Source organism: Myxine glutinosa, chromosome 4, assembly GCF_964187855.1.
Source record: "Myxine glutinosa chromosome 4, kmMyxGlut1.1, whole genome shotgun sequence".
In the NCBI taxonomy this organism is placed as follows: Eukaryota; Metazoa; Chordata; class Myxini; order Myxiniformes; family Myxinidae; genus Myxine; species Myxine glutinosa.
Window position 1 is genome coordinate 109,664,495 of NC_136264.1, and position 288,358 is coordinate 109,952,852.

The 288,358-nt window shown below is 46.1% G+C and overlaps 2 protein-coding genes across 4 annotated transcripts; one reads left to right on the forward strand and one right to left on the reverse strand.

Annotated features, from left to right (window-relative positions):
* The first annotated feature begins 1,252 nt into the window (after positions 1-1,252).
* LOC137425941 (SPARC-like) lies at positions 1,253-198,969 on the forward strand. Of its 3 annotated transcripts, none has more exons than XM_078776268.1 (9): positions 1,253-1,483; positions 27,970-28,057; positions 32,555-32,669; positions 136,430-136,548; positions 157,755-157,912; positions 162,170-162,282; positions 162,574-162,668; positions 187,844-187,894; positions 198,796-198,969. In XM_078776268.1, exons 1-8 carry the CDS (start codon positions 1,412-1,414, stop codon positions 187,891-187,893), a joined length of 810 nt encoding a protein of 269 aa, XP_078632394.1. In that variant the 5' UTR covers positions 1,253-1,411; the 3' UTR covers position 187,894; positions 198,796-198,969. The 3 variants fall into 3 exon arrangements, with proteins under 3 accessions (XP_078632394.1, XP_078632392.1, XP_078632393.1); XM_078776266.1 differs by lacking the exon at positions 198,796-198,969 and adding an exon at positions 167,841-167,896 and having other exon boundaries at positions 187,844-188,050; XM_078776267.1 differs by lacking the exon at positions 198,796-198,969 and having other exon boundaries at positions 187,844-188,050.
* On the reverse strand, positions 191,648-238,415 carry LOC144891793 (uncharacterized). The gene is made up of 4 exons (XM_078776269.1): positions 238,060-238,415; positions 211,752-211,937; positions 196,689-196,767; positions 191,648-193,326 (listed from the first exon to the last, which is right to left on the reverse strand). The coding sequence occupies exons 1-4, from the start codon at positions 238,367-238,369 to the stop codon at positions 193,239-193,241; spliced, it is 663 nt and encodes a 220-aa protein (XP_078632395.1). The 5' UTR covers positions 238,370-238,415; the 3' UTR covers positions 191,648-193,238.
* Positions 238,416-288,358: the final 49,943 nt, after the last annotated feature.

The following is a 288,358-nucleotide window of genomic DNA, read 5'->3' on the forward strand; positions in this document are numbered from 1 at the left end:
TGATATCTCAATCATCAATGCTGTCTTTTCCTTTTTGTTCCTGAGTCCAATGTCCACATGCAATGCTTTGGTTTCTGTGTGTGTGTGTGTGTGTGTGTGTGTGTGTGTGTGTGTGTGTGTCACCGCTACCAAACCTCATCTTTCTCAGGCCCCCTTCCACTCTGGTCTACCAGGCCTCAGGCCCCCCTCCCACTCGGGTCCGCCAAATCTCCGGCCCTCCTCCCACTCGGGAAAGGTGTGGGTGCGTGTGTGTGTGTGTGTGTGTGTTCTAGTGTGTGTGTGTGTGTGTGTGTGTTTGTTTTTGTGTGCGTGCTCTTGTGTGAATTTTGCTGTTGAGTGGTGTACGTTATATGGTTGCATGGTTGGTTGGGTGCTCCAGCATATATTTTTGGTGCTGTGGATTCTGGGAAAGGAAGCTGTTGTTTTGTTATTGTAGTTTGTGTTCTCACTGACTGGTGTGGGGATACATATGTATCGAAGTGTAGTTGCTGCATGTGGAGGCATATGTGCCCCTGCTAGCCCACCTTAGCTGACCGCGTCGAGGTCGAAGGGCCAAAACGGGATGATGCTGAGGACTTAGACTGAAGACCCGGTCAGTGAGGCACACTTGTGGCCAGGTGTGTTTTGGAAATTGTGTATATACATAATTCATCCCCATGCTCTTCCAGCCAAAAAAGCTCCATAAAGCAGTCAATATAAAATTCACAAGGTAACCCTTTGCTCTTTTCAACCCTACCTGGGTTCCTCTAGATCTGCAGACAAGTATCACAAGTATCAAACACAAGTATCACATACATGAGAATCCCAAAGATACACACCCCCTCAGCCACTGGACCGGTTTCATCACATGTTGGCGAGTAATCATCGACATCTCAATTAAGATTGTCTATTTAAAGTGTGCTCATTACATTTCAAAGAGCTAATAATTTATGTTTGAGTATCCAGGAATTCTGTGCCAGGCTAGCTTAAACACCTGAACATAGCTCTTGAATGTCGGCTCGGCTTAAAGCAATGTGGTCTGCCGTAAATACCGTAGATCCTCACAGTGATGATTCAAACCGAAGTTAGGTTAAGGACAGCTCTGATAACTGGCAAGGTGTAGCCATATGGTGTGTGTACAGTTTTGTACATCACTTTACACCACTTTACTTACTCTATTATTTTCTCGATTGAGAGAATGAAGCAGATATTTGTAAAGCGAGACTCACTCTCATGAATGTCCAGCTGTTCGTTTCAATCACCCACCAGCTCTAGAAGTCGAAGGAAAAAAAGAGAGAGACAGAAAGAGACACACGCATCATAAAAATAGATAGTACAATTGTTTGCAGAAGCTCGATGTGTGTTCAGAGACTGTAGAGAAAGAGAGAGGAAATTGTTTTGAGAGAACAACTGAATATAAAGTCAGAATTTGATGAAGTCCAACAGCCCAATGTGGTATTTTTTCCTGGTGTTGCTGACGAGGGAAACAGTCATCGCACCACCGGTATGATTTTCCTTTCTTAACTATCCTCAGCTAATTTCATAGTGAGATCAAGCTGGTTTTAGGAATCATTGCTCATGTCTGAAGGTTTATAATTCCCACGTTATTAAGTGGAGTATCTGAATTGAAACATATATTATCTTTCTAAGCTAGTAAAATATTCAATCAACATTTGTATGACTAAGTCTCCATAAGTTCAAGGTTAAATTTTTAGTTGAGCGTAAACAGAATAAAAGATTGTCTGCGAGTGAGTCCAAAGTTTTTCTCCTTGAATCACTGAATCGATTGAAGGGTTTTTTTTGTCCATTATGTCATCTTGGCCTTGTCCTTCATTCTGATATTGAAGGAAAAGAAATGCATGACACAATGGAAGAAAATGAGGCTCATTCACTTCTAGAATTTTAAAATAAATTGTCCAAGTCATTCCACAGACTATAAAATCACGATCACAAGCCATTTGTCCTGCACCTGTCACTTTGGCACAAATACATTTGTCCTGTAGCTGTCACTTTGGCACAAAGTATAGTGTAGACAGTTTTGTCGGTTTATATTGTATTTTCCTTCAAGATAATGTCCATGCAGAAAGATTTTCGCTGCTACACGATCAGAATCCAAGTGGAAATATCAACGATTATTTTACATATCATGCATGCCGCAATGTTATCCTGTTCTAGAATAACCTAAGCAGCTCTAAAGTGTCGGAAAATGAGTTCACGCATACAGCAGCTTTCCAATGAGTCAGAGCAATTTTCACAGTGTAATTTTACTTGAATTAAGTAAACGTTTTTAGGAGACAATTGACAAATCTACATAGTGCATGGGATTTAATTTGATGATCGTGAGCTACAAGTATCCCAGAATCGTGAGCTACATATGAAGAGTTCAGAGGCAAAAACAGATAAATCCATTTTTTTTTTTTCCGGTAAATCAACATTTTTTAATGTGCTTTCTTGGTGTAACATATCAATTCCAAAAAAGGTGGTCCTAAATTGATGAAAGTAAACTAAAAGAAGGCCAGAATTTCACTAATCTAAAATTAATAAAAACGTACTTTTTGATACTTGTAAATTTGTTTTGCGTCAAAATCAGATAAATCCACAACCGGATTTTTTGCAAAAGCAGACAAATCCTTAATAAACTTTCTTTCGTATTAAGACTTCACAGAATTAACCAGAAATTTGATTAGAATCATTAATGCAATATGAAATAGTATTAATCTGAATAGAAACTAGAGCAATGCGAATGTGTCGCCAATATGCCTCCGCATAGTCCCAAAATGGGTAGAAGCCCTCGTTCTCTGTCCTAAAAATAAACAAGTTTGATTCAAATCCCTTTTTTTTTTTTTTTTTTCAGTTTTTTTTCCAAAATTTTTCACTGTTTTTAAGTATCACATTTTCACCAGCCATGACAGGTTTCACATCGATTGGTGAAGCAGTTTCAGAGAAGGGATATTTTTTAATATTAGCTTTCAAGCTAATATGGCTGCCATACCATGTGACATATGACCTTAAAGAATGTACACTTTGCTGCATATGTATGGGTAGGGGATCACTTTTGTGAAGTTTCGTGTTGATCGGATAAGGTTCATTTTTCTATCCAAGATGGCTGCCAAATCACGTGACCTACGACATCATCATTTTCAAACTATATGCAACAGTGCTATTAGTATTAGATGATATTTGTAAAATATCAATAGGGTAAGCGGTTTCAGAGATATAATTATTTAATATTTACCTTTAATCCAATATGGCTGCCACACCATGTGACCAATGATGTTTTCGTGATCATCTTTTAATCACCATATCTTCATCACCAGTCAATGACATACGTAAAGTTTCGAGTCAATCAATTCGGTGGTTTGGGAGAAGCTGTTTTTTTAAGGTTTTAGGTTAAATCCAATATGGCTGCCAAACCACGTGACATGGTCATAAATTTAATATTTCAACACAAATGCGTCATAGATCATGTGCATGCAATTTCAGATTTTTAGGATAAGGAATTTTATTAAAACATTTTTGGCTGGTATACCACTTCATCTATGATGTTATCATTATCATGCTTTTGTTCCCCATTGGGAGTACTTGACAATGTGTCAAGTTTCAAATTTTTCCATTTGGCGGTTTCTGAAAAATTATTTTTAAATTATTTGCGTTTAATCCAAGATGGCTGCCATACCACGTGACCTATGACATCACAATTACCATAAAAACATTCTGCATGGGTATCACTCCTACTCCTAAAGTTGCGTCTCAATCGGACATATGGTTGCTGAGAAAAACGAGGTTTAGCCCATATGGACAGACAGGACAGACGGACAACCCGAAAACAATGCCTCCGGCTACCTTTGGGGGCGGAGGCATAAAAGGTTTCTGAGACAGGGACTGGCAAGGAGGTGATGCAAGCCGGCAGGCCGATGACATGCTTGACAGGCCGATGACATGCCTATATATTTTTTACATGACGAAATGGTGACATAACGATATAAATGGTAACATACACATATTTGTTTACATCTTCAACTTTAGGCCTCCTTCGTTTACGCTGTTGAATTCCCATCTATTAAGACAGCAAAATGCCTTCCTGTTTGACTTTATTTTCCATCGAATAAAGCTGCCCATTGATGTAAGAAAGATCGTCAGAAACCAGGGTAGACGCCATGCACATATCACGTACATTGTGTGCACATGAAATAGCTTCAATTTTACCATTGTGGAGCTGTGCTCCCACGTCGAACTCCAACAATATGGACGCGACAACGAGCTGAGTTTCACAGAGCTGTTTATTCCGAGCTCGGCACAAATGCACTGAAAATGGCTACCCCGAGCGGCAATATATATTTCAAATTCAAACAGTAAGCCACCGCCTCTCAACGGGGCATGGTATGCAATCCGAGTGACCGCCCGCTGATTACGTCACCAGCTGGTACAAGAGAATTGTGTCCGGTAACCGCTACATGCGCCCCCCCAGAATTCACTTGTACAGGGAGAGTCAGTTTGTGGGGGGCCTTAATGACCCGGCCGAAACGACCCCTGGCGATTCGTGTGGGGGTGGGAGGCGGCTTGGCGGCGGATGGTCGGGCGGGGGGCTTGGTCGACGGGGGACGGCCCCGCCGTGGAGGAAGGGCCAACCGTTGAGGTTGGTCGAGGTCCAAATGGGCCGGCTTGAGGCGGTCCACGGAGATATGGTCCGGTTTGCCATCAATGTCGACAACGAACGACTTGTCGCCCCTCCTCAAGACCCAAAAAGGCCCATCGTACGGCGGCCGGAGCAGTCCCCGGTGTGCGTCGTTGGGCACAAAAACGTACGCCGCTGGGAGGACATGGGGTTGAGGACAGCCATGATGAGACGTGGGCACCGGGGCAAATCTCCTGGCGGCCTCCTGGAGGACCGAGCGTTGGCGAGCCGTGGACCAGGGGCCGGTGGCGTCGGGGATGAACTCCCCCGGCACGCGCAGTGGTTGGCCGTAGACCAGCTCGGCGGTAGAAGCCTGGAGGTCTTCTTTAGGGGCCGTCCGGAGGCCCAATAGCACCCACGGGAGCCTGTCAGCCCAACTGTCGTCCTGGAGGCTGGCCCTGAGAGCGGCCTTCATTGAGCAGTGGAACCTCTCGCACAAGCCGTTGGCCTGAGGGTGGTAGGCCGTGGTGCGGTGAAGTTAGACCCCCAAGGCCTGAGCGACCACGCCCCAAAGCTCAGAGGTGAACTGTGGGCCTCTGTCAGAGGAGATGTCCGTGGGGGCGCCGAAACGGGTGACCCAGGTGCCGATGAAGGCCTGCGCCACGTCGGCGGACGTCGTTGACGTCAGCGGGACGGCCTCCGGCCACCGGGTGGTCCTGTCCACCATCGTGAGGAGATGGGTGAAGCCCCGCGAGGGGGGAAGGGGTCCCACCAGGTCCACATTGACGTGGTCGAAACGCCGCGCGGGCACGTCGAATGGTGCCAACGGGGCCTGGGTGTGCCGGTGGACCTTCGCACGCTGGCAGGCGACACAGGCATTGGCTCAGTCGCGGACGTCCTTCCGGAGCCCATGCCAGATGAATTTCGCTGCCACGAGCTTCTGCGACGCTTTCCGGTCCGGGTGGGAAAGGCCGTGGATGGCGTCAAAAACGAGCCGTTGCTATCCAGCGGGCACAATGGGACGAGGTAGGCCCAGGGAAACGTCGCACAGGAGAACTGTGCCTGTGTCCTTGAAGGGGACGTCGGACAACCGCAGGCCCGGGTCCGCTGTCCGAAGGGCTTTCACCGCGGGGTCGGAGATCTGGTTGGCCGCCGTGCGGGCGTAGTCCACGCCGAGGTGGACGGCGCCCGCGACGGACCGGGAGAGGCAATCGGCCACAACATTGTCCTTGCCCGCGACGTGCCAGATGTCCGTCGTGAACTCGGACACGGTGGACAGGTGGCGCTGCTGACGAGCCGACCACGGCTCTGAGACCTTGGCCATGGCGAAGACCAGGGGTTTGTGGTCCACAAACACCGTGAATGGGCGGCCCTCTAAAAGGTGGCGGAAGTGGCGAACCGCCAGGTAAAGGCCGAGGAGCTCGCGGTCGAACGTGCTGTATTTGCGCTCGTTAGGGCCGAGCTGCCGGCTGAAGAAGGCCAGCGGTTGCCAAGCCCCGTTCATCCACTGCTCGTGCACGGCACCCACCGCGTAGTCGGAAGCGTCCGTGGTAAGGGCGATGGGTGCATTGAGCGCCGGGTGCGCCAGCATGGTTGCGTTGGCGAGGGCCAGCTTAGCGCCCGTGAATGCCTCGTCCATCTCCTCGGTCCAGGCGATGTCGTGCTTGGCCGGCTTACCCCTGAGGGCCTCGTACAGGGGGCGCATGAGTTGGGCGGCGCGAGGCACGAACCCGTGGAAAAAGTACACCATACCCAAAAACTCCTGCAGGGCCTTAACGGAGCGGGGGCGCGGGAAACCTTTAACGGCCTCCACCTTGGTCGGCAGCAGAACGGCCCCGCGCTTCGTGATGCGGTGTCCCAGGAAGTCGACGGCAGCCAGGCCAAACTGGCATTTCGCCGGGTTGATGATGAGGCCGTGCTGGCTGAGGCGCTCAAAAAGCGTGCGCAGGTGAAGGAGGTGTTCCGCCCGGGAAGTGCTGGCGATGAGAATGTCATCCAGGTAGACGAACAGAAAGGTGAGATCGCGCAGCACACTGTCCATCAGCCGCTGGAAGGCCTGGGCCGCATTCTTAAGGCCAAACGGCATTCGGAGGAACTCGAAGAGGCCAAAGAGTGTAATTACAGCCGTCTTCGGAACGTCGGCCGGCCGGACAGGTACCTGGTGGTAGCCCCGAATAAGGTCGACCCTGGAGAAGATCACCCGCCCCGCCAAACGGGCGGAAAAGTCCTGGATATGCGGTATCGGGTACCGGTCGGGGGTGGTGGCGTCGTTGAGGCGGCGATAATCGCCGCACGGTCGCCATCCGCCACCCGGTTTGGGTACGATGTGCAGGGGCGAGGCCCACGCGCTGTTCGAGCGCCGCACAATGCCCAACCGCTCCAGCTCGTCGAAATCCGCCTTTGCCACGGCGAGTTTGGCAGGGTCGAGGCGACGAGCCCTGGTGTAGACCGGTGGACCAGTGGTTGGGATGTGGTGTTCGACGCTGTGGTTGACGGCGACGGCCGAAAACGTCGGCCGTGTGAGGGCGGGGAACTCAGCGAGGAGGCGGGTGAAGTCGTCCGCGGCCGGGAGCGCACAGGCTAGCTTGGTTGGTGCGGAGCCGCTCAACGAACAAGCGAGAGAGCTGAAGGTCTCTGCGTTGACGAGCCGACGACGTTTTACGTCAACCAAAAGTCCATGGGCGCAAAGAAAATCTGCACCCATCAAAGCCATGGGCACGTTCGCCGTGATGAAATCCCACTCGAAACGCTGGCCCCCGAAGCAGAGTGCCACGCTGCGTGAACCGAAGGTGCGGATAGAGGAGCCGTTTACGGCGACCAAGGCGGGGCCGCAAAGCGCGGCCTGCTTGTCCTGCCCCGAGGCGGGTATAACGCTCATCTGAGCTCCCGTATCACACAGGAAACGTCGCGCCGGACGCGGTGTCCGTAATGAACAAAAGGCTGCTGGAATGGCCGACGCTCATGGCAGGAAGCGAGCGCCGGCCTGGTCGTTTCCGGACCCGCCGAAAGTGCACGGTGGGCGACACGTTCTGGCCTTCTGCCCGAACCTGCGTGGTAGTAGCACATGACGCCCCGGTGGTGGCCGCGGCGCCGGTCGTGGCGGGTGCGGCCGACGGGGTGTCGTGGCGGGTGCGGCCGACGGGGTGTCATGGCGGCCGTGGCCGCAAGGGGCGCTGAATTGGCCGGTGGCAGCGCCGGTCGTGGTGAGGGCGTTGCCTCGGCCGGACCAGGGTTCCAGGCGGCCGCTCCGAAGTGCCGCCCGTCTGAGAAAAATTTGTCGGCTTCCTTAGCCAGGGCGCGAGGGTCCTTGATTGTAGAGTTAGCCAAAGCTAAGCGTACCTGCCCGGGTAGCTGTCGGAGAAACAGCTCGCGAAAGAGGAAATCTGGGCGGTGTTCCTCGAGCAGGGAGAGCATGTGGTCCATGCACTCGGATGGTCGAGCCTCCCCGAGCTCAGGCAGATCGAGCAGCTGTCGTGCGCGTTCGGCCTCAGTGAGGTCAAACGTACCGAGGTGTAGTCGTTTGAGTGCGCCGTACTTGTCGGCGGACGGCGGGCTCCGTAGAAGGCTCAATACCCGGGAGGCGGTGGCGGCGTTTAGCGCGGGGACCACATGGTGGAAGCGAGTCTCGTCCGTCGTGATGTGCCGCAGAGTGAACTGGGACTCCGCTTGGGCAAACCAGACGGCCACGTGCGATTCCCAGAAGTCAGGGAGTTTCAAAGCAACGGTCGACTCCATTGCCGTGTTCGTAAAAGAGGTCACCAATGTGGAGCTGTGCTCCCACGTCTAACTCCAACAATATGGATGCGACAACGAGCTGAGTTTCACAGAGCTGTTTATTCCGAGCTCGGCACAAATGCACTGAAAATGGCTACCCCGAGTGGCAATATATATTTCAAATTCAAACAGTAAGCCACGCCTCTCAACGGGGCGTGGTATGCAATCCGAGTGACCGCCCGCTGATTACGTCACTGGCCGGTACAAGAGAATTGTGTCCGGTAACCGCTACACCGTCACCGTTATGCCAAGCTCTCTTCCCCAAAGCGCGGGTGGAATTGCCTGGATGCCGCTTCTTTTCACGTCCCGATGGTGAGAGCAACACCGGCTCTTCAATATCATCAAAACTGTACATTATTTCCACAGAAATTTGCTTATTTGGGAGGTTTTGGCATCTTTTAGCGAGGCAAATCCATCAGAACATGGGCACTGACGTATTGCATCACGTGACTATGATGCTGCACACTGATTGGTTAAATGGATATGTCAGGTTTTGCTAAAGAGAGTGCACGGCACTTATCAGTTTGGGAAATGAAGTGTCGAATAGCAAGAAATAATTATATCGGTTGCATTGAGATTTGCAGATAAACGATTTGGTTTTGGCAAAGACAGCACTGTGAGCTGCGTCATGCTTGGTACAGTTTTGGCGGGAATTGCATTTATCAGTTTTTGTGTATGAACTCTTCATAGATGTTTGATAGTGCACAGCTCATTTTTGTCGCTTTCAGAGAGAAGGGGGATATAGATGTTCGAGTAATGCCCATTTTCATCCCATTAAAAAGTTGCATTCTGTTTTATACATTGCAAACCAATATTAAGAAGTTTTCGTCCATTCAACGTTGTTTAATTTACACTCCTTACTGAAAAACAATTTCTGCAGGTAATTTTTCTCAATAAGATTAAGGCTTATGAAAGAGCACTGACAGAGGGTATGAACTGACAGTAGGGCAGCAGGACAACTCTGAACACAATTAGCAAGGGGATGAAAAAAAACAAGAAAAGAGGAGAAAGAGGAGGTGAGGAAACATTGCAATCTGCAAGTAAGTGGTTGAAGAGTGGGAGAGCACAGTCTCTGGAAGTCAGTTACATGTATGGGCCAAGCGACTAACAAAATAGTTTAAGTGTGCAGTCAGCCTGGATTTTGGAAGAATCTCCAGGAGTGAGTTACAAGAAGAGAATACCTATATCTTGGAATTGTTGAGGAGGATTAGAGGGTTGAGAGGGCAGAGGCAGCTAAACCAGAAGAGAGACTGTAAAAACAGAGGCTACTGCTCTTCCTGCAATGTGAAAGCAGCAGACCTTGTGCTTTGGTCTCATCACCAGGGATTCCAGTAATGTTGAGAGGTTTAGATTCCACAGGATCCAGGAGAGACAGATGTGATGTTGAGGCACCAGTAAAATACTCCATTGACCTTAAACCAAACAAAGCCTTATAGACTGAGTACTTGTGATTTTTAAAGGAAATATTTGGAATGATGGAGGATTTGCAGCCTGCGACTGGCTTTGGTGGCAAACTTCTATATGGGCAGCCACGGTGAGGTCATGGGTGAAGAAGAGGCCGAGAAGTTCAAGAAACCGAACCTCTTCCGGTGGCTGACCATGGAAATAGATGGCCGGGCTTTTTGATGATCATTCTAGTATGACAGGGTTAGACTGAGATTTTCCAGGATAGTTGCATTTATCATGTGTTTATCAAACCAGCATCTAATCATTTCCTGATCAGCAGGGAGTGAAGCAGCTGATGACTGCCGACCAATGAGATGGGGGTACTTTATGATTCAATATGGAGTTTTCTGCAAGAAGGAAGAAAGGGTTTTCCCGAGCATCAAATAGGTCATTGATATAGATGAGGAATAAGACTGGGCCCAACAGACTGCCATGATAAACTATATGCTCCACTGGAAGACAGGAAGAGAGTGCTCCATTGATTGCAACACACTGACTGTGTGAGTGGAGGAAGTCAGAAATCCAGGCATGAAGGTGGCCTCCTATGCCACAAACAGAGAGCTTGGCAAACCAAGCAAGACCCCAGACTGTGTCAGACCCCCGAGCTATGTCTAGGTAAGTGTCACTGCCCCTCTTGTTTGAGATTTAGAGCCTCCAACCATCACTATGAGAAGAGCAGCAGCATGTCCAGTATTTAGCAGCTGGGACAGAATCCAAACACATGGTCAGAGATTGGGCTCTTTGAAAAGAGGAAAGACTTGACAGTGGTCAAGTCTTTCCTCTTCTGGCAATGGACAAGCAATGGTTACAACGGTCCAGCTTTTGAAAATGGACAACCAATGGTAACAACGGTCCAGCTTTTGAAAATGGACAAACAATGGTTACAACGGTCCAGCTTTTGAAAATGGACAAGCAATTATTGATTCCATTACTTTGCTTATAATTGAACTGAAGCTTACTGGTCTGTATTTGAGAGGATCATTTTTCAACCATTCTTGTGGATGGAAGTGCCGTTTTGTCTTCTTTCGGGCAGAGGGGAAGCTGTGAAAGAAGAACAGGACCAATAGAACAGATAAAGGAGAAGCAGGCAGAGCAGGGCAGGATTTGAGAACAAGGGCACCGATGCCATCTGAACCCATCACTGAAGTAGTGTCGAGGCTGTGTGAGTGGAGGAAGTCAGAAATCCAGGAATGAAGGTGGCCTCCTATGCCACAGAGAGCATTTGTTTTTCCGTTTGCTTTTGAAATATCCCGTAAATTGGACGTAATAAATTGAAATATCCCGAATATCCCGTAAATCCAAAAAACAGAACATTTTCCACCTTTTCGGGCGAGGACACAAAATTCAGGAGACAGTGTATACTGCATATGACGAGGAGACAGAATGGGCTGGATTAGGTACATGACATTTGGAGGGCTTAATATGGTGCCACAATTATTTTGAGGACAGAGACCGGTTGGAGAGTTCAGCCTTAATATTTGCAAAATGATGTTGTCTGTATTGCCTTTGGATCTACACACATTTGTTATGAGGATTATGAGGTGACTTAAAGGTACCCTGTTAGGTTTTTTTTTTTGTTTTTTTTTTTTGTATACTGAATCGAGGCTCGTGAAAGAGCTAACATTTACTTCACAAACAAATCAACCAGACAAACAAAATATATAAAAAGAGGGAGCGGAAGACAAGATGGGGAGAGAAGGGGAAGCACACAAACACAACATTTGAGAGCAGGGAAATGTGTGGGAGGGAGAGAGCTTTGGGGGAGGAGGCGTGGGAAGGAGGGTGGGGGGGGGGGGGAGAAGTATAAAACACAAGGACACCAAGGACTTCCAGGACAGAAGTTGGTTTCCATGTTGAAAAAGGAAGCTGCTTGACTACAACTAGCTCCCGCACATAATTCAGTTTACCATGGCCAAGTGGATGGATAGGATAGCCGCAGATGGGATGGGTTAAACTGGTACATGAGAGAAAGTATGGTTTTTTGAAAGTCGTATCAGGCAGAAGCAATGTCAGATGCTGTGGAAATAGCATCTTAATTTTTGAGAGGGCAGGTTGCACTCCCAAACAGTTGGCCTATGTGAAAGCTATATTCTGCGGTGTTGAAGTTGCTCCCTTATAATAACCAGAGAGGTATTGGCTTCAGCAGTCATGATCAGACGAGGTAAGAGGCGCGTTAGGGGAACAAAATAAATTGGATGGAATGTTAGTTATAACCAGGTCCAGGAGGGAAGAAGTACCATTTGCAGAAATATAGGTTGGAATGGACGCTAACATGGACGCTAACACATGGCATTGTATGGCAGCTGTGCATCACACCATCTTGATTGTTAATCAATGTTTAAACCTTCATCTTAAACGTACACAAATATCATGACGTTGACACCCTTAGAACACCCTCAGAGGACCATGTATACACAGTTTGTTATGAAATCAAGTCGAGACCTCGTTTCCCAGATATGAGGCTTTATTGAACTCTAACTCCACATACCCTATACGCACAGATCAAAGAATAATATCAGAACTACAGCAAAGATTCTACTAGCATTTCATTGTTCATAAGCAAGCGAATAATTCGTTCCCAGTCATACCTTTCTCGAGCGTCCGCTCACAAGACAGATACCAGACCAAAACCCTCTCCTTTCTCGTACAACCCATTATATACCCTTCTCAAGGCCATTCCATTCGAATCCTCTTCTTCATATTTTATTACACAGTGCCTTCAGAAAGTATTCACACCCCTTGACTTTTTTCACGTTTTGTTGTGTTACAGCCTGAATTAAAAAAAAGTTATGGACGAGTTATGACAAAACTTGGTGAACTAGTTGGTGTGGTGACAAGAACAAGCCGATTAGATTTTGGTTCAGGTCCGAATCGAGATCCGGCCTATCAGTGGGATACAAAACATAAACTGTTCAGCCTGGCGGAGGTATGCGCTCTACCAAGTGCCGTTATCGTTTTTTTCTGTTATTTGACTCAAATTGTTTGAAATGTGGGAAAATTAATGATGATGATGATGATGATGATGATAATACACCAGCACACAAACACCACACAAAATACACCACAAAAAGTCCGAGCTTTTCATACTATTCCACTCCATGTTGCTTTCATACTATTCCACTCCATATTGTACAACTGCCTTTGCAACTTTCTAAAGTTGAGGTCATTGGATTGATGACACCAATTCTACTTGTAAACTTGTTTTTAAAATGATGGAGACATTAATATTATGATTAAAGGGAAACTAAGCTCAAATGTCAAAACATGAGAATTAATGAGTCGAGCACTCTAAATCCTCTACATATGAGATACAACAGTCAAAGGTGTTTCAAGATGAGAGAAGTGAGGGACATCAAAGGTGTTTTGAAGGCTAAGGGTTATCCTGTCCGTTTATGCCCCAAAGTGAAAACGATCTTTAACAGACCCACACAATTGGCTCAGATCACAGGAACAACCAAAACGTTTTTCCATGTTACCTTTTGTGCCAGGAGTGTCCCGATGATTTTGCTGAGTGTTGAGATTGGCAGGAGTTAGGGCGACTTTCAAACCTGTATGAGCAAGGTCAAACACAAGCTGCCCAGCAATGACCGGGTAGGAGTGCTTTATGTGGTTCCCTGCATCTGTGGGGCTGAATATGTGGGAGAAACCTGAAGGACCTTTGGCCAAAGCATCAATGAACACTGCAAAGCTTTCAAATGCAATCACTCTGGAACATCTGCCATCGCCAAACATGGGCTAAGGGATGGCCAGGTTCCCATGTGGACGGTGTCAACATTTTGGGTGTGACCCTGAACCGAGCCTGAAGGTTGAAGGCACATGGGTCTATTAGGAAACTATTATATCTCTCACAAAGGAGTGTGGTTTTTTCCGAAGGCTTTTGGCCCTCTTCTGGGCAAATACATCTGGGGTGCACCACAGAAGAAGAACATGGACATTAGACAAGACATGATAATCCATTAATGTTTTTAATTAGCCCATCCCCTGCACAGCAGGAGACGGGGTATTGTAATCACTTGTGTGTCTGTCTGTAACTTTTTTCTTTTTTTTTACCATTTGAGCTATTGTCATCAGATTTTCACCAAACCTTTTGTTATGATAACATGGAGAAGGATTGGTTCACTAATCACATTGGTTCACTAATCAAAAGGTAGATGTCGATTGTTTTGTTTTAGATGTAAAGGTCAAAGGTCAAGGTTGCATAAAATCGTCAATTTTCATCCAATTGACCTGAAATTTAAAGAACTTGCATATAGGGTCACAGAATTGGTTCACCAATCAAAAGCTAGAAGCTGATTTTTTAAATTTATCTAAAGCTCAAAGGTCAAGGCTGCATAAAATCATCAATTTTCATTTTGTATTTTTTTTAACGGTTTTCTTTATTTTGAACATACTGAAGAAGAAGACGACTGAATACAAATGGACACAGACAGGCTTTGCATTTTCACATACTTTCTAGTTTGTTTTGCATCACAATGATATCCCATTTCCTCCTTTTCCTCACAATCCATTTGCACACTTAACACCTTTCTCACTTCTCTGTTCACATGTTGTCATCTTGTTTTGCTGCTTATATTGTTTATGTATTTTTTTTTTTTTGTATACTGAATCGAGGCTCGTGAAAGAGCTGACATTTACTTCACAAACAAATCAACCAGACAAACAAAATATATAAAAAGAGGGAGCGGAAGACAAGAGAAGGGGAAGCACACAAACACTTGAGAGCACACAACATTTAAGAGCAGGGAGATGTGTGGGAGGGAGAGGGCTTGGGGGGAGGAGGCATGGGAAGGGTGGGAGAAGTATAAAACACAAGGACACCAAGGACTTCCAGGACAGAAGTTGGTATTTCAAAAAAGTTGAATTGGGGTGAAATTAGCGGGGATAGAAAAGATCAAGGTTTTGGATGGGGGAAGATAAGAGATAGTGGTGAACAGCTGTTTTAAAGACCTGGAGGGTGGAGTGGGATTGAAGAGAGTGAGGGAGCTTGTTCCAGAGGCGGGAGAAAAGAGGAATGAAGGAGTGAAGGTGAGCAGAAAGTCTTGATTTTGGCAGTTTAACCATAAGAGGGTTGCAGGCAGATCTTGTGCGACCTGTAGGAATATTTGCGGGACAGAGCCCAGAGAGAGCTGGGGGGGCAAGGCCAGAGAGGAGTCGGTAGAAGACGGAAAGACCACCAACCTGCCTGCGGTGAGTGAGTGAGAGGCCCTTGGAGTTAGCTTCATCGCGGGAGATTCCAATGATTCTGAATGCTTTGGTTTCAATAGCATGAAGATGAGCTAGGTGTGAGGCAGGAGCACCAGCCCAGAGGGGAGAGCAGTATTCCATTGAGTCTTCTAGAATTGGGCATGGAATTAAGTATCGATATTGATTCGATTACAAGCGATCATCGTTAATTACCCTGCACTTGCGAAACGAAAAGCGGGGTTTAGCGATCAGTTGTGTGTGTACACGTGGCGTACGTAGTATGTGCGTACATACGTGCATGTCTGCATTTTTAAAAATTCATTTCCTCGGCAACCATTGGTCCGATTGACACGAAATTTTCACCATAGGAGCGCCTCTGTCTGTAGAAGTTTGTTATTCATAATTATGATGTCAGAGGTCACATGGTAGGTTGCCATCTTGGAAAAACGTTGCACCTCTATATCTCTGAAACCGCTCAATGTAAAAAATGCAAACATGGCTCATTGTCAAGTACTCCCCCTGGGGAACAAGATATGTTAACTAGATGGTATTCATAGAATACTTACCCTGCACAGTCAACTTGGTGTGAGCCAACTCTTCTATTTTTGAACGTTGCTTATTTTTTGATCCAATATGGCTGCCAGACCACGTGAGCGATGACATCATAAATTTATATTCTCTAAATAATTGTTGCATAGATCATGCTCAATAAATTTCAAACTGATCAAACTAAGCGTTGTCCCTGTCGAATTATGACGTCGTAATTATGGCACCAATGACGTCATCGTTAACAACACCTATTCCCCATATGGAGTTATTTACAATGAGCCACGTTTCAATTTTTAAAATGCTGCCACGGCACGCACTTTACTGAAATGCATACACAAATGTTATATTTTTTGTCAAAAATCGTCGGAATTTCGGCAAATCTGTTTTGGTCGTGTGTTAATATACCTCAGCGATTGACAAATCTGATATCAGAATTTTATTTGAGGTCTAAATAACCCCGTGAGGTCGCTCCATACTTTGCCTGCTCGTCATTTGCAGTGTGATAATTAATTCCATGCCCAATTCTAGAAGACTTCTTCTTCACGCAATAACAACTTCTAGCTTCCAGACCGTACATCCAATCATCTTGAAATTTTGCACACATGTTACACTCCATTACCTCTACTATAATATAAGGTTTCACGTCGATCAATGAAGCGGTTCAAGAGTTATAAAAAAAATGATATTTTCGTTTAATTATTTATATCTGCCAAACCACATGACCTATCGCAAATTCCAAAAGGTGATTTCAGTAGACTGATATGCTGAACACATCTGTGAAGTTTCCCCTCGATTGGATCACAAATGATGGAGGGAGCTTGGTTTTTAAAGTTTATGCTTAAAAACATAACTCCGAAACCATGTGACGAATGACATCATTCTCGCTGACTTTTTTGTTCATCATGGGTATGAGATTCTGCCTGCAAAGTTTGGCCTCGATCTGTTTAGTCGTTTAGGAGAGAATTGGTTTTAGTGGTTTTTCACTCAAAACAATATGGCGTCCGAACCACGTGACCTATGTCATTATAATTTCATTTCTGCATCAATTTATACCAAGAAGATGCTCAATAAATTTCATCCTGATCGGATAGTTTTTTACTTGTCAAATGATGACGTCATAATGTCGGCACCTATGAAGTCATCATTCACATATCTCATTCCGCATGGAGACTTCTTTGCAATGAGACCTGTCTCAATTATTTCTGTGCAGCGTTTTTTGAGATATAGAGGTGCAAAGTTTTTTGGCTTTTCCAAGATGGCGCCCATACCACGTGACCTGTGACATCATAATATTCACTAAAATATTCTATAGGAGGAGGCCCTCCTATGGTGAATCTTTCATGTCAATCGGAAAAACGGTTGCCGAGAAAATGATTTTTTTAAATGCAGACACGCCCGTACGTACGTACCTTCGGACGGACCCGAATGCTTAACCCTGCCCTTCGCTTCGTGAGCGCAGGGTAATGATGATGTCATTGATGCCTTCATTATGATGTCATAATTCAACAAGTACAATGCTTGATGTGATCAGTATGAATTATTTTTCTCTACAACTGTTATTCCGATGGACACGAAATTTTCACCACAGAAAAGCCTCCTCATGTAGAAATGTTAATAATTATGACATCATAGGTCACATGGTGCAGTCACCATCTTGGAAAAAACGAAAAATGTTGCACCTCTCTATCTCTGAAAGCACTCCATGGAAAAATGTTATACATGGCTCATTGTAAAGAACTCCGCATGTGGAATAAGTGTTGTTAACGATGACGCCATTGGTGCCTTAATTATGACGTCATAATTCGCCAGGGACAACGCTTAGTCTGATAAGTTTGAAATTTCTTGAGCGTGATCTACACAACAATTATATTAGAGAATGTAAATGTATGATGTCATCGCTCATGTGGTCTGGCAGCCATATTGAATCAAAGAAAAACAAGACCGAAAGTTTAACAGCGGTGTAGCCGGGCTTGTAAAATATTATAAACCACAAACACACGTTTAGCATTTTAAACAGTCGCTAATGCTGACACTCAGTAGAGCACAGACTTCCGCCATGCTGAACAGTTTCCATTTTGTATCCCACTAGATAAGCTAGATCTGAATCCAGACCTGAACCAAAATCGAATGGGCTTGTTCTTATCAGTCCACCAACTCATCCACCACGTTTTGGACTAACCTGTGCATAGCGTTTTGAGATAACATGCTATATATTGTTTTTGGCCCTATCTCTCAATGGTGACGAATCACTAAGAATAATTAAAAACTCTCGTATCTGGATCCGGATCCGGATCTTCACCAAAATCAAATCAAATGGTCTTTGTGACACACCAACCTCCCCACCAAATTTCGTTTTGGGTGCCCGGTTGGGGGTATATATTTTGGGTGATGTCAATCTATAGGAGGAGAATACTTACCTGTATTCTCCTATGAATTATTATTCATGCGTTCGAACTCTGTGACGACGCATTTGTTTCATATTTTGTATATATATGCAACAATATCTGGACATGAGGCATGCCAAATTATTTTGGGATTGGAGCCAAAAGTCATGGAAATCACGATTATGTATTTTCGAATTTTGACTTTTTATAAACTTATTACAAAAGAGAATAGTACAGGATTTTATGTTCTTTCAGGAAACATGATTTATTTTAACACACTTAACCATCTTTACCACCAACACAAAGTTAGTATTATTTATTTATACTACATACACTACCATCTCCACTTCTGGTATGTGACTTTGCATTATTTATTTATTTATTGATATACACTTTAACATCTCCACTACCAACACAATTTTTGAATTATTTATTTGTACACACCATCATCTCTGCTATGGACATACTACCTGAAGTTATTTTTTATTTGTAAAAACCTACCATCTCCGTTACTGACATACCACATTAAATTAATTTATATATACTTTACCATCTCCACATCCAACAGATAACTTTTAATTGTTTATTTATGTATTTACAATTTACCATTCTGCAACCTACATGCTAACTAGAATTATTTATTTATACACACTACCATCTCTGCTTTTCCAAGAAAGTCAACAATGAGTTGGAACAGACAAGAAGATCACCACTGCCCTATCTCAGCTAGATCGGTGAAACAAGCGTTCCGCCTAGGTTCCCCGTCGGTGAAGTGATGTGAGTTGACAAAGTGGAAGACGCAAGGTGGCCATCGTGTATTTTGACGTGGCGACCCAATTTGCAATAGCGTTCTTCCTTATGCCTAGATACACCCACACCAGATTAGAAGTTAGTAGTTCGTTTATTTTTCAAGATATTTCGCTCACAGGGTTCAGACATATATATGGTGGCGGCCATCTTGGATTTTGACGTGGCGACCGAATTTTCAATAACGTTCTTCCTTATGCCTCGATACACCCACACACCAGATTAGAAGTTGGTACTTCGCTTATTTTTCAAGATATTCTGCTCACAAGGTTCAGACATACATGACGGCGGCCATCTTTGATTTTGACGTGGCGACCCAATTTTCAATAGCGTTCTTCCTTATGCGTACATACACCCACACACCAGATTAGAAGTTGGTAGTTCGTTTATTTTTCATATTTCGCTCACAAGGTTCAGACATATATATGGTGGCGGCCATCTTGGATTTTGACGTGGCGACCCAATTTTCAATAGCGTTCTTCCTTATGCCTAGATACACCCACACACCAGATTAGAAGTTGGTACTTCGCTTATTTTTCAAGATATTCTGCTCACAAGGTTCAGACATACATGACGGCGGCCATCTTTGATTTTGACGTGGCGACCCAATTTTCAATAGCGTTCTTCCTTATGCGTACATACACCCACACACCAGATTAGAAGTTGGTAGTTCGTTTATTTTTCATATTTCGCTCACAAGGTTCAGACATATATATGGTGGCGGCCATCTTGGATTTTGACGTGGCGACCCAATTTTCAATAGCGTTCTTCCTTATGCCTAGATACACCCACGCACCAGATTAGAAGTTGGTAGTTCGTTTATTTTTCAAGGTATTCCGCTCACAAGTTTCACATACATGGCGGCGGCCATCTTGGATTTTGACGTGGGTTGCACCCACACACCAGATTAGAATTCGGTCCTTCACTTATGCACGCACGCCCGCACGCACGGGAAAACCATAGTCACCCTTTCGCTCTGCGGTGCGACGGGGGACAATAACCATTCAGGAATTGCACGCTGCACTGAAATGTCTCAAGACAAGAAAGTCCCTTGGCCCAGATAATATCCACACAGATCAACTTATTGCTGGAGGTAAAGTCCTGGAATGTCGAAAATGCTTCAGGTAATATTACTTCCACATATGCAGTCTCCACATGTAGAAGAGAGCCAATGTAGTCGCCATACTCAAACATGGCAAACCAAACACCTACCCCAAAATGACCGATCCATATCACTACTTCCTGTGCTTGTTCAAGCTTATAGAGCATATCCGCTTTAACAGGATTGAACCAGTAGTAAAAGAAGGTCTATCACCACAACAAGCAGCCCTTTAGGAAGAACCACAGTTTCGGAAGAATATTATTGAATCTGCATCCAAAGAGAAACTCAAGAGGCACAGAGGGCAGAGGACTGGCACAGGGGTGGCACAGAGGTGTTGGTGGATGTGGCACAGAGGATTTTACTTGAAATTGTACAGACTCTTCCAAGATAATGGTCTCATGAGATTAATCGATTAAATCACCTCCAATTGTTGCTTTAGGGTCCTTGCTGATGGGTAAAAAAAAATCGCACCCATGTCTAAAGGAAGCAGTTCAGTTTGCCATTTTTAATATGAAATAGGCCAAGCCTATAAATAACCAAAATGCTTTGGAATTACCCTTTAGAATTACACTCTAGAACCCATTCAAATGACCCTTTAGAACCATTTAGAAGTACCCTTTAGAACCTTCAGAATTACACTTTAGAACCATTTGGAGTTAAACATGGTGAGGTAGGTTCTTCTTCTTCATTATTTGATGGATGGACATAGCCAAGTATTGAAGCGGCTTCACTACTGAAAAATCAGTCGCACAAGTTCACTCAAGAATGGTGTTCCTCCAGAATCTGCCCTTGCTCCTGTCCTCTTCAATATCTACATCTCCCATCTTGACAACCAGGAAGCAACACGAAAACTCCATGTTACAATGAATGAATTTGTGCTCCCTTACACTCCAACTCTATATATTTAAGAATCCAGCTTTGCAGAACCATATCTTTGTCACCATTCCCAAAAGGTAGCTGCTGAAGTGTCTATAAAAGTAAATCTAGTGTGCAGACTCTGTGGACATGACTGTGATGGTTACTTCACAATTCTGCGCATCCACACCATTACTACTGCCCCTGCAGGGTACTGCTTGTGTCTATTTCTTGCAAATATTTGAGGTCTTAGGACAAATATTGGAGTGCTTGCCCATACAGCCAAGTGAAGTAAAGCCGACATTATTATTGCTACTGAATCAGCGTTAAATTATACACTATTGATTCTTACGTGTCGCTCAGTGGATACTAGGAGCCACTGCTATTTCGTTATACAATACACTCCAGGTTCAATGTCATCAGAACCTGGAACCTCTTGCCCTGGAAGTTATCTGGTGCACTGTGAAAACACATGCAGGGTACATACTGATTTTTGTTTGGAACTGAATGTGGTCTTAGTGACTGCTTCTCTGATAACCTGGATTCTGTCACTACTCCATTGCACTACCTGCCGGTTCCAGCCAGCATGTCCCCTCACTATGTCAGGAGAGAAGCAGACACACAAAGCTGCTGTTATCGCTGCTAAAACACTTCCCACCTCCTCCACATCAAGATAAACAATGACCTCCAAGCTCAACGCCTGTCCAGCCATAAGCCATTCAGAGCAGAAAATTTGCCTCGCTAGCCGCATAACATTCAAACCTGGAAAAACTGGACCCTTAACCGATGGGAGGCCAGCTAACCTGGTAGTGACATGCAAATTCCCCCTATATCCACTAACCCTCTGGGATATGGTCTACCATGGGCCGAATTGGCTCAAATTAACCTCCTTCAGTCAGGAGTCAGCAGATTCAATGCCTGTACATACTCATGGTCTTCTGCGACAGCTGTGTGACCGTAGCCTCAACCAAACTTCAAGCCATTTGGTTAAGGAATGCGGCATACACAGCTCAGATGGCTGGACCTGCTTGTGGAACTACAGGCTTTACATCTAAATCTCAATAACTTCGATGAAATATGCAAGAAGAAGAAGACCTTCTCCACTACAAACACAATGCTTTGAATTATTTCTTTTTTTTATTTCAAGTTTACCATCACAGTCATCATCTTGCTACCTTGAATTACTTACTTATTTATATAGAGTTCATCATCACCACTGGACATATCACCTTTAATTATTATATAATTTGTTTATTTATTTAAATATAATATCTGCCTGTCCCATTTTTAATATACTGTTGGCTGCTGTGTCCTCGATGAGGACTTGCATCCTTATTTTTCATACAATGATGTAAAGTGAAAACCCCAATAAGAATGAGATCAAGTAACTATCAGTTTTGAAAATCAGATGAGCTTTTGAAACCCGAATTTGGTTTCAGTTTGGAAATTCAAATTCAATCATGGAACCATTTTTATCATGTCATTAGATATAAGGCCTTTCTCATTTTTTAAATGCTATTCCCTTCTTTTGATTTTACTGTTCTTGTTAGTTTGTTTCCGCATCATTCAATTTTAATCATAGCACAAGAGAAGGGAAGTTCGATTTGTGAATCATAATGTTAATGTACCTTGGCATGTGAAGTTGCCCCTACTAGTTGGTCATGTTGTGAAGTGTATTTATCAAAACAGAAAAGTTTTCTTCAACAAATTGCATTGCTTCTTGTACAGTCATGCTCTGTATTGAATGCTGATATTTAAGTGAGTAAAATGTTGTGATTGGCTGCATAATATTAAGTTTAAAACCTCTAAACTTCAACAACTAAGCAATCTTCTGCTATGCGTCCTTGCTCTCAGCACGGACCTTGAAAATCAGGAAGATTTGAAGTATTTGTTATCTTCTCCGGAATTGTTTTGTGTTTCTTTATTGCTGACAACTTTTATGTTGCTTCAAGGCTATCCTGCGGTCCATACAGTTTTCTGGCAATACAGAGGGGATTCGGAAAAAAACATCATTACAAAGGGGAAAAAGTTTGTTCAAAACAAAATGACATCATTTTCAACAACTCAGAGACAATTGTCAACTAAAGAGTTGATAGAAAATCTTACCGCACGCAGTGATCAAGTATGTAATGCAATTGAAGTAAAATAATGATTTTAAAAATCGTATAAAAAATTCCGGAAGTTTAGTACCGTTTATGCAGTGTCTTATACACCAAGTTTCGGGAAGAAGTTTCGGGAACTGAGTGGCGTGCTGATGAGGAGGAGAGTGTCGCTGAAGCTGAAGGGAAAGGTGTATGCTGCATGTGTGAGAAGTGTTATGATTTATGGGAGCGAGACATGGGTAATGAACGTAGAGCAGCAACGAAGGCTGGAAAGGGTGGAAATGCGAATGGTTCGATGGATGTGCGGAGTATCGTTGAGAGAGAGGAAGACAAATGATGAATTGCAAAAGATGATGGGAATATTGCCTGTGATTGATGCTGTGAAGAGGAACAGGTTGAGATGGTTTGGTCATGTATTGAGGAAGGATGAAAGTGACTGGTTGAGAAGAGTGATGGAACTGAATGTAGAAGGAAGTAGAGGACGGGGAAGACCGAGAAAGACTTGGCTAAAGATGGTGGAAGAAGAAATGCGGGCAAGGGGGTTAACAAGGAGAGATGCAGAAAATAGGGCAAAATGGAGAAGATTGTCATGGGGACCGCAAGGCTAACCCCCGCTCTAGCAGGGGAAATGGCCTTAAAATGCATGTTGTTGTTGTTGTTGTTGTTATACACCACCCAATTTAAAATGTCTAAGTACTGTAAATGGAAGAGCATGGTAAAGAGGTGATTTGTGTTCTTATAATGTTAAACTATATAATTCAGTTGAAATTAAAGAGACTTTAAAGGTCGTATAAAAAGAATCCAGAAATTTACCGCTGTAGATGCAGTTTTATACACTACCTTATTTAATACGCTACATTAGTTATTCGTGCCTGTTGTTTGTGTCCTTTATACATCCTTAAAAACAGCAAATTTCTAGTTTGCAATAATTTTAAATTCTGCATGAATGCCAGGCAGGCAGTAAGAGTTGGTGTTGGGTTGTTGTTGTATAGATCCAGAAAGTTCTCTCGAACAAGCTCGTGGCACGGAGAAAGCCAATCGATCTTGCAGGAGAAACCCAGAGATCCCCCACATCTAGGATTGTGTACCTTGCCTTCACAAAGTCAGGACCACAACAAAGATAGAGGGAGATAGAGGGAGATAGAGGGAGGGAGAGAGAAGGAGAGAGAGGGAGAGAGGCAGAAAGAGAGAGAGAGGGAGAGAGAAGGAGAGAGGGAGAGAGGGAGAGAGGGAGAGAGGGAGAGAGGGAGAGAGGGAGGAATAAAAGGGCATGAGGGAGGAAAGGACCGGTCCATGGGAATTGATCAGCACTCTGACCGTGACAACGCTGCCCTGACAAATCCAGACAGCAGTGAAGAATGGGGTAGATGTGGCCCCCAACTTGATGTTGAACACAAAATTACGACAAGAACGGCTTTATGGAGCTGTGTACTGATGATGCTAATGGGCTTATAATTAAACCTTGCTAATTATTTTTATTCGACATGATTAGATATTTTGGGTCCCTCATCATGAGTAACATGACCCAAACAAAACCAATGGAAATTTGTTGCAATAGACTTGGCAGTGTATAATGAGAAGAGTCCTACAGGCCTGACGTCTTATAGACACCATAAATTTGGTCTGGATGCCACGATGGGTCGAGTCAAGCGAAAAATTTGGGTGGGGTCTGGCAACTGTCCGACCAATGAGTGCACACTTCAAAAATCGAACCCCAACAAGAAACACAACAAAAACAACTATGTGGAGCTCTTGTCCACCTGCCACATGTCACATGTCACAGGTAAAAATGCAAGATGTTGATGACTTTTTCACAAGCAATGTATGTGGTCAAATAGCACACATGCAACGTTTTCCATCCACCTTTAAGAGTAACAAGCTGATCACTTTGCATTATTTCATGAGTATGTAATCCCTCATTATGCTAACTAGTGAGGTACCCGTGATATGCACGGGTGGGACGCCAGAAGCAAACAGACAATGCAGAAACGGCGAATGCTAAAGCATGAAACCAATAAATTCCACATTCCTGTAGCACCTTCCGTCGCACGTCAGCAAGTTCGTGAAGGACTTCCATGAAAAACGCATCCGTATGCAAACAAACATACGTGTGTTACCCAGTCAAACAAACATACCCAGTCAATGGCGAATCTGCACATGGCGATCCACGAATTTCACACTTAGAAAGTAGAAACCGTCACGGCATTTCGTAATTAACTTGAACTCGATATCTCTTTTTTCATTCAAAACAGCATAACTCCAATCACAAATTAAATGACATTAATATAAAAAAGACTTTTTACAACATTCGTGACATAAACAAATACTTACAATGCATTCAGAAAGTATTCAGAACCCTTCACTTTTTTCACATTATGTGCAGCCTTATGCTGAAATCGTTTAAATTCATTTTTTCCCTCATCAATCTACACTCAATACCCCATAATGACAAAGAGAAAACAGGATTTTAGAAAGTTTTGCAAATTTGTTAAAAAGAAAATACTGAACTATCACATTGACATAAGTATTCAGACCCTTTGCTATGACACTTGAAATTTAGCTCAAGTGCCTCCCATTTCTCTTGATCATCTTTGAGATGTTTATACACCTTGATTTGAGTCAACCTGTGGTAAATTCAATTGATTGGACATGATTTGGAAAGGCACACACCTATCTATATAAGGTCTCACAGCTGACAATGCATATCAGAGCAAAAACCAAGCCATGAGGTCGAAGGAACTGCCTGCAGAGCTCAGAGACAGGATGGGCCTTGGTAAGAAAGGTGACCAATAACCCGATGGTCACTCTGGCTGAGCTCCAGAGATCCTGTGTGGAGATGGGAGAAACTTCCAGAAGGACAACCATCACTGCAACAATCCACCGATCTGGGCTTTACGGCAGAGTGGCCAGACGGAAGCCTCTCCTCAGTGAAAGACATGAAAGGCCGCTTGGAGTTCGCAGAAAAGCACCTAAAGGACTCTCAGATTGAGAAACAAGATTCTGTGGTCCGATGAAACCAAGATTGAACTGCTTGGCTTCCGTCTGGCCACTCTGCCATGAAGCCCAGATCGGTGGAGTGTTGGAGTGATGGTTGTCCTTCTGGAAGTTTCTCCCATCTCCACACAGGACCTCTGGAGCTCAGCCAGTGACCATCGGGTTATTGGTCACCTTTCTTACCTCGGCTCTTCTCCCCCGATTGCTCAGTTTGGCCGGGCGGCCAGCTCTAGGAAGAGTCCTGGTTGTTCCAAACTTCTTCCATTTAAGAATTACTAGGGCATGCCCGTACTATATCTATATCTAAAATTATATCCCCCCCCCTCTATTTACATGAAATGGTTTGGTCCAAAGCGAACGGCTTGCGAGTACGGTGACAATCCCCCCCCTCTATTTACATGAAATGGTTTGGTCCAAAGCGAACGGCTTGCGAGTACGGTGACAATCCCCCCCCCCCTCTATTTACATGAAATGGTTTGGTCCAAAGCGAACGGCTTGCGAGTACGGTGACAATCCCCCCCCTCTATTTACATGAAATGGTTTGGTCCAAAGCGAACGGCTTGCGGAGTTTGGTAAAGAAATCGCCATAGCATGCACAAACGCGCAGGAAAGCGAAAGAATCGCAAATTAGTTTTAATTAGTTTTAAAACATCGTTTAACGCCAACATAGCGGCAACATAGTTTGCCAACGTGAAATAAATGAATACGCTCTCAAATGTGCCGTCCGAGGCAGAGTCTGTTCGGCACGTTTGGCACACGTGATAGCTCGCTGCTCTCTGATTGGTTGAATCGTTTTTTGGACATAGCTCGGTAACTACTTGTCCGATTAATATGAAACCTTGAAAAGGCACATCCTCGGGTCCCCAGCAATATACCTGGCAAGTTTCAAGTATATCGAACCCGTGGTTGTCGAGAAACAGCGGTCACAGACATACAGACATACATACATACATACATACATACATACACACAGAGATTACTGGAATTATAGATAGATGGAGGCCACTGTGCTCTTGGGAACCTTCAATGCAGCAGAAAGTTTTTTGTAGGCTTCCCCAAATCTGTGCCTCGACACAATCCTGTCTCAGCTCTGCAGGCAGTTCCTTCGACCTCATGGCTTGGTTTTTGCTCTGATATGCATTGTCAGCTGTGAGACCTTATATAGATAGGTGTGTGCCTTTCCAAATCATGTCCAATCAATTGAATTTATCACAGGTGGACTCCAATCAATGTGTAGAAACATCTCAAAGATGATCAAGAGAAATGGGAGGCACCTGAGCTAAATTTCAAGTGTCAGAGCAAAGGGTATGAATACTTATGTCAATGTGATATCTCATTTTTTTAATTTTTAATAAATTTGCAAAACTTTCTGAAATCCTGTTTTCTCTTTGTCATTATGGAGTATCGAGTGTAGATTGATGAGGGAAAAAATGAATTTAAACGATTTCAGCATCAGGCTGCAACATAACAAAATTTGAAAAAAGTGAAGGGGCCTGGATACTCTCCGAATGCACTATAAATCTTGATGTGAAGTTCCGTACAGTTGGGTGAACACAATTACGAATTCAAAATCGTAATTGTATTCACTCAATTCCAATCATCAATTCATACTTTAACAAAACGATTAACACGATTAACGTTTAACGATTTAACATTACGATTGAATGACGGTTGTATTGGGATATTATCAATCCCGCTCATGGCCGTAATCTGTCCACTTCCGCATTCGCGGCAGGTTCGTAATTCTCATCAAAATCTAAACAGTATTTGTAGAATTTCAATAAAAGACATCACTGTTCATATCGGTAAATATTATTCCATCGTGTTTGGAAAAACTGGAAAACCAATATAGCCTATTTTACTCCAGGGGGTCCTAGGATTACCCACCCAAAATATCATTGCGATCGGTTCAGCCGTTTTTGCGGTACCTTCGAACGGACAGACAGATTGTCATTTGGTGAATTATAGTAAGATGATATGCAAATTATTGTGCCTTTTTGAGCAATGTGTAATAATCAAGTTGATTGTATTTTGTTCATTCTGGCAGCTTCTTTTTGTTGGCTTTTGGTGAGAATCTCAACACATTCACATATGGTTCTTTGGCTACCATCTCACTGAAGATGGTTAGAGACAGAAATATGAAAATAAACAATACTCTGCTGTTGCACTACATTTCAGAAAATACATAAATCCACGAGAATCAAGGAAGGATTTATGCTGCATAAAGATGGGAGGATGGTGTCCTACAGGGGAGAAGATTTACCAGGTATCCAAGCTTTTCTTGGACAATCTGCATGATCTTCCTGTTTACACATGATTTCTTTCATTTAGCAATCACAATTTAGCAGTATAATGATGATTGCCACACTATCTTTATGTTTTGAATTCCATTTGATTTCAATATTGTTACTATATATAGTAGTTGTTATTGTTTTTCCACTGCTGTTATACTTCCTCATATTTGTCAAAACAATCTCCATCAAGATCATTGGTATCATGCATTACCCTAATCGGCAATGGTGGTGGGAGAAGTCGGTTTCTAGCTTATCTTCAGAGTTATCTAGTCCTAGATTTAATTCCACCGAAAATTAGATACGTCTAAAATAGCTCTCTGGAGATAGCGGTCATATATGCCAAGTGTGGTATAGTCCTAGAGGTCCAACTGACAATCTTTTCGGAGATTAACTTGTCTTATTAGATAGAAGTCCAACTGAAAGATGTTTTGTGAATCACAATGTCTCCGAAGTGAGGCATTTGCGACCAATGGTCTCAAATGCCTCACTTTCTCTGATACGATTGCAAAAACGGGAATTATCCCTTTAAATTGTGATTTATGAATTTACTACACGCAATTGTCAATCTTGTACGACAAAGCACAGAATAAAACAATAAAGGGCAATCAGAGATTGCAATTGCCAGGACTTGTTTGTGAGGTGTATTTTGTGGGGCATTTCATTTTTGTTAAAACATTGTTTAAAAAAAAAATTAATTTTTTTTTTGTTAAAATTTATGGCGACTGAACCACGTGACCGATATTGTCACCATTTTTTTTTCTCCACTAATTTATCCCTATATGACACTCAAGAAATTTTACCTTCATCAGATGAAGTTTTGTACTTGTCGAATTATGACGTCATAATGGAGGCACCTATGACATCATCATTAACATATGTTATTCCCCATGGAGAGTACTTTACATTGAGCCATGTCTCACTATTTCTATGCAGTGCTTTCGGCGATATAGAGGTGCAAAGTTTTTCGGTTTTTCCAAGATGGCACCCATACCACGTAACTGATGACGTCATTATTATCATTGAAAACATTCTGCAGGTGAAGTTTCACCGATGCTGAAATTTTTCTGTCAATTGGACCAACGGTTGCAGAAATAAAATCACATTTATTCAGTGCGAACAAACAAACAGACACAGACAAACAAACAGACTCAAATGTAATACCTTCTCATCTGGCTAGGGTAAAAAATATAACTAACTCACATGCTTGTGGATTTACTTTCGTTTAATTTTAAAAAGTATTATTATTTTAGAAATAAATTTATTTTCAAATTGATAACAGGATTATTTCAAATAGCAAATAAAACATTTCTATATCTGCATGCCATGCTTTATCGGATTCCTTTTGATGCTTTATAAATGATGTTGATGGAAAACTTCCAAGTATTCTTCATGTTTAGTTCTTCTGAGAGCTACATAAAGCTGCCAGTAAACAAACACTGGTACCGGCAGGTAAACTCCAACCCTGTTAAAGGATTGCCCTTGAGACTTGTTAACTGTAATCACAAACCCAGGTATGAGGAGAACTGCCTGCCTCCTCTTCCTGATGAATGGCAGATTGGTCTCGCTGGGAGCCAGATCTATTCTGGGAATGAACACATTTTCTCCCTTGTTGCTGCCACTGAGAATTTCTGCATGTATGAATGTAGCCCGTAGGGCAATGCCGTCTAGAATAGCGTTTGTCTGTTCGTATGTCCTCACAAATGTACACCATTCAGAACTGAGGATCTAGTCACATGCCAGGAGAGGACGTGTTTTGTAACCATTACAGTTGCATATTTTACTAAAGGGAAATATAATAACGTTGTACACTGGAGTGGCAAAGGAACAAAAACATAAATGTCCTCGAATGGCCCAGTCAGAGCCCCAACCTAAATCAAATCGAAAATCTTTGGCATGACTTGAAGATTTCTGTCCATCAACAATTCCCACAAAACTTCACTGAGCTTGAACAGTTTTGTACAGAAGAATGGGTAATTATTGCCCAATCAAGGTGTGGAAAGTTAGTAGAGACCTATCCCAACAGACTCACAGCTGTAATTGCTGTCAAAGGTGCTTCCACAAAGTATTAACTCAGGGAGGTGAACACTTCTGCAACCAAGATACTCTAGTTTTGTATTAAATTTTTAATAAATCTTCTGAAATTTGTAGAATTTCTTTTTCACTGGGAAGTTGTGGATTACAATGTGGATACAGGTGGAAAAAGTCTGATTTAACGCAATTGTATTCCAGGCGATAAGGCAACAAAAGGTGAAAAATTTGAAAGGGGGTGTAGACTTTCTTTCGGCGCTGTAGGTATATATACAGTGCATTCAGAAAGTATTCAGACCCCTTCACTTTTTTCACATTTTGTTATGTTGCAGCCTTATGCTGAAATCTTTTAAATTCATTTTTTCCCTCATCAATCTTCACTCAATACCCCATAATGACAAAGAGAAAACAGGATTTTCGAAAGTTTTGCAAATTTATGAAAAAGAAAAAAACTGAAATATCACATTGACATAAGTATTCAGACCCTTTGCTATGACACTTGAAATTTAGCTCAGGCACCTCCCATTTCTCTTGATCATCTTTGAGATGTTTCCACACCTTAATCGGAGTCCACCTGTGGCAAATTCCATTGATTTGACATGATTTGGCAAGGCACACACCTGTCTATATAAGGTCTCACAGCTGACAATGCATATCAGAGCAAAAAACAAGCCATGAGGTCGAAGGAACTGCCTGCAGAGCTCAGAGACAGGATTGTGTCGAGGCACAGATCTGGGGAAGCCTACAAAAAAGTATTTCTGCTGCATTGAGGGTTCCCAAGAGCACAGTGGCCTCCATAATTCTTAAATGGAAGAAGTTTGGAACAACCAGGACTCTTCCTAGAGCTGGCCGCCCGGCCAAACTGAGCAATCGGAGGAGAAGGGCCTCGGTAAGAGAGGTGACCAAGAACCCGATGGTCACTCTGGCTGAGCTCCAGAGATCTTGTGTGGAGATGGGAGAAACCTCCAAAAGGACAACCATCACTGCAACACTCCACCGATCTGGGCTTTATGGCAGAGTGGCCAGACGGAAGCCTCTCCTCAGTGAAAGACACATGAAAGCCCGCTTGGAGTTTGCTCCATATGTTAAATTCATATTTCATTGTCAACCCCCCACAAACATAACAATATACTTATGAATCGAAAAGTAAATGCTGTTATGTCTTGGATTCTCCTGACTATATCGTTCATATAACTTTATGAATGCCCCTCATATGTTATATATATTTTATTTTTTAGCTCACCTGGAACTAAGTTCATGGGAGTTTATGGGAGCTTATGCGATGGCGCGTCGTCCGTCAGTCAGTCTGTCCGTCCGTAAACACTTGAAACTAGTTCTCCGAAACTGCTGATGGGATTGCGACCAAATTTGGCACAAATGATATTTGTTGTGAGTAAAGTTTGTTCACGGCATTAAGAAAATCGGGGACTAAGGGGGTCTACCGAGGGTCATAGTGTATCCAGGTTTGACCCCCCCCCCCCCCCCCCCAAATAGGTATTTGCTTTTTTCTCTGAAACTACATACACAATTTTAATGAAACTTCATCACAACCTTTATCACCCGTGATGTACCAATGTTTGTCCAAAGCATTTCTTAATATCGGGCCCTGAGGGGATCTACGGGGTGGGGGGGGGGGGGGGGAGAGAGAAGGGGGGTTGTCCCACAAAATAGGTTTGTTTTTTTCTCCAAATATACACACATAATTCCGATGAAACTTGACCACAACCTTCATCACCCGTGTTGTACCAAAGTTTGTTCACAGCATTAAAATAAATCTCATGTAAGGGTCAACTGGGGGGTTGCCCGCCAAAAAAGGTATTTGCTCTTTTCTCTGAAACTACACATGCATTTTCAAAAAAACTTCACCACAACCTTCATCACCCGTGATGTACCAATGCTTGTTCAAGGCATTAGAAAAATTGGGGTCTGAGGAGGTATACAGGATGGTAGGGAGGGGGGGGAGGGGGAGGGGTTGGAGTTCCCCTCCAAAATAGGATGAAGACAGCACTGGTTATTATCTGCATACTTAAATTGACACTTCTGACAGCATTTCCAAGTATGCAGCAAATGCATACTTTTGACTGAGATTCATAAAAATAAAAATAACTGTTTTCTGCTTGCATCAGTAACGAAACATGGCATATTTTGTTCCACTGCTGGCATTATTGATGCTGAGAACAGGAATTTTGAATTTGGCCAGTATACTGTATTGATACACAATCATTTATTCTTCTTTATGGAATGTTAAACATATATAAGTGAACGTGAATATATAGGACAGGGAGCTCAAATTCTTCCCTAAAGGATGATGTACTCTTTCATGATGCTCAAAGGCGAGTGTACACAGGCTATAACCTATCGTGTCAGTTCATATGTGGTTCTAATTAATGTAATGTTCTGAGATATTGTAACAGCTGTCATGTGTCCCTGATTGTCCACAGAACGAGAGTGTGCAGGTGTACGCTGTCGAATCCCTGTAGGTTCCTGGTGTGATGTGCAGGTTCATGGTAATGGTTCTCGCAACCCAATCTGCACCTGCCCCTTGAACTGCCCCAGGTAACACCAACAAATCAGTAATTTTATGTCGGGCATTCAAAATGCCTTCTATATTCACGTTTGTCCAAGACACTCGAAAAAAAGTATAATGATGCATATGTAAAAATAAATATTTATATATTTTATAATTTGTTATATACACACACACACACAAGCATATATATATACATCTGTGCAGTGTCTGTCCTGTGTTTTCCTGTGTCCTGTGTTGTCCTGTGTTGTGTTGTCACTGAACTACTTTCTCAAACTTTTGTGAAATCGTACCAAACTTCTGGTATGCACATATCTCTCCCGTCGGTATGTCCTAAGGGTATTTTCTTTGAAAAAATTCCAATTTTTTTTGGGGGGAATCTTTTGGGGAAAAAAAATAAATTTCAACTTCAATTGTTTATAAAAATGTGATATCACGTATATTACAAATACATTTGTGCAAAATCATTGTTTGAATTATGATTGGTTTAAACCATGACAAAACGGCAACTCGGGTACAGTCATTTATCTATATATCTACACATCTGGGCAGATGTCACTTAACGACTCCCTCAAACTTTTGTTTCCGTGGTTGTGAAGTGTTTTTAATAACGTTGTGGTGGTTTTGAATCACGTTGTGGTGGTTTTGAATCACGTGGTGGTGAGGTATTTTGAATTATGTGGTGGTGAGGTGTTTTTAAATGACATGGTGGTGAGGTGTTTTCAAATGACATGGTGGTGAGGTGTTTTTAAATGACATGGTGGTGAGGTGTTTTTAAATGACATGGTGGTGAGGTGTTTTTAAATGACATGGTGGTGAGGTGTTTTTAAATCACATGGTGGTGAGGTGTTTTTAAATCACATGGTGGTGAGGTGTTTTTAAATGACATGGTGGTGAGGTGTTTTTAAATGACATGGTGGTGAGGTGTTTTTAAATCACATGGTGGTGAGGTGTTTTTAAATCACATGGTGGTGAGGTGTTTTTAAATCACATGGTGGTGAGGTGTTTTTAAATCACATGGTGGTGAGGTGTTTTTAAATCACATGGTGGTGAGGTGTTTTTAAATCACATGGTGGTGAGGTGTTTTTAAATCACATGGTGGTGAGGTGTTTTTAAATCACATGGTGGTGAGGTGTTTTTAAATCACATGGTGGTGAGGTGTTTTTAAATCACATGGTGGTGAGGTGTTTTTAAATCACATGGTGGTGAGGTGTTTTGATTTACGTGGTGGTGAGGTGTTTTGATTTACGTGGTGGTGAGGTTTTTTTTTTTTTTGTGGATACTGAATCGAGGCTCGTGAAAGAGCTAACATTTACTTCACAAACAAATCAACCAGACAAACAAAATATATAAAAAGAGGGAGCGGAAGACAAGATGGGGAGAGAAGGGGAAGCACACAAACACAACATTTGAGAACAGGGAGATGTGTGGGAGAGAGAGGGCTTGGGGGGAGGAGGCGTGGGAAGGGGGGGGGGGGGGGGGAGAAGTATAAAACACAAGGACACCAAGGACTTCCAGGACAGAAGTTGGTATTTCAAAAAAGTGGAATTGATCAAGGTTTTGGATGGGGGAAGATAAGAGATGGTGGTGAACAGCTGTTTTAAAGACCTGGAGGGTGGAGTGGGATTGAAGAGAGTGAGGGAGTTTGTTCCAGAGGTGGGAGAAAAGAGGAATGAAGGAGTGAAGGTGAGCAGAGTCTTGATTTTGGCAGTTTAACCATAAGAGGGTTGCAGGCAGATCTTGTGCGACCTGTAGGAATATTTGCGGGACAGAGCCCAGAGAGAGCTGGGGGGGGCAATGCCAGAGAGGAGTCGGTAGAAGACGGAAAGACCACCAACCTGCCTGCGTTGAGTGAGTGAGAGGCCCTTGGAGTTAGCTTCATCGCGGGAGATTCCAATGATTCTGAATGCTTTGGTTTCAACAGCGTGAAGACGAGCTAGGTGTGAGGCAGGAGCACCAGCCCAGAGGGGAGGCAGTATTCCATTGAGCTGCGGATGAAAGCCTTGTATGTGGTGAGGAGCTCAGATGTGCCAAGGAAGGACTTCGCACGACGGAGGATGCCCAGTCGGCGACTGGCTTTGGAGGCCAGATTTGAAATGTGGTTTTCCCAGGAAAGATCATGGCAAATAGTGAGACCCAAAAGCTTGAGTGACAGAACTTCTTGGAGAGGATTATTCAGAAAGTGGATGGGAGGGTTGTCCAGTCGGTCTTTTCGGAGAGACATCGTAAGAGTGTGAGATTTGTCAGGATTGAAAGACATGTTCCACTTGTTTGCCCAGTCTGTGATTTTGTCCAGGTCTGCAGAGAGTGAGGAGGCTGCAGACTGCTGATCTGAGGGATGAAGAATGGAGCGACAGAGAGTGGAGTCATCAGCAAAGAGAAAGAGAGGATTTTCAAGAGAGTCAGAGAGATCAGAGGTATTTATAATTACGTGGTGGTGAGGTGTTTTTAATTATGTGGAGGTGAGATGTTTTGAATTAGTTGGTGATGAGGTGTTTTGAATTACGTGGTGGTGAGGTGTTTTGAATTACTTGGTGGTGAGGTGTTTTTAAATGACGTGGTGGTGAGGTGTTTTTAATTTCATGGCTGTGAGGTGTTTTTTTACGTGTTTTATGGCTGTGAGGTGTTTTTAATTTTGTGGTGGTGAGGTGTTTTTATTACGTGTTTTATGGCTGTGAGGTGTTTTTATTACGTGTTTTATGGCTGTGAGGTGTTTTTATTACGTGTTTTATGGCTGAGGTGTTTTTATTACGTGTTTTATGGCTGTGAGGTGTTTTTAATTTCGTGGTGTTGAGGTATTTTTATTATGTGTTTTATGGCTGTGAGGTGTTTTTAATTTTGTGGTGGTGAGATATTTTTATTATGTGTTTTATGGCTGTGAGGTGTTTTTAATTTCGTGGTGGTGAGGTATTTTTATAACGTGTTTTATGGCTGTGAGGTGTTTTTATTACGTCTTTGAGGCTGTGAGGTGTTTTTAATTTTGTGGTGGTGAGGTATTTTTATAACGTGTTTTATGGCTGTGAGGTGTTTTTAATTTCGTGGAGGTGAGGTGTTTTTATTACGTGTTTTATGGCTGTGAGGTGTTTATATTACGTGTTTTATGGCTGTGAGGTGTTTTTATTACGTGTTTTATGGCTGTGAGGTGTTTTTAATTTTGTGGTGGTGAGGTGTTTTTATTACGTGGTGGTGAGGTGTTTTTAATTACTTGGTGGTGAAGTGTTTTTAAATGACGTGGTGGTGAGGTGTTTTTAATTTCGTGGCTGTGAGGTGTTTTTTTTACGTGTTTTATGGCTGTGAGGTGTTTTTAATTTTGTGGTAGTGAGGTGTTTTTATTACGTGTTTTATGGCTGTGAGGTGTTTTTAGGACGTGTTTTATGGCTGTGAGGTGTTTTTATTACGTGTTTTATGGCTGTGAGGTGTTTTTAATTTTGTGGTGGTGAGGTGTTTTTATTACGTGTTTTATGGCTGAGGTGTTTTTAATTTCGTGGTGGTGAGGTGTTTTTATTACGTGTTTGATGGCTGTGAGGTGTTTCCAATTTCGTGGTGGTGAGGTGTTTTAATTTTGTGGTGGTGAGGTGTTTTTATTACGTATTTTATGGCTGTGAGATGTTTTAAATTACTTGGTGGTGAGGTGTTTTGAATTACTTGGTGGTGAGGTGTTTTGAATTACGTGGTGGTGAGGTGTAATCGTCCCAAACTTCCAGTCTGCACCTACCCCTCCCCTATGTGTGTGCTGAGGAGTTCTTTCTTGAAAAAAAAAAACATTCAACCTAAATTGTCTATAAAAATGTAATATCACAAATACAACAAATACATTTGTGCAAAGTAATTGTTTGTATTATGATTGGTGTAAATCATGACAACACAGCAACTCAGGTACAGTCATTAGCCTCAGCTAAAATAAGCCCGTTCTTCAGTAACGACGCTTGGTGAGGCGAGCGCAGCGAGCCGAGGTTATATAAGTTCAGGTTATATAAGCTAATATTATATATATATATATATATATATATATATATATATATATATATATATATATATATATATATATATATATATATATATATATATATATATATATATATATATATATATATATATACTAGGCTGGGCCAAATCAGGGGTGATTTTCAATTTTTCATACTACAAGGTTGTAATTTACCTAAAAGTTGTGGCTGGGTAACAGAAACAAAACCATGTAATTTTTTTTCAAAAATATTGACGTCTTACGGTAAAACAGCCCGTTACCATAGCAGCCGTTACAGACGACTCAAAAAATTCTTAAAATCGATGATTTCTCAGGCTGTGTGTGACCCCCAGAGTTGATTCTGGTACCAAAAGATTCAGAATTGAAAGCCAAGGATGATTGGATAGCTTAACAATGTCTGTGACACAATTCAATACAACTTTTATCCCAAAAACTCATTTTTATCTCAAATTTAAGGCATTTGTTTGAAAAAAAAATGAAAATTTTGCTTTTTAATCATAGGATAATCTTTAATCAGAGCTATAGTCAAATTAAATGTACTTTAAATTAACTTTTGTCATTGATTAAGCTTTTTTGTCTCAAATTTAAGGTCTGACATTGAACATTGATAACAAAATAAAAAACCTAGTCCCAATTGTAATCAATGGAGGCCAATGACTTCTTAGTCACAACCTCAGTGGATGTTGCCAGTCCATGCAGCTTCTCCCTGACGCCCTTCACAACCCTGTATAGAGCCTGGAGCTGCGCCTCAGATTTGGGGGCCTTGTTAGTGTTCAAATCTGTGGCGAGTCCAAGTGTCCGCTCTGCTGCGTCATTGACAACTGGGAGTTTGGCCACAACTTCCTTGCCATGACGATAGCTGTCTGAGGTGGGCCACTGTGCAACGGGGAGCTTGACAAAACTGGAGTCAATACCCAAGAGTTCAAACATGCTCCAAGAGTCGTAACCAACAAAGTCTTTGAGGGCTTTACTCCCGAATTGCTGTGAGGCTGGCATCTCCTGTATCATGTTATGTGCAGTCCCATGGTACCTGAGCATAGCCCTTCTCATAGTCTGCTTGTCAGATGACGTTCTGTCCGAGAAGAGTGCCAAAGAGACCAATCTCTCTGAGAGGTACCACAAATGGTTTTGTAGCTTCTCTCGGGCCATAGTCACAAAGGACAGAAATTTGGCAGGCCACTTTGTTGGATTCTTTGCGATACTGGCCTCAGCCTTGAGGAGGTTCTTCATCAGGTACATGTCGTTAGATGGTGCATCTGCAGCACTGGTACATGTCAACCACGCTTTAGTGTAGAAGACTGACATGAATGCAGCGAGACTGGTTATGTCTTCCAGCTCTTCGGGTGTGTAGATATCTCCCAGCTGCCAACGGAAGAGTGCCACCTTTATAGTGTATAAAGTCTTGCTCACCCAACGGGCGTGGTGGAATGCCCCAGGAGCTTTGATAGTGATGGTCCTCATACCATCAGGGACAGTCCCTCCAAGAAACAGCAGTGTGAGGTGTGCCAGCTCCAGGTAGTCGTGTCGAAGAGTCTCCTTTGTGCTATTGTCCATCCACGTCTGAAGGAAGGTGATGGTGGCATGTACATGGCCAGCCAGCTCTCTCTGTTGAGCAGACACCTCGACCAATGTGTAGTTGCCCTGGTCCAATTCACTCCAAGTGTTGAGCAGTCGCTTGAACAGCTGTTCATTAGGTCCTGTGGTGGGGCCATACACTATTGAGCAAGACGCCCCTCCAACCAATTCGTGGATGTGGTGCCGACACGCCAGTTGCAGAAGACTCCTGCCAAACTCAGTCTCCAGTCTTACTACGACTCCACTCTTGACCCCAGAGTTCACTGCCGTTGTATCGAAGACAAGAGCGCCTATCCTTGATGTGTGCAAGAGCGCCTTGAACGCCCTGATGAATGGTTACAGTAACAACCGAAAGCAGGCATTAAAATTAATGATTGTAAGCTGCTTTTGTTAACTTTTTTTTATTGAAATGAAGATGGCCAAATTTAAACAACGTTATAACAGTTATAAAAACTGGACAATACAAGGTTGTAAAAGACAATTTAAAGTAAATTTAATCTGATTAATGGTTATCCTGTAGCGGTTACCGCTGGATGTACATAATCGCCTTGCACCGGCCAGAACACGGCCAGACGCGCCTCTCCCGGGCATGCCCGGACTCACTGTTCCCGGGCACGCCCGAACCTCCCGGGCACGCCCGGTCTCGTCTTTCCCGGGCATGCCCGCTCTCGCCTTTCCAGGGCTCGCCCAGAGCGTCCGGGCATGCCCGCTATCGCCTTTCCAGGGCTCGCCCAGAGCGTCCGGGCATGCCCGCTATCGCCTTTCCAGGGTACGCCCAGAGCGTCCGGGCATGCCCGCTATCGCCTTTCCAGGGCTCGCCCAGAGCGTCCGGGCATGCCCGCTATCGCCTTTCCAGTGCTCGCCCAGAGCGCCCGGGCACGCCCAGCCTCGACTTGCCAGGCCGCAGCCAAACACGCCCGGGCAGGTCCAGACTCGCCTTTCCAAGGCTCGCCCTTGATACGCGGGCATGCCCGGTATAGCTTTTGCCGGGCAAACTTCCCGACATAAATGTGTATATATATTGTTGCCCGAAAAACTGGCTTGTCAGAATACCTGAGCTGTTTGGTTTCAATAAAGCAACTCGGACGAATTCCGTCTTTGGTCGCGTCAATTCTTTCGACTCGCGTTGGAGCGCAGTTCCTTCATTGGTGACCTACCGACATGGATACGGCAGTGACGCTTAAACTGCCTACCTTCTGGGAGACTCACGCGGCTGTTTGGTTCGCCCAGGCGGACTCCCAGTTCGCCCTGCGAGGCATCACCGCGGACGACACCCGCTTCCACCATGTTGTGGCGGCGCTCGGTTCCACCACCGCGGCCCGCGCCTTGAGCCTCCTCCAGCACCCGCCGGCTGCTGACAAATACGACGCGCTGAAGACGCTCCTCCTCGGCGCTTTCGCCCTCTCACCGGCAGCACGCGCACGGCGCCTGCTTGACCTGCCCGAGCTCGGCGACACGCGACCGTCCGAGCGCATGGACTATATGCTCTCGATGCTCGGCGAGCACTCTCCGGCATTCCTGTTCCGGGAGCTGTTCCTCCGTCAGCTGCCTAACCCGGTACGCCTCGCCCTGGCTGGCACGTTGATCACGGATTCCCGCGCCCTCGCCAGGGAAGCCGATAAGATCTCCTCGGCGGGCCAGCACATCGGCGCGGTTACCTGGAGCCCGCCGCCGTCCGAGGCGACGCCCGAGCGCCCTGCGCGGTTGGAGGCCGAACTGCCGGTGCAACTGGCGGCCGCCACGCCGCACCGCCCGCTTCCGACACGACGGCCGGGGCCTCCACCTGACCGGGCGTGGTGTTATTACCACGCCAGGTTCGGACACAAGGCTCGGACGTGCCGGCCCCCGTGCACTTTCGGCAGGTCGGGAAACGGCCGGGCCGGCGTTCATTCCCAGCCATGAGCGCCGGCCACTCGGGCAACTTGCTGTTTATTCGCGACAAAGCGTCTGGACGGCGTTTCCTGTGCGACACCGGCGCCCAACTGAGCGTCATACCTGCCTCCGAGCAGGACAGGCTGGACGCAGTTTGCGGCCCCTCTTTGGTCGCTGCTAATGGCTCGGCCATACGCACTTTCGGCCCACGCGTCGTCACCCTCTGCTTCGGCAGCCAGCGCTTTCAATGGACTTTTGTTACCGCCAGCGTCCCCGTGGCTTTGCTGGGCGCCGACTTCCTCTGCGCGCATGGGCTGCTGGTCGACGTCAAACGACGTCGCCTTGTCCACGCCGAGACCTTCAGCTCCCTGGCGTGCACAATGAGCAGCTCCGCGCCGACCGAACTGGCGTGCGCCCTCCCGGCAACGAACGAGTTCGCTCGCCTGCTCGTGGAATTCCCGGTCCTCACGCGGCCGACGTTTTCGGCCGTCGCGGTGCGGCACGGGATCGAGCACCACATACCCACTACGGGCCCGCCGGTCTACGCCAGGGCCCGCCGCCTCGACCCAGCCAAGCTCGCCGTGGCAAAGGCCGAATTCGACGCGTTGGAGCACCTCGGCATCGTGCGGCGCTCCGATAGCGCGTGGGCCTCGCCACTGCACATCGTGCCAAAGCCGGGGGGTGGATGGCGCCCGTGTGGCGACTACCGCCGTCTCAATGACGCTACCACCCCCGACAGGTACCCGATCCCGCATATTCAGGACTTTTCCGCCCGTTTGGCGGGACGGGTCATCTTTTCGAAAATTGACCTGATACGGGGCGACCACCAGGTACCTGTCCGGGCGGCCGACGTCCCGAAGACGGCCGTCATCACGCCGTTCGGCCTGTTCGAATTTTTGCGGATGCCGTTTGGCCTCAAAAACGCGGCCCAGGCGTTCCAGCGCTTGATGGACGGCGTGCTGCGCGACCTGCCGTTTCTTTTCGTCTATCTGGACGACATCCTCGTCGCCAGCACGTCCCGCGCCGAGCACCTCCTCCACCTCCGAACACTGTTCGGTCGCCTCAGCGAGCACGGCTTAATTGTCAACCCGGTCAAATGCCACTTCGGCGCGACGACCGTTGACTTTTTGGGCCACCGCATCACCAAGACCGGGGCCGTGCCGCTGCCGACCAAGGTCGAGGCCATCACCACGTTCCCGCGTCCCCGTTCCATCAAGGCCCTCCAAGAGTTCCTCGGCATGGTGAATTTTTATCACCGATTCGTGCCCCGCGCTGCTCAGCTCATGCGGCCCCTTTACGAGGCCCTCCGGGGCAAGCCGGCCAAGCATGACATTGTTTGGTCCGCGGCCATGGACGCGGCCTTCGCCAGTGCCAAACGGGCCCTCGCCGACGCAACGCTGCTGGCTCACCCGGTGCTCAACGCGCCCATCTCCCTCACTACGGACGCCTCCAACTACGCGGTGGGCGCCGTCCATGAGCAATGGGTGGACGGGGTTTGGCAGCCACTCGCTTTTTTCAGCCGGCAACTCCGGCCGAACGAGTTAAACTACAGCACGTTCGACCGCGAGCTGCTCGGGCTATTCCTGGCCGTTCGCCATTTCCGACACCTCCTGGAGGGCCGCCCGTTCACGGCTTTCGTCGACCACAAGCCGTTGGTCTACGCAATGGCTAAGGTCACGGAGCCGTGGTCGGCCCGCCAGCAGCGCCACCTCTCCGCCGTGTCGGAGTTCACCACGGACATCCAGCACGTCGCCGGCAAAGACAACGCCGTGGCCGACTGCCTTTCGCGGGCCAGCGCGAACGCGGTCCACCTCGGCGTGGACTTCACGCTCATGGCGGCCGACCAGACCACCGACGCCTCGGTGCAGGCACTCCGCGTGGCGGACACGGGCCTCCGCCTGGCCGACATCCCCTTCGCGGGCACCGTCCTGCTCTGCGACGTCTCCCAGGGCCAGCCTCGCCCCATCGTGCCCGTTTCCTGGCAGCGCCGCATCTTCGCCTCCATCCACGGCCTTTCTCACCCGGGCCGGAAAGCTTCTCAGAAGCTGGTGTCGGCGCGTTTCGTCTGGCACGGCCTTCGACGAAACATCCGCGACTGGGCCAATGCCTGCACGGCCTGCCAGCGAGCCAAGGTCCACCGCCACACCCAGGCCCCGCTGGCACCTTTCGCCGTGCCTGAACGGCGTTTCGACCACGTCCACGTGGACCTGGTGGGTCCCCTGCCCCCCTCGCGGGGGTTCACCCACCTGCTCACCATGGTGGACAGGACCACCAGGTGGCCGGAGGCCGTGCCCCTCACCTCCACCACCACCGCCGACGTGGCGCAGGCGTTCATCGCCACCTGGGTCGCGCGCTTCGGCGCACCAGCGGACATCTCGTCCGACCGCGGCCCACAGTTCACGTCTGAGCTTTGGGGCGCGGTCGCCCGTTCGTTGGGGGTCACGCTGCACCGCACCACGGCCTACCACCCCCAAGCCAATGGGTTGTGCGAGCGGTTTCACCGCTCCATGAAGGCCGCACTCATGGCCGGCCTTCAGGACGACGGTTGGGCCGACCGGCTGCCGTGGGTCCTTTTGGGCCTTCGCACGGCCCCCAAGGAAGACCTCCAGGCGTCCGCCGCCGAGCTCGTCTACGGCCAGCCACTCCGCGTCCCGGGCGAATTCGTGCCTGACGCTACCAGTCCCTGGTCCGCCGCTCGCCAGCGCTCGGACCTCCAGGAGGCCGCCCGACGATTTGCCCCCGTGCCGACGTCCCGCCACGGTGGCCCCCAGTCCTACGTCCACCCGGCGCTTCGCACAGCGGAGTACGTCTTTGTGCGTCATGACGCGCACCGGGGGCCACTCCGGCCGCCGTACGACGGGCCCTTCCGGGTCCTGCGACGGGGCGACAAGTCTTTCATCGTCGACTTCGGCGGCCGGCCGGACCGGATTTCTGTGGACCGCCTCAAACCGGCGCACATGGACGTCGACCGACCACCACGGTTGGCCCTTCCTCCGCGGCGAGGCCGCCCCCCGTCCACAGTTCCCCCCGCTCGACCACCCACCACCACGTCAGACCCCTCCCCACGACCCTCCAGGGGTCGCTTCGGCCGGGTCATCCGGACCCCCCTTAAATTGACCCTGCCGGTGCAGGTCGATTCTGGAGGGGCGTGTGTAGCGGTTACCGCTGGATGTACATAATCGCCTTGCACCGGCCAGAACACGGCCAGACGCGCCTCTCCCGGGCATGCCCGGACTCACTGTTCCCGGGCACGCCCGAACCTCCCGGGCACGCCCGGTCTCGTCTTTCCCGGGCATGCCCGCTCTCGCCTTTCCAGGGCTCGCCCAGAGCGTCCGGGCATGCCCGCTATCGCCTTTCCAGGGCTCGCCCAGAGCGTCCGGGCATGCCCGCTATCGCCTTTCCAGGGTACGCCCAGAGCGTCCGGGCATGCCCGCTATCGCCTTTCCAGGGCTCGCCCAGAGCGTCCGGGCATGCCCGCTATCGCCTTTCCAGTGCTCGCCCAGAGCGCCCGGGCACGCCCAGCCTCGACATGCCAGGCCGCAGCCAAACACGCCCGGGCAGGTCCAGACTCGCCTTTCCAAGGCTCGCCCTTGATACCCGGGCATGCCCGGTATAGCTTTTGCCGGGCAAACTTCCCGACATAAATGTGTATATATATTGTTGCCCGAAAAACTGGCTTGTCAGAATACCTGAGCTGTTTGGTTTCAATAAAGCAACTCGGACGAATTCCGTCTTTGGTCGCGTCAATTCTTTTGACTCGCGTTGGAGCGCAGTTCCTTCAATCCTATGATTAAAAAGCAAAATTTTCAATTTCTTTCCATAAATATGCTTGAAATTTCAGACAAAAATCAGTTTTTTGGATAAAAGTGGTATTGAATTGTGTCACAGACATTGTTAAGCTATCCAATCATCCTTGGCTTTCAATTCTGCATCTTTTGGTACCAGAATCAACTCTGGGGGTCAAACACAGCTTGAGAAACCGTCAATTTAGGCATTTTTTGAGTCGTCTGTAACTGTTGCTATGGTAACGGGCTGTCTGACCGTAAAACGTCAATATTTTTGAATTTTTTTTTCATGATTTTGTTCCTGATACTCACTCACAACTTTTAGATAAATTACATTGAATTAGGAAAATCACCTCCGATTTGGCCCAGCCTAATATATACATATATGTATATATATATGTAGGGAGCTGTAATGCCCCTCCCCCTTTGTATATCCTTGCTGCTTTACCAATTACCAAGTATAACCAATTATATGTTTTGTTTTGACTGACTGCTGTACTCTTTTATAATACCCAGTCCTTTCTTGTGCATTGTGGATGTGTAATATCCTAATAAGGAGTTCTGTGTTTGTGAGCTCTTGGCCTGTGTGGGCACAATCTCTAGTTCTGCCTTCCCTGGCCTTGGTGGCAGCTGTTATCTCTCAGCCTCCCTCTAGACTTTGCCAATATCCTGTATCTGACACATTTATGAGTGCCCACTCCCTTTGTACTTTCCCAACCAAGGTCTCTATACAGAAAGTTGTAAACATGTTGCCACATATGGCTGACCATCTCCTTATCTGAGCTAACCTATGAGTGGCCTTGGATGAGCTTCCTCTAACTAACTGAACAACAGGATGGGACTATGGTGGGAGGGCCAATGAGCCCATTCTGTCTCTGTATCTTGTGAGCTAAAACCACACCCGATATTCCTTATATAAAGCAAGTTTTAATCGAATTATTTCAGAGCATCTTGTTGTAGTGTTGGTCATTTCATGTGAGCTTCCTGCGACACCCTGCTCCCCGCAAGCTTGTGTAAACGAGTTCTAATAAATATATCCGTTGCTCCTTTTCTCTGAGTCTTCTGAGTCCCAAGTTCTAAGTCTCAATCCGACAAGTGGTGGCAGCGGTGGGATCAGTCTGTGCAGTCCGGGACGCGGTCCCAGGCAAGTGAGTGGTGAGACCAGCTAGCAATTGATCCGGGTCAGGTGAGCTGTGGTTTTCTTTTGTTTTTCCTTTTTAGCCTGGGGGTCAGTCCAAATTGTAACCCACTCTCTTGCTCGGATGCCGTTTGTTCCGTTCCCTGCTCGAACCTGATCCACGAACCTAAATTTAAATACGGACCGCTTGGGTCCCGGAGCAACTGACTGTTTATGGACTCGTCAGGGTAACGTTACGTAAGGGGGGTGCCCACGTTGGGCGCCCGAGGTTAAGGGGTAATAGATCTCTGGGTTGTGAGGGTAAGGATAAGGGCGGTGTCCCGATCCGAGGCCTACCCGGGAGACGTTGGAATTATAAGTAAGGTTAGAAGTATTATAAGGGCGTAGGACGCCAGGAGAGTACAGTAAGGGTAGGTTAGACGGCCGTATCGCGCGAGGCGGGCGAACCTCACGGGTACAAGGCTACGGGTCTCTCAGAGTTAGGTAGAAGGCCGTACTTCGCGAGGCGGGCGAACCTCACGGGTACAAGGCTACGGGTCTCTCAGAGTTAGGTAGAAGGCCGTACTTCGCGAGGCGGGCGAACCTCACGGGTACAAGGCTACGTCGGTAAACTAAATTTTCCTAGGATGGGGAACTGGATGAGTAATAAGACTGTAAAGGCAGGTGAACCTCTTAGAAATACCCCAGCATTTTTCATGTTTCGGAGGTATGGCTATGATGCTGCGAGACCAGGGAAGTCATGGGTTGCGCTGACTAAGGATCTAGGTGAACCGTGGCCCGTAGGAGGGTCTTTTGCGCTGGAAAAATTGGACGTGTTGTATGGGGCATTAGAAAAGTTAGAACAGGACACGAAACACTTCCCACCTGACTATTGGAAAGTCTTTGGTTGGTGGAAGGAAGAAGCGATGAAGTGACAGGCAAGATCGAAACAGGCCAGCCTGGCCGGTGAGGTATTAAAACTCAAGGGCTTGAAGAAACAGGTGAATAAAATGCAGGATGAAGCGGTTAAGGAAATAGAGAGGCAGGCTAACGAGTGACTGATGCCGCTCGTTGAAAGTCAAGTCCCCGTGGGAGGGTCAGGCAGATACCAAACCCCTACCCTCCCAGCCCTGAGCTCTGTCCCGGGGTTCCAGGCAACACCACCCTCCCTGCCCCACCCTTTTCACCCCAACTCACCCTTTCCACCCCGGTCTAAGAATCCCCTTTCTTTTGAATGATTGAGACATAAGGCGTTGTACACGACCCACTCAGGTCGTTGTGCTGTGAATTTTTGCGACTGTTCACACTGCTGAATGTGTGCAGTGGTTTGAAATGCGAGCTGGTTTGTCAGTCACGTGGTATGGAGAATGTATAGGGAAACGCATGATTTAAAATGCGTTGCCTAGGTTGGCAGGGGAGTGGCTGTTGGAGGTGCATGGTTGGAGTCGATCCGGTGTTCGCGCGACGTCTGAGAGACTCATTGGTATATGAATGAATGAATAAATGTATGTATATATGGATGTCTGTCATTGAAGTATGTATTTGTGTCCATTGTGTGTGTGTGTCATTGACGTATGAAAGGGTTTCTTGTATGCAATGTCGATTGGTATTGGCTACTTGTGCTGTATGTATGGATGTGTGAGGTGTATTAGGCATGAATGACGTGGGAAAATAGTAAAGAAAATCTTGCTGAAATTGAACTATTGTGAGTTTTAAAAGGTTGCATAGAAAGCTTAGAAATAGTTAAGGGGGCGTAGAAACACTTACTCGGATATTTTCTCCAACCTGACGGTGTTGGAGAGTAGGTTGGAGGTTTATGTAAGCTAAAAATGGAATATTTCTCCTGTGGCCTGTGATCCGACTGACAAGGTCCCAATGTATGATGTCATGTAGGAAAGACGTGTCTGCCTGTTTGTCTGATCGTAAGTCTGTGGTGCGATTCCACGGAGGGCCAAGGTTTAATCCAGTAAATGGGAGTTTTATGTTGTGGCAAGTGTGCGAAGGGGCACATCGGAGCACGCGAGTGGGGGTATGTGCAGGAGTGCACACCCGTGGTGAGTGTTACAGGGAAAGACATATGGGAACTTTTTATTTTCAATAAACAGACTAGGTTATTTTCTTGTTTATTTGTTTATTTACGAAAAATAAATAAATAACAGGGGGAGGTAGGTTAATGGTGGTTTGTTGGCGGTAAAATTGGTTGAAAGTCGAGTTGAAACAATTTATATTGGGATATTGGGATTCATAATAGCTATTGGGCAGGTGGGATTGAATTTAACATTGGCTATTGGATAAATATTGAAATGCATGCCGGGAATGTCGATTTTAACGTCCATCCGAAGGATGTAGCACATTGTGAAGCTGCACATTGCTTGACAGGACATGGGAGCCAATGAGCTGTGTAATGAGAAGGATTAAAATTATGTCATGGTGTGAAATGCTGTAGAGGTGTGAAATACACACCTTTGGCCTGGAGGGGAGTTCTTTTGGTAACTTACTTCCATGATTTACGTTCCATTGGAAGGGGAATAGGAAAATATGGGAATAATATGGAACAAATTGACAAGACAAATTGGGGTTACAAACTCACCATGGAAGGAGAATGGAGGTTATAGTTTCATTGTTGTGTCTGTCTGGCTGTCTAGCAGGCCATGGAGTTATATTTCTGAAACATGGATTTCGACAGTAAAGACAGGTGTGTACCCTGAGAAAATTGTGGGTTGTGGAGTGGGCACTTTTGATGGGCAATGGGGGACAGATGTTGGGTGCAACAAAGGTAAATAGATTGGATTTTGGCAAGGTTGAGTGAGATATGTGGTTGGATGGGGTGTGAAGGCGAGTTATGACAGCTCCAGGGAGCAGTCCTGGTGTTCCACAGAAGGAGAGCGAACAAGGAAAGTGGCTGGGCTGTTGATAAAACCGCTGGGTTTTACGTTGATTTAAGTTGTTGTGGATTTATGTTCAATTTTAATTTTAATTCCTATAGTCTAGTGCATATGGGACGGGGAAAATGGGAGATGACGTCAGTGTGCCCCGAGTTGAAGTTGAGGTTGATGTTGTTGTGTAAATATGTGTTGTAGATGGAGCGAGTATCAATGTCGGAGTGTCAGTGTCGCTTCCAGTGGCCATGGGTGGCTGTGGGGCTGAGTGGTGGCATGATGCCTGTGGTGGGGCACGTTGGTGGATTGTAGTGATGGGGGAGCGCAATAATATAAGCGGCGACTGCAAAGCGCAAGTTTCAGAAGGGAGTAGTTAGATTAAATGATGCTGTGTGTGTGTAGAAGAGTATTGTCTATTGAGCAGAGTATTGTGAGTGTGGGTGAGTGCATTGTATTGAATGAAGAAGCCTGGAGTCAGTGTGTGGGCACAGGTGTGCAAACCCAGGTGTATGGAGAATGGTTGTGTGAAATAACTTGTATGGAATGGATGGCTCGCTCGCTGACAGCTACAATCCATGTGGATTGTGACCGACGCTAACATTTCTATGAATGTATAAATGGAAAATAGTTATTTAAATAGATATTGTGTCATGACACAAAAGGTTGAACGTGCGATTCCAGGAATGAGCAAGTATTTTTGATATAAGCTGATGTTTCAAGTGACGATTTGAAATGTTGGAAGCTTAGATCAATCTTAAAGATACAAGCTTTTCATCTGTGAGCCACAAGTCGACCATTTGTTTAATTTTAGATACTATACCTAATATTTACATGTAAATGCATGACTGGTCTGGATTTGGACTGCTCTGTGAGTTTTTGGGAAAACGGTATGTGTAGCTGGATTAAGTTTGAGTGGTTGTTTCATATACTCTGGGTACATGTGACTTAAAGGATGAATTGGACTTGCTGTGAACAGTGTAGATGCAAGAAGAGATAGACCGGGACACAATGAGCTGCTAGGTGAGCCATTGAGGTGGATTGGATGTTTTGTTGTTGTTTTTGGAAGTTCGGTTGTTGCATTGCCAAAGGTTTATGTGTGATGTGGTATCTGTTGAAAGTGGATCACCTGTTGTCTTGTGTGGCATGAGCAGGGATGTATGTAACTGTATGTAACTTCCTGGGTTCAGGAAAATAACTTCAGTTGCAATTTGGTTTAAATTAAAGGTTAACGTTAGCTGGAAATTGTCAAAGGTGCTTTAAAAAGCTACGTCCAATTTCATTTTGCCATTTTTAGAAGAAAATTCACTGCATTTAACATGCGTTTCCTTTAAACAGGCTTGGTCGGGCCAGCAGGAAAAAAGAATACATTTCAGCCAAAGTCTTATCTGGTCCACTCCCACACCAGGCCCGACTCGTGCTGCGACTTTGGGTTGAACTGTCGGTTTAATTTGCACAGGGAATGAAATAAGGGGATTATAATGGGAGAAAGTGAACATTCGTGGATCTGAGGACAAGCTGGTTTGAATGTGTACCTGGGGTTTTCTGTGTGTCACAGTGTCTGTGTCTGTCTGTCTGTCACACTGGACTCTTGGATGTGTTTTCATGAGACGAATTTCAGACAAAACCCTCTTTGTTATTTCAGAATTGATCTGCACCCCACCTCACTGTGAAATGGACAGGTTGTGTGTGTGTCTCAGAGGTTTATGGACAACGTGGAGTGGCTGGTGCGAAGGGAGTGGTTGGGAAAGATGGACCCCCTTCACGAATACCCGTGGATAGTAGTTTAAAATAGGTAGAGGGTACAGGTAAATTGTGGTGGATATGGGCTGTGGTGCGCGTGGTAGAATTGGAAGGGCTACTCCAAAGCATTTTGCTTCCCCGCGCTATTGCGGTGATCAAATGTCGCGGCCATCAAAGGGCGGACACTGACGTTGCTCGGGGCAACGCAAGGGCGGACGAGGCGGCAGGAAAGGCCGCCAACCAAAGGATGGACAGGTACGATAGTAAAGTGGATATTGACCGCCTTGGCAATAGTCCTTGGAATCGTGGTTTGTTGTGTACTAATCAAGGCTTTAGTCCTTGCGTGTGTGAGAGAGTTTACCACAGGATGGACACTGAAGACGACACCAGAAAAGGCCATGGTGATGACCGACAAGCTGACCGGGGGTCCAGATGACACTCCGGCCGTCGACGTGACTGCAGATCGCGGATCCTGGAACGACGACCCGAACGAGTCACTGGGCCGCGACAATGAGATCTCCGCTTCCGAAGATTGTTCTTCCATTGTTGATATTACTGATAATGATTTTGATTACACATTTGCGGACCTCAGAGCATTTCAGGCTGCCAGGACGCCGATTACTCTGGACACCAACATGTCGCATGCAGACGTAAAAAAGTACCTAAGGGAGACTTCTCATTTTTTCTCGATGTGTAAGGCTATGACTGTTGCTGCCCGCCTACGCCGCAGGCCTACGCCACCTGAGAATAATGTTACTGATGATGTTACCAATGATGATGTGGGCCACTTGCACGGGTCCCCGACTGATGTTTATGTCTCAATGCAGGCCTTGCCTCTTTATGTTTCACGAGCTCACCTTTATGTCTCACAAGCTCACAGTGAGTCAAACGTCACTGACCCAATCCTGGATTTGGACCCAACTGCACACCCAAGCCTGGATGGTGAGGAACTCAACATTGGAGATACTCTGAGTTCCGAATCTGATTGTTTTGAAGATTCGTCCATGGATGACGGCGGGGGAAGCAGCATCGCCTCGGACGACCTCGACTTTGACCCAAAGGAAGTTTCTCTCCCTCCTCTGGACCGTTATGCTTGTTTTTTGGCCATAGGTTTAAGCCACCTGATACTGATGACATTGTGTCTTCCCCAGATCACCAGCATGTAAGAGACCTCATGAACATGAATATCGATTGAGCGCTGAAGATCTCCAAGGATTTCACCTGGGGAAGCCTGGGCGAGCTCCAGTTGGGTAGGAGTCCTGGCCGCACCTCTGTGGACCAAGGGTGGGTCAGGAGATCTTCCAGGGTGTGGACCCCGGCGGAACCAGAGGTCTTCGTTGTGGATTTGACGCGCTATTCGATCTTCATGCCTCTACGGTCTCACCTCATACACCCATCTACACCTGACTTACATCATACACCCACAAACACCCACTTACACCCACATACCCGCGGATCATCCTGCTGAGTGCGATGTGTGGTACTGGGTACGGGACATGCTCACTGGGCTGCATTCGCGTGGTACGTTTAGTGAACCCTTTACACTGTCTCTCTCACCTCTCTTGGTGGATTTTGTATGCCATTTGATCACCTTGCTTTTACGGACTTACATTGCATACTCACATACAGACGCGAATCATCCTACTGAGTATGTGTGGTGCTTTAGGTACGGGACATGCTTACTGGGCTGCCTTCGCGTGATATGTTGAATGACTTTCCTGATTGGTTTTGTTTCTGCTTTGTTTGAAATAAAGGCCTTTGATTGGCTCGTAGATAACTTTGTATCTTAGATCCAAAAGGGCGGTATGTAGGGAGCTGTAATGCCCCTCCCCCTTTGTATATCCTTGCTGCTTTACCAATTACCAAGTATAACCAATTATATGTTTTGTTTTGACTGACTGCTGTACTCTTTTATAATACCCAGTCCTTTCTTGTGCATTGTGGATGTGTAATATCCTAATAAGGAGTTCTGTGTTTGTGAGCTCTTGGCCTGTGTGGGCACAATCTCTAGTTCTGCCTTCCCTGGCCTTGGTGGCAGCTGTTATCTCTCAGCCTCCCTCTAGACTTTGCCAATATCCTGTATCTGACACATTTATGAGTGCCCACTCCCTTTGTACTTTCCCAACCAAGGTCTCTATACAGAAAGTTGTAAACATGTTGCCACATATGGCTGACCATCTCCTTATCTGAGCTAACCTATGAGTGGCCTTGGATGAGCTTCCTCTAACTAACTGAACAACAGGATGGGACTATGGTGGGAGGGCCAATGAGCCCATTCTGTCTCTGTATCTTGTGAGCTAAAACCACACCCGATATTCCTTATATAAAGCAAGTTTTAATCGAATTATTTCAGAGCATCTTGTTGTAGTGTTGGTCATTTCATGTGAGCTTCCTGCGACACCCTGCTCCCCGCAAGCTTGTGTAAACGAGTTCTAATAAATATATCCGTTGCTCCTTTTCTCTGAGTCTTCTGAGTCCCAAGTTCTAAGTCTCAATCCGACATATATATATATATATATATATATATATATATATATATATATATATATATATATATATATATATATATATATATATGTGTGTATATATACATGTATATATATGTATATATACATGTATATATATGTATATATACATGTATATATATATATATATATATATATATATATATATATATACATGTATGTATATATATATATATATATATATATATATATATATATATATATATATAAAACACAGTTTGTGTGTGTGTGTGTGTGTGTGTGTGTGTGTGTGTAATGTTACCGATAGACTCCTAAACGGAGAGGCTTACGTGCTTGATATTTGATATAGACATGGCCATTGAGCGTGGGACGAACATGGCCGAACTCAAAATATTTGACGATCCATATTTTTTATTCATATGTACCTCAGCGCATTTCAGCAAAGTACCCGCTAATCTCAGCCGGTTCCAGAGCAGCTCGCTGATTCGCTCAGAGCGATCACGTGATGTTCCATTCCCGCCGCCAGACTGATTCGCTCAGAGCGATCACGTGATGTTCCATCCCGTCACACGTCACTTCACCTTTTATGCGATCGTGTTTTGTATCGATTTTGTGCGATATGAATTAAAGACGTCTTTGAAACAGCTGTGAAACGTCTTTCCACAACCCTTCCGTAACCGATTGGAGCAGTTTCTTGCCGCACAAAACGAGATCCGCGAAGCGAGTTGGTCGAGTCGTGCTGACCAAGATGGCGACACGGCGGCTTCACTTTTCACGGAGTATGAGCGTTCTATATATTTTCAATTCAGTGCGCCCGTGATTTGTGGCATAGACATGACCATTGGGCCTTCACGGTGTAATTTGTGTGAGGCTTTTGTCCGAGTGAGCTTGAGTCGAGAGGGCGAAAGTACGGGTTGGGAATGTACGGGTCTCCCTTCCCCCGCCCGGCAACGCCGGTACTGGAGGACGTCACAGGATCGGTGAGTCTCCAAAATCCGCTTCGTGCTGTTGCGAATATGCAGGATAATGTCCGATTGTTGTGCTGCTCTCCGACCATGAGAACTGCAACGTCGTTGTTGACTGGCCATCCCCTTCCCTCCCCCTTCCCCCTCCATCCCCCTTCCCTTCCCCCTCCACCCTACCCCCTTCTCCCCTCCCCCCTCCCCTTCCCCTCCATTTCGCCCCTCCCCCTCCCTTTTCCCCCTCCCTTTCCCCCTCCCTTTTCCCTTCCCCCCTCCCCCTCCCCTCTCCTCCTCCCTTCCCCCGCCACCCTACCCCCTCCCCTTCTCCCCTCCCCTCCCCCACCCTTCTCCCCTCCCCTCCCCCACCCTTCTCCCCTCCCCCCTTCTTCTCCCCTCCCCCCCCGTTCCCCTCCCCTCCCCCGCACAGCAATGCCGGGTACTTCTGCCGGGGCCGGGTCCCCCCCCTCCCACCCCCTCCCCATCCCCCCTCTGGATGGGATGCCAGAGTGCACGCCCATGGTGAGTGTTACGGAGGATGTAACGGAGGAGAGGTGTGGACCGAGGTGTGCGCAAGAGTGTGCGCGAGAGGTGTGGTGTGTAACAGGGAGAGCGTTGGTGGAATGTACGAACGGCGTTGGAACGCCGGGTTTTGTGAGGGTGAAAGGGGTAGCGTATGCGTGTGAGCATGCCGGTGAAGCATCGACAGTAACCGGGTTAGCGGTTAGAGCGACGGATAGCCGGTGCGAGCACTCGGTGCGAGGAGCCCTTTGTTGGATGCGAGGCCCGGCGCGGATCGAAGCTGCGTCGTTTCTCTTCGAAGCGTCGTTGCCGATTCGGGCTTGGCCCCGCCCCGCACGGTCGAGTCCGGGCCTTGTCGGGCCAGGCGACCGGTCCGGTTCAAGGGCGAGTGGGAGGAAGCGGGACGGTGCCCCCTCGTGGGGGCGGGGTTCCGACCGGGGGAGATTGAGCCATCGGGCCCGGGACCGCAAGGTGCCGCGCCGAGATGGTGCGTGGAATCTCGGCCCGACCAAACCACCTCCCTTGAACCGAAAGCCGGACGGATTCAACCTGCAGGCGACCAAACCACCCAAATTCATTGCTCGGCTTTGCGAAGCCGAGATTAATGATGTCATGACGCACCGAGGCTAGGATATAGCGGACTGTGATGATGGTGATAGTGATAGTGATTCGATACGAAATTTAGAATAGTGAGTAGAATTGGCAGTAATTGGAAAATTTTTGATTGGTTGGAATTTGGAAAGCAAACTTGATAGTGGGACGTCCCCGATGTGGTGGGATGGCCAATCCACCATCCCTCACAGAGGGGGGCAAAGGAGCACTAGATTTATGGGGTTTATGGCAGTGTAAGCTCGCCAAGGGAGGGTTTGGATAATGTGTAGGGCCCTAGAAGATGACATTAGGTAACGTTAAGGTTAGTTAGTGACTGATACCTGTAGTGGGGACGCAGGTAGGTTAGAGTGGATGATAATGCCGTGGTATGTGCTTAGTTTAAAGGGAAGACGGGGGAGCACTAAGTTAGCAGGGCAACAGGTAGTTTAGATGATGCCGTGTGAGTGTTGGAGGTGTATTTAGAAGTGTATTGTGAAAAGTGTATGGTGACCAGGTGTGATTGCACAGGTGTGCAACTGAACAGGTGTATGGAGCAGTGTTTGAGTGAGTGATGGTGATGTGTGTTGTGTTGACCAAATGGTCCAGGAAGGAAGGAGGGTGCAGGTGGCACCAGGTATGATTGCACAGGTGTGCAACAACAGGTGTATGGAGAATGGTTGTATGGAATACATGGAGTGTGGAATATATGGAGTATTGGAATGGATGGTCGTGGAGTGAGGATGGTCGAAATTGTGGAGTGGAGTGGATGGTGCGAAGGTGTGAATGGGGGAAGAGTGGACCCCCATCACGGATACCCGGGGTGGGTAGTGTAAGTGTTAGGTAGAGGGTATAGGTAAATTGTGGTTGGATATTGGCATCTGTGGTGCGGGTGGAAGAATGATGTTTGGATGGGTGCATTAGTGTTGTGGAAATGGCTGGGCGTGTAGCCTGTTAGTGTGTGTAGTTGGTTTGGGCACTCCACCACTGTGAGGATGTCGGCCAGGTGAGGCCGCAGGTGGGCTCTGGGAGCCGGTAGAGTTGTTGTGGATGGGGCCCGAGGATCCGGAGGACGGACCCGGGTAGCCCAGTGCCAGAGGGCACCGAGTGGGGTGACAGAGCCAGGAGGGACCTTCCCCAGTTAGTTAGGTTAGGGTGAGGAGCTAGGTAAGCTCGGGTGGCAACTGCAGTGGTGGAGGTGTGCAGGTGGGTAGACCTGCTGGGAGAGCTACACGTCGCAGCCCAGAAATTGTGCAAGGGCACCGGGAGATGAATCGGGGGAGTGAGACCCCAAATTGAGCAGCACCACAGTTTGGTCAATGGGAATTGGTTTTTAGAACCCATAGTGTAAGTTGGCCAATGGATTGGCAGGGAGAGACCCCGGGTAGTGTAAAGTGTGTTAAAGTCATTGAGAGGATAGGTAGGATGAAGGATCTCCTTGCACCATCTGCATCCACTCACCTGAGATGACGTACCTCCACACCATGCCATGTTAAATATTTTTATGTGCAAATGTTTTGGATTGTGAGACGCATCATGACGTGGGTGTGACATTGTGCTTTGTGTTCCATCTCTTCCTCCTTATGAGGATTGATGATGAATTGATGATGGCAAATTTTGGTTAGAGGGATTGTGGTGACGAATTTGGTATAAGGGAAATAAGGGGAAGACGTGACAGTAGCGACGGATTTGTAAATGTGTAGATTGTTGTACATATGGGGTAAGGGCAAGGGTAGTGTAGGTGACGGGGGGGGGGGGGGGGGGGTGACGTACGGTAGGGACGAGCTTTCTCATTTCGCTCTCCGTACGCATTTCGCCTTGCATTGCCTTATTGATGTGTACCCTTGTGACCTTACCCCTCGCTCATTTGTCTTGTCCCTCTTTTTGTCTCCCACATGACCTGTGCGCCATTGGGCGCCGAGAGGAGCGTGCGTGAGTCGGCCATTGTGCGCCCGGAACCACCAGAACCAGCTGTCTGCATCGATGCACCACATTATGGACCACATGTCTGTGGCCGAGCACCACTGATGGACCCCATGGGTTGGGGCATGGCCCCTCTGCTGGAACCGGCCATGAGGGCCCGAAATCTTGCTGGCGGACCTTGATCACAGGGCACCGATGCCCCACAGGTGAACCACACTAGTCGGCCCTGTGGGCCATAAATAAAATAAAATAAAAAAGACACATTGGGATGCATTTTTTATTGCAAATAGGCCGCCAGCAAAGGAAAAAGACAACAACTGGAAGAAATAATAATAGCCAGCAGAGGGAGCCGAAGAGCAAGAGATCACCTGCAGGGTTAGAGGTTGTTGATTTTATTTTTATTCATTGAACAATGGTGACTGCACCGATGGGTGCTTGAGGGTGTTTTGGTGCGTTTTGGGTGCTTTCATGGTGCGTCGATGCAGAGCAGACTGTCTTCCCCCCACAGAAAGAACAATTACAGGTCCTGGGTTAGTCTTGTAAATAAAAGTAGCGTCAATTGTAAATAATGCTCCCCACCGTCAGTGTGTAGTTTGAAGACCATTCCGCAATTCGGTTAACTGTGGGCATAAGTCTGTTAGCCAGGGTGCAATGGAGCAGCGGGACACATTTATTTATGTTTTAAAACTGTCGCACTCAGGGTCAGGTTAAAAGTAGAGGGAACTACACCTACGTGTCACACTAAAATTAAGTTGTAGGCCCGGGACGTGCCTAAGAGGAGGAGGGTGCAGTGTTGTGGATATGAGAATGGTTTGGTTTTTTTGTTGTTGTAGTGTAAATTGTTGGAAAGATCACCCTTTGTAAATGTCATGATCCTTGTAAATACCCCCGTAGTGTAAAGGTCAAAGGGCGTCTCGGTAGTTATTCCATGAAACACCACATTGCAGGACCCGATAAAACCCTTGTTCAGTAGCTTATATCTTATTATGTGTCTTAGGGTAAGGCTGTGTCTCCCATTAATTTAAATACTCCATTGCACCAAGTGAAATAAGAGTAGATCCCCTTTCATTTCATTTCAATGGCCAACTGCATTTTGGGCGGTTTTCTTCAACCACCATTGGCCACGAGGCAGGGTTGGGGAAGAAAGGCGGGTCCCCACCTCGTCAGAGAGGGGAGGAGTGGCCCGGCCCCGAACAACCAACCAAGCACGAGGGGTTTGGTTTGAGAGGGCGGAGGAAGAGCGATCGGGGAGGTTCGCAAAGGTTCAAGGGTGGGGCTATATATAACCCATGAGAGACGCCCCCAGAGAAGGAGACAAGCAGATGAGTCCAAGAGAGGAGCTGAAAGGCTGAGCTGAGCTGCGTGGTGAGGTACAAAGGAAAGAGCTGGGTCGTCAGAGCAGATGCGCTTTTACTGAGACAAGGAGATGAGTCTGAAAAGAGAGGTCCATGACAAGAGCTGAGTTGGTCGTCAGGGGTGGTCAGTGGTTGCGTTGAGTGGTTGCGTTGGAGAAAGAGTGGTTGGACAAAAGAAAGAGAGAGGAGAGAACCCCTCACGTCAGACCCCCCACCAGCGCGTCGGCTCCGACCGTGATCCGACCCGTGATGCGACCCGTGATCCGACCCATGATCCCGCGCACACGACAGGATTGGTGGCATCAGCGGCCGTCGAGGTCCAGCCCGACGTCCCGTGCGGGATCAAGCTCCAGCCAGCTCCGTGCCGTCCTCCCCCTCCAGCCACACACCTCCTTCCAGCCAATCCTCTCTGCAATTCCCCGTGTGAGTCGTCTTTGTTTGTTCTGTCCTGGGTAGGTAATTAAGCTTGTATAAGGAATTCACTGTGTCACCTGCGTCTCATGTCCCTGTACATAATCGTGACTGCTCCTTTTTGCTTGTGTGTGTAAATAATAAATCCCGTTACTCTTCTGTACGTCTTCTTCCTCTTTGCATTCGGTCGCTTTAGAGTTTTCCAGATTGAGTAGCTGTGGCGCGATACGGCCAACGTTGGGTGAATCGAGTTTAGACGGGGAATAACTGTTCGGCCGCGGTTATACCTCCGCTCGGTAAAATAACATCCTAATCCGCGGACCGTAACAATATATATACACACATATAAATATTGTTACGGACACGACTTTGATGTTATGGTGGGCCGAGCGGAATGGCCGCCGTGTTCGCACAAGTTACCCGATTACACTCGAACGTTGGCCGAATCGCGCTACGCTGGATCAATGAAGGAAAGGACACAACGGCTGGGTTAAATGACACGACACCAGGGGTACAGTTCTCAAGACCTCCGGAGGAGGTTATAATATGGGTTTGCAGAATGTTTAGATTACACCGCACAAGAGGTATAGCACAGAAAGGTGGGCACTTAGACACGGTCTTATCTTATTCCCGACAGACCACAGACAAACGGGACAAGACTGACTCACACAGGGATTGATGGCAAGGAAGGGCAGAATCGATGGCTCAAGGTGCACCTTGGCTCAGGGGCAGAATCGACTCGGTCCGGTCCAGAGAGGCGGGAGGTATCTCTCAGCGCTCGGAGGTGACGTCCTTTCTTCTCCAAGCTGAGGCGCATCTGACGTCACCTCCGGTAAGTGGCTGTGTATATCCAGCGGGGAGTGACACGCCCTCGGCTCGTTAGCTCCGCCCCAGATGGAATCGGTCCGCCGCTTCTTATTGGGTGCGGGGGGGTTACCGGGCTCCGCCCTTGACGAGGAGCTGACAGTCAGCCCCTGTGTGGTAACCCCGTCGGAGCACATGGTCAATGGCGGCTAACCAAGCCGGAGTGAGGACGCGCACTCCCCGCGCCGCTGTTGTTGTTGTTGGTGTTGTTGTTTCATGAGATGATGGGAGGATGCGGAGATGAGATTGTGGGGAGGTATTGGGAGGTCCTAAACTTACTACTGGTGCCATACAATCACATTCTGGTGCAACGAAGAGTCAGAATTAATGGAAACGAGTCCTTAACTGACATAGACTAAGAATAACTCGCAAGATGTCCTATAGTTGTCTACGTGAGATGCGGTGAACCTGGGCACGACATTTAATGGGGGAAAAAGGGGAAGGTCGGGGCTACAGAGTGTTGTTTACAGACAATGGGACTAGGGAATGGGGGATTGGGGATAGTTGGGGAGTATTGGGGAAATAGGGGAATATATACAAGCGGATATGGATGGAGGCCAAATCCCATATCCGCAACATTGCACCCTTCTCTACCTCGGGGCGTCCCGACCCGATAAATTTTTACCTACTTTAGTGTGGCACTCAGATGTAGTTCCCTCTACTATTAACTCTACCCTGAGTGCGACAGTTTTACAGATGTTCACAAATGAGTAAATATGTCCCCCTGCGACGTTGCACCCTTCTCCTCACAGAAACACACCCACAGGATAACCGAATCGCGGAAAGAATCCTCAAACTAAACATACAGCCAGTAGGGAGCATTATTTACACAAGACTACACTGATATTTACACTACGATCCAGGACCTGTTTTTGGAGGAACACATGCAGATGTTATGCATAGAGAGAGCACGCATGCCAGCATCGATACACCAACCCACGAGTGCTCTGTGGCCCTACGGCCTTTAGTAATGTGCAGAGCACCCCTTCCAAGCACCAAAAGCACCACCCCTTCATGTACAGTCAGCACCATCCGGTGCACCAATAAAGTGTTCAACAATCACCGGTGGTGTCGCAGCCGGCCGATGTTCTGCCGCTGGTCTTGCCTTCATGTGGTGCACTTGGCCTTCTTGCTTCTTTAAAAATAAAGAAAGGCGCCAACCGCGTCCATTTCTGTATTGTGGTGTCAGGGGGCCAACTAAAAGTGGTTCACCTGTATGGCATAGGTGCCACGTTGACCCATAGGTCCATCAACGGGTGGTGCTTGCCCGCAAAAGAACTGCGGTCCATGGTGGGCGGCCACAAACATTGCGGTCCATATGGTGTATCGATCCAGGCAGCAAGCAGCGAAAGTACAGGCCCACAACTGCGGAGCCAGCACCTCTCTCTCCTCTCTCTCTGCCCCAAAGCCAGATCCTCGGAGGTGGGAGACAAAAGAAGAAGACAAGTGAGTAAGGTGGTAAGGGCGCAAAAGTGCACGCAACATTAGGTAATGCACACTAGGGGCACATGGGAACCAGGTGAGACAGGTACGTTCCTACCGTACGCCCCCCCCCCCCACCAGGTAACCTACATGGCCCCTCCCTTACCCCTTACTGTATCCACAAAACACAACACTACCCATAAACATCTACTTTACAAATCAACAAACGTCCCTACTGTCTTCCCCGTTCCTCCCATAAACCAAATTCGTCTTCTCTCCCTCCTAACCAATCAAATTTGCCATTTCCAACTCTCATCACAATTTGCCATCTCCAACTCAACATCAAAATTTGCCATCACCAATTCATCATCAGTCCCTCCTAAGGAGGGAGAGACGGAATCACCCCAATGTCTCATCCACGTCGTGATGCGTCTCACCAATCCACACAGCAATTCTCATTTCCTGCACACAGAACAAAGAAAACACAGGTGTGGAGTCATCATCATCACCTCAGGTAAGTGGCTGCGTATGGTGCGACAGGTTCATCAATCCTAACTATTTCCTAAATGACTTTAACAACTTTACATTACCCGGGGTCTTTCTCCTGCCAAACCATTGGCCCTCTTACACTATGGGTTCTAAAAACCAATTCCCATTGCCCAAACTGTGGTGCTTTTCAATTTGGGGTCTCACTCCCCCGATTCATCTCCCGGTGCCCTCGCACAATTTCTGGGCCGCAACGTGTAGCTCTCCCAGCAGGTCTACCCACCTGCACACCTCCACCACTGCAGTTGCCTCCGAGCTTACCTGCTCCTTACCCTAACCTATCTACCTGGGGAAGGCCCTCTGGCGCTCTCCCCACTCGGTGCCCTCTCTGGCACTGGGCTACCCGGGTCCGTCCTCCGGATCCTCGGGCCCCATCCACCACTCTACCGGCTCCCAGAGCCCACCTGCGGCCTCACCTGGCCGACATCCTCACAGTGGTGGAGTGCCCAACCAACTACACACACTAACAGGCTACACGCCCAGCCATTTCCACAACACTAATGCACCCATCCACTATACCATTCTGCAACCGCACCACAAATGCCAATATCCAACCACAATTTACCTATACCCTCTACCTAACACTTACACTACCCGCCCCGGGTACTCGTGAAAGGGGTCCACTCTTCCCCCATCCACACCTTCGCACCATGCACACCACTCCGTACCACTTACTCCAACTCTCTCCACACCACTCATTCTCTGCTCCATATATTCCACACACCTGCACTTGCACACCTGTGCTCTCACACCTGGTGCCACCTGCACCCTTCTCTCCCCAAGCGCATTCGCGCTGATCCACAACACTCACTACTCATCCACTGCTCCACACACCTGTCCAGTTCTCACACAGCATCATCTCATCTAACTACTCCCCTCTGAAACTTGCGCTTCCCAGTCGTCCCTTTAAACTATCGCGCTCCCTTGTCATTATCATCCACACTAATCTACCTGCGTCCCCACTACAGGTATCAGTCACTAACTAAAGTTAACGTCACCTAATGTCATCTTCGCTAGATCCCTACAATATAACCTAACCCACCCGGGCTAGTTTTCACTGCCATACCCCCATAAACTATTGCGCATTTGCCCCACTATGGGAAGGGTGGCAGGGATTGCACCCTTACCCACCGGGCCCATCGCTCACTACCAATTTTGCACATCAAATTTCAACAAATCAAAAATTTGCCAATCACTACCCATCATCTGCCAATCATTACTGCCAATCCTTTGCCAATCATCAAATTTTGTTTTTTTCTAATTTCGGGGCCAAAACACTATCCTCATCACCCGTCTACTCACTAATGCCTCTCGGTGCGCCAATTCCTGTCCAAAGCCCGGCTTCGTAAAGCCAAGCCATGAATGCGGGTTGTTTGGTGCCAGCGGCTGGATACGTCCCGCATTCGGGGCAGGGACGGGGGCTTACCCGGCCCGAGACCCCATGCACCATCTCGGCACGGAGCCATCCAATGTCCCGATATCGACCTGCCGGCACGTCTCAATAGAAAGCGGTCGCCATGACGACCCTTCCTATCGGGCTGCCCGCTCCGCCTAGTGGAGCCCGGACGCGGCCGTTCCACGCGAGGCCCAGCATGGATCGCGCACGGCGGTCCTTTCGAACCCGCCGTGGCTCGGATCCCCGCTGGTTCTCGCAGCACGCGAAGCCCGGCACGCACCGAGGGCCCGCTTCGGCTAAAAGTCGACCTAACCTCTAACCCGGTTATCGTCGATGCCTCACCTGGATGCTTACAAGCATACGCTACCCCTTTCGTGCTCATACATCCAGCCGTTTCCATGCTCCTCGTTGTACCTTCTCTTCCACACCCAGGTACACTCATTCCACTCACAGCCTTGGTCACACACCTGACCACCGAACACTTTGGCACACATTTGTCGCTCGCACACCTCACCAACACACCTCTTCGCGCCCCCTCCTCTGTGACAATCACAGGTGTGCTCTCACTCGCACACCCTACCACGTGCCTCACTACCAATTCCAGCGTGCATTCCCACTCACGCTCTACCATTCCAGGTGTGCATCCTCCCATTCCAGGTGTACATCCTCGCTCACCTGTCACAACCAACTCACGCTCCGTGTCACTCTCACTACTCTCACCTCCACTCTTGACAGCGCACTCTTTCCTCATGCACCTGTCCGTTACACACCTTTCTCGCGCACACCCTTGCGCACACTCTCCCGTCACACCCTCTGTAACACTCACCACAGGCGTGCATTCTTCCTTGCCTTTGACAGCGCACTCTTTCCCCATGCACCTGTCCGTCACACGCCTTTCTCGCGCACACTCTCCCGTCACACCCTCTGTAACGCTTACCACACCGCGCTTCCATGTGCTCCCTCGCACACGCGCTACGACCGACTCACTCTCGCCAGCACCCTCACTCCTTGGCACGCACTTTTTCCTCACACACCCCAGAGTCGGACTTTCTCGCACACCTCCTCTTTCGCACACCAGACCTGTCGCACACTTCACCAACGGCCTCTCACGAACACCCGGGTCCATCTCGACCCCCAAGCTCATTAAATCATCTGGCGCATCATACGCACGACCATATTGGTCACCACTTACACCGGGTCCTCTTCCTCTTCGCTTCTCCTCCATCACCTGCGATTCCCTCATCCGGTTAATGAGCACATCATCACGATCCAAACACAGACTTTGGACCAATTCTTTTATCTCCTCTTTTATCTCTTTCTTATCCCCTCTCCGTCGCTTCTTAATTTCGCTCACCCCTTCTTCCACTTCTTCTAATTTCTGCTTCACCTCTTTTATTTCCCGGTACGTCTCCTCAAGCTCGTCCTCTAAGGCTACCTTGACCGTTTCCATGTGCGTCCTCACCTGCCGGTCCTTCGTCTCCATTACCTCTGTCACCTTGTCTAACCTCGTTGTCAGTCCCTCACGTACCATCTGACATTCCCTCTTCGTCGCTATCAAGTCATCTTTTAGTTCTTTCTGTGTCGCTTTTAACCCTCCTAATACCGCAGTGTTCCTTTGAACCTGCTCCGTTAGTCCTTTTTGGCCCTCCGTCAGCTGTTCCACCTCCTGCGTCAGGTCCTCTATGCCCCCTTGTAACTTTACAGTCCCCTTTCTTACCTCCTTCTCCATGTGCTCCTTACAGTGCCTCACCTCCTCGCGCACTCCTCCGACCTCCTCACTCACCCCTCCTCTGATCTCTTCTCCCATCACTTGCATCTCCTGCCCAGATGCCACCCTCATCTGCTCCATTTCCTCCCTGTGAGCATCCAGTTTAGTTTCTACCCCCATTCTGACCCCCTCTATCTCCTGCCCCATTTGTTTAACTTCCCTTTCCGCTTGGTCCCTCATATCCCTCAATTTGCCTTCCATCCTGTTTTCTAACCCCTCTAACCCCTTTTGCATCCCTTCCATTTGATTCTCTTGAGCGGCCATTCTGTTTTCTACCCCCATTAACCCATTTTTCACCTCTTTTATCCCGTTGTCTAACCCCTCAAATTTGTCGTCTAACTTCCCAAATTTCTTGTCTAATCCCTTAAAATTATTGTCTAACCCCTCACCGGTACCCCTCGCTTCGTCCCTCATTACCCCCATTTGGCCCTCCAATCGCTCACCCTGAGCTACCATCCGGTTCCCCATTACCCCCATTTGGCCCTCCAATCGCTCACTCTGAGCATCCATCCGGTTCCCCATTACCCCAATCATTCTGCTTTCCATTTCTTCGCTATTTTGGGCCATAAGGGCCTTCATTTGTATTAAAAAAAAGGTTCAAATCTACCAGCGGCGCTACTAAGGTCGCGGGCGTGGTCGCCGTGGCCATTTGCGAGGCGCCATTTTGCGCGCCCGTAACCTCGTGCGCGACGACGCTATTTTGCGAACCTGCCACCCTCACTGCTTCGCTCTCCTCATGTCCCTCAATTTGGTCCTGGATCGACCCTGCCTCACTCTCCTCTACCGGAACCCAGCCGTCTTGATCTGCCATAGCGCGACTTTCAAAATTCGGGTTTTTATTTTTTTTTGTAAAACACAATCAAATTTCGCTGTTATAATTTCGAGCGCGTGAAACGCGCTCCGGGACCGATCCCACTTCCCGACACCAATTGTTATGGACACGACTTTGATGTTATGGTGGGCCGAGCGGAATGGCCGCCGTGTTCGCACAAGTTACCCGATTACACTCGAACGTTGGCCGAATCGCGCTACGCTGGATCAATGAAGGAAAGGACACAACGGCTGGGTTAAATGACACGACACCAGGGGTACAGTTCTCAAGACCTCCGGAGGAGGTTATAATATGGGTTTGCAGAATGTTTAGATTACACCGCACAAGAGGTATAGCACAGAAAGGTGGGCACTTAGACACGGTCTTATCTTATTCCCGACAGACCACAGACAAACGGGACAAGACTGACTCACACAGGGATTGATGGCAAGGAAGGGCAGAATCGATGGCTCAAGGTGCACCTTGGCTCAGGGGCAGAATCGACTCGGTCCGGTCCAGAGAGGCGGGAGGTATCTCTCAGCGCTCGGAGGTGACGTCCTTTCTTCTCCAAGCTGAGGCGCATCTGACGTCACCTCCGGTAAGTGGCTGTGTATATCCAGCGGGGAGTGACACGCCCTCGGCTCGTTAGCTCCGCCCCAGATGGAATCGGTCCGCCGCTTCTTATTGGGTGCGGGGGGGTTACCGGGCTCCACCCTTGACGAGGAGCTGACAGTCAGCCCCTGTGTGGTAACCCCGTCGGAGCACATGCTCAATGGCGGCTAACCAAGCCGGAGTGAGGACGCGCACACCCACGCGCCGCTGTTGTTGTTGTTGGTGTTGTTGTTTCATGAGATGATGGGAGGATGCGGAGATGAGATTGTGGGGAGGTATTGGGAGGTCCTAAACTTACTACTGGTGCCATACAATCACATTCTGGTGCAACGAAGAGTCAGAATTAATGGAAACGAGTCCTTAACTGACATAGACTAAGAATAACTAGCAAGATGTCCTATAGTTGTCTACGTGAGATGCGGTGAACCTGGGCACGACATTTAATGGGGGAAAAAGGGGAAGGTCGGGGCTACAGAGTGTTGTTTACAGACAATGGGACTAGGGAATGGGGGATTGGGGATAGTTGGGGAGTATTGGGGAAATAGGGGAATATTTACAAGCGGATATGGATGGAGGCCAAATCCCATATCCGCAACAATATATAAATATAAATATATATATATATATATATATATATATGTATATATATATATATATATATATATATATATACATATATACATACATATATAATATATATATACATACATACATAATATATATACATACATATACATACAAAAATATATATACATAAACACACATATATATTGTTACTGATCGCGGTTTAGATGTTACTTTGCCGAGCGAAGGCTCCGCGACCGAACAGTTACTCCCCGACTAGAACCCGATTCCACCCAAACGTTGGCCGGATCGCACCGCAGCTGCTCAATGAGGGGAAAAGACTAAAACGATGAATGCAAAGAGGAAAAGGAATAAAACGAATAGACGGACAGAAGAGTAATTGGATTTATTATTTACACAAGCAAAAAGGAGCAATCAAGGTTTATTTACAACACATAAGACGCAGGTGACACAGTGCAAATTTTAGCTTACCTACAGACTTAATTAAATACCCAGGGACAGAACAAACAAAACAAACTCACGTACACAAGAAGGGTGGAAAGGCAGGAGGTGGATGGCTGGAGGGAGAGGAAAGGTCCAAGGGGGTCCTGCAGCTCAACCGGCGTGTTTAGCAGCCGCCGTTCCTTTACGGTCCTGCTCCAAACTGCCGTTCAGGCCCCCTTTGGCTGTTGGGTGTTCTTGCTGCTGCGGCCTCCGCTGCGTTCCCAGGACTTGTCTGACTCGTTGGTCCACACCATCAACTCTTTCTTGGTCCCTCACTCTTTACCACCGACTCCTCACCGCAACCAACGCAACCAACTGACCACCGACTCTACTGACTGACTCTTCACCACTCTCCACTTGACGACCGACTCTCAACCAACTCAGACCAACTCACGACTCACTTCCGTTCGCGCCTTTTATAGCGCCTCCAGCGATTAAGCCGCCAGCATTTTGGACACGCCCATCGGGGTGCTCACCTCGGCCCTGGTTGGTCGCGCGACCCTCGGGCTCCGCCCTGGATGACGACGGGCGGGCACGCCCCTCTTCCCCTCTATGACGAGGTGGAGACACGCCTTTCTTCCCCGACTCGAGCATCGTGGTCAATGGCGGTTATTGGAGGGGAGGTAATTGAGAATCGAGGGCTCAGCAATGACGAAAGGGGATGTGATAGGAAATGGAGGTTTTGGGGATGGGAATGAAAGGGGATCTATTCTCTTTCACTGGTGCAATGGAGTACTTCAATTAATGGGAGACACAGCCTTACCCTAGAACACAGAATAAGGGATAACTATCAACAGGGGTATTCTATTACTTGGCTGACGTGTATGCTTGTGGACTAATTATGGGATGCCCTTTCACCTTTACACAGCTCCGGAGGTAGGGGGGCGCAGAATAAACAATAATAATAATAGTACAGCACACAATCAAAAAATATACAGTCCTCATCTCCGCAACAATATATATATATATATATATATATATATATATATATATATATATATATATATATATATATATATATATATATATACACATACATACATACATACATACATACATATATATATTTGAAAAAAGTGCAAGTGTGCCAATATTTTTGGCCACGACTGTATATATATATATATATATATATATATATATATACAGGGTGAGTCAAAAGTAGCGCCCGATTTCTGTTTATATATATATATATATATATATATATATATATATATATATATATATATATATATACATACATACATACATATATATACATACATACATACATATATATACATACATACATGCATACATATACAGACTTGGCATTTAATATGGAATATTTTTTTTGTGGGGGTGAACTTACTTTTCAAGATGACTTAGAACCAAAAGTTCATTGGAATTATGTTGAAATTATTCGAGATTTTGTTAATGTGACCTTTAAAAGAAACGAAAACCGCATTTGACATTTCGAAGCAAATAAATTGATCCTTGAAAGTGATGTAAACTGATATCGAACTCAATTCACGGACAGTACTGTGTTAAACTTCTCTACGTTTTCCAGAAGTATCTCTTTATTTTGCACATTAGCCAAAAAAAATTTCAACAAAAACAAAAGCTAAATTATGACTGGGATTACGGACAGTAAAATTGCAGTTCAGTACTTCGTGTAACCCCCACTAGCATTCAGGAGAGCACGGACACGTCGAGGCAGGCTGTTCACTAGATTTGCCAAGGTTTGGACAGGAATCGCTTGCCATGCAGTGACTAGTCTGCTGCACTTCACGCACAGAGGCAGGCTGCTGGTCCAAGTTGTCGATTTGACGCGTTAATTCTGCCCACAAGTTCTCTATCGGATTCATATCCGGGGACATGGCAGGCCACTCCATATGCTCTACACCACGGTCAGCAAGAAAGTGTTGGATCATGCGAGCACGATGAGGCCGTGCATTGTCATCTTGGAAGACAAAGTTTCCTCGAAAGGCTGCACGAGCAAATGGAAGCAATGTTTCTTCCAGAATGGCCCTGTACTTGAACTGGTTCAGGTTTCCATTCAGAACAACCAGGTCAGTTTTGCCCCCTGCATGAAAAGCAGCCCAAACGGCCACCCCACCACCTCCAGCTTGGACTCTTGGCACTATACAATCTTCGTTGTGGGCTTCATGCACTTGTCTGCGCACTCGGACGGGGCCATCTCGACGATAGACCAGAAATCTAGACTCGTCACTGAAGGTCACGTGATTGCAGTGTCCTGCCTGCCATTGACGGTGCTCTCTGGCCCACTGCAATCGGCGCTGGCTGTGTTGTCTGGTCAGGCCTGGCTTTCTCAGAGAAAGCCTGGCACGATAGCCTGCTTGAACCAGTCATTGGTTGACTAGCCTTCTGGATACAGGCACATTTGTCAGTTGCTGCCACTCAGCCCTTAGCCGATTAGCTGACTTGGTACGGCCATTGCAGACTAACCGGTGCAACTGGCGATCATCTCTCCTTGTGGTTCTGCGTGGACGTCCTGGCCTCGGTATTGGAGTAGGGACACCCCTCTGAGCATTTCGTTTCAGGATCTTTGACACCTCACCTTGAGTGATGCCACACTGCCGAGCAATAGCACGCTGTTTCATGCCAGAATTTCGTAAAGCCACCACTCCATGACAAACAGCATTGTCAAGTTGACGGACCATCTCCAGAGGCAGCGGCAATAACTTTTGTAGATGTGCAGCAGTTGTTTTCCACTAATACAGAACGCAACAACCCTTATATACCCGATTGTGAAGCCAATCGTCAAATGTACCTGTCCTTGCATTTTGTCACGCCACCTGTGATATAATCCTGTTATTGACTTCTTGCTGCGAAAGACAATCAGTGACATGGTTCTTTCAACAAAGACATCACCAAAGGGTAAAAGAAACTCACCAGATTGATATACTGAGTTCAGAAAGTAAACCCAAGTCAAGAAAAAAAAAACATTCCATATTAAATGCCAAGTCTGTATATACATACATATATATTATATATACATACATATATATACATACATATATATATACATACATATATATACATATTGTTACGGATCGCGGATTATATGTTATTTACCGAGCGGTGGTATTGCCGCGACCTAACAGTTCCCCCGATTCTTCCCCAACTCACCCGATTCCACCCGAACGTTGGCCAAATCGCGCTACGCTAAATCAATGATTGGAAAGGACACAACGACTGGGATAAATGAAACGATGCCAGGGGTACAGTTCTCAAGACCTCTGGAGGAGGGTATAATTAGTGGTGGAGAAAAGGGGTAGATTACGAGGTAGAGTGAGGTAAAAGACACAGAAGAGATGGGCACTTAAATACAATCTTATCTTATCCCAGACAGACCACAGACAAACGGAACAAGGCTGACTTACACAGGGATTGATGGCAGGAAGGGACAGGCAGTCGATAGCACAAGGTGCACCTTGGCTCAGGGACAGGATAAAGCACGGTCCAGTCCAGAGATGCGGGGAGGTGTCACAGCGCTCGGAAGGGACGTCTCTCTTCCTTCAAGTCCAGCGCGCATCTCACGTCACCTCCCTCTTCCTGCGCATGCTCAGCGGGGAGTGACACGCCCTCGGCTGGTTGGCTCCGCCCCAGATGGGACCGGTCCGCCGCTTCCATTGGGTGCGGGGGTTACCGGGCTACGCCCTTGACGAGGAGCTGACAGGGAGCCCCTATTTGGTAACCCCGTCGAGCACATGTTCGATGGCGGCTCGCTGGGAAGGCCTCATGCCCTCGCAACACCCCCTACCAACCAAGCCGGAGTGAGGACGCGCACTCCCTGTGCACGCCGCCGCCGTTGCTGTTGTTGTTGTTTCTGAACCGTGAGGAAGAGCTGCGGGGAGGTATTGGGAGGTCCTAAACTTCCTAACGGTGCCATACAATCACATTCTGGTGCAACGAAGGGTCAGAATTAATGGAAACGAATCCTTAACTGACATAGACTAAGAATAACTAGCAAGATGTCCTATAGTTGTCTACGTGAGATGCGGTGGACCTGGATGCGACATTTAATGGGGGGAAATAGGGGGAGGTCGGGTCTACAGAGTGTTGTTTACAGAAAATGGGACTAGGGAATGGGGGATTGGGGATAGTTGGGAAGTATTGAGGAAATAGGGGAATATTTACAAGCGGATATGGATGGATGCAAATCCCATATCCGCAACAATATATATACATATATACATACATATATATACATACATACATATATATACATATATACATACATATATATCCATACATACATATATATACATACATACATTTATGTATTTTATGGTGGTGAGGTGTATGGTGTATTTTATGGTTTTATGTACATACATATATATACATACATACATATATATACATATATACATACATACATATATATATACACACATACACATATATACATACATACATACATATATATACATACATACATACATATATATATATATATACATACATACATACATACATATATATATATACATACATATACACACATACATACATATACATACATACATATATATACATACATACAGTCACGTGAAAAAGTAAGTACACCCCATGTAAAGTTTTGACTTTTTCAACATATTTCAACATACAGCTATTTGATCTTCATTTCAACAATATTGAAAGATAAAGGTGATATAATATAACAAATATCATGAAACATTTACATTTTGTAGTCCATGGTAAAATTTAAATAAACATAAATGCAAATTTCGCATGTGGAAAAAGTAAGTACACCCTTGGCTCTAATAGGTGCTATTGCCCCCTTTGGCAGAAACAACCTCAAGTAGGCGTTTCTTATAACTGTCTACCAGTCTCCGACATCGACTGGGAGAAATTTTTGCGCACTCCTCCATGCAGAATTCTTTCAGCTGTGCGATGTTTGAGGGGTTTCCTGCATGCACAGCTCGTTTCAAATCCCCCCCACAACATCTCAATGGGATTTAGATCCGGGCTTTGACTTGGCCATTCCAGAACCCTCCATTTCTTTCTTTTCAGCCATTCCTTGGTGAATTTACTGGTATGTTTAGGGTCATTGTCATGTTGCAAGGTCCACCTTCGGTTAAGCTTCAACTTTCCGACAGATGGCCTCACATTGTCCTCAAGCACCCTCTGGTACAATGAAGAATTCATAGTGGATTCTGTGATGGTGAGCTGCCCAGGCCCTGATGCAGCAAAGCTGCCCCAAACCATAATATTTCCACCACCATGCTTTCCAGTTGGTATCAGGTTCTTGTGGTCAAATGCTGTCTTTGGTTTTCGCCAAACATGTCTTCTGGTACTGTGGCCAAATAGCTCTACCTTTGACTCATCTGTCCAGAGCACATTGTTCCATAAGTGCTGGTCTTTGCCTCGGTGTTCATTGGCAAACTTTAGTCTTGCCCTGATGTTCTTTCTGGACAGCAAAGGTTTCCACCTGGCACACCCCCCATGTAGATCAAATTTGTGCAGCCTCTTTCTAATGGTAGACTCGTGCACTTTGACATCAACAGTGGCAAGAGCTACCTGTAGGTCCTGTGATGACATTCTGGGGTTATTTGAGACTTCTTTCAGCATCTGGCGGTCTGCTCTTGGGCTGAACTTGCTGGGGCGGCCTGGCCTGAACAAGTTGGCAGTTGTTTGGAATCTTCTCCACTTGTAGATGATCTTCCGGACAGTTGAATGATTGATTTCAAATTGTTTGGAGATCTTTTTAAATCCATTCCCAGACTCGTAGGCATCTATAACCTTCTTTCTGAAGGCCTCAGAGAGCTCTTTTGATCTAGGCATGGTGACGCCGCACACTTCAACAACAAAGAGCAAACCAAACGAAATGTCTGAGGTTTAAATAAGACAGGTTCCTCCAAGATCCTCTCTCACGATGTTCTAATCATTTGCACCTGAGCTGGTGCACCTGATTCAAATTTTAGGTATTTGAAGAAGTGATAAATGTAGGGGTGTACTTACTTTTTCCACATGCGAAATTTGCATTTATGTTTATTTAAATTATACAATGGACGACAAAATGTAAATGTTTCATGATATTTGTTATATTATATCACCTTTATCTTTCAATATTGTTGAAATGAAGATCAGATAGCTGTATGTTGAAATATGTTGAAAAAGTCAAAACTTTACATGGGGTGTACTTACTTTTTCACGTGACTGTATATATACATACATATACATACATATATATACATACATACATACATATATATACATGCATATATATATACATACATACATATATATACATACATACATATACATACATACATATACATACATACATATATGTACATACATACATATTGTTGCGGTTTTTAGAACCTTCACATGTAAATTTAGTTGTAAATTTCCTTATAAATAACCCCTGTGTACATTTCCCCTTAATTGGCTGTTAATTGAAATAATCGCACCTTAGTTAGTCCACATTGCAACACGTAGCAAATCATAGGACCTCTCTATAGTTATATCGTTATTCTGTGTTTCAGGTAAGGCCATGTGTTTCCAATAGTTGAATCTGCGTTGCATCAATCAAATAAGAGTCGGCCCATTTTCCCTTCAAAAGGGTGCGAGTGATTTTCTAACCCGTGCGCCGCCATTACGCATGCGGTCGTCTTGGAGAAGAAGGGGGAGGAGTTAGCCAAGCGCCAGGAACAAGGCGTGGCTCTGCCAACGCCTCATCAAGGGGCGGGACCGGTGAGCCCTTGCGACCAACCAAGGCCGAGGCGAGCTCACCGGTGGGCGTTTCCAAAAGGCAGGCGGCTTGATACGCGGGTGGCCAATGTAAGCGCCGCCGCGGACTACTTACGTAGGTCGAGGTCGAGTGGAGCGAGCAGAAGCGAGCGGCAGAAAGAGAGCCACGGAGATTGACCGGCAGATTTTTGAATTGCGTATGCAACATACCAGCTTTCCCCCGCTATATAATTGTCCGGTCGCGTCCAACGACACGCGGAGCTGTTTGCCGGGTTTCGCCTCGATCCCAAAGCGTGGACCGGAGCGCGCGCTTGGAGCCGGACCTTGACGCCTACCATCTGCCTGGACCCATCTCTGCCTTCCCATACCATCCCTGCCATTCCATCCTTTCGTGTAAGTGTGTTTGTTCTGTGCTGGGCGTTTGATAAGTTAAGCCTGTATAAGCTTGCCCTGTGTCTGCTTCTTCTTCTCCCCTTGTACTTGGCCTTCTTTTGTTTCCTCTTCGGGTTTTTGTACGTAGTTAATAAATCTTTGTTCTCCCTTTGCATGGGGTTTCGTCTCTTATTCGATCGCTTTCGTGATTTGTGTCAATTGAGTACCTGTGGCACGATTTTGGAAGAACCGCTTTACAATCGGCTTAGTAATTGCTAACGGCTCGGATTCCGGATTGCTAAACCGCTCGGCAAAATACCATCTGGTCCGGGATTCGAGCAGTACTTGTCTCACTGTTTTGCGGAGGGATTGATAAAGGTATTTGGGCTAATAGATGGACCAATCAATAACCCTGATCAATCACCCCCGCGGAGTGTTACAAGTACCAGGACCGGTCGGACGGCCAGCTTAACAGGACAAGGGGATTAACCCCCCTTTGCTAACGGGAGTGCCGTCCCCCGGAGTCCGTAACAATCCTCTCACGTAACAATCAATCCTGTCTGAGGTTTAAATAAGACAGGTTCCTCCAAGATCCTCTCTCACGATGTTCTAATCATTTGCACCTGAGCTGGTGCACCTGATTCAAATTTTAGGTATTTGAAGAAGTGATAAATGTAGGGGTGTACTTACTTTTTCCACATGCGAAATTTGCATTTATGTTTATTTAAATTATACAATGGACGACAAAATGTAAATGTTTCATGATATTTGTTATATTATATCACCTTTATCTATCAATATTGTTGAAATGAAGATCAAATAGCTGTATGTTGAAATATGTTGAAAAAGTCAAAACTTTACATGGGGTGTACTTACTTTTTCACGTGACTGTATATATACATACATATATATATACATACATACGTACATATATATATACATACATACATACGTACATACATATATATACATACATACATATATACATATATATACATACATACATATATACATATATATACATGTGAAGAATCAGCTCTTCGTTTGGAAAAGAAGTCCACAATAGCCTGGAATGGCGCAGCTTTATTAAAAACCAACTTATACAGATCCGGAGGAGGCCAAGACATCTATAGCAAGAGCCAGTCTCATGCCACGTCAAGCCTTCCTGAAAACGCATTGATTCTCATTCACTTATATACGAATACGATTATCAGAAAATCTCCGAGAGAACGAAGCGACTGGCGAGAGTCCCTCCCACCGTTATCATTCGGGGGAGTCAGCCCTTCCTTATCATTTGGACCAATTGTTTCTCTGGGCTCCGAGAAAACAGAAATATAACTCACAAAGAGGAGAGTGTATGCTTAGCCAAACAAACCCATATATTTTATGGGTTTGTGTACATGAGTAATCCAAAGCATGTTTATACAGAGTCATGCGTTGCTGAGATTAAAACAAAATATATATGGTTAACGATCATGTCATTCTACTAGCATTACGCAAAAACAAGCGCATGTGGGCGTGGTTTTACGACCAGCCTCGAAAAAAGCACACGTATACAATTTGTTCAGCATGACCTCAGCGAGCCTCTCCTCATCCAAAACTAAAACGAAGCAAAAACCCTTTATTATCTTCATGAAAATAGCATTTTTAAACATCATATAAATCATAACACATTAGCACCCAACGTCTATAACTGAACTTTAGGCAATAACAAATCTACTACTTGACATTCCTTCCTCTTGTCTCGTCGAGACAAAGTATCTTAAGAGACAACGTGCCACATCGGGCTTTATTGAAAAATAATTGTGTAATGCGGGTATTGAAAAAATAATTGTAATGCGGGTATCTCCCAAGGGCATATCGTGCGCCCAAAGCGCCTCGCCCGTGCATTTGGCGAACGTGTCGTGTGGTGCGTGCTCGGAGCCTGAGGGCTCAGAACATGAAAGTCCATTAACGTTTCGGATCCACAACGAAGGTGTCTGGTCCAGATGAGGTTCTGCTCCGCCAGAGGGCCCATCACCTCCCCTGCGGAACTTGCTCCCCCCACCCTTTGCAGACCCAGTCCTTGCAGATCTTCGAGGTTAATCAACGATCATGCCCATGAGGTCCCTCACGTGCTGCTGTTCTGGGGAATACATAATATTGTCAGTATCTTGTGTCTCAATTTCCTGGTCAGGGTACAGAGCGTAAAAATCCGATTCACTTGAAGCATTTGAACTTAATACATATGAAGCAAAGAGAGGAACTTCCTTTATGTCAAAGTCTCCCTTGGGCGCCTGGTCGGCTTGCGGGTCTAGGATATCCACGTCGGGTCCCTCGACCGCCAGACCCAGTGTCGCAATCAGATCCATAGTTGGGTTTAAAGGGGGCGTGCAGCTGTCAGCTTGTAATACATAAGCAGCGTTAGCCAGTACACGCAAGGGGTTTATAGCACAAGTATCACAGTCATCACATACACCGTTACAGGCAGCAGCCAGTTCCCACATGGGATCCACACAAGTATCACAGTTGCCACAAAATTCAATGCAATTTTCTGGAGCGCCGGTCGCAACTGCCTTGTTGAAGGACCCGTTCAGGTCGACGGCCTCTGTGGTCAGAGCCATAGTCGTTGTCGGCGGCTTCTTCACTTTCCATCCTGTAAAATACTTTCTCATACAGAGGAGGACTAGAGATTTCATTAGTGCCCCCCAAATTACTACCCCGATTATCACAGCCATTGCGGTCAATAACCACTTCACTATGGTGCCCGTCCATCCCTGGAACCAGTCAGTGAGCCAGCTAAATGTATAAGAATTTTCGCGCGCGATCCGATCGATCCAATAGTATGTCATGAGCCGTAGCGGTGTCGTTTGCCACCTTTTCTAGGGCCAAAGCCAATTTATCTATCCGGAAACTATCCATGACTGTGCCCGCTCCTGGGAAGAAGAAACCAAACACCTTTTCCCATAGACTCCCGTGTAGTTTAGTGGTTCCATCTTCGTTCATGACTGACCTCTTATAACGCCTGTCCAAGGACTTTGGGTCTAGCTCATCCAGTATCTCAACGTCAGGAAGGACTGAACCCAGATAACATGTGCCCCCCCCAATTATTTGGTAAATAGGGGTAAGCCTTGTCGCCGCATATAAACATTGTCCCATGGGGTGGGACCAGGTGGGTGGATAAGCACTGGAGTCCCTTTACCACCCCATTAATCCTACTAACCCCCCTAGAGAATGTTATAGCCGTTATGTTGTGGTTGCGTTTATCTTGCAGTACTATTCGTAATGTAATCCCCGAGCTCCCTTGTCCCAGCTTCCCGGGGAGAGTGTAGGCGCATTCTGATTCTCCCATACGCAAGTGGCCGGAACCCTGGAGGCAGACCCTCCCTTTCTGTGGTTTGACCCAGACGGGGGCAGGCCTCTCGGCCACATGGGCAATCATTGACGGGCGATAATTAAATTGTCGATTGCAACTCTTGCCGTTGTCAACCCCTTCTCTTTCCAGCGTGGTGACTAAACATGGGGAATCGATAGGTTGTGAGCAGAGGTCATTGAGGGACAGAGGTAGCACTATCATGTGTATTCCTGTGGTGCCTGCTTGGGGAAAGTGCATGCACGACCAGCAGTGTGTCCTATTTTGAATTGTTGCCACTTCCCTGGCCACTTTCCAATATGTGTTTTCACCCTTCTTTGGGGCCTTATTCTGGGGTTGTGGCGTGAGTATGTATTCGATGCATGGTATGTAGTTCTTTTCGCCACCGGCCGCGCCAGGGGTCCAGACGCTGCACCGGACCTGCATGGTCATGTCTTTCCCTAGGCGCGTGCGTGTTTGTAGCTTAAAATCAGGGGTTCCCCATTTGTATCCTGGTTGGGCCAAGGTCTTAATGCTAGCTTGCCCATCTTCCCGGAACTCTCGTTGCTTTTGTAGTACCATGCCAACGCGTCCAGGCCCTGCCGACAGTGCTAGCCAATTTATGTTCACCCAATTTGTGTGCAGGGCTTTCTGTTCGAAACCTGGTAGTGATACTCTTTGTCCCCATGTTACGGTGAGGTGTCGGGTTTCGTTTTCGCATCTATTGGAATCGGAGTTTCCCCTAGCTGCTGTCGCTATCAATAGTATTGTACCTATGATTAGGCCCATCCTTACTGTGGTTGCTGTGGTGTAGTGTCTGGTGCTTGTATGGCCAACTTACAGTGCGTGGCGTGGATCCACGAGGTCTTGCTCTCGCAAAAGACTGCCGTTGGTGTAGTCAGCAACACCTGGACTGGTCCCTTCCACCTTGGTTCCAAGGCGTTCTTGCAGGTGAAGTGCTCCACGAACACCTGGTCTTTTTCCTCTGGTGGAACACCTGGTCCACAAGTCTCCTGGGAGCGCCTGGTCTACAGGTCTCCAATTCATAGATTCAATTCATTCAATTCATAGTTTCATAGAACACCTTTTCTCCAATTTCCTAATCCACTTTTTTTCAAGTGGATCCAATTTTATCCAATATTCAATTTTTAAATTCAATCCCATTTAATCCAGTCCAATTCAAATTAAATTCAATCCTTCTCTCAGCATCCCATTACCTGTTTCCAACATCAATAAAAATAAAATTATAAAATTAATAAAAAATCAATCATCTCAACTCTCAAATCGAATCAAAAAATAAAAATAAACGAAAATTACTTCAGCGAGAGTTTCAACTAGAATTACCACAAACCAACCACCTTTAACCTCCATTAACACAAACACAAACCACCATTAACCTCGATTAATACAAACAAACCACCATTAACCTCCATGAACCTCCCCCTATTATTTATTTATTTTCACGAATAAACAAATAATAGAAATAACCTGGTCTAATTCCAATTCCAATTCCGGTCAATTCTGGTGTCTGGTCACACACAATGTTTTCCTCACCCACTGTGATTCGCTCAAAATAGATTCTCACTGTTATGTCTGAAATTCGTCTCATGAAAACCCATTCAAGAGTCCGGTGTGACAGACAGCCAAACACATAGACACGCCGAAGACCCCAGGGTACCCATCAAACTAGCTTGTCCCCAGATCCACAACACAGCGAAACATGTAATTTTACTAAAATAATCACTTACTCATAACTAGCTGGATAACTAGCATAACTAGCTCAACACCTGGAACTCATAACTAATACTCATACCACTAATTACTCATAATAACTCATAATTACTTCTGTAATTACTCATACCAATACTTACTTAAAATAATGTAATATCCCAATCTTCACCCTTTATGCAAATCGAAGCACCCCGGACAACCCACAACCAATATCAACCACTGTAGCCGCCTTCCCCTCCAGGCAGCCACACACAGCCACATACATCTCCACCCACGTCACACAAGACAACAGCCAACCAGTGTGTCCACCACACAGAAACCTTTGGCAATGCAACAACCGAACACCCAGACAACCAACAACAAAACCCAATCCATCTCCATGGCTCATCCAGTAGTTCCAACTTAATCCAGCTTCACATACCGATTTCCCCAAAAACTCGTGAAACTTCACCCCCATTCTGGAAAAACCCTGGACTAAACCCTGACACCCTAAATAACTTCAGACCCATCTCCAATCTACCCTTTCTGTCAAAAGTTTTGGAACGTGCTGTGGCCACTCAACTCAAACATCACCACTCTGCCAATAACCTGTATGAAACATCCCAATCCGGATTCTGCTCCAGCCACAGTACTGAAACTGCTCTCCTCAAAATCACCAGCGACCTTCTCTCTCCTCTGACGCCGGCAACCTCAACATTTTCATCCTCCTCACCTCAACGCCTCCTTTGACATCATCAATCACACCATCCTCCTCACCCTGTTTAGACCAGCTTGTGCCTATTAAACCCAAATCAGTTCACTCCCAAGCCCACAAGGACCACCTACAGCACTGCAAAGATGTCCTCTACTCCACCTACTACCCTCAAATTATCCACTCTGGCTCCGGAATCCCAAAAGCACTCTTCTCTACAATAAACAAACTAAATAAACAAACTTTACAACGTGAACAAACTCCTCAGCGCCCTGGATACCGCCACCTGTCATTCAGAGTAGACAACAGCATCTCCTTTCTGGCTTTCAGCATCTCCTTTCTCCTTTCTGGCATCCAAATAAAATTCTGGCTTCAAATCAACTTCCTCGAACTTAACTATGATAAATCTAAATTAATCTTCGTTTGCCCACAACCACTCATAACTTTGCCCCCCAAAAAACAAGTCACATTCTTTGTATATTGCCAACATTGTTCATCGTTTAAGTATCATCCAGAACTAAATTTTTATAAACCATCAACTTGTAGATGCATTTATTTATATCCCATTAACCCAAGAACTCTCAATTGCTTGGTTATATTTTAGTAATGTCATATATCCATATTTCTTTTCCAAATTGTTCCTGATATACACATTAATCCCATCTGTCTTTGTTTCCAGATGAACTCAAATCAGGAAATCAACACAAATCCTTATTACCTCCAATCAATTCAAAATTAAATCAACAATTCAAAACCAGATCGGATCAGCGATCAGAAATCACTTTTCCAATCAACACATTCCAAGCAACAATTCATTCAAAGACCAAGCTTAAAAACACAACTCTCATCTTACTGTGACAAATAAGCAACCAACCTACTTCACACTAAAACAAATAACTTTTCATCACCCCTTTCTTCTCCACCGCCTCTTACACTTAAACAGATCATAATTACTCACTCATACACTGTTGCCCATCACCCAGTTGCCCCAGACCCAAACACAGGTTTGAAATCCCAGTAGGTTGTTCTTCAATCCCAACCATCATGTGATCCCAACATCTCTCCATTTATTTCGTTCCTCATGGGGTTGGTGTTTTATGGCCTTTACCTCTTACCCAATCACACTGCACATTATTCCCCGTCCTTGATGGATAATTTTACATCCAGATGGGCACAGCATCCCATTTTTGGCGACCCAGCCCTAAAACAAGCCCCTGGACTCCTTGCAGGCTGGACCAAAACCCCCGGACCTGCCTCCATGGAACAATGACGCCTAAGCACTCAATTAGCCCTCCCAGTACCAAAGACTTACAATCAGACCGACAGACAGACAAATAACAGAGGCATGTCGCCAGCCCCAGCACAGGACATCCCCTTTCCGGGCAGGCACAATATAATCCACAGCATCGAAATGCCAATTTCTATCCGGAGCCTCGCAAAGCCAAAATCCATGCATGCGTGCTCCATCATGCAACCCGATCTGTACTCGGTGCGCCCGGCGCCCCCTATAATCAGTGAGTTATAATAACCACAATATCTCTGGCACCCAACTCGTGATACCACAATTTAATCCACGTTACTTGCATCTCTTCATCCTCACAAATGTCCTCCATTTAACGTGACTCAAATCCATCTTCTCCAGATTTAAGTCCTATATATCCTGTCGTTAAAGCAACACCCTGTAGACTGACTCCGCCTGTCGTTCTTCCAAGGTTAGTGAATTACCTCTGACCTTTCCCTTGCATATCTCGAACAAAGGTCAACTAAACTTTAAAAGGTCAAACTTCGAATTGGTCAACACAAATGCATCGATGCATCTTCCAGCCGCCACTCCGCACTGTACCTTACTGTATGAACAAGACTTCCTGTTGGAACTTGGCTCCGGAAATTAATTATTCTGTCTTGAAATCGTTTATTTTAGCCATCTTAAATAAATCCATCCATCTATCCATCTTATAAATCCATCTTAAATAAAAATCCATCTTATAAGTAACGTATTCGTCCTGTGACATTGCCTGGCATATATGTCGCAGCCGGCCACTATTCCGACATGGCTCGTCTGACATGAACGTCCGACATCCAGCAAAGTCGAAATGACCCACAATGCATTTGGGCACACATCCTCCTCTGAGAGTGGGCGAGTTATCGCCAGCACTCTGAGCAAATCTCATACAGCACACCCGTGACTCGCGGCTTGCTCGGCTCCTGTCTGAACACCCAATATCCCTCTACCCAAACTTCCACGGAGCCGCACGGCGGAAACACAGGTTTGTACCACACTTTAGTTAAACGAACATTGCCAGGATTCTCGGATAGACGTTTAATTTCACAACACACATGACAAAAATCCGATTTAAATTCAGAGATCGCCGATCGACCTGGCACAACCATCTCAACGCGACGACGCCACGCCGCCCCCCGTCTTGGCGCGCACCCTCGTGCCTCCACACGAATCCCAACACTCCCTGCACGCCGCTCTATTCGCGTTCGCGGCGGGGTTTACATCGCAAAAAAACAGGATCTCCGACGCTTGACCTCTCTGATCCAAAATGCACTATATGACACCAATTCCAAAGGTGAGCTGCCTCAGCGATACATCCCACACATACAATACACAATATCTGCCATTGAATGAACTCTTCAATTCAAGTAAAACACACATATTGATTCGAATTCTGCAACCATCTCCAAGAAACCGCTTCATATCAACAGTAGATCGACAAGGGCACTCCGGGTGCTTTCCTGACCCGATTTATATCAATTCGCTTCCCAAACAACTCCCAAACAGATGAAAATCCGGACTCAGTTCAGGACCTCGCCTGTTCTCTCGGATAGACGTTAAAATGGACATTCCCGGCCTGAATTTCCCCCAAGTCGAGCAGATCGCTTACAAAGTTTCACACCGAAACCCTCTGCTTTGCACATGACACACAGACAAACACATTGGCCAGACACACACGTCAATTAACATCCCAATATACATTCATTCCTCATTCATATACGAGTGAGTCTCCCATTCTTCGCGCGAAACTCAGATCGACTCAAATCATGCCTTTCTCCAGCCACTCCCAAACAATCTTTGCTCATTCATGTTACGTCTCTCATTCAAGGAAAAGGATTTTTGTGACGGGTTGGACGGGGGTTGGTTGAGGTGAAAGAAAAAAAAGGGAAGGCAGGGCGGGGTGTTGGGGTGTTGCCTAGAGCCCTGGGACTGAGCTCAGGTCTTGGGGGGGGTGGGGGGTCTTGGTCTGGTATCTGGTCCAGCGGCATCACTCGCTGATTTACTTGTTTAACTACCTCCTTAATTGTTTTGTCCTGAACTTTGCTTCCTGAACTTGCTTCCTTTGGCTCTGAAGCTTCAAATTCCTACAATGCAGCTCCTGCTTCAATTTTCAATATTTCAAAACCTAACCTGTCCTTCTCACCCTGTGGCCACCTGGCCCATTTCCTGTGAGCTTATTTATTTTCTCTTGTCCACCAGATCCTGGCCTGCTTTATCTGGACCTCTTGTCTAGAACTTAGTCTAGAGCTTCCTGGCTTGACCTCGTAGTTGTCACTACCTTCTTGTCAAACCTACCTGGTACCTACGCATTTCACCCTTCCTGGCCATGTCCCTTTGGCCGTCTAAGTTTAGCCACAGCCCTTCGTTCCCTGGCATGCAATGGCATACCCCATCTTGTCTCTGGGCTGTTCCTTCCTGGAAAAATCTTGGCCACCTGGTTTCAACCTATATGGCTGTCCGACCTCATTTTCCCCTCCTGGTGCTAACTGTAACTTTAAGCTTACTGTTAAGTCCTTACTTGTATCCTTACTTGTTTATCCTGGCTTTAACAAAGCTACGTCATTCTGAGGCCTAAATGAGCCTTTACTTACAATTTCTGTTCGAGTGCAGACAGCGCGGAAGACAAGGAGACTGAACCCGCTCGAAGGAGGAAGGTACGAATTTGGAATAATAGCCCTCTGATATAAAACAACTCCCACCTTTAATCAAATCAACGTGCCGGCGCCGGCCTCAGGTCAGCCTTCCTCCTGTCCATCGGGCTCCGTTTCCCGTCCTCCGCGTCTGTTGACACCCCACTCCTGGTACCATCTGTGAAGAATCAGCTCTTCGTTTGGAAAAGAAGTCCACAATAGCCTGGAATGGCGCAGCTTTATTAAAAACCAACTTATACAGATCCGGAGGAGGCCAAGACATCTATAGCAAGAGCCAGTCTCATGCCACGTCAAGCCTTCCTGAAAACGCATTGATTCTCATTCACTTATATACGAATACGATTATCAGAAAATCTCCGAGAGAACGAAGCGACTGGCGAGAGTCCCTCCCACCGTTATCATTCGGGGGAGTCAGCCCTTCCTTATCATTTGGACCAATTGTTTCTCTGGGCTCCGAGAAAACAGAAATATAACTCACAAAGAGGAGAGTGTATGCTTAGCCAAACAAACCCATATATTTTATGGGTTTGTGTACATGAGTAATCCAAAGCATGTTTATACAGAGTCATGCGTTGCTGAGATTAAAACAAAATATATATGGTTAACGATCATGTCATTCTACTAGCATTACGCAAAAACAAGCGCATGTGGGCGTGGTTTTACGACCAGCCTCGAAAAAAGCACACGTATACAATTTGTTCAGCATGACCTCAGCGAGCCTCTCCTCATCCAAAACTAAAACGAAGCAAAAACCCTTTATTATCTTCATGAAAATAGCATTTTTAAACATCATATAAATCATAACACATTAGCACCCAACGTCTATAACTGAACTTTAGGCAATAACAAATCTACTACTTGACATACATACATACATATATATACATACATACATATATACACATACATACATATATATACATACATACATATATACATATATATACATACATACATATATATACATACATACATATATATACATACATACATATATACATACATACATATATATACATACATACATATATACATATATATATACATATATATATATATATATATATATATATATATATATATATATATATATATATATATATATATACATACATACATACATACATACATATATATACATATATATATACATACATATATATACATACATACATATGTATATGTATATACATACATACATATATACATACATCCATACATATGTATATGTATATACATACATACATATACAGTCATCCCTCGCTATATCGCGGTTCACTTTTCACGGCTTCGGTACATCGCGGGTTTTTCTCGCTAGTATATGTAAAATTATATCGCGGATTTTTCGCTATATCGCGGGATTTTGCGGTATAAATGTATTTTTATATACTCTTATTTTAAATATTTTTGTGGTAAAATAAGCATTTTCTAGCCTAAAAAATTAAAAAACCTAAAAAAATAAGAAAAATACAGTAATTAAAACATATTACAAGAAATAAAATACTGTACATAGTGTACAGTAGAAGGGTAGACAAAGAGACAAAGAGTCGTGCATATGGAAAACGCAGATGCGGCAGCTTCCACTTGCGCTAGTTACCCACGTAATGGGTAACTGTAATGCTCTTTCTGGCTGTGCAGTACATTCATCATCGTCATCACCTTCATCGTCATCAGTACTGCACAGCTAATTCATCATCATCTTCATCACGCAAGTTGTAGTATTGAAGAGCCGGGGCTCTTGCTTGATACGGACGAAATGACGGGCAAGACACAAACTCGTCCGAGAAGATATTTATTCTCAAAACCAACTCGGGAACACTGAAAAGCCCGTTTATCGGGCTGCATTATAAAGCACAACCAGAAACCGAAAGCCACGCCTCTCAAGCGTGGCGTGCTTCGGTGGTCACGTGATCAACAGGTGTAGCTGATTATACCCGCACGCGCGCGCTTTGGCGGTCACGTGACCAGCCACTCTGGCGCCGGGGATCCCCGCCGGTGACGTCACCGGCTGGAGCAAGGAGATTCTAATGCTGGTCTTGCTTGGGGAACCCATGGGTCGCTACAGTATCTTCAATGGTGAGTACCCATTAGAATTTTATATGTTGTTAAAATTACGTATGTTTAAGAGTGTAAAAAGTGTTTAAGAGTATAGGAAGTGTTTATAAGAGTATGGGAAGGTTAATAAGAGTGTGAGAAAGGTTAATAAGAGTGTGGGAAAGGTTAATAAGAGTGTGGGGAGGGTCATAAAGCTTTAAAATATATATATATAATAAAATAAAAATATGGTCGCTACTTCGCGGATTTTCGTCTATCGCGGGGGGTTCTGGAACGTAACCCCCGCGATAAACGAGGGATCACTGTATACATACATACATACATATATATATACATATATATATAATATACATATACATACATATACATACATATATATATACATACATATATGTACATACACATATATATATACATTATACATATATATACATACATACATATTGTTACGGTTCTCCACGCCGGCCTTCTTCCCCTTGTCTTTACTGGGCCTGGTGGAACCGAGACTTATTACGTCCCTCCCGGACACACGCGGAGTAGGGTTTCGGGACTACTGCTCGCTCGTACCTAATTACCCGCGCTGCCCTGGGAGCGAGGAAACAAGCTTCGCACGAACCACGTGTGATGTTAGTACGCCGAGCGGATTGCGTACACGTGGTCCGCGCAGTCTTACTCAGTGGAACCCGATTGGAGCGATCTTATTCGTGCCACGCTTTGTCAAATGAGGAAACCACAGGAACGATCGAACCAAGAAGAAAGGAAGAACAAATGGGTTTAATTATTCCCACACGTATACACAGGTTCAAGGACGAAGAGACACAGGGCAATCCTTAAGCAGTCTTAACTTATCCCTTGGACAACGGGCCCGTCTCACACTCACACAGGGAATTGCAGATGGGCAGGTGTTACCCAGCGCGTCCAGAGATGGTCCCCGTCCGGCTCTCCACGTTCCCCGGCACGACCCGCGAAGATGGTGGCAGGCGAAGGCAGGGACTCGTAGCGCGTCTTTCGAACAGGCAGATGATGGGGCGGAACGGTAGAGGGCGGACTTTAGCGCGGCTGGCGGTTACTCAGCCTTGTTCACTCGTGCGTCTGAAATGCGCTGTATTCGTTCTAAACTCTTCTGGCTGCGCCCGCATATCTGTACCATTCGCACACGCGGCCAACTCATCTTCTTCAATACACTCCGAGCTGCCTCGCGCACGCCTTCTCGTGCAAGTGCGTCAAGTTCATCAGCTTTCACCACTTATCAAGTTCTTTCATACAAGTCCTCCAATGTAAGTCCTCTCATACAAATCCTCTACAACGCGAGTCCTATCAGGCAGCAGTCCTCTTATCTTTCTCTCACGCAGCAAGTCCTGTCGAGGGCTTTCGCGCAGCGGTTTTATAGCTACGCCCCCCGAACCTTCTGGAACTCACCCGAGCCTTCTCACCACGCCCTCCAACGCCACGCCACCGCCACCACCCTCGAGCTCTGATTGGCGGCTCGTGCTTACCGTCATTGCCTCTGCCGCTCCACCCTCGACTCCGCCCCGACCTTCCTAGGCCTGCCTCCTGTTAACTCGCCCAATGATCAACCAATGCTTAGCAAACTGGATCGAGGCTAGGGTGGTTGGAAAATCGCTGGCAAGTAGGGCCTATTCTCCTGGCTCCTTCTCAACGCAGAATTAACACTGGAAGGGAACTAAGCTCACAAATACTAAGACATAACTATACTATTGCGAAGCTACATGTTGCTTTTGTGACTAACTATGGGGAACAAACTTTAAGCTTTATTAAACTCCCTTGACAGACTCAAAACCGCAACAATATATACATACATAGTTACGGTCCGCGGATTAGATGTTATTTTTACCGAGCGGAGGTAACCGCGGCCGAACAGTTGTTCCCCGACTAAACCCGATTTACCCAAACGTTGGCCGTATCGCGCCACCGCTATTCAATGAGGGAAAAGACTAAGATGACGGATGTGAAGAAAAGGAAGACGAAGGCAAAGAAAGGTTTGAAATACGATTACTATTTATTACTATTTACAGGCTCAAAGTAACCAAGGAGAAGGAAAGATAATAAAATAATATACAGAAGCTTTTAGAGACACAGGGAAAATACTAGCTTATCTAACAGGCTTAATTAATACCCAGGACAGAACAAACGAAGACACAGACTCACGCGGGGAATTGCAGAGTGGATTGGCTGGAAGGAGGAATGTTCAGCTCGGACCACAAGCTGGAAGGCTTGGCAGGGCGCACAGCAAGCCGAGCCTCGTCAGGCTGGGAGCGAGCAGGGCGACGGCGGCACACGTATCTCGCTGCACGCAGCCGGGGCTGGTTGTCGCTCCACGTCTCGGGCTCTTTTGGGTCCTCCCCTTCTTTCTCCCAAATCATCTGACGCGTCTTTCTCTCCTTGCGCACTTGTCTCTCTGAAGGTCGTCTCTTTTCCGACTCAGAACACATCTCCTTGGGGAACGTCCCGCAGCGGGTTATATATGCCCCGCCCCTCAACCTTTGCGAACCTCCTTGATCTTTCTTGCCACACCCTCTCGAAGTCCAACCCCTTGTTTGTGGTTGGTTGAGTGGGGCTTACTCACTCCTCCCCTCTCTGACGAGGTGGGGACCCGCCTTTCTTCCCCAACCCTGCCTCATGGCCAATGGCAGCTTTGGAGGGGATGTAATTGCCAATCGAGGCTTGGCAATGACGAAAGGGGGAAATGGAGGTTTTTGGGGATGGGAATGAAGGGAATCTATCTCTTTCACTTGGTGCAATAGAGTGTCATTCTAATGGAAGACAAGGCCTTACTCTAAAACACATAATAAGATATAAGCTACTGAACAAGGGTTTTATCGTGTCCTGCAATGTGGTGTTTATGGAATAACTACCGAGACGCCCTTTTTACCTTTACACAACTCTGGAGGCAGGAGAGGCCATATCCAACAATGTTACACAACAATTTCCAATACAATACAATAAAAAAAATGCCATCCTCATATCCGCAACACTGCACACTCCTCCTCTTAGGCACGTCCCGGGCCTACAACTTTTATTTAGTGTGACACGTAGGTGTAGTTCCCTCTACTTTTAACCTGACCCTGAGTGCGACAGTTTTAAAACATAAATAAATATGTCCCGCTGCTCCATTGCACCCTGCCTAACAGACTCACGCCCACAGCTAACCGAATTGTGGAATGGTCTTCAAACTACACACTGACGGTGGGGAGCATTATTTACAGTTGACGCTACTTTTATTTACAAAACTAACCCAGGACCTGTAATTGTTCTTTCTGGGGGGGAGACAGTCTGCTCTGCATCAATGCACCATGAAAGCACCCAAAACGCACCAACACACCCTCAAGCACCAATCGGTGCAGTCACCACAGTTCATCAATAAAAATAAACCAACAACCCCTAACCCTGCAGGTGGTCTCTTGCTCTTCGGCTCCCTCTGCTGGCTATTAGTATTTCTTCCAGTTGTTGTCTTTTTCCTTTGCTGGCGGCCTATTTGCAATAAAATGCACCTAACGTGTCCATTTTTATTTATTTATGGCCCACAGGGGCCGACTAGTGTGGTTCACCTGTGGGGCATCGGTGCCCTGTGGCCAAGGTCCGCCAGCAAGATTTCGGGCCTTCATGGCCGGTTCCAGCAGAGGGGCCATGCCCCAACCCATGGGGTCCATACGTGGTGCTCGGCCACAGGCATGTGGTCCATAATGTGGTGCATCGATGCAGACAGCTGGTTCTGGGAGTTCCGGGCACACAATGGCCGACTCACGCACGCTCCCCTCGGCGCCCAATGGCGCACAGGTCATGTGGGAGACAAAAGGGGGAAGACAGATGAGCGAGGGGTAAGGTCACAAGGGTACACATCAATAAGGCAATGCAAGGCGAAATGCGTACGGAGGGCGAAGTGAGAAAGCTCGTCCCTACCGTACATCACCCCCCTGTCACCTACACTACCCTTGCCCTTACCCCATATGTACAAAAATCTACACATTTACAAATTCGTCACTACTGTCACGTCTTCCCCATATTTCTTCGATACCAAATTAGTCTCCACAATCCCTCTAGCCAAAATTTGCCATCACCCAATTCATCATCAATCCTCATAAGGAGGAAGAGATGGAACATCAAGCACAATGTCACACCCACGTCATGATGCGTCTCACAATCCAAAACATTTGCACATAAAAAATAATCAAAACATGGCATGGTGTGGAGGTACGTCATCTCAGGTGAGTGGATGCAGATGGTGCGAGGAGACTTCATCCTAACTACTTTCTAAATGACTAACACACTTTACACTACCCGGGGTCTTTCCCTGCCAATCCATTGGCCACTTACACTATGGGTTCAAAAAACCAATTCCCATTGACCAAACTGTGGTGCTTCTCAATTTGGGGTCTCACTCCCCCGATTCATCTCCCGGTGCCCTTGCACAATTTCTGGGCTGTGACGTGTAGCTCTCCCAGCAGGTCTACCCACCTGCACACCTCCACCACTGCAGTTGCCACCCGAGCTTACCTAGCTCCTCACCCTAACCTAACTAACTGGGGAAGGCCCCTCCTGGCTCTGTCACCCCTTGGTGCCCTCTGGCACTGGGCTACCCGGGTCCGTCCTCCGGATCCTCGGGCCCCATCCACAACAACTCTAACGGCTCCCAGAGCCCACCTGCGGCCTCACCTGGCCGACATCCTCACAGTGGTGGAGTGCCCAAACCAACTACACACACTAACAGGCTACACGCCCAGCCATTTCCACAACACTAATGCACCCATCCAATCACCATTCTTCCACCCGCACCACAGATGCCAATATCCAACCACAATTTACCTGTACCCTCTACCTAATCGTTACACTACCCGCCCCGGGTATTCGTGATGGGGGTCCACTCTTCCCCCATTCACACCTCCGCACCATCCACTCCACTCCACAGTTTCCATCCTACTCACTCCACGACCATCCATTCCAATACTCCATATATTCCAGACCATTTATTCCATACACCTGTTCCTCATACCTGTTATTGCACACCTGTGCACTCACACCTGGTGCCACCTGCACCCTCCTTCCTTCCTGGACCATTTGGTCAACGCCACACGCAATCACCACTACTCACTCAAACACTGCTCCATCCACCTGTCCAGTTGCACACCTGTGCAATCACACCTGTTCAATCACAACTGTTCCTCACACACTTTTCACAATACACTTCTATACACCTCCAACACTCACACGGCATCATCTCATCTAACTACTCCCCTCTCAAACTTGCGCTTCCCAGTCGCCCCTTTAAACTATTGCGCTCCCACGTCATTATCATCCACACTAATCTACCTGCGTCCCCACTACAGGTGTCATTGTCACTAACTAATCTTAACGTTACCTAATGTCATCTCTCGAGATCCCTACACACGATATATCCTAACCCTCCCGGGCTAGTTTTCACTGCCATAAACCCCATAAATCTAGTGCTCCTTTGCCCCCCTTTGTGAGGGATGGTGGATTGGCCATCCCATCACATGGGGCATCTCTTACTATGAATTTTGCTCGTCCAATTTCAACAAATCAAAAATTTGCCAATCATCTGCCAATCACTGTACCATCACCAATCATCACTCTGCCAATCCTTTGCCAATCATCAAATTTTGTTTTTCTAATTTCGGGGCCAAAACACTATCCTCGTCATCACAGTCTACTTACTAGTGCCTCTCGGTGCGCCAATTCACTTCCAGAGCTCGGCTTCGTACAGCCAAGCCATGAATGCGGGTTGTTCTGTGCCAGCGGCTGGATACGTCCCGCATTCGGTGCAGGGACGGGGGCTTACCCGGGCCGAGATCCCACGCACCACCTCGGCACGGAGCCATCCCATGGCCCGATCTCGACCTGCCGGAACGTCTCAACAAAAAGGGGTCGCCATGACGACCCTTCCTATCGGGCTGCCCGCTCCGCCTAGCGGAGCACGGACGCGGCCGTTCTAAACGCGGCCCAGCGTGGATCACGTACGGCGGTCCTTTCGAACCCGCCGTGGTTCGGATCCCCGCTGGTCCTCGCGGCACGCGAAGCTGCCCGACTCGGCTATAAGTCGTTCTAACCTCTAACCCGGTTACCGTCGATGCCTCACCTGCATGCTTACACCCCGCAGCCCGTTCCTTGCTCAAACATCCAGCTGTTCCCATGCTCCTCATCATTGCACCTTCTCTAACACACCCAGGTACACTCATTCCGCTCACAGACTTGGTCACACACCTGACCACCGAACACCTTGGCACACATTCGTCGTTCGCACACCTCACCAACACACCTCTTCGCGCCCCCTCCTCGGTCACCTCCTCTGTGACAATCACAGGTGTGCTCTCACTCGCACACCCAACCACGTGCCTCACTACCAACTTAAGGGTGCATTCCCACACACGCTCTAGCATTCCAGGTGTGCATCCTTCCATTCCAGGTGTACATCCTCTCTCACCTGCCACAACCAACTCACGCTCCGTGTCACCCTTACTACTCTCACCTCCACTCTGGACAGCGCACTCACCCTTACTCTCGACAGCGCACTCTTTCCTCATGCACCCGTCCGTTACACACCTTTCTCGCGCACACTCTTGCGCACACTCTCCCGTTACTTCCTCCGTAACACTCACCACCGGCGTACATTCTCTCGTTACATCCTCTGTAACACTCCTCACTACGCGCTTCCATGTGCTCCCTCGCACACGCGCTACGACCGACTCACTCTCGACAGCACCCTCACTCCTCGGCGCGCACTTTTTCCTCACACACCCCAGAGTCGGACATTCTCGCACACCTCCTCTTTCGCAGACCAGACCTGTCGCACACTTCACCAACGGCCTCTCACGAACACCCGGATCCAAATCAACCCCCAAGCCGACTGAAGCTTTCCTCACATCATATACATTTCCACGTATATCGCCACTCACCTTGGCACCTCGTCTCCGCACCTCCTTCACCACCTGCAAACTCTTTATTTGGTTAGCGAGCACATCATCACGATTTGAGCACCGACCTTGTACATATTCCATCACTTCCTCCTTTATCTCTCTCTTAGTTTCTGTCCGTCTCTTCTTAATTTCACTTACCTCTTCTTCCACTTCCTCTAATTTTTGCTTCACCTCTTCTATTTCTAGGTGCGTCTCCTCAAGTTCGTCCTCTAAGGCTATCTTGACCGTCTCTATGTGCGTCCTCACCTCTCGGTCCTTCGTCTCCATTACTTCGGTCACCTCTTCCAACCTCATTGTCAGTCCCTCACGTACCATCTGACATTGCCTCTGTGTCGCTATCAAGTCATTTTTTATTTATTTTTGTGTCGCTTTCAACCCTCCTAGTACCGCAGTGTTCCTTTGAACCTGCTCCACTAACCCCGTCTGTCCCACCGTCAGCTGTTCCACCTCCTCCGTCAGGTCCTCTATGCCCCCTTGTAACTTTGCCGTCCCATTCCTCACCTCTTTCTCCATACGCTTTTCACCTCGCTTTACCTCCTCGCGTACCCCCGAGACCTCCTCACTTACACCTCGTCGTATCTCCTCCTTCATCTCCTCCATCTCTTTTGTAGATGCCACCCTCATCTGTCCCAATTCATCCCTCTGAGCATCCAATTTACTTTCTAACCCGATTTTCACCTCCTCTATCTGGTTCCCCATCTGTTCGATTTCCCGGGCGGATTGCTCCCCTATTGCCCGCAATTTGTCTTCCATCCTATTTTCTAGCCCCTCTAACCCATTTTTCACCCCCTCTATCTGATTCTCCTGGGCAGCCATTCTATTTTCCACCCCCGTTAACCCATGTTTCACCCCCTCTATCCCATTGTCTAATCCCTCAAATTTCTTGTCTAAACCCTCAAATTTTGCTTCTAGCCGTTCCCCCATTTCTCCCATTTTGCCCCCCATTTCGCCCATTTTGCCCCCCAATTCATCCCTCATTGCCCCCAATTGCTCATTCTGAGCCTCCATCCAGTTCCCCAATTCATTCCTCAGGTCTTCACTTGTCTGGACCATGAGCGCCTTTATTTGTATCATAAAGAGGTCCCAATTCACCGGTGCTGCTACGGTCACGGGCGCCGCCAGATTTGGTGCCGCTGTAACCGCGTGCGCAAAGGCGCCATTTTGTGCGCCCGTAACCTCGTGCGCGAGAGCGCCATTTTGCGCGTCTGAAACCTCCGCAACCACATTGCCATTTTTCTCCTCCTCCCTTTCCTCCACATACATTTCCCCGAGGTCCTGGGTCGATTCCACCCAGTCTATCTCTCCCACCGACATCCCGTCGCCTTGACCAGCCATGGCGCGATTTCAAAATTCGGGTTTTGCTTTAAAACAACACAAATTTCCAGCAGCTCCAAATTTTGACCAAATTTTTTCCTAGATGTTTTTAAAAAAATTTGGTTCGGGCCTCGAATCTCACTCCCAGACACCAATTTGTTACGGTCCGCGGATTAGATGTTATTTTTACCGAGCGGAGGTAACCGCGGCCGAACAGTTGTTCCCCGACTAAACCCGATTTACCCAAACGTTGGCCGTATCGCGCCACCGCTATTCAATGAGGGAAAAGACTAAGACGACGGATGTGAAGAAAAGGAAGACGAAGGCAAAGAAAGGTTTGAAATACGATTACTATTTATTACTATTTACAGGCTCAAAGTGACCAAGGTGAAGGAAAGATAATAAAATAATATACAGAAGCTTTTAGAGACACAGGGAAAATACTAGCTTATCTAACAGGCTTAATTAATACCCAGGACAGAACAAACGAAGACACAGACTCACGCGGGGAATTGCAGAGTGGATTGGCTGGAAGGAGGAATGTTCAGCTCGGACCACAAGCTGGAAGGCTTGGCAGGGCGCACAGCAAGCCGAGCCTCGTCAGGCTGGGAACGAGCAGGGCGACCTCGGGCTTTTTTTTTTTTTTTTTTTTTTTTTTGTATACAAGATCGAGGCTCGTGAAAGAGCGAACATTAATCACACAGAAAGACAAACAGACACACAAAACAAATAACATCGGGAGCGGTAGACAAGATGGGGAGAGAGGGGGAAGGACACAAACACAACATTTGAGAGCAGGGACCGAGAGACATGGAGACATCGAGAGAACTGTGGGAGGGAGAGGGCTTTGGGGGGGAGGCATTGGAAGGGGGGGGGGGGGTGGTGGGAGAGGTATAAAACATATGGACACTGCCAAGACTTCCAGGAAAGAAGTTGGAATTTCAAACAAGGTGGATCTGGGGTGAATTAGTGGGGGTAGAAAAGATCAAGGTTTTGGATGGGGGAAGATAAGAGATGGTGGTGAACAGCTGTTTTGAAGACCTGGAGGGAGGAGTGTGATTGAAGTGAGTGTGGGAGTTTGTTCCAGAGGCGGGAGAAAAGAGGAAAGAAAGAGTGAAGGTGAGCAGAGAGCCGAGATTTCGGCAGTTTAACCATCAGAGGGTGGCTGGCAGATCTTGTGCGACCTGTAGGAATATTTGGGGGACAGAGCACAGAGAGAGCTGGGGGAGCAAGGCCGGAGAGGAGTCGGTAGAAGACAGAAAGACCACCTACCTGCCTGCGGTGAGTGAGTGAAAGGCCCTCAGAGATAGCTTCATCGCGGGAGATTCCAATGATTCTGAAAGCTTTGGATTCAACAGCGTGAAGCCGAGCCAGGTGTGAGGCAGGAGCACCAGCCCATAGGGGAGAACAGTATTCCATTGAGCTGCGGATGAAAGCCTTGTATGTGGTGAGGAGCTCAGGTGTGCCTAGGAAGGACTTCGCACGACGGAGGATGCCCAGTCGGCGACTGGCTTTGGAGGCCAGCTTGGAAATGGGGTTTTCCCAAGAAAGATCATGGCAGATGGTGAGACCCAAAAGCTTGAGCGACAGAACTTCTTGGAGAGGATTGTTGAGAAAGTAGATGGGAGGGTTGTCCAGTCGATCTTTTCGGAAAGACATAGTAAGAGTGTGAGATTTGTCAGGATTGAAAGACATGTTCCACATGTTTGACCAGTCTGTGATTTTGTCCAGGTCTTCAGAGAGTGAGGAGGCTGCAGACTGCCGATCTGAGGGAAGAGGAATGGAGTGGCAGAGAGTGGAGTCATCAGCAAAGAGATACAGAGGATTTTCCAGAGAGTCGGAGAGATCATTGATAAAGACCAGAAAAAGCACAGGGCCCAGCACACTGCCTTGGGGAACTCCAGCCTGAATGGGAAGGGGAGATGAGAGAAATCCATTCAGGGCCACACGTTGACTACGACCAGAGAGGAAGTCCGCAAGCCATGCATGGAGATTTCCATGGATACCATAGGAGGAGAGTTTGGTGAGCAGAGCTGGGTGCCAGACCGTATCGAAGGCACGTGATATGTCAAGGGAGACAGCTCTGATTTCCTGTTTGGCATTGAGGACCTCCATCCATTGTTGAGACAGCAGAAGCAGCATGTCCAGAGTAGAGTGACCTGGTCTGAAACCAAATTGATGATCAAAGATCAAGCCATTGGAGAAGAGGAAAGATTTCATATCCGAAGCAATGATGGATTCCATGACTTTGCTGATAATTGGGAGCAGGCTGATTGGTCTGTAGTTGCAAGGATCTGTTTTTGCACCTTTTTTGTGTAAAGCGGTAATGTTTGCTGATTTCCAGGATGCTGGCAGATGACCTTGAGCAAAGGATAGGGTGAAAAGAACAGAGAGAGGGTGAGATAGAGCGGCAGAGCAGGATTTTAGGACCTGTGGGCTGATGCCATCTGGTCCAGTTGCAGAATCAGAGTCGAGGTTTGACAAAAACTCCTCCACCTTGTCAGGAGAGAAGGTCACAGAGTCCAGGAGCAGTTTGGTTCGACTGGGAAAGGTGGGAACAGAGAGAGATGGGTTTGGGACTAAGGATTTTGAGGCAAACACAGCGTTGAGGCATTCGGCTTTGTCACGTGCGATGTCAACTGTGTGGCCATTTGAGGTAAGGGAGGGGATGGAGGGGGAACAAACACCAGAAACGGATTTGACCAGACGCCACCAGGATTTGGAGGAAGGAGACAGGTTTGAGAGTTCATTCTTGAGTGAGGAGAGATAGTGCTTCCTGGCACTCCTGAGGGTAGACACACACTTGTTCCGAGCTTGGTGGAAGGAACTGAGATTTCCTTCAGTTGGATTAGCCTTCCAAGAGGCAAAGGCAAGTTGTTTCAGGGCAACTGCCTCACCACAAGATTCAGTGTACCATGGACGGGAGGAAGGGTAAGACAACTGAAGGCGAGATGGGATAAATCTGTGCATGAGAGAGATCAGTTTGCTTTGGAAGAATTCCCAGGAAGAATTGATGTCAGAGGCAGTGGAGATGGGAGAACAATCCAGACGATTGATGGCTGCTTGAAGACCGTCCCAGTCGGCCTGAGTGAAATGCCAGACTCGTCGACGCTGAGGAGGCTGAGGAGGCACTGAGGAGCTCTCTTTGGGTCCTCCCCTTCTTTCTCCCAAATCGTCTGACGCGTCTTTCTCTCCTTGCGCACTTGTCTCTCTGAAGGTCGTCTCTTTTCCGACTCAGAACTCATCTCCTTGGGGAACGTCCCGCAGCGGGTTATATATGCCCCGCCCCTCAACCTTTGCGAACCTCCTTGATCTTTCTTGCCACACCCTCTCGAAGTCCAACCCCTTGTTTGTGGTTGGTTGAGTGGGGCTTACTCACTCCTCCCCTCTCTGACGAGGTGGGGACCCGCCTTTCTTCCCCAACCCTGCCTCGTGGCCAATGGCGGCTTTGGAGGGGATGTAATTGCCAATCGAGGCTTGGCAATGACGAAAGGGGGAAATGGAGGTTTTTGGGGATGGGAATGAAGGGAATCTATCTCTTTCACTTGGTGCAATGGAGTGTCATTCTAATGGAAGACAAGGCCTTACTCTAAAACACATAATAAGATATAAGCTACTGAACAAGGGTTTTATCGTGTCCTGCAATGTGGTGTTTATGGAATAACTACCGAGACGCCCTTTTTACCTTTACACAACTCTGGAGGCAGGAGGGGCCATATCCAACAATGTTACACAACAATTTCCAATACAATACAATTTTTAAAATGCCATCCTCATATCCGCAACAATACATATACATACATACATATACATACATACATACATACATGTATACATACATATATACATATATACATACATATATATATATATATATATATATATATATACATACACATACATATTGTTACGGATCTCGGGTGTCGGCGCTCCCCTCATCAAGGGGGGGTTAATCCCCTTGTCCTTTTAGCTGGCCGACCCGAGTCCTGGGGGTTATAACGTCCTTCCCGGCGCGGCGTTAGATAGGGTTTGTTAGGCCTAGGGGTTCACTACTACCTAAGTACCAACGCCGGCCCGAAACGAGGGAATAACTCCCGCTCGAACCACGGATACGATGGAAAATGCCGAGCGGATAGCAATCCGCGATCCGAGCTATTAACAAAGAGAATAAACCCGATTCTGAGCGGTTTCAATCGTGCCACGTATACCCAATGATAGAAAGGACGGATGTGATCGGATGGAGAGGAAACCAGAGTATAGGAAGAACAAAGATGGGTTTATTAACAAATATACAGAAAGAAGAGGAAACGAAAGAATGTACAAGGAAGGAAGAGGAAGAAGCAGCACACAGGGCAGTCTTAAAAACAGTCTTATTCTAATACCCCAGACAAACATACACACTCACACGGGGTTTATAGCTGGATTGTAGATGGTTTGTAGATGGTCCAGGTAGATGGGGTCCAGGCTCCAGTCGGCTCCAGTCCAGCGGCGAAACCCGGCGGGCAGCTCCGCGCGTAGTTGGACGCGAGCGGACAGTTTATATAATGGGGGAGGCTGGGCCGCTGCGTACGTAATTCGTGCACACTTGTGCCAAGCACGCGCTCTCTCACTCTCTCTCTCTCTCTCAAGTCCTCCTTTGATAAGGTGCGCTCTCCCAATTAGTTCCGTGATCAATGCCGTGTGCATGCAAGTCCCGTGGTGAAGGTGAGCTCTCTCTCCCGCAGTAAGTCCGAGTCCGAATTCTCTCGGTAATGCGCGCGCCTCCAACTCCGTGTAAGTCCTTTCTCTAAGAGCGTCGCTGAATAAGTCCTTTACAACAAGCGCTCTCCCCTCCAAGTCCGTGAAAGGGCTTTGCGTTAGCGCTTATATAATGCGAGCAAAGATCGCTCCGCGCGCCAAAAAGCCACGCCCGTCGGTGATGTTCCTTCAGCCCTGGTTAGCAGGTGGGGGCTTACCGGCCATGCCTCTAACGGCTGGTTGACATGCCACACCTTCTTCTTGACGCTCCGCCTCCATTTTCCGGGCCTTACCGCGTGGTTTATGGCGGCTGGGGCGAAGGATAAGGCAGCTCCAAGGCAGCGAACGCTGCTAACAAAGGCGCAAAGCAAATTGAGAGAGCGATGAGGCACCGACTGTAGGGGCGCGTAATGGTGTCGCTTGTAGAGAGAGGTTGGCAAAAATGGACGGAATGGGCCTACTCTTATTTAATTGACGCAACGCAGATTCAACTATTGGAAACACGGCCTTATCTAAAACACATAATAATGAAATAACTGAAGTTCTAAGGTGGCCTACGTGTTGCTTGTGGCCTAACTAGGGGTGCTACCTTTAACCTTTTAATAATGGGATATTTACAAGAGTTTATATACAAGTGTGGGTTCACAAAACCGCAACACTGCACCCCTCCTTTTTCCAGGCTCGTCCCGAGCCGAAATAAAAGGGCTATCTTTTAACTTAGTGTGACACTTAGGTGGGGTTACCCTCTACTTTTAACCTCACCCTGAGTGCGACAGTTTTAACACTAGATATGTCCCACCTGCTGCGTTGCATCCTACCTAACTGATTCACGCCCACAATTAACCGAATTACGGAATGGTCTTCAAACTAAACATTTAGCCGGTGGGGAGCATTATTTACACTTATTTACACTAAAGACACTTATTTACAAACTGCAACCCAGGACCTGTCTTTTGTGGGAAAAGAAGAACTTTTGAGAAGGGGAAAATGCCATTGCCATGCACTGCACCGATACACCATATATGTACCCATAAATGAATGCACCATAATAAAGAAATGCACCACAATGAAAATGCACGAAAAGCACCAAAAATGAAAAGGCACAAAAACACTTTAAAATAATAAATGGTGCCTTCTTCTCCGCTGGGCCGATGCATCTTGGCTTGATTGATGGATCTTCTTGCTTGATGTTGTTTTAATTAAAAGGGCACACACCGCGTCCGCTTTTTATTCTTTGTATGGCCAGCAGGGCCAACTCAGGTGGTCCACCTGCATGGCATAGATGCCACTTAAAACAGTGGTCCGCAAGCCAGATACCGCTGGCAACAATGGTCGGTCCCAGCAGAGGGGCCAGGCCACAGAACGTGTGGTCCATAAGTGGTGCAAGGTCACAGAACGTGTGGTCCATATGGTGCATCAGTGCAGGCAGGAGGCAGCAAGGGTGCGGGCGCACAACTGCGGACACCTGCACACTACCCTCGGGCACAAAAGAACATGGCCCATGAGTGGGGGAAGGAAGACAAAGCAGATTAGCGGGGCAAGGGCGCAAGGGTACACATCATACAAGGCAATGCAAGATGAGGGGCGCAGGAGAGCGAGCCGAGAAAGCTCACCCCTAACGTTCTTCACCCCCCATGTCACCTACTCTACCCTTGCCCCTACCCCGTATGTACACAATTTACAAATTCGTCGCTATGCCTCGTCCCCCATATCTCCCCTAATCCAAATTCGTCATCAATCCCTACTAAGGAGGAAGAGATGGAATCACACAATGTCTCCCCCACGTCAAGATGCGTCTTTCATTCCAAACATTTGCAAAAACATGGTGTGGAGCCCTGTCACCTTCGTGAGTGGATGCGGATGGTGCGAAGAGATTTTCTCTGATCTATACTCTAATTGACATTAACACTTTAAACTACCCGGGGTCTTGCCCTGCCAATCCATTGGCCATCTTTACTCTATGTGGTTCTAAAAACCAAATTCCCATTGACCAGTCTGTGGTGCTCACCAATTTTGGGGTCTCACTCCCCCGATTTTTCTCTACTGTGCCCTCGCACAATTTCGGGGCTGGGTCATGTGGCTCACCAGCAGGTCCGCTCACCTGCACACCTCCGCCACTGTAGTTGCCACCCGAGCTTGCCCAGCTCCTCACTAACCTAACCTGGGAAAGGCCCTCTGGCTCCCTTACCCCACTAATGCCCCCTGTGGCATCGGGCTACCTGGGTCCTCTCTCGGAATCCACAGGCCCCACTGAACTCTACTACCTGGCTCCCAGAGCCTACCTGCGGCCTCACCTGGCGGACAGACTACCAGTGGCGGAGTGCCCATTTAACAATTCTCACTAACAGTCCACACACCCAGCCATTTCACTTTACTCATGCACCAAACCAAGCAATACCTTGCTACTTTCAGCACCACAGATGTCAATATCCACCAAAATTTACCTACTCCCTTCTATCTACTTTTAAACTACCCTCCCCGGGTACTCGTGAAGGGGTCCATCCTTCCCCCATCCACTCCTTCGCACCATGCACTCCACTCCACGTATTCCACACTCCCACTCCACACCATTCATTCCCCACACACCCATTCTCCACTTGCACACCATGCAAGTCAATGCACTCAACACACAATGACACACATCCTCAATACACCATTCGTACACTTTTACACACACACACATCCTTCCCACGAGCATTGCCTCATTTCACCAGCACTACAAGGAATCTCATACGCAATGCCTCATTTCATCACCTTCACCACAAAGATTCGCATGCACACAGCATCATTTAATCTACCTGCTTTTCCCCTAATATTAGTGCTTCCCTGTCATCCCTTATACTACGCACATCCCTCGTCACTATCAACCAACTACTCTACTCTACGCTACGTCCACACTACCTGTACAAAAGTCACTACTTAAATCTCGGTCACCTATGGTCATTTCTAGGTCCCTATACATTTATCCTAACCCTCCCGGGCTAGTTTGTACTGCCACCCCATAAAACTATAGCTCCTCTGCCCAAAAGGATGTGAGGGATGGTAGAGCCACCATCCCTCTACATCGGACATTATTTGCCATCAATATCACTATGCCAGTCCTCTATCCTTGAGCCTCTCGGTGCGGGAAATACATTCTTACTACTCAGCTTCGAAAAACCGAGCAATGCGTGCGGATGGTCGTCTCCTGTAGGTTGGGTCCGTCCGGCATTTTCGACTCTCAGGAGGAGGCATACTCGGTCCGAGGTTCCAAGGCCCATCTCGGCGCGGACCCTTGCGGTCTCCGGCCCAATGACCCAACCTTGCCCGGTCGGAGCACCGCGCCCGCCAGGGGGCGAAGGTCCGACCTGGCCTTTCTCCCCCGGAATCGTGCCGCTCGCCGCTACGACGCGGCACCGACCAAACAGGGTGGAGCCTGGCCCGAATCGTGCACGGCGCTCCTTGCAGAAGTGCCGCAGCAACGATCCCCGCCGGCCCTCGCAGCACGCAAAGCGCACCGAGAGATCGCATCGGCTATCCGTCAGCCTAAGCACTGCCCCGGTCAGCGTCGATGCTCGACTCTCATGCTCACACCACGCGTTCCTTTTCTTATTCACACATCCCGGCGCTCCAACGCCTCTCGTACATCCCATACACTCCGTCAATTCCGCCACCGCGCTATCTCGTGCACACCACCCAGGCACACTCACACACTCCGTTACACACCTCTCTCACGCACCTTCATGGGCACACTCTCCCGGTACGTACTCCGTACCACTCACGGGTGCGCACTCTGTTGCACGCCCACTCAGCGCACACCTACCCACGGGTGTGCAATCCCCTGTCGCACACCCAATCACGCGCTCCGGTGTGCATCCCCACACACTCTCCACAACCAACTCAGGTGTGCATCCTCGCACACTCTCTCCATCCATATCCATCTCACACTCTGTGTCGCTATCACTCTCACACATACACTCCCTTGTGCATTCTACCTCACTTTCTGTAATACACTCGCGCTCCGGCGCTGTTCGCACACACGCACCATTTCCATTCACACAGCGCACCACGGACCTTCCACAAGCGCCAGGGTTACGCCGGGATCCCAAGCACGCGAAAAATCCTTTCGCGCCAAACCTTTTCGCGCCACATACAGCCCGACTCACCTTGGCGCTTCCTCTTCTTCGCTCCACCAGCTGCAAACTTTCATTTTGGTTAAGAAGTACAGCATCACGATGCGAATAGAGACTTTGCATGCATTCCATCTCAATCTCCGATATTCCTCCATACCTGCCGTCTCTCCAACCCCAATTTCCACTGTCACCATTACATTCTCTTTGTCCTCGACGACCACCGGCACATATGAATTTGCCCTGTCCAATTTGGCGGACGTCGGGTTTTTCACACCCCGAGTCGCGATTTCTATACCAGTCATTTTAACCGCGCTCTGCTCTGGCTCACTTAACCCGCGTCCTCAATTTGCGCTACTTCGTCGCGTACCCTTGTACCTTTCCCGCCTGACCTGCGATCTATGTTTTCCCCACATTTTCGTATGCGGTCACCCATTCTGTCCCCAAATGTACTTAGCCTGTCTCTCAATCCTCCAATTTGGTTTCCCACTTGCTCACTATTGGCCCTCATTTCTCCCATCTCCCTACTCAATCCCCCAATTTGGTTTCCCAACTGCTCACTGGTACCCCATTGCTTTGTTCCTCATTTCCTGACTGATTCTCTCACTCCGAGCATTCATCCTTTGCTCTGACTCTATCATACAAGCCCTGAATTGTGCCATAAGGACTTGCAGGTCCACAACCCCTACTTGCACAGCGGGCGCGGCCCTCGCCGCCATGTGTGAGGCGCCGCCATTTTGTGCGCCTGCAACCCCCACTACCGCACCTTCATTACTTTCCTCCTCCATTTGTCCCACTTCTTCCCTCGGGTCCGGGGTTGATTCCAATTCCTCTTCTATTTCTACCCCCACCGGCATCCGATCACCTTGGTTATCCATGGCACAATTTAATTTGGATGTTAATAAAAATTTCGGCCGCTCGAAATGTTGACCAAAATTTTTTCGAAACATAACAAATTTGGTTCGGGTCCAAATCCCACCAAGTTCGGCCCAGACACCAATTGTTACGGATCTCGGGGGTCGGCGCTCCCCTTATCAAGGGGGGGTTAATCCCCTTGTCCTTTTAGCTGGCCAACCCGAGTCCTGGGGGTTATAACGTCCTTCCCGGCGTGGCGTTAGATAGGGTTTGTTAGGCCTAGGGGTTCACTACTACCTAAGCACCAACGCCGGCCGGAAACGAGGGAATAACTCCCGCTCGAACCACGGATACGATGGAAAATGCCGAGCGGATAGCAATCCGCTTTCCGAGTTATTAACAAAGAGACTAAACCCGATTCTGAGCGGTTTCAATCGTGCCACGTTTACCCAATGATAGAAAGGACGGATGCGATCGGATGGAAAGGAAACCGGAGTATAGGAAGAACAAGAAGATGGGTTTATTAACAAATATACAGAAAGAAGAGGAAACGAAAGAATGTACAAGGAAGGAAGAGGAAGAAGCAGCACACAGGGCAGTCTTAAAAACAGTCTTATTCTAATACCCCAGACAAACATACACACTCACACGGGGATTGTAGCTGGATTGTAGATGGTCTGTAGATGGTCCAGGTAGTTGGGGTCCAGGCTCCAGTCGGCTCCAGTCCAGCGGCGAAACCCGGCAGGCAGCGTAGTTGGACGTAGTTGGATGCGAGCGGACAGTTTATATAACAGGGGAGGCTGGGAGGCTGCGTACGTAATTCGTGCACACTTGTGCCAAGCGCTCTCTCTCTCTCAAGTCCTCCTTTGGTAAGGTGCGCTCTCCCAATTAGTCCTGTGATCAATGCTGTGCGCACGCAAGTCCTGTGGTGAAGGTGAGCTCTCTCCCGCAGTAAGTCCGAGTCCGAGTCCTCTCGGTAATGCGCGCGCCTCCAACTCCGCGTAAGTCCTTTCTCAAGAGCGCTGCTGAATAAGTCCTTTACAACCAGCGCTCTCCCCTCCAAGTCCGTGAAAGGGCTTTGCGTTCGCGCTTATATAATGTGAGCAAAGATCGCTCCGCGCGCCAAAAAGCCACGCCCGTCGGTGATGTTCCTTCAGCCCTGGTTGGCTGGTGGGAGCTTGCCGGCCACGCCTCTGATGGCTGGCTGACATGCCACACCTTCTTCTTGGCGCTCCGCCTCCTTTTTCCGGGCCTTACCGCGTGGTTTATGGCAGGCTGGGGCAAGGGATAAGGCAGCTCCAGGGTAGCGAACGCTGCTAACAAAGGCGCAAAGCAAATTGAGAGAGCGATGAGGCACCGACTGTAGGGGCGCGTAATGGCGTCGCTTGGAGAGAGAGGTTGGCAAAAATGGACGGAATGGGCCGACTCTTATTTAATTGATGCAACGCAGATTCAACTATTGGAAACACGGCCTTATCTAAAACACATAATAATGAAATAACTGAAGTTCTAAGGTGGCCTACGTGTTGCTTGTGGCCTAACTAGGGGTGCTACCTTTAACCTTTTAATAATGGGATATTTACAAGAGTTTATATACAAGTGTGGGTTCTCAAAACCGCAACAATATGTTTGGGTTGGTGGCTCATGGACCCAAGTTTTTCACGAATTGCTTTGTCAGGTACCTGACGTTGACTGTAATATGGAAATTATTGAGGCGGCTGGTTATGATTTGCCAACTCTTTTTCAAAATACACTATGGTACTCGCAAAATACACTATGGTACTATAAATTATAATACAACAAACTCGTGGGGTCACGAGAAGCAACTTTCAGAACCACTTTTTACAGTTTAAACTCCGTGTCACGTGTCAATGCGCCAGGTTGTTGTTTACAAACTCCTTTCCATCCGATTCACTTTTTTCCTTATTCCTATTTTTATCACCTCGCACAGTAAATAAATCTGTGTTCCGGTGTTGCTGCGCAGATCTCTTATCTTGTGTAATCAGGTTTAATATGTGCACTCTGTAACATGGAGATCGCCCATTGGCCCAAGGGATGGACGGGTGTAACTGTTGGGAGTTTATTTATCACGCCTTGATCAGATCCAGATGTCTCGCGGCGCTGTGCGAGCCCAATTAGCGACGTCCAGGATCACGTGTCATGTTAGCCATGACATATGACGTGTGACGTATGCTGTAGACATGTGTTTGAGAATAAAAAGCGAAGGTGCTGGCGCTCCAAGGGACTGGACACAAAGGTAAACATGGTGACAGCGAGCAAAGGTAAACGTGGTGAGAGTGAGCAAAGGTAAATGTGGTGAGTGAGCAAAGGTAAACGTGGTGAGAATGAGCAAAGGTAAACGTGGTGAGAGTGAGCAAAGGTAAACGTGGTGAGAGTGAGCAAAGGTAAACATGGTGAGTGTGAGCAAAGGTAAACATGGTGAGAGTGAGACGCCTCAGCGAGTGTGATGGATTGGAAGGATACCTGAGAGGTAGCACGATTACCTTAAAGCTGCCCAGCCTGAGTTTGAATCCCGAAGCAGCTATAAATTGTTATCCTGGTGTTTAACTGGAGGGTGATTCATCAATGTGTGCACCATCCCTCGGATGGACGTTAAGCTGGCCGTCCTATCTGTCAGCATTGGTTGATGGATGTTAAGCTGGCCGTCCCTTCTGTCGGCATTAATTGATGGATGTTAAATATCCCACGGTGTTCTTCGGAAAGAGTATGGGAGCTATCCCCAGCCTATGGCCCATGGCCACAGACACGACAGTTTGCTTGCCTACTCAGGCCTACAACTTACTGATCACTCCTCGAATACTTAACTTCCATCAGAAGTATTTTGCTATATATTGGAAAATGATTTGATGATCTGTCCAATCGCCGACATTTTTACGGCGTAGCCTGCAGGGCAATGCCGTCTAGAACAGCGTTTGTATGTCCGTATGTATGTCCCTTACAAACGTCCACCAATCAGAGCTGAGGATCTGGCCACATGACAGGGGGACACGTTAAGAAACAATTACAGTTGCATATTTTACTAAAAGGAAATATAATAACCTTCTTTGGAATGTTTTGGGGTCGTGGCGGGTGTCATACGGTAGGTAGGAGGTTTCAGAAATTCCTAAATACAATTATGATTTTGAAATGCGATCGGCATGGATCTTGCTCCCGAATCCGGAAGTGAACAGATGACGATGGTTTTTGTTAGTTTGATAATATCTCGATACAATTGTGATTTAACATTATATTTTGAAATACAAATACTAGATAGTGTTAATTTGTGATTGGATTGATGAATGAAGCTGTTTGGATTGAAAATGTACAGATTTTGTATACAAGATCGAGGCTCGAGGATCGAGGCTCAAGATATTGAGTTTAAAGCACAATGACGAAATGCCATAAGGGTTTACATCTGCTACATTCGCCGATTCCCCATTTGCAGTTTCGCCATTGACTGGATATACAGTAGCAACATTCACTGGGTACGTTTTTGTGCAAGTCCTTCACGAACCTGCTGCCAATGCCTGACGTTCAACTGAAGGTGTCACAGGAATGTGGAATCTATTGGTTCATGGTTCACCATTCGCCGTTTTTTTTTTATCCAAGTCATTCACAAACTGGCTGTCCATGCCTGAAGTCAAAATTTTAATACTTACATTATTTGCTAACTGGTAACTGGTAACTAGTATCCCCACCCAGGTCATACGTTCCTCTTCAACTAATAAATACCACACCGTGCTGCAAGCATGTTTGATGTAGTTGTTGTTAAGGGTCTTGTACCATACCTGCCTGCTGTACTGCTTCAGCACTAGTTTACCTTTCACCAAGCCCAGGTGTGCTTGGACCAGGGTGGGGATTACACGTTTCTTTTACTAGTACACCCACAGACTCCGGGAGGGGCAGGAAGGGTCATTCCTCTTTGGGGTATATAGATTACAGTCGATCTATGGGCGGGTCTCAAGAACATTGGGCATGTGTTCATTTACCAAGTTTCTTGTGAAGAGCTCGCCAAGTGGTTTAAGCATTTGAGCAAGCACTCCATTCAAAACCGTTAAGGAACGCCTGGTTTGGCAAGCGCTAGCTAGCTGAATGGTAAAGGAGCACAACTCGAGCTTCTCCCTTTCAGTTTCGTATCAAACAGCAGGAGCGAGTTTCAAAAGTTCACAACGAAAAATGCCACGGTAGCGGCAGAAAGGGCCATGTTATTAACCAACATTTGTGGGTTATATAGAGTACAGTAGATCTTCGCTCAGTTCTGTAAGTAAACCTTACTTCACAGATGTCGGGATTCCTCCAAATTTCTTCATTTAGTGATATAGAGTATTAGTGACTTTTTAAAAAGCAAGCATACATGTTTGTGGTTCATAATATTTTTACTTCCTGTAGAAACCGTAGCTCCCATGGAAACGCCATTATAACTATAAGCTATTTATACACATCACTGCAAGAAAACGCCTTGGGAAAGTGAGACATTATTAGTATTTATATTGTTTTGTAACAACATTAATAATATGCGATTATCATTAATTTTGTTATTAAAAGCGTCTTTGGAAAAACACCACGATAAATCTTCTTCTTTGGAAAAACGCCACGATAAAGCTAACTTAATACGGCTATACACCTCAACACGCAACCCATTGACGGCAATGGTGGGGAAAACCTGCTCTGAGGAGAAAACCCCCTTTGGGAGGGGGGCAAATGAATGTGCTACAACCTTCATCATGTAACCCTTGGTCATCCTGTCAAGTTTGGTTGAGATTGGATAAGTAAAGACGGATTGTATTGGCGTCAAAAATTAATCAGACAGACGGACAGACACAAATGGCGTATTTTAGTACGACGATTGACAAATGGTACAAATATTAATATTCTTCTTAATATTACTAGTATTAATAAATGCTTTGTTATATTAGCGAGATGAACGTAGAGCAGCTTAGCGTTGGAAAGGAAGTATATTAGCGGAACTATATTAGCGAAATTAGCGAGAGATGGGTAATTAACGTAGAGCAGCAACGAAGGTTGGAAAGGGTGGAAATGCGAAAGGTTCGACGGATGTGCGGAGTATCGTTGAGAGAGAGGAAGACAAATGATGAATTGCGAAAGATGATGGGAATAGAGCCTGTGATTGATGCTGTGAAGAAGAACAGGTTGAGATGGTTTGGTCATGTGTTGAGGAAGGATGAAAGTGACTGGTTGAGAAGAGTGATGGAAATGAATGTAGAAGGAAGTAGAAGACGGGGAAGACCAAGAAAGACTTGGCTAAAGATGGTGGAAGAAGAAATGCAGGCAAGGGGGTTAACAAGGAGAGATGCAGAAAATAGGGCAAAATGGAGAAGATTGTCATGGGGAACCGCAAGGCTAACCCCCGCTCTAGTAGGGAAAATGGCCTTTAAAATGCATGTTGTATGTTGTTGTAAATAAATGCTTTGTTACAATGTTTTCATTGTTTTTGTTATTTATTTTGTAATAGGAATACCATGCCATGGAAGGACCTATTAAAGATAGGTCCTTAGCCAAGCATCCATCTAATGGATGGCACCCTAATCGATCCAGCACTGCACTTGTGAAGCAACAGATTATACTTCATAGTCCGGTCAGGAATTAAATCTGGATGAAAGAGCTCAAAGGCAAGTGTGTATCTCTGAACTATCCAGCTACCCCTTATATACTGCATGATCGTTTTAAGGCCATTTTCCCCGCGAGAGCGGGGGTTAGCCTTGCGGGCCCCATGACAATCATGGTTCCCTGTTTGAGGCAATGTTTTTATGGCCGGATGCCCTTCCTGACGCCAACCCTTGGTCACGCTCTTACGATGCGCAGGGATACGGTGTACCTATTCTAAATCGGGGTACACACCGTGACCATTCATCCCAGCAAGCTGGTACTCAATTTGCCGACCTCGGAAGGATGACAGGCTGAGTCAACCCCCCTGGCGTTAATTCAGCGATCGACCGGGATTTGAACCCAGGATCCTAGGATCCCAAGCCGGCACCCTAACCGCTAAGCCAACACCAGGCTACCCCTTATAAGTTACTAGCAGAAGTACCCGGCATTGCCGGGCGGGGGGAGGGGAGGGGAACGGGGGGGAGGGGAGAAGAGGAGGGGGAGGGGAGAAGAGGGGGGGAGGGGAGAAGAGGGGGGGAGGGGAGAAGAGGGGGAGGGGGAGGGGGAGAGGTGGAGAAGAGGGGGAGGGGGAGGGGGAGAGGGGAGAAGAGGGGGGATGGGGAGGGTGAGGGATGGGAGGGGAGGGGGGAGGGGAGGGGAGGGGGAGGGGGGAGGGGAGGGGAGGGGAGGGGGAGGGTGAGGGATGGGAGGGTGAGGGTGGGAGGAGGAGGGGGAGAGGGAGGGAGAGGGAGAAGAGGGGGAGGCAGAGAGGGGAGAAGAGGGGGGATGGGGAGGGGGAGGGTGAGGGACGGGAGGGGAGGGGGTGGGAGGGAGGGAGCGATGGGAGGGGGAGGGTGGGAGGCGGGGGGAGAGGGGAGGGGAGGGTAGGGGGGGAGGGGGGAGGGTGAGGGATGGGAGGGTGAGGGGGTGGGAGGGGGAGGGGGAGGGGGGAGGGGGGAGGTGGTGGGAGGGGGAGCGGGGGGAGGGGTGGGAGGGGCAGGGTGAGGGATGGGAGGGGCAGGGTGAGGGATGGGAGGGTGAGGGATGGAGGGTGAGGGCATGGGAGAGGGAGGGGGAGGGGGAGGGGGAGGAGGGAGGGGGGAGGTGGGAGGGAAGGGAGGGGGAGGGGGAGGGGAGGGGGGAGGGGAGAAGGGAAGGGTGGAGGGGGGAGGGAGGGGGAGGACGGAGGGGGAAGGGAGGACGAGGACGGACGGGGGAGGGGGAGGGGGAGGGGAGAAGGGGAGGGGAGAAGGGGAGGGGGTAGGGTGGAGGGGGGAGGGAGGGGGAGGACGGAGGGGGAAGGGAGGAGGAGGACGGACGGGGGAGGGGGAAGGTGGAGGGGGAGGGAAGGGGGAGGGGGAGGGAAGGGGAGGGCCAGTCAACAATGACGTTGCAGTTCTCATGGTCAGAGAGCAGCACAACAATCGCGACATCGTCCTGCATCTTCGCAAGAACACGAAGCGGATTTTGGAGACTCACCGATCCTGTGACACACGCCCTCCAGTACCGGCGTTGTCGGGCGGGGGAAGGGAGACCCGTACATTCCCAACCCGTACATTCGCCCTCTCGACTCAAGCTCGTATTCGATTCGTATTCGAAATCGAAAGGGGAAAGGGGAAATCCTTCGTATTCGAATTCGTAAACACGAAATATGAATTAAAATGTAATTCATATCGCACAAAATCGACACAAAACACGATCGCATAAATAGGCTATGAGCCAGACCCTCAAATTTTCGACATTATGCTCAATCAGAGGGAGGATGGCTAACAGTTATTTTTGGCAAGGCCAGGGACCCTAGTGCTGAAAAAAATGTGATAGCAGTGTGAAACTCTTAGCCGTATCTGTGTTATCATCACATTTGTCAGACCACCCCAATAACGCTTTCGGTAATTTTTCCGCCTAAGATTTAGGGGGTAGGGTTCGTTTTGGGGCTTTCAAATAATATCTCCTATATGTATCAGTTAGTGTTGTATACCAGGTGAAAGGTAATTGAATTATCTTTCACATGATGTATAGAAAGTGCCTGTGTGATATATAGTAACCTCTTTATGATCATTAAAACATAATTATTTCCGCCAACCCTCAAAAATTTATCACAAAATCCCCAATGAAAACAAAATTAGGCAAAAATTCAGTTTGGCGGATATTAAATGAATTTTTGAATTTGAGAAACACACAGTATGATTAAAGTCAAATTTGGGCCTTAAATCTCATACACCTTGATAAAGATGAGAAAATCCAATATACAGTAGTTGCTGTAACCATGACCTAAAATCCATAAATGTATATCTTTCCGCTCTTATGATATATTGATTTACATTTTACGATTTTTGACCGACAGCATGTATATAGTTTGTATACCATTATTGGTCTAAAAATAGTATATATAATATTGGGATGTCAGCCATATATAGGCCAAAAATTACTGAAATTGGTGTCAGAAATGTCTAATTCTAAAAATATGAAGGCATTATGACCAAACTGTATGTGGTGTTCTTGAATATACCACAGACGTATGATGCATGTGATGATTAACCTACTCCATGTATATATTCTGTTACGTGGTCCCCTCGGTGAATACCTGGTCTCGGTGACCCCCGGACCGTGAGAGGAACTTCGCCAGAAAGCTGTATTATATATGCGCTTTCGCCACGCAATCCATATGAATTTCACCCAAGAGACAACTGATGTTCAAGGATATATTTCAATGGTAATGATACCATACAATTTCAATGACACAACCACGGAGATTTTCCCCGAGCAATCAACAATACACAACCATCAACAATTCTCAATCCACAATCAATTCCCTATGATTAAGATGGCCATCTTATATATGTGTGTCCCGGTGAGTACTCACGACCCCCTTTTGGTCTCGGTCCCGCACAATGTCTCTGGGCCCCTCCTGACCAAGATGATGGTCGGCGTCGCCGCACTCGGGCGGTTGAACGAACCCCGGGTGGACGTGTTTCCACCGGGCAGGTATCGTACCGCTACCAGGCACGCCGGCTGCAGCCCCTCGTGGCCACGCGAAGCGGGTACGGGAAAGCAAGCCAAAAGCCCCACGCCGCTTGCAAGGCGTGTTAGGCCCCAACGGGCGACCCGTGCGCGTCTTTTTAGACGGTGTCGCGAACGGCGCCAAACGCTGGGTCGGTGCACGGCCACACGACAGTTTGACGTCCACCGGGCAGGTATCCGTCCCGGTAACTCCTCTCGCCAGACAGGCTCGGGAACGCCGCTTTTCCACACGGCTCAATCAATCCCCCCTTTCGTCGGAGCGGGGCGAGGAAGAAGAAGACCCGTCCTTTTTCCTCGTGTCTTTTCCTCTTCCGTTTCCGGTCACTTCCGTTTCCGGACGCTTTTCAGAAGGGCTCCTGACCCTCCAACCACAACAACCCTTAACCTATTACACATGGATAAGCAAAGACCTGAATGGTAATTCACATACATTCACATAAATATGTAACACTCCCCCCCTTCAAGAAAGAAAGTTTGAACCCAGCGAAAACTTTCTTTGCCGGCCAATTTGGAGAAACAAACCAGATAACTCAACCCCCCCACATTATCAGTTCCCCCCCGGGCACAGTTATCACTTAAAAATAAAGCAACCAACCTTTCACCACACCCCCTCCAGATTACTCCCTCTGGACTAAGCACCAGCAACGACATTGTCCCTGCCAAATCAAACTCCATCTCATAACCCTCTGACTTTGACCGTCAGGTTCTTGTGAATGAAGGTTAAGGGGTTGATCAAAGATCCAAAGTTAAGCAACTCGATAGCACTTTTTCCGGGAGGCCAAGCCGAGTATTCACTACATGGATGCCTTGAGGAACGTGGAGTTCACGGTTAGTCCGTGCAGGAAAGTTCACTACATGGACGCCTTTAGGAACGGCGTTCACGGTTAATCCGTGTAGGAATCTTGGCTCGGCGGCTCCGCCGCCTTCAGTGCTTCAACTTCCCAGAACTTCCCTAATAATTATGGTGGGACCGCTTGTCCCTGTAGTCCCATGAATAGCGGTCTCCTTCTCGGCCACTACTTTGACAATCCTTCCTTCGGGAGCTGCCGTAACTCAGGGAGCCTCCATAATAATATTGATTGCGGCCACCACCAAAACTACCGCCCAGTTGTCCTCTCCTGTAGACCTCTCGACGCCTACGAAATGCCTTCCCTACTGTTATGGTCCGACCCTCCAAATCCTTGCCATTCCAATTCTTCTCTGCCTCTCTGGCGTCTTTTGTGCTGGCAAACGTAACAAAGCCGAACCCTCTTGACTGTTGCGTTTCCCAGTCTCTTACCAACCGCACTTCCACCAGCGGCCCATATCTGTTGAAGACAGAGGTCAGAACTTCTTCCTCTGTTTTGAAGTTCAGTCCCCCTACAAATAACTTGGCACTTTTGTCGCCATCCCGAGCTGGTGTGGCGTTATTTTCCCTGCTGGGCTCTTTACCAACCCTCAGGTTACCATAAACTTGACCCCCGGCCAAATCATTCCCGATAACCACAGATACACCCTCTACAGGAAGCGTGGCTTGTAAACCGACGGTGACCGGTCCTGACACCAAATCGGACTCCAAATGGATGACATGAAGGGGAGCACTAACACCGCCCCCGATCCCCTGTAAACGAACACTATCCCCCGTTGCCGTCTCCTCGGACCCTGGCAAAATGCCTTCAAGCATTAAAGATTGATGTGCCCCTGTGTCCCTCAATATCCTAACCGGTTTCCGGTTAGTCGAGGCTCCATCCCGTGACACAAACCCCTCTGAAATAAATGGTTGGTAACCCTTTTGATGGCGATTTCTCACAATGGCCATTGCGTTTGGAGTCGTATTAGTCGGACTCCGCTCTGGGTCTTCGCTTTTCATGCGGTAACAACTGGACATCAAGTGTCCAGGTTTCTTGCAAAAAGCGCAAGTAGGCCCGGAGGAAAAACTCGTGGTCTGCCTCGGGCCCCCCGAACTATAAGTTTGTCTTGGGCCCGCATCCCTCTGATTACGAACAGGTGGGGTATCATAGTTGTCCCCATAATCATCTCGAGGCCGCCGCCATGTATGGTCGTTCTCCGCACCTGCTGTTCCCCACCTCCCCTGCGGAGATCTAGGTGAGGAGTTAGGTTCGTGGACCCCTATTCGGTGGGTTAAGGCATAATCATCTGCCATGGTGGCTGCGTCCCACAACTTTGGTACTTTCTTTTCCTGCAGGTACACTTTGATGTCCTCGTGGACACACTGCTGGAATTCCTCCACCAGGATCAAGTCCCGCAATGTTTCGAAGTCTTTCCCGACTCCTTTTGACTCACACCACCGATCAAACATGTTTTCTTTCACTCTGGCAAACTCCACATGGGTCTCACTCTCCCTCTTCCTGGCATTCCTGAATTTTTGCCTGTAAGCTTCCGGAACCAACTCATAGGCTTTGAGGATGTGCGTCTTCAGTACCTCATAATCTGCACATTGGTCCATTGGTAGCGCCGAATAAATTTCCTGAGCTTTCCCCACCAGCACACTTTGCACGAGTATGGTCCAGGCCTCCTCCGGCCAGTTTAATTGTCGAGCCACTTTCTCAAAGTGTGGAAAAAATTTCGCGACTTCCTTTTCACTGAACGGTGGAACCAGCCTCACATGTCTGCCCACATCCCAGGTTTTCTGGTTAGGTGTCGACCCCGTCAGCAAGGGTGGTGCCTCTCCCCGTTCTCTCATTAACTCCAGCTCCTTGAATTTGATTTCTTGCTGAAGCTCCATGTCACGTTCCTTTAATTCCCTTTCCGCTTTTCTCTCCTCTGCTTCGAGGTCCCTTGCAGCTCTCCTCTCCTCTGCTTTTCTCCCTTCTAACCTTTCCTGGAGTTCTCGTTCCACTCTCCTTTCCTCTGCTTGTTTCTCTTCTCTCCTCGCTTCTGCTTTCCTTTCTTCTTCTTTTAACCTTTCCTGGAGTTCTCGTTCCACTCTCCTTTCCTCTGCTTGTTTCTCTTCTCTCCTCGCTTCTGCTTTCCTTTCTTCTTCTTTTAACCTTTCCTGGAGTTCTCGTTCCACTCTCCTTTCCTCTGCTTGTTTCTCTTCTCTCCTCGCTTCTGCTTTCCTTTCTTCTTCTTTTAACCTTTCCTGGAGTTCTCGTTCCACTCTCCTTTCCTCTGCTTGTTTCTCTTCTCTCCTCGCTTCTGCTTTCCTTTCTTCTTCTTTTAACCTTTCCTGGAGTTCTCGTTCCACTCTCCTTTCCTCTGCTTGCTTCTCTTCTCTCCTCTCTTCTGCTTTCCTTTCTTCTTCTGCTCTTTCCTTTTCTGCTTTCCTTTCTTCTTCTTTAATCCGTTCCTGGCTCCGTAATTGCAACTCCAGTTTCCGGAGCTCAACATCTTCTGGTTCTTCGGGTAGCCACTCCCAGGCTAACTCGTCCCATGTTCCTAATCCCACCATAGATTGTATCACCGTGGCCTGCAACTCTGCCTTCCTCAAATTAGTTCGGACCTCCAAGTTAAAATGTTTGGCCAATTTCAAGAGGTCCGACTTTAGCAACGCTCGGAACTGTGCCTCACTCGGGGTTACCCCAAAGTTCTGTGCCACAAACGCCATGGTGTCTATCGTTAACACCTGTTAACCTTCACCCAAGACTTTACCCCAATTTCTCAAAAAATTTTACCAATTAATAATTAATTAATAAATTTTAATTAATAAAATATTATTATTTTATTATGTTATACAATTTTAGTTCCCGGACGGGCCCCCAATTCTGTTACGTGGTCCCCTCGGTGAATACCTGGTCTCGGTGACCCCCGGACCGTGAGAGGAACTTCGCCAGAAAGCTGTATTATATATGCGCTTTCGCCACGCAATCCATATGAATTTCACCCAAGAGACAACTGATGTTCAAGGATATATTTCAATGGTAATGATACCATACAATTTCAATGACACAACCACGGAGATTTTCCCCGAGCAATCAACAATACACAACCATCAACAATTCTCAATCCACAATCAATTCCCTATGATTAAGATGGCCATCTTATATATGTGTGTCCCGGTGAGTACTCACGACCCCCTTTTGGTCTCGGTCCCGCACAATGTCTCTGGGCCCCTCCTGACCAAGATGATGGTCGGCGTCGCCGCACTCGGGCGGTTGAACGAACCCCGGGTGGACGTGTTTCCACCGGGCAGGTATCGTACCGCTACCAGGCACCCCGGCTGCAGCCCCTCGTGGCCACGCGAAGCGGGTACGGGAAAGCAAGCCAAAAGCCCCACGCCGCTTGCAAGGCGTGTTAGGCCCCAACGGGCGACCCGTACGCGTCTTTTTAGACGGTGTCGCGAACGGCGCCAAACGCTGGGTCGGTGCACGGCCACACGACAGTTTGACGTCCACCGGGCAGGTATCCGTCCCGGTAACTCCTCTCGCCAGACAGGCTCGGGAACGCCGCTTTTCCACACGGCTCAATCAATCCCCCCTTTCGTCGGAGCGGGGCGAGGAAGAAGAAGACCCGTCCTTTTTCCTCGTGTCTTTTCCTCTTCCGTTTCCGGTCACTTCCGTTTCCGGACGCTTTTCAGAAGGGCTCCTGACCCTCCAACCACAACAACCCTTAACCTATTACACATGGATAAGCAAAGACCTGAATGGTAATTCACATACATTCACATAAATATGTAACAGTATGTATCCTGATGTACCCTAACTTGGCGAGATAATTTACATCATATTCATGCAAACGTTTTTAGTCTTGTAGTGTTGTATGGTTCTCTTATATTACCAGCTATACATAAAGTAAACCAAAGGAAAACAATGTACTTTCTATTTAAGCAACATATATTTATAGACATCATACCATAAAGTACACGAGTTATCAATTCAGCGTACACCATATTTGTTACACATATGTACATGATCTTTCTCCATACAGTTCTACAATTCAGAAGTTATCCTCGTCATCGTCGTCGTCTTCTTCATCGTCTTCTGCCGAACTGTCATCACTCTCACCATACACTCTCTGGTTGTCACATGTGGTGAGTTTGCACATGTCTGTGCACTTCAAACCACTGGCCATGCAGACACACATGGGTAGTGTGCATCTTTTCGAACAGGTGCATGCCAGTAAATCCAGAACCGCCTGTGGTGCGGGCTGTCCTTGCATCCAGTCGACTGCCAGCTGCACGCGACCATCCTGGGTATCCCAGTGCCATCCTTTCCCGATTGGACTCGGTACTGCTGGATCCATCTTGAGACTCCTCTTCCAAATAGCGGCTTGATAGTTGGCTCGCTGTGCATGTTTGGATAAGCAGTCTTTGCACGGAGGTAGCTGGTGACTGTCGATCTCTCCCCTCTTGGCACAGAACAGGTGATATCTCAAGTCATTCACCTTCACTGTCCCCGACTTCGGTGCGTACATGAGACAAGTGAAGTTCTCCAATTTATCCATCAGTTCCTCACTGACGTCCCAGTCCTCTCCCAGCTGTGTACATGCATCCTGCACATCTTTGTTGGTTCTGATGAGTTTTAGTGCAGTCAGTTTTCCTCGTCCAGCGAACGTGCTGACTGTGTCGCATCCGGTATAGGCATGCATTCCAATTAGGGCCTGACATACATTTGTGCCGACTGACTTTCCTATTTTCCCTATGTCTAGGATTTTAGCCCTTGCTTTGGTGCCACATTTCTGAAACAACTTGGCATGAATCTTGGTATGAAATGCCAAGCCAATGACAAGTACGTCGGTGTCATCTGAGCTAATAAGCACAGACTGGTATCCATGTGCGGCAGCATGGGCAGCATGCAAGAACGAACGACCATCTGCTTCCTCGTGTGTGCTTTCCAGGGAGGGCCACTACTTCTTGGCTAGCATCAGATGTGATCTGATAACACTTGTCATCGCATGTTACAAAGAGAACCTTTCCCTGTAGGCGTCTGATGTACTCTGGTTTCTTCCACTCTTCGACCAGGAACATGATAAGACTTGACTTGTTCCCAACATAGCTGAGAAACTTGCGCCATTGCCTTACAATTTGAGATGCCGTGATGTTTTTCAGCTCAAGTCCAAGTTCTTCCCCCCTGGTTAACCGTTCGCTGTTTTTGATGGAAGTCTCCTTGTAGGTGTCAAAGATGACATCGATCCTCTGGCTACTGCATCCATCCTTCAGGGCCATGGATAGGACAATCATGGCCACTTCGGCAAATGTAGTTTGATCACCTGCCACCTTCTGTATAAGGAGCATCCCGTCAATAATTGTTGCCGAATTGTCGGGTATCCTTTCAGCCGGGGTCACAGTCCTTTGCAAGGCCGTGGCTAGGGCAGCTTTGTTGGTTTTCTGTAGAAGGCCTTCGGGTGTCGCCAGGGCCCATGGCAAGGGACCTAGAGGATGAGATAGCACCTCTGCCATGTGAAGATCTTGGCCCTGTGCCATCACGATAATTCTACCAAATAGAGCTCTGTCTGCTTGAAGAATTACTGCCCTGCCATTGCTTCTGCATTCCTTCTTCTTAGTGAGGTTGCTGAAAGTCTTCAGCTTGTTCAGTTGCAAAGGGTCGTGGAATTTCTTGATTGGTGGGTTGCTCTCAAGTCGCTCAATCTTGAAGTTTGTGTAGCACTTGTGTCCGACTTCCCATGCTTTCTCCAGATCCTTGGCAATATTTGGAGGGGCTGCGCGTGCGGTGGAAATACTGATGAGAGAGCTGGCCATAGTGAATGGGTTCACCCAACTCTGGATCAGAGTTATCAGTGATGATACAGCGTCCTCATCTTTCTTGATCCGTGTTTGCTGCAGATCCGCGTGTTGTACGTGTGTGTTGCTCACATTCACCATTTCCCTCATCTGGCGGAGAAACGCACTCCTGTGTTCGGATGTGACATAGTAGCGCTTCACTGCTCCAGATTTCAAGTTGAACCTGGTAGTGCCAGGTTCAACTACACTACACTTCAGTGTAGTCAGATTCGTTTGTGGCGGCCGTGTTTCTGTCATGTGCATCTTTAGTGCTTGGTCTCGTGTAACTTCTGTAGCAAGAGAAATGGTATCGTGCTTCAGCTCGTGTCTCTACTTGTGGCAGCCATGATTTTCGTGTCACATTTACGCACGGCGCTGTTTCGCAGTGTTTCATCTGCTCTCAGATCAACAGCCTTGCTCAACTTTTCACGGGATGACGTTCCCTTGCACCACTTGGTCTTTCCACAGAATATACAATCCGGTTCATAGATGCGTGATTCCGAAGATGCCCTTCTGGCTTGTCTCTTGCTCGCTGAACATGTTGCAGCAGCATCGTCGGTTAAATTGGATTCAGCTTTTCGTTTCAGTGCTTCCAAATCTCGCTTCATGGTGAACACGCTCCTGCACTGCCTGTGGTAGAATACTCGGGGAATCTCCTTCTCTGGCAGCGACTGAGCAAGGTCGAGAATGGGTGCATGGTTCCGTATTTTGGCCGCATCCAGCAATGTAGTCCACGAATCGAATGTTTGAGGGCTTATGAGCGGATCTTCTGGTTTGACATCTAACGATAGCTTATGAATGATACAAACGTCCTTGGGAACTTTCTGAGTGATCGCAATCTCCATTGCAAGTATTTGTTCAATTGTCTATCTGCGGTACACTCTGTTTCACCACCACCAATATCACCACCACCGTCTCACCTGGAAAGACACATAATATCGAATGAGACCACCACCACAACCACTACTACAAATTAGCATCAGTTGCTATAGTTGCTTAAAAATGTATTCTGCACCAACAAATCTACAAAGAGAAATACATTAGATGTCGTGCACCGTACACTGTCGTGCACTGTCTGTCGTGCAATGTCGTGCACTGTCATGGTTGCAAATCACCTAAAATATAATGAAAATATTGACATTGATGACAACATTCGTATTAGCATGTCTACACATATTGCATTGAATTTCATAGCACATCATGATCATATGTGTGAGGATATTGACTCTAATTATACTGTATGTGTGTCTCAAATCGAAACATACCTTTTACATACCTTTTGATTTTTGCCTATTTTTGTTCCTAAAATTGGGGATTTTGTGATGAAGTTTTGAGAGTTGGTGGAAATAATTATGTTTTAATAATCATTATAGAGGTTACTATAGATCACACAGGCACTTTCTATACATCATTTGAAAGGTAATTCAATAACCTTTTACCTGATATACCACACTAGCTGATATATACACGTGATATTATTTAAGAGCCAAAAAACTAACCCCACCCCCTAAATCTTAAGCGGGAAAAATGACCCGAAAAGCGATAAATGGGTGATCTGACAAATGTGATGATAACACAGATACGGCTAAGAGTTTCACACTGCTATCACATTTTTTTCAGCACTAGGGACCTTGGCCTTGCCAAAAATAACTGTTAGCCATCCTCCCTCTGATTGAGCATGGTCGACCCCTCGGCTCATAGCCTAAAAGGTGAAAAATCGCAATCGCTTTTCGTCCTGAATTACGTGCAAACGTGTGACGTGTGACGGGATGGAACATCACGTGATCGCTCTGAGCGAATCAGCGAGCTCTGGCACCGGCTGAGATTAGCGGGTACTTCGCTGAAATGCGCTGAGGTAAATATGAATAAAAAATATGGATCTCGTCAAATATTGTCTCGGCCATGTTCGTCCCAGGCTCAATGGCCATGTCTATGCCAAATATCAAGCACGTGAGCCTCTCCATTTCGGAGTCTATCGGTAACATTACACACACACACACAAACTGTGTTTTATATATATAGATGATTGATACACTCCAATACATATCACTGTATTGATAAAATAATAACAAATAGGATAAATGAGAATTTAAACATTGAAATCATCTTATGAAAGTTTGCCTCAAATACTTCATTTGAATCATAGTTTATTGTTTCAATTGCAGGAAAACAAAAAATAATACTTTAAAATCTGCTCATCACATCATGGAAATGTCCAATATATTCACACCAAGCACATATGGTAATTTTTCACAAACAAGACGACCAATTGGTCTCAAATTGAAAAGGCCAGATTTTTTTTTCGTCCGACACAATTAACCTTTTAAAGTCCACGAAATAATTTAAATTTATATATGAACTTAAACTTTTTCCATCACTGGGGACGACACTTTTGTGAGTTACCCCACGCACGCAAAGCGAAAAGCGGGGTTAAGAAATTGGTTCAAGTTCGCCCTTCGGTCTGTCATCAATTTATGACCATCAGTTTATGACTAAGGAACAACTTGTTTAAATTGAATGTTATATTTTGAACATGAATCTGAACATAATAGGAAGACACGTTTGCCGTTTTACTGTACTTTGGCTCTGAATGTCATATTAAGATGAAGATCGCCATAAAATAAAACGCCATAAAACTTAGAGAAGATGAAGATCTCCCCTTCTTCATATTGTTGCGTGGACCCTTCCGGTTAACACCAGGGACCGCGGATGGACCAGAACGGCTTTAATTAAAAAAAAAAAAAAAAAAAAACATTTCCTTCTCTGTTCTCATTCGTTTATTCATTCTTATTCGTTCGTTCGTTCTTCGACCACGTGTTTCTCCCCCATTTCCCCAGATAGTTTTCACTCATTAACCTTCAATGTTTACACTTTCCCCTCAAGTTATGTATTCCGTCATATTTTATAACACCTTTTTCTTCTTCTTCTTTAAAAGGCTGCTTTCGACTTGCTCACCAAATCAATTCATCCCAAAAAAAATATCCATCTCCTATAGTGCCTTTTTTCTACATTCCCTAAACTCTCCTGCACTCCATCCTCCATCCAGCGTCCTTAAACGTATTTTTAACTCGAAGGTCACAAGAAACTCATTTTGCAATAAATGTTCGTTTCCCATAAATCGTACACTTTCAAAAATCCAATCTCACCCCTCCCCTCCAAATCTTCCCCATAACCCCTCCCCTCCAAATCTTCCCCATCACCCCTCCCCTCCAAATCTTCCCCATCACCCATCCCTTTCAAATCTCCCCCCTTGCCCCCTCCCTCCTAAACTACCCCCTCACCCCTCCCCGCCAAGACGCCCACTCGCCCCTCCCCTCCTAGACTCCTGCCTCACCCCTCCCCTCCAAATCTCCCCCATATCCCATCCCTTTCAAATCCCTCCCCTTGTCCCTTCCCTCCCAAACTCCCCCCTCACCCCTCCCCTTCAAATCTCCCCACCCTCATTGCTTCTCAATTTCCCCCCCCCTCACTCCCCCTCCTCAAAGCGTCCTCCCCGCTTCTTCCCCCTTCAAACTCTCACCCCCATCTCCCCCAACCTTCTGCCTCGCTCTTCCCCCTCCTCAAATAACACCTCATTGTGGCTCACCCAATCACCATCAAACCTTTTGTCCGCCCCATCCTTCCCTTTCTCCGAGCTATTCTGAAATCTCTGACACACCTTCAACAGCTCTCCCTATCTCTTCCACCTCTTCCACATCTTACCCTACCCCTCCTCCCCCCTGTTCTGTATCTGATGCTCCCCCTTCCCCTTCATTAACGGTATGGACCTCAAACATCCGGGGCCTTCGTTCAAACTTAACTGATCTCTCCATACAGGTTGCTTCTGTCAAACCAGACGTGATCTGCTTAACAGAAACTTTCCTCCTTTATGATGCCTCTGATTCCATAGTATCTCTCCCGGGCTACTCCCTCCTCCGGTATGATAGACCTGAGCCTCGTCCTGGAGGCGGGGTTGCTATCTTTATCAAAAACTCTCTTCCTCACTCGCCCTGCACTGCACTCTCTCCACCTCACCCCCAGGAATACCTCTGGCTACGGCTTCCCCTTCGCTCCCACCTCTTGTTCATATGTGTGTTGTACCGTCCACCAAACAGTGATGACTCCATCTACATCTCGCTGTCTGATGATATGGACCAACTTCTATCTACTCATCCCAACTCTCTCTTCCTCATATGTGGTGATTTCAATTGTCACCATGCCAGTTGGCTGGGTGTGGGTACCTCTCTCACCAGCCATGGCTCTTCAGCAAAGGACTTCTGCGACTCACTGGGACTGACACAATCTGTCAATTTCCTGACCCGGATCTCAGTCAACGGAACATCTTCTCTTCTGGACTTGGTTATGACTAACTTCCCTGAAAATGTCTGCTGCTCTTCTTCTGCTCCGATCGGATCATCTGATCATGTCCTTGTTAAAGTGGACATCTCTCTGACCATCCTCAGGGAGCCTGCTCAGCGTCGACGAGTCTGGCATTTCACTCAGGCCAACTGGCACGGTCTTCAAGCAGCCATCAATCATCTGGACTGGTCTCCCATCTCTACCACCTCTGACATCAACTCATCCTGGGAATTCTTCCAAAGTAAATTGCTCTCTCTCATGCACAGATTTATCCCATCTCGTCTTCAGTTGTCATACCCTTCCTCCCGTCCATGGTACACGGAATCTTGTGGTGAGGCTGTTGCCCAGAAACAACTTGCCTTCGTCTCCTGGAAAGCAAATCCAACGGAAGGAAATCTCATTTCCTTTCACAAAGCCCAAAACAAGTGTGTGTCCACCCTCAGGAGAGCCAGGAAACAATATCTCTCCGTTCTCAAGACCGAACTCTCTTATCTGTCTCCCTCTTCCAAATCCTGGTGGCGTCTGGTCAAATCCGTTTCTGGTGTTTGTTCCCCCTCCATCCCCTCCCTTACCTCAAACGGCTACACAGCTGACTCCGCACGTGAAAAAGCTGAATGCCTCAACTCTGTGTTTGCCTCTAAATCTTGTGTCCCAAACCCATCCCTCTCTGTACCCACCATACCCAGTCGTACCCTGCTGCTCCTGGACTCCGTGTCCTTTCCTCCTGACAAGGTGGAAAAGTTTCTGTCAACCCTCGACTCTGATTCTGCAACTGGACCCGACGGCATCAGCCCACGGGTCCTAAAATCCTGCTCTGCTGCTCTATCTCACCCTCTCTCTGTTCTCTTCACCCTCTCTTTTGCTCAAGGTCAACTACCATCTGCTTGGAAATCAGCCAACATCACCGCTTTGCACAAAAAAGGTGCAAAAACAGATCCTAGCAACTACAGACCAATCAGCCTTCTCCCAATTATCAGCAAAGTCATGGAATCCATCATTGCTTCGGATATGAAATCTTTCCTCTTCTCCAATGGCTTGATCTCTGATCATCAATTTGGTTTCAGACCAGGTCACTCTACTCTGGACATGCTGCTTCTGCTGTCTCAACAATGGATGGAGGTCCTCAATGCCAAACAGGAAATTAGAGCTGTCTCCCTCGACATATCACGTGCCTTCGACACGGTCTGGCACCCCGCTCTGCTCACCAAACTCTCCTCCTTTGGTATCCATGGAAATCTCCACGCATGGCTGGCGGACTTCCTCTCTAGTCGTCGTCAACGTGTGGCCCTGAATGGGTTTCTCTCATCTCCTCTTCCTGTTCAGGCTGGAGTTCCCCAAGGCAGTGTTCTGGGCCCCGTGCTTTTTCTGGTCTTCATCAATGATCTCTCTGACTCTCTCGAAAATCCTCTCTATCTCTTTGCTGATGACTCCACTCTCTGCCGCTCCATTCCTCTTCCCTCAGATCGGCAGTCTGCTGCCTCCTCACTCTCTGAAGACCTGGACAAAATCACAGACTGGTCAAACAAGTGGAACATGTCTTTCAATCCTGACAAATCTCACACTCTTACTATGTCTCTCCGAAAAGATCGACTGGCCAACCCTCCCATCTACTTTCTCAACAATCCTCTCCAAGAAGTTCTGTCGCTCAAGATTTTGGGTCTCACTATCTGCCATGATCTTTCTTGGGAAAACCACATTTCCAAGCTGGCCTCCAAAGCCAGTCGCCGACTGGGCATCCTCCGTCGTGCGAAGTCCTTCCTCGGCACACCTGAGCTCCTCACCACATACAAGGCTTTCATCCGCAGCTCAATGGAATACTGTTCTCCCCTATGGGCCGGTGCTCCTGCCTCACACCTAGCTCGGCTTCACGCTGTTGAAACCAAAGCTTTCAGAATTATTGGAATCTCCCGCGATGAAGCTATCTCTGAGGGCCTTTCACTCACTCACCGCAGGCAGGTAGGTGGTCTTTCTGTCTTCTACCGACTCCTCTCCGGCCTTGCACCCCCAGCTCTCTCTGTGCTCTGTCCCCCAAATATTCCTACAGGTCGCACAAGATCTGCCAGCAACCCTCTGATGGTTAAACTGCCGAAATCTCGGCTCTCTGCTCACCTTCACTCTTTCATTCCTCTTTTCTCCCGCCTCTGGAACAAACTCCCTCACTCCCTTCAATCCCACTCCTCCCTCCAGGTCTTTAAAACAGCTGTTCACCACCATCTCTTATCTTCCCCCATCCAAAACCTTGATCTTTTCTACCCCCGCTAATTCACCCCAGATCCACCTTGTTTGAAATTCCAACTTCTTTCCTGGAAGTCCTGGCAGTGTCCATATGTTTTATACCTCTCCCACCGCCCCCTTCCCATGCCCCCCCCCCCCCCAAAGCCCTCGCCCTCTCTCAGATCTCTCGATGTCTCCATGTCTCTCGGTCCCTGCTCTCAAATGTTGTGTTTGTGTCCTTCCCCCTCTCTCCCCATCTTGTCTACCGCTCCTGATGTTATATGTTTTATGTGTCGGTTTGTCTTTCTGTGTGATTAATGTTCGCTCTTTCACGAGCCTCGATCTTGTATACAAAAAAAAAAAAAAAAAAAAAAATGGAAGCGACGACCAAACACGGATTCTACTTATGAAACGCGGGAGGAAGAAGGGAAGAGGAAGCTGCGGTAAAAGGGCGTACCTGTGGAAGGCGAACGAACTCAAACAAAACCAGATTTGTGGGGAATGAAAAATAATACAAGGGTTTATTAACGGTTCCGAGAACAAAGAAAAGTGATGCTCTAAACCCCCCTATATGGAGTACTCCCACTCGACAGACTTATTAAACAAACCACAGGGCAGACGACGAAATGAACAAAGAGGGTGTGTGTGTATGGTGCGTTCTTAGCTTTGCTCGCTCGGGAGCGTGGCATGGAGATAGTGCAGGCCTCGGACAGCTAGGCCCTGACACGTGGGCGGGAGGGGTCTCCCCGACGAGACTCGCTCGCCAGCCCCGGTCCTCTCACACCGGAACTCTGAAACGCTCGCCCCGTCCGAAGGACCACGGTTCCTGGGGCTGTCGTCTCTGCTCGGCGCTTTTGAGATGGTGGGTGGTTGGCGATGGTACGCACGAGGCCACGAATGCGACCACCAACGGGGCGAACCTCGGCACAACAGCTGCCCACGCAAGCACGCGATCCGATCGCAGGGAAGATGGGAGGGAACGAAGGCAGGAAGGAACGGGAGGGAAAAATGGCCAGTGCACTCTATCACGACTGAATTCTCTCAGCTCTCCCAAATGGCATCTGCTCTGCCTCGTGTCCAACTCCGAACTCCTGAAATGGCATCTCCTCCGCCTCGTGTCCAACTCTGGACTCTTCTTCTTCTTCTCCTTTGTGTCGTCACTTCCCTCACATCCCCGTCCCGCCCTCTCGTGATGTCCATTGGTCCGGCCTCCCCCATGACGTCAAAAGATCCACCCCCTTTTCAGCGTGTCTCGGCAGGGCGTGTCTCAGCCTGCCCGTTTTGGTGGGTGTTGTTTGATTGATGTGAAAGGGAAGGGAATTAATTAATGTTGGTGTGCTAGGGGCATGAATTCCTACTGTCTCGGTGCGGTGCCAAAAGGGACATTGGATTGACCACAGGGGTGGGAAAACACACAAAGTTACCCTTATCGCCCTGACTACTTAGCACTTCCTGTCCCCGTACAGGAAATACATACGCAATTATCCCGGCATACGCCTACACATACTAACTTAAAGGTACATAGTGGGTTCTAGCTATCGTGACATCCCGAAGCATTCGACCTGCACAGATCTATCTGGCTCTAGATATTCCTCTACCTCTCCCGACATAACAATATTCAGCAAAGCGATGTGTGGTATTTTGAAAGAGACCTGCGGTGCCGGCCCCATGGTGTTCACTAGCATCGGATTAACAATGGATACATGGCAAGTTGGAAAATGGGTTGTTTGGAATCGAAAGCGGGTTTTTCATATGTCTCTCCCCCCACCCCTCTCTGTCTACTCACTTCTCTCTCAACCCTCCCCATCCTCCCTACTCCTGTCCCTCCCTCCCTCTTTCCCTCACTCCCACCCCCCTCCAGTGGTGTAAAGTATAGAGATATGTGGTGAGGCTTTGCTCTCTCCCCCATCCTTCCTCCCTCCCTGCTCTCCCTTCCCTTCCCTTCTCATCTCATCTCATCCCATCCCATCCAATCTCCATATCCCCTCTCTCTTCCTCCTCCCATCTCCTCCTCCCATTTCTCTCTCCCCACCATGTCTCCCTTCCTCTCTCTGCCCCACCACTTTCACCTCCCTCCTCCCTCTCCCTCATCTCTCCCCCTCCCGTCTCATTCATCTTCCCCTACCCACTTCTTTCACCCCTCCCCCACCCTTTCCTCTCTCTCCCCACCTCTCTTCATATTCTCGTCACAAAGTGACTTTGCATTACCCGGCCGGGTAACTTTGCTAGTAACTAATAGATATTACAGTAGAGAGTTACTTTTATATTTTGGTACCTTTTTAATGTAGTGAGATGATTTTCTCAGTCAAATGTATCTCCAGCTATAATAAGCTAAGTTACATTTTCTTGTTTGCAGCAGATGTACAAGCAGTGAACTATTTTGATATAAATACTCCTTTCTTTCTTGCTGTCAGATGTTACTATCTATCTATTGGCCCAATAAAAATAATGCCACTTATAGGGAAGACAGGGATTACATACAATAAAGTGTCTGCTTAAATTGGGAGAAAAAGTTGCCAAAATAAAATTCGGGGCAAACTATAATATTGAACAAACAAAAGTGCTGCATGGTAGCTTATGGTGGAAATAAAGATCTTAAATGCACACTGGCAGAAAGAAGGAGGAAACCGAAGAAATGATGTCATGGTCACATGGTAAAACCTTTATGAAATATCAATCTGCCACAGCAAAGTGTTTGTTTTTCTACTGTACCAACCAAAGAAGAAGCACCTGGAAATCAGTACCTACCAGCCTAGGTGGTGAGAGTATCTGCTCTGAATCTGAGAGATTGGCGGTTGGCCGTCATATCAAACAAAATAAATATTGCAGATGCTGCTTCCTCTCATGATGCTCAGCATCTGCGAGCACTGCACCAACTTCTCTCTCTACTACTTTAAGGACCCCTGAATGTAAGCATTCTTGAGTTTTATTTTCCTGCTAACTCCCTCACTGCTTGTCAACATTTTTCACTCTGGGACGGTCTCTTTCTGCTTTCAAACACCCATAAAAAAAAAAAATTTAACACCTTTAGAGGCCATTTTCCCCCGCGAAGCGGGGGGTTGGCCTTTTTCGGGCACCGTGGTTGTTGTTGTTTTTGTTGGTCACCTTTTTGAAGCAATGTTTTACGGCCGGATGCCCTTCCTGCCGCCAACCCTTTTTGTCGCCTTTTACGACAAACAAGGAATTACCAGTGAACTGGTACTCAATTTGCCGACCTCGGAAGGATGACAGGCTGAGTCAACCCCCCTGGCGTTAATTCAGCGATCGACCGGGATTCAAACCCAGGATCCTAGGATCCTAAGCTGGCACCCTAGCCGCTAGCCCAACACCAGGTGCTTTCAAACACCCATAGAATAATGATAAATACTATTACGTTTATGGGGGTAGGTAAGAGAGTACCATAGGAAAGGTAGGATTGAATAGGAAATAGCATGGACCGTGTAACATGTAGGAGCATTTAGATGCACTAAGTAGGGAGAATGTAGCTTAAGGTTGTTTTTAAATGTCATACTAGGGATGATACTGTGTTCATTAGTAGTAGGGTTTAAGGTTAATTTTCCCTGTTCATGATATCCTCTGTGGCCATCCATAACATTTAAAACAACTGCCGGCCAAGCAAAACAGCAGCCGGTTAGTAGTCACACTCCATGGACACGATACAGTGAAGACCCACCCAGGAGAGGTGGGGCAAAAACGGTTCAATGGGTGGGGAACGGGACCGGCAGCCCAAGCCCCCCCCTCCCCCACACACCCTTCTCCTCTCCACCTCCCCCTGAGTGACGTGGCCGAATGACGTAGGCAGGCAAAGAAGAAGCTTCGCGATTGGTTCTTCGGGAGCGAGGGCGCGAGAAAGAAGCTTCACCATTTTTGTGTCCTTGGAGGAGAGCATTTTGTGTGACGATCGTGAGGGAGCTTTGACTGCTGGACTCTTCGGTGGGCTGGATGCCACGCTGTCCTTCCCAGAAAAGGAAGAGGGCCGTCTACATGCTCGCCATCAGCCTCGACACCGAAGGCTTTCGGTGCGCGGCGTTAGACGTCGTCGCCATTTTGCCAGGTTTTCCGCTGGGTGTCTCCAGGCTTCGACAGCCGTCCTTTCCAACAGGATCCATTTTGCGTCAGCTATGTGCCGGAGAGTGAACTGTTATTTTCTAACTTTACCCTGTGTGTGCTTTTGTGTCCGTCTGGTGGTATCTCAAGTTAACATTCTTACCTCAGATTTATTTTTGTTATTTTCATTTCACGCCTTTATTTTCTTGTAAATAATAATCGTTACATTTTCATTGCCGTGTTCTTGGTTGGGTTTTGGAATAAACCCTTGTGTTCGTGACGTTAAACACCGTGTTTCTTCCATCCTGTGCGTCATAATTGCCGGATTGGGAGTTCGCCTCGGGAGTTAAAGCTGGTTCTGTTCACCCGTCCACGGCTGGTGATAACTAGCTGCGGACGTGACAATACTATATTATGCATTGAAATTAAGGCTCAATATTTGAGCATCATTGGTAGTTGAATCTGAAAGTTCTTAAGAAATTCCTTAAGAAACAAATGGAAAAACACACGCAATACAGTCATACCCCGTTTTACGCCATTTCAACCTACGTCAAATCTGACTTTACGCCACTCTTCTCGAGTAAATTTCAGTTCAGCGAACGTCATTATGTGCGACTTTACGTCACTCCTACGGACGTGATAAAAAAAATTTCCTTAAAAATATATTTAAAATAAATAAAATAGTACATAAATTAAACAATAAAAGAAGCTAAAGAAACAATTTAAAATACAATCAAAAGCACATTAAAAATATATATAAATGTACGTACAGTATACTGTACATACGCGCAACTGCTGGTTCTCATTCAAAACAGAGGCGACGTACAGTATTCCTTTACTGTGTCTGTGTTAGCCATGGGTCCTAAGGAGGATAATGCCAGTGTTTCCAAGAGTAATGTGGTTACGATGGAAGATAAGTTAAATCTGATTAAAAGGTATGAAAAAGGTGAAAAAGTGTCGGTGATAGCGCATAGACCTTATCGCGAATCGGAACCGCAATGTGTCATGGGATCGGAAAGGGGCAATAGCGCCGCCCGCGGTCGCTGTCACTGTCACTTTGACAGACTGCTTGGTATTACACCTAGCGGAACAATTTCATACATTTCCAAACCTACAGGAGGAAACACATCGGACAAAACAATTGTAAAGATAACGAACATTGTAGACAAGTTCCAGCCCGGCGATATTTGTATGGCCGATCGAGGTTTCAACATTCAGGAACTGTTCTTGCATAAGCAGGTTGTTTCTCTTCTCCAATGGGAACCCCCCTTTCTCTCAAATATTTCTTTAAATCGCTGGATTTTAATCCCAAAAAACGCTGAATTTCTTTCACATTAGCCATCTTCCTTTCCATAAACACAGCGTCGATCGTAGACAGACGCTTCCTCTTCTGGGTTCGTGTTTACCTTTGCCCCCTTTTCGATCCATCACGCTTTGCGGTGGAGCGCCCTCTGTTGATATTTACCGATTCGCGATAAGGTCTATGCCTTAGGGCTGCCACGGTCGACGGTATCGACCAATCGACCATCATTCATGATAGGGAACGTATTCTCGCATACGTCACTGAAAAAGCGCCGCCAGCTAAGACTGCTAAAATGTGTTTGTGTTCAGAAGAGACGCCATGTTTAAGGTGAATAACATACTCTTATTAATTTTATTTATTCTTCTTTACAAATTCATTTATTAATTGGGTTCATTACTCATTAAAAAATATGACTAAAATGTGTTTGTAGTGTTCTTTAAGGTTTAGCGATAGTTATATACTTTCGCGAGGTATTTACTCTAGTTTTACGATGTTTGTCTTCATTTTAAGGCTTTTTTTTTTTGTTGTTGTTGTATACAAGATCGAGGCTCGTGAAAGAGCTAAAAGGCATTACGCCCGGTTTACGTCAAAAACCGAGTTACGTCACGGCTTATGGAACCAATTAATGACGTAGGCCAGGGTATTACTGTAATCATATTCCGGTTTTTGGTGGTGGTAGATTTTCTTCTCTTCTCCAAGTGACCTGCTTCTAAATTTATGTAAACCGTTCTGGATTTGTCTCCGATGCCATTGATTGTTGTGCAATTTTTTTGTATCAAGTGGTGTTCTATCGTGTGCTCATTTCCTTGTCTTTTCTGTGCCCGTTTTGGTAATTCTGATCTTGTGCCTGCCTGGGCTAATTCAGGCCTACCTAATCGGCTAATTGAGCCAACCCATATGTCTCTGTATCCCATTTCCCACTGTCACTCCAATTCTTTTAACATACCCTCTGCAATTCTAATTCCTTCCTTACACCTCCAATCAAAACAACAACAAATTAAAACAACTATCGGGGACGTTTCTTTGCAATAGTTGTACCCCACCCCCTTCCCCAACGCAAGTTGGGGGCCAAATCTTTTTTTTTTTTTTTTTTTTTTTTTTGTGTATACAAGATCGAGGCTCGTGAAAGAGCGAACATTAATCACACAGAAAGACAAACCGACACATAAAACATATAACATCGGGAGCGGTAGACAAGATGGGGAGAGAGGGGGAAGGACACAAACACAACATTTGAGAGCAGGGACCGAGAGACATGGAGACATCGAGAGATCTGTGGGAGGGAGAGGGCTTTGGGGGGAGGCATGGGAAGGGGGGGGGGTGGGAGAGGTATAAAACACATGGACACTGCCAGGACTTCCAGGAAAGAAGTTGGAATTTCAAACAAGGTGGATCTGGGGTGAATTAGCGGGGGTAGAAAAGATCAAGGTTTTGGATGGGGGAAGATAAGAGATGGTGGTGAACAGCTGTTTTAAAGACCTGGAGGGAGGAGTGGGATTGAAGGGAGTGAGGGAGTTTGTTCCAGAGGCGGGAGAAAAGAGGAATTAAAGAGTGAAGGTGAGCAGAGAGCCGAGATTTCGGCAGTTTAACCATCAGAGGGCTGGCAGATCTTGTGCGACCTGTAGGAATATTTGGGGGACAGAGCACAGAGAGAGCTGGGGGTGCAAGGCCGGAGAGGAGTCAGTAGAAGACAGAAAGACCACCTACCTGCCTGCGGTGAGTGAGTGAAAGGCCCTCAGAGATAGCTTCATCGCGGGAGATTCCAATAATTCTGAAAGCTTTGGTTTCAACAGCGTGAAGCCGAGCTAGGTGTGAGGCAGGAGCACCGGCCCATAGTGGAGAACAGTATTCCATTGAGCTGCGGATGAAAGCCTTGTATGTGGTGAGGAGCTCAGGTGTGCCGAGGAAGGACTTCGCACGACGGAGGATGCCCAGTCGGCGACTGGCTTTGGAGGCCAGCTTGGAAATGTGGTTTTCCCAAGAAAGATCATGGCAGATAGTGAGACCCAAAAGCTTGAGCGACAGAACTTCTTGGAGAGGATTGTTGAGAAAGTAGATGGGAGGGTTGTCCAGTCGATCTTTTCGGAGAGACATAGTAAGAGTGTGAGATTTGTCAGGATTGAAAGACATGTTCCACTTGTTTGACCAGTCTGTGATTTTGTCCAAGTCTTCAGAGAGTGAGGATGCTGCAGACTGCCGATCTGAGGGAAGAGGAATGGAGCGGCAGAGAGTGGAGTCATCAGCAAAGAGATAGAGAGGATTTTCAAGAGAGTCAGAGAGATCATTGATGAAGACCAGAAAAAGCACGGGGCCCAGAACACTGCCTTGGGGAACTCCAGCCTGAACATGAAGAGGAGATGAGAGAAACCCATTCAGGGCCACATGTTGACGACGACTAGAGAGGAAGTCCGCCAGCCATGCGTGGAGATTTCCATGGATACCAAAGGAGGAGAGTTTGGTGAGCAGAGCGGGGTGCCAGACCGTGTCGAAGGCACATGATATGTCGAGGGAGACAGCTCTAATTTCCTGTTTGGCATTGAGGACCTCCATCCATTGTTGAGACAGCAGAACCAGCATGTCCAGAGTAGAGTGACCTGGTCTGAAACCAAATTGATGATCAGAGATCAAGCCATTGGAGAAGAGGAAAGATTTCATATCCGAAGCAATGATGGATTCCATGACTTTGCTGATAATTGGGAGAAGGCTGATTGGTCTGTAGTTGCTAGGATCTGTTTTTGCACCTTTTTTGTGCATAGCGGTGATGTTGGCTGATTTCCAAGCAGATGGCAGTTGACCTTGAGCAAAAGAGAGGGTGAAGAGAACAGAGAGAGGGTGAGATAGAGCGGCAGAGCAGGATTTTAGGACCCGTGGGCTGATGCCGTCGGGTCCAGTTGCAGAATCAGAGTCGAGGGTTGACAGAAACTTTTCCACCTTGTCAGGAGGAAAGGACACGGAGTCCAGGAGCAGCAGGGTACGACTGGGTATGGTGGGTACAGAGAGGGATGGGTTTGGGACACAAGATTTAGAGGCAAACACAGAGTTGAGGCATTCAGCTTTTTCACGTGCAGAGTCAGCTGTGTAGCCGTTTGAGGTAAGGGAGGGGATGGAGGGGGAACAAACACCAGAAACGGATTTGACCAGACGCCACCAGGATTTGGAAAAGGGAGACAGATAAGAGAGTTCGGTCTTGAGAATGGAGAGATATTGTTTCCTAGCTCTCCTGAGGGTGGACACACACTTGTTTCGGGCTTTGTGAAAGGAAATGAGATTTCCTTCCGTTGGATTTGCTTTCCAGGAGACGAAGGCAAGTTGTTTCTGGGCAACAGCCTCACCACAAGATTCCGTGTACCATGGACGGGAGGAAGGGTATGACAACTGAAGACAAGATGGGATAAATCTGTGCATGAGAGAGAGCAATTTACTTTGGAAGAATTCCCAGGATGAGTTGATGTCAGAGGTGGTAGAGATGGGAGACCAGTCCAGATGATTGATGGCTGCTTGAAGACCGTGCCAGTTGGCCTGAGTGAAATGCCAGACTCGTCGACGCTGAGCAGGCTCCTTGAGGATGGTCAGAGAGATGTCCACTTTAACAAGGACATGATCAGATGATCCGATTGGAGCAGAAGAAGAGCAGCAGACATTTTCAGGGAAGTTAGTCATAACCAAGTCCAGAAGAGAAGATGTTCCGTTGACTGAGATCCGGGTCGGGAAATTGACAGATTGTGTCAGTCCCAGTGAGTCGCAGAAGTCCTTTGCTGAGGAGCCATGGCTGGTGAGAGAGGTACCCACACCCAGCCAACTGGCATGATGACAGTTGAAATCACCACATATGAGGAAGAGAGAGTTGGGATGAGTAGATAGAAGTTGGTCCATATTATCAGACAGCGAGATGTAGATGGAGTCATCACTGTTTGGTGGACGGTACAACACACATATGAACAAGAGGTGGGAGCGAAGGGGAAGCCGTAGCCAGAGGTATTCCTGGGGGTGAGGTGGAGAGAGTGCAGTGCAGGGTGAGTGCGGAAGAGAGTTTTTGATAAAGATAGCAACCCCACCTCCAGGACGAGGCTCAGGTCTATCATACCGGAGGAGGGAGTAGCCCGGGAGAGATACTAAGGAATCAGAGACATCATAAAGGAGGAAAGTTTCTGTTAAGCAGATCACGTCTGGTTTGACAGAAGCAACCTGTATGGAGAGATCAGTTAAGTTTGAACGAAGGCCCCGGATGTTTGAGGTCCATACCGTTAATGAAGAGGAAGGGGGAGCATCAGATACAGAACAGGGGGAAGGAGGGGTAGGGTAAGAGGTGGAAGAGGTAGGGAGAGCTGTTGAAGGTGTGTCAGAGATTTCAGAATAGCTCGGAGAAAGGGCAGGATGGGGCGGACAAAAGGTTTGATGGTGATTGGGTGAGGCACAATGAGGTGTTATTTGAGGAGGGGGAAGAGCGAGGCAGAAGGTTGGGGGAGATGGAGGTGAGAGTTGGAAGGGGGAAGAAGCGGGGAGGACGCTTTGAGGAGGGGGAGTGAGAGGGGGGAAATTGAGAAGCAATGAGGGTGGGGAGATTTGAAGGGGAGGGGTGAGGGGGGAGTTTGGGAGGGAAGGGACAAGGGGAGGGATTTGAAAGGGATGGGATATGGGGGAGATTTGGAGGGGAGGGGTGAGGGAGGAGTCTAGGAGGGGAGGGGCGAGGGGGCGTCTTGGCGGGGAGGGGTGAGGGGGTAGTTTAGGAGGGAGGGGGCAAGGGGGGAGATTTGAAAGGGATGGGTGATGGGGAAGATTTGGAGGGGAGGGGTTATGGGGAGGATTTGGAGGGGAGGGGTTATGGGGAAGATTTGGAGGGGAGGGGTGAGATTGGATTTTAGAAAGTGTACGATTTATGGGAAACGAACATTTATTGCAAAATGAGTTTCTTGTGACCTTCGAGTTAAAAATACGTTTAAGGACGCTGGATGGAGGATGGAGTGCAGGAGAGTTTAGGGAATGTAGAAAAAAGGCACTATAGGAGATGGATATTTTTTTTGGGATGAATTGATTTGGTAAGCAAGTCGAAAGCAGCCTTTTAAAGAAGAAGAAGAAAAAGGTGTTATAAAATATGACGGCATACATAACTTGAGGGGAAAGTGTAAACATTGAAGGTTAATAACAGTGAAAACTATCTGGGGAAATGGGGGAGAAACACGTGGTCGAAGAACGAACGAACGAATAAGAATAAATAAACGAATGAGAACAGAGAAGGAAATGTTTTTTTGTTTTTTTTGTTTGTTTTTTTTGAGTTGAGATTTACACAAGGAAGTAGGCTATGGGTGAAAAGCCTGGGAATACAGAGAACGAAAGTTATTGGATCACAAACGACGGACCGCTGAGAGAAAAACAAAGCCTCAAGGTTGTACAGTGTACACTGTACAAGGCCTCAAGACACGACACGAATTAACACGATTTTCAATACAGGTATGAAAGATTTGCACCGAAAAATCTTCGTCGGGACACAATATACGTACAACACCATAAATAAATACAGTTTTAACGAAAATACAAATGGGAACAATCACTTAACTTCGATTTCAAATCGTTCGCGACGCGGCAAAGGCCTTGCTCGCGACACGGCAAACAGACGATCAATTTATGAAAGATAAACACCGAGAAACAACCAAAGTTGCACACAATAACTTCACACACCGAAAGATAAATACAGTTTCGACAAAATACAATTGTGAACAGACTTAACTTCGAAAAACGTGGAGACCGTGTGGAGCTTCGAAAATCCCTCCCACCGTCTCCGAGATCTCGCAGGATCTTCCCCATTCTTTACTGCTGCCCGGATTTGTCAGGGCAGCATGGTCACGGTCAGTGTGCCGATCGGTCCCCATGGATCAGTGCTTTCCCTCTGTCATCTTTGCTCTCTCTCTCTCCCTCTCTCTCTCCCCCTCTAACTCTATCATGGCCCTGACTTCGTGAAGGCGGGGGTACACCAATCCTAGATGTGGGAGATCGATCTACTGTCGCCTGTTGCGGACTTGTTTGAGAGAACTGTTATAAAACAACAACAACAACAAATTGGCCTCGGTTTTGTGTACAAAAAACTTCACCCTATTTTGTACCTGTGTGTCATGGTGAAGTGTGCCTTTTCTATATTTCAGTGAAGGACAACCAGTTTGCAGCAGCTTTGGCCGTCAGTTCCAAAGTCTTTGTTGGCTACATAAACAAGCGTGTGCTCGCCATCGACGAATCCTTCTAGCCTACTTTGGGCCTTGTGTCGGTAAGAACTTTACTCTGGGGTAAAGGAACGGAAAGATGGGGATATACTTTAAAAAAAATACACCAAAATATTTATTGACATTTTAAGTTCCTTCTTTTTATTGAGAACTTAAGCCACGTTTTTAATAAATGTTTTATGTCACAGGACATATGAATTTGATGTCACTGGGAAGGTATTAATTTGATGTCACTGGGAAGGTATTAATTTGATGTCACTGGGAAGGTATTAATTTGATGTCATTGGGAAGGTATGAATTTGATGTCATCGGGAAGGTTGTCAGCAAAACATGAGGCCATTCTTTTCTTCCATAAGCAGAAGTGGATGATATGTATAACTGCATTGTACTTCTCAATTCTGAATTTAGCTCAATTACAAACGTATGAAAATGAAAAAAGTTTCCCACTTGGCACCAAGTAACCTCCAGTCATCACCTAACAAACACAGGTATTAAAGTGTTTCACTGCTGCCTGATGCATGAGGTTCGAATCTAACTAATTGGGTCGAAACTCCTACCCTGAGTAGGAGTGGAACCTTCTAGTCACAACACATCGATATTAAGGAAATTATCTGAATTTTGCAATGAAATGCCTGCATTTAATAAGACTAGGCCTCCCATCACTTCGCTGACGGGTTTACTCAAAAGAACCTGGTCGGAGGTCTAACCAGGTCGGACCCAGTCGGAGATCTACTAATGCCCGTAAGCAACACACCCAAAACACATCAAAACTTCCGACGAGGCATACATTTTAAACTCAAAGCCGTTAATTTTTAAACTCAAAACAACATTGAGTGTTTTTTTCTTTTTCAGGCAGTATCATGAACACCACACTCTTTTAAAGGACATGACATGTTTGAATCTATCACCAACATTTCGCATCAGCGCCATTGAAATTTTCGATACGACTTTCCTGATCTTGTTTAACTTGGCACATGCATCCCTGTTTTTAATAAATGGCGGGATATAACCGATGGTGATTTTAACCATCGGAGCTTGAAGAGCGAACACCGAAAGAAAAGTGTTCGGTTCAATGAACAAACCTTGTTCGACTACGTCCGCCACAAACTTCTTGTTCATGCGAGAAGCAGTGTTTACGAGTTAGTGATTCATAAGTGTTGTTAGACCTGGCCCTCGGGTAGAGGGCTCGGGGTACAGCCTTTTGATCCGGAGGTCCTAATTGACGTACTCGCGAGGTCAATACGTTCCCCGTTAATGGGTCGCGCAGTTAAGCAGCCAGATATGACCGAGCGAGATTATCCACCTGCTCACACAACCTTACACCCCCCCACCCCCCTCCAATCAGCGATACGCAGATGTATACCAATCCACCAATGCAATACAAGTTCAGAAATGAATGCAGATTATTTACTTAGGATGAACCAAACCGCAGATCAGCCTTGCTCACACAATACACAATATGCACAGGTATGCCCGATCCAGCAATACAAGGAAGGTTAAGAGGAAAAAATAAGTACAAATCCTTCACTCAGGTAAACCAACCTACAGGATATACAACCAAACAATAAAAAAACAACAACAAGTAAAGATACATTCAAAGTACACCGCCCCCATGCCAAATAATTAAATATCCTACAGCGCGGCATTGCCGGGTCGCCTCCGGCGCCTGGCAATACCACAGTGTAGCTCAGAGAGATTGCATTGGGAGGGAGAGGAGTACAATAATTGATTGATTCATTGCATAATTAAAATCAATAAAAGATTATCATAAAATATTTTCTGAATCAATAGGCTAATAGCATAACTAAACCACTCGTGCTTCATCCGAAGATGTATCTTTTAGAAATGTAACTAAATAAGTCATTAATAAATAAAAAAATAATTAATTGATAAATCAATAAATAATTAATCGATTAAATGATTAGTCAATAAATCCAAAATATCCTTGATAGCCACATCACCTGGTCACTGTCATGTCCAAATATTAGCTTCCTAGCTCAAAAGGTGCCTGAGATATTGCCCAGATGAGAAAGAAAATAAATAAATGATTAATAATGAAAATAAATAAATAATAATCATAACAAAATTAAATAATTAATCGGCTCATATAATACATAAACCACCACCATTTCATCCGAATCTGTAACTTAAAAAAATTAATTAAGTCATTCATCGAATAATTAAATAATTAATCGATTAATCAATTAATCAATAAATCAAAAATACCATTTTCAGCCAAATCACTTGGTCATTGTCATGTCCAAATATCAGCTTCCCAGCTCAAAAGGTGAGAAAGAAAATAAATAAATAATTAATAATGGAAATAAATAAATAATAATCATAAAAAATTAAATAATGAATCAATTCGCTAATAGAACACAAACCACCACCATTTCATCCGAATCTGTAACTTAAAAAATATATAAAAAATTAGTCATTAATGAAATAATTAAATAATTAATCGATTAATTCATTAATCAATGAATCAAAAATAGCCTTTGCAGCCAAATCACGGTCATTGGCATGTCCAAACATCAGCTTCCTAACTCAAAGGGTGCCTGAGACAATGGCCAGAAGAGAAAGGAAATGTACAAGTATAGATACATTGAAAGTACAATGCCCCCATGCCAAATAATTAAATATCCTACAGCCCAGCATTGCCGGGTCGCCTCCGGCGCCTGGCAATACCGCCGTGCAGCTCATAGAGACTGCATTGGGAGGGAGAGGTGTACAATAATTGATTGATTAATTGTATAATTAAAATCAATAAAAGATTTTCACAAAATATTTTCTTAATGAATTGGCTAAGAGCATAACTAAACCACTAGTGCGTCATCCGAAGATGTGTCTTTTAGAAATTTAATTAAACAAGCATTCTGAGTATTGCGCTGCAATACATGTCCCCTACCAAAGTTCAAAGTGCCATAACTTTGTCAAAAATGATCGAATATGCAAATTTATGCACGGTTGATGCTGGTTGTCAAACTTGATCTGAGGTATGCTGAGACACGTGTGTCACGCCTCGCCTCGTTGATAAGCCCGCAAGGTCGCTCCGTGGAGCGGCCTGCACGTATTGCACTGTGTGAATTATATAAATTATTACCAACTCACGGTCTGAGGTACTAGCGATTCCATTTTTTTATGGCACATTGGAGAAGCCAATGCGAGGTTTCTTCTTCCTCAGCTTGTCACAACTCTGTCAAATGCGATCGAGTTAAAAAAGTCAGAATTTGACCAAATCTGTTTTATTCGTTTGTTAATATACCTCAGCTATTGACAAATCTTAAATTAGAATTTTATTTGAGGTTAAAATGACCGCGACAGGTCGTGTCCAACGATGCTTTCAGTCTGCTCATGTGATAAATAATTAAATCCGCACACTTGAAGCCTCTTCTTCTTCACACAATAACAACTTCTAGCTTCCAGACCGTACATCCAATCATCTTGAAATTTTGCACACTTGTTACTCTTCATGACGTCTTCTATAGTATGAAGTTTCACGTCGATCAATAAAGCGATTCAAGAGATATCCTTTTTTTTTTCGTTTAATTAACGATATCTGCCAAACCACATGAGCTATCGCAAATTCCAAAAGGACATTTTAGTAGACTGGCATGCGGAACAGATCTGTGAAGTTTCCCCTCGATTGGATCAAAAATAAGGGAGGGGCTCGGTTTTAAAGGTTCATGTTTAAAAACGTCATAACTCTGAAACCATGTGACGCATGACGTCATGCTCGCTGACTTTTTTGTTCGTCATGGGTGTGCGATTCTGCCTGCAAAGTTTGGCGCCTCGATCTGTTCAGCCGTTGCAGAGAAAAAGGGGTTTTCGTGTTTTCACGAAAAACAAAATGGCGCCCGAACCACGTGACCTGTGACGTCATAATTACCATTAAAATATTCTACAGACCGTGTCCCTCCTATGGTGAAAATTTGATCTCAATCGGTCCTATTATTGCAGAGAAAATCTTTTTTAAAGGAAATTAAAACTTAAAATGGCACTGAGTTAAGGATCATCAGAATTATCAGAATTCCCAAAGTTCAAAGTGCCATAACTTTGTCAAAAATGATCGAAACGTCGTGAAGTTCCAACTTGATCTGTAACTTATGAGGAAACCATGTGCCAAGTTTGAAATCATTAGCATTAAGAGTTTAGAAAAAAAGTCCGGAAAACTGTTCTTTGCGTGACGGACTGACACACTGACGGACTGACGGACGGAGGGACGGCGTGCAAACCTATAGTCCCCTCCGGTGTACACCGGTAGGGGACTAATAAGGCATTAATAAAAAATTAAATAATTAATTGATTAATCAATAAATAATTAATCGATGAAATGATTAATCAATAAATCAAAAATATCCTTGATAGCCACATCACTGCAATGCAATGTCCAAATATGGACTGCAATGACTGCAATGACTGCAATGAAATGGACTGCCATGTCCAAATATTCGCTTCCAAGCTCAAAAGGTACCCAAGATATTGGCCAAATGAGAAAGAAAATAAATAAATAATAATATAAAAAATTAATTTATTAATCAATTCGGTCATAGAACACACTACCATTTCATCAGAATCTGTAACTAAAAAAAAAAAAAATTTTTTGTCATTAATCGAATAATTAAATAGTTAATCGATTATATGATTAATTGATTGTTCAATAAATCAAAAATATCCTTGTTAGCCACATCACTTGGTCACTGTCATGTCCAAATATTAGCTTCCGAGCTCAAAAGGTGCCTGAGATATTGGCCAAATGAGAAAGAAAATAAATAAATGATTAATAATGAAAAAAAAAAAAATCATCATTAAAAAATTAAATTATTAATCAATTCGGTCATATAACACATAAACCACCACCATTTCATCAGAATCTGTAACTAAAAGAAAATAAGAAAAATTTTCGTCATTAATCGAATAATTAAATAATTAATCGATTAATTGATTAATTAATAAATCAAAAATAGCCTTTGCAGCCAAATCACCTGGTCATTGGCATGTCCCAATATCAGCTTCCTAACTCAAAAGGTGCCTGAGTTAATGGTCAGAAGAGAAAGGAAATTTGATTAACTAAATAAGTACTTAATTAATCGCTAATAATTAAATAACTCCTCAATTAATTGATTAATCAAAAAACAAAAAATACTGTTTTTGACAAAGGACTTGCTCACTATTGTGCCGAAATTTGGAGGGAGATCTCGCGAGATCTTGTCGGGGCGGTCACCGTTTTTCGAAGCTGTTCCACGATCTTCACGCACGCTCTAAGTTAAGTAATTGTCACATTTGTATTTTTGTCGAAACTGTATTTATCTTACGTGTGTGTACCTTTTGCGTGTCCCTCACAAGATTTATCGCTGTTAATCTTTCATACCTGTAAAAAATAGTCGAGCATTTCGTGCCACGCGGTCTAGTTGTTGAAGCTTCCGACCTTGAGGCTTGGTTCTCTCTGGGCATCCAAAGCAGTTATTTTTTCATTCGTGTGTTTGTCAAATTTCAACTCGTTATTTTATCGTCCATGCATTATTGTTCGTTTATAGTTAGTCTTGGTTTGAATTTCCTGTAACTCGTAATTAATTAATCGTGTTCTGCTCCTCGTGTGCGGCCTTGTACCCCGGTCGGTGTTTGTTAACTGAAGTCCCCTACATCGTGTTTTGCTTGGGTCTTAGTTTTTTCCCTTCTACCCCGAACATAATACTCTTTGTCTAACGTTTTAGAATCCGCCCCCCACCCCCAACCCCCCCACCCCCCACCCAAAAAAAATATATAACCAAAAACATTTATTTTCCTTTCTCCACGTGTGCTGTTGTCTCATCCTGTACTTTCTGTCCAGGTGTGCTGTTCGCCCCGCCCCCATTATCTCCTTGCCATCCACCTTTTGCCCTGTTCACGTGACTCGTGGTGGTCCCTCTCGCCTCTCCCCCCGTTGGTATTTTGTGCATATAAGATTGTTTACGGTTCTGTTTCAATATTATTTAAATATGTTTAACCTTTCCCCTTCAGTGTTTTATTCAGTGGTATATTACAACACGCTGTTTTTCTTCCTTTTTAAAAGGCTTTTCTCAATTTCCTCTCCAACTCATTCCACGTCAAAAAAAAGAAATTCAATCTCTTATACGTCTCCCTCACTACATGGTCGAAATTCACATTCATTCCATCCCTCCTCCATCGTTCTGAATCGGATTGCTAACTTGAAAATCACAACAAACCCAATTTGTTATCAATGTTCGTCTTTCATTAATCATCCACTTTCTAAACTCCCCTCTTGCCCCTCCCCTCCAAATCCCCCCCCCTTGCACCTACACTCCTAAACTCCCCCCTTGCCCCTCCACTCCTGAACTCTCCCCTTGCCCTTCCCCTCCTAAACTCCCCCCTTGCCCCTCCCCTCCAAATCCCCCCCTTGCCCCTCCACTCCTGAACTCCCCCTTTGCCCTTCCCCTCCTAAACTCCCCCCTTGCCCCTCCCCTCCAAATCCCCACCCTTGCCCCGACACTCCTAAACTCCCCCCTTGCCCCTCCACTCCTAAACTCGCCCCTTGCCCCTCCCCTCCTAAACTCCCCCCTCACTCCTCCCCTTCAAAACTCCCACCCAACCCCTCCCATTCAAATCTCCCCCCATACCATTCCTCTCCAATTCTCCCTCCTCCCCCCTCCTCCTCAAAGCTGCCTCCTCCCCACTTCGTCTCCCTTCTATCTCATACCTCCACCCCCCCCCCCCCCCCAACCTTCTACTTTCCTCTGCCCCCCCTCCCCCTCAAGGGAGGGAGAATAACCCTCACTGTGCCTCATCCCTTCACCATCAAACCTTTCATCCTCCTCATCCTTCCCTTTCTTGGAACTCTTCTGTAATATCTGACACACTATCAACTGCTCTCCCTACCTGCCCCTCTCATCCTTCATCTTACCCTACTCCTCCCCTCCCCTGTCCTGTACCCGATGCTCCCCCTCTATCTTCATTAACGGTATGGACCTCAAACATCCGGGGCTTTCACTCAAACCTGACTGATCTCTCCATACAGGTTGCTTCTGACAATCCAGACTTGATCTGCTTAACAGAGACTTTCCTCCTTCAAGATGTCTCTGATTCCTTAATATCTCTTCCTGGTTACTCCCTCCTCCGGTATGATAGACCTGAGCCTCGTAATGGTGGTGGGGTGGCTATCTTTATCAAAAACTCTCTTCCTCACTCTCCTTGCACTGCCCTCTCTCCTCCTCACCCCCAGGAGTACCTCTGGCTACGGCTTCCTCTCTGCTCCCACCTTTTGTTCATATGTGTTCTGTACCGTCCCCCAAACAGTGATGACTCCATTTACATTTCACTGTCTGACAACATGGACCAACTTATATCCACTCATCCCAACTCTCTCTTCCTCATATGTGGTGACTTCAACTGTCATCATGCCACCTGGTTGGGTGTGGGTTCCTCTCTCACCAGTCATGGCACCTCAGCAAAGGACTTCTGTGACTCACTGGGATTGACACAATCTGTCAATTTCCCAACCCGGATCTCAGCCAATGGAGTATCTTCTCTTCTAGACTTGTCCATGACAAACTTCCCTGCTAATGTCTGCTGCTCTTCTTCTGCTCCAATCGGTTCTTCTGATCATGTGCTTGTCAAAGTGGACATCTCTCTGGCCATTCTCAGAGAGCCTCCTCAGCGCCGACGAGCCTGGCATTTCACTCAGGCCGACTGGGACGGTCTTCAAGCAGCCATCAATCGTCTGGATTGCTCTCCCATCTCCACTGCCTCTGACATCAATTCTTCCTGGGAATTCTTCCAAAGCAAACTGCTCTCTCTCATGCACAGATTTATCCCATTTCGTCTTCAGTTGTCTTACCCTTCCTCCCATCCATGGTACACTGAATCTTGTGGTGAGGCAGTTGCCCTGAAACAACTTGCCTTTGCCTCTTGGAAGGCTAATCCAACTGAAGGCAAACTCAGTTCCTTCCACCAAGCTCGGAACAAGTGTGTGTCTACCCTCAGGAGTGCCAGGAAGAACTATCTCTCCTCACTCAAGAATGAACTCTCAAACCTGTCTCCTTCCTCCAAATCCTGGTGGCGTCTGGTCAAATCCGTTTCTGGTGTTCGTTCCCCCTCCATCCCCTCCCTTACCTCAAATGGCCACACAGTTGACATCGCACATGACAAAGCCGAATGCCTCAACTCTGTGTTTGCCTCAAAATCTTTAGTCCCAAACCCATCTCTCTCTGTACCCACCATACCCAGTCGTACCCAGCTGCTCCTGGACTCTGTGTCCTTTCCTCCTGACAAGGTGGAGGAGTTTTTGTCTAACCTCGACTCTGATTCTGCAACTGAACCAGACGGAATCAGCCCACGGGTCCTAAAATCCTGCACTGCCGCTCTATCTCACCCTCTCTCTGTTCTTTTCACCCTATCTTTTGCTCAAGGTCATCTGCCAGCACCCTGAAAATCAGCAAACATTACCGCTTTACACAAAAAGGTGCAAAAACAGATCCTTGCAACTACAGACCAATCAGCCTGCTCCCAATTATCAGCAAAGTCATGGAATCCATCATTGCTTCGGATATGAAATCTTTCCTCTTCTCCAATGGCTTGATCTCTGATCATCAATTTGGTTTCAGACCAGGTCACTACTCTGGACATGCTGCTTCTGCTGTCTCAACAATGGATGGAGGTCCTCAATGCCAAACAGGAAATCAGAGCTGTCTCCCTTGACATATCACGTGCCTTCGATACGGTCTGGCACCCATCTCTTCACCAAACTCTCCTCCTATGGTATCCATGGAAATCTCCATGCATGGCTTGCGGACTTCCTCTCTGGTCGTAGTCAACGTGTCGCCCTGAATGCATTTCTCTCATCTCCCCTTCCTGTTCAGGCTGGAGTTCCCCAAGGCAGTGTGCTGGGCCCTGTGCTTTTGCTGGTCTTTATCAATGATCTCTCCGACTCTCTGGAAAATCCTCTCTATCTCTTTGCTGATGACTCCACTCTCTGCCGCTCCATTCCTCTTCCCTCAGATCAGCAGCCTGCAGCCTCCTCACTCTCTGAAGACCTGGACAAAATCACAGACTGGTCAAACAAGTGGAACATGTCTTTCAATCCTGACAAATCTCACACTCTTACTATGTCTCTCCGAAAAGATCGACTGGACAACTCTCCCATCTACTTTCTAAACAATCCTCTCCAAGAAGTTCTGTCGCTCAAGCTTTTGGGTCTCACTATCTGCCATGATCTTTCTTGGGAAAACCACATTTCCAAGCTGGCCTCCAAAGCCAGTCGCCGACTGGGCATCCTCCGTCGTGCGAAGTCCTTCCTAGGCACACCTGAGCTCCTCACCACATACAAGGCTTTCATCCGCAGCTCAATGGAATACTGTTCTCCCCTATGGGCTGGTGCTCCTGCCTCACACCTAGCTCGGCTTCACGCTGTTGAAACCAAAGCTTTCAGAATCATTGGAATCTCCCACGATGAAGCTATCTCTGAGGGCCTTTCACTCACTCACCGCAGGCAGGTAGGTGGTCTTTCTGTCTTCTACCGACTCCTCTCCGGCCTTGCTCCCCCAGCTCTCTCTGTGCTCTGTCCCACAAATATTCCTACAGGTCGCACAAGATCTGCCAGCAACCCTCTGATGGTTAAACTGCCGAAATCTCGGCTCTCTGCTCACCTTCACTCTTTCATTCCTCTTTTCTCCCGCCTCTGGAACAAACTCCCACACTCCCTTCAATCCCACTCCTCCCTCCAGGTCTTTAAAACAGCTGTTCACCACCATCTCTTATCTTCCCCAATCCAAAACCTTGATCTTTTCTACCCCCACTAATTCACCCCAGATCCACCTTGTTTGAAATTCCAACTTCTTTCCTGGAAGTCCTGGCAGTGTCCATATGTTTTATACCTCTCCCACCCCCACCCCCTTCCCATGCCTCCCCCCCCAAAGCCCTCTCCCTCCCACAGATCTCTCGATGTCTCCATGTCTCTCGGTCCCTGCTCTCAAATGTTGTGTTTGTGTCCTTCCCCCTCTCTCCCGATCTTGTCTACCGCTCCCGATGTTATTTGTTGTATGTGTCGGTTTGTCTTTCTGTGTGATTAATGTTCGCTCTTTCACGAGCCTCGATCTTGTATACAAAAAAAAGAAAGAAAAAAATTTTTCAGCTTCCTAGCTCAAGGGATGGCCGAGATATCGCCCGGACAAACAAACAAGAAAGAAAACAAGGAAACAAACAACCAGAATGAAAACTGAGGTCAGCAATACCCCGGCCTACGTCATTAATTGGTTCCATAAACCGTGACGTAACTCGGTTTTTGACGTAAACCGGGCGTAATGTCTTAAAAATGCCTTAGTATGAAGACAAACACCGTAAAACTAGAGTAAATAACTGGAGGAGGCTGCGGCTTCACCCTAAATCTTTTCCGCTCCCCGTCGGGAGTCCCTCCGTTGTTTTCTATCGGTCGGGTCTTCTCCTCAAACGGGGTGACCGGCACGGACGTGTTGACCGTGAGTGGGTTTGTGTGCCGAGTGGCTCCGTGGCCCTCTTCACCACGGCGTGCTTTACCCAACGTGTCCAAGCAGTTTCACCGGTGGTCGTGTCGTGTCATCTGTGATGAACGAACGAGCTCAGGGTTCCGTGAACCCGGCCGCCCCGGGGATCGACGCTCGCCTCCGAGTCGTAGGCGTGCCCCGTCTTTCCTCGAGCGGCCGAAGTTACGTGCTTCTTTTTTTTGGACAATGCGATATACGCAGAAACGACAACGTACAGGCAGGCATTTGCAAATCCATGGACATGTGCACATGCACCCGTCGATCGGTTCGTCGACGCCGGATGCAGGCAAGGTGCCTGACAAGGCACCCCGGCTCGAGGCATGACACGGTCGTTCGTTTCACATGGGCCATGGGCCATGGGGCCTGACCTCGTCGCGGACATTGCACACTCTGCACGGTGACGTGACGTGACATCTGCCACGGACGGTCGTCCGAGCCGGCATCGTCGTCATGTTTCGCCGTTGCCACATTACGTTGGTTGTTTTACACAGTAAAGGAACCTTTACACAGTAAAGGAATAATCACAAAAATACCAGCGAAAGGCAAAGCAAATCCGCTTGTACAACTGGCTCATCAGGATTGGAATGTTTGCTGTGGGAGTTTTGTTTACAATACAATCAAACACATGCATCCTTGTTGTTGAGGAGTAAGTCTTCTGGTCCACCTTTGACTTGACAATACTGGCAGCCTCCAGAGTTTCAATTGATTCTTTGAGGACAAGATTGTCAAATTCGAGGCGTCTCACATCCTCTTCCCTGTCTTTTAGTTTTTCCTGAACTTTTTTGTACTGGTGAATAGAAACAGTTTTCTTCTTTTTCTTACTGGCACGGGACTTGAGAAATTGTCTGTGTGCTTTTTGAAGTTTCCAAAGCTTGGCCTTGGTCTCAGCAAGCTCTTGTGCCAAAGTATTCCCACGTAATTTGGTTTCGAGTTCCTGAATCTTTCTGTCCTTCAAATGTAATTGGTTTTTCTTTCTCTTTAAGGCTTGATTAACTACACGTTTGGGAGTTTTCAACTGTGTCCTAAGTTCACTGATCTTTGTACGATACTTTTGTTCAAGAGTGGCCTTGGATGTAGACAGAAAGTTTAGTCTTTTCCTGTTTCTTTTTCCTTCGCGTAAGTAGTTCTCTGCTAGATCTTGTTGAGACACTAGATGTCGATGGCATTGGTTCAAGAGAGGCAGCAACTGTAGTTGGTGTTGCTAGATTTAGTGGAGGAGGCAGACTATGACTGTCATCTCCCATGTCCTCAGTGTCTTGAACTATGAGCACTTGGCTTTCGGCAGATGTCAAGGATTCAGGATCGTGTGCAGCAGATGGTGGAATGTTATCTTGACTGCCTTCTGGAAGTTTAAAAGTTTCATCACAAATTTTCGTAAATGTTTCAAGTTCCTTGGGATTGCTAAGTTTTTTTAAACTTAAGCAAAGTCCGTGTAATGAGCATCTTCACACTTGAGTCAACAGCAGCAAATGAATAGCCTTCTGCATCCGATAAAGAAAAATGTGAACTCAGTCGTCTCTCAGTTTCAGTCCGACTTTTTCCAAACGAAGTATACAAGTACAAGACATGTCCATTTTTAAAATCCCTCCTTGACTCGGGCATGACAGAGAAATTATTTTCAAGGTGAGCTCTAGCTATGCCAGGCTGGGCATTTGGATTGGCAATTTGCCTTTCTTCTTATGAGGCATCTGAAAAATGTAAATAAATAAAAAAACGCTGTTAGCCATAAAATAGAAAAAAGTTTGTTTCTAGTGGGGCTCGCGCATTTACTTTTTGGGAGCAATTTTAGCGCATTTCATATTTTTATTGAAAAAAAAAAAGGATAATTTTGTTCAACAAAATGCCCCAAAGAAATACCCAACAACAAATTTTCATTCATCAGTGTCATAAGATCAATTAAACTTATCTAAATTCAATTACTAAACATCTTTCCAATTCTTAAAAAAAGGCTAAAAAATATAAATTTTTAAATAGCCAAAGTATCCAAATAAACTGAACCCATTCCATACAAGATTTCACAATATAACATGATTTTTATATCTCACTTTGTCATGAATTTCTATGCCAAATCGAAGGAAATGAATGTTTAATTCCCATAATTTTTTATTCTGTTGATTTATTTTTATATTTTATCACTTAAGATACTTTTTTTGTTATGAAAAAAATATTTTTAAAAGTTAAGAAATTGACTCATTTATTGCTTTATAAATGTTTGTATGTTTGTTTGTTTGGTTGGTTGGTTAGTTGGTTGGCAGATTGGCTATGATTGAATGATTTATTTATTTAAATAAATAAATAAATAAACATATAAATAAATAAATAAAATAAATATATAAATAAATAAAATTATATATAAATAAATAAATAAATAAATAAATCATTCAATCATAGCCAATCTGCCAACCAACTAAACCAACCAACCAACCAAACAAATGAGTTAAAATCAGTAGGGGAGAGTGGGGTAAGATGAGCCATTTTTCAGTAATGCCCTTCTGGTCATCAAATATAAAATGCTGTGCATCAGAGCCATAGTGATTATGATGGTGTAAATACTTGCTTCTCCCCTCATACACATGTTACCATTTCATTTTCATGTAATTAATTACCAGAGGCCTTCAAAAAAAAGTTGTCTAATGGCTCATTTTGCCCCAATGATGGGGCAAGTTGGCCATGGGTTCGGGGTAACTTGAGCCAGTGGGTAAGTTGAGCCACAAGAAAAAAAACAGCATGAAACATTTTGTGTCACATCAAATTCACCGGCTCAATACAGGACAGAACAGCAATAAAACAAGTTTGAGACAAAAAGTTTAAGTCCAGATCCACTGGAAAAGCTTATTATTGATAAAACACTGAGAAAACCCATTGAAACTGGGAATGCATGAAGTATTAATGAATACACATTTTTTTAACAATCACGCCAGCAACCCTCTGATGACACGGTCGTTAACAAAAGCTGTTGCTTATAGCTTTAACAATGCAAAACAATACAAAGTAGTTTCTTGTAAATGATCACGTTTTTCAGATCAGATTTTTCAGTTCAATAATTGAAACTTAATAAATGCTCCTTTCCCTTGTGTGAAATTTACGCACATGTAAGAAGCACCTCGTGTCTATTACAAAGTAACATGATGTAATTGATCTAATGAAATTTAACAGTTTGAACTGAAATAATTATACATGTATTGTGTTCTGATTATTAGTAAGACACATGAATAATTATCAGTAAACTTTGGCTGAATGTTCATACATATATAATCGTCAAGATTTATCAGTCAGATATGCTGATGAACTGGTTTGTATTTCAAATACCGTAATTATGAAGAACAACCACGTGCTGTCTTCCTTTTATAGTCCCAAGGCATTTTTCCATTTACCTGTGATTAATGCAAAAATATTTACATAAATCATTCTTAGGAATAGGATTTAGATCTATACACAAGTATCAGTGTTACAAGAACTACAGTTTTCAACTCCAACTTGCGTATAAAGCAGTAACTTTATCTTGCACACATGTTAATGGGGTAAGATGAGCCATGGCTCAACTTGACCCGACCCAATTGATCATCTTACCCTACGGGCACCACTTTGAATGTAAACATGCTCATTTCACGTATTGATTCAATTTACAATTCATGCTCTCAGGTAAATAATCTACACCATTCATGTTCACATTACTACATAAACAATTCATTAAGCTTCCATTAATTCTATTGTTATCACCCTCAAAACACCATAACTCAAAGTTTGGGAAATTCTGAAAAAAATACAAATTTCATTAGATCTTACGTACCCCTGCTTCATATTCCTCTGCATGTGTACTCAGGAAGAAAGACTGTTGCTATGAAAGTATAGATGGCGCTCTCACACCTTCAAATATTTCACTTTCTAAGAAACATGGGGTGGCTCAACTTACCCCACTCTCCCCTACGTGTACATGATGCAGCAATGACACTACGTATATTACTTCGGCTACACTTCCCGTACATGATCTCTGTGGAAGAGATGGTCACTAGATATGCCGCCATTTCTGCTGATTTTACGTTGCTGAATGTGCTCGCAAATCATTTGACATCCACTCTCAAGATGATCAAAATCATCATTTTTTGCAAAATTATGTCAGACTAACATCTGAATCATCCATATTTTGTGTGATTGTATATCCACGATCAATATTTTCATACTGTAGCGGTTACCGCTGGGTATACACAATCGCCTTGCACCTACCGAGGACGCGGCCAGGGAGCGATCACCATGCCGGGCTCGTCCAGGCCGCCCGGACAGGCCCAGACGTGCCTCTCCCGGGCACGCCCGGTCTCGTCCTTCCCGGGCATGCCCAGACTCGCCTTTCCAGGGCTCGCCCAGGACGCCCGAGCATGCCCGCTCTCGCCTTTCCAGGGCTCGCCCAGGATGCCCAGACATGTCCAGACTCGCCTTTCCAGGACTCGCCCAGGACGCCCGGGCACGCCCAGCCTCGCCTTTCCAGGGCTCGCCTAGGACGCCCGGGCATGCCCGCTCTCGCCTTTCCCGGGCAAACGCTCCGGCATGATGTGTGTATATATTGCTGCCTGATAAACGGGCTTTTCAGAGTACCCAGGTTTGATTTGTGCAATAAAGCAACTCGGACGAATTTCCGTCTTTTGTCGCGTCAATCCTTTCGACTCGCGTTGGAGCACAGCTCCTTCAATACTAAATATCGGGCGACAATCGGCGAAAAATTTCAACAGTGTAAGTACATCGTATCACAGAGGTCGCCATCTTTTCTCAATGTTGCTCAACACGGCAAGGACCATGCCCGATATCGGGGCCAAAATATCTTACTTCTCATCATCAGATTGCAATGAAATTCCACCACAAACTAGATAACATGTTGAAAAAACGTCCAACATACCTTTTATTTTGTCCGGAACATTCGATCGTCGATTTGAAAAGCGCTGAACACAAGCCAAACTTTCGAGTCGATCGTATGACAGAAATTGAAGAGGTCTCGTGAAAATTCGAAAACGAGGTGGAAGAGCGAGAATTCCACTACGCCATCGGCTATGACGTACGAGGAAATACCCTCCGACAGCCAATGAAAAACCTGCATTTCTGGGAGATCCCCACAGCCTCTCGTAGACATGCGCACAGGTACAGAGGCAGATGTACACCACCGCTGACCTTGCGGGATTGTAACATACTAGTGGGGCAGCATAGGTAGTGGATGGGGACATGCCAGATAAAAGCACCAAAATTTTATCAGGCAATCTTCAGGGTCCCAGCTATGATTCTATAACCGGCGCCAAACGATACGACCACTCTTATTTGATTTTTTTTTTTTTTTTTGTGATTTTATTTTTTGAAAATTTTGGGGAAAAAATTTTCTTTTGGTTTTTGGAAAAGAAATGGTTTTATTGCAGAAATGAGAATATTTGCCGAACATTTTGGTGTAATTGTTTTTAAAATCGAACATCTAGAAGTATTTTAAAACAATATTTGAAAATTAGGTGTCTCGGGTGCATTTCCTCAATTTGGAAATGGTTCTTGCAGAGTTTTGTGGTTCTTGCACAAGGATACCAATGAGGTCTGACTTCTTTCCTTGGCGCAGTTTTCCTCTTTCAGATAGAGAAGGGGGGTGCGGATGATTTTCATGCTGGAAGAAGGTTCCCATATCTGTATCCCTGTTCTGAGCAACTATGTACAGACGAGAGAAGAGGGACACATCATCTTTCAACAGGGAAACATCCTCTGACTGCTTCCTCTTCCCCTTGGATGGTGACCTGAAGAGAGGCAATGAGTTCCTCTTCACAGGCTCATGGATGGACTGCCTTCGTTCAGTGATGATAGCCTTGTTGTAGCTGTCGTACTGAGCCTTTCCCACTTCTTCTATGGTATGCACAGTGTTGGCCACAGATTCTTCAATCACATGCCGCGTGTCGAGTGCAATCAGCTCGCTTCCTTCATCTAGGAACGGGTTGCTCATCTCATTGATAACTTGAATAAGGCCCAGTGTTTGCTCATGAAATGTCTTCTGCGCAGACAGACATTCTTCGTGGTGCTGGCGTTCATCTTCTGAGATGGCAGTGTACTCCCGCTCAAACTCAGTGAGAATGCGTGCCTGCTCAGGTCCGGCGATCATCCACTTCTTGAAGGCTGGTGGGTTTTCACTCAGGCCGACTGCTCCTCCAGGGCCCTTCACAAGCTCATTATTTTGTTCATGGGCTTGGTCGATCGGAATGCTGGAGAACCTTCTGGCTGTCTTCTGAACAACCCAGTTGCCTCTGACAATACACTCCTCTTCGATTGTTGGAGGGAGGCTCTCCATGTCGCGGATGTGGATCGGGACCCATCTGGCATAATTATGGTGGTCAAGTGCAAAGAACCATGGTGCCAGGGCTTTCAGAGACTCGACATACAGGGGAAAGTCTCTTTCTCTGTGAGCGCGAACGAAGGTGAGTTCCAGGAGCTCAATCCTCAGGATGGTGTCCCAGTACTGAAAGGTTGGACTCTTCGTGATCATGCTTTGTTTCCAGTCCTCTTCTGTCCTATCTTCAGTTGCTGCACCAGCAGCTCCCTTCAGGTAGGCATCATTTTGCAGCTTGGAGAGTGCCAGAGCGCTGACTTGGTGGGCATGCCTGGTTCTTGTCAGCTGTGATGCCTTCAGGAAGGATTCAGCTGTGCCAGCAGAGGCTATGCCTGCCTGGTTTATTGCTGCCGCCCATCCAGATCCGTCTAGGTAGTCTCCAAGTGTCTTCCACACCGCCATCTCCAGGTGCAGTCCGCCGAACATGACAACATACTGGTCTTCACCGTGTGTGGTAGGCCAGTGCCACTGAATGAACTTGGCAAGCGCATACAGTGGAGCATCCATTGCTATTATTGGAATCTGTCCAGGGTTCAGGAACTGTGTAGATTCACGGATGACATCCATTCCATGCTTGATCATTGCAGGTGTGGCTGCCTTCTCATTGAAGAGAGGCAGAAGTTGAGTGATGGCAGCTTCTACTTCTTGAGCAGGACTGTTTTGAAACGAGGCATGGTAGGCGGACCAGGCTATACAATCTCCCTTGACCACCTCTTCTTTTGCCATGCAACATATATAGCAACATATAGCAGATATAATTTCAACATATAGCAGATTTAATATAATATGCATGTAATTAAATATAAAAATATAAATGTCTATTGTGCATGCATCTTGCTGTTTGGATCGTTTGGCGCCGGTTCTAGAATTGAAGCTGAGATGCTGACGAAAATGCACCCGAGACACCTAATTTTCAAATGTTGTTTTAAAATACTTCTAGATGTTCGATTTTAAAAACAATTACACCAAAATGTTCGGAAAAGATTCTCATTTCTGCAATAAAAACATTTCTTTTCCAAAAACCAAAAAAATATATATTTTCAAAAAATTTCCAAAAATAATTGCACAAATAATAAAAAAATTTCAAATAAGAGTGGTCGTATCGCTTGGCGCCGGTTATAGAATCATAGCTGGGACCCTGAAGATTGCCTGATAAAATTTTGGTGCTTTTATCCGGCATGTCCCCATCCCTTTGAAATTCGGTGCTAAGCTGCCCTGCTATACCCACTTCCGACACCGGCAGGGCCCTCAACTGGCACTCCTTGGAAGGGAACCACAGAGCTTCCCCGAAGGCCCTCACTGGCCTCACTCCCCATTCCAAACAAATCGGTCCCTCGCTTTTCTCTCCATTACCACCTTTTCACTTTTCCCGCCAACACTCCTGTCGGCAAAACCATCCACGGCTCCACGCCGACCGCATGCACTCCTCTTTCTCTCCTCACGACTCACGTCACGTCTCACGTCCTGACGTCCTCCACTTCCTAGTTCCTTTCCTCAAAATCCACCAATTTCTGCCACATAAAATTATGTAAAGGCCTCGAAGGTGGAATAGAAGGTAGATAAGTAAGGTATTGTAGCAGGAGCATCAAAATAAAACGTATACAATCAGGAAAAAGGACCTACTCTGAACCCACAGCAAAACTTGCAAACTATTGCAATACACCCCGAACGTCTCAACCTTATTGCGCAAACCTTCCACAATATTAATGAACATTATCGAACACAATAAACCCCGTGGACATAACAGTGTCAATGCGGAAACGTTCACCCACCACTAAAAACCAAGTTGGTTTGACTGTGCGCTCTGAGTCTGTGTGTGTCTCTCTGTCTCTCTGTGTCTCTCTGTCTCTCACATACATACAGTTGATAGACAAGACAGCGAAGAGATACACCAAGCACGAATAACAGAGAGGAAATAGAAGAACGGGAAAGCAACACAGACACACACGTACCGTGAAGCACTGGAACAACCAACTGCCTCACGGTTGAATGTGCATGCCAAGCGTGGGCAGTGGGCATACCTGTGGAAGGGGTAGGAGAGAGCGAGAGAGAAAGAGAGCGACAAGAGGGACTTTTATCTTTGCCACGTGGGACTTTTCTCTTTGCCATGTGGGAGTTTTCTATTTGCCACGTGGGACTTTTATGTTTGACACGTGGGACTTTTCTGTTTGCCAGGTGGGACTATTCTGTTTGCAACATGGAACTTTTTTCTTATCTACTGGGACTTTTCTGTTTGCCATTGGGACTATGCTATTTGTCACGTGAGAGTTTTATCTTTGTCACGTGGGACTTTTATCTTTCCCACGTGGGACCTTTATCTTTGCCATGTGGGACTTTTATCTTTGCCACGTGGGAGTTTTCTATTTGCCATGTGGGACTTTTATCTTTGCCACGTAGGACTTTTATCTTTGCCACGTGGGACTTTTATGTTTGCCAGGTGGGACTATTCTGTTTGCAACGTGGAACTTTTTTCTTATCTACTGGGACTTTTCTGTTTGCCATTGGGACTATGCTATTTGTCACGTGAGAGTTTTATCTTTGTCACGTGGGACTTTTATCTTTCCCACGTGGGACCTTTATCTTTGCCATGTGGGACTTTTCTCTTTACCACATGGGACTTTTCTCTTTAGCACGTGGGACTTTTCTCTTTACCACGTTGGACTTTTCTCTTTACCACGTGGGACTTTTCTATTTTCCACTGGGACTTTTGTCTTTCCCATGTGCGACTTTTGTGTTTGCCACGTGGGACCTTTCTCTTTGTCAGGTGGGACCATTCTATTTGTCACGTGGGACTTTTGTCTTTGCTGCGGGGGATTTTCTCTTTGTCACGTGGGAGCTTTCTCTTTACCACGTGGGACTTTTTTTTCTTTGCCACATGGGACTTTTTTTTCTTTGCCACGTGGGACTATTCTATTTGTCATGTGAGACTTTTCTTCTCGTCACGTGAGACTTTTCTCTTTTCCACTGGGACTATCCTATTTGTCACTTGGGACTTTTGTCTTTGCCACGTGGGACTGTTGCCTTTGCCACGTGGGACTGTTGCCTTTGCCACGTGGGACTGTTGCCTTTGCCACGTGGGACTGTTGCCTTTGCCACGTGGGACTGTTGCCTTTGCCACGTGGGACTGTTGCCTTTGCCACGTGGGACTGTTGCCTTTGCCACGTGAGACTGTTGTCTTTGCCACGTGGGACTGTTGTCTTTGCCACGTGGAACTTTTGCCTTTGCTACGTGGGACTGTTGCCTTTGCCACGTGTGACTGTTGCCTTTGCCACGTGGGACTGTTGTCTTTGCCACGTGGGACTTTTGCATTTGCCACGTGGGACGTTTTACTATGCTTCAAACCAAGATGAGCAGAACCTGAAAAAAAAAGACAGATAAAATGAATTAATTACTTCAATTCTGCATCCTTTTACCTTGGTAATGAGGCAGTTTATCAACAGGAGTTGGGGTGGGGGGGGGTGGCGTGGAGTTGGTTTGGAGGGGGGGGGGGGTGAGGAGGGGCTTTTTATTATAGTTGGTGACCCTCAAGTGTTACTGCAGAAGGCCCTCAGATAGGGAATTTTAGGGAGTCTAAGGGTTTTCATGGGGTCGATAGAATCTACCGGGTCTTAGAGTCCTAAAGGGACTTAGAAGGTCTTCGGGGTGGACTTAGAAGGTTGGTGTTAATAGTATTTGCGGTCTATGGGGTATTAGGTGTCTAAAGGCTATTAGGGCTCTTCGAGTGTATTCGGCTTATAAAGAGTTTAAGGGTGTTCAGGGTCTTAAGGTTATAAATTGTCTAAAGCGTTTTGGAGTCCTGAAGGTCTTAATGGTCTTGGGGGTCTTAAGGGTCTTAAAGGGTATTGGGGGTCATAAGGGTCTTAAGGATCTTGGGGGTGGGGAGGGTCTTAAGGCTGTAAATTGTGGTAGGGTATTAATGGTTCTTTGAGGTGTCAAGGGGTCTAAAGGTATAGAGGGGACTGGAAATTGCATGCACGCCCACACTTTTCTTTTGAACGTGCACGAATGGACGCACGGACACCTGCACGGCTCTTTTTATACTATAGATGACATATTGGTGTTAGTTTTGTTCCACATCTCAAAGGATTATAAATATATTTAGGAATGAATAGCATCATACTGAATGACAGCTTTTTTGGCAAAACCGATTATATTGGGAGTCAAATGCTAACTGGACTACTTTAAGTTGAATACACCACCACCACCACTACCACCACCACCACCACGCCATAATTCTTGTAGACCGAGTGGGAAGAGTTCCATCAAAGTAGAATAGTGAAGTTATGATCCAATGTACCCGATGAAAGTTTGATTATTTAATATATTATGGACTTTCATCAAATGTCTTCCTCCGTTAACTCCTTCAAACCATTTCCTTTGCTACACTTGCCAACAGCAAAACAGATACGATGTAAGGGTTCAGAATCCGAACAGTTTCCGTTCCGACTTCTTGACTGGTTCCTGCACCTTCGTGAAATGGAAACTGAAGGACACATCAACCCTTCTTCATCTCCTGCCAATCTCACTCATCCAAACCGCTTGGACCTTGCTCAGGTTGTATTTCTTGTTGAGATGCCCCTGCAATATTGAATATTTCCTTTGCTCAATCTCCAAGCGTTCAATGTTAACATCGCTTATTACAGTATATATGCAAACAAAGCAGAATGTTCACAATGCAGATAATGATGAACACCCCCACTCTTCTTCCTTCATATGTCCCTCACCTTACACTTGTGTCCTCCCAATTCGCCTGTCACTTTTCTCCACCACCGCCTCTCCAGGTATCCTACCCTCCCTTATTACATGTTTCTCCATTTCATACATGCCCTTCCCCCTCTTCCCTAAGCCTAGATATGTAATCTATATAAATAAAACACAGTGTGTGTGTGTGTGTGTGTGTGTGTGTGTGTGTGTGTGTGTGTGTGTGTGTGTGTGTGTGTGTGTGTGTGTGTGTGTGTGTGTGTTACCTATAGACTCCTAAACGGAGAGGCTCACGTACTTGATTTTTGGCATAGACATGGCCATTGGGCCTGGGAAGGACATGGCCTACCTAAAAATGACCTCCGATAACAAGATCCATATTTTTTATTCATATTTAACTTGGCTCATTTCAGCGAGGAACATTATACACTGATCTCAGCCAGTGCCAGAGCAGCTTGCTGATTCGCTCAGAGCGATCACGTGATGTTCCATCCTCGCCACCAGACACCACGCTGCCTGCTATACTACAGATCAGTGGCTATACTCCCACGCAGCTGCATTGGGAATATTTGGGGATTATCAGCGGCAGCCTGGTCACCAGCGTCTGAAGAATGAAGTTTGGACGTACGAGCCAGGCCAGGCTGCCAAGTTCAAGTTGCCTGATACCCTGCCCGTTTACACTCTCTGCGAATGTACGGGAGTCGAGGCTCCTGTGTGTGCGGAGGGGGGGGGGGGGGAGATGGAGGGGGGTCTATCCAAGGTTTGTCCGAGGCCGAGTTTTTTTTTCTTTCATCTTTAGATCCATATTTTTAGCCATAAATTAGCGCATTTCCGATTGGGTTCTGAACATTACAGCCTCTGCCTCTGCCACAGCTCAGAGCGATCACGTGACAATTTTCAAGTTTGCAAGGAAGAAGGCACTAGACCCCAGCACCATATATACATCACTGCCTGCGCCCACAATTTGCATGTTATCGGTTACCTTTTATGGCTCGCTCAGGATCTTCGTCAGGCTCGCGAGCGAGTTAGCCAATCACCTGGGAGGATGAGGCCACGTTGGCCACGCCCACGACGTGGCATTAGCAAGACGTCGTTGGTTTGATTGCAGAGTCGTTCAGGATCTTCATCTGGCTAGCGAGCGAGTTAGGTAGGTTACCACGTGTAAACGTAAACGTGAAAAAAAATTTGAATTTGTCTATGAGTTCACACATGGAAGACTGACTGTGATAAAGGCAATGCCACCTAAGAAAAGAAATTTGTCGCGTTCAACCTCCAGAGCAAGGAAAATCGCTGATTGGAGACTCCATGAAACCGATGAAGATACTTTTCACCGTCGACAAGCCAATCAAGAACGTGTCTCTAGATTCAGACAGTGAGAGACAGAAAATGAGAGAGCAGCACGTCTGAACGCCAATCAACAACGTGTGGCGAGGGACAGACAGCAAGAGAAAGAAGATGAGACAGATGCACGTCTAAACGCCAATCAACAACATCTGGCGAGGGCCAGACAGCGAGAGACAGAAGAAGAGACGGAGGCACGTCTAAACGCCAACTTCAATCCCCCCCTCCCCTCCTCATCTCCTCCTCCTCCTCCTCCCACCTCCCCCCTCCCCCCCCCCATACCTCACCCCCTTCCCTTCCCTCCCCCCTCCCCTCCACTTCCCCCCCTCCCCCTCCCCCTCGGCCCCTCCTCCCCCGCCCGGCAACGCTGGGTACTTCTGCTAGTATGTACATAAAAGGTCTCTGAGCCTAAATGTATATTTTGATGTTGAAGATGCAATTATAAAATACAACTGTCTCAAATCTAAAAACAATCTAATTGTTACCTTGTTGATTTTTTTTTTTGATGGCGTCGCCCGTAGGACAAAGCCGTCCAAAACAGTGTTTGTCTGTCTGTATGTATGCATGTATGTATGTCCCTCACAAACGTACACCAATCAGGGTTGAGGATCTAGTCACATGACAGAGGTGATATGATGTGATTGCGTCTGTGATGTGATTATGGCATACCACGGCTGATGCCACACACCGCCATTTTGATTTATATGCCGTTCGGGCAGACCATATCCATATCGTCAAGCCTGTCATATCACAATCGCCATGCCCTACTTTTAGGTTTATCATTCAGTGTGAAGCACAAACAAATCGATTATTGAAATGACCATCAAATATCGAAAACACAGGCATTATAGGGCTTCCAACGGGTACAGTACGTATAGGCCTTAGGCTTCATGCCTTCATGCCTCACCTACAGGCCACATCGGACAAATTAGGCCTGGTCTCTTAATACAGTCGTATAGTTTTCATAATAATAACAAGAAAAAGAGCAGAGATTGCAAACCCTCACCAGGATGTATTTTCAGTGGTTCTTAAGGCTTTTGGGTTAAAACAAATATGGCGGCCGAACCACGTGACCGATGGCGTCATCATTATTTTTCTAAACTAATTTATTCCAAGATTATGCTCAAGAAATTTCATCTTGATCGGATGAAGTTTTGTACTTGTCGAATTATGACGTCATAATGGAGGCACCTATGACATCATCATTAACATATTTTATTCCCCATGGAGAGTTCTTTACAATGAGCCATGTCTCAATTTTTTCTATTCAGTGCTTTTGGAGATATCGAGGTGCAACGTTTTTTGTTTTCTTCAAAGATGGCGGCCGAACCACGTGACCTATGACGTCATCAATATTTATTTTCTCCATCAATTTATGCCTGCAGGATGCTCAAGAAATTTCATCTTGATCGGAAGAAGTTTTGTACATGTCAAATTATGACGTCATAATGGAGGCACCTATGACATCATCATTAACATATTTTATTCTCCATGGAGAGTTCTTTACAATGAGCCATGTCTCAATTTTTTCTATTCAGCACTTTCGGAGATATAGAGGTGCAAATTTTTTCGGGTTTTCCAAGATGGCCGCCGAACCACGTGACCGATGACGTCATCATTACATTTTTTTCTCCACCAGTTTATGCCGACATGGCGCTCAAGAAATTGCATCTTGATTGGATGAAGTTTTGTACTTGTCGAATTATGACGTCACAATGGAGTCATTAGGCCGAGAGAGTTAAAAATTGGGCACAGTCTATTCCAGGGCAAGACAAATATGTGTGTAAAGTATGGCGATTATGTGCAACGATGTAGATCTAGTACTGCGCACAAACAGACAAACAGACAGACAAACAGACAAACCAACCAACCAACATACTTGCCGGAATCTTTTCCGGCAAGTAACAAACGGACTCAAATGCAATACCCTCTCCTCTGGCGAGGGTAATAACGTTACTACTAATAATAATTGTAATACGCCTGTATTGAGTATAGAAGAGGCTTGACTCGATTGAAATCATTCAAGTAGGCTTAACTCAGCAAGAACTGAACAACCTGTAACAACAGATGTAAAGATAGGCCCGTCGCATTTGACAAGCATAATAATGCACCAAGCATAACAACACAACACGCATTATAATTACCAGACCTACCGTAATTATCACACACGTCTCCAGTAGCCATCTTGAAAATCGTAATGGTTATGGGTAATGGGGGGACTCTGAAATACATAGCCTGTGACGCTGTTGTTGTTGTTGTTCTTGTTAAAAGGGGAAGGTCGAGGGCTTACATTACACGGGATTTGAATGACAATCTATGACAATAATATAGTAAATATAATCGTAACACTGCAATCCCTTTGTCATGACTGTAAAGTTACTGGATTGAAGCGGTGCATGGTTGGTTCATTGTTGACTCGAAACATAGAATAAACAAGTGTCTCGATGAAATCTCTTCACTTCCATTGTGACAGACAGTGTGCAGACTTAGAGTACTTCAAAATAATTTAATACTTACATTATTTGTTAACTGGTATCCCCACCCAGGTCATACTATCCTCTTCAACTAAAGTATCAAACAAGCCACTACATATTAGACTTTTGGACTTATTTTTACATCACTATGTGAACATGAGTCATAGTATTTGCATAATTCTGCATGACGTCGGGTCTCTTACATTGCAAAATTATTTGTTCTCTTGTTCCTAAGCCCTCCAAAAATGTCTTGCTTTCCTTTTCAAATATTTTCATTATCCTCATCCACTACAAGTGGCAATTCTCAGATCTGGATCAAAATGACAATGGAGAACTGAACAAGCAGGAGCTTCGAGTATTACGCCTTCGTCTCATGCCCCTGGAACATTGTTCCAACGGATTTTTTCGGTAAGTGATAAAGCCATGGCACATGCATGGCTCCATTATCCATCTAAAATATGCTCGCAGATAACTATACGAACACTCTAATTATAAACAAAGCATCTCCTGAATAGAAAAATCTAATTTCAGTGATTCAATTCTTAAATATAAAGTTATATTGGATACAGAGCTGATAAACAAAATAAACATATTCATACAACAATAAGCATGCAATACAAGAGAGCATTGTCATCAATAAAGTCAAACAAGCCTTAATATTCTCTTTGTTCCTGAACCAAACCGTGTGGGTTGAGCCAGGTCATGTGACAAAGACCATAACAAGGTGCTATCTCTGGACGAGTGGACTGCATGCCTCGTGGGACAGTCGGAGCACTGGTACGAGGTCTTCATGTGTAAGTTCCAGCACCATCGATCATCAGTTAAAGATAATTTCAGAAAATTGTGTTTGGTGTCTGCTAAATCAACAGTGTAAAGGTCTGCATTTGATGCCTGAACAAACAAGCACTTGCCTAATATGAACGAATAATGAACATGGAAAGCAAAGGAACAGCGATAACTTAAAATAATCTAAGCTGTTGATTTGTGAACTTCTGAGGCCTTGGACCAAACAAATATATCCTAAATAGTTTGGTGAAAATCACACTTCATACGAGTAAAGGAAGAGTCAGTCTACTTTTTAAATAAAAACTTCCTTCCTGAGTCCAAAAAATTAAGATATAATATATGAGCAGAGTACCCAAAGTTGGGTGGAGATTAGGCATCACTTTGTCAAAAAAGTATTGCAAGAAGACCACAGATGTTTGTTTGGTTTGCATTTAAAGGGGTCTAGTGGGTCTTTAGGTATAAAGGGTCTAAGGTCTAAGGGGTGTAAAGGTCTAAAAGGGTCTATAGGGATCTATAAGGGTCTTAAGGTGTCTAAATATATAAAGGGTATTTTCATTAGTAGTTCGAGTTTAAAGGACTCTAAGGGGTCCAAAGGGTCTCAATGTCTAAAAGTCCAAAGCAGTCTAAAGGGTGCAAGGGTCTTTCAGAGTTGAAAGGGTCTAAAGGGTCTTAAATGTCTAAGGGTTTAAATCTGGGGTTCTTAACCTGGGGTATCCATACCCCTTGGAGGTATGGGGACCAAAATCTGAGGGTATGGGACTTGTAATAAATTAATAATAATAAATTGTAATAAATTCAATGAAATATCAAGCAAAGAAATAAATAGGGATAAAATCCTAATGATATTATTTCCTGTTCTGTTCCTAATTATCCATATGTAAAACTAAGCTATTGAGATATTTTGAAGACACACTGGAACCTAATGGGACTGGTAATCAGGTGTGGATCCCCGAACTTGGCCCATTTTCTGGGTAATAAGTAACCAATTGTCATCCAAAAAAATAGGCAATTAAAGTAAAAAAAACACCCCTCAGAATGCACCACAGAGCACCTAGAAATCAAAAAATTCGAGGGGGACATGCCCCCAGTCCCCCCTAGCTATGCACACCTTCGGCGCACCTTGGTCAGTCAACAGTCTGGCAAAGGGGGTATGGGGACATCGTGGGCAATCCGTTGGGGGTCTTGACAGTGAAAAAGGTTAAGAACCCCTGGTCTAAATGATGAAGTCCTTTACTTTGCTATCTAAACTCTAAAGGGTCTTAAAAAGGTCCAAAGTGTCTGAAACATCTAACATGGTCTAAAAGATCTCAAAACAATCTAAGGGGATTTAAAGGATCTTAAAAGGTCCAAAAGCTCGAAGGGATCTAAATGTCTAAAGGGTATGTTCCAGCAGTAGTTATATGATCGGTCTGATGGATCAAGTGGGTTTAAGGGGTCTAAAGAGGTCTAAAACATCTAAGAAGGATTTCATTGTTTTAAGGTCTAAGTAAGGGGTGTAAGCAATCGAAAGTGTGCAAAAGTCTTCAGGAGTCTAGAGGATCTTAAAGGGTCTGAAGGCTCAAAGCTTTCTATAGGGTGTAAAGGTTAAAGGGTGAAAAGTCTAATGGGTCTAAGAGGGTAAAAAGGGTCATAATAGGTTCAAATGGTCCAAAAGGTGTAATCTAAATGGGTCTAAAAGGTCCAATGGGTTTAAAGGTCTGAATGTATAAAAGGTGCATTTCAATAGTCCAGAATTAATAGACGTACAATTTATGTTCAAACAGTACATAATTAATAGACATACTCACATGAATCAAACGAGGCTTCACCTCGACGACGATTCACCGTCCACCTTTGTTTTTCCATTTTATATACAGTAAACCCTTAAATATTGCAGGTTTGAATAACGCGGTTTTGACAAATCATGGGCAACCTCTTTGCACCGATTTAGCTACCACTGGATTAAACTTCGACCATTTACCGCGTTTGGTCTGAGCTATGATGGTTTTCTTGCACCACATACCTTTTGTTGTTTCTCCTGCATCGTTTATAATAAAATGGTGCCGAAAGTTATTAACAAAATTTATTCTTTCAATTTTATTTATTTGCTGGTTTGCAAAGCTGTCGCACGTTTATAAAAGAAACACATAATTACAAAAGGAAAACGAGGTAAGAGATTAATAGGGGATGAATGGTGAGTGATAGGGGGAAAGTGTGTCTGTTTCTGAATGTTGAATCTGCTTCAATGCAGCAGATTTCATCGTAAAGCTGCCGAGATATATATACTTATTTTACATGATTATTACCCTCGCCAGAGGAAGAGGGTATTGCATTTGAGGCCGTCTGTTTGTTTGTTTGTTTGTCTCTTTGTCTGTCTGTCTGTTTGTCTTCACAGAATAAATATGATTTTTGCTGCAACCGTTGGTACGATTGACAGGAAATTTTCACCATTGGTGCACCTCCTCCTGTAGAATGTTTTAATCATAATTATGACATCATAGGTCACGTGGTATGGGCACCATTTTGGAAAAAACGAAAAACTTTGCACATCTATATCTGTTAGCCGTGGAACATTCGAGAGCTCGGAGAGCAAAAAGAAGCCATCTCGCCATCTTGGTCTCTTCTTCTGGTCCTGGCGTTCGTTGGAAGCAGTCACATTTTCTCTCTTTCTGGCTCTCAGCTAGAGTGGGCACTGTTGTATCGGGTGCGCTGGTGAGGACATGTCGGAGTTTTTGGAAGTTTTGCAATGTCGGAGGAGGGGGTGTTGTTGACTGTGGTGCTTTTCGGGGGAGGAGAGAGCCGCGTCTCGCTTGGCAGTGGAAGTGAGGAAGGGCCGGTTGGCCGCTTGTTCACGCCTGGGCGTTTTCAGCGCCATTTGTTGGTGCGCTTCCCACACGGTGGTTTGGAGGTGACAAACACCAACCCCCCTCGTTGAGACCAGAGTTAAGTGCCGGCCGGCAGGACATCATTTATTTTTATTTAATCTTTCCCCTTGTTTTTATAGCAGTCTGACTGAGTGGAGACATCTCAATTAGGAATTATAGTTTTTACCTCGCCTTTCATTTTTGTCTCTTGCATTTATTTTCATTAAATCCATTATTATGGCATTTAATTCTTGTATTGTGGATTTTGCTTGTCCTGTATTTGTGTTTGTGGGTTCGGATTAACCGAGTGTTGGCCGCCCGATCAGATATGGCTTCGGGCCTTTCCTGCGCGTGCCAAAGACAATCCCGCCAAGGTTCGAAGTACGCCTTGGAGTTAAAGCTCGTTTCAGTGGTCTGTCACCCAGGGGTCTTAACCCCGGGGATGCGACAGTATTATACCCATTCCCATATACATGGTGGTGGAACCTTTCTACCACAAAAACCATACCAAGCATTTCCTTTTCTATCTGAGCATAGTTTTGCTCTGCCACCAACAGCAAAGGAGAGGCATAGGTAACTGGATGTCCTTGTTGTAGCAAACATACTCCTAGGCCATCATGGACTTTGTTTGGGGAGGAGAGACAGTTGCACCTCTATATCTCTGTCTGTTTTGTTGGTGCGCTTTTCATTATTAGTTCGAGTTTAATGGACTCTAAGCGGTCTAAAGTGTCGAAAGGAGTCTAAAGGACATCCAAATGGAGTCCATCCATTTGGAAGGCTCAAAGAACTTCAGGACTGGTGCGTGGGGAATTGCCTGCCTGAGGGTGTTGAATGCTGCAGCGTGTTCACGGTGCCACTGCCATTGTGTGTCCTTCTCCAGTAAGTCACATAGTGGTCGACATGTTGTCAATCGTTGACATGTTGGGTACGAAATGCGAGAGCCAGTTGAAAATAGCAAAGCACGCTGTAGGTCCACCTTGAATATGGGTGTTGGCAAGTTTGTGACTGCTTGCACTTTGGCCACATCGGGCTTAATGCCTTTGGCAGTGAAGACGTGTCCCATATAGCTGACCTCTGACATTTTCCACTGACTTTTCTGACGATTCAATTTTACGTGATTATACCGAGCACCCTTGAGTAATTTGCCCACAATCTCATCATGTTGCGCTTCATCGGCCACAGCCACAATCATGTCATTGGCAATGAAGTACACTCCTTCAGAATCAGCAAGGAACTCTAATTGCGACTCTGCAATACTTCGCTTGCAGAACTGAGTCCGAAAGGCATTCTGTTGAAACAATATCTCCCAAATGGTGTGTTAAAAGTACACAACAATGCACTGTCGTTGTCTAGTAGAACCTGCCAGAATTAGTCATTTTGATTCCTTGGATCTAAACATAACCGTAAAGAGCTATCCTACTTTTCAACGATCATGAGGTTGTGCACCCAGTCTTTGGTCCCAATCACCTGTCTAATGGTGTCTCGTGATTCCATGCCCTTGCACTCCTGCTTGAGATAATCGTACAAGATATGTGGAACTCTTCATGAAGGTTCGATCAGTGGATGAACTCCTTCATCGAATTCAATATGATAAGGCCGATTGAACCTTCAGAGGGCTGGAAAGACATCTGCAAACGACTGGGTTATACCTGGCAATGTACACCAGTGCTGCCAGTGCAAGGAAACATAATTATATTGACGTTGTTGTCACTAAATGTAATCATGTTGAGGGCAATACAAGCCGACAGTCAAAGAATACGTGGTGCCGAGGAATTAACAATATAGAACTCAAATGCGCCCTTTGTTTTCTGTCTGGCAGTGAAGGTTAACCTTACCCTTTTGCGCAACCTGATGCCCCCATATGCTTTGAGAGTGACGGATGCTTTTGTGGGGAAATGCACCGCACAACTCTGTTGAAAATTTTTACATTTGTGCAAACCTCTCGAAGCAGACGATTTGTTTGGTAGCATTCTGAATGGGATGCGTCCAGCAGTTTACGAGGAGTTACGTTATACACACACAGACAGACATTGAATCTTATGACAGAGAGTATTTGATAGAGAACCATAAGGTAAATTAAAGGTTTGTTTGTTTTTTTCAGAAACTTTTTTGTGCTTGTGTGACCTCAATTTTTTTGCAAACAAGATATTTTCATCAAAAAGCATACCCCCTTAATGGTGTCTGTGTACAGCTCACAATTATGAGATCAAACCTGTAGTGATGAAAGATAAAGGTTTGCAACAGTTCCAATCTCTTTCTTTCTTTCTTTCTTTCTTTCTTTCTTTCTCTCTCTCTTTCTCTCTCTCTCTCTCTCTCTCTCTCTGTCGCCCCCTGCAGGCCGTTTGTGGTGGGCGTGGCGTCATGGCGGCTGTGAGCAACTGCTCTGTGTTGTTGTGAGTTCTTTGTGAGTTTTCCTCCTCTCCTGCCCTCCCCTGCCCCCCCCTCCCTCTCCTTTCTATCCTGTGTACTTTGGCATTTGTTTTCATCCGTTCTACACCTTTGTCTTCGAGAGAGAGAGGATTGAGAGCGGGCCCATTTTGGGTGCGGCCTACTGGCTTCGACGGCGTTTTGTAAGCCATTTTTGTGCTTATAATGCACGTTTATTACTTACTTTAGTTCGATTATTTAGGTTTGATACCTTCTTGTCCGGTTCGGACAAGTGGGGGGTGTTGAATTCGCTGGTATGGCGAATGCACGCTCTCGGTTAGAGGCGTTCGATAGCCTAACGAGGAAGCATGCATTTGTGTGTGTTCCACCAGAAGGGGTCCTCACTGAGGATGTGGTACTCGCAGTGGGGAAAATAATCGGGTGCGAGCATGTCCGAGCTGCCTCACGAATGAATCAAAAAGTTGTTATTTTCCTGTCCGAAGAAAACTTTGTTCACGACGTCGTGAGTGCAGGTTTAACCACAGAAGGTGGTGTTTTTATGTTAGCGTCCCCCATGGATACTCCAGCGATGAAAATCGTTGTATCAAACGTACCACCATTTATATCAAACGACAAACTAATGTCAGTCCTTTCTCGTTATGGAACAGCTGTGTCGAGAATGTCCATGATCCCTCTGAAGACCCGAGACGAGAGGATAAAACACGTTATGAGTTTCCGTCGCCAAGTTTACATGGTACTGTAGCGGCTACCGCTGGGTTTTCACAATCGCCTTGCACCTATCAAGGACGCGGAGCGATCACCATGCCGGGCTCGTCCAGGACGCCCGGGCAGGCCCGCGCTCAACTTGCCAGGCCTCGGTCGGGACGCCCGGGCATGCCCGTGCATGCCCGGGCAGGCTCGCCCTCAACTTGCCAGGCCGCAGCCAGGACGCTGGGCCACGCCCCCTCTTGCCTTTCCTGGGCAAACGCTCCGGGATAATATGTATATATATTGCTGCCCGATAAACGGGCTTTTCAGAGTGCCTGAGTGTTTGGTTTGATTAAAGCAACTCGGATGAATTCCAGCTTTTTGTCGCGTCCATTCTTCCGATTGACGTGGGAGCCCCAGCTCCTTCATTGGTGACCTACCAACATGGACACGGCAGTCGCCCTTAAACTGCCTACCTTCTGGGAGGCTCACGCGGCGGTTTGGTTCGCACAGGCGGATTCCCTGTTCGCCCTGCGAGGCATCACGGCCGACGACACCCGCTTCCACCATGTGGTAGCAGCGCTCGGTTCGGCCACCGCGGCCCGCGCCCTGAGCCTCCTCGAGAGCCCGCCAGCCGCTGACAAATACGGCGCGATTAAGAAGCTTCTCCTCGACGCTTTCGCCCTCCCATCGGCGGAACGCGCACGGCGCCTGCTCGACCTGCCCGAGCTCGGCGACACGCGCCCTTCCGAGCGAATGGACTACATGCTTTCACTGCTCGGCGAGCACTCTCCGGCATTCCTGTTCCGGGAGCTGTTCCTCCGTCAGCTGCCTAACCCGGTACGCCTCGCCCTGGCAAGCACGACGATCACAGATCCCCGGGCCCTTGCCAGAGAAGCCGACAAGATCTCCGCCGCAGGACAGCGCATCGCAGCGGCGACATGGGACCCACCGCCGTCCGACGCAACACCCATGGCGCCCGAGCACCCAGCACGGTCGACGACCGAACTGCCGACACAATTGGCGGCCGCTACACCGAGCCGACCACCTCCAGCACGATGACCGGAGCCTCCACCTGACCAAGCGTGGTGTTACTATCATGCCAGGTTCGGACAGAAGGCCCGGACATGCCAACCCCCGTGCACCTTCGGCAGGCCGGGAAACGGCCGGGCCGGCGTTCATTACCAGCCATGAGCGCCGGCCACACGGGCAACTTACTGTTCATCACGGATAAAGCGTCCGGACGGCACTTCCTGTGCGACACCGGCGCCCAACTGAGCGTCATACCCGCCTCTGACCAGGACAGGCAATCCGCGGTTTGCGGCCCCTCCTTGGTTGCGGCCAACGGATCGACCATCCGCACCTTCGGCCCGCGCAACGTCACCCTCTGCTTCGGCAGCCAACGCTTTGCTTGGACGTTTGTAACCGCAAACGTGCCCATGGCTCTGCTAGGCGCCGACTTCCTCTGCGCACACGGACTGCTGGTGGACGTCCAACGGCATCGTTTAATCAACGCCGAAACCTTCAGCTCCCTGGTATGCACATTGAGCAGCTCCGCGCCGACCGAGCTGGCATGCGCCGTCCCGGCGGCGAACGAGTTTGCTCGCCTGCTCACGGAGTTCCCGGCCCTCACGCGGCCGACGTTTTCGGCCGTCGCAGTACGGCATGGGATCGAGCACCACATACCAACCACGGGCCCGCCGGTCTACGCCAGGGCCCGCCGCCTCGACCCAGCCAAGCTCGCTGTGGCGAAGGCCGAATTCGACGCGTTGGAGCACCTCGGCATCGTGCAGCGCTCCGATAGCGCATGGGCCTCGCCACTGCACATCGTGCCAAAGCTGGGGGGTGGATGGCGCCCGTGCGGCGACTACCGCCATCTCAATGACGCTACCACCCCCGACAGGTACCCGATCCCGCATATCCAAGACTTCTCCGCCCGTCTGGCGGGACGGGTCATTTTTTCGAAAATTGATCTCATACGGGGATATCACCAGGTACCTGTCAGGGCGGCCGACGTCCCTAAAACGGCAGTCATCACGCCGTTCGGCTTATTCGAATTCTTGCGGATGCCGTTTGGTCTCAAGAACGCGGCTCAGGCGTTCCAGCGCTTTATTGACGGCGTGCTGCGTGACCTGCCGTTCCTTTTCGTTTACCTGGACGACATCCTCGTCGCCAGCACGTCCCGGGCCGAGCACCTCCTCCACCTCCGAACACTGTTCGGGCGCCTCAGCGAGCACGGCCTCATCGTCAACCCGGCCAAATGCCACTTCGGCACGACGGCCGTTGATTTTTTGGGCCACCACATCACCAAGAACAGGGCCGTGCCGCTGCCAACCAAGGTCGAGGCCATCACCACGTTCCCGCGTCCCCGCACCATAAAGGCCCTGCAGGAATTCCTGGGAATGGTGAATTTTTATCACCGCTTCGTGCCCCGCGCTGCTCAACTCATGCGGCCCCTCTACGAAGCCCTCCGGGGCAAGCCGGCCAAGCACGACATCTCCTGGTCCGCAGCAATGGATGCGGCCTTCCAAAGCTCAAAGCGGGCCCTCGCCGACGCAACACTGCTCGCTCACCCGGTGCTCAACGCTCCCATCGCCCTCACCACGGATGCCTCCGACTACGCGGTGGGCGCCGTACATGAGCAATGGGTGAACGGGGTTTGGCAGCCACTCGCTTTTTTCAGCCGGCAGCTCTGGCCGAACGAGCTCAAATACAGCACGTTTGACCGGGAGCTCCTCGGTCTACACCTGGCCGTCTGCCATTTCCGCCACCTCCTGGAGGGCTGACCTTTCACGGCGTTCGTCGACCACAAGCCGTTGGTTTACGCCATGGCCAAGGTCACGGAGCCGTGGTCGGCCCGCCAACAGCGCCACCTCTCCGCCGTGTCGGAGTTTACCACGGACATCCGGCACGTCGCCGGCAAAAACAACGCCGTGGCCGACTGTCTTTCCCGGGCCAGCGCGAACGCGGTCCACCTGGGCGTGGACTTTGCGCTTATGGCGGCGGACCAAACCACCGACACCACGGTGCAAGCCCTCCGGGCGGCGGACACGGGCCGCCGCCTGGCCGACATGCCCTTCGCGGACACTGTCCTGCTCTGCGACGTCTCCCAAGGCCAGCCTCGCCCCATCGTGCCCGTCACCTGGCAACGCCACATCTTCGCCTCCCTCCACGGCCTTTCCCACCCGGGCCGGAAAGCTTCCCAGAAGCTGGTGTCGGCGCGATTCGTCTGGCACGGCCTTCGTCGGGACGTCCGCGATTGGACCAGCACCTGCACGGCCTGCCAACGGGCCAAGGTCCACCGACACACCCAGGCCCCGCTGGCACCTTTCACCGTGCCTGAACGACGTTTCGACCACGTCAACGTGGATCTGGTGGGCCCCCTCCCCCCGTCACGGGGGTTCACACACCTGCTCACCATGGTGGACATGACCACCAGGTGGCCGGAGGCCGTTCCCCTCGTCTCCACCACCACCGCCGACGTGGCGCAGGCTTTCATCGCCACCTGGGTCGCCCGCTTCGGTGCACCGGCGGACATCTCGTCAGACCGCGGACCACAGTTCACCTCCGAGCTGTGGGGCGCGGTCGCCCGCAACCTGGGGGTCAAGCTCCACCGTACTACGGCCTACCACCCCCAAGCAAACGGGTTATGCGAGCGATTCCACCGCTCCATGAAGGCCGCGCTCATGGCCGGCCTTCAAGACGGCGGTTGGGCCGACCGGCTGCCGTGGGTCATTTTGGGCCTCCGCACGGCCCCCAAGGAGGACCTCCAGGCATCCACCGCCGAGCTTGTCTATGGCCAGGCGCTACGCGTCCCGGGCGAATTCGTGCCCGATGCTACCAGTCCCTGGTCCGCAGCTCACCAGCGCTCGGACCTCCAGGAGGCCGCCCGACGGTTTTCCCCCGTGCCAACATCCCACCACGGTGACCCCCAGTCCTACGTCCCCCCAGCACTTCGCACAGCGGAGTATGTTTTTGTGCGTCACGACGCACATCGGGGGCCACTCCGGCCGCCGTACGACGGGCCCTTCCGGGTGCTGCGACGGGACGACAAGTCGTTCGTCATCGACATCGGCGGCAGGTCGGACCGGATTGCGGTGGACCGCCTCAAGCCGGCGCACGTGGACGTCGACCACCCACCACGGGTGGCCCTTCCGCCGCGGCGAGGCCGCCCCCCGTCCACGGTGCCCCCCACTCGACCGCCCACCACCACACCGGACCCCCTCCCACGACCCGCCAGGGGTCGCTTCGGCCGGGTCATCAGGACCCCCCTCAAATTGACCCTGCCGGTGCAAGTCGATTCTGGGGGGACGTGTGTAGCGGCTACCGCTGGGTTTTCACAATCGCCTTGCACCTATCAAGGACGCGGAGCGATCACCATGCCGGGCTCGTCCAGGACGCCCGGGCAGGCCCGCGCTCAACTTGCCAGGCCGCAGCCAGGACGCTGGGCCACGCCCCCTCTCGCCTTTCCTGGGCAAACGCTCCGGGATAATATGTATATATATTGCTGCCCGATAAACGGGCTTTTCAGAGTGCCTGAGTGTTTGGTTTGATTAAAGCAACTCGGATGAATTCCAGATTTTTGTCGCGTCCATTCTTCCGATCGACGTGGGAGCCCCAGCTCCTTCAGTACTTCCCGATCGTGGTGACGACACAGGGTTAAATATTTCATTTAAAGTAAAATCCGACGATCGGGAGTATCAAATGTACGCCTCGTCAGCTTCACTAACGTGCTTTCACTGTGGAGCCTTTGGTCACGTTAAACGTTTTTGTCCCAAGGTTTCGTGTTCAAAGTGTGGGGAAAATGGCCACGCATACACCGATTGTAAAAATGATAATACTCGTGTTCCTATTCAACCAACTGGAGTTAATCCTGTGAGTTTACCGGTTCCTGCTGTTCCCTTCCCTCCTGCAGTGAGACGAACAATAGCAGCATCGATGGGCATATCCCGAGTCTAGAAAACGATCGCACTTCACTTCCTGTCACAGAAACCGAAGCGACCCCAACTCGCACAACCTTTGCTGCGATTCCCTCATGTAATGAAGGAATGGAGGAGGACCCTATTATTGGTTCTAAAAAACGAAGGGCGTCGGTTGATAATTTTTCTACCAGTAATCAAAAAAAGGTGGTATTGGAGAAGGCCAGTGTAGCTGAACACACACCTCAATGTGTTCCTCATGCTTCCATCGGGTTTGAAAAAAAGGATAGTGAATCGGGTGCTGCAATTGAGGATAATATGTCTGAAAGTTTGTGTACAAACTCTGTGGACGCAAATTGCTATATGGGTGAAATAAGTTGCAACGCTGAATACGTTGATAAACTCTTGAACGAACCATTACGATCATTGACATCAGTCACTGTGAACGAGCAGACAGTGACTGACTCATCCCTCAACAGTGCTGCTCCACCGATGCAGATTCAAAACTGTGTTACCGAGTCGCTCATCGATTCGGTAGATTGTGCTCCACAGGAGGATGAAACCGAGGCTTCAACTTCTGACGAGCACAAATATCAATCACCATGGCATCGTGGATTGCACAGTGGAGCTCTCCAGCGAATCCCCAGAGATATAGTAAGGGCATTTTATGAGATATTTCACAAATCTGTTAACTAAATTGTTACCAAAAAATTTCTTCACCAATATGTTTGTAAAGGTGTGTAATAACATGTGTTAAACTGTTGAAGTTCAACTCCCGTGGGAAACCCAGAAAAAAAGCTGTTGAATTCGGGTACCGAAAAATTATTTTCGAGAATTTTTATTTTTTTTAATCGGCCCGTAAGTAACTTATGAGGGGTCAAATAAGGGTTTTTCATGATTCTGAGTTGATTGTTAACATTTATATTTTCACTTTTACATTTACACACAAAGTAGCTTTTATTTCACATACATATATAATACTCAAGAGTTATTTCTCATTCACAATGTCAGAAGTTTCAACAGTCATTGTCTATGTCTTCTTCAGACTCAACAACATCATGACTGCAGTTTCTGCATGTAATGCCATTACAGACTCCACAGGCCGAGATGCACGTGACCCCATTCTTCTTGCAACCCATTCGATCCAACCCATTGAGTGAAAGGGAGTGTTTCCGTGAATAGAGACAATGTTTAAATCTGTATTGTCTCCAACAAACTGAGTGACTGCATTGTTTGTTTCCACAACCTCCATAAGGACCACCTGATCATTACTTGACAATTCACTTTCACTGGCTGGCACTTTGGCTGTCATCACTGATTGATCCTCAAGCGCAGCATCAACCGCAAACCTCATCATTGATCTGTTCATCGGTTTCCTCCACAATGGTGTCAAGAGTGCCAGAAGTATCTGGAACATCATCTCCACTCCTACTATTAAGGAAGCAGTATTTGTAGTTTTGTGTCTCCGTGTAAGACTCAGTGTATCCCAGCCGGTGGAACTTGTTGAGCATCCATTTTGACCGAAATCTATGATTAAGTTGTATGGCAAGCCCCATTTGGTGTGGCAATACTCCAGACCGAGGTCGACAGGCCTTAATAAAATTCTGCCCCCAAACGGCAACTCTTTCGTCTGTCTTGACAATCGGTCTCAAGAACATCTGAAGGCTTGCAGGAACAAGTGTCAGCTGACTATCGATGTCAGTCATACTGTGTGTGGTGGGGTATGACTTTGGACCTAAATCAATCAAGGCAATATCATTGGATATTAACTTGAGTGCCGTCTTTATGATCTGAGTCTTCTCATCTCCATGGTCAAGATTAGCATGATGCCCTCGCAGAATATTGTCGGTGCCATCTTTGAGACAGAGTACATCTGCCCTTCTTTCCTGTGTTGTGAAATACAAGGTGTCTTCGTATTTCTCTAGAAGTTTTATCTTTAGCCAATGCTTTGAATAAGAAAGGCTCTTCTCTGGTGACTGATCAAACTCCTGCAGCTTTTCATGGACTTGGTCCATGTTCATTACCCCATGCTCTAATTCTGAGTCTAACCATTCGCAGAATTCAATAAAAACTGCCTCTCGCTCATCAATACTCCTCTGTCCTCTCTTCCTTTTTCCTTCCTCATCAGTCTTGGACAAACTGTCACCTCTCGCAAACATAAGTTTGCATCGCAAATGGTACAGTGTTTCTTCTGCTACCAAGTCGTTGATCCCTTCCAGGCGTCCAGTGACTTCAGTGCCCCAGTCATCCCCGCGACTCCGTGCTGTCTTCAGCAAGCTTGCCTTCAGTGTATCTGCAGTCAAATTATCTGGCACTCTGTATTTCTTTCTAGCTTGTGCTGGATTATTTTTGTAGAGCTGGGCTGGTTGGTTGCAAAGAATGCATACATCCTTATACAGGAGGTCAACTGACTGTGATCTTCTAGAACTGCAGCCAGTTGATGAACTGAACTCACAAGTAGTGCGTCTTCTCTTCAACTTTGATGACTCTTTCTCTGCCTTTGATGCTTGAGCTGACTTCTTGGTGGTTGCAACAAAGTTGTTGTACAGATCATTTTTACACTTCTGGTGGTACCTCAGTTTTCCTTCCTTTTGAGCCTCCTTCATACGTTCCACAACAGTAACATTTTCGACAGTTTCTGCTTGTTTCAATAAAGTTGAGTATCCCTTTGGAGTTGCCTGTATGAGCCTTTCAGCTGGTGTATCCGAGCGTGCACAGATGAAGCAATTGAGCACAGGTGGAGTAACGTCTTCATCCATATTGCTAGACTCCATGTCCTGCAAAGTAGAAAATGAGATATATTTAGAAATTATTTTTCCACAAAGGAGTGTCTGTGGTGAAATATAAATGTTAACAATCAACTCAGAATCATGAAAAACCCTTATTTGACCCCTCATAAGTTACTTAAGGGCCGATTAAAAAAAATAAAAATTCTCGAAAATAATTTTTCGGTACCCGAATTCAACAGCTTTTTTTCTGGGTTTCCCACAGGAGTTGACCTTCAACATTTTAACACATGTTATTACACACCTTTACAAACATATTGGTGAAGAAATTTTTTGGTAACAATTTAGTTAACAGATTTTCATATGTTTCCCTTACTAATACTGACAATTCCCATAGTGACCACGGAGGCCGACATCCTCGATCCTGGAGGGACCTTGTCAGACTTGTCGGAATCTGATGAGGATGAGGAGGTGCCTGAGTTGTCTCAGTCTCAGTTGAGTCAGCCAATGATATCCCCTCAACTCGTACTCTCCTTTCTGAATGAAACCTACAGACAGCGAAATGTAGTTATCAGGGATACATTTCCTGATTTATGTTCATTTATTCAATCAGCAAAGGAAATAACAAGAAAGGGCAAAGAATTTCCACTAACAAGGTCACAATTTCACCGACTCAGGAAATTTATTACAAAAGCCAGTCTTGAGATTTCGCAACACCCAATCAAACCTTTTGATAAGGAATGAAGCAAATTACCTTTGGCACCTTGAACATTAACGGTGGAGGTGCAAACCCAAACCGCCAAGCTCAAGTGCAAAGTTTGTTTCGGCGCAAAAATGTCGATGTACTTTTACTGCAGGAAACGCACATCACCCAAAACGTAGAATATGATTGGTGTCGCGTTTTGGGGGGACAATGCTTTTTTAGCAACCTGGCTTCCTTTTCGGCAGGTGTTGCTTTCGTACTTCGACCAGGGCTAGTACCTGAGTCAATCCTCTTCCAGGAGATCATTAAAGGCCGATTCAGCTCTCTTGAACTGGAGGTTAATAATTTCCATTTCACATTATTCAATGTGTATGCACCAAGTGAGAGCACAGAATGGAAAGCTTTCTTTGCGTCTGTGATTAATCACCTGCAGACAGTTGATCTAAACCAATGTGTGTGTATCGGGGGTGATTTCAACTGTACCTTTGAACCTGTAATGGACAGGAACTCGGCAGAACCTCATCCCGAATCATGTATTGATTTATCCCTTTTCCTTTCTCGGGTGGGTTTGCTGGATGTATGGAGGGTACTTTTCCCCAATGAACCTCAGTTCACCTGGAGCCGCATCACCAGAGGAAGAGTGTCCTTTGCGAGACTCGACCGATGGTATATAAACTCACCTTTTAGAAACGCTATAGTCTCTCCAGATTATTTTCCGTCAATATTCTCAGACCATCATTTAGTAACCATGGGGTTTCTTTTTCCTCAGTCAATAAATAAAAGTGCATACTGGAAATTTAATACCAGTCTTCTAGAAGATGGTCTATTTAAAGAAGCCTTCCAAGTTTTCTGGGCTAATCAAATCCAAAGAAAGCCCTCTTTTTCTTCAGTTAATCTTTGGTGGGACAATACGAAAGCCCAGATTCGGGTGTTTTGTCAACAGTTTAGAGCAAACATTACAAATGTTAAGAATGTAACAATAACTTGTTTGGAAGCTGACATTGTACAGCTTGAAGGTAAACTTGCTAAAAATAATAATGCAAGAAACTTCCAGTTATTACTAGAAAAGAAGACTCAGCTGAGAGAGTTAATCCAGGAGAAAGCAGCAGGGTTGTTGCTCAGACTAAGGGTTAAGAACTTAAAGGTTTTAGATACCCCTAGTAAAGCTTTTTTAGTCTGGACTCTGTCAGTAAAGCACCCAAGAACATTTTTTCTGTAATTAATCCTGGCGGAGCTGTCGTTGTAAATCCCAGAGACAGACGGTTATGTGTTCAAGACTTCTTTTCCAAACTGTTTTCAAAACAGGTTGTTTGTGATGAAACAATGAGACTTTTAACCTCTCACCTATCCTCGTTAACCGAGTCCCAGCGGCTGGATATGGACTCGCCAATTATGCTCGAGGAGTTAACGCAAGCCCTGGCTGGAATGGACTCGGGAAGAGCCCCTGGAATCGATGGTCTGCCGGCTGAATTTTATGTGGAATTTTGGGAACTATTAGGTCCAGAACTGATGCATGTTCTTGAATCATCACTGACTCATGGAGAATTGCCTTTAAGTTTGAGAAGAGCGGTGATGTCCCTTCTTCCAAAGGCTGGTGATTTGCGACAAATGAAGAATTGGAGACCTGTTTCTCTACTATGCACTGATTATAAAATCCTTTCAAAAGTTCTGGCGAATCGAGCTAAAAGGGTCATTTGCGATTTGGTTCACCCTGATCAGAGTTATTGTATTCCAGGTAGATCTATGTATGATAACATATTTTTCATTAGAGATCTCATAGATGGCAACTGTGTGCAGAATGACTTTGGTATAATTTTTCTTGATTTAGAAAAGGCTTTTGATAGCATCGATCATGTCTTTTTGAATCATGTGCTTGAAGCCTGTGGATTTGGAGATAATTTCAGAACTTATATTGCTTTATTGTACAACAATATATTCAGTTTAGTTAAGGTGAACAATGAGCTTTGTTCTCCCATACAGGTTCAAAGGGGGGTAAGGCAAGGTTGCCCTGTCTCTGGCTTACTGTTCACCCTTGTAATGGAATCACTTCTCGTGTTACTAAGGAATAACGTTTCTGGAATGAGTATATCTCCTGATCATCCTCCAGTTGTCGTATCGGCGTATGCTGATGATGTTGCAATCATTGTTAAAAACAATAACGACATTGCAGCTCAGGCTAAGTGCCTACATTTGTTTGGTTTAGCTTCCTCGTTGAAGTGCAACTGGGAAAAGAGCAAAGCGCTATGGGTTCCCTCTGTCAGGGACAGTGCATCTAGAATGGCGCAAGACCCACCAATACACCTTCCTGCAAGTTTAAAGTGGGTGGATGGAGGTGTTCGCTATCTTGGAGTGTTCCTTGGATCCCCACAGTACGGCCAGAAAAACTGGGAAGGTGTCGCTGAACGCGTAAAAAAGAGATTGAGTAGATGGAGGAGAGCCCTGCCTCACCTTTCGTATAAGGGCCGAGTTTTGGTAGTCAAGAACCTCGTCGCCTCCTTCTTGTGGCACAGATTCATCTGCCTGCAACCACCAGAAGGCTTGGTGAAGGAAGTGCAAAGGCAACTGTTGGAGTTCTTTTGGGGAGGGCATCACTGGTTACGGCCAAACGTTGTATGCCGTCCATTGGCCGAGGGTGGCCAGAGTATGGTCGACATCAGGAGCCGCATAATGGCCTTTCGGCTATGCACTGTCCAAAAACTTTTGGTGAAAGAACAATTACCAAACCATGTTTTGGCCACCCACATTTTGCGGCAAGCTGGTGGGCTGGGATATGGCCATGAATGTTTCTTGGTCCTGCTTCAACAAGTTGACACATCTCCTCTTCCTGTTTTTTATCAGAGTGTGTTGAATGCTTGGCAGAACCTCACAGTGTACCGTCAAGAAGACAACTACGACATCCATATGTTTGCACAAGAGCCTTTGTTCTGCAATCGGCTTTTCCCAAACATACCCAAAAGTAGGGACCTCTGCCAGCATTTCATAATTGCCGGCATCACAAAAGTATGGCACCTCCGGCAAGTTTCAGGTTGCGGGTGGAAATCAGCTCGAGAAGTAGCCGAGCTAGCAGGAATTCGGTCCGAAAGAGTGACTGCAAAAGTGTTGAGAGAGGTGATACGAATAGGGGTACGGCTGAGAGTATGCTGGTCCCACGAACTTGGCTCGAACCATTGCACGATGAGTGGGTTTTTCCTGGGTTACTGGTGCACTTCAAGTTGGAAGACTTACCCCCAGTTAGCATGGGGATAAGCCCCTTTCAAGAGACTAGCAGTAAAGAGCTATACAAGTCATGTGTCAAGTTACTGCTGGGGGATACGCCGCTAAATGGAGTAATCCGGTGGAAGAGACTGTTGCCTGTGGGACCCCCCTCTGAACCTGTATGGAACTCCATGTATAGCAAGCTCATAAGTAAAAGATCTGGTGAACTCCAATGGAGACTGATCCACTGGATAGTCCCCTCCAATAAGTTAATCAACCATTTCTCTCCTACATCCACACGTTGCCCATTCTGCATATGTACGGAGGACGTGTTCCACGCCTTCATTAATTGTGTGAGATTGGTTCCTTTGTTTCGGTGGTTTAATCTTGTGGCACACAGAATGAAGGTTGTTTTCTCGTTGCGTTCTTTTATTTTCGGCTTTAATGCCAAGTCAAGCAAGGAAAATATGTTAATGAGGTTTCTTGTCGCAACAGCCAAGCTGGCGATATATCTCTCAAGAAGGGAGAAATTGAACGGTAAACCTGCTGGGGAATGCAATGTAATGTTGTTTTTCAATGCCCTCGTGTCAGCAAGACTTAAACTAGAGTTTTGTTTCTATAAGGATGCAAACAATCTTGATGAATTCACCAATACTTGGTGTCATGAAGGGTTGTGTGAGGTTCGTGAGAACCAACTGGTAATATTTTTGTAGGTTGTATAAAGTTAATGGTTTATTTTGGCAAATTGTATGCCGTGATACTTCTGTAACCTTTTCGTTTCATTGCTTTTTCATGTATTCATGATTGGTGTAAAGATATAAATACATTTTTTTTGTATTATTTTGATAATAAAAGGACTTCAAAAGTCAGTCTCTCTCTCTTTCTCTCTCTCTCCAAGATGGCGTGCACTCGTGTTCGTGTGCTGTAGCTCTGTGCTTATGTTGGCTTCCCTCCCCCATTCCTTTTTTTTCCCATCGTGTTCTTCGTTACCACCTGTCCCTCTTTTCCCTCCCTTGAGAGAGTGAGAGAAGAGCCCAAAGGTGAGAGCAGACCCGTTCGGTTCAGTTTACCTGCTCCGTCGGTGCTGTTTACCTTACTCGCGTCGTGAGAACTTTATTATTCATTATTTCATTTCGACTTTATTTATTTTGTGTCCTTTCCGCCTGGTCAAGGTGGAAAGGTGAGACATCGCCGTTATGGCGAGTGTTCGTGCACGGCAGGAAGGGTTTGAAACCCTAACAAGGAAGCATGCTTTCGTGTGTGTCCCTCCCGAAGGTGTTCCTACCGAGGACATTATCCGAGCTGTAGGGAATGTTATCGGCGATGGAAATGTCCGCGCCGCGTCGCGGATGAACCAAAAGTTTGTTGTTTTCGTGTCGGACGAGAAGTTCGTGCATGATGTTGTTAGTACCGGTCTGTCATTGAAAGGTGGGCAGTTCGTCATGGTTTCCCCGATGGACACACCGGCGATTAAAGTTATTATTTCAAATGTCGCTCCGTTTATCACAGATGATAAGTTAATGGCTGTTCTGACCCGGTATGGAACTGTTGTTTCCCGAATCTCGATGATTCCCCTGGGATGTCGGTATGAACGAGTGAAACATGTTATGAGTTTCCGGAGACAAGTATTCATGGTGCTTCCTGATCGCGGCGACGATACAGGACTAAACATCTCGTTTAAAATTTCGGTAAATGATCGTCAATATCAAATGTACGCTTCGTCAGGCACCTTAACGTGCTTCCTTTGTGGAGCCTTCGGACAGGTTAAAAGGTTTTGTCCCAAAGCATCTTGTACGAAGTGCGGCAAATTGGGACACACCAATGTGGGCTGTAAAAAAGAAAACGCCCCGACCGTGCTTCCTCACGCCTCGACCGTGCTTCCTCACGCCTCGACCGTGCTTCTTCACGCCTCGACCGTGCTTCCTCACACCCCGACCGTGCTCCCCGACGCTCAAACCGTGCTCCCCGACGCTCAAACCGTGCTCCCCTACGCTCAAACCGTGCTCCCCGATGCTCAAACCATGCTTCCTGGCGCTCAAACCGTGCTACCCGAAGCCCCGACCGTGCTTCCCGACGCCCCGACTGTGCTTCCTGATGTCCCAACTGTGCTTCCCGAGGTCCCGACTACGCTTCCCGAAGCCCCAACCGTGCTACTTGAAGCCCCAACCGTGCTTCCCGACGCCACGACTGTGCTTCCCGATGCCCCGACCGTGCTTCCCGACGCCCCGGTGCTACCCAAACCCAGTGAGATGGTACTTGGTGATGCTAGTACTGCTGGCGAACCCATGAATGAAGAACATGTCATACTGACCAAAAAACGGAAAGCACCACTAACAAATAGCCCCGATGGTGCGATAAAGAAGGCTGTCTTGGGCAGAGACACTGTCTCTGCAAAAGAGGGCAAAACGTTTACAGCAAACGAAAATATCGAACGCCAAAGTGGAAAAGAGGATGTTACTGATTTCCCAGGCTCTGAGAATAAAGCCTACATTGATCCGAACAATGCGGCCATTTTTGAGCCTGAACGTGAAGCCCTACCGGTCCCCCCTCCAGTAGCTGAGCGGACTGGTGACCAAACAAATTGCTCTGTCTTACAAACAGAAATCGTAACCCCGGCTACGCAGAGATCTGCAGCCATTTGCCAAAGCACACATAAAGAAAGTAACCACCAGTCTGCTCGTGAGTGTGTACCAGAGTACCCAACGAAATCTCAGGATATGCCTCCAGAGGAGCTCGTGAGAGCTGCAAGTAAGGCCCAAGATCCAGGCGGGACATTATCAGACCTGTCAGAGTCTGAGGACGAGGTGGAAGTGACTGAGCTGTCACAGTCATCAGCATCTCAGTCACAGATACCCCCCCCAACACATCGTGTCGTTTCTAGCCGAAACGTACAGACAGCGTAACATAGTCATTAAAGACTATTTTGACGATTTGGTTGCATTCATCTACACTGCAAAATCCATAACTAAAACGCCTGAACAATTTGACCTGAATAAGTCACAATACCACAGGTTAAGAAAATTCATCACACGTGCAGGTGTAGAGTGTTCCCAGCCACAGGCTGATTTCATCAATACAGGATGAAAACTATAAAACTTGCAACTTTAAATATTAACGGTGGTGGTGCTAGCCACCTCCGCCAGGTTCAAGTAAAAAACATATTTCAACGGAAAAAGGCGGATGTGATCTTACTTCAAGAAACTCACATCACACCTAATGTGGAACATAAATGGCATCAACTTTTTAAGAGCCAATGCTATTTCAGCAATTTATCAGCTTCATCTGCTGGAATCGGCTTCTTGCTGAAGCCAGGCCTCGTGTGTGAGTCATGCCATTTTCAGGAGGTAATAAATGGTCGGCTTAGCTCTCTCAAACTAGTAAGCCATAACTTCCATTACACCATTTTTAATGTGTATGCGCCAAGTGATAGCGTAGAGCGTAAGTCCTTCTTCACCTCAATGATAAATCACTTAAGATCGGTTGATTTTGATCATTGTGTGTGTGTCGGAGGTGATTTCAATTGCACCTTCGACCCATCGGTTGACAGAAACTCTGTCGAACCCCATCCTGAGTCCCATGTACACTTATCCAATTTTTTTAGAACAATGGGCTTCGTTGATGTTTGGCGGTTGCACCACCCAAACACATCTCAGTACACCTGGTGTCGATGCGCCAATAGTCGAGTATCCTTGGCAAGGCTTGACAGATGGTACATCAACGTACCCTTTAAAAATACTGCGGTTTCTTCAAACTTTTCCCTTCCGTGTTTTCAGACCATCATATGGTAACCCTAAACCTTTCCTTTCCCCAACCCGCAAATAGGAGCGCTTATTGGAAGTTTAATGTTAGACTTCTAGAAGATGGTATGTTTAAAGAAGCCTTTCGTGTTTTCTGGGCAAGTCTAGTAGCAAAGAAATCTTCCTTTTCTTCATCCAGCATATGGTGGGATAACATGAAATCTCAAATTCGGGTTTTTTGTCAATGTTTCCAATCACACAGCACAAACGACAAGCACATTACAATGGCCCGGTTGGAATTGGATATTCTACAATTGGAGAGTAAATTGGCTCATGAAAATAATGACGCCAATTACCGGTTATTGCTTGTAAAGAAAGCTCTTTTAAGGGAGTTAGTTCAAGAGAAAGCAGCCGGTACATTAATTAGACTTAGAATACAGAATGTAAAATTATCAGACACCCCAAACAAGTCTTTCTTTCATTTAGAATCCTTAAGCAAGCCATCACGGCTAATCTCTTCTGTTTTGGACTCAAGAGGCAACGTTGTTGTCAATGAGGATGATGTTAGAATAAACATTATTGAATTCTTTACAAAACTTTTTGAGGAGCAGACTGTTTGTAATGATACAATGATGGATTTAACCTCTCACTTCCCCTCCCTAACTGAGGCTCAATGGTTGGAGCTTGACCTACCAATCACCCTCCTTGAGCTAACCTGTGCTCTTGCTGCCATGGATTCAGGGAAAGCTCCGGGTATTGACGGTCTACCTCCCGAATTCTTTCTGACATTTTGGGACCTTTTAGGCCCTGAGTTGCTGAATGTTTTGGACACTTCTATACAGACTGGTATAATGCCGCTGAGTCTAAGAAGAGCCGTAGTGTGCTTGCTCCCGAAAACTGAAGATCCCCGACTTTTGGTGAACTGGCGACCGATCTCCCTGCTGTGCACGGACTACAAGCTTTTTTCAAAAGTACTAGCTAATCGACTAAAAAAGGTTATTGGTGATCTAGTACTACCAGAACAGAGTTACTGTGTTCCTGGAAGATCCATCCATGATAATATTTCTTTAATCAGAGATCTCATTGATGGTAACCGTGTTAAAGAAGACTTTGGAATAATGTCGCTTGATCTTGAAAAGGCATTTGACAGTATCGACCATAAGTTTATGCATCATGTGTTACAGGTATGCGGCCTCGGAGCAAACTTTCGTTCCTACATTTCCTTGCTATACACAGATGTATTTAGTTTAATTAAGATTAATAATGTGCTGGCTCCCCCCATCAAGGTTCGGAGAGGGGTTCGGCAAGGGTGCCCAGTCTCTGGTTTATTGTTTGCTCTTTCTTTAGAGCCTCTTCTCAATCTACTGAGAAAGAAGATTTCTGGAATAGCACTTTCTCCCATGAGTGCACCGCTAACCCTATGTGCTTATGCGGATGACGTCTGCATCTTTGTAAAAGATAAGGATGATATTGATATCCTTGTTGAGTGCCTATCAAAGTTTCACGCTGCCTCCTCTTTAAAAATCAATTGGAACAAGAGCAAGACATTATGGATACCCTCCCCTTATCGCAACCTTCTTCAGCCTGTACCACAGCCGCCCCCATCCCTCCCCGCAGGGTTGCAGTGGGGAAGTGAGGGAATTAAGTACTTGGGCATATTCATTGGTTCCCCACAGTATGCTCAGAGAAATTGGGACGGGGTAATTGAGCAAGATTGAACCGATGGAAAAGGGTTTTACCTCATTTGTCCTTCAAGGGCCGTGTGCTAGTGATCAACAACTTAGTTGCCACAATGTTGTGGCATAGGTTCATCTGCCTGCAACCGCCGGAGGCCCTACTCAAAGCACTCCAGGGCAAACTGGTGGACTTCTTCTGGGGAGGCTACCACTGGCTACGACCCGATGTGATATGTCGCCCCTCGGCTGAGGGTGGCCACAACCTCGTCGACATCAAAGCCCGCCTAATGGCCTTCCGGCTGCGGTCCATTCAACGTCTCCTCTACATGGAACATCTGCCAGGCCGGCTCCCTGCACGCCTTGTACTGCAGCGAGCGGGTAGGCTCGGGTACGGGTTTGAACTTTTTCAAATGAACCTCCAACATGTCGACATATCGGTTCTCCCTGCTTTTTACCAAAGCCTCTTAAATGCCTGGCAGAGCCTTTCTGTGAGTCGTCAGGCGGACACATATGTAACGAAAATGCTGGCACACGAGCCTTTGTTCTATAACCCTCTCTTTCCCGACATTCCAAAGAGTCGAGATTTTTGCCAACACTTTATAGCAGCTGGTATCGTGAAGGTGCGGCATCTCCGACATGACTCAGGGTATGGTTGGAAATCCGTAAGTGAAATCGCCGACCTGACAGGGATTTGGTCCCATAGGATGATTGCAAAAATTTTGAGGAAAATGATTCAGGTGGGACGGCAACTTGGCCTAACTTGGACTCGAGGTACAGAAGAAGATCTAAATGAGCCGACAGTGCCTAAATTGATTGTTGAACCCATTCAAAATGATTTGCCCCCTGTTAGCGATGGGTCAAAGCTTTTCCAGACAATGGACAGCAAGGGCATCTACAAGATGTGCCTCAAGCTGTTAAATGGGAACCCTTCGTTAAATGGAGTTACCCGATGGAAAGGATTGTTACCCGGAGGACCCCCCTCCGAACCTATCTGGGAAGCCATGTATAGTGAGCCCACATCCAAAAGAACAGGTGATCTCCAGTGTCGTTTGGCCCACTGGATTGTTCCCTCCAACATGTTTATTAGACATTTTTCTCCTGTATCTGTTTGTTGTCCCTTCTGTACAGTCAATGAGGACTTGTTTCATGCATTCATAGACTGTATCCGATTATTTCCTTTGTTTCATTGGTTGAATTACATTGCACATTAAATGCATGTTACTTTTTCTTTGAGAAATTTCGTCTTTGGTTTTGCTCCTAAACAGAATCCTGCATCTAAACTGTTTAGTTTCCTAATATCAACTGCGAAACTTGCTGTTTATTTGACAAGAAAAGACAAACTATCTGGCAAACCGATAGAGCACTGCAATATCATGTTGTGTTTTAAGGCATTAGTCTCAGCAAGATTGAAACTGGAGTTCACCCTTTCCAACGAGGCCAGAAATTTTCAAAACTTTGTTGATACTTGGTGTGTTGGTGGGTTTTGTGAGGTTAAAGAAAACGAATTTAGAATACTGTTGTGAGATACTGATTGTTTCTTATTTGATGATCATTGGGTGCCTCTTCCTTTTTTTTTCTTTTTTCCTTTTGTTGGCATTATTGATTTCATTGCAAAACGTGTTTATTGTTACTTTTGTATTTTTGTAATAAAAGGACTAAAAAGTCAAAGTCTCTCTCTCTCTATCTCTATCTCTATCTCTATCTCTCTCTAATTATTATAGGGTAATTAAATTACAGTAGAGTGATTAAAAGGTTTACATCTGCATATAGGATGTCTCGATAGGATGTTAAATGAGCATTAATTACATAAATCCATTTGGAGATCATCAATGTGAAGATTGCATGGTATCGGAGAAAGTTGCCCAAGATGGTAAGTTGTAATTATTCTACGTAATGAATAAACACCAGTGCAGTGTACTTATAACGAGTCCTTGAGGACAAACGTTTTCTTTTACTCTGCGACGAATGCACCAGCTCACATGATTTGTTGCGGAATTGTAAAAACAAATGGTCAAACAGAAAAAATTACAATGTAGGGTACATTTGCAACATTTCTTATAAAATCATTCTCATCTGAACACATGGCTCATGATAATGGGATCCCAGGTTCCAATCGCACACTGTTTATTGTCTATGAATGTCCTTGTAATACATATACGTATAGGTACACTGATGTCTCCCAATGTCTGCGTCCTGCATCTGATTTTTATGCCACCTTCTCCATGAGCATATATAAAATAATAATAATAAATGCAGATTCCATCATTTCCAGAACATGAGTGATTGAAATTATGTCTTCTTTCTGGCAGCTGAGAAGATGGGCCCTCGTACTGGTGCACAGGAAAGCATCGAAGAATGAGGTGTGGTGTGCAGCTATGCATCAGCAACGTAGCTGGAAATCTTCAATGTATTAAGAACACAAGTCTTTAAAAAAAAAAGTGTTCATACATTTATTTATCCTGAAAAAATTATTGTCTCTAAATGCTATAGTCAAATAAAGTCATATTACCATGTGATTACAACCACCTGTTTTTACCTCCGAGTCACACCTCTACAAGGGTTCCACATAATTGTTGTTGGTAGTGTGGTTCTGGTTTGGGGGGTCGATTTTTGAAATGTGCATTGATCGGACAGCTGCTGGACTACACCCACATCTGTCGCTTGACTCCACCCACCATGGGACCCAAACAAAATATGGCCGCCATCTTGGTTTTCTGGTTGACCTAAGACCTAAGACAGCCCTATAGGCCTATGCTGATTAAACGCTTTCCGGGTTTGTTGCGTCAGATTTCCATTGGCTTTGTTTGGGTCGAGTGTTGATTGGAAGGGGGGACGGGGGTGTCTTCAAATGTTACATAATATCTTAGAGAGTTTTAAACCAGACCCAGCTGTCCGTCAGACTCGTAATTGATATTGAACCAAAAGATGAAGACCCTCCGAGATCAATTGTATAAAACCTTCAACAGCAAGAATGAGGGAGTTGAGTGGACAGATGAGGTGAATATACTGTATTTGTATATATACGTATATATATGCATATACAGTATATGCATATATATATATATATATATATATATATATATATATATATATATATATATATATATATATATAATCGCAGGTTGTGACCACGGTGTTGTCATTCTTGTTATGTAATGTGTGAACGAAGGTAGGAAAAAAAAAAGTGATAAAAAGGTTCAATGAGGAGGAAAATAAAATAACGAAATTATCATGGTGTTATTCCTCTTGCACAAGTATAATTTGAAGAAACTTTCTTGTGTGTTGTTAAGCAGTTGCCAATAAACCAAAACTATTGCTGGACCAACTTGGAATGTGGAGGAAGAATCCAGAGAACAACTAGTTGTCTGACAGGTTGTTGCAGAAGTCACTTTTGTAACTCACTCCAATATTAATTTCAATATTCAGATCAATATCTTTTGTCAATTCTTTTTCCCTCACAGCTATACAGCTGGATGTTGGGGATGGACATCAACTGTCTAGATCTTTTCATTAATTTTTTATTTTTTTGCTCAGGTAGGCTATTGGGTTGCATGGAAGTGCAAAGAACCTGGCAGGTAGCATAATATCCTCTTTGATTTGTCTCGTCTCAGTTTGTTAGTTGATAGCGTCGAAGTAGATCTCTAACAATGGAAGAAACAAGAGAGACTTGGGCTAAAAAGGAGATCTACTTACAAGTGCACGGTTCACTACAATTTCCAAAAGATAGATCCAGATGGACATTTAATCAGCGCTTAAGGCTGCAAGTCCTGGTTGACATTGTTAGAGCTTGCCAAAGTAATAAATCACACCCCATTTTTTGAACTCACTAAAACTTTAAAACATCAAGAGATTCCCTCGTGGCCTCGGCCATAGAGATATGCACACTTACCTCTACACTCTCGAGCCAGGGTTGGAATCTCGAACCAGCTATAAAGAGTCATCCTGGTGTTTCACAGGCAGAATAAGGCAATGCGTGCTGTCCCGCAGATGGACAAAATACCTGTACAAAAGACGGACAAATTCCAAATACCTGCTCTGTCTTCCTGTGTCGGAGTGGTGACTCGCCCAGGATTGCAACCTTCGCCAATAAAGTGCTTCAGCAGAACCGACCCTCTGTATGGAGCTTGGTACATATCATCATATGAATTGATTGCAGAAAATGCAGAAGCATCTTCACAATTAATGGAGGGATTTGGAGTTACTCTGAAATAGAAATCTGCATTTTGCATGCAAGAAGACAAGGAAATTCTGGCTTGCAGTTACTATCTGCAATAGGTCATACACACAAAAAAAATCGCACCCGTGTCCAAAGAAAGTAGTTCAGTTTGGCATTTTTAAGCGGTGAAGCCCCTTCAATATTTAGCTACGTCCGTCCATCCGTCAAAAATGAGGAAGAAAAACCTTTATAACCCACCGAGTTTCATGCTAGATGGATCTAAAGGGTGATTCTAAAGGTCTCCTCATCCGAAGTCAGTGCAGTCTCAAACCTATAATAAATGTTTCAGGTGCAACGGAAAGACGACCCTCCGGAGACGTCCGTTCAAAGATGCAACTTCCCATTTTTGTTCGAAAACTGGCCATATTGCTCCAGCTTGCATCACTCACAGATGGGGAAAAGAGAAAGCTGACAAGAAGATTCATCCGTTTATCAGTTTGGAGGAACCTGAGTTTGACTAGGTGAGCTCTGTTTCCGATAACTCAGAATCGTATGTCCTGCTTCAAATTGATTCCTGTGATGAGCCGGACCCTTTTCTTGCCACTGTTGTTGTCAACGATTGACCATTGCAAATGGAGGTAGACACTGGTGCAGCTATCTGGCTCATCAGCCGTGCTGTTTTCACAAACCTATGGGGTAATGCTGACCGATCAGTCATGACACCTACTACATATGGACTCTCCACCTATACAGGTGAGAAGATTGTTCCCTGCGGAATCTGTGACATCATGGTGGGCTACCATAATCGCGAGTTCCACCTCCTTCTGATCGTCATTCCTGGAAAGGGGCCTTCCTAACCAGCCAGGAACTGGTTGAGCGTAATTCAGCTAAAGTGGGGAAGCATTCATCAACACCTAGCAGCCAATGTTTCTCCTATGGCTACACAAACACTAAAAAATGTGCTAGATATGTATTTTGAGGTCTTCAAGGATGAGCTTGGACCTTTGAAAGGATGGCCTAGGGGGTACGGTAGGGTATAGAGACTGGATGGAGTCAGCAGACTGACAATTAACTTATTCATGCTCTCCTCAACTTATTCATGTCAGCAGATTTGCCACGGCCGAGTGCTTATTAAACCACCACCGCCTCACACAAATTACGGGCAAATGTGGTGACCTCTCATACCGTGCCTGCCTTGCGGTTTGTCGGTGTGGTTAGAATTCCGCTACTGCAATACAGTGCTTTCAGGAAGTATTCACACCACTTGACTTTTCACATTTTGTTGTATAAATGAACAGGATTAAAATTAATTAATTGATATATGTGGGAAGATTACACGCCTAGAACCAGGAATCGAACCCAGGTTCTCTGGAAAACCATTCCAGTGCTCTGCCATCTGAGCTATCTGGGCGATCCTGACTGAGCATGGAATTTTCCCACATATAGAATTGCCACTCTCTTTCCGTCAATGCTTCCGGGGCACTCACTGCCAACCATAGGAGCACCAACGGCCTGAACATGAGAGGGTCTTCCTCCAATGGGTGGAGAAGGTCCCTCTTCCTCCCATGTTATTTTTCAATCGATTTTCTCCTTTTTACCTTACCTTGCCATGATCATTAGGTACATGCATTGATGTTTCACAAAATGGAGGCATGGACTTCCAGTTCAAATTGATATTGGCTCATATTGCTGTGGGTTGGCCTGTTTGGTACTCCCATCTGAAAGCAACTCAACATGATGGGATCTATAATGTTCAATTCCATATACCGTGTTGATTAGTTCATTATATTCACAAGTCCTTGTAATTAATATCAATGTACACTGATGTCTGCTCATCTCCTTGTCCTGTTTGATACATATTACAAGTTCTACCATGGAGAGAAAAAATAATGAAGAGAAAACAAAGCAACCATTCCTGACTGATGTCTCACTGGAGAAAAAAGAAATTAAATCACAATTTTTCATTCATGTTGAAAAGTTTAATTAATAAACGACTTTTGGTGCTTTTTGAGTTGTATTCCCAGATAATGACTATAATCTTTACGTTACACAGGAAAATAAACATTATTACACAGTGTAACTACTTGCACACCCTTAAAGCATTCAAAACATTTACCTTCCTCACAATCTTTTACCTGGACACATCACTTTGGACTGTTCATTACATTGCATTGATACAAGTGAGTAAACTAAACTTAGAACCTATGAATGAATCTACGTGCATTAAAAGCCATTTCTTTGAAAAAATTAATAACATTGTGTTTATATGATTTGAAAAATTAATCTTTGGATTCAGTTTCTTTTGAAAAGGAAATGCTAGTTCGTTAAAGGGGCCCTATTAGAGTTGGTATAGGGAGTTGAGGGATTGGGGTGGTTCATGTGAACCTTCGGACCCCCTTCACCCATTGTATTCTTCTTTTATATATAATATGAATAATATAAATCATAATTACAGCTGCCAACCTTTTAACCTATTTAATAGCAATGGGTTTCATATTGTGAAATGATTTTTTGTCAATTTGAGGAAAAACATGGGGAGTTGTATTATACGTATTTGCGGAATACAGGTTTACCCTCTTTCCCCACCTTGCTTTGGGAGTCATCCATTCATTTGGTATGCAGCCTGTTCATCTTTGCTGCGAACATGGCTGTGCCACTGATGCAATGCTGAGATGGACATTTAAAATCCTTCAGTGTATTTCATAAAGAGTAGGCAAGTTATTGCTGACAGTCTGATAACATCCTGTACAAATTACAAATTCCTGCTCTGACTGATTGCTGGGAAGGCAAGGGTTAACCACCAAACATAACCCTTGCCAATAGACTGCTTAAGCAGCACCAAAGGTCTGTAAATAGTATGGTACATCCATTATGATGATGATTTTCCTGAATACAACAAAAACTAGTTTTTGTTTTACATATTACAAATAAATATGTACAATGCACTTATTACATATGCAAAAATGGCTGCATTTTTACCCTTGCATTCCTTTTCCTTCCCCTTCTCTTCTACTTTCCTCATATACTCTTGTCTTTCCTAAACTATGATCTCATTTTTCTCCTCTGAATTATATCCCCATTCTTATTCCATTTCTGATTTTATTGCTCCCAATCCCCCCTTCCATTTCTTTTTGCACAATTTAATATTTAGCAAGAGATCATTTTTACAATTTAAAAAATCACCTTTAAAAAACCCTTTTTGGACGGTCCATATAATAATTAAACAACCCAAACGTCCCAAACAATGTATTAACAGATTCGACACAGATGCAAATGTATCTGCGAAAATAATGACAGAAAAAAAAAACTGAATCGGTCAAATATAGCAAGGAAGACAAGATTATAATACATCACAATGAAAATGAATTTCAAAAGAGTTAAATTAAGATATAAATTTCAGCAGATGCAAAAATATTTCCATCACCGTAAGTTGTCAAGAATTACACTTAAGCACACTATTCATGGAGAGAGATTACCTAAATCATGATGATGTCATGATTACACACCAATAGTGTGAGTTTACATTCACCTTATCTGCTTCAGAATCCCTATTCAATATCACCAGCATATAGGGGGTTTGCAAAGTTACTCCACGGTCGGCCACTGGGTCCTGCATTCCATCCGTAGAACTTAGACCTTTGGAAACACACACAAAACAGTTACAAACACAGTCACATAACAATACATTGAAATATTAGCATCATCACGAATAATGCGAAGAATATTTATTGTGTCTTCTCGAAGGAGATAGGGATTGATCCTAGAATTTCGCTGAGAGCAACTGTCATATTTCAACTTAGCACAAACAAATTAAAATTACCATCATTGATTAAGATTAAGTAGCATCAGATCCTTGCAACGACAGACCATCAGCCTGCTCCCAATTATCAGCAAAGTCATGGAATCCATCATTGCTTCGGATATCAAATCCTTCCTCTTCTCCAATGGCTTGATCTCCGATCAACAATTTTGATTCAGACCAGGTCATTCTACTCTGGACATGCTGCTTCTGCTGTCTCAAAAATGGATGGATGTCCTCAATGCCAAACAGGAAATCAGAGCTGTCTCCCTTGACATATCACGTGCCTTCGATACGAACTGGCACCCAGCTCTACTCACCAAACTCGCCTCCTATGGTATCCATGGAAATCTGCACGCATGGCTTGCGGACTTCCTCTCTTGTCATAGTCAACGTTTAGCCCTGAATGGATTTCTCTCATCTCCCCTTCCTGTTCAGGCTGGAGTACCCCCAAGGCAGGGTTCTGGGCCCTGTGTTTTTTCTGGTCTTTGTCAATGATCTCTCCGACTCTCTGGAAAATCCTCTCTATCTCTTTGCTGATGACTCCACTCTCTGCCGCTCCAATTCCTCTTCCCTCAGATCGGCAGTCTGCAGCCTCCTCACTCTCTGAAGACCTGGACAAAATCACAGACTGGTCAAACAAGTGGAACATGTCTTTCAATCCTGACAAATCTCACACTCTTACTATGTCTCTCCGAAAAGACCGACTGGACAACCCTCCCATCTACTTTCTCAACAATCCTCTCCAAGAAGTTCTGTCGCTCAAGCTTTTGGGTCTCACTATCTGCCATGATCTTTCTTGGGAAAACCACATTTCCAAGCTGGCCTCCAAAGTTAGTCGCCGACTGGGCATCCTCCGTCGTGCGAAGTCTTTCCTTGGCACACCTGAGCTCCTCACCACATACAAGGCTTTCATCGGCAGCTCAATGGAATACTGTTCTCCCCTATGGGCTGGTGCTCCTGCCTCACACCTCGCTCGGCTTCACGCTGTTGAAACCAAAGCTTTTAGAATCATTGGAATCTCCCGCGAAGAAGCTATCTCCGAGGGCCTTTCACTCACTCACCGCAGGCAGGTAGGTGGTCTTTCTGTCTTCTACCGACTCCTCTCCGGCCTTGCTCCCCCAGCTCTCTCTGTGCTTTGTCCACCAAATATTCCTACAAGTCGCACAAGATCTGCCAGCAACCCTCTGATGGTTAAAATGCCGAAATCTAGGCTCCCTGCTCACCTTCACTCTTTCATTCCTCTTTTCTCCCGCCTCTGGAACAAACTCCCACACACTCCCTTCAATCCCACTCCTCCCTCCAGGTCTTCAAAATAGTTGTTCACCACCATCTCTTATCTTCCCCCATCGAAAACCTTGATCTTTTCTACCCCCGCTAATTCACCCCAGATCCACTTTCTTTGAAATTCCAACTTCTTTCCTGGAAGTCCTTGCAGTGTCCATATGTTTTATACAACTCCCACCCCCCTCCCCATGCCTCCCCCCCAAAGCCCTCTCCCTCCCACAGATCTCTCGATGTCCCTGCTCTCAAATGTTGTGTTTGTGTCCTTCCCCCTCTCTCCCCATCTTGTCTACCGCTCCCCATGTTATATGTTTATGTGTTGGTTTGTCTTTCTGTGTGATTAATGTTAGCTCTTTCATGAGCCACGAACTTGTACACAAAAAAAAGAAGAAAAAAAGAGCAAGTGTAGTTTAAAGGTGCACGTTCGGTAAATTTTTTGAATGCAGTCCAATATCATTATACCTAGTGAGATACCCATGCTACGCACGGGTGGGAGGCCGGAAGCAAACAGGCAATGCAGATACGGCGAATGCTAAAGCATGAAACCAATAAATTTCACATTCCTGTAGCACCCTCAGTCGCACGTCAGACATGAACAGCAAGTTAGTGAAGAACTTCCATGAAACCGTTCTGGTTCACAAAGAAATGGGTACGTTCACGTATAGAAACATCGATCGTGGGTCCGTGGCGAATCTGCATATGGCGATCCGCTGAGTTCATGTTTGGAAAGTAGAAACCATCACGGCATGTCGTCATTTACTTGAACTCGATATCTCTTTTTTCAATTCCAAACAACATAACTCCAATCACAAATTAATCACAAAATAAACTTTTAACAACATTGTTAATGTTTCCTTCATTGTAAAAACTACCAAGTCAACAGTTAAAAGGATTTTGAGCCGTTAGATGTTATGGCCTTGGCAAGATCGATGGAGATAGCGATCTGTTAGCGTATTCACCGCCCAAATAGCTATGTGGAATTCTCCCATGTAGAGATTAAACTCACGTCGTTTGAACTTTTGCCGAGGTCAATATTTACATTTAATGATGTTTATATACGAATCAAAAAGAAGATAATTGGTTTTGGGTCGTCCTTTCCGCATATCTCGTGGGATTGTGAGTTGGAGAGACGACCGTGATGGCGGGGAGGGGATTGGCATTCTCTCAAGCAGGGATTCAACCCATGTCCTTATAAAAGGTCTTTGTCCGAGGTCACCGAGGCCGATTGGTGCAGCCGATTGGTGCAACCGTTTGTGCGGTACCTTCGAACAGACGGACAGACAGACAGACAGACAGACGGACAGACATTTGGTGAATTATAGTAAGATAAACAGATTTGTTCCAGGAACTGGTTGTTTTATGGAAAATCCATGCTGCCACACCTGTTGCTCAAGGCAGTTGCAGCCTATTCAATTGAAGTAAATTCTTGCAGCAGCATGGAAGCTCTCAAGTTCTATATCATCCTGAAAGATGGGTGAATCGCTAAACATGAACAACTGTGCAAATGTCACACAAATTCCCATGGGATACCTATTGGCCTCGTATAAGGAATAATTTAATCCCCTTTGGGAAACTCATAGTGCTTCACCAAGAAAACATTCAATGCCAATAGGAAGTGGTTTGCTCATATGGAGAAGTTGCTCAATAGACACCATGATAATTGAAATACTGTACAAGGAAATTGGTCTCTTCACATTGCAGACAGTCAGGGACCTCTCCATTTTTACTGCAGCTCCTCCATTCTTGCTCCCTCTGCATTTCTCTCTCTCAGCTGTATATTCATGACACTTCACATCTCCATCAAGGACTTTAATAAGTCATTACACCACCAGACCACCTTCCCATGGTCGTCTAACATACGTTTTCACTCATTAACCCAACCAAACCCAAAACGTCATGTAATAAAGGTACTGACCTGTGGGTGAAGGTCACCATCAGGATAGAAAGAGTGAACAGGATGATGCATACGAGCAGTACAATGCCCATCACTGCAACTGTAAGTGCCAAGACAGAACCAGTTAACCAGTTAGAAAGCTCCTGCCTCCAACCACCCTAAGCATGGTGTTAACTTAACGGTTCGGGCGGAGGGCTTGGGATTCTAGGGTCCTGAGTTTGAATCCCGGTCAGCTGTTGAATTAACACCAGGTGGGGTTGACTCAGCCTGTCATCCTTCCGAGGTCGGCAAAATGAGTACCAACTCACTGGGTCCTCTCTCAGGGAGGTTGGTGGCAGGATTTGCACTCCGGCCGCCGTAAAAAACCTCATTCCGTCAGGATGGCGCTGAGGTCACTTTGATAGTGTTGACTAACTGACCAACATGTTGTATAAACCAGTCTCAATGCAATCTCTTCACTCACATGGTGACAGACAGCTTAGAGACTTAGAGTACTTCAAAATAATTTAATACATACATAATTTGCTAACTCGTATCCATACCCAGGTCATACTATCCTCTTCAACTAAATTATCAAACAAGTCCGCTACGCCGCTATTGGACTTTCGGTCTTGTTTGAGTTAATCACAATTCCAAGCTGCCCTCCAAGGCAGGGCGGAGGCACCTTCTAATCCTATGCAGAGCTAAGTCATTCCTCAGCCATGCTAGCCTCAATCCACAGTGAAATGTTCTGTGGGATGGTACCACTGGAGCTCAACTTGTGCCCCTATAAGTGATTGAATCCAAGACATTGAGGCTAATTAGAGTTACTCAACAGGAAGCTGAAGTGTCAGTCCTATTCCTCACGTACTACAGACAGGTTGATGACTTAGTACTTTTCTCTCACATCATTTCAGGTCTTGCTAGATCTGCACTCTCTGCTATTTGTCCCTCATGATGTCAACCAGACTGACTTGGGAATTACAATTGCTTCTATTAGTCTGGACAATCACGTTAATTTCTCCACTCCATTTAAATGACAACAATTACTGCAAATCTTTTCCATTCCTACTGACTCCATCCTCTCCTCTCCAGCACACTCTTCCATATTTATCCTGTTTATCAGCTCTTCCTGTATGCTTGAGTGTTCCTTGTTCGTTGTTACCCCTGTGTTTTCCTTATCCTGTCTATGCCCTAACTTGTTTGGCTCTCTTTATGTGCATTCCTTCCACATTTCTCCATCCTTCTTAGTATGCCAATTTGTTCTGATTAATTTAATCAGACTTTTTGCACTATAGTGAGAACGTCTGCTCTGCGTCTGGGAGGTCAGCAGTTGAAACTCCAGCCAAGTCATTCTAAAAACTTAAAAATGGTATAGGCTACTTCCTTGATTGATTTTTTTATTATTATAATTATTAGGCAACCACTTATCATGGTGACATGTTTCATGCTGTTAACTGGCTATGACTGTGGTCCATCGCCACTGCTACGAAGCCTTGATTGATGCTCAGCATTTTTAAAGGATACAGCATGGCCAAGCAACCATTTAGTTGGCATCACCAGTGCAGGTTCTGATTTGTCTAATGGCCACATCCTGCATTTAAATTCCTTGAAAGTAAACTAGTATTATTACTCCCGCCAGGGAGTAATGCATTCACTCCTGTCCATGTGTGTGTGTGTTCGTGTGTTTGTGAACAAGATATCTGGAAAAGTTCTGAACGGATTTGCATGAACGTTGGTGGGATGATTGGCCTTGGGATAAGGAAGAATTGATTAGTTTTTGCCTTTTGGTGAAGCTCAGGATATTATTCCCGATGCAGGAATTTTTTGAAGGATATTTTTACCATTGGAAGATAGGGCTCATTTTTTTAACATTATCTTCTATATATTCTATATTTAACATTGTGATATGAAAATAGTTTTCATATTTGTTGTAAATGTAGTTTAAACTCGTGGTTATGCGTTAGAGCGGTGTATTTTTTTTAGCAGCGTCGTCTTCAATGTTCATTTTTTTTTCTAATAGACATATTCTGTCATTTTAAAAGCACCAAAGTGTGTATTAGGTTTCCCCGTTTCATAAAAGGTATCGTTTGATACGTATAATGCTTTAAAACAAAACCTTTTTTCTTTTTTCTTTTATTTACCTCAGAAGAGATATTGTGGCGGACACAAAAGCCCACTGGCGTGGTGACATCATTCCACGCACCAAGTGGGCGGTGGCCACGCCCGAGGGGTAGGCGTGGCCTCAGGATATACACCGGGCGACCAGCCCGGAAGAGTTCAGTGTTACAGTGTAGTCTTACAATAAAGACGTTCATATGTTACCGCTTGTCCGCTTCCTCCTTGCTCACAAGCAGCGCGCGTAACGCCGCGCTTTACTGGTGACCCTCGACGTTGGATCTGCCGTAGCGATCCTTCCGAACACGACGCCATTGCAATGGCCAACGACAAGTCAATGGCGATTAAACTTCCCGAATTTTGGGAGGCCCAGGCCGAGGTCTGGTTCGTTCAAGCCGAAGCCCAATTTCAGCTTCGGCGCCTCACCAACGACGACCTGCGCTACTGCCATGTCGTCGCCTCCCTCGGGCCCGGCACGGCCGCTCGAGTTGTGTCCGTCCTTCACCACCCACCGGACGGCCACAAGTACGAGGCACTCAAGCGGCTACTCCTAGCCACGTTCAGCCTCACGGACGACGCACGGGCCGACCGCCTCCTGGATCTCCCCGAGCTCGGTGAGACGTGCCCGTCGGTCCGAATGGACCATATGCTGTCACTGTTGGGCGACGAAGCCCCCGGTTCGCTATTCCGGGCGCTTTTCCGTCGCCAACTTCCAGCGCAGGTTCGCCTCGCGTTGGCCGGGACCGGGCTAACGGAACCCCGAGCATTGGCGGCCGAGGCGGACAAGTACTTCGCCGCTTCGGACACGCGGGCGAGCGTTGGCGTGGCCGTCACGGCCTTCGACGCTGCTGTTCCACAGCATCATCTTCTACAGCACGCTGAGTTTCAGCAGCATGCTGATACGCACCTCGTGAACGCCGCCACGCCCCGCCCACCGCCGCGGCGAAAACCGCCACCGCGGGGAAACCCGTCGACTCCACCGGCCTGGCGGAGCCAGCCGCGCTCCTCCAGCTCCACCACCTGGTGCTGGTTCCACGCCAAGTTCGGCCACGAAGCTCGGCGGTGTCATCCGCCGTGCTCCTTCAACGGGTCGGGAATGCCCGGGCCGGCGCTCAATTGTGGCGATGAGCGCCGGCCGTTCGAGCAGCCTGCTGTTCATAACGGACACCTTCTCCGGGCGCCGTTACCTGTGTGATACAGGAGCACAGGTGAGTGTCATTCCCGCCGGCACGTCAGACAAGCACGCCGCGGGTGGGGACCCCGCGCTGCTTGCCGCGAACGGGACGCCCATCCGTACGTACGGAAAACGCTGCCTCTCTCTGCGGTTTGGAGGGCAGGTTTTCCGATGGACGTTCGTCACCGCCGACGTGCCCATGGCACTGCTTGGCGCGGACTTCCTGTGCGCTAATGGGCTCCTGGTCGACGTCAAGCGCAGACGGCTTGTCCAGGCCGAGACGTTCAGCTCGCTCGCATGTGCGTTGCCCAGCTCAACGAGCGGCTTGCCAAGCGGCTTGCCGAACGATTCGGTTCCGGCCACGTTGGTCTGTACGCTTCCGGCAGCGGACGCATTCACCCGCCTCCTCGCCGGCTTCCCGGCCCTCACGCGGCCCACCTTCTCGGCGGGGGCCGTCAAGCACGGGGTGGCCCATCACATCCCCACCGTCGGGCCACCGGTCTACGCCCGGGCACGCCGCCTCGAGCCGACGAAGCTGGCGGTGGCAAAAGCGGAGTTCGCTACCCTGGAGCGACTCGGCATCGTTCGGCGCTCAGAGAGCGCTTGGGCGTCGCCGCTGCACATCGTGCCGAAGCCCGGCGGGGGATGGCGACCGTGCGGGGACTATCGCCGTCTCAATGACGCCACGACTCCCGACCGCTACCCCGTCCCCCACATTCAGGACTTTTCCGCCCGTTTGGCGGGCAGGTCCTTCTTCTCGAAGGGGACCTCATACGCGGCTACCATCAGGTCCCCGTCAGGCCGGAGGACGTCCCGAAGACGGCGGTCATCACGCCATTCGGACTCTTCGAGTTCCTGCGCATGCCCTTCGGTCTGAAGAATGCGGCTCAGGCGTTCCAGCGACTGATGGACAGCGTCCTGCGCGACTTGGATTTTGTCTACGTCTACCTGGACGATATCCTCGTCGCCAGCGCGTCCCGCGAAGAGCACCTACGCCACCTCCGCACGCTCTTCGAACGCCTGGGCCAGCATGGCCTGATTGTGAACCCCGCAAAGTGCTGGTTCGGCGCCGCCACAATCAATTTTCTGGGGCACCGTGTCACCAGGCACGGAGCCGTCCCCCTGCCGGCCAAGGTGGAGGCGGTGAAGGGGTTTCCGCGCCCCCGCACGATCAGAGGGCTGCAGGAGTTCCTGGGCATGGTGAACTTTTACCATCGGTTCCTGCCCCGTATCGCCCAGCTCCTGCGCCCCCTGCACGAAGCTCTCCGAGGTAAGCCGGGCAAAGGCGACGTTATCTGGACCGAGCAGATGGACACGGCGTTCACGGGCGCGAAGCTCGCCTTGGCTAACGCCACCATGCTCGCGCACCCGGCGCCCGATGCACCGATCGCCCTCACCACCGATGCCTCGGACTACGCGGTGGGCGCGGTGCACGAGCAATGGGTGCGTGGAGCTTGGCAACCGCTGGCGTTCTTTAGCCGGCAGCTTCGCCCGCCCGAACGCCGTTACAGTACCTTCGACCGCGAGTTGCTCGGACTTCACTTGGCGGTCAGGCACTTCCGCCATCTGCTCGAGGGCCGGGCGTTCACTGCCTTCGTCGACCACAAGCCGCTGATCTTCGCGATGGGCAAGGTCACCGAGCCGTGGTCGGCCCGGCAGCAGCGTCACCTCTCGGCCGTGTCCGAGTACACGACGGACATCCAGCACGTCGCGGGGAAGGACAACCCGGTGGCGGATTGCCTTTCCCGGGCCGTCGCCCACGCAGTCCACCTCGGCATCGACTATGCCCGGATGGCAGCGGACCAGGCCGCTGACCCCGACGTCCAGGCCTTGCGGACCGCCGTCACGGGCCTCCGCGTCACCGAGGTGCCGTTCGACGGCGCGGGCGCGGCCCTCTTGTGCGACGTCTCCCTTGGGCATCCTCGCCCCATTGTGCCCGCGGGCTGGCAGCGCCAGGTGTTTGACGCCATCCACGGCCTGTCCCACCCGGGCGCGAGGGCCTCCCAAAGGCTGATCGCCGACAAGTTCGTCTGGCATGGCCTCCGGAAGGCCGTCCGCGGCTGGGCCAGGACATGCCTCGCGTGCCAGCGCGCCAAGGTGCACCGGCACACCCAGGCCCCGTTGGCCCCGTTCACGGTGCCGGAACGCCGGTTTGACCACGTCCACGTGGACCTGGTGGGACCTCTGCCCCCCTCGCGGGGTTTCACCCACGTCCTCACCATGGTGGACCGCACCACTCGGTGGCCGGAGGCCGTGCCCTTGGCGTCGACAACGGCGGCCGATGTCGCGCAGGCTTTCATCGCCACCTGGGTCGCCCGGTTCGGCGCCCCCTCAGACATCTCATCCGACCGCGGCCCCCAGTTCACCTCGGAGCTCTGGGGGGCGGTTGCGCAGGGGCTCGGGGTCCGGCTGCACCGAACCACGGCCTACCACCCCCAGGCTAACGGCCTGTGTGAGCGATTTCACCGCTCATTGAAGGCCGCGCTCCGGGCCACCCTCCGCGACGGCGGCTGGGTCGACAGGCTCCCCTGGGTCCTGCTGGGCCTCCGGACGGCGCCCAAGGAGGACCTGCGCGCATCCGCGGCGGAGTTGGTCTTCGGGCAACCGCTGCGGGTGCCGGGCGAGTTCCTCCCCGACTCCACGGCACCATGGTCCGCGGCACAGCAGCGCTCCGCTCTGCAAGAGACCGCCCAGAGGTTCGCCCCGGTGCCAACGGCATGCCACGGGCACCCACCGACGCACGTCGCCCCGGAGCTTCGCACGGCGGAGTACGTCTTCGTCCGCCATGATGCCCATCGGACACCACTGCGGCCCCCGTACGACGGGCCTTTCCGCGTGCTGGAGACCGGGGCGAAGCACTTCACCCTGGACATCGGCGGTACTCCTGACCGCGTTTCGGTAGACCGCCTCAAGCCGGCCCACCTCGATGTGGACCATCCACCGCCAGTGGCCCGACCCCCACGTCGGGGCCGCCCTCCTGCGGGCGGACCCCCGGCACCGCCCAGCCCCGCCGCCACGGCGCCCCCCGGTCCTGCACCCATCCCAGGGGCAGCCAGGGGCATCCCACCTGGTATCCCTGCACCCCAGACGCCGCCGATCGCCAGGGGGCGCTTCGGCCGGGTCATTCGTCTGCCCCGCAAACTGGCCCTCCAGGTGCGCGGGAATTCTGGGGGGGCGCGTGTGGCGGACACAAAAGCCCACTGGCGTGGTGACATCATTCCACGCACCAAGTGGGCGGTGGCCACGCCCGAGGGGTAGGCGTGGCCTCAGGATATACACCGGGCGACCAGCCCGGAAGAGTTCAGTGTTACAGTGTAGTCTTACAATAAAGACGTTCATATGTTACCGCTTGTCCGCTTCCTCCTTGCTCACAAGCAGCGCGCGTAACGCCGCGCTTTAATATCAACATTTAACTCAGCGAATGTCATTCACGGTGTCAGTATTTGATGAACTCATAAAGACTTAGTTCCAGATTTGTCAATGGCTGAGGTATATTAACAAACGAATAAAACAGATTTGGCAAAATTCCAACTTAAAAAAAAAATATCGCATATTCACCCAGGGTTGTGAGAGGCTGAAGAAGAAGAAACCTCGCATGGGCTTCCCAGACCAAATAAATAATTCTGGTTCTGGCTCTGAGATTTTCAGGTTTATTACTCCCGCCAGGGAGTAACGCATTTGATCGTGTCCGTCCATGTGTGTGTGTTCGTATGTTCGTGTGTTTGTGAACAAGATATCTGGAAAAGTTCTGAACAGATTTGGATGAAAGTTGGTGGGATGATTGCCCTTGGGATAAGGAAGAATTGATTCGTTTTTGGTGAAGCTCAGGATATTATTCCGGATCCAGGAATTTTTTTTCGAAATTTTTTTTGGAAAGATTTTTTCTGTTTTACTGCATTAAAGCTTTTATTCTTATTCTTAAATGATGTTTTTCTCCTCTAATTCCGAGATATATCAAAATAAATGATCTGACAGTTAGGGCTTACTTTCTTTTTCATTTATTGTTTTGGGGAGAGGGGATGTTAAACTAAAGGTATTATTCCAACTAAACCCACGGCGGGAGTATGCGTTCTACTGAGTGGCGTTCTAGTTATTATTGCTGTGTTACCTTCACCTCCTCTGTCATTCAGCTCTTCCATGAGCCTCAATTTATTTTTATTTTTTAAATTATATTACAAAATGCAACACCATGGCAGCTTTTCTGTCCAACCGCTAATGCAGGACAGTCAGGCACCCATCTTAATAGCCACTTTATTACCAGTTTGGGAATTGAACGCAAACTAACCAGCCTATAGGTCAGTACATTGACTATTGCTGCTCATAAGTGGGCACAATACTATCCTGGTACACATTGGAATAAAATTATCATGTACAGACAATTTGGATGATTTCGGCAGCAGCCATAAAATGTAATGCATGGAAGTCGATTATGAAGGGAATATAAATAATAGCAACTAGAGGCGCTCGCTTTATAACTGCGGGAAGTTATGGCTGGGTCCCAAGTCGCCACACTTTGGTACTATCCCACTTTGATCCGACATGTGATCCATGACGTCCAGTTTAAAAAACCGAATTCATAATTGGATAAATTCCTCTAAGACCATCATGTGCATTGGTATGCTAACTAATGAAATGGAAAACCAAATACTGCATTGGAGTCGTCACAAGGAACCAGGAGAAGTAAAAAGCAAAGATGGAGTCATCAGGAGGAACCTGGATAGGATTCGGGTTTCCGCTGATACTCTACTCTCAAACCCATCCAGGCGCAGCCAAGTGAACCTTCCAGAAAATTTTCTGTAAGAATTCACTTCTCCTAAGACAGAGAGGTAAAGAAAGCAAGACATAAAGAAGAAGCAAGAATTAGAATGAATAAAGAGAAATATGAAAAAGTAGAAAGAGATGTGAAAGGAACAAAGACGTTGGGAAGAACACGGATAGATAGATTTCAGCAGCTCTTCCTCAGGCAAAAACGTAGCAACAGTTACAAACTACCAGAAGTCCATCAACGGGTAAGCAGAATCCACACTGTATCAGGATATGGTACAATCGTAATGTAATAGAAACCCAAATAGTGTATTGGAGTCATCAGAAGGAACCAGAGGAAGTAAAGAGCAAGGATGGAAGAGGAAGTAAAGTCATCAGGAGGAACCAGTATAGGATTCGGGTTTCAGCTGCTACTCCTCTATGCACAAACCCTGAAAAGCAGTTTCATTGCGAGAGGGCACAATATTGGATGGGTCGCCGCTCCAACACAGGATACTCAAATGGCTCATTTCCCCCAGAGCTGGGACTTATTTTGCCGACTTTAGAGGGATAACAGGCTGAGTCAACCCACCTGCTGCTCAGCAACTTAAGACCCTGAGCCACATACCTTCGCCATTAAGCCACCACCAGGCTTACAGAAAGAACCACCTTTAGAGGCCATTTTTCCAAGAAAAACTGGACTAGAATTATTTTCCTAATTGAAAGACTTTTTTTTCCTTAAGAAAGATTTTCTTAAGTGCGCAACTCAAGAAAATCATTTTGAAATATTGTAGTATACATGAACCATCACTTCAATGTCAGTCATAAATAAGGCAAATAAAATTATTGATTATATTAATGGGGTTAAGATTTCCAAATTAATAATTAGAGATAGCCCTTTTATAGGCAACATTAGTAAATACATATAGAAAGGATATACCTGAAATGCAAAATGAGTACCATGATTGATGAGTTTAATTTTGAAACTAGAAAGCATCCGAAGCAAGTCCGCATACGTTTGTATTCAGAAGTCTTCTTTGCAGCCGTATGCTAAAAATAACGAAAACAGTTTTTAAAATACAAAATGGAAATTGATGATTTTATGCAGCCTTGACGTTTGGGCTTTAGATCTAAATAAATAATCAGCTTCTAGCTTTTGATTGGTGAACCAATTATGTGACCCAATATGCAAATTCTTAAAATTTCAGATAAATTGGACATAAATTTACGGTTTTATGCAACTTTGACCTTTTGATATTAAAAATACAATCGACTCCGACCTTTTGATTACTAAACAAGTTCAGTGACCCAATATGCAAATTCTTTGAATTTCAGGTCAATCCGGTGAAAATTGGTGATTTTACGCCGACAACTGATCTTATTGACCTTTTGATTACTTTGACCTTTTGATCTAAAAAAAAACAATCGGCTTCTAGCTTTTGATTGGTGAACCAATTCAGTGACCCAATAGGCAAATTCTTAAAATTTCAGGGCCAATTTGATGAAAATTGATGATTGTATGTGATGCTGACCTTTGACCTTTTGACAAAATTATTAATTTGCCTTCTCCATATTATCATAATAAAACTTTGGTGAAAATTTGATGACAATGGCTCAATGGTTAAAAAATGTTACTGCCCGGACACACACACACACACACACACACACACACACACACACACACACACACACACAAACATAACTGATTACAAAACCCCGTCTCCTGCTGTGCACTTATGTCCACAACTTTAAAAGGGTATTTATATGAAAGAATAGAAGATTACTTTACGTCATGGAATTGATTAACAGTGACAAAGTACTTTAAGGTAAACTTTTTCAGATAATGGAGGGTAATAAATTCAGAAAGAAAAGATTGAAGCTGAAGAAAATAATAACAAAACATGAACTAGAACGGCACTCAGTAGAGAGCATACCTCCGCCGTCCACAACTTTTTGACATATCCTGCTATGTATCGATTTTAACCCTATCTTCCAATGGTGAAGAATCACATTAAAAATTCTACTAATTGGATCCAGATCCGGATCTTCACCAAAATTGAATCGGTTCTTCCTTGTCACACACAACCTGTCCAACATGTTTCGTCCAAATCCATCTATAACGTTTTGAGATATCCTGCTATGTGTCGGTTTTGGCCCTATCTCCCAATGGTGAAGAATCACTATAAAAATTCTAGTAGCCGGATCCGAATCCGGATCTTCACCAAAATCTAATCATTTCGTCCTTGTCACATAAGCTACATCTCTGCAAAATTTCGTCCGAATCCGTCCACAACTTTTTGAGATATCTTGTTCACAAACAAACGGACAAACAGACAGACAGACAGGGGTGAAAACATAACCACCAGACATTGTGCCTTATCTCTGTTATACCACCTTTGGTGGCGGAGGTAAAACAAACATATTTTGCTCATGGTGAGGTTTCATGTGTGGATGACTGTGTCTGGAGTTATAACAGAGATAAGACACAATGGCTTAGTATATCGAAGGTGAGAAAACAGGTGGTGCCATAGAGGTGAAGCATGAAGATCCTTGAGCGTGGTGATTATATGTGTGTTGTTGATGTGGTTGTGTTTTTTCCTCCCTGCTCCGCCAACTCAATTCCCACATGCACTTTGCACAATTTTCAACTGTTTGCCTTAATTGGTTTCAACGATTTGCAATTATTGTTTCCTTTCTGCCTCCTTGTATAAAATGTGAATTGAACTTTGCAGGTGCATTTCGTTTCTAAATGAATGTACAGCTTCCTTGAATTCATTTTTTTTAAAGAGCACTAAGTATGCCACTTTATTTAGATTTTTTTCGACTTTGGTATTGTTTGTTTTCTTGGAAGGTAATCGTACCCTGGTAACACTACCCTGGATTGAAAAGAGTACAGGACCTTGATAATGATGACTGTTGGTCGGTGTACCTTGAACTACACTATACTGCGGCCTGCACACGTAAGCCATAAGTGCTTGGAAGTGAAAGCACCACAAACTATAACAATTTCCGATGGTTGACTCAAGGTTGACGTTTTCATCACCGAGTCGTTTTTGTCCAGGAGTGTGTGAGCAACTCGCACCAAGTGTTAAATATTTTCGAGCAAAGGGGGAGGCAAGGGAGTCATAATGTACATACTCCAGTTGGATACTCAACACAGGATCTTGAGCCCACTATATTGTACATACAAAGTTAGAAAGTGGATTTACAAATGTGTTCAGTCTTCTACACACACTGTGCTGAGCATTAGAGAATTGCAAGTACAGTTGCAAGGATATTATAGTTGGGTGGATATGTGACAAAATATCAGAAACATGTTCCCCTCTGGCAGGAAGCATACAAATTGGTATATACTGGTTTTAAGGTATGCTGAATTGAAATAGATGTGAAGACATTTGATATGATCAACGTAACGTTCTCAAAAATGAGGTTTTGGGAGACGGGGTGTTTTTGCAATTTTTGCCAATTTTGCGCTATTCGCGGTAGGAGGGTACAGTTGGTTCTTGGTCTGCCATCTTATTGTGGCTTCAATGATCATTTAGCAGCATACATTACTGGAATGGGTATATAAATACCTCTAATATGGTGTATTACTTATCACATTGTGTTCGATATCGCACTCTACATGGACTCTCAACCATAACTGCTGGCACCACGTGTCATGAACAAATCTCAATGAAACCCTCATACCAAGGATGGAAGAGGTCCTATATCACGTTGGACAGATACATATATCCAATTCATGGCTGTTTATTTGTCTGTTGTACACCCATTGTGTTACTTCCATAGATATTGACGTTTAAGTTATATATGTATTCTTAGCAAAGGGAGGAAATCCAAGATGGCGACCACAGAGTTACGGAAACTAAATTGATTGCCTTCGCTTTCAGATAACAAACAGACATTAATTAAATGCATGTTATTTTTATTAATTTATTTGCGGCTTTCCTTGCAACTACAGGATAGGGCAGTTTCCTGATGCAAAACAGATAGTAATGCTTCATACACTGCTTCATAATTATAGCCTGCTAATACAATTTAATTTTATTTCAGGTGCTTGTCCAAATTAGCTGAAGATGTCTAAGAAAGTGAAGCTGGGATGTGCTCCAACTGCTGATGTACAACCAACAGATTGGTCGCTATGTGTTCTTTGCCAGAAGCCATCAACGACCCATCTTACAGACCCACGCAATTCAACAAAAGATCACGAAACCCCAAAGGGCTATAAATCATTAGCTGAGAACTTAGACGAACTTCACGGCCTCAATGCCCTTCCATTGCACATAGAACTGTCAAGGTTGAAGGATGGATCTGGGATTGAAACAACTCTCATGACAAATTGTGCAAAGTGGCACAAAGGATGCTGGCTTCTTTGCAACAAAACCCAGGTTGATCGAGCTAGAAAACGTAAAGAGGCACAACAACCTACTGAAACGCCCGGTTCACCAGCAAAATCTCGACTGAGATCCAGCTTCTCTCTTCCAAATGTTTATCCCAGAAATTAACCGGTCTGCTTCTTTTGTGATCAAGCGGTAGACATGACAGAGCACAAGTCACAAGGCTGCGACACTGGACTTCAACAAGCATGTACGTGCAATGGTGACAGAGCTCGGAGACACAAAACTGCTTACCAAGATGTCTTCTGGGGATATGACAGCACTGGATGCTGTGTACCACAAGGACTGTTTGACAGCATTGCACACACGACACAGATCGCTCTCCAGGAAGACTGACACTGGAACTAATGATGATATCAAACTTGAGTCAGTTGCTCTGGCAGAACTAATATCATACATGGAAGATTGCCAGCAATCTGACCATCCTATTGGTAGTATATTCAAACTATCAGACTTGGTGAAGCTATATACTCAACGTCTTGAACACTTGGTGCTGACCTATCAAACAGAGTCAACTCAACCAGACTGAAAGAAAAACTCCTGTCGAATATGCCCAATCTAGAAGCCAACAAGAGCAAGCATGGAGTCATTATGACATTCAAACAAGACATAGGTGACGCTTTATTACGAGCTAGCAAAAACGACTCAGACAGTGACGCAATTGTGCTGATGAGAGAAGCTCAGATAGTTCGGAGACAGATCTTTCAGATGAAGTATGATTTCCATGGATCACTCGATGATGACCAGTATGACACATTACCTCAGTCCCTTGTTGCGCTGGTGCAAATGATACTTGGTGATACCAACTTTCAGTACTAACATGACAACTGCAATGAAGTCAAAGGTGCAGTCTCGTCTTTGACTCAACTACTCATCTTCAATTCCCCAAGAGAGGTCGAAAAGGCACAACGCATGTACACCATCTCCAGCAGACTGGGGCTGGGAGAGACATGAGGATACCTGGTCCCCGCTATGGAGCGCTTTGACAGAAGCATCCAAATCCTGTCGCGAACTTGTAAAATGTGCCTGCAAGAGTAACTGCACAGGCAGGTGCAAATGTTACAAAGCTAACTTGTCTTGCACACAGCTGTGTGCAGGTGGAGGAAGTGTGTGTGAAACAGTGAATGGACATTACAATCGCCAGGTTAGAACACATCTGCAGTGACAGTTATGATGGATACATCATAACATAACATTAGTTTAGCTGATTGGACATAACCTTTGAATAGCCATTCAACGTGGTACTAATTTTTGATGATGTCAGAGAATTGGTTGAGAATGTTCTTGTTAGAGGTTTACATCTTATTTACATGTCCATTGTGTTATATATACAATAATAGATGTGTCCGTCTATTATAGAACACACAATCATAACATAACACAACATGTACATTTGTTATGTACAAATAATGTAATTTTTTATTTATTAATTAACATTGTCCTTTACATATAACTTATCGAGGTGCACTTGTGGATTGTTTAACCATAGACTTTATTTTGTCTGGTTCTATGAAATTCAGCTGGTTGGCTTTATTTCTGGTGTATTTCTAAATATCGATAACTTGCGTAACAGAGTAATTGGTATCTTAAAATTCCCCTGTCATACATTGTTGCCTATGTTTGAGCAGCCATGGGGTATATTCAAGCGTTTAGAAAATTAACAAGAAACTGACATTGTGGGTAAATGTAGGCGATCAAGGGCTCTGTATGTTTGTTACCAAATTTCATGCTTATACTATGTTGCATATTACAAATTTTTGTGAATTATAGAAGTCTTTCCATATCTGTCTGTTGTCAACTTTCTGAACAGAATACATACGTATATTACTGCCCACACATCTAACTTCCAAAAAGAGAAAAAAAGTATATGTCTTTTTGCAATTTTCGACTACCAGTAGCATAGCACATAACACTACATGTTCCCAGAGAAACACTGTCTATATTACTTATTTGGGACTGTTATTCCATTTAGCATGGATTGGAAGAAATACGCATGCAGGTGTATTTTGAAATTTATTAAATTGTGGCACATTTAAAGAAATCGAAATTTTTCTCATTTCGCAGTGCAGTTGATGCAGTGCAGTTATGGGTGAGAGTCCATGTAGAGTGAGATAACTAACACAATGTGATAAGAAATACACCATATTAGAGGTATTTATATACCCATTCCAGTAATGTATGCTGCTAAATGATCATTGAAGCCACAATAAGATGGCAGGCCAAGAACCAACTGAACCCTCCTACCGCGAATAGCGCGAAATTGGCAAAAAATGCAAAAACACCCCGTCCCCCAAAACCTCATTTTTGAGAACGTTACGTTGATCCTATCAAATGTCTCCACATCTATTTCAATTCAGCATACCTCAAAACCCTTGTATACCAATTTTTATGCTTCCTGCCAGAGGTGAACATCTTTTTCACATCTCCGCCCAACTATTAGGGCAACATAATGCTATATTGGTTGCAGGGATTTGTTTGCACTACTGTATGAAGTAACTGCAGAAGTTTTGGCAAACACTAGAAATACATTCCACCAAATCTTTCTTTCTAATTCTCTAACCCAAGATAATTCTGTAACATTGTTAGCCATTGCTATTTGATTGTAACATTACAGGAATATTGCATGTTATCAGGGCTAATTCTTATAAGAAAAGGCTAATGGAATTGTTTTACCTGTGTTCGGTCTGTAAACCTTGGCATCAGATAATGTCGTGTTCATGGAGAAGCCAGTTGTAGTTGGCTGTGCAGGTGAAGTCATGTTGTCGGTAAAGAACGAAACTTCCTCTTCGGTCGTGCTGCTGCTGTTAATGGTTGAGATGATTGATTGTGATGTTGTAGATGTCAAAACAACCATGCCACCTAATGTGATGGGATGAAAGGTTTAAGTGCTGACAGTGTTGTCATTTCTGTTTTGGCAATCTCATTATCGTTGGAAGACAAAGTGTTTCGTAAGTTATGCAACATTATTAACTCTGCCACCGAAGGTAGATGGAGGTCATCTTTTCACCCCTGTCTGTCTGTCCGTCTGTCTTTTTGTGAACAAGATATCTCAAAAGGTTATGGACGGATTTGGACGAAACTTGGTGGACAGGTTGGGTGTGTGACAAGGACGAAATGATTTGATTTTGGTGAAGATCCAGATCCAGATCAGGCTACAATATTTTTTTAAAGTGATTCTGCACCATTGAGAGATCGAGCCAAACCTGATAAGAGAGATATTTTTTTCAAACATCCAGGGCCTTCGAGCCAAACATGATAGAGATAGAGCCAAAAACTATATATATATATATATATATATATATATATATATATATATATATAATATATATATATATATATATATATATATATATATATATATATATGTATATATATATGTATATATATATACAGACTTGGCATTTAATATGGAATATTTTTTTTGTGGGGGTGAACTTACTTTTCAAGATGTCTTAGAACCAAAAGTTCATTGGAATTATGTTTAAATTATTCTAGATTTGTTAATGTGACCTTTAAAAGAAACAAAAACCACATTTAACATTTCAAAACAAATAAATTGATCCTTGAAAGTGATGTAAACTGATATCGAACTCAATTCATGGACAGTACTGTGTTAAACTTCTGTACGTTTTCCAGAAGTATCTCTTTATTTTGCACATTAGCCAAAATTTTTTTTAACAAAAACAAAAGTTAAAATACGACTGGGATTACGGACAGTAAAATTACAGTTCAGTACTTCGTGTAACCCCCACGAGCATTCAGGAGAGCACGTACACGTTGAGGTATGCTGTTCATGAGATTTGCCAAGGTTTGGACAGGAATCGCTTGCCATGCAGTGACAATAGCCTGCTGCAATTCACGCACAGAGGTCGGCTGCTGGCCCAAGTGGTCGATTTGACGCGTTAATTCTGCCCACAAGTTCTCTATCGGATTCATATCCGGGGACATGGCAGGCCACTCCATATGCTCTACACCACGGTCAGCAAGAAAGTGTTGGATCATGCGAGCATGATGAGGCCGTGCATTGTCATCTTGGAAGACAAAGTTTCCTCGAAAGGCTGCACGAGCAAATGGAGGCAAAGTTTCTTCCAGAATGGCCCTGAACTTGAACTGGTTCAGGGTTCCATTCAGAACAACCAGGTCAGTTTTGCCCCCTGCATGAAAAGCAGCCCAAACGGTCACCCCACCACCTCCAGCTTGGACTCTTGGCACTATACAAACTTTGTTGTAGGCTTCATGCACTTGTCTGTGCACTCGGACGCGGCCATCTTGATGATAGACCAGAAATCTAGACTTGTCACTGAAGATCATGTGATTCCAGTGTCCTGGCTGCCATTGACGGTGCTCTCTGGCCCACTGCAATCGGCGCTGGCGGTGTTGTCTGGTCAGGCGTGGCTTTCTCAGGGGACGCCTGGCACGATTGCCTGCTTGAACCAGTCGTTGGTTGACTAGCCTTCTGGATACAGGCACATTTGTCAGTTGCTGCCACTCAGCCCTAAGCCGATTAGCTGACTTGGTACGGCCATTGCGGACTAACCAGTGCAGCTGGCGATCATCCCTCCTTGTGGTTCTGTGCGAACGTCCTGGCCTCGGTATTGGAGTAGGGACACCCCTCTGAGCATTTAGTTTCAGGATCTTTGACACCTGACCTTGAGTGATGCCATACTGCCGAGCAATAGCACGCTGTTTCATGCCGTAATTTCGAAAAGCCACCACTCCATGACAAACAGCATTGTCGAGTTGACGGACCATCTCCAGAGGAAGCGGCAATAACTTTTGGAGACGTGCAGCAGTTGTTTTCCACTAATACAGAACGCAACAACCCTTGTATACCCGACTGTGAAGCCAATCTTCAAATGCACCTGTCCGTACATTTTGCCACGCCACCTGTGATATAATCCTGTTGTTGACTTCTTGCTGCGACCGACAATCAGTGACATGGTTCTTTTAACAAATAAATCACCAAAGTGTAAAAGAAACTCACCAGATTGATATACTGAGTTAAGAAAGTAAACCCAAGTCAAGAAAAAATATATATTCCATATTAAATGCCAAGTCTGTATATATATATATATATATATATATATATATATATATATATATATATATATATATATATATATATTACACAGGGTGGTCCAGAAACCTTGGGCACATTTTGAAGAACGATACCTGCAACAAACAACTAAGTTTATTATTGTTCTTTGGTGCAAAACAAAACATGATTACTCGTAAATGAATGTGACTGCTTCAACATGCACAGGCATCACGTGATACGCAGAAGAGTGAGGTGCATCATGTGATATGGATCGGGTTGAGCTGCACGCGTTTGTCTTTGCATTTGTTCAGTTCTTTGTGCATTAGACGCCCTAATATTATGGAAGATATCGTGAGACAGAAAATTCACGCTGTACGCTTGTATTCTGTTTCTGAAAATTCGGATGAAGTTCACAGACAACTTGTCAAACAATGTGGCACCGACGCAATTGCCAGAAGAACCATCAGCAGAATAAACAAGCAGTTTGATGAAACCGGCAGCATTCTTCCAAAACAGTCACCAGGTAGGCCTCGTACTGTTCTAACTGAGGAAAGCAGAGCGGTCATTCAACAAAAACTCGACAGTAACACGCCATTATCAACTCATCGTTTATCAAACGTCATCAACATAAGCCGATCATTGATTCGAAGAACACAAAAAGACCATAATGCAAAACCATACATACCCACATTAATTCACCAACTATCTGAGGATAATTTTGACAGGTGCGTTTAGTGATGTGAGACATTGCTTGGGTTAATGGATATGGACAATGATTTGCAGAACAGGATCTTGTGGTCAGATGAATACAAGTTTACTTTATCTGATTCTGTGAATCATCCTAACAGCATGACATGGGCAGTAGACAACCCACGATTACTGTTGAGCACAACGTCCAGTATCAAGATAGTGTGTCTGTGGTGGAAATGAAGAAGAAGAAGAGCCTTTGTAGGCGTGGGGCATATTGGATGCCTATTTAGGGGCAAGCGCTCGGTGAGCGAGGGGGTCAGTATCTTGTCTACTGAATGAGTTATGCAGAGATGAGCGCTGGATCTTCTTGGAAAGAAGTGACTGGGATTGATGACTAATGTTCAGAATACAGTACTTGACTTTGCTTTATAATGCTTTTTTTTTTCTTTTTCTTTTTGTATACTGAATCGAGGCTCGTGAAAGAGCTAACATTTATTTCACAAACAAATCAACCAGACAAACAAAATATATAAAAAGAGGGAGCGGAAGACAAGATGGGGAGAGAAGGGGAAGCACACAAACATAACATTTGAGAGCAGGGAGATGTGTGGGAGGGTGAGGGCTTGGGGGGAGGAGGCGTGGGAATGGGGGGGGGGGGGGTGGTGGTGCTTTATTAGCTTTGTAGGAATGATGATATTATTAACTGTTGTGTAGGATGCCAAAGATCGATTTGAATAAAGCCTCGTATCTTGAAGTGAGGTCTGGAAGCTTTTTCAATACAGTGTCCATCTGGGCAGCCATTTCTTCTGGAGGCATTGTTGGACCAATATTTTTTGAAGAAAATGTGAACGCTCCAAATTACCTACTACTGTTGGAGCAGGATGTATTTTCACTCAATGATGGCCAAATGTTTTTCATGCATGATGGTGCACCTGCTCATTATGCTGCCAGTGCTTGCCAAGTCCTTGATTTGAACTCTACAGACAAATGGATTGGCTGTCATGGTCCGGTTGAATGGCCGTCGCGGTCTTGTGATGTAACAACACCCTGTGATTTCTTCCTTTGGGAATTCCTCAATCACAAAGAGTATGCGAGGAATCCTGTGACTCTTAGAGACTTGAAACAAATCATCCGTAATGAGACTGCTGCCGTAACGACTGAAACATGCATAACTGTGTGTTAGAGTGCAGTTTGAACATTTGAACTGACCTGTTTCATGTATATTAGACTGATTCGAATGTTTAATGAGTAATCATGTTTTGTTTTGCACCAAAGAACAACAATAAATTTAGTTGTTTGTTGCAGATATCGTTCTCCAAATTGTGCCCAGGGTTTCTGGACCACTCTGTGTATGTATATATATTGTTACGGCCCGCGGATAAGATGTTGTTGTGTTTGCCGAGCGGATGGCCCCGCGGTCGTACAGTTACCCCGACTAACCCGATTCCCGAACGTTGGCCGGATCGCGCCACAGATATTCAATAGGGAAAAGACTAAGGCGACACGGATGTGAAGAAGAAGAAGAAGACGAAAACCAAAAGGGTTGGAAATACGAATATAATTTATTTGCTATTTACAGGCTCAAAATAACCAAGGAAGAAGGAAAGATAATAAAATAATATACAGAAGAATTAGAGACACAGTGCAAATTCCTTATACAAGCTTAATTAAATACCCAGGACAGAACAAACAAAACAAACTCACATACACAAGAAGGATGGAAAGGCAGGAGGTGGATGGCTGGAGGGAAAGGAAGGTCCGAGGGGTCCTGCAGCACGATCGGCGCGTTTAGCAGCCGCCGTTCCTTCGCGGCCCTGCTCAAAACCGCCGTCCAGGCCCCAAGCGGCTGTTGAGTGTTGTTGCTGCTGTGGCCGCCGCTGCTGCTGCTGCTGTGGACGTCGCGTGCTTTGCCAGGACTACAACAGGCTTTGTGCTTCCCTGGATGATGACCTCCTTAATGTTCTCTATGTTCTTTTGCTCACATGCCAGCCTCAGACTCTGCTCGGAAAGGCACCAGCTCAGGAACAAACATCGGCCCACTTGATCAGCCGTTGCTGTGTACAAAGCTTCCTTGGGTGATCTCAATGTACTCTCGCAGTTGGTTCTCTTACAGTTGGTTCTCTCTGGATGATCTTTTTACACAACTCAGCAACGACTCCACTCTACAACGTCCTTGCGCGCGCGCTTTTATAGCACCTCCGGCGATCAAGCCGCCGGCCTTTAGGACACGCCCATCGGTGTGCTCACCTCGGCCCTGGTTGGTCGCGCGACCCTCTGGCTCCGCCCTTGATGACGACGGGCGGGCACGCCTTTCTTCCCCGACCCGAGCACATGTTCAATGGTGGTTATGGAGGGGATGTAATTGGCAATCGAGGCTTGGCAATGATGAAAGGCAATGAAAGTTTTGGGAGTGGGAATGGGGAATGAAAGGAATCTACTCTATTTCACTTGGTGCAATGGAGTGTCATCTTAATGGGAGACAAGGCCTTACCCTAATACACATAATAAAGATATAACTATCAACCAGGGGGGAAATCTATGATTGGCTAACGTGTATGCTTTATGGAATTAACTACGGGAACGCCCTTTGACCTTTATACAACACTGGAGGCAGGAGGGTCCAGACTTAAGCAATAATTCACAACAATTTACTACAATACAACACAATAAAAAAAATACAATCCTTATATCCGCAACACTGCACCCTCCTCCTCTTAGGCACGTCCCGGGCCTATAACTTTAGCTTACTGTGACACGTAGGTGTAGTTCCCTCTACTTTTAACCTGACCCTGAGTGCGACAGTTTTAAAACATAAATACATATGTCCCGCTGCTCCATTGCACCCTACCTAACAGACTCATGCCCACAGCTAACCGAATTGCGGAATGGTCTTCAAACTATACATTGACGGTGGGGAGCATTATTTACACTGACGTTACTTTATTTACAAAACGCAACCCAGGACCTGTGATTGTTCTTTTTGGGGGGGAAGAGACAGTCTGCTCTGCATCAATGCACCATGAAAGCACCCAAAACGCACCAACACACCCTCAAGCACCAATCGGTGCCCAGTCATCACTGTCATCAATAAAAATAAACCAACAACCCCTAACCCTGCAGGTGGTCTCTTGCTCTTCGGCTCCCTCTGCTGGCTATTATTATTTTCCTGGTGTTGTCATCTTCCTTTGCTGGCGGCCTATTTGCAATAAAATGCACCTAACATGTCCATTTCTTTTTATTTATGGCCCACAGGGGCCGACTATGTATGGTTCACCTGTGGGGCATCGGTGCCCTGTGGCCAAGGTCCGCCAGCAAGATTTTGGGCCCTCATGGCCGGTGCCAGCAGAGGGGCCATGCCCCAACCCATGGGGTCCATCAGTGGTGCTCAGCCACAGACATGTGGTCCATAATGTGGTGCATCGATGCAGACAGCTGGTTCTGGGAGTTCCGGGCGCACAATGGCGGACTCACGCACGCTCCCCTCGGCGCCCAGTGGCGCACAGGTCCTCATGTGGGAGACAAAGGGGGGAAAGACAGATGAGCGAGGGGTAAGGTCACAAGGGTACACATCAATCAAGGCAATGCAAGGCGAAGTGCGTACATAGAGCGAAGTGAGAAAGCTCGTCCCTACCGTACGTCACCCCCCCTGTCACCTACTCTACCCTTGCCCTTACCCCATATTTTCAAAAATCTACACATTTACAAATTCGTCACTACTGTCACGTCTTCACCATATTTCCCCTATACCAAATTCGTCTTCACTCCCTCTACTTCAAAATTTGCCATCACCCAATTCATCATCAATCCTCATAAGGAGGAAGAGATGGAACAACAAAGCACAATGTCACACCCACGTCATGATGCGTCTCACAATCCAAACATTTGCATCAATAAAAATAATAAAAACAACCTGGCATGGTGTGGAGGTACGTCATCCCAGGTGAGTGGATGTAGATGGTGCGAGGAGATTTTCATCCTAACTACTTTCTAAATGACATTAACACACTTTACACTACCCGGGGTCTTTCCCTGCCAATCCATTGGCCAACTTACACTATGGGTTCTAAAAACCAATTCCCATTGACCAAACTGTGGTGCTTCTCAATTTGGGGTCTCACTCCCCCGATTCATCTCCCGGTGCCCTTGCACAATTTCCGGGCTGGGTCGTGTAGCTCTCCCAGCAGGTCTACCCACCTGCACACCTCCACCACTGCAGTTGCCACCCGAGCTTACCTGCTCCTTACCTAACCTATCTAACTGGGGAAGGCCCCTCCTGGCTCTGTCACCCCTCGGTGCCCTCTGGCACTGGGCTACCCGGGTCCGTCCTCCGGATCCTCGGGCCCCATCCACAACAACTCTACCGGCTCCCAGAGCCCACCTGCGGCCTCACCTGGCCGACATCCTCACAGTGGTGGAGTGCCCAAACCAACTACACACACTAACAGGCTACACGCCCAGCCATTTCCACAACACTAATGCACCCATCCAAATACCATTCTTTCACCTGCACCACAGATGCCAATATCCAACCACAATTTACCTGTACCCTCTACCTAACACTTACACTACCCGCCCCGGGTATTCGTGATGGGGGTCCATTCTTCCCCCATTCACACCTTCGCACCATCCACTCCCCTCCATAGTTTCCACCATACTCACTCCACGACCATCCATTCCAATACTCCATATATTCCACACTCCATGTATTCCACACTCCATTCTCCATACACCTGTCGTTGCACACATGTGCAATCACACCTGGTGCCACCTGCACCCTCCTTCCTTCCTGGACCATTTGGTCAGCACAACGCACAATCACCTTCCCTCACTCATACACTGCTCCACACACCTGTTCAGTTGCACACCTGTGCAATCACACCTGTTCCTTACACACTTTTCACAATACACTTCTAAATACACTCCAACACTCACACGGCATCATCTAAACTACCTGTTGCCCTGCTAACTTAGTGCTCCCCGTCTTCCCTTTAAACTAAGCACATACCACGTCATTATCATCCACTCTAATCTACCTGCGTCCCCACGACAGGTATCAGTCACTACCTAATCTTAACGTTACCTAAGGTCATCTTCTAGGTCCCTATCATTATATCCTAACCCTCCCGGGCTAGTTTCCACTGCCATAAACCCCATAAGACTAGTGCTCCTTTGCCCCCGGCTGTGAGAGATGGCAGAGTTGCCATCCCACCACATCGGGTATCTTCTACTACCAATTTTGCTCTCCAAATTCCAACCAATCAAAAATTTTGCCAATCACTACCAATCGTCTGCCAATCCTCACTCTACCAATCATCAAATTTTGTTTTCCTAATTTCGGGTCCAAAACACTATCCTCATCATCATCATCACAGGCCGCTGTATCTGAGCCTCGGTGCGTCATGACATCATTAAACTCGGCTTCGCAAAGCCGAGCAATGAATTCGGGTGGTTTGGTCGCCTGCAGTTGGATCCGTCCGGCATTCACGACTCTGGGGAGGAGGCATGCTCGGGCCGAGGTTCCACGCACCATCTCGGCGCGGTACCTTGCGGTCCCGGGCCCGATGGCTCAATCTCCCCGGTCGGAACCCCGTCCCCGCGAGGGGGCACCGTGCCGCTTCCTCCCACTCGCCCTGGAACCGGACCGGTCGCCTCGCCCGACAAGGCCCGGACTCGACCGTGCGGGGCGGGGCCAAGCCCGAATCGGCAACGACGCTTCGAAGAGAAACGACGCAGCTTCGATCCGCGCCGGGCCTGGCATCCAACAAAGCACACCACGCCCCGAGTGCTCGCATCGGCTATCCGTCGCTCTAACCGCTAACCCGGTTACCGTCGATGCTTCACCTGCATGCTCACATGCATACGCTACCCCTTTCACCCTCACCGAGCTCGGTGCTCCAACGCCGTCTGTACATTCCACCAACGCATTCCCTGTTACACACCACACCTCTCGCGCACACTCACCGTTCGCACACTCTCTTAACACACCTCGCGCACTGTCTTGCGCACTCTCCCTCGGTACGTACTCCGTACCACTCACCATGGGCGTGCACCCTTCCATCCACCCACTAACGCGCTCACATGGGCTCTCCCACACCCGCGCCATGACCAACTCAGGTGTGCTTCCTCGCACACCCTCAACCATTCCAAGCGTGCATTCTCGCACCCGCTCCACCACCAACTCACTCTCCGGGTCACTCTCACCCTCGCACGTACACTCCGTATCGCTCTCACTCCCTGGGTCACACTCCGTACACCCCGACGTGCATTCTCGCTCGCACTCGGCATCACACTCGTGCTTCGTAACACGCTCACCCCTTGACGCACTCTTCGTATTGCTCTCACTCCCTGTGTCACACTCCGTACACCCCGACGTGCATTCTCGCTCGCACTCGGTATCACACTCGCGCTTCGTAACACGCTCACCCCTTGACGCACACTTTTTTTTCACACGCGTGCCATTTCCGCTCACACGGGACCCTTCACCAACGCCCGGGTGCCATATTGACCCCAATCGCGCGACAATTCTTTTGTCGCCAAACATCCTTCTACAAAATCTACCCGCACAATATACAGCACGACTCACCTGGGGGATCCTTTTCTCCACGCGCACCTGCAAACTTCCATTTGGATTAGCAAGTACATCATCATGATTTGAGCAGGGACTTTGTACATATTCCATCTTTTCCTCCCGCCGCGAGTGGTTTTCTAAGTCCCCGGTCTCTTCAATTTCAATGCCCACTACCACTTTTTCTTTACTCACCTCGACGACCGTTGGCTTTAATAAAATTCCCTCTACCTCATCGGTCGCCGGCTTTTCTAAACCCCGGGTCGCGATTTCTACCCCCGTCATTGTACCCGCGCTTTCCTCCGCCTCGCTCAACCAGCGCTTCTCGACCCGCGTTACCTCCTCGTGCACCCCTGGGACCTGCTCGCCCACCATGCGATCCATGGTCTCCCCACATTTTTGCATGCGGTCACCCATTCTGTCCGCAATTTTGCCGATTCGCTCCATTTTGCTTCCTAGCCTCTCAAATTTCTTGTTTAACACCTCAAATTTAGCTTCTAGCCGTTCCCCCATTTTGTCCATAAGGGCCCCCATTTGCAGGAAAAAAAGGTTCGAATCCACCGGCGGCGCTGCTACGGTCGCGGGCGCGGTCGCCGTAGCCATGTGCGAGGCGCCATTTTGCGTGCCTGAAACCTCCTCAACCACCTCCTCATTGCCCTCCTCCACATACATTTCCCCGAGGTCCTGGGTCAATTCTACCCTGTCTATCTCTCCCACCGGCATCCCGTCGCCTTGACCAGCCATGGCGCGATTTCAAAATTCGGGTTTTGTAAAACAAAATAAATTTCAGTAGCTTGTAATTTTGAGCGCGTTAAGCGCGCTTCGGGTCCGTTCCCGCTCCCGACACCAATTGTTACTGCCAATTGTACAATTGGTGTTCCAAAATTTGGGCTAAATTAATTTAGTCTCAGGTCCGAATCCGACACTCCTGACACCAATTGTTACGGCCCGCGGATAAGATGTTGTGTTTGCCGAGCGGATGGCCCTGTGGTCGTACAGTTACCCCGACTAACCCGATTCCCGAACGTTGGCCGGATCGCGCCACAGATATTCAATAGGGAAAAGACTAAGGCGACACGGCTGTGAAGAAGAAGAAGAAGACGAAACCCAAAAGGGTTGGAAATACGAATATAATTTATTTGCTATTTACAGGCTCAAAATAACCAAGGAAGAAGGAAAGATAATAAAATAATATACAGAAGAATTAGAGACACAGTGCAAATTCCTTATACAAGCTTAATTAAATACCCAGGACAGAACAAACAAAACAAACTCACATACACAAGAAGGATGGAAAGGCAGGAGGTGGATGGCTGGAGGGAAAGGAAGGTCCGAGGGGTCCTGCAGCATGATCGGCGCGTTTAGCAGCCGCCGTTCCTTCGCGGCCCTGCTCAAAACCGCCGTCCAGGCCCCAAGCGGCTGTTGAGTGTTGTTGCTGCTGTGGCCGCCGCTGCTGCTGCTGCTGTGGACGTCGCGTGCTTTGCCAGGACTACAACAGGCTTTGTGCTTCCCTGGATGATGACCTCCTTAATGTTCTCTATGTTCTTTTGCTCACATGCCAGCCTCGGACTCTGCTCGGAAAGGCACCAGCTCAGGAACAAACATCGGCCCACTTGATCAGCCGTTGCTGTGTACAAAGCTTCCTTGGGTGATCTCAATGTACTCTCGCAGTTGATTCTCTTACAGTTGGTTCTCTCTGGATGATCTTTTTACACAACTCAGCAACTACTCCACTCTACAACGTCCTTGCGCGCGCGCTTTTATAGCGCCTCCGGCGATCAAGCCGCCGGCCTTTAGGACACGCCCATCGGTGTGCTCACCTCGGCCCTGGTTGGTCACGCGACCCTCTGGCTCCGCACTTGATGACGATGGGCGGGCACGCCTTTCTTCCCCGACCCGAGCACATGTTCAATGGTGGTTTTGGAGGGGATGTAATTGGCAATCGAGGCTTGGCAATGATGAAAGGCAATTAAAGTTTTGGGAGTGGGAATGGGGAATGAAAGGAATCTACTCTATTTCACTTGGTGCAATGGAGTGTCATCTTAATGGGAGACAAGGCCTTACCCTAATACACATAATAAAGATATAACTATCAACCAGGGGGGAAATCTATGATTGGCTAACGTGTATGCTTTATGGAATTAACTACGGGAACGCCCTCTGACCTTTATACAACACTGGAGGCAGGAGGGTCCAGACTTAAGCAATAATTCACAACAATTTACTACAATACAACACAATAAAAAAAATACAATCCTCATATCCGCAACAATATATATTGTTGTGGATATGAGAATTGTGTTTCTTTTATTGTTGTGTAAATTGTTGTAAAAATATCACCCTCCTTCCTCCAGTTGTGTATAAAGGTCAAAGTGCGTCCCGTAATTAGGTCATAAACAATCACGTTAGCCAATCATAGATTTCCTCCTTGTTGGTAGTTTATTTCCTTATTCTATGTAGGTTAAGGCTGTGTCTTCCATTAATTGACACTCCATTGCACCGAATTCAAATAGATAGATCCCCTTTCAGCCCCATTCCCAAAGCCTCGATTGCCAACTGCATTCGCCGCAGCTGCTGGGCGGTTTTCACCGCGACTCCATTAGCCATGAGGTGGGCTCGGAGAAGAAGGGGGAGGAGCCGCCGAATCCAGGGCGTGGCCCGCCGATCATCATCAAGGGTGGAGCCAGAGAGCCCGTGCCCACCAATCAGGGCCGAGGCGACCTCACCGATGGGCGTGTCCTGGAGGCCGGTGGCTTGATTGCCCGAGGGCGATATAAACGCGTGCGGAAGCCTAGGAGTTGAGCAAGGAGTCAAATGTGGTTGCATTGAACAAGGAGTCGAAGGTGGTTGCGTTTGAGCAAGGAGTCGAAGGTGGTTGCGTTTGAGCAAGGAGTCAAAGGTGGTTGCATTGAGCAAGGTGTTGAAGGTGGTTGCGTTTGAGCAAGGAGTCGAAGGTGGTTGCGTTTGAGCAAGGAGTCGAAGGTGGTTGCGTTTGAGCAAGGAGTCGAAGGTGGTTGTGTTTGAGCAAGGAGTCGAAGGTGGTTGCGTTTGAGCAAGGAGTCGAAGGTGGTTGCGTTTGAGAAAGGAGTCGAAGGTGGTTGCGTTTGAGAGAGGAGTCCAAGGTGGTTGCGTTTGAGAGAAGAGTCCAGACGAGCTTGGTAAAGGCAGAGGAAGGGATCCCCACGGAGAGTTGCGCCCGTTAAGAAGTTGGCTCCACCAGAAGTTGGCTCCACAAGCAGTTTTGGCTCCACCAGCAGCATTGACTCCACCAGGCAGCTTCGACCCGTTACCCAGCGGGAGCCAGATTGCGGTGGCATCGGTGGCCGTCGAGGTCCAGCCCGACGTACCGTGCGGGATCAAGCCCGAACCATCTGCCCCAGCTGAACCTTCCCATTCCTCCTTCCAATCATTCCTGCCTGCAAATTCCCCATTCGTGTGTCCGTCTTTGTTTGTTCTGTCTTTGGGTATAAGTTAAGCCTGTGTAGATAAGCTAGCATTTCACTGTGTCTCCTTGATTCCTTCTGTAATTATTTTATTATCTTTCCTTCTTCCTTGGTTTCTTTTGGTCCTGTAAATAGTAATAAATAATAGTCGTAGTTCAAACCTTTTTGCCTTCGTCTTCCTCTTCTTCACATCCGTGTCGTCGTTGTCTTTTCCCTCATTGAATATCTGGGGCACGATTTGGCCAACGTTTCAGGATCGGGTCTAGTCTTGGTAAACGGCTCACGCCGCGGTTCGCTTCGCTCGGCGCAACATCCATTACGCTGCGGCCGTGAGCGGGGGGTGTTCCTTCGCGTACCGGGAAGCGCTGGTATTTAGGTCATAGGACTTGTGGGCCTAAAACCCTATCCAGCGCCGACCGGGCGTGGCGTCATACCCCCGGGACCACGTCGGTCAGTAACAGACGAGGGGCTTAATCCCCCCTCGAAGGGGAACCATAGGCCGACGTCGGGTTCCGTAACAATTGGTGTCAGGAGTGGGATACGGACCTGAAGCGCTTAGCGCGCTCAAATTACGAGTGGCCCGAGATTGTATTTTAACATCCTAAATTTAACATCGTGCCATGGATAGTCAAGGCGCTGGGATGCCGGTGGGGGAACTAGAAGAGGGGTTAGAGGTAACCCAGGATCAGAGGGAAGAAATGGAGGAGAACAATGAGGAGGTGGTTGAGGGGGTATCAGGTGCGTAAAATGGCGCCCTCGCGTACGTGGTGGTAGCGGCACCAAATTTAGCCGCGCCCGTGGTCGCAGCAGCTGAGCCCGAGATGCCAATGAATCTGGACCTGTTCATGAAACAGATGATGGCCTTTATGGTAAAAACAGACGATAATTTCAAAGGGATGGAAAACAGAATGGGGGGCCAAATGGGGGCAATGAGGGACGAAGCAAGGGGTACCAGTGAGCAATTGGGAGCAATGAGGGACGAAGCAAGGGGTACTAGTGAGCAATTAAGAGACGGGTTAAACAATATGGGAAACAAATTTGAGGGGTTGGACAATAAATTTGAGGGGTTAAACAACGGGATAAAGGAGGTAAAGAATGGGTTAACGGGGGTGGAAAATAGAATGGCTGCCCAGGAGAATCAGATAGAGGGGGTGAAAAATGGGTTAGGGGGGTTAGAAAACAAGATGGAAAACAAATTGCGGGAAATAGGGGAGCAATCGGCCCGGGAAATTAAACAAATGGGAGAGCAGATAAAGGAGGTGAAAATCGGGGTAGAAACCAAATTGGATGCCCAGAGGGATGAGTTGGAACAGATGAGGGTGGCATCTACCAAAGAGATGGGAGAAATGGGAGAGGAAATAAGACGAGGTGTAAGCGAAGAGGTCTCGGGGGTACGCGAGGAGGTAAAGCAAGGTGAGAACCATATGGAGAAAGAGGTGAGGAATAATACGGCTAGGTTACAGGAGGGCATAGAGGGTCTGACGAGGGGAGTAGAACAGCTGACAGTGGGACAAAAGGAACTAGTGGACCAAGTGGAAAAGAACACTGCAATAATCAGGGGGTTAAAAGCGACACAAAAAGACATGAAGAACTAATTAATGGCGACAAAGAAGGAATGTCAGATGGTACATGAGGGGTTGACGAAGAGGTTGGACGAGGTGACAGAAGAAATGGAGACGAAAGACCGGGAGGTGAGGACGCACATAGAAATGGTTAAGGTGGCGTTAGAGGAAGAAATAGAGGGGGCGCACCGGGAAATGAAGGAGGTAAAGGATAAATTAGAGGAGGTGGAAGAGGGGGTGAGTGAAATTAAGAAGAGACGGATGGAAACTAAAAAGGAGATAAGGGAGGAAGTGATGGAGTATGTGCAAGGTCTGTGTTCAAATCATGATGATGTTCTCACTAACCAAATAAAGAGTTTGCAGGTGGCAGAGGAGGTGCGACGACGAGGTACCGAGGTGAGTGGCGATATATGCGGAAATGTATATGGTGTGAGGGGAGATTCAGTCGGCTTGGGGGGTGGTGTAGACCCGGGTGTTCGTGACAGGCCGCTGGTGAAGTGTGCGACAGGTACGGAGTGTATGGACAGAGGAGGTGTGCGAGAATGTCCAACTCTGGGGTGTGTGAGGAAAAAGTGCGCGCCGAGGAGTGAGTGTGCTGTCGAGAGTGAGTTGGTCGTAGCGCGTGTGCGGAGGGGCACATGGAAGCGCGGGATGGGGAGTGTTACAGGGGATGTAACGGAAGCATGCACACCTGTGGGGAGTGTTACAGAGGATGTAATGAGAGAGTGCACACCTGTGGTGAGTGTTACGGAGGGTGTAACGGGAGAGAGTGCGCAAGAGGATGCGCGAGAAAGGTGTGTAACAGCGGAGTGCATGCGGACAGAGTGCGCGGTCGAGAGTAAGGGTGAATGCGCAACCAAGTGTGGTGGTAAAAGTAGTAAGAGTGACACGGAGTGTGAGTTGGTTGTGGCAGGTGAGAGAGGATGTACACCTGGATTGGAAGGATGCACACCTGGAATGGTAGAGCGCGTATGGGAATGCACACTGGAGTTGGTAGTGAGGCACGTGGTTGGGTGTGCAAGTGAGAGCACACCTGTGGTTGTCACAGAGGAGGTGACCGAGGAGGGGTCGTGAAGAGGTGTGTTGGTGAGGTGTGCGAACGACGAGTGTGTGCAAAGGTGTGCGGTGGTCAGGTGTGTGACAAAGTCTGTAAGCGGATTTGAGTGTACCTGGGTGTGTAAGAGAAGGTGCAATGACGAAGAGCATGGGAACGGCTGGATGTGTGAGCAAGGAACGGCTGCGGGGTGTAAGCATGCGAGTGGAGCATCGACGCTAACCGGGTTAGCGGTTAGAGCGACGTATAGCCGAAGCGGGCCTTCGGTGCGTGCCGGGCAGCTTCGTGTGCTGCGGGGACCAGAGGGGATCGTGACCGCGGCGGTTTCGAAAGAACCGCCGTGCGGGATCCACTCCGGGCCGCGCTCTGAACGGCCGGGTCCGTGCTCCGCTCGGCGGAGCGGGCGGCCCGGTAGGAAGGGTCGTCATGGCGACCCCCTTTTGTTGAGGCGTTCCGGCAGGGCGAGATCGGGCCATTGGACGGCTCCGTGCCGAGATGGTGCGTTGGATCTCGGCCCGAGTAAACCTTGCCTGCACCGAATGCCGGACGGATCCAACCGCCGACACCAAGCAACCCGCATTCATTGCTCGGCTGTGCGAAGCCGGGCTTTAGAGATGAATTGGCGCACCGAGAGGCTCTAGTGAGTAGACTGTGATGATGGTGAAAGTGTTTTTGGATTCGAAATTTTGGGATAGAAAATTTTTGATTGGCTGAAATTTGATGTGCCAAATTGGTAGTGAGAGATGCCCGATGTGGGGGGATGGCAACTCTGCCATCCCTCACAACGGGCGCAAAGGAGCACTAGTCTTATGGGGTTTGGCAGTGAAAACTAGCCCGGGAGGGTTAGGATATCGTGTGTAGTGACCTAGAGATTGACAATAGGTAACGCTAAGGTTAGGTAGTGACAATGATACCTGTAGTGGGGACGCAGGTAGATTAGTTTGGATGATAATGACGAGGGAGCGCAATAATGTAAGGGGCGACTGGGAAGCGCAAGTTTCAGAGGGGAGTAGTTAGATAAGATGATGCCGTGTGTTTGAGTATCGAAAGTGTATTGAGCAGGGTATGAGTAAATGATTGTGATTGTGAGTTGTATTGAGATTGCACAGGTGTGCAACTGAACAGGTGTATGGAGCAGTGTATGAGTGAGTGATGGTGATGTGTGTGGTGTTGACCAAATGGTCCAGGAAGGAAGGAGGGTGCAGGTGGCACCAGGTGAGATTGCACAGGTGTGCAACTTCAGGGGTATGGAGAATGCTTGTGTGAAATACATGGAGTGTGGAATATATGGAGTATGGAATGGATGGTCATGGAGTGAGTATGGTGGAAACTGTGGAGTGGAGTGGATGGTGCGAAGGTGTGGATGGGGGAAAGGAGGATGGACCCCCATCACGAATACCCGGGGAGGGTAGTGTAAGAGTTAGGTAGAGGGTATAGGTAAATTGTGGTTGGATATTGGCATCTGTGGTGCGTGTGGAAGAATGGAGTTTGGATGGGTGCATTAGTGTTGTGGAAATGGCTGGGCGTGTAGCCTGTTAGTGCATGTAGTTGAATGGGCACTCCACCACTGTGAGGATGTCGGCCAGGTGAGGCTGCAGGTGGGCTCTGGGAGCCGTTAGAGTTGTGGATGGGGCCCGAGGATCCGGAGGACGGACCCGGGTAGCCCAGTGCCAGAGGGCACCGAGGGGTAACAGAGCCAGGAGGGGCCTTCCCCAGTAGATAGGTTAGGTTAAGGAGCAGGTAAGCTCGGGTGGCAACTACAGTGGTGGAGGTGTGCAGGTGGGTAGACCTGCTGGGAGAGCTACACGTCTCAGCCCAGAAATTGTGCAAGGGCACCGGGAGATGAATCGGGGGAGTGAGACCCCAAATTGATAAGCACCACAGTTTGGGCAATGGGAATTGGTTTTTAGAACCCATAGTGTAAGTTGGCCAATGGATTGGCAGGAAAAGACCCCGGGTAGTGTAAAGTGTATTAAAGTCATTTAGAAGGTAGTTAGGATGGAGATCTCCACGCACCATCTGCATCCACTCACCTGGGATGACCTACCTCCACACCATGCCAGGTTGTTTTTGATTATTTTTATTGTGCAAATGTTTGGAATGTGAGACGCATCATGACGTGGGTGTGTAAATTGTGCTTTGTTGTTCCATCTCTCCCTCCTTATGAGGATTGATGATGAATTGGTGATGGCAAATTTTGGTTAGAGGGATTGTGGTGACGAATTTGGTATAGGGGAAATATGGGGAAGACGAGACATTAGTGACGAATTTGTAAATGTGTAGATTGTTGTAAATATGGGGTAAGGGCAAGGGTAGAGTAGGTGACAGGGGGGGTGACATACGGTAGGGACGAGCTTTTCTCGGCTTCGTCTCCATACGTACCTCGCCTTGCATTGCCTTTATTGATGTGTACCCTTGTGACCTTACCCCTCGCTCACCTGTCTTCCCCCCCCCCCCCCCCTTGTCTCCCACACGAGGACTGTGCGCCACTGGGCGCTGAGGGGAGCATGCGGGAGTCCGCCATTGTGCACCCGAATCTCTCGCAAGCACAGCTGTCTGCATCGATGCACCACCTTATGGACCACATGTCTGTGGCTGAGCACCACTGATGGACCCCATGGGTTGGGGCATGGCCCCTCTGCTGGAACCAGCCATGAAGGCCCGAGATCTTGCTGGCAGACCTTGGTCACAGGGCACCTATGCCCCACAGGTGAACTACCCCTAGTCGGCCCTGTGGGCCATAAATAAATAAAAATGGACACGATTTGTGCACTTTCATTTTATTGCAAATAGGCCTCCAGCAAAGAAGATGACAACAACAAGAAGATAACAATAGCCAGCAGAGGGAGCCGAAGACGAAGACCAGCACCAGGGTTTGTTGGGTTCATTTTTTATTGAACAGTATAGACTGTGCACCGATTGGTGCTTGAGGGTGTTTTGGTGCATTGTGGGTGCTTTCTGGTGCGTCGATGCAAGGCAAGCTGTCTCTCCCCCCCCCCCCCCCCCCCAAAGAACAATCACAGGTCCTGGGTTGCGTATTGTAAATAAAAGTAGCGTCAACTGTAAATAATACTCCCCCATCGTAAATGTATAGTTTGAAGACCATTCGGTTAGTTGTGGGCGTGAATCTGTTAGGCAGGGTGCAATGGAGCAGCGGGACATATTTATTTATGTTTTAAAACTGTCACACTCAGGGTCAGGTTAAATGACGAGGGAACCACACCTACGTGCCACACTAAAAGTAAAGGTAATAGGCCCGGGACGTGCATAAGAGGAGGAGGGTGCAGTGTTGTGGATATGAGAATTGCGTTTCTTTTATTGTTGTGTAAATTGTTTTTAAAATATCACCCTCCTTCCTCCAGTTGTGTATAAAGGTCAAAGTGCGTCCCGTAATTAGGTCATAAACAATCACTTTAGCCAATCATAGATTTCCTCCTTGTTGGTAGTTTATTTCCTTATTCTATGTAGGTTAAGGCTGTGTCTTCCATTAATTGACACTCCATTGCACCGAATTCAAATAGATAGATCCCCTTTCAGCCCCATTCCCAAAGCCTCGATTGCCAACTGCATTCGCCGCAGCTGCTGGGCGGTTTTCACAGCGACTCCATTAGCCACGAGGTGGGCTCGGAGAAGGAGGAGGAGGAGCCGCCGAATCCAGGGCGTGGCCCACCGATCGTCATCAAGGGTGGAGCCAGAGAGCCCGTGCCCACCAATCAGGGCCGAGGCGACCTCACCGATGGGCGTGTCCTGGAGGCCGGCGGCTTGATCGCCTGAGGGCGATATAAGCATGTGCCGAAGCCTAGGAGTTGAGCAAGGAGTCGAAGGTGGTTGCGTTGAGCAAGGAGTCGAAGGTGGTTGCGTTTGAGCAAGGAGTTGAAGGCGGTTGCGTTGAGTAAGGAGTCGAAGGTGGTTGCATTTGAGCAAGGAGTCGAAGGTGGTTGCGTTTGAGCAAGGAGTCGAAGGTGGTTGCGTTTGAGCAAGGAGTCGAAGGTGGTTGCATTTGAGCAAGGAGTCGAAGGTGGTTGCGTTTGAGCAAGGAGTCAAAGGTGGTTGCGTTTGAGAAAGGAGTTGAAGGTGGTTGCGTTTGAGAGAGGAGTCCAAGGTGGTTGCGTTTGAGAGAAGAGTCCAGACGAGCTTGGTAAAGGCAGAGGAAGGGATCCCCACGGAGAGTTGCGCCCGTTAAGAAGTTGGCTCCACCAGAAGTTGGCTCCACAAGCAGTTTTGGCTCCACCAGCAGCTTGACTCCACCAGGCAGCTTCGTCCCGTTACCCAGCGGGAGCCAGATTGCGGTGGCATCGGTGGCCGTCGAGGTCCAGCCCGACGTCCCGTGCGGGATCAAGCCCGAACCATCTGCCCCAGCTGAACCTTCCCATTCCTCCTTCCAATCATTCCTGCCTGCAAATTCCCCATTCGTGTGTCCGTCTTTGTTTGTTCTGTCTTGCGGTATAAGTTAAGCCAGTGTAGATAAGCTAGCATTTCACTGTGTCTCCTTGATTCCTTCTGTCATTATTTTATTATCTTTCCTTCTTCCTTGGTTTATTTTGGTCCTGTAAATAGTAATAAATAATATAGGCGTAGTTCAAACCTTTTTGCCTTCGTCTTCCTCTTCTTCACATCCGTGTCATCGTTGTCTTTTCCCTCATTGAATATCTGTGGCACGATTTGGCCAACGTTTCAGGATCGGGTCTAGTCTTGGTAAACGGCTCACGCCGCGGTTCGCTTCGCTCGGCGCAACATCCATTACGCTGCGGCCGTGAGTGGGGGGTGTTCCTTCGCGTAACGGGAAGCGCTGGTATTTAGGTCATAGGAATTGTGGGCCTAAAACCCTATCCAGCACCGACCGGGCGTGGCGTCATACCCCCGGGACCACGTCGGTCAGTAACAGACGAGGGGCTTAATCCCCCCTCGAAGGGGAACCATAGGCCGACGTCGGGTTCCGTAACAATATATATATTGGGCGCTCGTATATATATATATATGTATATATATATATATATATACGAGCTTGGTGAGGCAAGCGTAGCGAGCCTCACCATGCGTCGTTACTGAGGAACGGGCTAATTTTAGGTGAGGATAATGACTGTACCTGAGTTGTTGTGTGGTCATGATTTTCACCAATCATAATACAAACAATTATTTTGCACAAATTTATTTGTAGTGTTTGTGATATTACAATTTTATAAGCAATTTAGGTTGAAGATTTCGGTTGAAAAAAAAAAACAATTCTAAAAAGAACCCCATAGCACATACATAGGGGAGGGGTAGGTGCAGACTGGAATTTTGGGACGAATACACCTCACCACCAAGTAATTTAAAACACCTCACCACCAAGTAATTTAAAACACCTCACCCCCACGTAATTTAAAACACCTCACCACCAAGTAATTTAAAAACCCTCACCCCCAAATAATTTGAAACACCTCACCCTCACCTAATTTAAAACACCTCACCACCACGTAATTTAAAACACCTCACCTCCACGTAATTTAAAACATCTCACCACCACGTAATTTAAAACAACTCACCACCACGTAATTTAAAACACCTCACCACCACGTAATTTAAAACACCTCACCCCCACGTTATTTAAAACACCTCACCCCCACGTTATTTAAAACACCTCACAAACACGTAATTTAAAATACCTCACCCCCACGTTATTTAAAACACCTCACTACCAAGTAATTTAAAACACCTCACCACCACGTAATTCAAAACACCTCACCACCACGTAATTCAAAACACCTCACCACCATGTAATTCAAAACACCTCACCACCACATAATTCAAAACACCTCACCACCATGTGATTTAAAAACACCTCACCACCACATGATTTAAAAACACATCACCACCACATAATTCAAAATACCTCACCACCACGTGATTCAAAACAACCACCACCTTGTTAAAAACACTTCACCACCACGGAAACAAACGTTTCAGGGAGTAGTTCATTCACAACACAGACACTGCCCAGATATATAGATATACAGTCACGTGAAAAAGTAAGGACACCCCATGTAAAATTTTAACTTTTTCAACACATTTCAACATACGGCTATTTGATTTTCATTTCAACAATATTGATAGATAAAGGTGATATAATATAACAAATATCATGAAACATTTACATTTTGTAGTCCATTGCATAATTTAAATAAACATAAATGCAAATTTCACATGTGGAAAAAGTAAGTACACCCTTGGCTCTAATAGGTGGTATTGCCCCCTTTGGCAGAAACAACGTCAAGTAGGCGTTTCTTATAACTGTCTACCAGTCTCTGACATCGACTGGGAGAAATTTTTGTCGACTCCTCCATGCAGAATTCTTTCAGCTGTGCGATGTTTGAGGGGTTTCTTGCATGCACAGCTTGTTTCAAATCCCCCCACAACATCTCGATGGGATTTAGATCCGGGCTTTCACTTGGCCATTCCAGAACCCTCCATTTCTTTCTTTTCAGCCATTCCTTGGTGGATTTACTGGTATGTTTAGGGTCATTGTCATGTTGCAAGGTCCACCTTCGGGTGAGCTTCAACTTGCCGACAGATGGCCTCACATTATCCTCAAGCACCCTCTGGTACAATGAAGAATTCATAGTGGATTCTATGATGGTGAGCTGCCCAGGCCCTGATGCAGCAAAGCTGCCCCAAACCATAATATTTCCACCACCATGCTTTACAGTTGGTATCAGGTTCTTGTGGTCAAACGCTGTCTTTGATTTTCGCGAAACATGTCTTCTGGTACTGTGGCCAAATAGCTCTACCTTTGACTCATCTGTCCAGAGCACATTGTTCCAGAAGTGCTGGTCTTTGCCTTGGTGTTCATTGGCAAACTTTATTCTTGCCCTGATGTTCTTTCTGGACAGCAAAGGTTTCCTCCTGGCACACCTCCCATGTCGATCAATTTTGTGCAGCCTCTTTCTAATAGTAGACTCGTGCACTTTAACATCAACAGTGTCAAGAGATACCTGGAGGTCCCGTGATGACATTCTGGGGTTCTTAGAGACTTCTTTCAGCATCTTGCGGTCTGCTCTCGGGCTGAACTTGATGGGGGCGGCCTGGCCTGAACAAGTTGTCATTTGTTTGGAATCTTCTCTACTTGTAGATGATCTTCCGGACAGTCGAATGATTGATTTCAAATTGTTTGGAGATCTTTTTAAATCCCTTCCCAGACTCGTAGGCATCTATAATCTTCTTTCTGAAGGCCTCAGAGAGCTCTTTTGATCGAGGCATGGTGATGCCACACACTTCAACAACAAAGAGCAAACCAAACTAAATGTCTGAGGTTTAAATAAGACAGGTTCCTCCAAGATCCTCTCTAACGATGTTCTAATCATTTGCACCTGAGCTGGTGCACGTGATTCTAATTTTAGGTGTTTGAAGTAGTGATAAATGTCAGGGTGTACTTACTTTTTCCACATGAGAAATTTGCATTTATGTTTTTTTAAATTATACAATGGACTACAAAATGTAAATGTTTCATGATATTTGTTATATTATATCACCTTTATCTATCAATATTGTTGAAATGAAGATCAAGTAGCTGTATGTTGAAATATGTGGAAAAAGTCAAAACTTTACATGGGGTGTACTTACTTTTTCACGTGACTGTATATAGATAAATGACTGTACCTGAGTTGCTGTTTTGTCATGGTTTACACCAATCATAATTCAAACAATTATTTTGCACAAATGTATTTGTAATATACATGATATTACATTTTATAAACAATTGAAGTTGAAGATTTAAGTTAAAAAAAAATTCAAATGTTGAAAAAAAAATACCTTTAGGACATACCCACGGGAGATATAGGTGCATACCAGAAGTTTGGTACGATTTCACAAAAGTTTAAGTGTAGTTCAATGACAAGACAAGACAGACACTGCACAGATATATATATATACAGTATATATATATATATATATATATATATTATAATAGCCGTAGATGATTCTGTCTGTCTGTCTGTCTGTCTGTCTGTCTGTTGGGTGTCTGTCCGGGGTGTGGCTTACTCGGTTTGCAGAGTAGCTCCACCCATAGCTCCACCCATTCTGGGAGAGGCTTCATATAATTATAAACAAATATCCACCATTTTATTACCTCGCATAGATTTGAGGCCTGTTTTGTAGGCCCGTGGTGTCTTGCTCTCTCTCCCAGTTTTATTTCAAATCAAATTCGATATATCATTTCATTTTTCACAGTCGCTAACATAGTTTTAGACTCGGTTGAAAAAAAACGGGAAGAAAATCCGATGAAAGTTGCCCTTTATAGAACGAAATGAATTCTCAAACGCCTGTAACTTCAAGGCCATTGAGTCTCTCTCACGCCTTTATCTCCAATCTAACTCACCATATGATTTCATTTTTATCGATGGTTTTAGACTCGGTGTCAGCAATAATTGAGAACATTCCACACACGTGGGAAAATGCAGAGATATATTTTTAAAAATCGCGTCATGGTGTATCATACACCGCCCAACATGACACCGACGGCAACGTGTCGATATATATTTAAAATTCGCTTTTGCTTTTCCGTTAAGATATATTACTTTTTCGTTTGATGACAGTCGCACAAAAACGTCAACAATGATGCCGACATATATTTCTTCGTTTTTATTTCATTCAACATTATTATCCGGATGTAAAATATGTTTCAGGAAATTACCGAGAGATATTTCTTCGTTTTTTAAAATTAGTTATGTGCGCATGCACTTTAAATAGGTTTATTTGAAATCTTTAATTTTCCACAATATAATTTACTTGCCATTTATCATTTGATGATTACGAGACATTTCCTCTTGAGGATCGTGACAATTCATGCGCTGCGTGGAAACTTCTATTTCCAAAATGAATGAGACGATCGATGAACGCAGACTTGAACAGGATGTAGCAAGAAAACGAATGAGACGGGCGAACGAGTCCATCGACGAACGTCAATGCCAACTTGCGGGGTCACCCGTGGGAATCCCACGGGCATGGATGTGTGTGACATTTCGACATATTGAGTTAGATGCTGCACATTCATTTTTACAAAATGGTTACTGGCAAGTCATCAGATCCAGAAATGGTGTAATGAACACAATTTATTTACATGCAAGCAAGAAAGCAAGACGGGCCGATTTCCGATTCCGATGGGCCGACGGGCGAGACGGGCCGATTTGGAGCAAGAAAAAGAACGAGACGGGGAAAGCCGATTGGAGAGGCGAGTGAGGAGCGATTGGAGAGGCGAGTGTGGAGCGATTGGAGAGGCGAGTGAGGAGCGATTGGAGAGGCGAGTGAGGAGCGATTGGAGAGGCGAGTGAGGAGCGATTGGAGAGGCGAGTGAGGAGTGATTGGAGGGGAGTGTGAGGCGCGATCGGAGAGGAGTGTGAGGCGTGATTGGAGAGGAGTGTGAGGCGCGATTGGAGAGGAGTGTGAGGCGCGATTGGAGAGGAGTGTGAGGAGTGATTGGAGGGGAGTGTGAGGCGCGATTGGAGAGGAGTGTGAGGCGGGATTGGAGAGGCGTGTGAGGGATTGGAGAGGAGAGGAGTGTGAGGGATTGGAGAGGTGAGGGATTGGAGAGGAGAGGAATGTGAGGGATTGGAGAGGAGAGGAGTGCTAGGTGGAGAGAGGAGAGTGTCAGGTGGAGAGAGGAGAGTGTCAGGTGGAGAGGAGTGAGGGGTCACATATTATGTGAAATAAATAAATTGTGTTCATTACACCATTTCTGGATCTGATGACTTGCCAGTAACCATTTTGTAAAAATGAATGTGCAGCATCTAACTCAATATGTCGAAATGTCACACACATCCATGCCCGTGGGATTCCCACGGGTGACCCCGCTAGTATATATATATTAAGACATCTCAAAAAGTTATGGATGGGTTCGGCCAAAACTTGGTGGACAGGTTGGGTGTGTGAGACTGTGAGAAGGATGAATCGGTTTAATTTTGGTGACGATCAAAATATGGATCCGGATACGAAAATATTTCAATTTTTAAAGCAAAATATTTTTTTCACAAAAAATAATTCCTAAAGCTTCACCATTGAGAGATAGGGCCAAAACGATATATAACATGATATTTCAAAAACGTTTGGACGGTTTTTGACAAAACTTGGTGGATGAGTTGGTTAGGTGACAAGAACAAGCCGATTAGATTTTGGTTCAGAATCCGGCTTATCAATGGAAGACAAAACGTAAACTGCTCAGCCTGGCAGGGTTATGCTCTCTTCCGGTTGCAGTTCTAGTTTCTCCAGCAGATGTCATTGTCATGTTCTTGAAAAAGCAGATGCATTGAAAAATGATTGAAGAATAATAGCTCTTGAACCATTTTTGGCTAGTTGTGATGCACGCTGCAAATAAATTAATAATCAGTTAAGTCAAATGCATAGTCATAAATTCTGAGGTGCATTATGACCCTCACAAGAACCTCCCGCGATTTCTCCTCGGATTTGATCGGAATCTCAAAATATTCTGGACAGATCACATGAGAAATCCATTCGGCATTTTGTAAGGGGGAGAGGCAGTAGCCAAAAACTACAATATAACAGCAACATTGTAATTAACAAAACTTACAGTAAGGCACTGCAACAATTATAATCTAAGTAATAATAACAACCCAAGAAAACATGGCTGTTTATAAGTACCTTTGCTGGCAAACAGTACAAGCACGTACAGAAGTGCAGACGGCATGGCCATGGCATTTGGAAGCATCAAAATGGCAGCGTTATGATCTTTGCCCCTGTGTCTACGCAAACATTCTACTTTGAACTCATGTACATCAATGTTTAATCCACCAATGTGACGTGTTGCTTTCAACAAAACTAAACTTCCTTCTTTCCCAAAACAGAAATGGTCACAATGAATACAGCAATAAATTTGAAAGCATGACATACAGATTCGATCTTCATCTGGAAATAGAATTATGCTTGTAAGGACTTTTAAAACTCCCAACATATATTTATAGGTTACACTTATCTCCAAGTTACGACTCCTCGCAGGAAAGAGTGCCTGCCAGTTATAAAAAGCTCCACACTTGCACTTATTGTATAAACACTACTTGAAAAGTTTTCATAAAAGGAAAGGGATTATGCAGAATCTTTACTGACTTTGTTCACGTGGCACAATGAATACCAAAGAGCCAGAGGAAAAGAACCACAGCCAACTTGGATGTTAAGATAACATTTCTATGTCGTAGTAATCATATTAATCAAGCCATGTCATACTAATCAAGCCATTAATTGAAACACCAAACTATAATGGCACTCGGTAGAGCACATACCTCCACCAGGCTGAACAGTTTATGCTTTGTATCCCACTGATAGGCCGGATCTGGATTCAGACCTAAACCAAAATCAAATAACTTATTTTTGTCATCTAACCAACTGATCCAACTCGTTTTGTCATAAATCGTCCACAATTTTTTGAAATATCATGCAATAGATCGTTTTTGGCCTAATAAGTCAATGATATTATCGGAATCACTTACGATTTAAAAAAAAAAATCGTATCCGGATCCGGATTCAGATCTTCACTAAAATCGATGTCACACACCCTACCTGTCCACCAAGTTTAGCCTGAATTTGTCAATAACTTTTTGAGAGATTGTGCTATATATTGTTTTCCCCCTCTACATCTCAATGGTGAAGAATCATTTAAAAATTACTGTATCTGGATCCGCATTAGAATCTTTCACAAAATTGAATGAGTTCGTTCTTGTCACATATTTCAAGCTCTCCAACCAAATTTCGGCCAAATCCTTCCACAGCTTTTTGAGATATACTGATCACAAACAAACAAACAAGAAGACGGCATGCAGAGCACGATACTTGCAAAATCCACCCCCCTCTCCCCAAAATAAAAAGTTGCCATGGATACATCAAATTATTCATTTCATTACGAGTAAAATTGACGATCTTAATCAAAGCTCACGTCAATCCGATTGAAATTGATGATTTTTCAGATGAAAATTGATGATATTATATAAGCTTGACCTTGAGGTGACCTTTGAGCTTTTGACCTCATAAATAGTTGGTTTCCCAATTCTGTGATGCACTATGCAATTTATGTTTAGCTTTCCAGTTAATAGGATGAAAAGTGACGATTTTTCAGACAAAAAATGATAATTTTAGAAGTTTGATTTTGAGTTGACCTGTGACATTTTTACCCCAAATATAGTTGATTTCCAATTCCGTGATATACAATGCATTTGCTCTTTTATTTTCAGGTTAATTGGATGAAAATTGACGATGTTCAGAAGACAATCGATGATTTAGAAGTTTGGCCTTGAGTTGACCTTTGACCTTTTGACCTCAAAATAGTTGCTTTCCCAATTCAGTGATGCAATATGTAACTGCTGTTTACTTGTCAAGTTAATTGGATGAAAAGTGATGATTTTTCAGATGATAATTTATGATTTTGGAAGTTTGACCTTGAGTTGACCTTTGACCTTTTGACCTCAAAAATAGTCGGATTCCCAATTGCAAATGCTGTTCAATGTTCAAGTCAATCGGAGGAAAATTGACAATTTTAGAAAGTTGACCTCAAGATGACCTTTGATCTTTGTATCAAAGCGGGGTCGTATCAAAGCGGGGTCATATCAAAGCGGGGCTGTATCAAAGTGGGTTCATATCAAAGCGGGGCTGTATCAAAGCGGCTCTGCCTCAATCCGGGGTTGTATCAAAGCGGGGCTGTCTCAAAGCGGGTGTGTCTCAAAGTGGGGATGTCTCAAGGCGAGGCTTTATCAACGCAGAGCTGGATCAAAATGAGGTTGTATCAAAGAGGGGTTGGATCAAAGCGAGGTTGTAACAAAGACAGGTTGTATCAAAGTGGGATTGTAACAAAGCGGGGTTGAATCAAAGTGATGTTGCATCAAAGTGAGGTTGTATCAAAGCTGGGTTGTATCAAAATGAGGTTGCGAAAGTGAGGTTGTATCAAAATGAGGTTGTATCAAAGTGGGGGTGTATGAAAGCGAGATGGTATCAAAATGCGTTTATAACAAAGCAGGGATGGGTCAAAGTGAGGTTGTATCAAAGTGAGGTTGTATCAAATTGAGGCTGTATCAAAGTGATATGGTATCAAAGCAGGTTGTATCAAAATTAGGTTGTAATAAAGTGAGATGTTATTAAAGTGAGGTTGTATCAAAGTGAGGTTGTACCAAAGCAGGATTGTATCAAAATGAGGTTGTATCAAAGTGGGGTTGTATCAAAGTGGGGTTTTATCAAAGTGAGGTTGTATAAATTGAGGTTGTATCAAATTGATGTTGTATCAAAGCAGGGTTGTGTTAAAGTGAGATGGTATCAAAGCGGGGCTGTATCAAAATGAGGTTGTATCAAGGCGAAGTTGTATCAAAGTGAGGTGGTATCAAAGTGGGGTTGTATCAAAATGAGGTTGTAACAAAGCAGGGTTGTGTCATAGTGGGGTTGTAAAAAAGCAGGGTTGTATCAAATTGAAGTTGTATCAAATTGAGGTTGTATCAAAGTGAGGTTGTATCAAAACGGGGTTTTATCAAAATGAGATTTTATCAAAGCGGGGTTGTATCAAAGAGGGGTTGTATAAAAATGAGGTTGTATCAAAGCGGGGCTGTATGAAAGTGAGATGGTATCAAAATGTGGTTGTAACAAAGCGGGGCTTTAAAGAGAAGTTATATCAAAGTGAAGTTGTAGTAAATTGAGGGTGTATCAAAGTGAGATGGTATTAAGGCGGGGTTGTGTCAAAGCAGGGCTGTGTTAAATTGAGGTTGTATCAATGCGGAGTTGTAACAAAGCGGGACCGTATCAAAGTGAGGTTGTATCAAAGTGAGATGGTATCAAAATAAGGTTGCAACAAAGCGGGACCGTATCAAAGTGAGGTTGTATCAAAGTGAGATGGTATCAAAATAAGGTTGCAACAAAGCGGGGCTGTGTCAAGGTAAGGTGTATCAAATTGAGGTTGTATCAATGCGGAGTTGTAACAAAGTGGGACCGTATAAAATCTGGCTGCATCAAAGCAGGACATCTTGGTACTTGTTCATCGCTGCCAGCAGTTATAAAGTGGCAGTTCTAGTTGTTATTATAACTAGCAGAATACCTGCCCTATGGGCAACCCTATGGGCCATCTTGTTGCAAGCCTACAACACATTTTCTGCCATCTCTTATTGAGGACATTTTCTGCTGATACAACTGATTTGAGTTTGATTCTTGATGATTTCCTTTGGTAATATTGCTGGCTCTCTGCTCAACTTAGGTGGCATTGATTTCTGAGGAATCTAAATTTTCAAGAAAAAAACAAAAACCATCACCCTAGCTAACAATACCCATGACCAACCCACACTCACCTCTTCCGAAAACCTCTCCCCCTCCACCATCTCCTCAAAATCCCCCTTCAACCATCACCCTAGCTAACAATACCCACAACAACCCCACACCACCCTCTTTCCTCCCCTCCACCATCCTCTCACAATCCCATATCAACCATCACCCTAGCTAACAATACTCATGACCACCCCACACCATCTCTCCTTTCAACTTAGGTGTCCTTGGTCTTTGAGACATCCCAATTTTCCCCCCAAAAAAAAATTTTAAAAAACCATCAACCATCACCCTAGCTTACAGGATCCAAGACCAACCTACACCCTCTTCTTCCCCCCACCCTCCCCGCCCCTCCACCATGCCCTCACAATTCCTCTACAACCGTCACCCTAGCAAACAATACTCACGACCACCCCACACCATCCCCCAACAACCATCATACTAGCTAACAATACCCATGACCAACCCACGCCCCTCCAACATCCCCAATCAGTATCGGAATCCAGGCTTGCAATGTGTTGTTTCTCTATGTACCGTTGCCGGCAGGATCACAGTGAGTTCACAATGTGACGTCACTGGAAATCTCGAAAATCGACACTCTGGGGCTTTTTTGGCACTTTGTGATTGGCAAATTAAAAAGAAATCCCTTCAAATTAGACCGTGATTAATGATTGCCAATGATTTTTCAGAAAAAGAAATTGCGTTTGAGCTCCCCTTTAAGGGTGTTTTGGGTCTTCAGTGTAATTTCAGTCTTTTGGGTCTTGATGGTCTTTTGGGTCTTCAGGGTCTTTTCCATATTTTGTGTCTTGATGGTCTTTTGGATCTTCAGGGTCTTTTCAGTCTTGATGGTCTTTTGGGTCTTCAGGGTCTTTTCAGTCGTTTGGTTCTTTTCAGTTTTGGGGTCTTCTGGGTTTTTTTTGGTCTTTGGGGTCTTTAAGGGTCTTCAGGGGAATTTTGTGTCGTTGGGGTCCATTGGGTCTTTGGGTCTTTTCGACATTTTGGGTCTTTAAGGGTCTTTGGGGTATTTTTGTATTTTTGATATTTTGGGTCTTCAAGGATCTTTGGGATATTTTGGGTATTTTGGGTCTTTTGGGTCTTCGGGGTTTTAAAGGGTCTTTGGGGTATATTGCTTCTCTTGGGTCTTCAGGGTCTTTAAGGGTCTTCGGGGTTGTTTTGGGTCTTTGGAATATTTTCAGTCTTTGGGGTCTTTTAGGTCTTCAGAGGCTTTTGGGTCTTCATGGTCTTTTGAGTCTTAGGGGTATTTTAGGTCTTTGGGGTCCATTGGGTCTTTTCAGTCTTTTAGGTATTTGGGGTCTTTTGCTTCCTCTGGGTCCTTTGGGTCCTCAGGGTATTTTTCGGTATTTTGGGTCGTCTGGGTACTTTAGGTTAAGTATTTCAGGTTACATTTGTTGGTGGAGTCAGGTCAGCTGTCGAACCAATGGGTGAAGAACATACATACATACATACATACATACATACATACATACATACATACATACATACATACATACATACATACATACATACATACAAGCACTTGCTCCATTATATATCGATTATATATAGATTATCAAACAGCATTTTTTTTTTAAAGTCCTCAAGTGGATAAATGTAACTAATATAAATGGTCGGTTTAATCCACCTTATCACCAAAAGTTCACTCATCGGATTTAGAAACGCATCATTATCAGACATTAATATATGACGTCATCGAATTGTTAAAGTATGATATTGAAGGAGCTGTGGCTCCCACGTCGATCGAAAGAATGGACGCGACAAAAAGCTTGAATTCATCTGAGCTGCTTTATTAGAATCAAACACTCAGGCACTCTGGGAAAAACGTTTTACGGTCGGCAATATATATCTATTCCGCCAGGGGGTTTGCCCAGGCCTGGCGCCAGGGGGCGTGGCCCCGCGGGCCGGCTGCGGCCTGGCAAGCCGAGGGCGAGCCTGCCCGGGCGTCCCGACCGAGGCCCGGCAAGTCGAGCGCGGGCCTGCCCGGGCGTCCTGGACGAGCCCGGCCTGGTGATCGCTCCGCGTCCTTGATAGGTGCAAGGCGATTGTGTAACCCCAGCGGCAGCCGCTACACACGTCCCCCCAGAATCGACTTGCACCGACAGGGTCAACTTGAGGGGGGTCCTGATGACCCGGCCGAAGCGACCCCTGGTGGGTCGTGGGAGGGGGTCCGGTGAGGTGGTGGGCGGTCGAGTGGGGGGCACCGTGGACGGGGGGCGGCCTCGCCGCGGCGGGAGGGCCACCCGTGGTGGGTGGTCGACGTCCACGTGCGCCGGCTTGAGGCGGTCCACTGCAATCCGGTCCGACCTGCCGCCGATGTCGATGACGAACGACTTGTCGTCCCGTCGCAGCACCCGGAAGGGCCCGTCGTACGGCGGCTGGAGTGGCCGCCGATGTGCGTCGTGACGCACAAAAACATACTCCGCGGTGCGGAGTGCTGGGGGGACGTAGGACTGGGGGTCACCGTGGTGGGATGTCGGCACGGGGGCAAACCGTCGGGCGGCCTCCTGGAGGTCCGAGCGCTGGCGAGCTGCGGACCAGGGGCTGGTAGCGTCGGGCACGAATTCGCCCGGGACGCGTAGCACCTGGCCATAGACCAGCTCGGCGGTGGATGCCTGGAGGTCCTCCTTGGGGGCCGTGCGAAGGCCCAAAAGGACCCACGGCAGCCGGTCGGCCCAACCGCCGTCTTGAAGGCCGGCCATGAGCGCGGCCTTCATGGAGCGGTGGAATCGCTCGCACAACCCGTTTGCTTGGGGGTGGTAGGCCGTAGTACGGTGGAGCTTGACCCCCAGGTTGCGGGCGACCGCGCCCCACAGCTCGGAGGTGAACTGTGGTCCGCGGTCTGACGAGATGTCCGCCGGTGCGCCGAAGCGGGCGACCCAGGTGGCGATGAAGGCCTGCGCCACGTCGGCGGTGGTGGTGGAGACGAGGGGAACGGCCTCCGGCCACCTGGTGGTCCTGTCCACCATGGTGAGCAGGTGTGTGAACCCTCGTGATGGGGGAAGGGGGCCCACCAGATCCACGTTGACGTGGTCGAAACGTCGTTCGGGCACGGTGAAAGGTGCCAGCGGGGCCTGGGTGTGTCGGTGGACCTTGGCCCGTTGGCAGGCGGTGCAGGCGCTGGTCCAATCGCGGACGTCCCGACGAAGGCCGTGCCAGACGAAACGCGCCGACACCAGCTTCTGGGAAGCTTTCCGGCCCGGGTGGGAAAGGCCGTGGAGGGAGGCGAAGATGCGGCGTTGCCAGGTGACGGGCACGATGGGGCGAGGCCGGCCTTGGGAGACGTCGCAGAGCAGGACAGTGTCCGCGCAGGGGATGTCGGCCAGGCGGAGGCCCGTGTCCGCCGCCCGGAGGGCTTGCACCGTGGTGTCGGTGGTTTGGTCCGCCGCCATGAGCGCAAAATCCACGCCCAGGTGGACCGCGTTCGCGCTGGCCCGGGAAAGACAGTCGGCCACGGCGTTGTTTTTGCCGGCGACGTGCCGGATGTCCGTGGTAAACTCCGACACGGCGGAGAGGTGGCGCTGTTGGCGGGCCGACCATGGCTCCGTGACCTTGGCCATGGCGTAAACCAACGGCTTGTGGTCGACGAACGCCGTGAAAGGTCGGCCCTCCAGGAGGTGGCGGAAATGGCGGACGGCCAGGTGTAGACCGAGGAGCTCCCGGTCAAACGTGCTGTATTTGAGCTCGTTCGGCCGGAGCTGCCGGCTGAAAAAAGCGAGTGGCTGCCAAACCCCGTTCACCCATTGCTCATGTACGGCGCCCACCGCGTAGTCGGAGGCATCCGTGGTGAGGGCGATGGGAGCGTTGAGCACCGGGTGAGCGAGCAGTGTTGCGTCGGCGAGGGCCCGCTTTGAGCTTTGGAAGGCCGCATCCATTGCTGCGGACCAGGCGATGTCGTGCTTGGCCGGCTTGCCCCGGAGGGCTTCGTAGAGGGGCCGCATGAGTTGAGCAGCGCGGGGCACGAAGCGGTGATAAAAATTCACCATTCCCAGGAATTCCTGCAGGGCCTTTATGGTGCGGGGACGCGGGAAAGTGGTGATGGCCTCGACCTTGGTTGGCAGCGGCACAGCCCCGTTCTTGGTGATGTGGTGGCCCAAAAAATCAACGGCCGTCGTGCCGAAGTGGCATTTGGCCGGGTTGACGATGAGGCCGTGCTCGCTGAGGCGCCCGAACAGTGTTCGGAGGTGGAGGAGGTGCTCGGCCCGGGACGTGCTGGCGACGAGGATGTCGTCCAGGTAAACGAAAAGGAACGGCAGGTCACGCAGCACGCCGTCCATCAAGCGCTGGAACGCCTGAGCCGCGTTCTTGAGACCAAACGGCATCCGCAAGAACTCGAATAAGCCGAACGGCGTGATGACTGCCGTTTTAGGGACGTCGGCCGCCCTGACAGGTACCTGGTGATATCCCCGTATGAGATCAATTTTTGAAAAAATGACCCGTCCCGCCAGACGGGCGGAGAAGTCTTGGATATGCGGGATCGGGTACCTGTCGGGTGTTGTAGCGTCATTAAGACGGCGGTAGTCGCCACACGGGCGCCATCCACCCCCCGGCTTTGGCACGATGTGCAGTGGCGAGGCCCACGCGCTATCGGAGCGCCGCACGATGCCGAGGTGCTCCAACGCGTCGAATTCGGCCTTCGCAACGGCAAGCTTGGCTGGGTCGAGGCGGCGGGCCCTGGCGTAGACCGGCGGGCCCGTGGTTGGTATGTGGTGCTCGATCCCATGCCGTACTGCGACGGCCGAAAACGTCGGCCGCGTGAGGGCCGGGAACTCCGCGAGCAGGCGAGCAAACTCGTTCGCCGCCGGGACGGTGCATGCCAGCTCGGTCGGCGCGGAGCTGCTCAATGTGCATACCAGGGAGCTGAAGGTTTCAGCGTTGATTAAACGACGCCGTTGGACGTCCACCAGCAGTCCGTGTGCGCAGAGGAAGTCGGCGCCGAGCAGAGCCATGGGCACGTTGGCGGTTACAAACGTCCAAGCGAAGCGTTGGCCGCCGAAGCAGAGGGTGACGTTGCGCGGGCCGAAGGTGCGGATAGTCGATCCGTTGGCCGCAACCAAGGAGGGGCCGCAAACCGCGGATTGCCTGTCCTGGTCAGAGGCGGGCATGACGCTCACTTGGGCGCCGGTGTCGCACAGGAAGCGCCGTCCGGACGCTTTATCCGTGATGAACAGTAAGTTGCCCGTGTGACTGTGGCCGGCGTTCATGGCAGGTAATGAACGCCGGCCTGGCCGTTTCCCGACCCGCCGAAGGTGCACGGGGGTCGGCATGTCCGGGCCTTCTGTCCGAACCTGGCATGATAGGAACACCACGCTTGGTCGGGTGGAGGCTTCGGACGTCGTGCTGAACGTGGTCGGCTCGGTATAGCGGCCGCCAATTGCGTCGGCAGTTCGGCCGTCGAACGCGCCGGGTGCTCGGGCGCCATGGATGGTGCATCAGGCGGCGGCGGGTCCCATGTCGCCGCTGCGATGCGCTGTCCCGCGGCGGAGATTTTGTCGGCTTCTCTGGCAAGGGCCCGGGGATCTGTGATCGTCGTGCTTGCCAGGGCGAGGCGTACCGGGTTAGGCAGCTGACGGAGGAACAGCTCCCGGAACAGGAATGCCGGAGAGTGCTCGCCGAGCAGCGAAAGCATGTAGTCCATTCGCTCGGAAGGGCGCGTGTCGCCGAGCTCCGGCAAATCGAGCAGGCGCCGTGCGCGTTCCGCCGCTGGGAGGGCGAAAGCATCGAGGAGAAGCTTCTTAATCGCGCCGTATTTGTCCGCGGCTGGCGGTCTCTCGAGGAGGCTCAGGGCGCGGGCTGCGGTGGCTGAACCGAGCGCAGCGACCACGTGGTGGAAGCGGGTGTCGTCCGCCGTGATGCCTCGCAGGGCGAACAGGGACTCCGCTTGTGCGAACCAAACCGCCGCGTGAGCCTCCCAGAAGGTAGGCAGTTTAAGGGCGACTGCCATGTCCATGTCGATAGGTCACCAATGAAGGAGCTGTGGCTCCCACGTCGATCGAAAGAATGGACGCGACAAAAAGCTTGAATTCATCTGAGCTGCTTTATTAGAATCAAACACTCAGGCACTCTGGGAAAAACGTTTTACGGTCGGCAATATATATCTATTCCGCCAGGGGGTTTGCCCAGGCCTGGCGCCAGGGGGCGTGGCCCCGCGGGCCGGCTGCGGCCTGGCAAGCCGAGGGCGAGCCTGCCCGGGCGTCCCGACCGAGGCCCGGCAAGTCGAGCGCGGGCCTGCCCGGGCGTCCTGGACGAGCCCGGCCTGGTGATCGCTCCGCGTCCTTGATAGGTGCAAGGCGATTGTGTAACCCCAGCGGCAGCCGCTACAATATGATCGAATTGTTACATATTTTAAAAGAAAGCACTTCAGGTTTTTTTTTAACAGTGACGAACCTTATGCTTTATGGGGCACAGAAAAACATGTTTATTTCTTTTTAATCTAAATGAAAAACTTAGCAACACAATAATAGTATTTAAAATAAACTGAATGTATCAACAAGTTTCTTGTCGATAAATCCTTCACATAGAGCGATAAAGTTTACAAAACTTTCATAAAAACCGATGTACAAGAGTTTTAGGCTCTGCCGGGACGAAATTATCTTGATGAAAAAGGAAACAGGTACAATAGCCTCTAATATAAAATGACAAGAAACTGGTGTTGAATCCCTCTATCATTTTATGAAATCCTCAGGTTCATATTGCAATGGACATTAGCCCAGATGAAAGAAGAAACACCGATTTATTTATCTGTTTTTTTTTTTTTTTGTATACAAGATCGAGGCTCGTGTAAGAGCTAACATTAATCACAAAAAGACAAACTGACACATAAAACATAAGATAAAGGGAGCGGGAGATAAGATGGGTAGAGAGAGAGAGGGAAGCACACAAGTACAACATTTGAGAGCAGGGACATCGGGAGATCTGTGGGAGGGAGAGGGCTTGGGGGAAGGAGGCACGGGAAGGGGGGGGGGGGGTGGAGGTATAAAACACATGGACACTGCTAGGACTTCCAGGAAAGAAGTCGGAATTTAAAAAAAGTGGCTCTGGGGTGAATTAACGGTTTTGGCAATTTAGGCAATTTGGCAATTTGGCAAAATCCCGATTTTGGCAATTTTCCTTAAACGCTGTAAAATGATAACTATAGTTTCAAATTAGATTACAGGATGAAAACAGTGGATTTTTGTTTTCTGAAAGTGTCATAAGATAGCGATAAAAAAAAACAATTTTAAAAAGGTTTCCACCTCAAGATTGATGCTGTGCAGAATTTATAGCCAGCAGATGGCACCATTTGCAAAGGAATCTCGGAGCCACGTCTCTGCACAGCTCTGAGGATGTAATGCCAAACGATCCATGTTCAAGGACAATATAATATCCAAAAGGCATCAATATATGTGACGTATTTATTTTCACTTCTCCATATAGTCGATGGACTTCTGCCATTGGGCAGCAACAAAACGCTATTGTAACGAACATCGTTTTGCTGCATCAAAAACATTGTTGCTCTTCCAATCGAATCTCATCATCATTTTGCCAATCATTTTCCAACTAGTAAAGAAACTGATAAGGATCCTTGAGGAGAGGCAGAGGTAGAGGAAAAGTCAGCAAAGGTTTTCAGAGGCAGCTACATATCCATTGAAGTTGTTTTGCACTAATGTGTATAGATTTTTTAGCCCCCGTTGTACTTGGTCTGAAACGGGGGCTTATGGATTTGGTATCGGCTGTCCATCTCTGCGTCCGCAACCATATCTCGGAGATGTATGGACCGATTTTGACAATACATGACGGTATGCATATGCACATCATTTTGTTTACAGATGCGATCAAAGATGGCCGATTGGCGGCCATTTTAGTGGTAAAAAAAAACCCAGATGTTTAACACGTCCTAAACCATTTCTCGGATATGCATTTACTGATCTTATCCACACTTGGAACACAGATAAATCAATGATGGCTTGCGTGTGCACGCCATTTTGTTTCGAGATCAGATCCAAGATGGCCGACTGGCGGCCATTTTATTACTTAAACTTAAGTGTCCCCAACCATTTCTTGAACACGCATTGTCCGGTTTTGTTCAGACTTGATACACAGATAATGAATGATGGCTTACAACAACAACAGGCATTTTAAGGCCATTTTCCCTGCTAGAGCGGGGGTTAGCCCTGCAGGCCCCATGACAATCTTCTACTGATGGCATTACAATCACACGTTCATTTTTTGGGGAGATGAAATCCAAGATGGTTGACTGGTGGCCATTTTGTTACTAATGTTACTAATGCTTAACATGTCCGCAACTATTTATCGGACATGCATGAACCGTTCAAACTTGGCACAAAGACAATACACGAGGGTATACATATGCAGAAGATTTTGTTTTGTAATCCGACCAAAGGTGGCTCACTAGTGGCCTTTAAATCTGTACAGCAAAATTACAAAAACCACGAGGCTATAACACTTATGTCTTTTTCTCCTTGTTAATTATGAAAAAGCCTTCAGCAATGTGGAAACAAATGCCATCATACAATCTCTGCATCACTTAAATGTCAACTCCAGATACATCTGAGATGTACAATGATGAGCCAGTGACCTTGAAACTGCACAAAAATAGTGGCAACATCAAGAGATAAAGAGAGAGACACGTTCTTACCAAAATTATTCTGACCCATTGATCAAAATTGCTCACTGGCCGCATCGCGGGTGGGATGCAGGTGGCCATCTGTCATTGGGGATATTAATGAACCACATGGCCCATATTGAGCAACAGTCTCCTTGGCCCTCAATGGCCTTTCATCACAAACCTCTGGCCGGGAGGGCCCACAATGATGAAATGGCCCACTAACGGCAACGCAAGTGGTCCTTTTCACTGTCAACGACAGTCAAAAACATGTGACAGCAGATCGGCACAACCACAATGCACGTGGTCCTTGGCTGTCAGAAATGAGTGTCCACAACAACGCAGGGACAAGCAGCATGTAGCATTTCTACCAAACAGTGGTCCTTGGGGAGGCATGACAAGGGTGGCAGGCAATAGGCTAAGGCATGGCAAAGGTTCAGGCAAAGGCAAACCAGGTCTGGTAGGCATCGCTGGAGCCTCTCGATGTATCCGGACCTGAGGGAGGCGGTGGTAGTGCCAACCAATCCGAGGATGAACTCGGCCCTAACCCATTCCCTCCCCTTAATTACATTAGCCTTTCCTCATCATGGTCCATGACCCAGTCCCTATCTGTGCTTGTTCTAACCCTAGCCCCCCTCTTTAAATTGTCTCTATGCCTCCTAACTACAATGTCTGTCTGTTGGATTGCCCTCAATCGGTGCCAAATTCCTAATAAAATCCCTATAACGTCCTAAGGATCCCTTAAGAGGAAAATGTGGATCTGTGGGAGCCTCAGAACAAGTTCGAGATATATCTGCAGGTCCCATGGCTTCTCCAGGTGGACGAATCCAGTGACCAGTGATTATCTCAGGGGTGGATTATGCAAAGGAACATACACAACAATGTCAACTATCCCATTCATTATCACGTCACAATTTAACCTCCCCAAAACTTACCAATGTGTCTCTTTAAACTATGTGGTTCCAGCAACCTCATTCACCCATCGTTCTGTATAGTGCTCACATGAGTTCGGGTCTTGCCCTCAGTTTTATCATCCATGCCTCCACACAATTTCCAGGCTGGGCAGTGTGGCTCCACAAGCAGGTCTGCATACCTGTGCACTCACACAATGGCACCCCCAGGATGCTGTGGCTGCCTTCAAGTTTACCTGCTCCAATCCAAATTATGGAGGGAGCTCTCCTGGCTTCCCACCACCCCATGCCCTCACTGGCAATTGGCGTTCGATGTCCCTTCTCTGTGGGTACCTGAGCCCATACACAAACTTAGCATCCCCACCATGGACTCATGGCCTACCATGATTGGTAAACCCTCCAGCACCCAGGGTACCTTCCTCAACAACACTCACTTCTTGTGAGCCACACTCCCAGCCCATAAATCCTCGTTACACACCTGCAAAACAATCACTTTTACACACATAGCACCAACCGCAGAATGACAAGCATGTTGTAAATTTGACTAAATCCCTTTAACTAATCCTTTAAAAATAGCACCGGGTTTTTTCTTTGGCGGGACTCACTCTTTTCCACATTCACTCCGGGACACTGTCCCACATTCATTCGGTTCATACACATCCATTTTCTATTCATTCACTCTGGCACCATTTACCTAACGAATTCCCATTGCCACACTAGTGCTCATCCCTTACACTACATGCGTTCCTTTTAAGTATATGTATGTCACTAAAGCTAGCTTTGTCCCCACTACAAGTACATCATCTGTAACACTCCCATCTAACCTAATACCCCTGTAAGGTTATAGCTCCCATTCAGCTAGTGTTACTCATCTATATCCTAATTGCTCCTGAACCCCCGTAAGGGCAACTATTTATAATGCCCCCATGTGGGCATAACTATTCTAGGCTACTCCTAACCTAGTGCTCCTGTGCCCCCATGTGGAGCAGCCATTCACACATGATTCACATGCGCTCTTAGGTCGGAGCGATCCATGAGGGCATCTCGTTGCCCTTGTAAGGTCATAGTCGGTCAGCATGGACGATCCGGGGGAGGGCCCGTGGGCCCATTTTGATCTTAAACACAACATCACAGATTTGCACCAGGATGAACTCCTGGCCCTGCCAAGGCGAGGTGTGCTTAGGGTATTTGCCCTCCATCCCCTTCCGGTGTTTGAAGAAACAAATCCTTCAGCTCCGGTGGTCATACCTGTGGTTCATCTTCACGCCTGTCAGATGGAGTTGGTGGCATGCAGTCATTGACCTGCTCCATGCCTTCCCCGAACTGACATGTGTACCCCTCCCCCAGTGGTCTATTAGGGTGCTCAGGCACTGAACCGCCCAACAGATCAATGGAAGTCCATAACTCTCATCTGTACATGAGCAGCGCTGGGCTGCATGTGGTGGCTCCGTGCTGACTGGTCTGGTAGGCCATCAGCAAATATGGGAGAGGTTCATCCCAGTCATCCTGATAGGTGGTGGTAAATAAGGCTAATTGTTGGATTGGGTTTTATTGAACTTTTCCACCATCCCATAAGATTGTGGCTTTAAGGGCGTTGTCCTTGTTTTTCGAATCGACAAGAGACTACACACTTCTTTTAGCAATTGCCTCTCAAAATGTTGCCCCTGATCTGTGTGCAGCTCTTCTGGAATCTCATTCCGATATAAAAATCCTTCCACGAAGACCTGTGACACAACCCCAGCTTCTTGGTTGAGGAGCATATAGTCAGGTTCACGATGCTTTTTCGTTCAAAAATTTTGGAGATTAGCAAAACTATACATTTTTGGAATATTCAGAGCATGAGGAATCCAAAAATTAATGTTGGCATTTGCGTAGACACCTTTACAAAAATGACACTCAGGACAATGATGAAGATCTGTAAAAGCATATTCCTGAACGGTATAGACCTAGTAGATCCTGTGTATAGGACTTATAGTTCAATCTGATACTAACAAGACTGCTTTCTTGCTTTATAAACCCATACCTATAACTTCAAAGGACTTGCAATATCATGTATTATGTAATACAGTTATATCACAAATATAAAGACAATGGTTTTCAATTACCTTTGTTTGTTGCTTTTCTATAATCCTGAGCACTATTTTGAGGCCTTTATTGGATTCCTTGACCCAGAAAACATAGGATTAGCATATTTAATTAAGTTTCTAGGTCGACTAGAAGCCGAGATAGCGCAAAATATGTATTTTATGGCGGCCATTTTGAAAATCCCCAAATGGCGGTCATGCAAGTGTCTGTGCAAATGCCAACATTGATTTTCGGATTCTCCATGCTCTGATGATTCTAAAAATGTACAGGTTTGCTAATCTCCCAAAATTTTGAACGAAATTATATTTGTTAACATAGTGAACCTGACTAATATAGGCCTCCAGCCATTTGGTAAGATAGTCCATGACCACGAGGATGTACTTGGACAGGTGCGAGGTAGTGTGCCAAGAATGTCTGTAGCCACCTGCTCAAGTGGGGCTGCCACCTGGCGTAATTGAAGGAGGCCCCTCACCCTCTGTTCCGGTCCATTTGTAGCAGTACAGGCGTCGCATGCTCGACACCAGTCTTGTATATCGCGCCCCATAATAACCCAATGAAACCTTCGGCGGACCAGAGATGTTTTTGTCCTGCCCAAATGGCTGCCGGAGATGGTACAATGCACCTGCTGTAAAATTAAGGTCTTAAATTGGTCTGGGACCATTACCAGCCAGGATGTTTTCTCAGAGGGAATATCCACCCATTTGTGATACAATATGTTGCTCTTCAATTCTAGGGTGTTCCACTGAGCCCAGTATGCCTTTGTTTGTGTTTCTAGAGGGGTGACTCCTCCCCACTGGGTCCTTTACCTACACGGACCCACTCATACACTGGTCCAGTGAGGGGTCCTCCTGCTGTGCCATGGTGCTCCGTGCCAAAGTTCCAAATTCTTTATCCACGGTTAGTGGCAAAACTGGCCCTATCACCTGAGCTGCACAGACTCGGATCTTATGGGTGGAGTCTGCCAATTGATCCCTGCCGTCATGCAGAATTTAAAGTCTTCTTTCAGACAAAGGCATCGAGAGTGTGCGTCGGCATTCCCATGAGCCTTCCTGGCTCTATGGACCACACTAAAATCGTACTGCTGCAATTTCTACAACCACCCTGCAATCTGGCCCTTGAGTTCCTTGAACTGTAAGAGCCATTTAAAGGAGGAATGATCTCTTCTCATCAAAAATTTCCGCCTGTACAAGTAAGGTTGGAAATGACTCGTAGCAGACAGCAGAGCCAACAACTCTTTACAAGTTACGCAATAATTTAGCTCGGGCCTACTCATGACCCATCTATAATACGCGATCAGTCTTTGCATGACTCTCCCCACCCTGATTCTGAGACAAAACTGGCCCCAATCCTTCCTGGCTTGCATCCATGTCCAGGGTAAAATGCCCGCCATCAGTGGGGTAAGCCAAAATGAGTGAGGATGACAAATACCCCTTTAGTTCGAGGAAGGCATTGTTTCACTTCCCTGCCCAATTAAACCTCGTCCCTTTCTCAGTAAGCTATCTGGATATCTCGCAAATTTTGCCACAAAACGTCGATAATAGGAGCAGAGTCCCAAAAACACTCACACAACTTTGATGTTGCGAGGTACGGACCACTCCACTACTGCTGTGGTTTACCTGGAACAGTTTTCACCTCCTCCCGACCTATCACCTGACTGAGATAGGCCACCTCTTTCCCAAACAAAGTGCAGTTTTCCGGACTTCATTTCAACCCCGTCTGCCTGAGGCGTCCAAACACCAGGGCCTGGTTATTAGAAGCCTGTATAAGCAGTATCCTGTGGATAAATAACCTATCCGACAGATAAAATTTATTCACAGGATAGCTCTTATCCAATGGTTAAGTTATGTGGGTTTCGAGCAAATGGGCCCTGCTCCAAATTAGTTATGGCCTGGGAAAATGTTTTAATGTGCACCAGTACATCATCCAGGTACACAAAGCATGATTGCCATGGCATTTCACCTAGTAAACGCTCCCAACAATTTCTCAAATGTGGCAGGGGCATGACACAAACAGAACGGCATCAGAGGGAATTGATGCAGTCCCTTACCTGTGGAAAATGCCGTTTTCTCCTTCCCTACCTTATCCATCTCCACCTGCCAATACCCACTGTTAAGGTCCAAAAGAGAGAAACAATTCCCTTCCTTCTGTTTAACCAGCACAACCTGTGGCATTCAAGGACTTCCCAAGAACTGAAGGACACCTGCATCAAGCATCTTTTCTACCTGCTCATCAGTTTCCTCCCTCTTGTTCTAGGGGAGCCATCGGGTGGGCTAATGAATAGGCCATGGGTGCAAATGAATGGGGGAGTAGATGAATGGGTTAAGAGGGAAGTGCAGAGGGGGAAGTCAGTGAAGGGAAAGAGGGAAGTAAGTGATGGAGTTAAGAGAAGAGGGTGAAGGGGTTGAAAAGGGAGAGAGGGGAATTAGGAAATAGGAGGGGGAATAGGAGAAGTTGCTGAGCAGGTATATTAAATGGAATATGTTTGCAGGCGTTCACTGCAATGTGTTACGTGCTCTTCCATGACCCCCTGGTCCGGTACCTCCGAGCCCCGAGAGGAGTCACGGCAGAAAAATGTGTTATTCTGTGTCAAAAATCAATGGTGAAACCACACCAATTGTTACCAACAAACAAATATTGTATTAAAAATCACACAAGAATAACAGTACAACAATAATAGCAATCAAAGTACAATCAATGTATATCTTATGATGGTACCATCAGCTAGTATAAAGTAACTCACTGTGCTCCAAGTGAGTGAAAAAGAACATTCCCCAATGTCTCTATATTCCCGTCTTCGTGCTCAGTGTTGATCCCCTCCAGCGATCGTCAGAACGATGTTGAATCGAAACCCGAATCCCGTTCAGGTGACAGGCCCAGTCACGCCGCCAAAACTGCACAAAGGCGCACGCGGCCAAAGCGGCGAAAAGGGTCACGCGGCCAGAAGCTGTGAAAAGGTGCACTCAAGGCGACTGGGAAATCACACCCTCTGGTATGATGGTTTTACAGCTCCAAATCGGCAAACCTCAGGTTTGCCTTCAAAATCCGCGTTACACACACATCCCAGATAGACGTCTGAATGGTGAAAACGGCTGACGCGAAGCAAGGAAGGTTTACTCGACGCGCGAAGCGTGCGAGTCAAAATGGCCGACGGCCCATACTCGGGTCGAAACGACACGACGATGATTCCTTGGAATCCAACGCCAAACCTGACATGCAGGTTGATCAGTCACAGCGATAACAACTCTGTCGCAGAAATTCCTTTCCCAGGAACTCCGAAAGTTCACTAGCGACTTTCGTTCGACAACGTTCGCCCCGGACCTTGAAGCGACTAGCTTCTTGTCCGACTTCACTCGCTCCGCCCTCTTTTTCCTCTTCTTCCTCTTTGTTGTCCGGTTCCCGATCCGGTTTCCTGTTTCTTTTAACATTAACTTTTGAAACTAGAAATATCTATTCCCTTTAAATGACAACAATAATAATACGTGGATTTGGAAATATTTACAGTGGATGCAAACCACCACAACGGAAGTGATGAATCCGTAACAAATGGACCATATCGTGTATATATATACATACATTTACCACTTCCACTTTTTACTCGGGAAATTTACATGGTTGGAATACGTCTAATAGCAGGGGAATTAATTATGGAACAATGATGGATGGCATAATAGTAGGGTCAATATACGAAAAAAAATTCACCTAACCCCAAAATAATTGATACAAAAGGTTTTTCAATGGATTCTGGTACCATTGGGCATGCTAAATAACATACTAAAAATCTAGTAACATCTGACTTCCGGAAAGGGGTCATTTTCAAGATGGCGTCCAAGATGGCCGCCGGGAGCTTAAAATGGCCATATCTCAATTATTATTCAACCTAGAAAGGTGGTTTTGGTGTCTAACCCTAGGTTTTAGGGCCCAAGGAATCCAATTGAATCAATAAAATTACCATCAGTTAATTATTTATTGACAACTCCAAGATGGCATCCCAAGGTGACATCCTGATCCACTAAAATGGCTCTGTCGAATAGTAGTCAACCTAGAGAGATTTTTTCAGTGTGTATACCTAGGTTTAAGGCATCCAGGAAATCATAAAAATTACTTAAATAAGCACAAAGTAATCAGATAATCCAGTAAGCCAGGTTTACCAGTCCATTCGGCATTTGTTCACCTTCTTGGTTGGTCATCACCTTCTTGGTTTGTGCTGTTGAAGTATGATCTGAGGATGTGTGACGTTTTCTCTCTCATTGTCACTTTGTCATCTAAAGCTTCTCTTTCTGCAATATATATGTAGTTCCCATACTGTTCCTTCAGCTGTCTTTTTAGCCGCGTCGCGGACGCTGCTAATAGAGTGCCCTCTGCTGTTGTTGTTGTTCTTCTTGTTCTTCTTCTTCTTGTTCTTCTTGTTCTTGCAGAGAAGACAAAACCTCAAAGCTCCACCCATTCTGGGAACCATAGCTCCACCCATTTTGGGAGAGGCTTCATATAAACAAATATCCACCATTTTATTAACTCGCATAGCTTTGAGGCCTGTTTTGTAGGCCCGTGGTGTCTTCCTCTCTCACACAGTTTTATTTCAAATCAAATTCGATATATCATTTCATTTTTCACAGTCGCTAACATAGTTTTAGACTCGGTTGAAAAAAAACGGGAAGAAAATCCGATGAAAGTTGCCCTTTATAGAACTAAATGAATTCTCAAAGGCCTGTAACTTCAAGTCCATTGAGATATATTTTTTTACAATCACGGCATGGTCAGTCATACACCGCCCGAAATAACAGATGGGAAAATGCCGAGATATATTAAAAATTCGTCCATTTGATGACAATCGTCACGATGAAATATTTAATTTATACGTCGTCACAATAATGTGGAGAGAGGAGCATAACTTCGTTCACGTGTCGCTACACACGAGAAATTGCCGAGATATATTTTTTTACAATCACGGCATGGTCAGTCATACACCGCCTGAAATAACAGACGGGAAAATGCCGAGATATATTAAAAAATTCGTCCATTTGATGACAATCGTCACGATGAAATATTTAATTTATACGTCGTCACAATAATGTGGAGAGAGGAGCATAGCTTCGTTCACGTGTCGCCACACACGGGAAATTGCCGAGATATATATATTTTTAAATCGCGGCATTGTCAGTCATACACCGCCTGAAATAACAGACGGGAAAATGCCGAGATATATTAAAAATTCGTCGCCACACACGGGAAATTGCCGAGATATATTTTCACTTTGCACAAAAATAACATCAAGTAATAGAATCAATAGGAATGTCCTGTGCCTATAACATCGACGTTATAGGCACAGCTGCATCTAGGCATTGTGTAACATCGACGTGGGTTTTGTTTTAATGAAAACTTTTTGTACTTGTTAGGTATTGATTACCATAGGGGAGGGAATCGGCCTTAGACAAATACTCTTTCATTTTACACCTAAGGTCAGAAACAGTCAGCTGTTCTTCATCATTCGCTGCAAGGTATGCACACATCTTTGAGAAGGCTTGTTCTTGGTCCTCATCTTTTGGCCTTCCAGATTTCCTCCGCTTTGGATCAGGATCTGTCTGAAATTGCAGGGGTATATGACGGCCACACCTGAAATGGCTGCTACAATCTTGATGATACACGCAGTCTGCAGCGTGGAGATCCCCATGATAGTATTCAATTCTACCTTTGACCTTGAAAGACCACTCATCTTGCCGGTTATCACAGCATAGCAATATTTTCTTTGCAAAGATATCAGTTTTCACATAACTATAGTCTGCACTTCCTTCCTGAATACTAGTGCCGCAGAAAAGGCAATCAGTTTTGCTATTGAACGGACCTTCAGAAACCCTAGTACTCCTTTTAGTGGTACTGGATTCACCACTCTGTTTCCTCTTTAAAAGAAGATCAATTTCTATACTGTTTGTGTACATTTTGCGACAGTTCAAATGCACTTTACAGCCAGCAGTCACAGCAATGGTGTCACCTCTCCGAACACTAGCTTCATTGATCCCATCAGCACCCTTTTGGCGAATCTTGCCTACATCACCTCCATCTTCCAATTTGCCTTGACAAATGGGACAGATCTGGTCACTGCAGGATGCACTCATCTTGTACCTTGAAGAAAAAAAGAAGAAATGAATACACGTATGATTATTGCCTTTACAAAATCATAACGAAATGCAAATAGCCTCTAGAATGGTCAATATATGGAAAGTAACCACCTAACCCCCCAAAATTAGTACAAAACTCTGACTTCCAAATTCTTTTTGTTTCCTGAAGATGGCCACTGACAGTTAACTGAGAGTTAACTGTGACAAAATTTGAATATACAACACATGGAATTTTCCACACCCTTGAATATACTCAAATTGCCAAAAAGCCACCCTTATGGGTGGCACAGTCCTACTACCCTGAACACATGGAGTGCCCTCACCCCCCCCCCCCCCCGGCTATAGCTGGGAAAAGTTGTGTACATTTTTTTTGGAAATGTCTAAAAAATATGGATTTTGTTTATGCATACATGTCCCAAATAATATACTTATTCCTTTTGAGATGAAAATAAATTGTTTGTCAGATTTTTCAGTCCCCCCCCCCCCCCTCCCCAATATAAAATAGTCTGTCCCTTGCCATAACCTCTCAAGCTTTGTACAAACCTTTGTCTTTAATGATCACTGAATACTGTGGACTGGAGTCACAGGTGGCAGTGGTGTAGACACATTACACTCTTATCTCCAATCTGAAACACACACTTGGTTCATTAGCTGGTGAGTCGGAGGATGACGATGAATAGCGACTAACTGTATAAGACAACAGCACACATGCTTTGGTGTTGGGCTAGTGGCTAGGGTGCCGGCTTAGGATAACCTAGGATCCTGGGTTCGAATCCCGGTCTAATCGCTGAATTAACACCAGGGGGGTTGACTCAGCCTGATTTCATTCCTTCCGAGGTTGGCTAATTGAGTACCAGTTCACTGGTAATTCCCTGTTTGTCGTTAAAGGCGGCAAAAAGGGTTGGCGTCAGGAAGGGCATCCGGCCGTAAAACATTGCTTCAAAAAGGGGACCGAAAAACAACAACAACCACGGTTCCCGAAAAAGGCCAACCCCTGCTTTGCGGGGAAAAATGGCCTCTAAAGGTGTTTTTTTTTTTTTTTTGTATAAGACAACAAATGCCTAATGGGCTGGTAAACCTGGCTTACTGGATTACCTGATTACTTTGTGCTTATTTAAGTAATTTTGATGATTTCCTGGGTACCTTAAACCTAGGTATACACACTGAAAAAATCTCTCTAGGTTGACTACTATTCGACAGAGCCATTTTAGTGGATCAGGATGTCACCTTGGGATGCCATCTTGGACTTGTCAATAAATAATTAACTGATGGTAATTTTATTGATTCAATTGGATTCCTTGGGCCCTAAAACCTAGGGTTAGACACCAAAATCACCTTTCTAGGTTGAATAATAATTGAGATATGGCCATTTTAAGCTCCCGGCGGCCATCTTGGACGCCATCTTGAAAATGACCCCTTTCCGGAAGTCAGATGTTACTAGATTTTTAGTATGTTATTTAGCATGCCCAATGGTACCAGAATCCATTGAAAAACCTTTTGTATCAATTTTTGGGGGGTTCAACCATATATTGACCCCTCTATAAGGAGAAAAGCATTCAAGAGGATGAACTAAAGTGTCTTGGAATGTTTTTGAAAGAGAATAAATGACTTACGGCGAGTTGCCTCAATTCGAGCAGTCTTTCAAAGCATGTGTGCTGAATTACATGTATTTGAATCCAAATTAGGTTCAGACAAGATCAATGGTAACATGGGGCAGCAATGGAGACTCTATCTCAGCTGATGAAATAGCAACTCATACATACATATGTATATTGGTGTCTACAAACTCGTGCTTTTTATTGCTCCTGGTACAGTACACCCAATCAGTACGGAAGCGGCAGGAAAGATCATGTTATTATCCTCTCTGGGGTATATAGATTACAGTAGATCTTGATTCGGGCCTCAAGAACGTTGGGGTGTGTTCAGTGAACAAGCAAGTACTCCCTTCAAAATCGTTGATAAGGAACAGCTAGCTGGCTTGGCAAGCGCTAGATAGCTTCTTGGTAACTGGACACACCCAGAGTTTCCTCCCTTTGGGTTTCGTGTTAAACAGCAGTAATGACGGTTTTTCAAAAGGAAATCATATGTTTTTTTTTTTTTTTTTTTTTCTGTATACAAGATCGAGGCTCGTGAAAGAGCGAACATTAATCACACAGAAAGACAAACAGACACATAAAACAAATAACATCGGGAGCGGTAGACAAGATGGGGAGAGAGGGGGAAGGACACAAACACAACATTTGAGAGCAGGGACCGAGAGACAAGGAGACATCGAGAGATCTGTGGGAGGGAGAGGGCTTTGGGGGGGAGGCATGTGAAGGGGGGGAGGCATGTGAAGGGGGGGGGGGTGGGAGAGGTATAAACATATGGACACTGCCAGGTTATCCAGGAAAGAAGTTGGAATTTCAAACAAGGTGGATCTGGGGTGAATTAGTGGGGGTAGAAAAGATCAAGGTTATGGATGGGGGAAGATAAGAGATGGTGGTGAACAGCTGTTTTAAAGACCTGGAGGGAGGAGAGGGATTGAACGGAGTGTGGGAGTTTGTTCCACAGGCGGGAGAAAAGAGGAATGAAAGAGTGAAGGTGAGCAGAGAGCCGAGATTTCGGCAGTTTAACCATCAGAGGGTTGCTGGCAGATCTTGTGCGACCTGTAGGAATATTTGGGGGACAGAGCACAGAGAGAGCTGGGGGAGCAAGGCCGGAGAGGAGTCGGTAGAAGACAGAAAGGCCACCTACCTGCCTGCGGTGAGTGAGTGAAAGGCCCTCAGAGATAGCTTCATCGCGGGAGATTCCAATGATTTTGAAAGCTTTGGATTCAACAGCGTGAAGCCGAGCCAGGTGTGAGGCAGGAGCACCAGCCCATAGGGGAGAACAGTATTCCATTGAGCTGCGGATGAAAGCCTTGTATGTGGTGAGGAGCTCAGGTGTGCCGAGGAAGGACTTCGCACGACGGAGGATGCCCAGTCGGCGACTGGCTTTGGAGGCCAGCTTGGAAATGTGGTTTTCCCAAGAAAGATCATGGCAGATAGTGAGACCCAAAAGCTTGAGTGACAGAACTTCTTGGAGAGGATTGTTGAGAAAGTAGATGGGAGGGTTGTCCAGTCGATCTTTTCGGAGAGACATAGTAAGAGAGTGAGATTTGTCAGGATTGAAAGACAAATATTTATAATATTTGGTTTATAATATTTTTACTTCTGTTAGGGGTGCCCCATGAAATTATACGATAAACTATTTATAGATGTTAACACTGTATTTCTCCAAGGAGGAAAACTCAATGGGGAGGTGTGTATATTATTAGGGATCCAATCCTTCCAGGATGGGATACTTATTGTTTTTGTTCAGATTATTATTAGGAATTCAATCCTTCGAGGATGGGTACCTATTGTTTTCCTTCTGTTGTCATAGGTCTCATGGTCTGGCAGCCATATCGGATTTTATGAAAAATTAAAAACATATTTTCTCTGAAAGCCCTGAACCATATGTTAAAGCAAGATTTTAACCATATGTTGAAGTACCCATGGGGATATAATGTTGGAAAAAATCATCAGTCACATGGTTTGGCAGCCATATTGCATTTAAGAAAAATATTCAAAATAGTATTTATCTGAAACTGCTTACCCTATTGATGTGAAAAATTACAAATATCATTTCACACCATTGCTACATATAATGTTGAAATTATGATGTCGTCGTTCACGTGGTTTGGCAGCCATATTGGATTGAAAAATGAACCTTATGCAATGAACAGGAAACATCACACAAGTGTTCCCCGACTCAATCCAGGGTGGAATGTAATTTTTTTATGTGATAGGTCACGTAGTTAAATATGAATATGAATGAATGATCGTTTTAGGGCAATTTTCCCACTAGAGCAGGGGTTAGCCTTGCAGGTCCCAATGACCTCATGGTTCCCTTTTTGAGGCAATGTTGTTTATGGTGTGGAAGTGTAACTCAGTGTAACATATTGATTGGCCCTGGTAACTTATTAATTAACCTGGTAACAAAGCAGATACATTTTATGTGTATGAACAATGTAATCTCTTGAAACACCTGGTCAAGGCCCCAGGCTAGAGCACCCCCCCCTGCTGTGATTTCCATTTACACAGCAGGAGGGGAGCGAGCTGATGCCAGGACTCGGTGCGATGCATGACCCCGGGACATTAGCGGAGAGGAGATTAAGTCCAGTTTGGCGATATAACGAGAGCAAACGTTGAGTAAAGTACACTGGTCCTCAGAAGCCCTGCCCGACGGAACGATGGAATGAACGAGTACTTGCTACGTGAAGCGCTGACCGAACGGGAGTGTCGGATGGAGAGAAGGACCAGCGAAAAGAGTTAAACCTGATCCATTATATTATGCGGTATCATTTTGGTAATTGGATGAAGTGAATACAGTTTAATAAACGAGACCTTTTGTAACCTGTGTCCGGTCTTTGGAGTCCTGTGAGTCCCCCAGTAAATTCCCTGACAATCTTGGAGGCACCGCTGCGATCAATTGTACAAGCAAGTCTTCTTTAAAAGGTGAGTGTGTCTTGTCTTGCCCAATATGATTACGAACTTGGAAGTTATGGGTACATACATGGGGGAGCAGGTGATCTGGGGCTTCTTTGCGCTGGTTATTAAAGGGCCTTACTGTGACCTGGAAGCGGGCGGAGCAAGTGTGCACCTTGCGACCGCTTGTTTCAAGGACGTGTAAGGCCGGTACACTCGTTTACCCACTCGCACACGGATAAAGTACTACTTTTTTTTGCACTTGTTCGAAGCACTTGACTTGATCGGCGCTCGGCGAGCGACAGGGAACCGGGAAACGGAATTATATTTATATATATATATATTTCCAATATGGTACACCGGCCACAACGATTTTAGCGATTATCCGAGTTTTTTTTTAACGATTTCTGTAAATACGTATTTTTCCTGCGCTGTGTAATTCTTCTGACACGCGCCACGAAGAAACGCACCACTGATGTGCATGAAGCGACTTGTTTGCCGGTTCGGTAAGGTCCGTCCGTACACGTGTACAATCGTGTACACCCGTTTTAAATAGAGAATTTTGGGAGCAGTGCTGTTGTATTTTTTTTGACGAAATTTGCCAGATAAATAGCATGGGTGACACGGAACCAGTGCTGTTGTATTTTTTTTGACGAAATTTGCTAGATAAATAGCATGGGTGACACGGAACCAGTGCTGTTGTATTTTTTTGACGAAATTTGCTAGATAAATAGCATGGGTGACACGGATTAAATGATTTTATGATTATGAATTAATGAGAAAATGATTTTATATTTAAATATAAAAATTGATCTGCTTGGTGTTAATTTAAGGGCTGTTCCAAATTTATCTTGATTATGAGACAAAAACAGCAGAATGGGAATCAACAGACAATGGAACAGCTCGCGACGAGTGTTTGTGGGTAGCAACCACTCTCTGGTCGAGGCTCATAGAAAAAAAATTGATACTTATTGATTTGGCACGCTTACAATAGATATTAATGGCGAGGGTTCTGTGGTCGTTCGTTTTGGCTTTGCGAATGGACCAAAGAGACAAAGTGAGAAAGAGAGACAGACAGAGAGAGATAGACAGAAAAAGAAAGAAAGAGAGACATAGAGACAAACAGAGATAAAGATGATAGTCAGACACATAGAGAGAGACAGACAAAAAGAGATAGACAGAGTGAGACAAAGGGAGAAAGAGAGACAGACAGAGAGAGATAGACAGAAAAAGAAAGAAAGAGAGACATAGAGACAAACAGAGATAAAGATGATAGTCAGACACATAGAGAGAGACAGACAAAAAGAGATAGACAGAGTGAGACAAAGTGAGAAAGAGAGACAGACAGAGAGAGATAGACAGAAAAAGAAAGAAAGAGAGACATAGAGACAAACAGAGATGAAGATGATAGTCAGAGTCAGACACATAGAGAGAGACAGACAAAAAGAGATAGACAGAGTGAGACAAAGTGAGAAAGAGAGACAGACAGAGAGAGATAGACAGAAAAAGAAAGAAAGAGAGACATAGAGACAAACAGAGATAAAGATGATAGTCAGACACATAGAGAGAGACAGACAAAAAGAGATAGACAGAGTGAGACAAAGTGAGAAAGAGAGACAGACAGAGAGAGATAGACAGAAAAAGAAAGAAAGAGAGACATAGAGACAAACAGAGATAAAGATGATAGTCAGAGTCAGACACATAGAGAGAGACAGACAAAAAGAGATAGACAGAGTGAGACAAAGTGAGAAAGAGAGACAGACAGAGAGAGATAGACAGAAAAAGAAAGAAAGAGAGACATAGAGACAAACAGAGATAAAGATGATAGTCAGACACATAGAGAGAGACAGACAAAAAGAGATAGACAGAGTGAGACAAAGTGAGAAAGAGAGACAGACAGAGAGAGATAGACAGAAAAAGAAAGAAAGAGAGACATAGAGACAAACAGAGATAAAGATGATAGTCAGACACATAGAGAGAGACAGACAAAAAGAGATAGACAGAGTGAGACAAAGGGAGAAAGAGAGACAGACAGAGAGAGATAGACAGAAAAAGAAAGAAAGAGAGACATAGAGACAAACAGAGATAAAGATGATAGTCAGACACATAGAGAGAGACAGACAAAAAGAGATAGACAGAGTGAGACAAAGTGAGAAAGAGAGACAGACAGAGAGAGATAGACAGAAAAAGAAAGAAAGAGAGACATAGAGACAAACAGAGATAAAGATGATAGTCAGACACATAGAGAGAGACAGACAAAAAGAGATAGACAGAGTGAGACAAAGTGAGAAAGAGAGACAGACAGAGAGAGATAGACAGAAAAAGAAAGAAAGAGAGACATAGAGACAAACAGAGATAAAGATGATAGTCAGACACATAGAGAGAGACAGACAAAAAGAGATAGACAGAGTGAGACAAAGGGAGAAAGAGAGACAGACAGAGAGAGATAGACAGAAAAAGAAAGAAAGAGAGACATAGAGACAAACAGAGATAAAGATGATAGTCAGACACATAGAGAGAGACAGACAAAAAGAGATAGACAGAGTGAGACAAAGTGAGAAAGAGAGACAGACAGAGAGAGATAGACAGAAAAAGAAAGAAAGAGAGACATAGAGACAAACAGAGATAAAGATGATAGTCAGACACATAGAGAGAGACAGACAAAAAGAGATAGACAGAGTGAGACAAAGTGAGAAAGAGAGACAGACAGAGAGAGATAGACAGAAAAAGAAAGAAAGAGAGACATAGAGACAAACAGAGATAAAGATGATAGTCAGAGTCAGACACATAGAGAGAGACAGACAAAAAGAGATAGACAGAGTGAGACAAAGTGAGAAAGAGAGACAGACAGAGAGAGATAGACAGAAAAAGAAAGAAAGAGAGACATAGAGACAAACAGAGATAAAGATGATAGTCAGACACATAGAGAGAGACAGACAAAAAGAGATAGACAGAGTGAGACAAAGTGAGAAAGAGAGACAGACAGAGAGAGATAGACAGAAAAAGAAAGAAAGAGAGACATAGAGACAAACAGAGATAAAGATGATAGTCAGACACATAGAGAGAGACAGACAAAAAGAGATAGACAGAGTGAGACAAAGGGAGAAAGAGAGACAGACAGAGAGAGATAGACAGAAAAAGAAAGAAAGAGAGACATAGAGACAAACAGAGATAAAGATGATAGTCAGACACATAGAGAGAGACAGACAAAAAGAGATAGACAGAGTGAGACAAAGGGAGAAAGAGAGACAGACAGAGAGAGATAGACAGAAAAAGAAAGAAAGAGAGACATAGAGACAAACAGAGATAAAGATGAGAGTCAGACACATAGAGAGAGACAGAAAGTGAGAGAGAGACACAGACAGACAGAAAGAGAGACAGAAAAAGAGAGAACATTTTTGGGAACGTTTTTCACATTACTTTCCTGCAACATTGAAATAATGTTGTTGTAAAACGTTTCCACAACGTCGCCACAACGTTTCACTTTCGTTGTTGCAACGTTTTGCTCCAACGTTTTGGGAACATTCAAATGTTGTGTTTTGCTGATGCTAATTACCTGAGGTAATTACAGTAATTACAGTTCCGGTAATTACAGTAATTACAGTAATCATTACAGTAATTGCAGTAATCTTATTACAGTAATTGCATTACATTAACTCAGGCACCTGTTGAGTGAGGAGGCTGATGTTTGGACATGACACTGACCGGGTGAGGTGGCTGTCAAGGAAAATATTGATTTATTGATTAGTCATTTAATAAATTAACTCGTTGATTTATAAATGACTTATTTAATTAAAAGTCCTCAGAGATACATCTTCGGATGAAATACTTGCAGATTGGTTATGCTGTGAGCCAATTGATTAAGGAAAATATTTTGTGATGGCCATATTGGCAATTTCGTGGCCATATTCGTGGCAACTCAGTTAGTGCCACTGCACCTTTAAAATGCATCCCTGCGTTCATTTTTCGATCGATTGAGTTGAAATTTTGAACAATCGGATCTGGACTGTCATTGTTAACGACTCTAGCACGCACTCGTCCAATCAGGATGGAGCGGTATGGTCCCCGGATCATCACTGCCCGCAGTTTTAATTAATTTTACTTTTTCTCTTGGGCATATAATTTTGAAGACATGCATGTCATGATAGAGGAAATGTTTGTTCTGTTAAACGGAATAAATGTTGTTTATTTGTGTGGGTGTGTATTTTTGTGAACTTGGATATATTTTTCACGACTAATTCCAGTTAACATCCTGCACAATTTGCTCGTTTGCTGGCCGAGTCGAAATTGCGTTGAGTTTCTATGGCATGCGCCATTAAAAGCGCAGTGTAATGGTTGAGCTCCCTTTATTTCGTTTTGGTCATGCGGATGAGCAAACAAAGTGACAAATGCTGCGACTGGAGCAGTAAAGGCGATGTTTTTTAAATGGAAACGATTTTTGTGGGTGTCTATTTTGAGTATTTTGGATATATTTTCACGACTAATTCCAGTTATCGTCCTGCAAAAGGTCTGCTCGTTCTTTTCCTTTGAGTCGTAAATTCCTGTTGAACTCTCATTAAAAAGCGGAATTAAGTACGCTGTGTGATGATGGAGATCCTTGATGACGAATCAGGAATAGTGAATGAGCAGACAAATATCACGGATGGTACACCAGATAGGGAAAATGTAGATGAAACCCCTTTTGCTCAGGTGCTGTGTAGCGCTGCACAAAGATCCATATGAGCGGGGCCTGGGTGCTGTGTAATTAGTACACAAAGAACCAATTACTAGGGTGCTGAATAAACACAAAGATCCATTTTTGGAGCTGGTTCTCCCGGTGCTGTGATTTATTCAAAGAACCAAATCTTGCAAGAATTAAGATATGATTTGTCGACATTAGAAATACTTTAATATATGTAACGATTTTGTAACGATCATCCTGCAAAAGGTCTGCTCGTTCTTTTTCCTTTGAGTCGTAAATTCCTGTTGAATTCTCATTAAAATGCGGAATTAAGTACGCTGTCTGATGATGGAGATCCTTGATGACGAATCAGGAATAGGGAATGAGCAAACAAATATCACGGATGCTGCGGCTAGAGCAGTGGGAGCGATTTTTGAATTGTTCAATGATTATTCGATATTGTTATGACTTATTGTCAATAGGTATACTAAGTGGCCATGAGGTAGCCTGTTGCTATGTACAGTTTTATTCTATTGTTGATTATACCACATAGCTGTGGTGATAAAGGAAATGTTCGTTTAAATAGATGATTATGATAGGACCATGACTATAAAATCATGATGATTATTATGAATGATATCATAGGGTTCAAATGCAGAATGATTGCATGAACTTGGGAAAGAACTTTCAAGCCCTATGGGATAAATTGGGTATTACAAGCGATGGAGTTTCAAAATTTAGCATGATTGAAGGAATTTGACAGTCCCATTTCAGGAGTTTTACGAAATTTATATTGCCAAGAGATTTTGGGTACTATTAAAAGGAAAATGATGAGATATTTTTCCCAAAGAACTTTAATATCTGCCATCCATTTTGGCTGTCTCACGAATGAAGGATGAGTTGCCTTTAGTGGTTGCAAAGAAAATTTGTGGAGACCAGGCAAAATGGGAAAATATGTCAGATATGACCCTAGGACAGGACGGCGATTCATCAATTGACATGAGGTACGAATCCGAGGTGACGACCGATGAAATTCGATCTCAGTCAATGGATGGACCTGTCCTGACATCATTGGGGAAAGGGCTTATGCAAGGAGTCATTCAAAATGATTAATTTGATTTATTGATGAATATTGATGAATTAATTGAAATTGAATAATTGATTGAATTGTTAATTGATTGAATCTAATTGATTGAATTTAATTGCATAAATTGAACTGAATAAATTGAATTGAATATATTGATTGTTTGATTGATGAAAATGCGGTCTCAAGAAAGAAGCTTTGATATCTTTGCGAGATATTATCAATGTGGAGACAACCTGGGAAAATTGAGCAAGGTGGTGAGTTTATATACAGATATATATGTGCGGTTACCATTGTGTGATTTCCCCGTCAAACAGAGCGGACACCTGAGGATTCACCCACTTCATACTGACCCTCCGGCTCATCTGCAAATACTGATCTGTGAGATTGGATTGTGCAAAAGCCACAGCTGAGGGAGATTCTCTGGAAATCACCGTGCGAACAGGTGGAGAGATCCTTCCTGGAGGTACGAGTGAAGCTTTAGAGGAACCTGGAACAAGCTACAACACATCCAACGCTACTTTGATAAAAGGCAGAATGGGAAATGGAGCCTGCAAGAACACACAAGGACAACCAGAGATTCCACAAAAAGGTACTTGTACACATCATATGTACGACCGTTATGGTGCCGAAGCTATAAGGCAGGTCGAGAATTGGTATTTGTGGACAAAGGGACATGATGAGGAGTTTCCAAGAGATGGTACATTTGAGCGAAGTCGATTGGAAAGATTGGAACAAAGATTGAAAGCCAGGAAGAGACAGAATCTAACGGTAGACTGGCTTGCATTCCATCTTTGGGATGGTGAATCCAGACAACGGGAACAGCAAGAACGGATAACGGAACTAGAACTTAAAATAAAAAGGATACAGGATACAGTGGAGGAGACAAATGCACAACTGCCCTCGAAATTAGGAATGAAAGTCACAGTTGTCCCATCTGATTTCCAGTTGTCTCCCCAAAAAGGACGGTACAGAGAATTTTTTCGTGTTTCAGGAGATAACGAGAGATTGCAGTGGCAACTCAGGGATGTAGAGATGCAGCCCAGCAATACAAGTGCACAGGTGCACAGATCAGACAACGACAGAAACCGGTGTTTCGAGTGTGGAAAGATGGGACATTGGAGAAGAAGATGTCCGTATGTCAACAGGAAGACAAGGTCATGGGGCAAACCAAGATCAAGGGTACCAGTGCTTACCGGTACCTCAGACAATGATTAGGCCTTCATTGCTGCAAATCCCAAATGATGATTGGCCTCAACAGATTCGATTACTGGACAAACATGAATAACTGTCGATGATTCTTGTGTCTGAAAAGTTTTCAGAGCAAGAATGATTCATTTTTTCTTTTTGCTTGTTAAACAAATTAATAATTAATTGATCAAATGCCAAAATTGGATCTTCTATTTTGGGCACAGCAATTTTAAATTTACAAAGTTTGGAACAATTGCGTTGCAATTTTTTTGGCAAACCAAGTGACAAGAGTCACATGATGATCAGGTGGGAATTTCGGACTATTGTTCCGCACGATTGATAGGTCAATGGTCGACTGACATGCAAATGGGTGTGTAGTCAAAATTTGGATAGATTATTGTGAAGGCTGAAAGGGTAATTTCAATGTGACATCATAAGGGTTTTCTAAGAATGGACTTTTGGTTTATTTGTCTATAAGCATTTTGGATTTGACTGACAAATTTTATGAAATTGAAATAAAATTGACACCCATCTGATCTGTAAATAATGGTTCCAACGCAAACAAATATGCATTATGCATGTGTGTGTGTGTTTTTGTGTATCAATCTTACAAGATTGTTGACACCGACAGTGTGCCTGTCTGGAAATGGATAGTTTTATGTGGATGGGATTGGGATATGTGGATGGGATTGAATATCCAGAGAATCCGTAAAATAAAATAGAAATATAATTTGATTATGAACATTATCTCTTTTGTCAAGGGAAATGGAATATAAAAAATTTGATGTGCTGGGTTATGAGCAGCCATTAATTAATAGTAAAATTGTGAGTAATTTTGGGATTCCATTTTTTTGAATTTTTGAATTTTTGAATTTTATCAGCATATAAATTGTGCTGTATGTATGGATGTGTTTTAGGCATAGATGATATGGGAAAATAGTAAAGAAAATTTTGCTGGTTTGAACTATTGTGGGTTTTCAGTTCTGGAGTTTAAACAAAGTCACTGGTTAACAGATGAGAAAGGATAGTAAATAAATTATTCTCTGCTGGGCAAATTAAGTACGATATTACTAAGACTTATGAGAGCTATTGTTCCGCCTTACAGCAGTGGAAAATTATTGGGAAAAAATTAGATCCAACATAATGAATCTATAAAAGAATGTGATAGGGATAATATCCTCAATTTGTACTAATTATTTGATTGTGGGTAAAGGAATTAAGTCATCGTAGTGGATTGTTAACAGCAGCCTGAAAATGTCCTGAGAGTGTGCATCCATGTAATCAGAAATCCCAGATTTGTTTTTTACAAACAACATTTTGGTAGAGGTCTTGTGTGGAACACTTCCTTGGTAGATATAAAACGGTACTGCATGCTGGCAGCCACTGTTGCGGCCAGTTAGGCCAAACAAATTGAGAGGAAATTGTAGTTAAATACGTAAGTTACACATGGCTATTTGTAAAAAAGGAAATTTGTTGAGATGGGAAACATTTTTTCGAAGGTTTATTAAGGTGTTATAATATGACATGTGGCAAGGCAAACTATTGGATGGGAAAATTAGATCTGGCTATAGAATAAATTTATTGACCCCTTGAAGTTAATTCTTCGAATCATTGTTTCACTGGCATTTTTTGTTCAAATTGGAAATAGTTTGGTAGAGCTTTGGTTAAAACCTTTGGTTGCGGTATCTTGGAACGAAATGACAAACCATAGGAGATTGATAAGAATAGAAAAAAAAAGATGGACCCAAAATAGAAAGTTGGATTCATGCCCCTCATTGCAAACAAGCACATGGGGCTAAGGTGGACGATCCCACAGAAAATGAGGCTGCACCTAGCAGCCCAGCAGAACATTCAGTGGTAGATAAATGATAGTAGTGATTTACAGTCATTTGAATTACATTTTAACACCCCTTGCATTGATAAACATTACATTTTCAACATGTGATATTCCTACTTGGGATAGTGACATTTATTTGCCTACATGACATACAATTACCTGCTAATATTAATACAACATGAGTGAAAAATGTATCACAACTACACTCATGATCAGGGGATTGAGTTCAACCCCGGGAGATAGGGGGATCAGGGTAAGACAAATAATCTGATTATGTTACATATTAAGGGATTTTCTTTATTTACCTTTTAGGAAGCTTGTTAGTTTGGTATATAATGTTAAATGTCATCGACATATAACTATGTCATAGGTATGAATATATACAAGGAGTAGCAGACTTGTTTGTTGGTTTAGTAGTTATATTGGCAATTATTTTAGTGGTGGCTTGCTTGAAAGCCTTAGTGACGGTGTGTTTTAATAAGGTAACCAACAACACGATGATAACACATGAAGTGACAAATGAGGAAAGAAATGTGGAACCAGAAAAGGAAGACTTTTATGGCGACATAAACAGTAGAATTAAGATAATGGCATAACGACAATGTTATGAGTTGTGTCAATTACAATATCAATGAACTCATATCACCACGAGTGACACACTGTTAGGAAAGAAAAAAAAAAAAAAAAAAAAAAAAAAAAAGGAAAAGAAAAAGTGGAGAGGAATTATGGTAATACATTATGCTTAATTTGTTGGTTTGGGAAAATTGTTGTTGGGAATTAGGTATTCCCGTTTGTGATTGTAATCATATACAATGCTATTCTTAGTTTAGTAATAAAATACATACCTGATTGAATATTATTTGTGTGACGCATATAAATGAATATAACTTTTTGTGTTAAGGAAAAACAACAAATTGTTGAATGTGAAACTGTCGGAAGATATACATGATTATGCTGATTTCATGGTAAGATGTACCCTATCTGATTCAGTGTGTGTGGAAAGCAGATTCAGATGTGACTGAGCATAAGGATAAGACGAGATCACATTTTGAAGGGAGTGCTAACGGAATTGGGAAGAAGTTCGAGAAAGAAAATTTGTGGCTAAAAAATGAAGTTAATCGTGGCATACACCCTCTTTCTCAAAGAATGATGAAGACATTCTCCCGTGTAACTTGGAGATGAATGCTTACCTTCACCAAGGAAATTTATGTGACCATTTGCCTGGATCACACTGCAACATATGAAAGAAAGGCGATCACTTACTCTTGTTCGAAGACTTCGAACATTCACCACATCAGAAGTTGCAGGACAACGACATTTTACCTGCAACCTCTGTGAAATGCGGGGACATATGTTATTACTTCACCAACGTCCGGGGAACCAGCATGGAGCTGCAAAAAAAACGGCTGTGCCCTTGTCACAACAGCTGTGCACGATTCTGCTGGTTGCTCCTGGTAAGGACCATGAATGACCTGAACACCATGGTCCCAACATCATTGTGGATGCATCCGGCATCCCTGTTCCACATCTTGCTGGCCAATCAACGTCACACCAATACTTGCTGCCCACTCATAATGAGGGAAGAGGCAAGTCGACTACAACTGGGCGAAGGCCTTGTTCAAGGAATCATTATGGTTCACAGCAAAAAGTGGCAAGAATGCTACATGGAGAGAAGGGTCAGTCTATGACTCCGCAGTGTTACCACAACAGCGAAATCCTACACGAAGTAGTGCAGGAGCTATGAAGACATTAGGAGAAAATGTTTCATACCTGGATTCAAACACAAGTGATCAGCCCTTCCTTTCAAACAAAGTCAACATTTGTGTGGAGGCAAACGTTTTTGTGCCAGATGGTGCAGATGCTTTACAAAACTTGAAAATGAAGTGAAATTGTTGTATCTTGGTGATGGTGAAGTGTTGTTTTGAAAATATATTTGTGATGCAAATGCAATAGATTGAACGATATGGAAGAAGTCAATGACCAACGAAATGTTTTGTGATTCTTGCAGGATGACGGTGTATGCCTAAGGGAATTTGATTACCAAAGTGATTGATTATTTACTTATACTTGTAATGATGTTTACTAGTAGTGATTGATTATTTACTTATACTTGTAATGATGTTTACTAGTAGTGATTGATTGTTTACTTATATTGATGTTTAGATTAATGGTTAATATAAACAAAAACAAAAAGATGAGGGAATTGTGGAAGTGTAACTCAGTGTAACATATTGATTGGCCCTGGTAACTTATTAATTAACCTGGTAACAAAGCAGATACATTTTATGTGTATGAACAATGTAATCTCTTGAAACACCTGGTCAAGGCCCCAGGCTAGAGCACCCCCCCCTGCTGTGATTTCCATTTACACAGCAGGAGGGGAGCGAGCTGATGCCAGGACTCGGTGCGATGCATGACCCCGGGACATTAGCGGAGAGGAGATTAAGTCCAGTTTGGCGATATAACGAGAGCAAACGTTGAGTAAAGTACACTGGTCCTCAGAAGCCCTGCCCGACGGAACGATGGAATGAACGAGTACTTGCTACGTGAAGCGCTGACCGAACGGGAGTGTCGGATGGAGAGAAGGACCAGCGAAAAGAGTTAAACCTGATCCATTATATTATGCGGTATCATTTTGGTAATTGGATGAAGTGAATACAGTTTAATAAACGAGACCTTTTGTAACCTGTGTCCGGTCTTTGGAGTCCTGTGAGTCCCCCAGTAAATTCCCTGACAATGGCCAGATACTGGCTACTCAATTTGCCAACCTCAGAAGGATGAACAACAGGCTGAGTCAATCCCCTGGCGTGATTCAGCAATTAGACCGGGATTTGAACTCAGGATCCTTGGATCCCAAGCCTGTGCCCTAACCGCTAAGCCAACACCAGGCTTCAATAGGTCACGTGGTTGGGCAGCCATATTGGATCAAAGTAAAATAAATAAATAACTTTTGTCTGAAACTGCTTAAACCATTGAAGTCAAACATTACAACTTGTATCATCGAGTCGTCAAGGAGAATACATGTTTAAAATGTCAACATGATCGGTCGCACGGTCTGGCAGCCAGAATGCTTTAATTATTTGAAGGAGAAGAACCCTTACAATGTCATCTTCTCCAGAAAGGCTTAGAAGATCGATGTGAAACTTCACGCACATGATCAACTCGTGTTTTGGAGTATAGTTTGCTAATTTAAACATCATTGATCACATTATCTGGCAGCCATTTCTAAAATTTATTTTGAATTTGAGTATTTTTTGGTTTCCTTTGAATTGAATTTTTTAAATCCAATTCTGAATACAGTTTTTAAAAGAGGACGTTATGGTTCACGTGTGTGATTAAAATGGGGTTGTATCAAAGTGGGGCAGATTCCATCCCGGTGTGATTTTTTGAAGACAAAACCTTCAAAAAGCAACTCCTCCAGAATGACTGGCCAGGTCAAGTGGAAACTTCACACACATCTTCCTCAAACATTTTGAATAAATCATAACTCACATGGTCTGGCAGCCATGTTGGATCAAAGCAAACGAAATAAATAAATTATTATTTCTCTGAAACCACGATAAGGATTGAGGTCAAACTTTACAAGTATGATGAAGTCGTCAAGTGGAACACATGTTAAAATTTTAATGGGATCGGTGGCATGGTCTGGCAGCCAGAAAATTTTTACTTTTTGAATAAGAAGAAACCTTACTATTTTATGTTCTCCAACCGTGTAACTACATGTCTATTAATTACGTATTGTTTCAACTCAATGGTATCCCGTCTATTCATTATGTACGTCTATTAATTACGTTCTATTGGAATGTACCTTTTGACACTTTAGACTGCTCAGTCCCCTTAGAACTTTGAAGAACCCTTAAGACCACCAAGACCTTTAAGACCCTGAAGACCCAGAAGACACAAAATACCTCGTAGATCCAGAGGACCTGGAAACTTCACAAAATACCCTGAGGAACCAAAAGACCGCAAAAGACCTGAAGAACCAAAATATACTGAGGACCCAAAAGACCCAAAATACCACAAGGACTCAAAAGACCCCAAGGACCCAAATAAACTCGAGGACCCAAAATACCCCGAAGACCCCAAATACCCTGAAGACCCCAAAAGACTGTAAAGACCCAAAAGTCCTCGATGACTCAAAAGACCCTGATGACTCCAAAATACCCCAAGGACTCAAAATACCCTGAGGACTCAAAAGATCCCCAGGACTCAAAAGACCCCAAGGACTCAAAAGACCCCCAGGACTCAAAAGACCCCAAGGACTCAAAAGACCCCAAGGACTCAAAAGACCCCAAGGACTCTGAGGACCACTCATATATATTGTCGCGCGGACCCTTCCAGTTAACACCAGGGACCGCGGAAGGACCAAACGGATCTACTGGAGGCGACGACCAAACACGGTTTTGCTTTTGCTATCAACCGCACGGGAGAAGAAGGGAAGAGGAAAATGAGGTAAAAGCGCGTAACTGTGGAAGGGGAACAAACTCAAACGAACACAATATTTGAAGGGAATGAGAAATAATAAAAGGGTTTATTGTAATAAAAGGGTAGGGACAGGTAAACGCGATATTAAATAAAAGTCCTAAATTGGGACGTCCCCACAACTCACTTCAGAAACAGCACACAGGAATGGATTAATAAAAAGAAACGTTGTGTACTCGTCAATGTGGGGCATGAGTGCAGCCTTATCTGTGGTACGTCTGTCGTCCAATGCGGCCTCGTCTGGCTCCAAGCACCACGCCAATGCACCACACGTCCAGAAGCACCTCAAAAGCACCACGTGGCACCAAAGCACCACGCGGCACCAAAGCACCACAAGCACCACGCGGCACCAAAGTACCACCAGCGATCCCCACACGAGACCACTCTCCAACCCAAAGGGGGCCGATGTCGAAGCTCGAGGCACACAGAGACAGGAACGATGAGAGTGCAGGATGAGAGAACAGCGTCTAGACGAGCAGAAGCCAAGAGAAAGGAATGCGACTGCACGCTCTGAGACCCCCGGGCCAACTCCAAGAGAGCGAATGTCGTGAATGCGCCCCCTTTTTATAACCTTCCTCCTCCCCGTCGAACTTTCCAGACCCTTCCTTCAAATGAGTCACCTCCCTCCCAGCTGCGTCTTCGTTCTCCTCCCCTTGGTTGGCTGCAGGTTCACACTCGCTGGCTTTCTTCCATTGGTCGAGTGCCTCCCGCTCCAAACAATCACAGCCCATACCACGCGATGTTGCCCGGCGAGCTGGTGGTGCGGCCGGCGGCAGCCACGATCGGCGGTGTCTTGATCTGGCTTCCTGTCCGTCTTCCAAAGTCATTGTGGTAAGGGAAAGGGATTATTTAATGTTGCACTAAGGGCCTATCTGTTTATGTTGGTGTGCATTGCCATAAGGGACAAAGGTTTGATTACCAAGTTTGACACACAAGGGCTGTTATCTTTAATCCCTACAACTACCGAGCACACGAACATCCTGGTATGTTCACAGGTATACTCCTTAACCGACAAACCGGACTACACACAGAACTTATTACAGGGCAGATTCCTTATCGCGACAGACGAAGCATGTTACCTATCCAGATCTACCTGACTCTAGATATTGCTCTACCCTCCCGACATAACAATATATTTAAATATTTAAAATCCATTTATAAATTCAGTTTTATAAAGAGGACGTCATGGGTCACGTGTCCGATGAAAGCGGGGTTGTATCAAGGTGGGGCAGATTGGATCCCGGTCATAACTGCCCGCTGCTATAAAGTGGTTCATCGTAGGTGACCCATCTAGTTAGTATTAATTTTGTTTTGTAATAATATTAATATTATGCTATTATCATAAATGTTGTTATTACTTTTGTTATTAGAAACGGCCTTGGAGCAACATTATGATAAGCTATCTTAACATGAATATATACCTTAACACAGAATTTGCCTAAGGTGGGCAACCGCCTTGTGGAAGAGGGCAAATGAAGTCGCTGCAACCTCCATCGTGTGGCCCTTAGTCCTCATGTCAAATTTCGTTGAAATTGGATAGGCAACGACCAAATGCATTGCTGTAAGACAGCTAGACATCAAATTGCGTATTTCAGCATATGAACAGCTTGTAGGGAGTGGTACCCATTGCCCCGTGCTGTTCGATTCATGTTGGCATTTTGAACAAAACAAAAAAAATTTGTTTTGTTTTTCTTTTTTTGTGGAGGCCTATAATACACTTCCCTATACCCACTAAGGAATGATGTCAGGGATCAATGAACAATACCTTTCACATATCTACAAAGGCTTAGGCACGTATATGGAACTACTTATAAAAAAATCTAACTTTTTTCTTCAAAAAGGTTTTTCCCCTAAAACACTTCCCAACACTCACTGGTGAAACGCTGAATGTTCAGCGATCTCTGACTGAGAAAAGTGGCGACACACACTGACTGAACCCATCTCTCTTATGAGTACATTGTAGATTCAGAAAAATTATGACAAAGACCCATGATCAGTATAAAACAGCCTTAGTCATTTTGTCTGTTCTGACCATAGTCAGGTTTTATTTTTAATATAGACCCAGTTGTGTCGAGGGAGCAAAGACAGAGAGTGTTTAATAAACACAGTGAGAGAGTTCGTGGTAGTTCCAAGGGAGTTCTGTTGATGCCCAACGTTGTAACGCAGATTCAGGTAAAAACAGTTTGCAGAGCCACACAGTCTCGGGATGGAAAATGTTATACCACTAGGCCATCGTGTAAATACTCCCCACTTAAACTGCACTGAATGCCGAGTTTTGTCAGATGTCTTGGTAAATGTTTAGAGCTCACTGATTACTCTGAACACAGAAAAGTTATTTATCCCAAATTGAAAACATTGCAGCGAAACCATTTATAGTCATTGAAAATATTTTGGTTTGTGTGCTCTTCGTGTTGATTTTATCTGCATCTGAACTCTTTGCTTATAAACAGAACATAATGAACTGCCTTTCTGGTTACATGCTAGTTTTGGTGTGTTGTAGCTGACCAATGTAGCTACCGTAGTCCGGGAGGTATTGTAGGCGTAGCGCAAAAAAAGAACTGGCACGAGTTGGTAAAAGTACCACGAATAAAATACTACAATCATGTGTATGACATCACAGTTGTTATCCTAATGTAATAACGTTGAAAGTTTTTTTTTTGATGTTTTTTTTTAATATAATGAATTTTTTTAATTAAATTTAAAATTTAAGAATAATTTTTAAAAATCTTAATATGATGAGATCTCAAGCTTCGATAAGGAGAGTTAAAAAAATTTCGAACGATTTTCAAGGGCCATCCCAAAAGTAATGTCTCCTGTTTTATTTCTTGATAATTTATTCCCCACCCTCATGCAAAAAAAATACTTACAGACAAGTACAGATTACATGGTGCATGGAAAAGTTTGCAGCTGCAGGCCAAAGACATTAAAAGGCAGCAGTATACCTTTCCGTGAAATATAAGGACGTTAGTTGACAATGGACAAACACAGACAGGTTCCTTCTGAGATTTAATCCTGGGCTCCGTCACCATTAGCCAGGAGTTCAGTTGGGAACACGAGCAGGCCCAACATTATACAAAGTCTTCCATTTAAACTATTTAAACAGGGACATTAGGTGCTTTGTGGAAGAGAGAGAGGGCTCGGGTGGGGTACACGGGATGAGCAAGATGGACACCACAGGGGCTTTCACGAAAGAAAACAGGCAATTTGAAGGTGGTGGGTTTGTGTGGATTAACGGGGGTAGAGAAGATCAAGGTTTTGGATGGGGAATGATATGAGATGATGGTGGTGAAGAGACCTTGGCGGAAAAATATTTAAGAAACTGCCAGCCTCAGAGAATAAAGATAAGTGGTGGTAAAAATGAGATGAAAATATCATATAGAATCGGCCAATGGTACAAGTCTCATCTAATCTATTCTCGCTTTTCAATAAACTCCCTGGAAATCCTTAACGTATACAAGTATGATTGATAAGCGGAGTCAACCTGATAAACATTTTCTCCAATTGATGACGTCATCACCATCATCATCTTATCATCATCATCATCGTTTTACAGCCAGTTTCATGCTTGCATGTGTAAGCCATAATACACCTAATGACCACTTCTCCAAAAGGTATATTTAAGGCATGTTTTTTGTGGCCGGATGCCCTTCCTGATGCCACCACAAAATCAGCTGTGGACCTAGCCTTTGTCTATAAAGACATACCCTGCAATACAGTAGGGGTATTTGCAATCAGAGATTCCTTCTCATAGGTGGACTGCCTACCATTCCTACCAAGGCTAAAGAGCTCCACCTACCCTGGGTGGATTGGTGAGCATCACAGCAAATCCTCACAATGGAGGGTCATGCACCCTACACCTCTAGGGTACCAACATACTCTGAGATCCTCCAGACATTTAGCCAGTGCCCTCAAGAGCACTGTTACCATGGTGCACCACTAGGACGTAGTCTTAAAGTCTTGGCAAGGGTAGAGGCTATGTACCGGAAGGAAGGGCTTACACACTCGGCCTTCTTTTCACTCGAAGTGCTATCCGGCAGCCATAGCTAAAAGTAATGAGTGGTAAACCACATCGTACCCTACGACAGCACTAGACGCGTACACCTGCCCTGTCAAAAAAAACAAAACTCAGGCACCACAAATGTTACTAATGAGCTGATAAATGTTACACCGATGACAATGTTACTAATGAGCTGTGAACCAGCAGGATGATGGTTTTAGTTAATTTTCATTCACTTGAGAATTGGAACCAGATGATAGACAACTCTACTCTCTGTCGCTCCATTCCTCATCCCTCAGATCGGCATTCTGCAGCCTCCTCACTCTCTGCAGACCTGGTCAAAATCACAGACTGGGCAAACAAGTGGAACATGTCTTTCAATCCTGACAAATCTCACACTCTTACGATGTCTCTCCGAAAAGACCGACTGGACAACCCTCCCATCCACTTTCTGAATAATCCTCTCCAAGAAATTCTGTCACTCAAGCTTTTGGGTCTCACTATCTGCCATGATCTTTCCTGGGAAAACCACATTTCAAATCTGGCCTCCAAAGCCAGTCGCCGACTGGGCATCCTCCGTCGTGCGAAGTCCTTCCTTGGCACACCTGAGCTCCTCACCACATACAAGGCTTTCATCCGCAGCTCAATGGAATACTGCTCTCCCCTCTGGTCTGGTGCTCCTGCCTCACACCTAGCTCGTCTTCACGCTGTTGAAACCAAAGCGTTCAGAATCATTGGAATCTCCCACGATGAAGCTAACTCCAAGGGCCTCTCACTCACTCACCGCAGGCAGGTTGGTGGTCTTTTCGTCTTCTACCGACTCCTCTCTGGCCTTGCCCCCCCCCCAGCTCTCTCTGGGCTCTGTCCCCCAAATATTCCTACAGGTCGCACAAGATCTGCCTGCAACCCTCTTATGGTTAAACTGCCAAAATCAAGACTTTCTGCTCACCTTCACTCCTTCATTCCTCTTTTCTCCCGCCTCTGGAACAAACTCCCTCACTCTCTTCAATCCCACTCCACCCTCCAGGTCTTTAAAACAGCTGTTCACCATCATCTCTTATCTTCCCCCATCCAAAACCTTGATCTTTTCTACTCCCGCTAATTTCACCCCAAATCCTACACTTTTTTGAAATACCAATTTCTGTCCTGGAAGTCCTTGGTCTCCTTGTGTTTTACACCTCCCCCCCCCCCCTTCCCACGCCTCCTACCCCCAGGCCCTCTCCCTCCCGTGCTTCTCCCTGCTCTCAGGTTGTTGTGTTTGTGTGCTTCCCCTCCTCTCCCCATCTTGTCTTCCGCTCCCTCTTTTTGTATGTTTTGTTTGTCTGGTTGATTTGTTTGTGAAATAAATGTTAGCTCTTTCACGAGCCTCGATTCAGTATACAAAAAAAAACAAAAAAAAACAAAAAAAACTCAGAGGTGAGACACCTGCTGACCACCTTCCTGGGAGTCTTGTGGAATTTGAGAGGATTGATGTACCAAATGCTTTTTTCTGATGTCTAAGTTCCTTTCTAATTCCCAGTTGGTGCACTGGTGAATTTCTTGCGAGTTACTCTTTGGCAGTACCACATTGCAATGCATAATAATAATAATAATAATAATAATAATAATAATAATGTATTCCAAATAATGCCAATTACGGTTACTGTAATGCCAATTATGCCAATTGGCAATTAATGCCAATTAATTAATTAATTACCAAATGGTTTTATCAGTAGTACTTGCGACAATCTTTTGCGAAGATGCAAAGCTTCGCACATTCAAATTCATCATTACTTCATCAAAAACACACCTATAGCCAGGCCTAAACAAAAACAAAACAGGCCCAAACAAAACATCATCGGAACCGTTTTGGTACGTCACGAATGAGTGCAATTTTAAACAAAGTCAAATTAATTGCTTCATCGTGGAATCAGTGACGTTCTGGAAAAATACGTCAAAGGGCAAAGGCCATCTGTTGTGAATTACTTGCTCATCTTGGCATGTATCGCTTGCTTAGTCTTTCCCTTGCTCCTCAATATGTTGCAATAACACTTGACTGTGAACCAGAGTAAATATAGCAGTGAAATGAGCAAGGATTGGACAAAAAAAATGTACGAAAGACAAGTGCTATTGTTGACTGTGTCACCCTGTCCAGTCATGTTTGCCGTACAAGGTTGGTCTTTGTATTCCTCCCAGTTTCTCAAATATTGGGCTTGCCACAGGTTTTCACATCTGGTATGATCCACCACCCCAACCAAAATACCCTCCAGGTTCAACATCATCAGAACCTGGAACCTCCTGAACTGGAAGTCATCTGGTGCACAGTGCAGACTCATGTGGGGTACCTACTGATCAGCATTGTATATCACCCTGGCTCCCTGTTGGGGACTGTTAGTGGTGTTGGTGGTTCGTATGCAGCCTGTGGTTTCTTGGTTACATCATGTTTCTGGAAGCACAGCTGTGCGGCTGATGCAATGCCCCCGACTACTAGTTAGCTAGTACTCATTTTGCCGAACTTGGAAAGATGACAGGCTGAGTCAACCCACCTGATGTATTTCAATGGCAAGACATTAGCTCAAACTCAGGCCCTAAGATCTCAAGGCAGCGACCTCAACCGTTAAGCCAACACCAGGCTTGTTGGGAACTGACTGTCGTCTTATTGATTACTTGTATGATAACCTGAATTCACACGAACCACTGGTGTAGATCGTGTGATGATTCTATCTGATGTCAATGGACAGTGCATTCAGAAAGTATTCAGACCCCTTCACTTTATTCACATTTTGTTATGTTGCAGGCTTATGCTGAAATCGTTTAAATTCATTTTTTCCCTCATCAATCTACACTCAATACCCCATAATGACAAAGAGAAAACAGGATTTTAGAAAGTTTTGCAAATTTATTAAAAAGAAAAAAACTGAAATATCACATTGACATAAGTATTCAGACCTTTTGCTATGACACTTGAAATTTAGCTCAGGTGCCTCCCATTCTCTTGATCATCTTTGAGATGTTTCCACACCTTGATTAGAGTCCACCTGTGGTAAATTCAATTGATTGGACATGATTTGGAAAGGCACACACCTGTCTATACAAGGTCTCACAGCTGACAATGCATTTCAGAGCAAAAACCAAGCCATGAGGTCGAATGAACTGCCTGCAGAGCTCAGAGACAGGATTGTGTCGAGGCACAGATCTGGGGAAGCCCACAAAAAAATCTCTGCTGCATTGAAGGTTCCCAAGAGCACAGTGGCCTCCATAATTCTTAAATGGACGAAGTTTGGAACAACCAGGACTCTTCCTAGAGCTGGCCACCCGGCCAAACTGAGCAATCGGGGGAGAAGGGCCTTGGTAAGAGAGGTGACCAAGAACCCGATGGTCACTCTGGCTGAGCTCCAGAGATCCTGTGTGGAGATGGGAGAAACTTCCAGAAGGACAACCATCACTGCAACACTCCACCGATCTGGGCTTTATGGTAGAGTGGCCAGACGGAAGCCAAACAGTTCAATCTTGGTTTCATCAGACCACAGAATCTTGTTTCTCACAGTCTGAGAGTTCTTTCGGTGCTTTTTTGCAAACTCCAAGAGGGCTTTCATGTGTCTTTCACTGAGGAGAGGCTTCCGTCTGGCCACTCTGCCATAATCTCCCTCCCTCCCCATAACCTCCCTCCCTCCCCATAACCTCCCCCCCTCCCCATAACCTCCCTTCCTCCCCATAACCTCCCTCCCCATCCCCACTTGTTCCCCTTCACATAATATGTCCAGAGCTGCCGTCATCGAGGCCAGTCCTAAATAAAAGAGAAGAAAAGTATTGGATGAAAAGTGTATGATGTTTGTTTGTGAGCAAGAGAGATTAAGCTAAACTATCCCGGTAACTATAGTTTGAGTGAGCCAGAAAGTAAGACCAGAAATCCTGACACGGAGAGTGTAAGATGGTTCCGGGCACCACTTTAACACTACTAAGTCAGAACGGTAGTACTACCCTGGGTGGTTGCACTCTACAACCTACTACCTACTGCATATATTTTTTTTGGGGATGCGGGGGTGAGGGGGTTTGCTTTACTGACATGGACTCTACTCTTTCCTCACTCTCATGACTTCTCTTTTTGAAACTCGAATCCTCCTCTGTCATCTTTGTTTTGTTTTGTTTTAATCACACCTGCTTTATCTGTGGCTTCTAAAATAAATCCTTGTTATAAAGAAATGGTTATAATTAGAAGGAGGAAGGATTACAAAGGGAATTCAGTAATGATGTACAAAATTAGCCTTTCAATAATTGTGTGAATATGGAATGTGACAATGTAAAAAAAAAAACGGATTATGAAATGATCAGTAACAGGATGAAATATGGAGGAAAGGTTGTAAAAGAGGTGAGTCGCAGCACGTTTGATGTGAAATGGGATTTTCCCGACCTATGTGCCTGATTCATATCGAGAAACTAAGAAGATTTTCATGGATATAACTGAATATGTGACATAAAAAAAATTAACAATGATTCATTGGCAGTCGTTATGTGACCTATTTTCTTCCCGTAACTTCATAAAATTACATTTGACCAGCTAGCATTTTGAAAACAAAATGATGGTAGGCTATGCAGCATTTTATAATTCCCATCAGAGTTGGAAAATTCCCATCACGGTTAGAAACTTTCAGCGTGAAAATACAAAAGATTACCTAATAGGGAATTAAGAGAATTATATGATATATTCTTCAAAAACAAGGAGTCAGAGGCAAACACAGACACACTAGTGGCTCTTCTGCAACAATTTTCTGGCATTTTAAATTTTATGACACGGTCTTTCCACTTGGGCCTCCCTGTTTAGTAGCATTGCGTGCAGTGATAAAACTTTTGAACCACCTCACTTGAGAAAGCATAATACTGTTGATGTTGGAATTCCAGCATAAAAACCACGTCTTTGGCTTATATTGCATGTAAGACAAGCTCATTGGAACACATCAGTTTACTTTGAAATTACCTGAAAGATCATTAAGAGACATGAAGAGTGAAATCAACATATGGGATTTAAAACTAGGATCCCTGCACTGATATTATGCTCAGGTGGGAATCCTAAATGAGCCAATACTACTTGGCTTCCCTATGGATGTTGTCTATCATATCAGTGGGATAGAAAACGTAAACAGTTCAGCCTAGCAGAGGTATGCACTCTACCGAGTTCCGTTTTAGTTCCTGCTGTGCCAGCTATAAATTCATATTTTCCTCATCTTATTTCTCACATCCTTTTCTCCTTCATTATTTACTTCTTTACAAACTCTATATTTTGTGGTCCCATGACAATTTCAACGAGAACACCACTCATAGAACGCATAGTCTCTCCTCAAGCGCCCATTCTGAACAGAGATACCATCGTTAACTGAACACCCTACTATTATGGCACACTGATATCATGGCCCATATATCTCTCATCCGTGCACCCTATAATGTCACATACATTTGCCATTATCTGTTCCTTTATTGATTGATTATAAATTACTATATTTAACAACCAATTTTGCGCACATTAAGGCATCAATAAAGGTGAATATTAAAAAATTCAAACTATATTCCCCATGGCTAGTCGATTATATGTATGAAGTTTTGCATTGATCTGTTAAGCAGTTCTGGAGAAGATATTTTCACTTTTTTATTGTCAATGCAATATGGTCACTAGACCACGTGACCGATGACGTTATAAGTTAAAGTTTTCAATCATATAGATTATAGGGTCATAGATCAGATATTTGAAGTTTCGCATTTTTTGGATAAGGATTTCGATTCAACCATTTATGTCTGGAATACCACTTCGCTGATGACGTCATAGTTATCACCCTTTATATTTCATGGGGAGTTGATGACATTTGCTAAGTTTCAAAAAAAAATCTTTGAGCGATTATTTGCTTTTTTTTTGTATCCTTAGTCGAGGCTCGTATAAGAGCTAACGCATAGAACATATAATAAAGGGAGCAGGAGACAAGAGGGGAGAGAGAGGGAAGCACAGCAACAGTAGGGAACAGGGACATCAAGAGATCTGTGGAAGAGAGAAGGCTGGGGCAGGCTACACAGTATAAACAAAAACGACTGCAGGGGCTTTCAGGAAAGAAAACGGAATTTGAAGGAGGTGTGTTTTGGGTGGATTAATGGGGGTAGAAATGACCACGGTTTTGGATGAGGGAAGATATGAGATTGTGGTGAGCAGCTGTTTTGAAGACCTGGAGGGAGGGGAGGGATTGAAGGGAGTGTGGGAGTTTGTTCCAGAGGCAGGAAAAAAGAGGAATGAAAGAGTGAAGGTGAGCAGAGAGCCTAGATTGTGGCAGTTTCACCAGATGCGGATTGCTGGCAGATCTTGTGCGTCCTGCAGGAATATTTGGGGGACAGAGCACAGACAAAGTAGTGGGTGCAAGGCCGGAGAGGAGTCGGTATAAGATATAAAGACTGCCAACCGGCTTGCGGTGAGAGAGTGAAAGGCCCTCAGAATAAGCTTACTTGCCGGAGATATCAATGATTCTAAAAGCCTTGGTTTCTACAGCGTGAAGCCGAACTAGGTGTGAGGCAGGAGCACCAGCACAGAAGGGAGAGCAGTATTCCATCCAGCTTTGGATCTAAATATGTTTTCAGACAAAAAGATGTCCAATTTTTTTCCTTTAATCCAATATGGCTGCCATACCATGTGGCCTATGACGTCAGAGTTATCAATACAATATTGTCCTTGGGGAGTCTCTCCTATGTTTAAAGGTTCACCTCAATTGGACAAGCGGTTACAGAGAAAATCATTTTTAAAGCTATAATATAGATGTGGACAGACAGACAGACAGATGGGGGTGTTGCAATAGTCTTGCAATTTTGCAATTTCTTTGCAATTTCTCAGTGAGCTCTTCCACAAGTTCTGATTTTGTAAGTATAGAACTTACAGCACCCTTTAGCGTGAGGGATTACGCTGTTTTACGATTACGCGTGAGGGCAGTTTTATATGTAAAATAAAACAATAATCAAAACAATTAATTAAAATACAGCATGTTTATTTGTTTTTATGCATGTTCACTAAGGGAGACTCAAACATGGCTTGGCTGATTTCTACCAAATTTTGCACACTTACTGGGGGTACTCAGGGTCATGTTATTGGCACAAAATATTTCCCCATAAGGATGAGTTGACCTGTGCACTCGTTACAGTGCACATTGACACTGACCCCTACAAGAGGGAGGGGGTATTAA

What these genes read in the sequence shown, in the direction of transcription:
- LOC144891793 (XM_078776269.1), bottom strand. Translation starts at nt 238,369, where the DNA reads ATGTTGGGAGTTTTAAAAGTCCTTACAAGCATAATTCTATTTCCAGAT. An exon ending in GGTTTACAGACCGAACACAG is followed by an intron (nt 196,768 to 211,751) that starts GTAAAACAATTC and finishes TGGCACTTACAG; the next exon opens with TTGCAGTGATGGGCATTGTA. An exon ending in ATGGTGACCTTCACCCACAG is followed by an intron (nt 193,327 to 196,688) that starts GTCAGTACCTTT and finishes GTGTTTCCAAAG; the next exon opens with GTCTAAGTTCTACGGATGGA.
- LOC137425941 (XM_078776266.1), top strand. Translation starts at nt 1,412, where the DNA reads ATGAAGTCCAACAGCCCAATGTGGTATTTTTTCCTGGTGTTGCTGACG. An exon ending in TGTTCCAACGGATTTTTTCG is followed by an intron (nt 162,283 to 162,573) that starts GTAAGTGATAAA and finishes GGGTTGAGCCAG; the next exon opens with GTCATGTGACAAAGACCATA. An exon ending in AGCAACTGCTCTGTGTTGTT is followed by an intron (nt 167,897 to 187,843) that starts GTGAGTTCTTTG and finishes TCTTTCTGGCAG; the next exon opens with CTGAGAAGATGGGCCCTCGT.